Below are 258,342 nucleotides of genomic sequence, written 5' to 3' on the forward strand. Positions count from 1 at the left end.
CATAGATAATATTAGACCGTATCGTATATAGATATACTTATAAGTTATAAGCTATATAAATAAAATATTTTTTGTTGTTACGCGTTAACTGTTACTGTATAAAGATTAAAGAATCGTTTAGAATAATATTCACCGCACCGTGTGTACATTCCTACAGCGGTGTTCACGATGATGATAGTAATAATAATAATAATAATAATAAATATTTTATGAAAAAAATCATCCACCTCCTCGTGTGTAACGTAATAACGGGCGACGACGACGTGCGGTAAGCCGGCAAAACGTATTATATTTTTTTTTACCAGTCTGGTGCAGCTGCTGTGACGCCGTCACTGCTGCCGCGCCGCTGACGACGTCGTCGGCCGCCGTTTCTCTTTAATTGTTATCATCGGCTTGCCGCGCCCAGTCCGTTCAATCAACAAATGATAACGCGAAATTTAAACACAATTTGTTATTTTAAATTTTACGCGCAACGTTGAATGTTGAGACAGCGGTTTAATCGCCTTTCAGCGTTCCTAGAAATTCTATTGATCAAATCGTAATGATAAAATGACGGCAGTTTTTACATGGTGCGTCTCGTAGAGTGTGGTGCTACAATATTATAATTCTATTCGCAACGGATTTACTAGGTGAGTATATACACATAGGTACATCGTACATCTAGCCATAATAATATTTGAATTTCAAATTACGAATGAAATTACCTTTTGTACATTTAAGACTTAAGTAGGTACCTACTACCTATATGGAATATATTTTTGGTTACTATCAGATTTTTTTTATCTAGGATATAAGTATACGCCATTGTTAAATTTTGTACCTATACTTATTTGTATATACGTACGAAAAAAAGTATAGTGCTCACACCTAGCCGTACATTTCTGTACCTAAATTGTTATTATTATACAGCTTTTATGTATTGATACGCAAAATGGTATCTAGTAGGATGTAATGTGTATATATTATACAGGAATATAATTTTTTTTATGTAACACATTGTACAATAAACCAAGCTATTATTTAATATTATAACTTATACATACCTACAATTCAACCATTAGCCTATAATCATTAAAAAAATGTACTTATACATAAATATATAATACCTGTAGAAAACTCAAAACACATACCTAGATAGATAATCAATTAAAGTAATTAATTGCTTTTGGATATTTATTATTGTTAGGTATAGATAATAATTTTATTATTGTTGTATAATGGACATTATGTACATTTTTTAATTGATTATACATACATATTTATTAATATGTATGTATGAATTGTAAAACAATAATATAATATGTTTTAATGGTTTTATATTATTAATTAACCTACATATCCAGCATATCCTTAAGTTATAAAAATACAACTTTTTTAAATTTAATAAACGCGTTCTTATATTTGTTAAATATCTGTGTAGGTACTTCAATTTATTTATATAAAATATTTTAATTTTGATCAATTATTTTAAATTATTATGCCTAATGATTAAATATTTAATACACATTCTTAATAGTGTACCTATAGGTATATATATAAAAGGTAACTTTAGTCAGTTAACTAAAAATTAAACCAAAAAAACCTATTTAACTTTAATATATTCAGTACTTATTGTCTCTATTCTGATTATTAGTTTTAAACATTATTTAAAATGTGTATATTATTAATTAAAATAACAAATATTTGAAATTCATAAGGATTATATTTCAACTAAAGAAATCAAAACACTACAAATATACCTACTATAATTACATTTTGTATTCACTTTAATGTGTTAATATAATATTAAATATGGCTTGTCATTTTATTTATTATATATATACCAGTAAATGGAAAAAAAACACGGGGAAAATAGTTTTGGTTTGCATTTTCATCTCATTGTAACTCTTAGTAACCTTAACCTCGTTTTGGATTGAACTGTGTGTTAAAATATGAGGTTTGTCAATTTTTATTATTTTCGATTTTTTAATATAGATATAAATATTTCCTGGACGTTTAAGTATACTTTTTTTATAGCAACGCGCCAACGCCATGTAATTACATTTTTGCCCGTATATTTTAGTTACTAAAAATTTAGAACACACATGTAACCCTCAAAATAAAATTTGGAGTTATTTTGAATAGAATTAATTATTTTCATAATACGTAAAATCCGAAAATACGAAGACGACTCATATAATTGGATTTTACTCTTATTCAACATTTTTTTTTGTTTTCTGTGACGCTTTTGAAAATTACTGATCAACAATTCATTTTCCCACTAGAAATATGTAGTAGGTACCTACTGAAGTTAAAAATAAGTTGAAAGAAGTTTTTAATAAGAAATAAAAAATAAAAATACACATTGTTAAATCAATATACAATCATTACTATAGAATTAATAATATGGATAATTCATTTTTATAAATAAATAAGTTTGATTTTTTTCATTACATCCGTCTTTATCATTTATTTTAAAATAATCATTATTATATATAATTTTATTTTCAATAAATGTTAAGTAAAATTAATATTTGATTGGTAAAAAAATTGAAATTGTAATGTATTTTTTTAATATTTTCTCTTTTTTCTTATCAAAATATCAAATAATATTGTGAATTATCGTGTGAAAGAATTAAGTATTGTATGTTTCATACATACAAATTCATTGTACTTGTTGAGATATTGTGTTAGTATTCTATTTTTATGGGAATGTGAAGTAAAAAAATAAAATATACCAACTCAATTCATAATAAATACGTATTTTTTTTATATATCTTAAATTCATTTGTCTGCCCTTGACAAAGTGTCAACCGTAGGTCATAGATATCCCGGTCCACAGTTATTTTGATTCCCGTGTCTGTTTACTGGTCACGAAGTCTGCAAAATTGATGTTCTCTCTTTTTCTCTACGACTCTTCCGGTGGATAGTCGGGAGCATTAGGTAACCATCTGTTCTCGGTTTTTGGGACCATTTTTCTTTTATTACATGTCAAACACAGCATGATACGAGTACCGAAAAGAAAAAAAACAAGGATTATATTAGACCCCAAAGTGAGAGAGAAAAAAAGTAGACTAGATTACATGTGGCTATTGTTGTGGTGCAACACAACGAGCAGGTATGAGGATTGCAGGACGTTGGGCTGCAGACATTTCGGTGCCTACTGACCGTTTTATAATATTGTACCCTATTCTGTAAGTCTTATACAAATGTCTATGTGTATTGTGTAAACTACATGGTTATTTTCTTCAATGAATGTTTTGAAGGGTTTTCGAAATCGTGATTGTTATTCACCCACACTTAACATATACAATGAATATAAAACCTTCAAAAATCAATTATTACTACTTTTTTTTTTAATCTTAAGATGTTGTGTAAAGATGAACTAAACATATCCTTTTAATAAATAACACATTGTGTTCTAAAATGATACGTGGTGTCCATGAATATTTTAAAAATTACAATAATATATCGTTTATAATTTCTGATTTAGTTTTGTAGCAATAAACAAATTAAATGTTGTGCCGATAATAAATGTCATAATATAGTGGTTAAAAACGAGATACGATATATTATTCTAGTATAGACAGGTGTCTAATATTATAATATAATATATCTATACTGTAAAGGAATAATATTATGCCACTAATGTCTTGCCAAGAGACTGTTTATCTGTTTTTTAGTTTTGAATCTTGAATCACCCTATACAAATTTAAGCACTAATTAGGAAATCTATTGGACTAATTTTTTTTTATTGTTTTTATATTAAACTATATTTTACATCAAGGGATAGAATAATGTAGTGAAATACATATTTGATGTATACCTGATAATGTGATTAGGTATTAATATTCCTATATTTCTTATTGATCATTTCTGTCAATGTAATAGTAAAAATAATATACTTTCGTTGTCGGTTTTTACCTACTATAGTTTAAATTTCAATTCCTGGTAACACTCAGCATTGTCCTACTGACCTATAGCGAACCAAGTTCATGTTTTACTCTTTATCTTATTACATATGTCATATATCAACGTAATCAACTAATTTTTACGATATTTACAGGGCGATTCCAATTCACCATATAAATCCTCATCCCCATTTTTCCTTTCAGAATCTATTAAAATCTTGATTTGATATAAGTGATAAAATTACTTAAATATACTGACCATATTTAAAATACTTAATTTTTTTTTATTACATTTAAGGAGTGTGTTGTGGTGATACAAACTTATTATTTCAAATGAAAATTACCCTTTTTTCTTCTAATTGTTAATCGGAATATTTTTTGAAAATCGAAATTTAAACGAGTAGTTTTAAGTTCTTCAATATTGTGTACTAAGAATATGTCCATTATAACGGGCTTGCAAGATGGATTGGACTATGATGGTAATGATTTTAATCCATTAATATGTTATAATTTGTAAAAATTGTCTAAGTACAATAAATTTAGACATTAAGCATTTTGGTAGGTGCCTATTTGAACTGGGAACCTTTTGAAAATATTAGAATTGGAACTTAACAAGAACTTTTCAATTTTCTTAGAAACCCAAACCGGAACCGGTACCAATATATTTGTTGGAATACAATTATTCAATCCAAATGTTATTTAGCTATTTTATTTATTTAGGTAATAATAATTGACTCATTGAATTTGGTTGTAAATACATCACGGATTCATAATTTTCTGTTTCTATTATCTATAAAAGTTTCAGAAAAACAAGGTGGATATATATTATATACACAATACACATATATATGACAATATATCCATCTTGCAGAAAACAATAAAACATGCATAGTTATCAAAATATTGTAATATAAAAAAAAATATTATTTGATCGTTCATTAATCATTGATCCGTTGTCATGATTATTCTCCTATAGTTTATTTATAGTTTTAGACAATGGTCAATGACTAGTAAAATGATAATTAAAACTTAATGTCATAAATACGCACTCGTAAAATTGTTATCGGATTGTGAAATGGACTAATAAATATAATAATATACTCCTATTTATTTGTATATATGCAAATATATATTATAGTGCATGATTAATAATTTATGAAATATTTTCATAAAAATAATATAGCATATAATACCAAAACATTTGAAAACATTTAGTAATTTTAATTTATGTATATTAAAACAATATAACTAATATAAGTTAAGGAAGTATTAAATTATATCTAAGTACTTATTTATAAAAATTGTGATTTTATATTATAATTTTTATTTAAATCTCAATATATTGCACAATGGTTGTCATAAATTTTAATTTTAAACTTTTACGATTGAAGCTTAAAATTCTCAATGAGAGGACACACTCACAGCTGTAGTCTAATAATAATAAAGGAACTAGAAACTGAAACTGTATAAAATGGATTCTAATTAATAAATAGATCAATGTCGTGATTATTCATAGCCCTATTTCAAACTTCGTCACTTGGCCACGTGAACAGGTATCTTACAAAAATCTGGACTATAATTAAATCAAATTGCATAATATGATAGAGACAATTAAGTATTTGATATAGCATGAAACCATAATGCATTGTTATCGCAACTTCTTACAACGCGTGTCAACCCAGGTTTTTAAAAATTCGTTTTAAATATTCTTAAAGAAATAATTAACTCACTTAAGTTCGTTGAGTTCCTTCAATCCCATGAAAACAACTATAATTTAATTTTATAATTTTAAATATTAAATTCATATTTGTTTAAGTTTTTTTTTTACTTTTAGAAAAATAATATACTTCTAAATACTGGTATTTACCGGAAATCTTTAATCTATATTTTAAGGAACTGGAATCGAAATCGGTACCGAATTTTTTTTTTAAGAACCTAATTAGAACAAAAACCAAAAAAATCATATAAGTTAAATACAATTATTTTTAAAATAATGTTATACTTAATTCATAGAATTAAATTTAAAATGTGGGAAAATCAATCAAAACTAGACTTTACAGTTATTTCATATTGTTTTCTAAAATTTTTTATCCCATTCTTAGATTATGCGGTATGTTTAAAATATATTATAAATCATACTGTCATTTGTATGAATGTATGATAGATAGATAATCACCACTTACAGTCTTCTTAAACAATGAGTTATTTGTGGATAGGTACATGGCTTAAAATCTTAATCTTCGATTTGGTATACATTGAGCGATTAAGCCGTCAATGATCAATAATGTATCAATTATCAGCTGGTATAGGTATTTATTCAAGTCGATACATGAAAATATATACTAATAAACTATCTTTAGTTTTCTATTATATACTAAAAAATATAAATATATTTGTCAAATGTTAAACTCGTAGACTCGCATAAACAAGTATATAATATATACTAATATAAAAATATTAAAAATGTTCGTATATTTAATCAAGATTATTACCAATTACGAAGATAGTTTATTTTAACTAAAACCGGTATATAGTTATCTGCAATAAATACAAAAATACTCTTGACAATTTATATTATATAATTTTTTTTTAAATTGTAGTAGTTCATTTTAACAATTTAACATATATTTATTTTATTTCAATATGAACTCTTAAGTAGGCCACTGGTCAGAATAGATGTTTGTCATTTATACTTATTATTATGCATATTTTAATATATCATAGAAATCAGTTTATTTCTGTTTTCATTATCTTTTTTTAAACTTTTAAAAAAAGTAACTGCTATATATTTGAGAGCCACCTTTCTTTAAAACCATTTTTACTTGAATATGTTTAAATTATTTATGATTCAAAAATTAATTTTCCAGTTTATATGTTTATAACACGATTATGGGGTTATATTGAGATATATCTAATAATTAGATACTTTAAATATTTATTTTATCTGTTCTATTTTTAATAATTGGCTGCAATATATTTTAATAAAGTGAATATATTTTTTTTTTTGTAGTTGGCCGATAAAATATTATACTAGTCATGGTTCTTTATTCTTAACTGGTCTGGTTTGAAGTGTGTATGGCAAAGGTGCAGTTTGGACCTGTTTTATAAATTTTGGCTCGAATGTCTTGCAACTTGATTCTGTACTACTCATTTAAAATTTTATTCACACTATATATGTATTATTTATTTAACGTAATCATTAGTTCTTTATGTTAGCAATTGTTTGTTTAATTTTTTTATTTTTCGAAAACAAGTTTGCTGACTTTTATCACAATACATTTGATTGTTATGAACGATGAATCATCAAAATAATACCTACCAACCAAATAAAACAATGGAGAATTTAAGAATAAATGCATGTGTGTGCAGCATATTTGTAATTATATATTAGCCCTCTAATTGGTATAAAATGTTTATATACCTACTCAACAAACTGCTACAATATTTATAGTAGGACAGAAGGTATCGTATTTTTTAAATTTAGTTTCACTCTTAACCAATGTTGTGCTGTGTTATATTATTTTGTTAATATTTAAATCTTTATTATATCCACTTACTAATAACTACAAAGTTTGTCAAGTTAAAATAATTGTCTTCATGTATCTAGTATTTCATTCTTAAATTTTATGCATTAATCCTTACAACTATAATTTTTTAATATCATTAAGTGTAAAAGGTTAAAGGTCATAAAAAATAATTTTTATTCTCACTATATGAATATATGTACAATTTTTAAACACATTATATAATTTATATATTTTCGATTTTTGCGTTGTAACTTGTAGCATTAGAATACTTTAGACTTCTGTATAATATAATTTATAGCTCGTAATAATTTTACTGGATTATATTAGCGTATTTATTGCAGTGCTTCATGTGTGGCTTGCTGGTGTTACATTACATGGTCAATGTATATATATATTACACACATTATTATATGTATAGTAGTTACCTATTCAATTTTCACAGTTTTCTTAGTCTTGACAAAAACCAGTTTTTTCTTTGTTTTGAATTTGTGATTTTAATAGTTAATATTATTATTTAACATTTATTATATTATATTACATTTATTTATATTATTTAATATACTTCTATAATAATTAAAAGTTTTCAAAAATATATTGAAATAAATATAAATTATAATAACATGAGTCGATATGTCTATTGTAATGTGCATTTTTCAAATTTTCATTATAAGGTATACATGATACATATTGGTGAAATTATATCTTTACCTTCACATTAGTACGCATTATTTACACCTTAGGAATTATTTTTATTCAATTAATGTAATTTCCTTTTACGGTCATTGAAATAATTAAATCATTTAATAGCAAAGAATTTTGTAGATGATATTTAAACATAACTTTATGCAATAATGTACCTATAGTGTATTGAGTGTATATTGTATATTAATGACTAATGAGTATAGGTAATATGTCGAAATATTAATTCAAAGTATTTTACAAACTTATAATACTTAATTTAATGATTCAAGTAAATAATCTGTGATGTGATATATATTTTTTAATACCATTCGTACTATCATGACAATCATGATAAGTTTATGATATTACGCGGAGAATTGAAATAGATAAAAAGAAAAAGAAAATTAATAAGGTACGTGATTTGTGCACAGGTTTTAATTAACATAACAGGTGTTTTCGTGTACTTTTATTATAATTTATAATTTAATAATATTTGATCAGAAAAGTATTTTTATTTTTTTTATTAAAAATATTTAATTAATACAAACAAGCACAGTAAATATATGTAAAATAGGGAATTAAAACATAATTATTGGGGTTACGTGATTAGTTACAACGTTAAACGGATTAAATTAGATGATCACGAGACCTTTTTCTTTAAAGTCTATGGCGAGGATTTCCAGGAAATGAAAAGGATATGTCATATCTATTATTTTAGCCAATTGTGTTAATCAATAAATTTTGGTGGTTTTTTAATCTAACAAAGAAACGTTAATAAAAGATTGCTGCTTCTTCTTAAATTGTTTTAATACTAATATTTTTAGTGTATAGGTTTTAAATGTTTGAATTTTAAATTTGATTGCTTTCCCAAAGTTGTATCCTATAAGTCTATATTGTTATTAGGAAGTTTTATATATTAGTAGTATAATTTTTAAAATATAGAATTTGTTCTTCGTGAGTAAGATTTTTAGTGAGCCAGAACGAGCGTTGAAAATAATTAACCATCTTGTCTTAGTACGATATTACCAAGTTAATCTTTTATCGAGGTTGAGCCCTAAATATTTAATAGTGGAGAAGAGATACCAATGTAGATAATTTACAGTAATATCAGGACAGTGTCCATATCTTAATTCGAAGGTGGTATAATCAAATTTATTGTGGTTTAATTTAATTTGCCATTTTTCATATACTTTTAAAAAAGTATACTTTAATGATTTTGTAAATTTTATGAACACAAAAATAATTTATGAATAATAAATATATGTTTAAAAGTTATCAGTTTAACATTAATACTTGAAATGTAAGATAAGTAGGTATTCTTGGTTTAAATCATAATGAAATATTGTAATTTTATTTTAATTAAAGTAATACAATTTTCATTGTTAAAGCATTATCAATTCAGTTTTAACTTCAATGTTTTGGATTTTATTCATTATAACAATAACGCAATAGTATCTTTGATGACTTGTGAAAATAGCAAAAAAGCGGTATTGTTACCAAGGATGGATCTAAGGGAGGACAAACCGGGGTACTTGCCCCGGAAGTCTTAATCGGGGGAGGGGGGCATATTACCAAATAACAGTGACATAATAAACGGGGTCTGAATTATGAGAGCAGGGCGCTAATTTTATACTTTGCAACGGGTAAAAAATATGCAGATCTGACACTGATAGTTACTGAATTCGTATTGAATTTGAAAGCTATAGTTGTTACGATCAAAAAACGATTCTCACTTGTCATCGTAGCTCAAGTTATTCAAACCTTCATTCAATTTTGTCAAATCAAATATTAATCTACGACCAATTTTTAATCATTATAGAAGTATTGATTTAACGGATCCAAAACAATTGTTTAAATATATATATATAGAATATACTTCGGTTTATATATATTATATAATCATACAAGACGTGTTTTATTAATAGCTATACTTCGCTCCGCTCAGAATCTAAATGTAACCACTGCAGTTGTTAATTGTCTATTAGTGATGCTTTCGTTTGTTTACGTACAACAACTCATGAAATTTTCTTCACACCAAGGAAGTCAGTGATCGATATGATTTATTGCAAACGTGACTGTCTTGTCTGTCTCGGACTTAATGAATACTGATTTGTCACAATAAGTGCGTAATTATTAGACAATTACTACACACACACACCGGTGAAATCAATTAGGTAGTAGGTATTATTATAGGTAATGATTGCAATTTCCGCTCGGTGTCTGATCGGAAGTACGTGTAGAAAAACGTATAGACTATAGAGACATGTTGGGTACAGATGAGAAGAGGTAAAAAAGAAGACGAACCGCCGCGACCGGAAGGCCGTTGACCTGAATGTGTAAACAGCGAACGGCGCGTTAATTTGCGCCGTGGTGTTAGGTAACACTGTGCCGCTGGCAGTACCCGCGACTTGGTTCTTCGCGCTAACGCGAGATGAAGTTCATTCTCGCTTCGTGCGCCAAACGCTAATTGAGTTGACCCAGTGAGAGTCCGTCGCAGTCGGTATCCCGATCACTTCGTCGATCGCATCGCATCGAATCCCTCGCCGGAGGGACGACTAACCCCGATTGTACAATAATAAATATTATTAGGATTTATTATAATAAATCGCGATTTTTTTTATTCCTGTGCTCAGGTGATGTATCCGTTCCGCGATCAAGGCAAACGGTCCTTCATCGGCTGTTGTTGAAAAACCGTCTACACCCGTCCAGAAGAAGGGTGTTGATTGGCAGTTTCGCGATAATAACATCGTTATATGGACACCACCGGGAGCAGCGGCGGCATCGTCCGTGGACTGTCGCCGTGGTGCCGGTGTCTATGGTGGCTGACGGTTGTCTCATGGTGCGCGGCACAAGCTCTGGATCAGGACGCGTTCATGCAGCGAGATAACGCGGTGCTCCCGCGCCGGCGAGTGCACAAGTTCCGCAAGACCCAGCAGCATCAGCACCACCAGCACGCCGAGGACACAGGGAACGGCGAGCGGATGAGGAGGCCCAACATCGTACTGATCCTGACCGACGATCAAGACGCAGAACTAGGTGAGCGACATTCCTCTATATTTATTGTGTTATTGGTGCAATCATATTGGTAGTTATATAATATATATATAATGTATAAATAAGTTATAGTTACTTACCTGCGTGGCTACGTTAAGTACTCTCGTCTATGCGGCAACCGATATTCTAATATACCATCAGAATTATCTGATTCATGTAATACCTACATATTAATATAATAATTATTATTACTATTTAAAGTTTTTTTCCGCTTTAACGTACAAATTTTCTCTATCGAAGTCTTTCGAAAATGATCACAATGATTCTATTTAAAACGCTAATATACGACTATGATTTAATATATATCGTATACCTATATGATTTTATTTATTAATTCTGATGTAATTACGATTAAAATTATTTAAAATTATTCAAACAATGAATTATCTTATAGCTAAATCATATAAATAATGCAGTTATTATTTAATTAATATTATAATTTAATTTAAAAACACAGAATCAATAGCTGTTAAAATGTTATTTAAAAAATATATATATGTAAATACTAGCATATAGCTAGTATGCTTTACTGGTTGATGGGTTGATGCAACTAATTTTAGTCTTAGAAAATTATATAATGAATTTACATAAGCACAATACATACGCTTCGTATATATTTTTTTATATAGGTACCTATACAGATATGTGACAGAATTTTTAAAACAAACTGTCCGTATCAATTAGTTATAATTGTTTTTTTGTCAGAATTTTAAATTGTATACAACAAATTGATCGTATTATATTTGTATAATCATGCATTAAATTAGCATTTAATTTTTCTATCTACTTAAGAGTAGGTAAGATTCTGAATACATCTAATTTATTATAGCTTTTTTAATTGATAAATTATCGAGAAAATCTATATTAACTACAAAAAGAATATAGCTAACAGAATTACATATTGATAAATAAAATAAACGATTAAAAATTAAAAACGCTTCATTTGAACAAGAAAATAAATAAAAGATTACTGACAAGTATCATAACTTAGATGACACATCAAACAAAAAGTTAAATAGTGGTTAAGGGTAGCTATTAAAAAGTTAAAATTTTATTTTTATTGACTATACAAATTACAAAACCATAAATGGAAAGTGAGGTATTGAATAGTGGTGAGACAAACATTTGGTTTTCAATACATTTTAATTTTCTAAAGGAGACTTGATTAGATTCAGTGATGAAGTATAATTAATATAATTCATTTTTCTGTCTGAAGTTTGTGGGATGTATAATAATTTTCTTGATAAATGATTGAACGTCTCCTCATTTTAAGATTGCTGGTACTATTTTTATAAACACCAAAGAAGTTTAAATATTTTTATTATTTTTGTATCTAGTTCTGAAATATCAATATTAAAAATTGCAGTTTTTTATTTTTGGGTTAGAACTATTTAAAATATAAATTGTATATTATACACTATGTAATACGTATATTTTATTTTATTTTTTTACTTGAGAAAAATGTAATACCTTGGAACTCTAGGAGGAAAAAATTATAAAATTAATGTAAATAATATACGAATAATATCTAATTAAATGAGTGATATTTTTCTAAAGAATTTCTTTTTCTTTTTTTACATAATATTATATTATTCTATAATGTTTAAGTTTTTAATTTTTGGGATTTTATGCTTTAAAATAAGTTTAAAAAAATGTAAAATAATTTAGTATCTATGATTAATTGAAATATCCATTTTAATAAAATAGTTCACTCGAAGAATTTAATGCAATTTATTACTTTAGTTTAATGTACCGGAATCTAATCAAAAACACATGATATAAAATTAATTACAACAATTATTTTTTATAACAAATAAAATATATTTTCATTAGGTATTCGCGATTTAAATAATATTTGTAATCACTTATCAAGTATAGGTATTTATTTTGGTAATGTATTTAAAATATTGTACTAAAACAATGTTAAAATATATATAATATATATAATTAAATAAATTCAATCAATAGCAATGTTGACAAAAATGTTTGGTAATATGCCAATCCTTAGACGTCTCATGATTCTATCAGAAAATCATTAAATACCCAAGTGTAATTATAGATTGTTTATTTATAAAAAGTCAAAGTATGTAGTAAACACTTGAGACATTTTTATTTTTGAAAATAAGTAAATTTTTAACAAAGTTAAACACAAAAGGTTCGGATTTTTTACATATTATATTATATTAGCGTAATAGCGTATATTTTAGATTACTGGCTCTATAACACATTTTTTAAATATTTCTTATACGTTTCAAAAAAAATTTAGAATAAATAATATGGTATTTTCAATAAGTACATGATTTAGTATAATTTAAATTTAAATATATGTAGAAATAATGTTTCAAAATAATATTATAAATAATTTTAATAATTCAATCTATATTTAGATTTACACTTCATAATTTCGTACAAATATTATTATACGTTTTGCTACGAGGATATTGTAACTAATTTATTTATCAATAATATATTATATTTATAATATGGAATAGCTATGTTTTCTACCCGTTTGATTGAGGTCAACCAATCAATCAACCTTTCAGTTATAAATTAAAATAATTGATTAAATACGACTTTGTAATATTTTTTAAATATTTCAAAAATAGCTATTAAAATCAAGAATAATTGTTACAATAATATATCTTATTACTACATATATTGTTAAATGAGAATAATTAATATTGCGTTAAAATTAAATACTTTTGCCTTGTAAATTGTTAATTTAAAAAGCCAAAGAGCATTATATACAAAAGTTGTTATTTTTTTTAAAGACCTTTATTTAAATTATTTATTCATATAAACAGGGACCAGAACCGTAACCGAAAAGAACCGGTACTGGAACCGGTTAACCTTTAAAATTAAAAAGAGTTGGATAGTAAAAAGATGGGCTAAGAAAAAAATATTCTGCAAGTTTAAAAGGAAGGACATTATTTAATAAATTAAAATTAAAACACTGGACAGGATATAGATTATAGAGACCTCGAAGCAGAATAGTGTTGTTTTATAATATTTAATTTGAATATAATAATACTAATATGTAAGTATAATAATAAACTATTTTATTTGAAAAAGATCATTATAAATTTAACTTAATAAATTCACAGTTATGGTCATGTTCAAACTATTTTTACAATTAACACGACATTTATTGTGTCTTACGTCGTCTATTCATATCTTTTATAAACTTTTTTAGGGTTAGAACTTTTAGAAAACAAGTAGTGAAAAAATTGGATGTAGATAACTGGGTTAAAAATTGAGTCTGTAATGGTACATATTCTGAAAATACTATCAAAATAAAATGAACGTAAGGTACATATTACAGTAAACCATATAATGTGTTTAAATAATTGAGTCACCAACATAACAGCGAAAATTGCTAACATCAAAACAGCAACCATAAAATAGCTAAGCATAAAAGTAAATGGACAATTGTTTTATCTAGACATTTATATTCAGGGATCTATTTTTGATAGAATACAATATATTTTAAAGCGGACTTTTCCTCACTTTTTTTAAATAAATATTTAAGAATGAAATTATTTTTATTTTTTTACCTTAATGAGTAATAAATTAAAAAAGAATACATTACCAAATATTCCCATAAATATAATTATCTATATATATTTTTATTTATCTGTCTCTTTGATACAAACAAATAGGTACTATTATAATAATAATAAGTATACATATTATATAAAAAATATTTTAAAAACAAACTATAAGTATAAATATAACTTAAAAAACATAAAATCAAACTAAAAGATTTTTTAAATTAAATATAATTAATGATTAATAAAAGATATATTTCATAAATAAGAATACTACATTTTGTGGTCCTTTAGTTCTTTTATTATCCTTAAACCTATATTTTTAAGTTATACTTGTTTTAAAAATGAATTGTTATTATGATATTACTTTTTATTAAATTAATTGGGACAAAATGTCTGACTTAAAAAAATATAATGCAAAGGGTTAATAACCTATTCCGTTAAAAATTGTCTTTTTCTGGGTGGGGTGGAAGGCGAATTGTCATATATTCAACTATTCAAGCATAAAATCATAGCTAAGACACATAATAGCGAATGTTTAAAATATCTAAGTTCTTTATTACACAATATAACTATTAAAAATGTATAGAACGATTTAATTCTCTAACTTTTAAGGTGAACAAAATATTAAACCCAAATTTTTAGTTATGCCGTTAATTTTCAAATTTTCAATCAACAAAATCTTACTTGTTACTTCCATTATTTGTTTAATTGTATATTTATGTTACTAATTCTCTTAATTCATAATGCATTCAGAGTTTATGGATTAGATTATAGAGCATTCATTATATTACCAGAATCACTGAATTATTTATTTTAGATTAAATATTTACTCGTAAGTCGTAAAACAATTTACGACACTGTTAGGAATAGGAATATATACTGTTATATCACTAATAATTTTATTCGAATTATGTATAATTATGTATTATAATTTTTTTCGTAATTTCTTTATATAACATTTTGGCTTCAATATTCTCTAAATTAAGAACATGCAGATATTTTGACAAGGAATCTTTAAAGATTAAATTATTAAATATTTTTCGATTGAGACGTTTTTCTATTTATGTACTATGTACATCTCCACCGGCAGTATAAACCCGCTGATTTATCTATCTTTCTATTATAAATAAATTCGTCGTATTTAGAAATGGTTTTTTTTATTTTTGAGATAATTGAGATATATGTATAATGTATAACTGTTAAATATCTTTATGACGGAAAAAAAAACAAATTAATGTAATCTTAAAGCATTTAAACATAGTATTATAAACAATTTATACTTACCTTTTTTCATATATTTTTTGATTGAACATATAATTATTACTGAACTCAAAACTCATGCCATTAAAAGTTACAACTATTAGTTTAGTATTACTCATACATGTAATATACAATTGATATTAAAATTACGTATTTTTGTTGATATTTTTGACATTTTATTTTTTATTATGTTGGTAGGTTATCAAGACATAGGAAAGGATAATACACTACTGGAGAAAAGTTAATCATAAAATATTATAAAATTATTATGGTATTTTTGCAACTATACCATTCAAATAAAAATATTTCTAGTGGTAAATAATTTTTTTAAATGTTTATATGAAACTAATTTGTTTATGGAAATCAGTTTTAATTTCTCTAAATAATTCAATGGTATTTAATATTTATCTGCATACCTTTATTATTCTAAAATAACTAACTATGATATTTCTATTATTCATTTAATAAATAAAAAACTATTTTCGAGCATATTATGGACTCTTAAAAATGTATTTAAATACTAACTTATTTAAAAAATTTTACATACCCGTTTACATATTTTAACACGAAAAATTATTTTAGATTATAAAATTAAGATGCAGCTATACAGTTTACTGTTAATTTCTTATATTCAAAACTCCCACAACGTGGTTTTTTTATTATGATACCTGTAGCCCAATAATTATAAACTTTTAACTTTTAACAACCATTAATTAATTATATTCAATGGAAATAACTTATCCATTAAATTCCAATATTTACTTAAAGTCAACAAAATGTCGACATCGTTTTAAAAAGTATACATTCTTTCATTTAAGTCAGGTTATACTGTTTTAGATTACCTATTTTTTTATTGTTTTACATAGGTATTAATACTGCAAATTTAAAAAAAATCTATATGCAGTAAAACTGTAAAATAATCACGCAATAAGTAATTTGGTATTCTAAAAAAAACAAATAATAATAATTAGACTAATATAGATGCTACCTCCGATAAAGATTACTTTAGTAATTATTATAACAACATTAGATAATTTAACAATATTTTTTACATGTAAATTAGTTTTATTATTCAAAATATATTGTTTACACTTCTACAACTTCAATAGTTTGGCTCGTAAGCTATTTCTATACAATACTCAATAGATCACTTAATGAATCTATAAATACATTTTCTTTTAATGTTCAAACATAAAACTTAGCATACTGTACATCAATAATGTGCAAAAATGCATGTTTTATGATTCATTAACGTTCCTACTGATTTATTTTTAACTTATTATTTTTTTTTATAGGATCTTTGGACTATATGGAAAAAACACAAAAATTGCTCAGGGATGAAGGTGCCGAATTTCAACACGCTTACAGCACTACCCCTATGTGCTGTCCATCCAGAAGCTCATTGCTTACCGGTTTATACACACACAACCACGAAGTGTTCACAAATAATGACAATTGCAGTGGACCAGTATGGCAGAGTGTACACGAGTCAAGGACATTTGCCACTTATTTAACCAACGAGGCAGGATATCATACAGGTATTTTCAGTACCTCTTGCATGTAATTTTTTTTTTAAACCAACCCGCACAATTACAAAATTATAATTTATAATAAACTATAATTTTTCTAAATATTCCAACTCTAAGGACTAATCAATTAATTAAAATTGCACTATATTTAGGATATTTTGGAAAATATTTGAACAAGTATAATGGAAGCTACATACCTCCTGGCTGGCGTCAATGGGGAGGTCTAATTATGAATTCTAAATATTACAATTATTCTGTGAACTTAAATGGCAAAAAAATTAAACATGGCGACGACTACCATAAAGTAAGTATTGTTTATAACTGTTCAGTATAGTTAATCGTTTAACTTTTAATCCACTTACAGGATTACTATCCAAATTTGGTCACCAACGACTCAATAAACTTTCTTCGACACACGAAACAGCACCACCCCCATCGTCCATTTATGCTTGTAATGAGTTTCCCGTCACCTCACGGCCCCGAAGACTCAGCACCAGAATACTCTGATATGTTTTTTAATGTGACTTCACATCAGTAAGTTTTAACTAATTCTGAGATTTATGGAAAGTTTTGGGTGGTAACTACTAACACAATTTGTGAATGAAACCGGTTCATGTGTGTTAAATACTAAATTTAACCTGTTATTTTAACTATCTCTTATTATCATATAATGTTCTGCTAGGTAGTTATAATTTAAGCTATCTAATAAATAATAATATCAACAATACCTAGTAATAGTCTGTTAACAAATCATTTTTAAATTATTATATTCTAGTCAGCAGTAGGCACTAAATAATATGTTAAAAATAAAATATATATTGTAAAAAAAAATAATATTGACAGATAATATTATTACAATAATGTTGTTAAGTATTTTTTTTTTTATAAATATTTTAAATATTATTGTTTAACCCATTGTGTTAGACTGTTAGGAATACATTTTATATGATTATTGCTTTTAGTTTTAGTTATATTTTAAACAATATACTATTCAGTCATAAAATAAATTAGTTTTTAAAAAACTTAAAAATAATTTTAAAATATTTATCCTTGGAATATATATTTTTGCTAGTTTTGTTAGGTAGCTCTAATTCTTAAAATTCTTGAATTTAATCTTATTTATATTTATATATAATATTATATATATTTTTTTTTTATTTGCAGCACTCCTACATATGACTATGCTCCTAATCCTGATAAACAGTGGATTTTACAAGCAACTGGTCAAATGTTACCAATTCATAAACAATTCACAAATCTATTAATGACAAAACGATTGCAAACATTGCAAAGTGTAGATGATGCTGTATCTAGAGTAAGTGAAAATATAAAGTAATTAATTCAATTTCTTAATCTTAATTTTTTTTTTCACTATCTTCTAGGTTTATGGAGAACTGAAGCAGTTAGGCGAATTGGAGAATACATATATTATTTATACTTCAGACCATGGTTATCACTTAGGTCAATTTGGTTTAGTTAAAGGTAAATCGTTTCCATTTGAATTTGATGTGCGTGTTCCAATGTTAGTAAGAGGACCTGGTATCGAACCTGGAACAAAGTAAGTGCATAAATAGAGGTATTAATCTATTCACTTAACTTATACTTATGTATTAATAATTTAATTTAATTATTTTAGAGTAAATGAAATATTTCTTAACATAGACTTGGCACCTACATTTTTGGACATTGCTGGTGTTAATCCTCCAGCTCATATGGATGGCCGTTCTGCATTCAAACTATTCCATAGACACAAAAAGGGTAATAAAAAATTTGTCGCACACTGGCCTGATACATTTTTAATTGAAAGCAGTGGTCGAAGAGAACATAATAAACATAAAAAAATGTCTACTAGCTTATCACCATCAATTAACAATGGTAATTTCCTTAAAATTAAAAAAAAAAAATTAATAATAATTAATATTTAAAAAAAAAAGATTTTAGTATTGAAGATGATTTGGGAGTTGCTGTTGGTGACAAAGCTAGTGCACTTTTTGTATTATGTCAGAGATCAGATTACCAGTCTCCTTGCAAACCTGGACAAAAATGGCATTGTATTCGTGATGGATTCAGGTAAGTTATTATGTTCTATAAGATTACTAAATATATATTTGTATAATATATTATTTATTAATGTGTTTTGTAGATGGCGAAAACATAAGTGTAATTTAAAAAACCGTAATCGACTTCTAAATGGACTTAAAAAATGTACTTGCTTTTCTACTAATGGAAATTTATACACAAAGCTTGAAATGGATAAAAACAAAAAATATAATTCTAAGTAAACATCTATTGTCTATATTGGAAAGTTTTTATTTTAATAATTATTAAATTTATAACTTTTCAGAAATCTAAAAGTAGCCAATTTTAAAGATCGTTTTCGTAGAGACATTTTGACTCCTCTCAGTACTAATATGTCTTCAATTAAGAATGTATTGAACAAACAAATTGATGACTTACGGTTAATGACAGTGGTTAATGACTCAGCTCTAGCTAGCTGTACAGTTACACCTAATGGTGACGTTAAGTGTACAAATATTGTATATAACAATCCAAAAGTTTGGAAATTTAGTCAGAATCGTGTACAAAAACAAATTTCAAATTTGCAAAAAAAATTAGAAAAACTAAAAGAAATACAAAAACACCTTGAAACTAAGCGACCAAATATTGATGACAAAGATGAAGAGGATGACGACATAGAAGATGACCTAAATGAAGAGGATTCTGATAACTTGCCAACAGATTACTCTCAAACACAGTGGAATCTTAGGTCTGTAAAGCATTAATTATTTCAATATGAAAGTTTAATTAAATATTTTAATTTACTTTTTATCTTGTCTTAAAATGTCTTACATAGGATGGTACCTGTAAACAATTATAGCATGAGTCCTGGTAGCTTACTTGTAGATGGAGTAGAACCTCATATTCTCAGACATCATGGACATAAATCACAAACTAAAAGTACTTCTGCAGACACATGTTATTGTGCGCCTTTCATGTAAGTAGATTCAAAAATTGACTTTACTCATATGAATTTGTATTATCTAACTTTAATTTATTGATTTTGGTTTTGATATAATAGGTTTAGTGATAACGATCCTGCATTAAATAAGGAGGTCAAAAAGCTCCTAAAAGCTGATAGACAAAAGAAAAAAGGACGAAAATTTCGTAAGAAAAATTCTAAGCTAAATAAGGAATGTATGCTAGAAAAAATGAACTGTTTTAATCATGACAATGATCATTGGAGAACCGCGCCATTTTGGACAGGTAATGTTCCTAATTACTTAAATACTTGATAGAAACAGGTTTTTTACTATTTATTTAAAATACTGTTGGTATAACATGACAATTGACAATCCTATAAGATCATCTAAGCGATAACTTTTTATTATTATTAACATTTTAATTAACTTACTATCATGAAAATGCCATAATATATATTAGGTATATATACCTACTTTAACACTAAAATGTTTTATAACTAAATAATATTATGTTATAAATTAGATGTAGCCAGTAATAAATAAGTGATTCTTATGAAGACTAATTGGTCAAGAAGTTGTTTACAGACATTGATTTGTTATTAATGATAATGTACTATGGGCTATGATTAGTGCCATATAGCTATAAATAAACAGAAATGTCTTATGCAGTTATGTAAATATAATAATAAAAATAAAACTATCAACTACAGATGCTGACAATTATTACAAATTTTATTTTATTATTTGAGATTTAGATTTCAAAATAATCATTGTATTAAAGCGTATAGCTTGGCTGCTTTTGTATTCGATTAAAATTATTATAGTTTAGTGTTTACAACAATAAAAACATACCTATCAAATATAATAATATTAGGTACCTATATCGTTGAAGTTTTGCAGTTTGCATGTAATATCAAAGATATATACAGTTACGGTTCAATAATTGTTTTAAAAAAATAATATCGTTTATCAATAAATATTATTAACAAATAAATTTTAATTATGAAACATATTGATTATTACAAGTTGTGACCTAAACAAATGATATACGTATATTTACTATAAATTATTTAACTATGGATTTTTTTTTTTTAATATTTTTATCTGACATTTTTGGAATTTCCAAGTACATATACATATTCCGATATTCGTCAGTCTAAACTCTAATAATACTCTAATAAGCTAAAACAATAATCATCTAAACGAATTGTGTAATGCCTTTTTTTGAAAAACTATACTATATACGAGTAGATGATAAGTTCCTACTTACTGTATACAAATCGTAACAAACTATTTCAACGATTATGTCGATTTTCTTTTTACAGAGGGACCATTTTGTTTCTGTATGAATGCAAATAACAATACATATTCATGTCTTCGCACAGTTAACGCCACACACAATTTCCTTTACTGTGAATTCGTCACAGGGCTAGTGACATTTTACAATATGAAAATCGATCCATTCCAACAGCGAAATCGAGCTCACACTTTAGAGCCTAAAGAAAAAGAATGGCTGCGAGATTCACTTTCAGAAATGATGCGCTGTAAGGGTTCTGCTCAATGTGCGATCAGCCCAGTGAAACGTAGAAAAAAACTGGAAAGTTATAACACGCTGTCGTCTAATGGTAATTATTATTTATACTATGCCATACAGTTTAATGTATAAAATTATATGTTATATCTATGTTGACAGACGAAGCAATAACGAGCAAAAAATTGCTGACGGAACAACCGAAAGATGTGGATATTGCAGTGCGATACCGATAGCACGTATACATATTATATTATGTTATAAATTTATACCGAAAATTAGTGTAAAAATGCAGTATTATTAATTTATATGTATCTATATTTATTTATTTTAATTATGTATTGATTTTTAAAAATGACTTGATGTGATTTATGTACCTATTTATATATATACATATTTACCTATGTAATTTGTTGAATGTCCAATAAATTGTTTAGAACATTTTTATTTTATTTATTATATTACGTTTAAGTTATTTTCAACCATTAGCGTTATGTAACTTACATGTTGACTTATAGAAGACGTTGAGGTAGATATATCGATAGCTAAAATAATATATTTATTAAATGCTATGTCTGTCATGCTGGCGAAGCCTTAAGGCAAAACATTTGACAGTGTTATTTAAATAGAAAAAAATAATAATATGTCAGTAGTTCAGTAGTCGATCATGGTCGTTGTAACTCTGTTTGGTTTAGCAATACTGCACACGGCTGCAACAAAATGCATTGTTGGTATGATAATATGACTACAACCATTTGTAAATACATTATTTAGAGTTTATTTAGTATATTTATATATATATATATATTTTTTAGGAGATTGTATGTTAGAAGCAAATTCAAAAATAAAATCTGAAAATAATTTCTATTTCGTTGATGATTTAAATTATTGGAATGATTTTTTTCGTGATTTTTTCACTAGTTTCGAACAAATCGCCGAAGAAATTACGAACTCGAATGAAAACTATATAGATATAGATCAAACTATAGATGTTACGAGCTTCGTAGATGAATTACACGAGTAACTATTATACTTTATACTGATGTACTAACATTTTTATAGTAATTATATATAGGTAATACATTTATAGTTTATAAAATATTATGTTGGATTTTTTTATTTCTAGTTTTCTGAATTACTCTGTGCCTTGTGGTGTGCAAGGAAGGAGTGAATGGTCGAGGTCCGATGGCAATAGTCGAGTGGTCGGTGGTACGGATTCGATGCCAGGTAATAAAGATCGTACGATATATAATAAATAATAATATACATTTTATTGTATCATATTATTATTATATTACTGTTTTGTAATTTATTATAATTATTATACATTATTCATATTAAATTTGAATCTAATTGCCGCCTATCTAAACCTGTGCACTTATAGTACTTACTATATATTTTATTTACATTCATCGTAATACATCGGTACACTAACTACTCATTCAAATTTTGAGTTAAATAAGTCAACATTTTTTAAAAATATCTATTGATTGACTAATTGCAAAAGAAAGGAAGGTTATTTAAAGTAAAAATTATATTACCACCGGATCATAATAAATTCTATAAAAAAAATATTTAAGAATATAGTTTCCGTGAGTACATACGAGTATACAGGTTGAAATTCTAGAAATCAAAATTTAAATAAGTTTATACGATTTGTAAATTAAAAAATGTGTATTCACTGTTCACGCTTAAATAATCACCCTATTAAATTATTTATAGGTGAGTTCCCGTGGCAGATATCTTTGCAACTCGTCACCGGTGAGACAGCCAGACATGTGTGTGGAGGATCTGTTATTAACGAAAACTGGGTGTTGACGGCAGCGCATTGCGTGTACGGACTGTCGGAAAAAATGCTTTCCGTGGTAGCTGGGAAAAACGACCTTTACACGGTCGAGGGTAAGTGGTTTTTTTTTGTTTTTAGAACACTTTTTTTGTTTAGAAATATTTTAAAATTGTTTTTTTCGTGAAAGATGGCGATCAGAGAGTGAATGTTGCAGACATACATTTAAACAGGTTCGACAAGAAACGGTTTTCCAGAGACATAGCGTTGCTCAGGGTGTTTCCGGCGTTGGTGTTCGACGGCTTTCACGTGTCTCCGATTTGTATTCCAAGACCAGAAACGCAATTTGATAATTGTAAATATTCATTATGTATAATATAGGCACCGTCGTACTGGTATATATTATTAAGATACATATTCCTAAATAGTTGTTTTTTGAGATTATAGGCACTAATAAGTATAATAGGTATACCAGCGCATTTTTTAAACTAGTAAATTAAGCGACACAAATATCGCCCAGTGAAAATATTTTGTCGTCTAGATGACTTAATTTTTAAAGACTGGGCAAGCATGAAATAATTCTATATTACTTCTATATTTATTTTGAGTAATAAATTTTTCTTTGTTGCCCCGTAAAAATTCCTTAAAAAATGTACTGAGATAAACATTAACACTTATCCAGTTTTTATAATATATTTATATGTAATTTAAAAACATATTTATATTGGTATTTGTTGAAACGTTATAAGAACAACAGCTTAATGTTTCTTTTTTTTATCTGTTGCCTCATCTGTGAATTTCGGTAGGTATATATAATAGGTATTCGTTGCAAGTTTGCATTGTCTTCGTTGACAGGTTGTGGTCAATCAGTTGTTTAAATTCAAGGCTATTAAAATATAGTTAAAAATTATAATACAATCCAATATTTTATCAGTATGCACAATAAGTAGTATAATTATAATAATGGGTCTTAATTTATAGTAGCCACTAGGGATGGCCTCGGAGCTGGGATACTGTAATAAATTATGCGCCATTATACCTATACAGATAATTTTGGTTAAACATGTTCATCTGCCTGTAATTAAGTGAAAATATTGGCCATAAAACAAATTATGTCACCATAATACATTGTTTTATGCTGCATCTTCTGTATAATTATGCATATATGGCACTACCAAATATCACGTTATAAAACTGCGGTGGACGGTTCAAGTTAAATATTGTATAGCTTTGACGATAAATGATTCCCAGCAGCGATTTTTCATCGCAAATTTTGAATAAGATTATAGCTATTAGCTGTGTAATATTTACCTTTATTACAGTAGGATCGTATATTTGTATATCACCTGCAACCTTGCCAGTTACCGATATTATTATATATACATATTTGGTAATTACTCGGTCATGTGTGTATGTATAAATTATAGCTTTAGCGCTGGTCACAGGATGGGGACGAGTGTCCGAGAACGGTGAATTCGCACACGTCTTGCAGAAAGTGCGATTGCCCCTGATCGCGGTAGACGATTGTCTGAACTTGTACAACAACGCCGGTTACGGCGATTACGTCAGTCAGTGTGTGGTCTGTGGCGGAGGAACGCCAGAGTACGAGGCGGACTCTTGTCAAGTACACACATATAATATTATTATATAAGATTTAATATTGTATAATATAATTATTAATTATTGCGTTGTTCCATTAGCTTTTGAGCCAATCTATATTATAAATTTAGCAGATAAATTAAGATCCATGTATTATTTTTCAACGCTTTTTAACCTAATGCGCGGCCTTTCTTTCTCATATTGCTCATCATAAAAAAAAATTAATATATTACCTGAATGAACTTTGAACATTTTTTTATAATACATGGTTATGACGGGCTCAAATGCGACCTTTTGTTTTTGATGACGAAAAATTGATAATTTTTTTCTTTTTCGATCATACACAGGGTGATTCCGGTGGTCCATTGATATGTCTGGCTGATGACAACCGTTTTTATTTATGCGGTATCGTTAGTTGGGGACTCGGCTGTGCACATCCGACCTATCCTGGAGTCTATACTGCAGTGTCTTGTTATTCGGATTGGATAAGAGATACGGTCACCTATTATCAACAACCCAACAACCCATGGCGTACACGATGACTTAATATTTTCACAATTTTTTTCTTCATAATATTTAATTATGATTATTATTATTATTTATAAGTATTCGTACGTTTATAATCACAATTATGCCTACAAAAATAAAAACAGTTCATATATATGTATAATGTAAATCATGAATACTTATTTTATTTAATTAGTATTTTGCCTTGATTTTAGTCTTGAAAAGTGTCAAGCAATCGATTTCTAAAAATCCAAAATATTAAATAATAAATAATAGCAATACCTAATAATAAAAAACCTATTATAGTATTATTGTTACAAAATACATTGGATTTTACGTGCTATTAAAGGTGTGACTATACTGGTCGAGTACTTTTAAACACTTTTAAAACCAAGGCTATTATTTTATTTCATTGAAACTTTTGATCAACAATATTATTAAAATCTAAAACAAGATTTTGGGAAAAGTAAAATCTTTAATAAGTAATATTATTTCACAATATGTATAAGTATAACATTTTTTGTTTATAGTGATTAGTAAACTATGAACAATTGTGTATTATTGAAATATATCGATATGATGTTAATAACGGGCAAACAATAAATTATTATGTTGATAGATATTATCTTATTTTGTTATTTAGATCTGTTTTAATGTTTTCAGTTCTCCAAACTATTTTTTAACGACCGTATGCCTTGGGGTCTGAAATAAAACTTTTCATTTTATAGACTTGTTCTTGAAAATATGCTATTAGGTATCTACGCATATATTAATATATATAATATATATAATGCTCTTTTAGCGTTAACTCAACGCAATAGTTAATGACCTCATATCGTTAAATATAGAATATTTTAAGGATTTTATTTTAAATTCTATAACAAAATAATTTGGCAAGTATGATAAGTAGGTATATATTTACATTACTAAATTCAAAGTTACGCTTTTTGTATTCGACAAGACGTTAATGTAATTTATAGTTATTATTTTTTCTGTATACAAATATCAGCTGAAAAATATGCCGTAAATGCAAATTTAAAAATTGTTTTCTCTCGGAATTAATTAAATCATATATCTGATTAAGTAATACTTTTTGTTATAAATATTAAATATAAACATGTTTGTTGAATATAGTGAGTACTGAGTACCTATAGGCTATAGTTGTGGTAAGTATTATTGTATTAAATATGAATACGTAATTGTAATTTATTTAGTACGTCGCATAGTTGTATGAAACGCCAATGTGTTGGGAAGAAAAAAGTTATAAATTTGCAGCTAAAATAATCAATTAATGATGCCTAGTAGTCTCAATCTTCACTTTATGTAATATTGGATGACATATTGACATATACCTATAAATGTACATTACATACATGAACATAAAAAAAAAGTTATACCTAATAATAATATGTATTGTTTTATTATAAGTAATTAAAATACAATTTATTTGCTTGAAACTAATTGTATACATAGTAAATGATTTCATACAAAATAAATGAATAAATTAAAATGTTTCAGTCATAAAAATTGTTAATTACAATTATTTTTAGATCAATAATCAATACTCTTGACTAAAATATTTCTAACCATAATTTGTATAAGTTAATTAAATAATATATTGGTAAATACTAATATGCATATAATTTTAACCTGTATGTGTATTACATTTTTGTTATTTTAATTAAAATTACCGAATTATATTTAAACACATAAAAATTATTGCATCGATTTTTTTAATTTTAAAAATATAAAATATTTTATTTAAAATAATAAAAAAAATATGAAAATTAATAATATTTATATAATATATAATTCTATTTGTAATTTAATTATACAACGTTAACACAATATCTTACTAGTTATTAGGTAAAATTAACGTATACAAATGTACACAAATATTATTAAAAAATTTTAAACGCTAGAAATTCTTTTATTTAAAAACATACAAATTACACATTAGTTAGAACGTAGCTAGTTAAGAATTTATTGTTTTAGTGTTGCTAAATATATCAGAAAATTATTTGTAAATTTTTATCTAAATTAATTATAAAAAAAATATAAAATTAATAATGAAAAAAAGTGAAAAAAAATGCAAAAAATTTAGATTGCGGTCTGATTGTGTTGGCGGGGCTGCAAACGAGTGTTCTACTCGCAGACGCTATCCCGCTACTGCTCACCGCGGAGACTTTTGGCTGCTGGGTTTCCCCCCTGGCCCGGTTCGCCTCTCCTTAGCTAACCTGGGTTCGATGGGCTACCCCGTCGAACCCATATTGACGACAAGCTTAGCGCGGACGTCCGTTCAACGCGGACCGACCCGCCACAGTTGCCCCCACCTCAAACCATCCACGCAATCCGACCTCCGAGTAGCCGGATTACAGGAGCGCGCCGCCGCTCCCGGTCGAATGTATGTAGGAAAATACTTCTATTTAACTACTACAAAATTCTGACGATTACGCATTCTCATTCATAGATAGCGGTATGATTTCTCATCGCGCGAATTATTTTTTCATATTATTTTACATTTTTACTGTATGCAATTCATGTAGTATTTCGTTTAAATAAAAAAAATAATATTATCACATATTTTTGACAACACAATTATAATTTAATCAAGGTGGATATATATATATATTATATATATTTTAGGTGTGTTTATAAGAAGTATTAAGAACTATTGATAAAACGAAACGTCATCGATACATCTCGAGTAACATCGTCGATTATCTGCAATATTCAATTTATTATTATACACACCGCCCGACACAGGACTATTCATATTATTATGATAAAGAAATTAATTTAACTAAATCAACATTTTTATACCTACCTATATTATAATTAATATTAATTTCTTTATTATTGTAGATATTCGAATTAATTTAGGTATTAATTATTTACGAATTTACGATAAAAAACATTGTGTTCAGAATGTTCAGATACAATGTACCTGTCATACCTTGTTGTGACTTATGACAATATTAGTAATCAGTCGAAAAATAAGATTTATATACTGTATTAAATTTATAATTTATTATGTACAATTATTAATAAGTTTTTTTCAGTTTTAATTTTTAAATCTATATAATAGATTGGTTGCTATATGGTATATAAGCGTTGTTACTTGTTATATGTATGATTGTATGAAGTCATCAGACACCTCGATATCATTTAATATTTTAAACTTTAAAGATAAAATATAATTATTACTGAATAAAATCGAAAATTTTGATTCAAAACTAAAAATGATTTTCATTCAATTTAATTTTGAAAACTGTTTATAAATAATTAAAATTAATATTAAACTATTGTGATTTTCATCATTGAGACTATTGACCAATCTTTTTTCTATGCCATTGACGAAAGATTTAGTAAAGCTAGTTGGTCAGTAATATATAGAAAAAAGGTCAGTAGCACGGTCCTATAAAAGATTTTAAGATCTATATATATATATATATATATATACATATTTACAAATTACAACCGTGGTCAGTAATACGAGTCTTATCACTGATACCTTTTCTTATCGCACCGGCAAGTATTGAATATTGATATTGAGTCAATATTTCCATTTCTGAATTTCAATTTTCAATATAATATTATAATGAACTATGAAGTGTTTGTATAATCGCATTTCGTTTTATCATTAGGATTAAAGACATTTTAACATACATTTTTGAGTTGCGCTGACGTTTGTACAATCGTATTACAGATTTTGTACTCTTAAATAATAATTTAGTAAAATGTTTAAGACCTTGAGGTTTTTGTCTCAGCTCTCATCAACTGTTCAAACTGGATTGCGATCTTCAATTTTGATTTTGAACAAATATTCGGGTCGAAGTATCTACTATCAATGTCGACAGCCGATTTTGGCAAACAAATTTCTATGTGTCAACATGGACAGACGTTACAAACGTACAAAGAAAGAAGTAATTTTTAGCTAAACAAATTGATCAATCCCTGATCAGGAATCTATAATTTTTCGATTTCTTTTCCATTTGTAGAATGATCGAGATTCTGACGATGAATTTGATTTAGAAATGGATGAATCCAGTCAACTGATTAAATTTAGAACTAGTACGATGAGAATGGATACTGTCCTAAAACATGCACTAGGAAAGTCTAGAAAGTAATGTCTGGAGTTATGAATTTGATTGTTGTTTTATTAAAATATCAATGTATCTATTTTCTTTTTAGTAAAATTGAAGTAGCTTTTTATGAAAGTCGTATCCGTGTAAATGGAGAAAAAGTACAGAAGAAAAGCCATGCAATAGAAGTAGGTGATGAGGTGGATCTGGTCAAAGGTCCTAGTCCAAATAATCCAGATTTTCTTTTAGTATCAAGAGTAGAAGTTTTGTCTTCCAAATTAGATGGAGATGAATTAGAAGTGAAATTAAAAAAGTACAAGAGCCTTTTGATAAATAATTATGAAAATAAATGGAAACCACAATCATAAAATATGTTGTACATTTAGATAAGATAATTTAATTTTAATACTTTATTTATAGAAAGTTAATTTTAAATTATATTTCCAGCGTTCAAAAATGTGTAAAGAAATTTATTATATTATAGGTTTATATTGAAAGTGTCAAAAAATAAAATGTATTTAATTAGCCCATAAATACTAATGTGAATATCTAATATTCATGGATAAGCCACTTATCAACTGTGTAGTAAATGTATGCTATACGCCTATACCAGATTTATGAGGAATTTAACTATAGCTTAGATCAGTGTTTCTCAACTTTTGTATTCTGGCTACACACTATTAAAAATGTTCATACTTTGTGACACACAATAAAAAAAAAATAAGAATAATACCTAATGATTTTTGTAAAATATAGTGTCAACAAAGTTTGTGCATTTAATATTAGTACTTCCCGCACACGTTTGGACTTCCCCAGCGACACACCGGTTGAGAAACACTGGCTTAGATGTATACTGTGCAAGTAATGGGGATCACATTGAGCATTTGTAAACATTGCAACAAAAACTTAATATAATTGTTAACCTTTTCCCTGCCAAGCACTTTTAAATTATTCACCACTGACAGACCAAGCAATATTTTTTTGGGGAATTTTCACTTTTTTTTTATTCTATTTAATGAATCCCCTGAATTAATAATTATCAGCAAAAAAAAAAAATTATTTATTTATTTCCTAATTAGTTGTAAGTATTTTTTAATTGACCAGCCAGGGTTTCTCAACATTTATTGTTACTCCGTTATAATTAATAACGCATATATTATAAATTACAAAAATTAAGTATTTATTAACCTTTAAAACTTATCCTCATTTGTAATTACTAAAGTTTCACAGTAACTATGACTTTTTGAAATTTGATTAATTATTTTGAAACATCCTGAGGCCAGTTGTATTATATGCAATAATATACATATTTCTAAGATTTAAAATCAAAATTATTATACACCTTTATTTTATGAACTAATTTCTTTGAACAAGTCAAGAGTTTTAAAGTGATAATAAATATAATGTATTTCAAATTTTTTTTTAATGTTATTTTTATACAGCATAAAATTAATACCATTTACCAAATTACAGGCTTCATTTTCAGTGTTGAGCTAAATTATTAATCTTCCTAAATTAAGGATTAATGGTAGAATATTATGTAAATAAATAAAAAAAACTGAAGACTAGATATTATTTTGTTGACAATGTATTAAAAAATATTTAACATTCATAAAAACAATATTACCAGAAGCCAAATTGATTTAAAATATGTTTTGTTATAAAATAATGGTAACAAATTAAAATTAATTATACCTCACCATCTGCTAACAATATTACTATAATATTTTCTAATAGTTAAAATTTTCACTAATTAATAACATATAAAATTTATTTCAATAATCAAAGTTGTTTTTATATATTTACATTACAAAGCCAAGCATACAATTATAATATTATTAAAATAAAAAATTTCAATTTTAGTTGAATATAATTATACCATAGCACTGGCTGGTAATGAACTATGTTTAGGTTTCATTCGATTGATAAATACACGTATACAACCATTAAAATCTGCACTTACTAAAACATACCCATCTTGGCTACTGTTTTCATCTGTTTTCATTTGTCTAAACACCACTTCTGGATTGGGAGCAAAAATTGCACATGTCACAACAGCATTATGAGCCTTGATTCCTTCCCAGTAATCATTTCGATCTCGTCTTACCGATGTAAATTTTGAATAGTCATGATGTGTTTTCCATACATATATGCATTGATTTTCTGACCCACATACAATGTATTTTCCATCATGACTAAAACTGGCTTTGATTTGACTACTTATATTTACATAGCCCTTATATTTGCAAGACAGATTTAAGTCTCTGAGATCATATAATCTTATGCGACTATCATTTGAAGTTACTAATACTTTATCTTCACCAGGCATTGGTTCAATACCACTAATTTTGCGTCCTGTTGAATTTCGACCTCTAGTAGAACGTACATGTATTTGGGTATGATAACGTAACTGATCTGTTGTGTAAAATATACATCGCCCATCATATGAACCCACAACAGCAAACTTACCATTCTGACAAAAATTAGCAGCAGTTATGAGTTTAGTTTGCCCTTCAACTTCATTCCAAACTGCTACTTTTTTATCAGGAATATTCCAAAGACGAAGTTTTCCATCTAATGATCCACTCAAAAAATATCGATCATCACGTGGATGAAAACATATAGCTGTCACAAAATCAATATGTTGAAAACAACATAAACATTCTCTTCTGCTAATATGCCATAATCTAACAGTTTTATCCATTGATGATGATAAGACAAAATAATTTTTAGACCAAGCTATATCCAGTAAATCAGAACGATGCCCCGTGTAAGTACAAAATGGGCGCGACATAAATGGCCCACGATCATCTGGATCAGCTGCAAATGATTGATCATCTACTGAGAGTTGAGAAACTAAAGATTCTGTTGATGGGGTTGGTGAAACTTTATCAGCATCATACTTTTTTCGCATTTCATGAAAATCTTTGTAAGCATCTCGCAAAACCCAAACTCGAAGTACTCGGTCTTGTCCAGCAGTAGCTAATAGTCTACCACACATAGAAAATTTCATGCACCACACAGGACCAGTATGTTCATGACAGAATTCCTAAAAAAAAAAAATATGTAAATAGTATAGATTATGTATTTAAAATTATTTGTTTTAATTAACTAACTTGAACATGCTGAACAGAATCAAATTCATATGGTCCTTTATGGCTATTTGATGCCCTCAATTTGAATGTTTCATTAACTTGAGGAGCATTAGGAACGTCAGTTGCAAGTTGTGGTCTTTCTACTAAATCTATAATTTCCATTACATCTTCTTTGTGCCTTACGTGTGATACTTCATGTGCGATAGTTCTAGCTTTATTTACAGTTTTTTTGACAGTAGTACCCAAAAAACGTTTGATTCTTGCTGTGCGACGACGTATAGCAGATTCATCTACAGGATCATCTCTCCCTGTAGCCACTGTATCGTTAGATTTACTACCAATGCTTTCTTCATCGGACTCTTTAAGTTTTTTAATAGAATTTGATCTAAATGAATGCGAATCTAAATTTGGAGTGCTTACATATTCTGACGTCAACCGCATTATATGTAGAGATAATGGATTAATGCATTGTGGTAATTTATCTTCAGCTATACTTAATGGAACTCTTTCTCCAGTATCCAAATTTAACACAGTTATTTGTTCTAGTATTTCCTATTTTTAAATCAATTTATTACATAGAGTCCATATTAATTAATCAAAAATACTTACTATGTCAGTTAATTTTTTTCCGGAATCTGTATGAGTTTTTAAAAACATATTTAACTGCTGATCTCTTAACTCTTGTTCATCACCAGCTGATCTTCGACGTTCCCGCGAAGCAACACGATTACAAGATCGATTAGATGCTATACCACTTGAACCAGCCATTGGGTATGTATTACTATGCGAAGCAATTGTTTTGGATTTTTCTTTCACTTCTTCAATCGCTTCTTTAATTATATTAAGAACTGGTTTTTCTCGATCCTAAAAATGTAAAATATTTAGTTTAGATCAATATTAAAATATATTCTTGCTAGTTGAATAAAGTCAACACATTGAAGTAAAGAAGTTTCATAGCCAGATGAATTTTTCAAACTGTCTTAATGGCTAATACAGATATTTTAGAATCACATTAAGTGAAAAAATTATTTATAAAACATCATAAATAAAACAAAAACTATAATAAAATTTTACTCACATGATGATTAACAATATATTGACCTTTGGTAGCAGAATGAAGATCTAATGAATGCTCTAATTCTCTTGTCAGTGATTCTATGGTACTCACTGAACTTGTTAAACAATTGACACTAGTTTCATCTTTTTCAATATTTAATTTCTATTCAAAAAGTATTAAATAAATAAATATAACACTTCAATTGATCCAGTAACTTAATAATGGTATATACATTTGAATTGTCTTCGGTTTTAGCACCATCGTTTCCAATTGAAATGTTTATTTGTTTGCGTCTTCGTCGTCTTGGGGGGGCAATAGGTCTATCAGTATCTATACTAACAGTTCCATTATTTGAAAATTTTGTGCTTGCAATTACATCAGGTTCATGAAAAGCTGTGAATGGTTCAGAAGGTACAATAGGTTTATCTTCAACAGAAACAGGTGTTTCTGGTTCAGATAATTTATTGTTTTCTGATGGCCGAAGGGCAGATTCTTTACCTAAAAGTTACTTTATTTTAAAATCACTTTAAAAAATGTAATTTTCAAAACAAAAAAAAACCAATAATTTAATATACAAACCTATGAAATGATCCGTAGGAACACTCCCCAATAATCGACCAACTTTACCCAAGGATAAGATGCTTTGCACAGATGCTCCATCAGGTTCAATAACTCTAAAAGGATGACTAGGTCTATGTGAAGGTGCTAAGAATACTCCGTCAGCTGATGAAGCTTGGCTTTCGGTTGGAGATACGGCTTGCATTTCGTCTTCATCAATCTGCATGTGCTGCCTAATTTCATTGAATTTACGACGACCATTGTGTTCTGAAACCTAGTATAATTGTTTATATAAATAATTCTTGAAAATTAATGTTATTTATCAATTATACCGATTTAGGAGCACTCGATATTTTGAAAGTCATATTTTTCTTTTTTTCTTCCAAAAGTTCTTTTTCGGTTTTGACAATTTGTTTCGATTGTTCACTACAAAATGGATAATTATTTTATAAAATGTATACTAAACATTAGTAAAGAAACATTTTTACTTTTGATCACGAACTGCAAAATCTTCAGCATCAAAAAACTCATCAGTATCACTACTAGTATTTGACATTTTTAAAAAATAAACATTGTAATCTAGAATTTATTGTTTGAACATAATTAATATTGGATTGGAAATTTTAAAAATTCTAATTTTTTTAAATAAATTATTACGAATTATGATATTATTGCTTAATAGTTAATTCTTATTTAAATTTGAGTTTGAGATAAGAATGTTTTTAAAATGATTACCTACTTTGCTTTGGCTAAAATGATTAGACATCGCTATCGCTTTATCCACTTTAATAATATCTTATCAGGTTATTAAAAAAATTTATTTTATGAGATAATTCAGTATGTTTGTCAATACAATATATTTTCCACTTATCAGTTTCGAGTGGAAATTATGCTAACAACGTGATTAAAAAATGTTTACACCTATTGGTAATGGTCTACATTAGGTACCTAATATGCTATAACTTTGTAGAATTTAGTTGAATAATTTCAGCAAATTTAATGAAAAAAGGGTGGTCACTGGTCAAGTGTATAAGCGCTCTGTATTAATTTTTAAGTGTTTTGACCAAGTGAAAAAATTTTGTCGTTATTTTTAAAAATAAAACCAAAAATAATTAAAAATTTTAAATGTTTATAAATAACTTAAAAAAAAAAATTAAAATATTTTGAAAATGTTACCATGTACAAAAAAATGTATACAAACATTTGGTGGAAATTTCAATTATTTATGGTTATTATTTTTTTAATTACAATAAAATAACAAAAACTTTTTGAGGAATAGTTTTAATTGTACGAGTGAATAATAATGCAATGTAAAATGTAAACTTCAAGTGCTCTTATAAAATATTAATTTGACTTTCCAAATAGAAATTTCAAACTAGATTAGGTACTTATTGTGTCCACTGTCCAGTGAACAAAAATATAATACACACATATGACACATGTCTATCATACCATAATTGGTTAGGTCAATATCATGAACTAAGATATCTTAATATATCTTAATTCATGGTCAACATGATAACCATACCGCATTTACTATACGTTTAGAACTAAAAGTACATGACTACATAAGCGAAAACAGATTATAGAATTTGATCATAAATAAAATAAATAAGTTAGGATTTTAATCAAATTTTATTAAGATACCCTTAAATTTATTTTTATTTTTTTTAAACTTCCTTTCGGCTCTCACATAAGTGACGCCATTACATATCGTTTAAATTAATTAAAAAACATTTTTCTTCATTATACTGAAACTTGAAAACTTCGATCATATAAACATAATATACAATATACCTACTATTACCTATACAGTAAGCATATTATTATATTAATATATTATTTAAATCCTGAATAACCAATAAGTATTAAAGTATATTATATGTACCTATTATATCAGGCACGTATACAAAAAAAAATTCGGAGGAGTTTACAAAATTTAGCAATACAAATTGTGCCGCAAATCGCAATATAATAAAACAATTTAATAATAAATAACAATAAAATCAGATTTGTATTTTTTGCTTTTTAGTTTTTAGTGTCATATATTATTAGAAATCACCTATGTTTGGTATTTTATATTTCTCAAATTTTATGGGAGTAATTTTTTCGTGTTTGAAAAGTTTAGTTTCTGTTTGATTGAAGTGTGTATATATGTGTCTGTTGTCTGTATAAAAATGATTAACATATTTTATATTTATTTAAGTATATATACCTGAGGTGGTCCAGTAGAAAGGCAGTGTTAATCGGCCTGATTAGAGATGGATTTGAGGAGGCTTAGCTACTCTAAAATTATTAAAATCTTCTAACTTCCCCCCTAAAAACAAAACAAAAATATGAGTATAAAAAGTTTTTGAAAATCTTAAATCAATATTGTAAATTATTTTTTATAATATAAATAGGTATAAATATTAACTAGTATATTATATACCATTTTAATTAATTAAATTATTAGATAGATACTATGGCATATATTTTATGATATTTATTTATTTGTACTTATATTATGTAGTTAATCATACCTGATTTACTCATTGTTTTAATTGCAAGCTATCTAGGAGTTTAAATGTATACCTATACTATTTGTAGAAAGTTGTCACATTAATTATATTTTATCTAATATTATATTAGTAGACAGTAGTAGTAATATAAAGTTTATAAATTTATATGGTTAAGCTCGACGGCTATAGAAAGTCTACGGTTCTTTCATAGGTCTATGGGCACACACAGTGTGAAGTTGCGAATGACAAATAGACGAAAAATGTATATGTTTACTAATTACAACATTTAAAAGATGTTTGTCTGGATATGCTTAAAAATAAAATGGTAAAGTGTGTAGTAGGAAAATATACAAAAAAAAAAAACTACTCAGTACTACTAAGTAATAGTACTACTATTACTATTGTCACACTCCACCAATCCATTTCTAATTGGTACTATTTTTAGTATTTTTGTATTATAGATTGTAAAACTTGACTAATTTTTATTTGTAATTCATTATTTTTTATTTTATTTGACAAACCAAATTTTTATCTGATCAACCTTTTATAAATAACCACAAAGAATTTGACGAAAAATCAATTAAAAAAATTTAGTTCTATATAATTTTTATTTGATAATAAATACCTACTTTTATAGTCTTATACAATTGTTTTGATTTACATGTTCTGTAATCTATGCATTTCATTTATGATATAATTCGAAGAATACGGTTACCTGTTGGTCTTAATTTGTTAATAAAAAACTTGAACTTATGTCTAATAAAATATAACATGTGATATTTAGTAAAATAATATACAAGTTTGGCTTTACTTTCATAGTTTTTTTGTCCAAGGTTTTTTATCATGATTTTTCTAAGATTTTTATGTTGTAAGCATGTGTTGTAAAATTTTCAATTTTTATTACAGTTTAAAATACATAAAATATAAATTGACAATCAATTTTTGTTAAATTCAAAAGTCTAATGGCGCTGTCTCGGTGTCCCACGGCTGCTATTGCCTTACAGCAACGGTTGGCAAAACCAGGGTCGGAAAATGGGAATTTAATGTTTCTCAAAGTAACACTGTTTGAAAATTTGTTTTGATACATTTTTTTTTTGCGTAATCTTGTCTTTTGGAAATTTTTACTTTTTAGATTAGTATAATATTAAATATTAGTTATTAAATACGAATTCACAAATTATTCGCGTTTTTGTATTTCAAACACATTAATTAATTTTATCTACATCCAATAAGACTTCGGACTTTTTAAACGCAGACTACGAAATGTATATTAAGCGATGACCACTGTAAATGATAATTTTGTTCTTTTAGACAGCTAATTTGTTATTCACTTATTATATTGTAACTGAAAAATTATTAAATTATGTAAATGTTTATGCTTTCTATATTTTGTATTACATTGTCTATATTTTACCAACAGAATATAATTTTGTTTGTGAACGTAAATATTTTGGAATGGCATCTTCGAGTCGAGGAATTCAAATTGGTTCAGCGTGGTTTCAACGTAAAATAAATCTAAGACCACAACACAGGGGCGTACATTTAGTAACTGAAGAAATTCTAAAACAAATACCTGAAATATCTCAATTTTCTGTTGGTTTATGTCACATACAAAGTAAGCATTTAAAATTTCATACACTCATTTGCCATTTTCCATAGGTACCTTAAAATTAACTTTGTGTCAGTTTAAAAGTATGGACATAACAAATAGTAATCATTAAATATTAAATACTAAAATAATAGTCAGTGTTAAGTTAAAAATAACAATATGATTGTTAATAAATAGTTGATATATTACATTTTTAATAATTTTAATATTTATAAAAATAAGATAGAGATTTTTAATTCCTTTGCCGATAATATGTATTAGGTATATACATATTAAAACTTAATTACCTTGAATAACAAGTTAATCACTTAGTTTTATATTATTTGAAAAGTTTTAAATTATGTTAATGTTGAAGGTAATTTTTATAATAATAGCCAGCAACAATATTTTTATGGAATCATAAGCATTTAAATTGTCTATTTGTTCATTATTGTACAAAAATTAAATAGAATATTTTACATTCAGTACTTGTATTCTCTTATTTTCAATACTTCACCTAATAAACTATAGCTCCTATATTTTCATACATTGTTTCACTAATTCATTTTTTTGGTTTATTAAAATAATTTTAAATAACTCATAACCACTTAAAAATGAATAATTAAATACCTAATTTTGCACTACTTATGCTTTTCTTATGTTTGATTCATTTATTTTTTTAACATTTATAGAAATCCAAAAATTCAGCAAGTTTCTATTGAGCATATTTACTTATTCTTAAAATATAAATATTCCATTTTATATGTATTATGCCTTGACTTATTGTTCCTAAATGTGGCCTATATAACTACAATAATAGAACGATGGCGATGTACATTAGAAACTCTTCGAATTACAGCAATGCTACTGTATTATTAAGTATTTACTTAAATAAACTAATTAATAATTTTTACATTTTTCAGTTTTGCATACATCAGCTAGCCTTGCCATTAATGAAAGTTGGGATCCAAATGTTCGGTAAGCATATAATATACCTAATACATATCTAATAAAAATTTTTGGAAATAAAATGGCAAGAAAAACATTTTTATAAAGTGGCTATTTTATTCAAATTGTATTTAAAACTATATTTATATATAAAATTAATTATATTAAAAAATATAATTATTTTTTTAGAGATGATATGGAGATGATGTTGAATAAAATTGTTCCAGAAGTAAGTAATGATAAAAATTAGTCGTCACTATAGTTAAGATTAGTATTAAAAGAGCACATAATACGTGCATTCTTTTTTTCAAATTGTTAATAAATGTTAATAATTTTAATCAGAACTATTCAAAAAGTATTAGTCAAAATGCAATGTATAAAAATAGATTATAGAGATAATTAGAAAATTAGAATAACCTCATAGTCATTGGGATATGCTCAAAATAATTGACTATGCCACACATGTAAAAGTTGCTTAATTTACATAATGATTTATCAACTTAAATTTTTTTTTTTTATTAGATTTACAATTGCTTAATTTATTGTGCTATAGGCTATAGACGAATCAGAATTTCAGTAAAACATTTATTATTATTTTTATATATACAATGAAACCAGAGCCATGCCGTGGGGAGGGGACATCCGTAGGAGGCATGTGTCCCAGGTGCCAAAAGAATTGAAATGCATAATGATGAATAAAATAGGGAGCGAATATTTTTAATTTTACCCTGGGTGCCAAATTTTAACAGCACGGCTTTGAGTGAAACCTGTCTTAACTCTTAACAGACACAGCCAGTAATAATTTTCACTGATATCTTGATAACAGACAACTATCTTAGTTCAGAATCAAATATTGCAAACATGTACATACATGGTGGTCTATTTCAAATATTGTGATTTTTGTTTGGACTATATTGAATTGCGATAAGCAATTACTGTGGTTGTAGAGCAGGGGTCGCCAACCAGTCGATCGTTAAAAAATTAATTTTACCATTATCGGTCGATCGCGTAATAAATAATCGGTTAATGTTGACTGCTATATTGTATTCTAGGAATTTACCATAATGCCTCGGCTACAATAAATAGTCAGAATTATTGTCAGTTTCAGTTTTTAACTCGACTGTCAATTTATTAGTCGTCACTGCAAGTGTGCACCTTTTTTCAGACCTTTTTTTTTTTTTTTGCTCATAAAACAAATCTCTTCCTAAAGACCTAAATTCTCCTAGATGTCGATCACCTAGGACTAAAAATTTCAAATGTAGCTCACTTGTTTGAAAAGGTTGGCGACCCCTGTTGTAGAGGAATACAGCAAATATTACTTTTATAAGATTTTAAATATCTCAAAAAACTACTCTTTAGGAAAATTCTAGTTCCACTTATTTAGTGGATAAAAACATATCTCATGTGTATTACAACAGTTTGAAATATACTTTAAAGGTAGATTAATTATTGTGTAAAATGAGTAACTTAAAGTATAATATAGCAATCCTGGTCCGATGATGTCTCGCATTTTTTTTCAATTTCTTTTAAAGACAACATTGAATAATGTGACCAGTTCCTATTTCATTTTTTTTAAAATTGAACATTCTATCAAACTTAAGAGAAACATGGACACTCAACCATTATTTAAAAAGGAATTTGAGATGAATATAGACTTACAGCAATAGTTGTACATTTATAATCATGAATTTTTTTAAATAATTGTATAATTCTACATTTATCTACTACTATAAATTATATACAATGTGTTTGTTTTTTAGGGTTTACCTTATCGACATTCGTGTGAAGGACCAGATGACATGGTAAATGAATTACTTAAAAAAACAAAATTATTTATTTAAAATTATAAAAGTCTTAAATAGTAAACAGTTTTTTAATTTTATTAAAATACTCAATAAATTTTAATTATTATTTTTAGCCAGCCCATGTAAAAGCATGTTTTCTTGGTTCATCAATAACAGTGCCCATCACTGAAGGAAAATTGAATCTTGGCACATGGCAAGGTATTTGGCTGTGTGAACATCGAAATCAAGCTGGTAGTCGAAAGCTAGTGATTACATTAAATGGATCACCAAATTCATCTGCAGGTGATTGTAACCGGTCACCAATGTCTCCGTCCTCGCCTATGGCTTCATTAAGCAGTTAGGCATATTAAATATACTCACAAAAAGATGTTATTTATAGACATCACAGCCAACATTTAATTAGATACAACTGTTTGCCGCTGCCTCTAGTCAAATGTATTATAAGCACTTTTATAACAAATGTTATTGTACCCCATTATTAGTTTATTTAATATTTCAATCAAGTTAAGTGCATTATGAAAAGTAACAACACATTCCAGAAAAAAAAAAAATATATAATATAAATTCGATTATTTATAATATATTAAAAGATACAAATTTAATAAATAGTGAAAATACATAAATGACATATTGTTACCTTTTAAAATATTTAATAATAATTACCATTTTTAAAATAAGTCACGCTTACAATTCTGCAAAAATGAATATAGGACATTTTGAAAAGTTGACACAAAATATTAATTCAATAATTTCTTAAATGTTAATTTAAATATATATATATATTTATATTTTTTTTTGTTAGTCGTGATTTAATTTAATTTTATATTCATTTTCAAAATTTGTTTTTTCAATTATAGATGTAATAATGTTACAAACTTGATTAATATAAAGCAGGTTTAATATCTTACAGTGACAGTATGATGCATTGTATAATAATTTTTGTACAAAAATTAAATTATGGTATTCTATAAATGTTGTAACATACATTTGATAACTAAATTATTTTAAACGTCCGTTTTTAGATAAATATTAATATCTTGATTACAATTTAAAAAAATTGCTTATTTAAAAAATATATTTGAAAAAAAATTTTTAAATCAAATTGTAAACGTTTTGTTTTTTTGTATAATATTTATCACAGAATAGTCAAATGGTAACCTACTAAAAGCCAAATAGTTGCTTGTTTATTATATAATAAATACAACAATGTAAAATAGTGAACAAACAACAAAAACAATTAAAAAAAAATGTTTATACAAAGAAAACACGTGAAATAAATAATTTAAACTTACATTAATATGTTCCCAAATTTTAAGTTTTACTTCCCGTGTACAACAAAAACTAAAAATACGTTTAAGCTAGATAAATTGTAACTGCAAATAATTGCTTTTTTATATCAAAAATATTAGTACACAACATTATTATAATTAATTAATGTTAAATTAAAAATTAAAAAAATAAACATTTCAAATAGTGGATAATAATGATGATAATATAAAAAATTATAAATAATAAATAATAATTATTACAATAATATTTTAGAGTAATTAGAAAATAACCATTAAATTAACCAAAATAAACATGACAGTTAAATTTATCTGTAATAGTGATATAATCAGAATCATAAATTATTTGAATTTAATCTAATTAATTATTATTGGAATTAATTAATGTCGCAACTAGGATTTATGAGCTCAAAAACAATAGAGACTACAACTATTATATAATAAAATTACAATAAGGCGACTAAGCTTTAAATTTCATTCCTATTTAGGTTGTATAAACTGTTGTTCCCTTCCTCATACCAATCAATTAAGGCACTGATTTTAATTAAAGGTAATTTTGTTTGTGTGTTATTGTATTTAACAATCAGTATAACAATGTAATAAGTGTTTTTGGAAAATCATGTATTTTATCATAATACCAGAATTAAATATAATATATTTAAAGAATAAATTAAAAATAGAGAGATGTTAAATCTTTGGAACATGTTTTTAAATACTAATAGGAACACAACAACTTTATAAATTTAAATTTCCTTATTTTTTTCTATCTTTTTTTTCTTGTGGTATCGCCTCATGTGGGTGAACCGTTTGTACGATACTTTTCTATCTATTTCCTCAATAATAAATAAAATTGTTAATAATATTGTTCTAATACTTATTTAATTTAACCTAATATTTATATGCAATTATTTTATCAAACAGATTTATAAAAAATAATGTGTTTGTTAATTAAATTTAAAATTAAAATGTTGAAAATAAGCTCCTTTAAAAGAATCAGTTTCAATAGTTTTTTATTTATGCCAAAATAAATATTAATTAATTTGAATAATTTTTAAAGCACCATATTATTTTCATAAACTTAAAATTTTCAATAGAATAATTTAATACATATATATTTTTTAAAACAGTTAATATAATACCTGTTATGATATATCATTGAATTGAAGAAATAAGCTCGATATGTTAACAGCAGACAAAATAATCATTGTGTTGTATTTTTTTGTTTGTCAATAGTTGTGAGATCAATTACCGATTTTGATTTTTTGACAGTATAATCATCCTAAGTAATAATAAAAAAAAAAAATAATAATTTAACATATAAGCTATTATTATTTATTGATAAATGTAATGAATTGAAATATTTGTATTTAAATTTTATAACTTCTATAACTTGCATACATTTACTTAACTGCATAATGAATTTTTTTAATTTTATAAATTAAAATTCAGAGTTGTTCAGCTATATATATATTTTGTAGTATTATAGGGTGTATACTCTTTTGGGGAAGAGTCTTAATAAACTGAAATACTTAGTTTCAATATAAAATAAATACAATTAGCCATGATAGAGGTAGATCAATATCATAAAAAATGTATGAAATTTTGAAATCATAATACAAAAGTGAAGTGGAGTGATCTGTTATGGCAAAAATAACTCTTGGTGGAGCTGAATAAAAAATAAGTAATAATGCTAAAAAATTGATAATTCTAAATAATTAAGGTTGTTATGGAATCAAAAGGCTGATCATTGATTATTTATAATATAATAAATATACATGAGTCAGAAATAAAAATAAGAAGTCTTAGGCTAACGAGATGAAATCATTGGTGTTTTACCACCAGTTGTGGTCCAGACTAAATTTACAAGGGGGGGCCAACAGCCAATACTATGTACGTATCATATTTTATCGGCTGCCAAAAACAGACATCCTAAAATTTACCTGTGTGGAGTCTCCTTGGATCCACGTCTGTTAACCACTTAGTTTGTTGTCTATTTATGTTATACACTAAGGTCACAACTGTGTTTGGTTATTATTGTTAATTATGATTTAAAATATCACATTTTAATTATTTAATTGTTTTAAAAAGATTAACATTACATTTTTAAATTTGACAGTGGACAAAGAACAAGAGTTTCAGTCTGAATAAAAATGCAGTAAAATTATAAATTTTTCAATTATCAGTAAACTTACATTTATTTTCAAACTTTCACACATTTTTTCTGGCATAGATTGTGTAGTAATTAATTGCAGTTTGGCTGATTCATCTACATTAACTCCAATATGCATTAAAATCTCTGTCAGTTTTTGCGGATACTCAAAGTGTCCTGCAAATTAACAATATAATAATAACTAGACATTTTATTGAAATAGATTTGTGTATCATTAAAACAGAGTAAGCAGAGCTCTGGTAAGCAGAGCCGTGCCGTCATAATTTGGCGCCCATAGCAAAATTAAATTAATTTGCGCCCCTTCAATAACTAACCAACTTTTTTGACGTCCCCTTAAAATTTGCGCCCAGGCCCCCCTACGGCACTGGTGGTAAGAATTAATTTTATTTTTATTTAAAAATTAATTATTACCTGAAACAATATCAGTCAAATCAATATTTTCTATTCTATCATTAACTGATTGAACAGCCTGAAGACCAGCAACTCCATTAGCGTGCATAGAAAGTGTTCTATACAAGAATTTCAGGAACCAATCACTTCTACAATTTGTTTATTTATTTCAAAATAAATTAATAAATATAATATTATTTATTATACAATTATAATATCTACTAAATAAGTTGATTAATTGTACCTGCAATATGCATTTACTACTCTTCCAGCTACAATTTCAGTAATTTTATTCCAGTCTGAAGAATTTCTAGTACACGGAGTGCCTATTAGGATAGCGTCTTGAACAATACCTTGACATTTTTCTCTTTGGGACATTTCCTAAAATATAATAAATCAGTAAATCTCATACTATATTATTTTATAACAAACACATACTCGTAAACAATAATAGATAACTCGAGCTCCGAGGCTATAACCAATCAATGTAACTGGACGATTACCATGACTATGTGTCAGTAGAGTTTCAGCTAATTGTTTTCCAACTTGTGCTGAACGTCGACAGCACACACCCCATGGATTATCAATGACAGAGGCCAATCCCAAAAGTCCAGCAGGCCATGCAATAGCTGCCATCAGGCCTGAGAGCACAGTATACTTCAGAGATTCTTGAACTGCTACAGAAACAGCAAAACTAAAGAAGTATTCCATAGCTTTTCCAAATTCCAATAGATAAGAAGATTCATATCGTAAATAATACTGTTCTGGGCTGTCCTAAAAAAGTAAGTTGAATTTATGTATGAATTAAAATGTAATAAGTTACAGATAACCATAAAAAGATATTTATGATTCTGAATTATACGTAAATAGGTACTTGAAATATAATAGCAAATAAAATTATTTCTGAAATACTTTTTATAGAATGCTATTTATAAGTTTTTAAATTCTGAACAGCAAAATAGATATTATTTATAATGAATAAGTAATTTATTAAGTTGTTATGTTAAAAAGTTTTAAAATATATTTTTTAAAGAATTAAAGTACTTCCTTTTTACATCTGCTGTGAATACACATATAGAATTTTGTTTTCGGAGAGAGTTGTGCTAATATTTTATTTCTCAAAATTACATCTTAACGTCTAACGATAGAAAAGGAATTTTATAAAAATACATTTTCATGATGGAAAGTATTTGTAGGATGTAGGATGGCCCCCTTACTCTTATACTCAAACAAACTGCTATTAAAGCTAATGATATGATACCTAATATTATTATTAAAGGACATCACAACACTAAATTTTTATTTTTTTAATTTTAAATTTATTGGTGTATTAATTGTAGTCAACACAATTAAAGACATTTTGGTAAAAATCCAAAGTTAAAAAAATGATAATTCAACGAGATAATGGGAGTTGATGAATAGCCGCGTGACGTCATAGACCCGATTATTGAGCAACACTTTTCCACGTTAAACATACGCCACCATTCTGACAACGGCTCTATGACGTCACATGCATATTTTCAAATGCCTGTATCTCATTGAATAATTAGTGTTTAAGTGTGAGACCCACACCATAGTTCTTAGATAATAACATACTTTAAATCTAAGCAAACTTGTTTTTTAGTGTTTTGATGTCCTTTAATAATAAATGCATAAAATAAAATAGATTTATACTCGAAGATTTTCCCATGGTTTAATATAGCTGGTTTCTTTATCATCATTTAACCATCCAGATATAACAATAGTAATATGTAAGTGAATATCTCCAGTTTCTGCATCTGTAGACAATTTACGAAATTGAAACTCTTCAATGTCGCCAACTCTTTTATGCATTTTATATCCTAAAAATATATAGTTTTAGTATACTTATTAAACCTATTAATTATTGTATGTTATTTATTTATAATTACCAGTTAAACTTGCTCCTGCAACACCAAAAAGTGATCCAACAATAGCTGTACCACCAACTGATCCTATAACTCCAACAATAGATGTTCCTAAGACACTAGATAGTCCTGCGCCAATAAGAGGAGCAGCCAATCCACCAGTTAAACCAAGGAGAATTCCACCACCAACAGATGCTAATCCAATTAATGCAAAACGTTTAGTCTTTGATACACGAATACGACGAGCAGCATCAGCTTGTTCTTGTCTTAATTTGAAAATAGGCATTAAGAGAGTAAATTTTATGAGAATAAATAAAAGAAAAATCAATAAATAAGTTGAAATAATTCTTACTCAGTTTGAACTGGCAAAAAATTTGATAAACAATTTACAACGTTTAACTCAAAATTATCTACTGTACTTAAATCAAGATCAAACACACGAGTAACGTATAGTATAAGAACTCTCCAACGAGCATCATAGGTACCTAAAAAATAATGATTTAAAAATGTATTATTAATATCATTAAATTAAATTAATATGTAGAAAAAAATTACGATTTTTATGAAAGAGAAACAAAATTAATTACATTTTTAATTTATTTATGTCATATTATTTATATAAATTTATTATAGAAAAAAATCGCTATTTTTTTTTGTTGAGAATTAAAACATTTTATTTTCAAATTTTTATGTCAATAACAATACACTAGTAACTAGATACTTACTTACTCTAAATCCTTTTGTTTGCACATTAAAATATTTTATTTAATAGTTATAATTGTTTTATAAAAAATAGGTTATAATAATTTTAAAAAATGTATAAAAGAAAATTAACTTTACCATTTGAAATGGCCAGTAAAAGAAGGTCTTGTACAATAATCATCATGCCTTCTTTCAGTACTTCTTCTTTTTTAAGAGCTCTAACATATACTTTGGCATCTAAGGGAAGTTCACAATTTGCCATCTCTCGCATAGTAGGTAGTTGTAACATTAGCTTTAAATGATTACATAGTATACGTAAACAGTCCAATTTAAAATCTACATGTGCAGGATATTTATATAGGCAGCTTAATGAAGTTGCACATAAGGCACAATATGAAAAACGACCCGTTTGTGATAGACATTCAGCAAGGTTTTTTGTGTTCAAAGACTCTGTAATTCAAAATAAATTAACAATTAATATGCATTTTATAAACTATTAAATAAAATTATGTTTTCCTAGATTTAAGGCTTAAGCAGTAAGTTGCAATTGTAAACTTTCACAACCAGTATCTGTTGTATTATTTTAGAAAACGAAAACGCACTATTTTGCGCAGTTGCATTTGCCTTAAACATTATGTAAAATTCCGTGTAAATTTATAATTAACATGAAGTACAAATTAAAAATTGCTCCGGTTAACTTAACTAAAACTTTTTTTGTAATGTTAACTATAATATTGTACAATTTACTGAAATAAAATAAGCAACATGGCATTTGAAAATATTTCAAGTCAGAAATAATTCTTGAATTATAATAAGTGAAAATACTTATGCACTTAAATTTGCTTGATACACTTGTCACAAATAGTATGCTAAATACAAATTGAATATCAATTGAAACAGGTATGATCTACTAACCATATGTATATGGGTATGCCATAGCATATAACGGTATTCTACCTATATTAATTAAACAAAAATATCAATAATAATAACTGCTATTATTTATTATATTAAATAAAAAATTGTATATCAAGTTTTTTTTATTTTATTATAAGCCAATTCTAATAACAATTAAGTTAAACAATATTTAATGCCCAAATAATATTAGTATCAGCAAAAAATTATTATATTTTAATAAAAATATAGGTGCAACACGAGAGAAAATTAATAATATGAATGTATAAATTATAATTTTAAGCATTTATATTTTTACACAAAACATTTTGTTTTGATAAAACGTACCAATATTATTTTAGTTGTACATAAACAACCATATGTGGGATGAGTACAATCAATAGGGCAATTTTAAAAATACACCTGCCATTTAAAAATGCCTAATATTTACATAATATTTGCATGATCTAAATGTTTTAATCATTAGAAATTCTATGAAGTTAATAGAAGTAGTGGTAATAGTAGTATGTAGTCTTTTCTTTAATCACAAATCTATTTCTTTGTTTACCTTTAATATGCTGAGAAGCTTTGTCATATTTGTCCATTGTATTAGTATTAACTAGTTAACATAATAATAACAGTAAAGAGGTAGCCGTGACTGTGTTAGACAGATGTTAAGTCGAAACAAACAATTTACATATCTAGAAAATTAACATACGAGTATACGACAGAACGGAAAATTAGTGTCAGTGATTACTGCGTAGATTAGTGAGTGAGTAGAAAGTAAAGGTTACTCAATACTCAGCAGACTTCTGAGTAGGTACTTAAATACCGCAGATAAACAAGTAATAAGCACGCTGACTTGCTGACTAGCGAAGTAGCGACGTTCAACTGTTGTCACTTGTCTCAGAATATCAGACAAGGAGAAGAGTTTGTTTATATTATTTATTTCCGCAGTCCCGAAGACTCACGGCGACAACCGAATAATTTTGAACCTTGAATTTTCACGATGACTGTGATAAGAGTGATAACTAATAAATAATAATATTAATTTGAAAACATCATAAAATATGTGGGTGTGTATGGTCGTTGGTGGGTGGTGAAATACACGGAAGACAATCTCGTCGCAGATACAATTTTATCGGCTTCGACCAATACGATGGGTGTGGACCAAATATTATTATATTATTTACACTACTATGGCAAAATTTAGTACCTACTGGCTACTACCTTATAGTAAACTAGTTATTTACTACTTCCATTGAATAATTAATAGTACTAATAGTAGTGCCTGCAATGTATAGTATGCGATGGGTATTTTTTTATCACAATCACACTCACGGAGTAGTAGGTTCAGTATATACTATATAGGACAGGTTAGGTTCCCGTTTTTCGTACCTTCAATCTATCATTCATTACTCAGGTGTTCTTATCATTTTATGGACAACTGCCAGCCACCGTGGTAGTAGGACTACAGAGTAATCTATTGATGAATGAGAAATGTGCAGTGTAGCCATAATCGATTAACGGTTGACGCTCCGGGCGGGAAATTCGACGCTCGTCTGTGTGACAGACATGCCTCCGTTTTGCGGCCATCGCGTCTTCCTTTCTTTTCCACTATTTCCCTTTTCGCGATTCGACGGCGTTGTACGGTCGTGTAGTCGTCTAGTCTCGTCGCCGCCGTCGTTTAGCGTACATTCGCGGACGCATATTTTTATTATTATTTTGTTTTGTTGTTTTTTTTTTTTTTTTTTTATTCGATTATTATTTTTCTCCGTTCTCTCGTCCAGTATTGTCCGCGTTCTTTGTGTTCGCGTCGCCGTCCATGCTGTGTCACTACTCCGCCATGGCGTCCGATTCGCGTCTGTGATATTCGACGTCACCGGATTTCGCGTGCTCGGCATCGTTCGTACCTCCTTGCATTACTCGTCCGTAAAATAAAAATCGTTTATTATAATATATTTATAGTAAATATACTATCCCATACACACCCAAACCCCTTTACCCAATCTATATAGTATACTATATAAATAAGTATTTGTGTTTGATATTATTGTAATATCAAAACCTGACGAGACGATGGAAGGTAGCAGTAGCAGTAGCAACAACGACGCGAGTGAGTCAAAATCCGGGTGCGGTTGCAGCAGTGCCGCGGTGGACAATAACAACGACGCGACGGCCGCGGCCGCGGCTGCAGCGGCAAAGACGGCAAGAAGGACGGCTGCCCTTGTGGCGGCTAAACGAGCGGCGAAAACGGCCGCTTTCTTAGCGTCGGCCGCCCAAGAACAGCGACACCGGGAATATCTGGCGATACAGGCCGAGCGGGAACAGCAGAAGAACAGGACGGGGATGACGACGCAAGCCGACGACCATCATCAGGCGGCCGCTAGCAGCAGCGATGACCCGGCCGACGCCGCGGTCGGCGCCCGTGACTACGACCCGAACGATCCGGACCCCGAAGGAAAGATCTTCGCCGCTGCCGTTCGCGCTGTTATGTCCGAACACGCTGCCGCGGAGGAGTCCGAGATCACGATCACCGTCTCGCCGACCACCGGCGGCCAGTTCGACCTGTCCGTGCTCAAAACCGATTCGGTGGAAAGTCTAAAGAAAGTGATCTCCAAACGTCTGAGAGTTCCCAAAGAGCGGATATGTCTGTTGTACCGCGAGAGGTGAGACAAATTAATTTTTTTGCATTTTTCCTCATTCTCGACGCGGCTGTCCCCGTTTCCGTCGTTTGGTGGCCCGTCCGTCATCGGGTTCCCCCAACTGTGGTCAACGCCGCGCGCTTGGGATAGCCCGAGCCGCTTCCTCGGCGCTCCAAAGTACAAAGTTTCCAGGTAGAGTAGACCGACAGTTCCGTCCGATAACGAACCTACCGCGAGACTCATTGTCGTTTTGGTGGGGGGGAAGGGGTCACGACCCTGTTTTGTTGTGCGTGCCGACCCGTTTTTCACGCGTACCCTCGGGGAACAGCTGCTCGTTCGAGATAAAAATTGTTGTTGGTTTCCGAATCCGTTTCGGTGTACATACGGGGGGGGGGGCGTTCGAGTATAATAATAATAGTGTCGACGTTGCCGTTCCGTCGCTTTTCTGTCATCGTCGTAGTCGTTTCTAAACAGTTTGGAAACACGCGTAGATAACATATACATTATTTTCCACCGTTCCATTGCTTGACGACTTCACCATCACTTTTCGTAAGCACTATGTCACCCCCGCCCGACATCAGAACGAAACTTTCAAAAACCACGACCCGCCGAATCCATGCCAACAGGATTTGCACGCCCGTGTCGTCTATTGTCGACGGATTTCAGTAATTCCGTTGCCGGTTGCGTTCGCTGTAGGTGTCCAACCGGGAGAGCTCGTTCCGGTGTTCGCGCGTCCTCCTTCGCCGATGCTATCGACCGGCGATAGCGCGGGTACGCTCGTTTCCCGGAAGTCGCATTTATTAAGGTTGTATGTGTGTATAATTTAGGGCGATTCGCAATCAAAACATTCGTTATCAAACGACCGCCCCCGAACTTCACCATTAAAGTAGCAGCTGCCTGTATTACTCTTTCGTAAATATTTTTCACGAGAACAAACTAAAAAATATATAATATTATTAATTTTAGCTAGGTATGTAAAATAATATCTGTCCCGATTTGATTGGTCGTTCTTTGTTACAAACGCGTCCCAAAACGATTACGTTGTTTATTCTTTTCCTCTTTCAAACCCCCCGCAGGTAGTAACCCACAGACGATAAAAGGTTATGGGTGTAATATTCTTTTTTCGAGCGGTTGTTACGCAATCATTGGCGGCGGCGGAGTCTATCTTCTCCGGAGCGTGGGATCGAAATCCCAACAGCTGACAACGTCGCCGCTCCCCTATCTGAGGCCACCGCCATTACGGATTTGGGGGTGAATAACCCGACGCTGCGAGACGGGTCCCTTGTTGTTGGACAAGTGTAGAACAGCTGCTTGGTCGCCCTCTTCTTTCCATTGTCCGCCCCGAAGAAACACGTCATCGCCGCTCGTTAAACGTATAAATGCCATACCCTGCGTCTCCGGACATTATGATGTTTGGTATTTTAAAAAGAATTCTCCAGAAAGCAACGCGTCAAAAGCAGCTTTCTCTCGTCCTGGGAAACCAGGGGTTCACAAAGTGCTTGCATCCGTCCGTTGTTTCTATTGTTTTCCCCTCCGCAATTTATCCTACGATATTTTTTCCTTACGTTTGTGATGGAACGTCGTGCGCATATGTGAAACAAATAAAATAATAATAAAAAAATAACACCTCATATTACAGCTATGGTGTTTATCCACATGTTACGACAATCGCATAGTGGATGCAAACTATAATTAATAATAATATAATACCTATACGTAATTCGACGCATTTATGTAACGCGTCTGTAATTATTGTTATTATTATTATTGCGTTTAAACCTTGAAAATCTCATTGTTGCTCGCTATCGGTATTTATTACCGTTGTTATTATTTTCACGATATGAAAATCGTTAGGGATTTTATTTTCTAGTTTTCACGGGACTTATAAATAATAATATTTATAAATGTTCGATAACACTAGATGATAATTGATAACTTGTAAACCGAGATATTTCTTCTCGTACTATACAGTTATTGACCAGACGTTTATTGATTTATGGTCTTTTTTTGTATTATAGGCAACTTAGAGATGGCTCGTTGGACGACAACCAGTTGATGCAAGGAAGCCGCCTCACCCTATTGCCCAGCGTGGAAACCGGTCTTCTGGTAAGTAAATCTTCTTTTTCGTCTCTTTTATCCCGATCCTCCCACCCTTTACCCCTCGACAATAAACCAGTTTAAAACATAAAATAATACCCATGTATTGTGTGTCCTTATTGCCACACATCTTGATAATCACGATATATTACATATTATTATATATTATATTATACTACTACTATTATACACACACAGAACGGCCAATGTGCACGTGCAAGGACATCTCATCGCAGCTTGAGATTTTAGAATGTTTCTAAGGAGAGGGAAATCAAGTAGGCCTTGTTCTCCATTGCTCCTTCCACATTAGTTTGGTTTCCCTAAATTTCAATATGCCCGACGAGACTAGAGGTTAGACCTGCCTACAAATAGTGCAATAATATCGACGGTCAATCAATATAATAATACACCGACATCTCGTAAAAAGAAATGTTCAGTGTAATTATTATTTCTAAAAAACATAATATTGGATTATTTACAACCAATTTATTTATGACTGAAAAAATGTTTCAGGTCGAATACTCGTAAAATAACTTTATTATTGTATTATTTAAGTTTTGACTTATTTCGTTGTTATGGGCACCGTAATACGTTTGTATTACATACACTACGGTCGCCACGGTATTATTGTTACTTTAAATTTATAATTTATATATATATGCATAAACTACTGTTAAGGTTAAAATGCTAAATACTCAAAAGTCATATTATTAAGTGTTATATTATTGACACAATATTACGTTAGGAAATTCTGAAATCGTACAATTTTAATCAATTTATTTAAATTAGGTACCTATAATATTGTAATTTATGGTGTAAGATCTGTGAAATTAATTCTAATATACTTTCATATTATATTTTTTGAATAGTATACATTTTACATCACCTTTTTTGTACCTATAAGTTATTTAGAACATTTATGGATTGAATCTTAAAACTTTATGGAACTATCTCGGTATTTTTACTGTTTATGTTTGTAAGTTTGTTTACATTCCCTTGTTATAATATCTCGATAGAATAATTATTTTTATACTGCTTTTATACTTACTGTTATTTGTTCGGTTTTTTTTTAAATAGTAAACTGTAATTAAATATTGCAGTATACAATATAAATATATAGTTTAATAATAAACAATTGAGTTAAAAGGAAAGTCGTAAAATTAATCTTAATTCATAAAAACCCTTATCATACTAATTTAAGTTAACAGCTCGCATGAACTGTACGAGATAGTAATATTTCAGAGACAATCTAAATTGTGTTCTTTGTAATTTTTAGTTTACTGTTATGCAGTGTAATACGCAATTATTATGCTGGTGAATGTTTTTTTAATATGTCTTGTACAAACCGCAAACAACATGCATAGAATGTATATTATATTATTATAATAATGTAAATGATAAAACAAAATTAAAGTATAAATATTATCATGTTAATTATTTATATAGTTACTCTTAGTAGCAAGTAATACGTTTTTTGTTTAACTAAATTTTTCGGAAGTATTTGGATACTTTAACTGGGTGTTATTTTACTTTGCATTTATTAGTAGCTGAACATTACTATGACTGAATTTTTTTCGTTATTCACAAGTAAAAACAGTAATATTAATTAGTTATTACATGTACTTAACTTAATTTATTATCTAAATTATGTTAAATCGTGTGAATTCAAGAATAATAATTATAAATCGATAATAATTGTCATATTTACTATTGTAGAATATATATAATATATTTATAATGTTTGTATATTTAGACTGTCAATATTTCATGTGCAATAAGTAATAACTGAATACAATATTGATAGTATTCGTGTATGAATATAAATTGTTTCTTCAAAATTTTGACTTTATATTTAATATATACATATAGACAGTTTATTTTATGATTTTACTATAGAGCCATAGAGGTTTTTATTTTTCCGAAGTTGTTGATTATAAAAGTATATTAAACTACTATAGTATGCTATTTAATTGCGAAATTGTCATAAAATATAATCACCTCGATAAATATTAAATTACAAACTCGACAACCACGTTACACAGTCGCGAGTCGTTTCAAATAATTCGTTTTTAATAACTAAAATCTGAAAATAATTATTTGAACGCTATGTCGCGTTTAGGCTTACTTGACAAATGCATAAACGTAACATAGCTATGGTTTTAATAATGTTCACGGATCATAATAATATTATTATTATTTACGATTTATATTATTATTATACTGTGTTCGCGGTTGTTCGAATGTACAGAGTTCAAAATATCGAACAAAATTTTCGAAATGATCAATGTATGGTTTGGTGAATGTGCGTTAAGCATGATTTTCGATTAGCCGTGGGAGGGGGGTACTGTAAATAGTAAAACTGTGAACTATTAAGTTTTTTATCACTGTTATTATTATTATTATTTTGTATAACAAATTTTTTCGGGATACCCTGTAACGGGGCTGTAACTGTGTCCCGTTATGACTACACATTGCCGGCTGTCCCGTTGTCCGGGTAACGGGATCCGGGCAACGGTATACACCTCGTGTCGGCGGCTCGTCGTCGTAGACCGTAGTGTTTCGAATAATAATATTCTCTATTTCTCTCTCCTCGCTCGGACCAAAACGCCACCGAACGCCAACGGTCAACACCCGTTATGACCCGATCGTCATCCGGGCCGGAGGTGGGTTCTACCATCGTTTTATTCCGTTCTTTTAAAACATTTAATGAATTCTTGTTGTCCGCCTAAATTAAAAACGTAATTTTGAATTAGCTACTACTATAACACGTTTCTAGTACCTATATTTGAAATGTGAAAAGCGTACAATAATAATATATGATGTGATAGATAGAAATCGTAGTTGGTTTATTTAAAACAATAAAAATAATATTTAAAGTAGTTTCAATAGGGATTGGGGACTACCCCTTCGATTAAGTCGTCTTATTCATGAATCTTTTTTATAATTATACAGATTATTTTATTTTTTTTGTTTTCCTTTAACTTTAAAAAAGAAAATACATATAAAAAAATATATAAATATAATGTTTTTTATTATAAAAAAAATTGGTTTATTAAACCTACTTTATAATACATTTTTCATAAATAAACACGACTTAATTAAATAGTTTCTATTTGTATAATAACTCATATTAAATACCAATAATGTTTGATATTTATGTTCAAGTTAAAGTGTTAGAAAAAAGTTAAGTATGAATACAATCTATTTTATGTACAAATACGGGTATATAATACTCAAGTACTCATTGTAATAATTTAATACCTATCTTTTTATTCATCGTTAGTTTAATTTTACATAATATGTGTATCTACCTTGAATGTATATCTAACTTATGATAGAATTTACTCTAAACGTCTATAGGCTCCACCTTAGAATTTTTATCTACACAACATACTACGTTACTAAAACAAACACTAGGGCTAGCAATATACTGATATGATCTATGTTAGTACTTGTAATATGTTTTGTTACATTCTATGAGTTTTATGTCACTTATCGTAGGTACAGCTAACATTTTTTGGTTTTAAATTTACATTAAAATGTGTTTAATACTTAATACTTCGATTGGTATTAACTTTATGGAACAAAAATATTTATTTGTATAAATTAATTTTCATCATTTAATTTCTTCATATTTTTAATTAGCTTATATTTTAAGTATAATAAATTTATTGCTAAGTAAAAGTATGTCACACCCGCTTATAATATTTTCGTCTTACGTACATAACAGCAAATGTTCGATCAATAGAATCAAAGTGTTGTAAGTTTTAATATTAGAATGAATGAATTTATTATCGATAACTTAGTTTGTATTTGTACGTCGATTTTTAACAAAATTTCATATTATTTTTATAAGTTATGACTGTTATGAGTGTGTAAAATATCGCAGTTTAAAAATGTTCATACTGTGTTTAAAAAATAAAATAACATAAATAATAGACGTAGGAAACACGAATAATATCCTTAAAAGTTTGATAGTATTTTTATTCACTTTAATAATATTAAAGCTAACAATTGGTTTTACTGAATGCAAATTTGTAATGTTGTATGTTTGTAAGACAGAGACAATACATGCGGGTATGACGTACGGGTCTACCGACTACAACATGTAAGTCTATACGTTTTTTATTCCATAGTACTTACTGACTGTTATGTATATGATGAACTTAATGTAAACAATTTGACATTATAGCATAAATTAATATTATTTTAAAATAAAAAATAATTTTCATGTATAAATAATACATGTGAATAATAAAAACATTTTGCATGAAATACTTATCTATAACTTAATAAGTATTTATTTTTGAATAATCCCTACAAGGACATAAGTACAAACAATATGTAATACTTATAAGTTAAATTATAAATAATAAATTAACTATAAGATAAGTTATTTACAGTGTTTTTGATACTATAAAATATGAACATATAATTTATAATTAACAAAGTATTATATGAATAATAGACCATTTATTATTTTATTAAAAAAAGATGACAACACAGCTAAATTAAATATAATTATGTGCAATACGGTAGAATTACTATTTCGGGAATAAAATACTTAATAAATTAATGACTAATTTGAAATATCAAAACACGATTTTCTTAATATAAAATGTAAATACCTATTATAATAGATACTTTCTAGTAATATTTTTTATGCGGTGTTTATTCATGGTAAGTCATCGTATATTCCTATTTTAGCTTAATTAAAAACGAAAAACATTGAGGGTCACGCTGTATTATTATTTAAAGTAGATTTGAAATATCAAGTTAAATCTTGTAATAAAAATTGATAATTAATAACGTCTTAAACTCTATATTGTTGTGAATAAGGTCTATAACATGTTTATAAGGTACATTTTTTGTACTTTTAGAAGTAGGCAAATAAAAATAAAAAATATTTTTTTTTTTTTAGATGTGTTTATTACACAATTATAATTTATTATTAGGTTGATGTTTTAAAATTCATATTTTTTTGTTTGGCCTTTGTGACTATTTAAATGAACAATAATAAAAAAAACTTCTCACACGCCATCTAACACCTTTTTGACGTTTTAATGGTTTAATTTCTTACTATATTTTAAGTTGTAATAACAATTAATAATTCCCTCAAGTTGTCAATTGTTTCTTTGTTTATTTTCAATGTATAAACTTTTTAAATGCACAAAAATACTAAATTATATATATATATATATAATTAATTGTAATGTATTTGTATTTTGTGTTCCTTTTTTTATAAAATGTAAATTTATTACTTATTACTTATTACTTAATAAGTAACCAAGAAGCTTACAATAATAATGTACTTAATAATAACTTTTAACATTATAATTTTAAATAAATTAAAAATATTATTTATTTAAAACTTTGCTGTTAAACTGTTTTATATAACATGTATAGAACATATGTGTTTTTACAGTTACAATTATTAAAAAAAAATATAAGTCTGTGCTAAAAACTTGTTGTAGGTATATGTTTTGTGTAAAAGTGGATCAGTGTTGTTGCGTTATTCTGTTCTAGATATACAGTCGGCAAAGCGAATCGCGTGGTTTACGACTATGGGAAAAAAAAACCACTGATATAATATATTTTTACCATGTTAACACAGTGTGTCCTAAATAAGTGCTATCGGGCTTATGTTCAATGGACATTTTTTCATGCCAAAAATAATCATAAATTGCATTTAGACTAAACACGGAATCCTATATTATAAGATAAATATATAAAGTATATTTACAAAATTGGGCGGGCCGTCTTCCAAACCGGGCGTTGACCTTATCAGAGGGACCTTGTGAATCCAGGACCACACCCTGCCGATAACATTTTATTAATATTTATCGCTACGTTTAATAGAACCTATGTAGACAATTTTTGTGTACACAAATCATACATTCTTATTAAATATTGAAAAATGTTTATATTTATAAAGTATAATACTGTATTGTATTTAATATAGCCTAATTTTTATTTGTAGGTTCAGAGACCAGAACAAAGTGTGATGCAGGCGTTGGAAAGTTTGAACGACTCTCAGGTAATTTCTCCATTTAATAGATTTCTTTTGACTAAGATGATTAAAAATTCATGATATTTTGCTGTTAACTGTGAAACGATGGTGCTATACACCGTTATATTTAGAATGTATACAAATATTTTAAAAGAAGCACTGACTATTAAATCGTATATTTTATTGTTAGTGATTACTTCAATGCCGTTAAATATAATAGAAATGTATTAAATTTAGGATGATTGTGATAAATGAATTATTAACTGATAAATAATAAATTATTTTCCAGATATTTTACATACTTCTTATGCTTATGCATGTATGTTTGTATTTTAAGTTAAAAAAACTTAATTGTTATTGTTTAATGGTGAATAATAAATAATTAAGTAATATTTTAGATTCTAAAATTCATTAATTTTCTATGTATTAGACGTCAAAAAAAAAACTCCAAAATTGTTTATTTTGGAAAATTTACACCCATATTCTGGGTTCTGTTTGTGAATTTGTAAACACATTTCTAACTAAATTTTCAAAAATGTCGAAAAACTAATATTTTCAACTTTGAAGTATGGGCAATATCATTTTGATAAACGCCATTATAAAAATTGTTATGATAGACCCAATCTACTAATTTTAAGCTTAGGCGTCATCTAGTGGTTAAAACACAAATTCTGCGCCTATAACATTATTACGCAATGTGTGGAATATTAAAGTTATATCAGGAAATTAATGTCATACTTCGCTTATTTTATTTAAATATGTCACTCGTTACACCTGCATGCGTGAGTTGTTTATTGTTTAACAAAGTAAATATATTTGATATATAACCATTAACCATGATACATTATGTATTTAGACTAATATTTCCTAATTTGTTTTTAATTTAACGTTGAAGTTTATTACACGAATATACGAATATTAATACCCAAAAGCATATATCTATTTTTTCAAATATACAACTTAATAATTTTACTGTTTTGATCGTATACATTTTTTCTTTGGTATACATAATTAATATAATAAAACATTAATATATTTTTTTATATTTTGGTACCTATTCTGTAAAAACCATTTCATAACGTCGCAAAGCACAATACTGTTTTATTATGCATTCAAATTTAAGCGAACTAATGTCGACATATTATTGCCTATATGGCTATATTAAATGGTTGCTTTTATTTTATTGTTATTAGGTCAACGATTTCCTATCGGGCAAAGCACCATTAAACCTTACGATGAGACTGGGCGATCACATGATGCTCATCCAGCTGCAATTATCGACCGTATCTTCTTCTGGTTCGTCGAAACGATTGCAGACCGCCGCTTCGACCGTGGCCAGCACTGGTGCAGCGGCTACACTAAACGCGTCGACCGTGGCTCCCGAACCACCCCAGGCCACCGCGACGGCGGCCACCGCGTGTTCTGCCGGCAACATCATCGGCACCCCTAGACTGATCCCCCGGCGTGGACGCTTACCCAATTACCCGCGTCCGTAACGTATCCGACGACAGCGACGACAACTCGATGGATACGACCGAGGACGTGTCAACCCCCTGCCCCATCACCGATTGTCGCCGCGGCCGCAGCCAGCCGCAGCAGCAGCAGCAGCCGCCGCCACAGCTGCAGCAGCCGCAGCCGCAGCAGCCGCTGCTGCTGTACCAACACCCGCACCAGTTGCGGCGCCCTGTTCGTGCGACGCGAGCACGTCGACCGCATCCACCAACACGGCCACGGCCACGGGAGACAAACCGCAACTCGACACCCGAGCACTCGCCGAGGCTTCGCGGAACCTTACTCAGACCCTGAAACAACTGTCTTCGGAAGTCCTCACCACAAAAAAGCGGTTCAAAAGAGGTAAGTGGCAAATTTTTATTTTAACGTTTTTAATGAAAACGGCATCACGAAAAAACTAAAATATCCGAACGGGACGAATGGGATTTTTTTCGTCGGTTCGTCGTGGTAGAAAATTTATACAATGGTCGTGTAACGCGTCTAAAATTAGCGCCGAGTGAGTACCTATATGTGTTACAGCCATACAGTCGATATTTTCTGGGTGATTGATTTAATTTTTTTGTGCCCGGACGTGTGTCTCGTATCGTAGTCGCGTAGTATCGATTGTTGCGTGGGCGGCAACGTCGCAATCCGGCAACGCGCGGGGCCCGGGGGTATACTAATTTCGTCTCTCGCGTCCCGAGGGTTATTATGATCAATGTGTGGCCGCGGGCCCGCAGCATCCGCACACACTGTACAGGCCGAGTAGAAGAGGTGAGTCGTGTCGCCGACTTGTCGACGTTGCCGTTTATATACGCGCGCTGTCACTCGTTCACACACTAACCCACACCGCCGCCGCGACCGTCCCATAATCGTAGTCGTCGTCTTTGTGAGTGGCGTTGGTTGTGCGTACACGGCGTATAATATTATAATGTACACATCCGATGACCTCAATTCCAGGTGAAATACGACCGAGTTTCTTTGCACGACCAAATTAATAAACATTAGACACAAAAAAGATATATATATAGAGAGAGAAATTAAACGAAATGGGATTTTATACATGCGTGCTGCGGCAATGTGTGATGTGTGTCTACAGTTTTTTTTACGAACACGTACTGTTGTTTTCCCTGCCCATCACGTTTTTTCGGTCGGTTTATTTGTTGTGTGTGTGTGTGTGTGTGTGTCAATTATTTTGTATTGTGTACTAGTACTGTACATCGATGCATGTACAAAAATGCCGTGGCGGCGGCCCAGCAGAATCCGGGTATCCCTGTAGGGCGTGGTTAGGCCGCCACAGTGAAATCGACGTCATATTGATCACGCGGGAGGTCGCTTATCACAAAGGCCCCGGGCCGGTGCGACCTTTTGTGTTGTGTACTCGGCGTTGCTATACACACACACACACACGTACCTTGTTTTCCATTGATCGACTCTTTCTCTCTCTCTCTCTCTCTCTCTTTCACTCCTTCTGTTTCCAAATGTGCTAGCCCTCTAGAAATGCCGAAAACAATGAGACGCTTTGGTGGGTGTGTGTATGTATTATTTATTTTGTATATGAATAATATACTGCTGGATCTGCTGGATAACTTAACGTTATCCTATATTTATAATTTATATAGTTGTTTTGATTTTGAATGTAGTTTCTAAAACTTTTTAACCAATACGCGGTGAAAAACGTTTTACTTGTCTTCTATATTCGTAAAATTTTCCCGTATCACTATGACCTTATTTAAATTATTTATACAATCGAATCTATGAAAAAACTGAAATAATGCGAAAGTTTTTTATATTTTTATAATTCCTGACAAAAGAATTTTATATTGGTCGTCGAATAAAACGGAAATACTTGTATTGTATATTATCTTTAATTTCGCTTTAAATATATTATGCTGTACCAACATTTTTTGTTTGTATCTTAATAGCTATGGTGTATTAAACTGTTGTTTTTTGGGCTATGTGTTCATTCGTTACAACATATTATGTTAAACAATTTATAAATATGGAATATATTTTTCTGCTCAAAATCTGCTTTCCCCGCTACAACGGTTAAACCCGTGTGCCTCCATCGGACGATTCGTTAAATGTAACCGTAAACGAGATCCGTGTTTTACGGTACTCGGTGTTCCAGTTCGCCGGACAACGGTGTCTGGTAACTGTGTCGATTCTGCCTGTGCTGCCTCGGAGACTCGTAAAAAATAAACTCTACGGCAAATAGAGCGGACCGAACCGCCGGTGGCAATCAATAGGTATACTGGGCCGAGTACTACTTTCCCCTTACTCCCTCTATTATTTACTGAATCTCCTATTTATGTACACTTTACGAAAACGTCGACATTCTGTCTTTTCTATTTATTATTATACATATCCAATTCGTGCCTTTATCAATTAAGACAAAAATTGATCAAACATTTCACTATTTTAATGCTGGAACAATAAATATTGATTTAACTTTATTTACAGTTTTGTATATAAAATATAATGCAAAAATAAAAACACCTGCAATTAAGAAATAATAATTATTAAGATAATCGTAAATACAAATAGTTTTATAAATAAAAACGTATTATATTTTATTTATTTCACTTGTTATAGATAGCTGATTTTATTCTACTTAAGAAAAGTCAAGTGCTTTTTTTAATTTTAGGTTATTCGTAATCTACTTCTATAAAAAACAAAACATAATATATTAAGTATTCATTGTTATAGTACAATTTAAAAAAAAAAAATAAATAAATAAATAGATCTAAGCATTAAATGTTTTATTCATCGTTGGTACGTGTTGTGAAGGGGTTGTTAATGGACAATGGTCCTGTGGGCGTCGCCCACCCAATATTTCTTTTTGTCATCCCCCGCGTGCGACCAACTCCTACGCACACTCCACATCTAAATAAAAAGTGTTCTTTGCTCTATGTAAATCATATATTCGTATGTGAGACAAGTAAATAATATAATATCATGAATAGCTGTTTTGTATTTAATTATATAATATATACAAATAATAATGTATTTGTTTACGTTAAATCTCTTTTATTATATTTCGATTATCATCTAAAACGTATTTTTTGTTTAATTTAACGTATGTAAAATTGTTTAAGTTATAACTAGTTAGAATATTAATATTTAATATAAAAGTATAAACCATTACCATGTTGCTAGTTAACGATAGTCATCACAATTCACGGCTACTCGTTACTATAAAATTAATAAACAGTAACAGAATAAAAGTAATTCAGATTTATGTTTCCCGATATGTATAATAACTATTATTTTGTTAATTATAACTATGAAGGTCCAAAATACAAATATAATATGTTTTGTATTAAGAAAAATACTTATTTATATTTTAAATTAAAGTATAATGAACTGCATTAGATTTTGAACTCATATTATGATGATTTCTTTATGTTTCATTTGCCATAGTTCCAAGTTAAATGATTTTAGAACCACATCAATACTAAAATGGATCTATTAAAAGCACTAAAATGTAATCAATTATTAGTGTTCATGTTTGTATATTGCATTAATGAATATATTTGTTTTCATGTTATGAATTAAGTATAATTAAAAAAAACGCAATATGTGTTCTTTGTCTCATGAAATTAATTATGCACCAGGTATTATATTTCAACACTATAAAATGTATACAATTTGGATTGTTGATCGTTAAAAAGAAAAACTTAATAACTACGTCGTTTTTGTGATTTATTTTTGTATAAAATTTAATTTATTTGTAAGTGAGTCGACCTTACCTATACAACAAGGCATGAATAAACAACAGGCACCTAATATTTTATTTTAAATTATCCAATTTTTATTAGTAATAACTAATAGCATATGAATTAATGATGATGGTTTAGTGTTGCCTTATTATTATTATTTTTTTTTTTTAATACGTAAATAATAATATTTTTAGTATATCCGTAAAATATGTATTAGGTTAGGTAAAAATTATTATTGAATAGTATATATTATTACTATAATTATTTATAAGTTAACAAATATTTCGTTATATTTTTATTGTTCAAATATTAACTAACGCTATTATAAACATAAATAATATTACAAGACAATATATTATTATTATTATTATTACAGCTGTTTTTTGTAATGCATTTATGCATAACATTGTAATGATTTTATCGAAGCTACTCGCTGGTTTTTTAAAAATTGGTATAAAAGTTCCAAATATTTTTAACAATATATTCTACTTAAATTGTACTTTTATTATTCCTTCTCAAAAACTAATCATGAACATCTATTAACTATAACTATATAATTAATCCAGATATTTTATTGTTCTTACTTAAATGATATACGATTGGACATTTCAAAGTTTGTGTTGAAACCAATGTATAAATTTACAATATAAAGTATCGGAGACTATCTTTTAGATCTTTTTGACGTGTATATTTTCCTCAACTGTGTCTAATACATGTAATGAATTTAATTCCTTGGTAGTTGGTTCTGAAGTATTATTTTTAATTATATAATTAATAAATTAACTATTCATTTTCAGCATTGATTTCTTTTAAATATTTTCCTTATCTTTTTACTATGTATTATTTTTCAAAAACACAAATAAAAATGTACTAAATTCTTTCATTATTTTATCAATTGAGTAGCATAAATGACATAATTTCGATTACACATGTGTCGATATTCATTAGTCAATAATATTTGATCCCATATAATATGATAGTTATAAAGAACTAGAACTTTATTAAATTTCGTAATTTACAATCTTTATATATAGTAATTAGTATATATTTATATTCTATATATAAACAAATGAAATACATTTGTATGTATAATAGCATATCAAAGAGACTACTGTAAAATAACACAACTTTCTGTGCAATTCTCTGTGCTTTTAAAATTATATGATATGCGAAAATTAAAAATCGGTTAAAAAATGGAATGTCACAAGAAAAAGGATTCATCATTTATCTCAAATTAATATTAATTTTAATGAATACTCACGCTTCATCAAATGTACTATTAATACTATTATGTATGTATTTAATAATAAATGAATAATCTTTGAACATTTATCCCTATGGCCCTAATAAACAAAATGTATTCAACAATCAGCCATTTTATAATATCATAAATAGAGTTAGTATTTCTAAATTATAAACTTAAATAGATTATGGAATTGTATTTAAAAATTAAATATAGTTTTCAGCAATAAAATTGGCAGTGTATTGTATATATATATATAAATACTCATATTGTAGGCATTCATTTGCAGTTTGCTATTACTTTCACTTTGACAATTATTATACATCTCGTAATCAGCTTATAAATCCTTGTTTTTTTATAACTTAATATCACTGCTGTATTTGCTATAGAGTATTTTTAGTATTTGCTAAAATTTATTTTTAAAACACCCATATTGCTAAATAATATACAGATAAACGAGTTTTGAAAATAATTGTCAAATAAGGTTAACCTCTCCGGGAAACCATCTGGTCTTAGAATGTAACCAACAACTCGTTGAATATCTTTCAGCATAGGCACAATGAATTCGTATTCCGTGTGCGACAAAAAATAATTTTTTAACAGTCCGTCACATCTCGTATGTATTTTTCAAGCTATAAATTATCATACTCCTCCGTAGACTGTGTAATATGAGTATAATAACTATTCACTCTCCAAGAGAAACCGATTAATAATAATAATATTATAATGTAACATGCTACGTGCATACATTTTTAACATTTATGTATTCATCTTTAGATCGTTGGTCTGTACGCATATCATATTTTATTTTGTTGTTAATGTAGATACAGTGACATTTTAATTTCGTGTGTTTCGATAGTGCGCACTGGAGTGTATATGTTAGAGGTCCCCTCCTCTGAGCAGTGTCGGTTTATATTCATCAGTGTCCCGTTGGCGGTAGCACGATAAAATATAAATACGATTTATTATTATTTTTATTTTTTCTAACTTCTTCGCTGCCATTACACTGCGTTGGTATTGAATCCCGTCATTACATTCGAATATTATTAATTATTATATTATATTAAACGCATATATTCAACGACGAATAGGTACAAACTGCTCTCGACTAAATCTCTTCTCTACCTACCTACCTACCTACCTACCTATCTACCTACCTCCGTTAGTACTTGTTCACATTTTTATTATTATCATTATTATGTACTCCTACGCGTCCCTCGTAATATAATACTCGTCACACACACCATTTACACGAAATGTGGGAGCCCGCCGTTGCGTCAGTGGAGGCCCGCTGGTCGACACCCACGCGTTCACGGCGTATTAATCGTTGCAGGCACACATCTGTGTGTTGTAGTAATAATAATATGTATTCCGTCGCCCTCGTGCATTTTCGGTGGGACGCAGTACGTTGTTGTTTACCCGGAGACGAAAACTCGTTGCCAAGGGTGGTCGCACCGCGTGCCGTGTGGAAACCGGCGAAGGAGAGGTTTCTCTTTTCTTTTTTTTTTGGCCGCGCGCCGGGCGTCGTCGCCACCGCACCAATCGATTCGGTTGTCCTGCCCGCCGGGGCTCACCGCTTTCGACGCAGCCCCCCTCGACTGTATATTGATCACGCTCTCTTACTCCCTCGCGGTTGCCCCCCTGTTTCCACGAGAGGCGCGGACCGTTAGCATCCCCTCTCTACTGTCGGTTAAGGGACCCGGACGCCGCCGCAGCAGCCGACGACGATGTCCTCTGAGCGCCGCCGCCACCCTGCGCGTTGTGCATACACGGACGCAGCCGCCGTGCGTCGTTGGGCGGCTGCCAATTTTGAGGCAGGTCGTTGCTTTTTTACCTAAACCCTCCCCCCACACTTACGTATCACTAATCGCCCACCGCCATCTCGTCAATTAGATTATAAAATGTTAACATAACATCACAACTGGTATCGCATGGTGTGCGTGTATTATTATAATAATATTATCATAACTTATACGAAGAGAGGGAGAAGGAGTAATCGATTGCGGCCGCCTGTGAGTTTTTCAAAGGGTCGGTGGGTTGATAGGTGAGTAGGTGATAGGTAGGTAGTGACCGATTTAGTATTTACTAGTATTTTAATGTTAACTTCGACGGGTAGTTAAAAATATGACAGTAAATGCCTTTATTGGGTTTTGCGGGTGAGTGGGTGGAATATTATACTAGGCTCTGAAAAATGTCAAGTTCGCCACGCCACTGATCATTATTATTTTATAATAATATAACATTTGTGTTGAATATTTTTTCTTCAATTTGAGTGTGTCTTACCGCTGCTGCCACATTTTTCCACGGGTCGTTGGTGATCGTGTGCCGATGATATTTATCGGACGATTTTTCTTGAGTGTTTGTTTGAATTTATTCTGTGGATTCCCTTTTCGTAAATACCAAGTCTTCTCAGTCACCGTTTATCAATACTTTTATATGCAGAGGGTTCTTTAACTGTATACTATAAAACATTGATGACCGTTTATGTTATATTGTTTATTTATTTATTTTGTCATCAAAGCAAGTTCGTAACTTCATATTAGAGTAAAAATTCACGATAGTTGAAAAATTACAAGTCGTTTCTAACGGTTTTTTGTTTGTACTCATTCTAAATTAAAGTAATCAACGTGTCAATATATTTTTTTTTTATCATATTTACATTTACTTTAAATTATAATTTTTAATTAAGGTATAAAAATGTACACTTCAGAATTTCCGATTCTATATTCATATTGAAATTCTGTTCTTGTTCCAAGAATGTCTAGTAAATTATGGATTTTTCTTATACTTAAAAAAAAATCTTTAGTTTATTTAATGCATTTTTTCGTTATTTTTCAGATGCACATTGGGTTCAAACGAAGGCCAGGTGCAATAATCGAGAGCATGCAACATCACGGAAAAGGCGTTTACTCTGGAACGTTTTCTGGTAAATTTTATGTTCATTTTTAAATACTTACTAAGGCTTTATGCATATCTTCCATGGTTTCCTACAGTTAAGTTGGCCTAAGGCTTCTTGGCTGAAAACATAAAACTACTTATATGTCTGCCATTAACTTCATGGGTTGCATCAACAATTTTTGAACTACCTAAACAATATAAAAAAAAAAATTGTATTTTTTTGTACAATATATGTTACTTATTAATTGTGTATTTATTATTATAGGCACCTTAAATCCAGCCTTGCAAGATCGCTTCGGCCGTCCAAAACGTGACATTAGTACCATCATACATATACTCAATGATTTACTGTGTGCTACACCACAGTACAGAGCTGCTGCTAGATCAGGCACACCAGCTGTCTGTACAGCAACTACACTTTCTCCTGCTGCTGCAGCTGCCCAAGCAGCTACACCATTTTCTACCGCAAATAGTATGTCTGCCCAAACATCTACTAATTCTGATAACACCGGTAAGAAATTGATAAAATGTCTCATTTATAACATGAAAACTTAAATATATAATTTATTAAATTAAAATTATTTTATAGAGAGTGAGACCAAAGAAAATGCAGCTACTCGTGGAAAAATGGAACGATTACGTTTGATTATGGAAGAGAAACGTGAAAGACGTAGGGCTGGTCGCAACGTGCCTTATGATAAAACTAAAGCAGGGACACAGTGGTCAGCAAAGTCAGAGACCCAGAGTGTTGCTCCTTCAGATCCCCCTGCAGATCCAACATTACCTCCTGAACAAGTTGTTGTTTGAAATACAGCTCCTGAGGACATGAATATTTTGTGATATAAATAATAATCCCCACCATTGTTTGAATTTTTTTTTAAATATGTATATTATATATTTATATAATGCATAATATATAATAATACATATACATTTATAAAAATAGATTTATCAACAAATATGGTCAGTTATACTTTAGGGTGCAATATTAATATTGATTAATTATAAAGATAGAACCTTCTTTAAATAAAGTAGAATCATAATTTAATCTGTACCAAAAAATTTTTTCTAATTGATACAACAAATAAAAATTATGAGCAGTTAATAGACAAATTCAAAACCAATCGTCCATAACTTTAAAAAAATATATTTGTAAAGAAACTGTATAGTATAATGTTTATATTTATAAATACCTAATTTGTTTTAAGTGATTTTTTTCTAGGGAGTTTAAATATCAGATGATAAGAAAACAAATTGCGATTTATTACCTCAAATTTCGTGAATGTAAAAATTTGTAGATGTTTTTAGAATTTTAAATAGATACTGAATTTTGTCTCGTCAAGTTTTAATGACATATTATATATGTGTATATATTATTATAAATCACGCGTGTCTGGTTATTAGTATTCGTATGGTTAATGAAATTGAAAAAAAAAAAATAAAAAAAAATAAAAATAATGCTTAAAGATTGAATATTTATTAGGGTAATTATGTACGAGGAAAGTAATATTTAAGTCTTGTTTGACCAATAGGGGTTTTTTTTTATTCATTTCTACATAATAAATTCATGAAACATATAATATTATTCAAAACAATGTTTTTTTTTCTGTTAATTTGTATATTTAAAAAAGAAAAGGAAAAAGTTAAACTGACTGTTTTTTATATGATATTTAAATATTTTACCTGCTTTTCCTAAAGTTTTAATTTTACTGTGTAATATGTATCATATTTTGATACGATTAAATAAATGTTCATAGAGTATGTAATTGTGTTATTTATTGGGCATTTCTTTGTTATTGATTTTAGATTACTATATTACGCAATTTTTATTTTTATTTTTTTCATACTTATTAACGTTAATAGTTTATACAGCCACTTAGAAATGTTTTCATAATATTATAAACCTTATGAATATCAATTTATATTTTATTATTTTTAACTTATTTATTAATAATCCTCAATATTTACATAAAAACACTTAATATATAAATAAACAACTTAATTGCAGTCTTGTGTATGTTTAATAACGTTTTTTGAAATAAAATTTCAAATTGTAAAGGAAAATTAGTTGTACAAATGAATCCATAATAAATATATTTATTTAAATTGATTGAATAATATATAATATTTATTATTTTTAGCTTAATACCATTGATTAAATAATATTATTAATTTATTAATAATATTAATTAATGATAATTCTACAAAGTGTAAGAGTATTGAAAATGTAACATATTAGTGTACTAAAGCTTAAGTAAAAAGTAGCAAGTAGCTACTGTACTTTAACATTAAGAAATTATTTTTTTCTAGTTTAATAATTAGGCTTGAGTTTATGTTTGCAGAAACTAAAGAAATGTTATCTAATACAAAGATATTATTTTGTCTTATTATTTAGTAAAGCATTTTATTTTATTTTTTTATGTGTATATTTATAGAAATAATTCCAACAACCCCAGGGGGCGGGGGAAGATTCAGATACATTGCTGATAAAATTAATTAATTTTTTTAAATACTTATGTATTTGTCAAATTATTATTACATAATGATATTGGAAAAATTGAAAATTATATTGTAATGATATTATTATTATTGGTTTGATTGTAGAAGTTCAAGGTGAGGTAAATCGTAATCATTTTGTAGAAATAATTTTAGAAATTCTTTTTGAATAAACCTAAAATTACTATAAAGAACTTCTTTTCAATGCATTTAAATACCCAACAATGAAAGAGTTGATTAATTAGACACAAACTCCTGAATATTCATAGGAATATTAAAAAATTTCCAAAGAAAATTATTGATGAATATAGTAAAAAGCATATAAGAAAGTTATAGTTTTATTATGTCGGGAATTCAAAATTAATAGACAATATGTAGTTCTAATCAAAAGAGAATAAATATTTATTGTTGATTTTTTTTTCTTGGTATTCAAATTTTTACTTTAATTCTAAATGTATTTGTATAACAGTTCTGTTTTGAATTAGTTATAACTTATAATCTAATCAACAAATATTATTTATATGTTGATAATAAGCTATTTGAACATTATCTAATATTAAGAAAAAAATGTTTGCATTAACTGAAATAGAAAATGTTATCACTTATTAGTGAAGCGTTTTAAATGCATTTTTTACATTATAAGTTATACTTTATTGCATTTTTAAGGTTTTTTAGTGCATTAAATTCATATCCCTACTTATCACCAATTCACCAACCTTTTATTTTATTTGAGCCTTCACTACATGCATTCGTACCTATAAATCACTGTCAACAATCAGATAATCAATAGTTTTTTTTGAAATACTCAATAAATTAATTTGAAATCGTTTTTTATTTAAGTTAAATATTGCTATGAAAATGTCATTGATAATTATTGGTATCCTGGATCCTGGCTTAGTGGCTTATATAGTAAAACTCTAAAAATGTCCAATTTAATCGATGCATTTGATTTAAACAATCTATTTATTATATTAATCAAATGCATTAATTGTATATTTGTATACACCAATTCAATATTTCAACATACCAAACATAAAATTAAATTTATTTTGAATTAACGACAATATATTATATTTAAATGTTGCTTTTCAACGTGTAAGATAGGCAACACCAACGCTGTAGTGTAAACTAAGTGGCAGACAGCTGTATATAGCTATTAGCCGGACTAAAAAAATATATCTATACGAAATAAGTTTTATTCTATTAATAACACGTGTGGAAATTTGGAATGTGTGAAACTTTAGCTGTATCTAACTTAACTATAGAGTTACAAAAACTAAACTTTCAAACATTATTTAGGCCAGTATTATTAAAAAAAATATGTAAAAAGTGCACTAATAAAATGTCAATATTGTCATTACAATATATGATTTGTTACCCATTTTATTTGCAAGAGATTAAACTCATCTAGTTTTGTTTATCTATAATATGACAATATCAAAAGCCATTTTTTTTAAGGTTCAATACATAAATTTCCTTAAGACATACACATGTATAATCAATGGTGATAGGTATCTTTAAACCTTGGATACGAGGTAGTCGAAGTACCTACATCTTTATAATTACCAACGTACCGAAATTCAAACAAAATAATCAGTAGGCAGTAGTAAGCCAGTAATTAGTAATTACTGCGTGCTAATAACAAATTTAAAAACCATACTATTATACAAAATTATTCCGAAGAAATTTTCTGTGGCAAGCGTTCAGGTCTAGTGCACACAGTAAAGTTATGGTTGGTAGATATACGGTATATATATAGTATATAATATACTATTAAACTGTGTACCGATATCATTTTTAAAACTACAATAAAAATAAAAATATCAAAACAACTCCATGGAACAATAAATAATATTTTATTATATTTATTATCGTAGATTTTATTTCGATAACTGATCAATTTATTTCAATATTAAACGCAATAGAGCAAAATTGCTAAATAATATGTGCATAATATATTCATTAATAATTCATGTAGAAATTGTGTTATGGTTAATCTAATTACAATATTTTTGTCCAGAAAAATTAACTAAAACGTTTTTAAAAGTGGCAAGCTTCCTTTATTGTCTCCACCCTTACAGACGCCTCTCTCTTCTTAAAACCCATCGCTCAAGATTTTCCAATAGAATTTGAATTCCATGTAATTTCATGAACATTTGAACATATTAAACAGAATTGAAAAATTACATTTTTGAAGACAACTGTGTATGCTATATGGTCATATGTCGGTAATTACTAATTTTAGATGTTAAACTAACTTAATTAATATATAAAATGCATTGTTTACACTTCGGACTTAAATCGGTTACATGTAGATTTACAAAGGAACGTACAGCAGAACTTGGCAACCAAATATGTAATTCCTTCGATAACAATGCTACTTATTATATCACTTCTAGAATAATATAGAAAATAAAGTATACTCAAAAATGCTCGTGTGTGTGTGGGTGTGTGTTTGTTGGGAAAACGTTTCTCTTACGCGTACATACTAAAATAAACTTTCTCGTGTTCGAAGAGGCAAATACATATTTTTTTTTTTATAAAAAAAAGTGTACACGGAAAGTACATACTACTGTCAAGTTTTGGTATCAAAATTTAAAGATGGCAATGCTGGGAAAAACGGAACTATTTGTGAAGCATATAACATAAAATATATTAATATAACAGTATACCAACTTTGTATATTATGTCGAATTGAGCTATATTTTTAACCCTCCTCATATAATCAGCCACATTGCCACCGTGTGTAAGTAATGTTCGATACAAAGGGTCGTTCCCCTCGGAATACGACACTGAGTCATGCCATTCGTTCATCGCCCCTTTGCTAACAGTTATGTCTTTTGAAAAACTCACGTCCTCACGATGTTGTCACTCGTTACATCTCGGGATCTCGAGTTTTCAGTACCCATAATATACTATATCACCGAGGCACTGAATTTCACGCATATATCTGCATTAAAATAACTTTGTTTATAGGAATTATGAACAAAACATTTATGTTGCAAAAATTAAAACCTTGGATGCGATTTGAGAAAAAGAAATCGTAATGGAATGTTGAAAACATTCTCTGCTCATAACAGGTGTTTTCTATGTAACAACCTTGATTGTACCTATTTTACAAATTTTTGTGGTTAAATTATTCTATGTGAACTATTTTTAACGTGCTTTTACCTTTTTGTTCAAGTTCATTGACATTTTATTATATTCACACGTAAATATGTTTACAATGAATTGGTTTAAATTTCAAAGGTATTCTGCGCCAATTGTTCATTTACGTAATGATTCAATTAAAAATATGTTCAGAATCTGTTGAAAATTGCATACGTTATAATATGTACGACTGAATGAATAATATGAATATATACAGGTTTGTAATGTTTGTATAATACTGTTGTTCAACTTTTACGTTTTTCTTAAGGCTTATAATTTAATATGTATTGTATTTGTATACGCAAGTTACTTTTTATAATTAAAAAATTGTATAGTTGTGCTGAAGTCAATATCGATATTAAAATAGTAAATACAACCATACAAGCGTTGGTGCCGTCTCGCTTCTCTGTGCCTTAGAATCCTTGATTCGTACTTAGTAAGTATTTATTCATTAATCAATATATAAACAACAATGTTGTTAGATATTTAGAATGCATAATAAAGTATTATTTTGTTTTTTAATTCCAAGTAATTGCATTATTTTTGATTTGTAAAACAAATGTTAAAATGATTTCAGTAATACTAACATTATTATTTTTTTTAGATTATCAACAACTCTAGAATCAAGTTTTAAAAAAGACAACTCAATTTTGTATAGATATATAAATATTAAATAATGTTTACTATTTACTATTTATATAGGTACTTACAAAAATGTGTATTTAAATTAACAGGATTGACTTATAAATTATTAAATAAAATAGTAATAATAATATAAATTAATTCAAAAATATTATCTTTTGATATAGATGTTAATAATTCTAGAAGTACCCGATTAGAATCGTTTTTCATATGCAATGATTTATCAATGAATTCAAATTTTTAACTTGCGTTACAATTATACTATAGGTACACTTGAAATTTACTAAACAGTAAATGAGTAAAACCATTTCCTCGGTTTTAATCTTGTTAATTAATTTACACATTTTTGTACCTACATAAATAGTAAATACATATATTATTTGTATATCTATACAAGATTGAGTTCTCATTTTTAAAACTTGATTCTAGAGTTGCTGATAATCTGAAAATAATAATAATATTAGTATTACTGAAACCATTTCAACGAGTTAATTTGTAACATTTGTTTCACAAATCAAAATTAATAAAAACCGGTGAAATGGTTCTGCTGTTAAGAAATTCTGGGGGGCCCCGGGCTCTGTAAGTTGTAGAAAATTGTTTTTTTTTTAAATTAATTCTACAAAAATGTATTTTCTAAAATGTAATATCAACTGTCAATGTTCAGACTTTAATATATTCTTATCATTAAATTGTCAGTTGAATTTTGGTTACTTTTGTCATTCCACACCCTAGTGCTAATCACTAGTTACCATCACAAAATATTAAAATAATAATAATAGAATATTGTTTGAACATCAGAAATATTTGATACATATTAATAGTATTAACTAATTTAAACTTCTTTATGATAAAATGTTATGAAAATAGAAATTATAGAAATTGATCATTTTTTATTTCATTTTAATTATATAAAATAAATTATTAAATTAATAAATTATTTTCCATTTTTATAATTTTATGGAAGACTGAAAATTAATTAAGTATTTTAATTTAAATTCATATAATAAAATCCATAAGTTTTTTTAATATTTTAACATAGTATAATTTTGTTATGTTATTTAATTAGTATTGTATTTTTATTGTCCTTAATATACTAGCAGATCAAGTAACTAAATTGTATTTATAGTACATGAAATAATGTACAAATATTTTATGAGTTTTGAGATAGGTTTTTGGTATTTAACACTTAACATAGAAATATTTTTATATTCTCTCTCTCTATATGTAGATTTATTCTAGAATATTTTTTAGACTTGAGGGCCTTAAAAAAAATTGTGCACTTGGTCCTAATTTTATTAAATCAGGCCCTGATTCGTATATATTAATATTATACTAGCCAACAATTGTGTATTTATGCGTTTATAGGGATGGCTAAGGGGACTACAAATTTTACTATGAAAAGTTAAGAAGTTTAAGATAATTTTGGGCCCGGTGCCAAATAATTTTAGGGGCCCATAACCATAATCAAAATATTGGTGATCCAAAAATAAAAATATTTCAAAAAAAAAAAATTATAGTTATAAATTTATTTTTTACTTTTTTAAATACAAAAATAAAAATGTTACTTGTAAAAATAAATGCACATTTTTCTTTTGATTTACGAAAATACCAAATAAACTATTATTATTATATCCAGATATTTTTGATTTAATAAAAAAAACAACGTAATATTCACCAGGGGCCTACAATTGTTTGATATCAGTGAATCAGTGGTAGGCCCGGGGCCATAGCGGATCTCTTAATCCGGGCTATAAGTAAGGCTATAAGAGTAAAAAATATTGAAAACTTAATTCAAGGTTCTTTATATGTTGTTGTTGTTCTCACTGCTAATAAAAAGAGAGATATTATTAATCGACAGAGATAAAAAGATAGATAAGAATGATCGAGGAAGAGGGTTATGGACTTATAATCTATGACGGTGTGACAATAAGTGAAGAAAAATGAGACAACAGTTTTCCGCCGAAGGCTTGATTGATAAGCCGAAGCAAAGACCTTATACTAGTATAAGATCTATGAGTCGAAGATTTACGATTTTTTACGGGTATTAAAAGTACACATGTACAAGGATTCCTTTGACCGTGTATTTTTTACGTAAGTATAATTCCACGGGTTCTTCTTAATTTTGCGTGTATTTAGAAAATACAAAATTTAATTTATAATTTACAAAATATTTTTAATAATCTTTTTAAACATTAATATCAGAAATTAAAAACCGCTTTACTCTCAAATGCTTTTCATCCAACATTGTAAGCGTAAGCCAAATATCATCTCTTCTCGATCCAATATGCCCCAAGGTATAAGAATTTACACCATGAGGCAATTGAGTCAAGAGATAAAATTCATTCAAAGTTGCAAAATATACGAGTACTAGAAACTTTACATGTATTTTTTCCAATGACTGAACAAAAACTTCACATTAAAGTCCCATGGAAATTCTTTACGGTGATGAAATAATTGATGTAAACGATCTAAAAGTGCAATCTAGTAGATACTAATTAGTAACTATACTTAACCAAGTTTTTATTAATATATCATGACTTTGAAAGTATCAAGTGTTATTAAATACACGTGTATTTAAAAATATCCGAAAATCCGTGTATTATTAAATACACATGCAGGTTATTATAACATGTGTTTCATAATTACACGTAAATCTGTGTATTTAAGTACACGCGAAATTGTAAGCCTTAGAAGAGACTTCAAGAATTATATTACCCTAAAAAGTTATTTTATTTTTTTATTATAAAAACACAAAAACAAAAAATTTCATAAATAATAAACATTGATGAAATATTAAAGTAAAATTGTATTAAAACAATATTTTAATTATTAAATATTCTAAATTTATTAAAATTTACCAAATTTAAATAATTTTATTATCTGAAAAATTATAATAAATACAGTTTTAAGTGTTATTACTTATTACCTATAAACATTTTTATAAAAATAAAATTGAATTATTTACGTGTTAAATTAAACAAGTACCTATCATCTATATGGGTTTAGTGTGTACAATGTCATACTATACACTGCAGTAATTTAGTACATAATTCGTTACTATTTTATTTGTTGCTGGCAACAAGCGAGCCTCGAGCTTTGACCTAGTTATATTTGATAATAATAATAACAACAATGGTCAAAGAGTATGAACATATTTGTGGTTCCATAGCATACATAGGCAATTAGAAATAATTAACGCAACCGGATATATAAAAAAGGATTTAAGGAAGTTTTAATTTTTAAATAAATATATATAAAACTATAAAAGATAACGATCCTGAACACTTATTATTTATGAACAAAAATATAATTGGCTTAATAATAATAAAAAACAATTAAAAGAGAATTTTTATATCCATTATAAATTATAACTAATAATATTTATTATATATATTTATATATATATATATCATATATAGATGTATTTGGTCATTTTTACTAAAAACTAGTATACTAGAAAAAAGATTTTATATAGTAGATATAATATATATGAAGTAGAAAAATACATTTTTCATCTTTCACCTTTCAAGGTCAAATTCCTAAATATTTATTATAATGAGCTATTGCCTATTGCCCTATTGATATATACAATACACGCAGTATAAATATAAAGTAATATGGTACGAGACATTATATATGTGTTATGCTTAAATGTGTAATACATACATAATTATACATATATACGAGTTATTATATAACTTCATTTAACAATTTATAGGTAACACTTTTTTGGTCTCAAATACTTCGAATTTTCAATACCTACGACAGTACGATATAGTGAATAGATTGTGATTTGTGTGTAATATATATTACATACTATTACTAATTTTACTGTATATTGTATATACATAACATACTACATACATATAGTATACGACTGCTTATTATTATAAAGGTCATATTATATCGTGTATTAATAATAATATTTTAATAACATTATTGATACAAGGTAATCAGTGATTTGAAAAATATTATAAATGTACATAATTACAATATTGTATCTACAATAAATTTAAATTTTTGAAAATGATTCAAAAGTCAAAACTAATAATATTATATAGTAAATAGTCACTGGCGTGTATAGAATTAATTAATTTCAGAGGGGGTTAAAAAAAATTCCATTCTTAAATTCTAATTACTAATACAATCAAAATCAATGCCCGTACCGACATTACATTTCAAGGGGGGGTTGAACCCCTACCCCCCTATATACGCCACTGGTAATAGTGGTTTAATGAAAATTTAAAATATCCGGGATATTTTATTGCGAAAGCTTGTACACTAAAATAAATTTATTAATATACCATTAGCAATTATTATAACCACTTTGAAAATTAAGCTATTAAATTGATTCGCATTATTATTATTCATTTAAGTACAATGGAATTCGATAAATTAATATTATAAAACTATATAAATTTGCAGTAGGTATCTACATTATTTGGCGATTGATCGAATCGATGGATATTCAATGGATATTTTTTGTTATCATAAATAGATGACCGTATATATTAAGTTTTTGTCTGGTAAATGGTAATTTATGACTGAAATATCCCATAAATAAAAAATGTAACTCAATAAATATAAATTACTTTTCTATTACCTTTAGGCTTTAGTATTATTTATCACGCTATGGTTAAATACTTTAAGTTGTATTTTTTATTATTTTTGTCGGAATAATGTAATGTTTAATGTAATGACTTTATAAATTAATATAATATTACTATATACCTATACATTATGTTTGTGGGTAAAGAGTTTAATATTTAGTCAGTTTTTTTAAAATTGCTTTGTTGTTTCTTAAATTATACGTATGAATAATGCGTATACAATCTATAGAGCATCTTGTTTTTTCCAAAATTGTATACAGCATACGAGAAAAGTTGTTGAATATGAGACGTGACGATTAACGTAATATATTCGGGATCTATTATTAATATACCTAATATTTGTGTATATACATAAATATATCTTACTATATATCTATACTTATATACATTTATTGTTTTTAAGTTTTTAACATTAACTTTTAAAACAATTCTTCGCTAACGTAACCGTACGCCTACATATACTATTGCAGTACATTGTATTATATAGTCACATTTGTATATCAGGCGGATACTGTTTTACAAAAATCCATCATTGTGAAATGTTAAAAATTTCCCGCCCGCAAATACGAGCGCGCCAACAAATCGTCGTGCGTACTGGCGGCGTTCTCTCTAAAATCCGGGTGGCATACGCATACGTATGCACTATACATATCACATACCTACATACAATATATATATATATATATACATGATCACGTGAAGAATTTCTAGAACGCGCGACCCGATGTCGTCGTCATCGTCATCTTCGCACAAATTTCATTGACCCATTCCGTTTCATAACGTTCGTATAGTTCGTATACATACTAGTATACTACATCGTACGATCAGCCGGTCATTCTATATTCTCGTGGACCGCAGTATGGTGGATCACTATATAGTATTATAGTCTATATTATACTATAGTCTATAACATATTAAAACCACGAGATCACATAAATTATATTACCATTATATAAAATGGTTTACAGACGGTGTTCAGTACTAAATATTTATTGCGAACGCGCGCCAATACGAATATACTATACGACTATAATATTACTGTTTGTATTATATTTGCACTTTAAGCATGGAAATCATTTTGTATAGAAAGAAGAGAGAGATCTCTGTGATCATATACTTAACAGTTAACTACTATATGATAACATGGTATAATGGTATATAATATAGTATTATTATACCAACTATTTGTATTATAATTCACCGTACCTACTATATATAGTTTCCAAGTCGCGAACATTCAACGGAGTGTACATATTATTTTAAAATTGTAACGTGCGAGCCTAGAAAGCTAGAAAAGGCACTACGACTACGCAGGGGCACACTTAAATTGGTGCTTGACTATTTTAATGACTTTATAGTTTGCAAACGTCATGACAGCTCGCGGGATCTTATCGTACATTGTACTCGGGTTTCTCTGGAACTGGAAATTTATACAGATACTGCGCGGGCCGTGAGTGGCACTTGATCGAAAATCAATCGATCGACCCGCAAAAGCTGAGCAGATTTCAAGTCCACCAGCTATTTTATATTCGACACGATCTCACTTCCTTCGTCTTGTTGGTCGTTACTATTTTCAATGCGATTTACGCGAACCGCCTATTGTAAAATCCCGTCGCGTCAAATCATCGATATGAACGAAATATTATTATAGGTATCAAACTATGTGTGGCGCGAGCTTTTTGTTTATGTTTTTCGCGACGACGTTGACCGACGACCATAATAATATAGTATAAAAAAAAAAAATAGTAGTATTATTATAGTATACGCTCGAGCGGTGGACCGATTCTATGCGGGCGGCGAGGCGCGCGGGAGAACGGTTGTGACCTCGCCACGGTCGGCGGCGGCGGTGATGTCGCGCGTATTTGCCACCAGGTGGCGTGCCGGTCGCGAGTCCCCGGCCCGACACCACCGCTGTCGCACCGTGCCGGGCGAAAACGCGTTTTTAAAAAACTCAATTCCGATCATTCCTGACATTCCGATCCGCGCTGTCGAAACCGCAGCACGCACACTCTCTCGCTCACACACACACATACACACGCAAACACATACACTGACACACACACTGTCATGAGCGGATATTATACACGCAGCGTAGAGCGCGAGCGCGCGCGCGCGCGCACGTATATGCCGCAGTGACGTTCCCCAGCCCCGCGGGACACCACAACCGAATCCGTTTGAGAACAGGTAAGTCCTCTGGTCGGGATCTCGTGCTCGTCGCGTAGTTAAACCTATTCATCAAAACTGCACTGTCGTTCGGTACAATAATAGTAGTATTGTCATTGTTATTGCCACTGTCATTTGTCGCCGACAATTATTTTTTCCGCGATCGTCGTACGATCATCATAATATTTCTACCTATATATTGTGGTGTATAACGTAACCATACGATCGACTTAATATTATACCACTAGCGCCGTCGCGTTGTTCATCTCGGTCGTCTCTCTGCAGCAGACGACGAAGACTACGACGCGCGAAAATGGAAAGCGAATCGCCGTTAGAAGTACTGTCCAGAGCGGCCACGATGTTGCACAGGGAGGAGACGGCGGCGGCGGCTGCTGCGGCCGTGGTGGAGTCGTCTTACGCCACCAGTGAGTACCTAACTATATCTGTATACCTACATGCATACTCAGACCATTCTTGTCGCACATCTCTGTCGATATCGTATCATTGTTGTTATTAAGTTATTCATGTATTTATATATGTATACAATATGTATCTATATCAATATTATGTACCGGCCCGAGCGATAAATATTATGTTATTCCGATAAAAACATGACGTCCTTTCGGCGAGTAGCGACTAGACGACATGCACGCGTGCTGTGGGTTTCCCCAGTTTTCAACGCCCGAGAAACGTGCGCGCGTATTGACGGAGTTGAACGCGGCTTACGGGGTCGCTGACGTATCGAGCGAAGGTTTTTATTATTTTTATTCACGGCATCCGACGACGACGAGCGCTCGCGCCGGTATCCCCGATCGTTATCGGTCGGGTCGATTTCTCCGGCGGGCCGTCGGTTGAGTTGCCTATGCCGCGCGCCCCGGCCGACCGATTCCCCCTATACGAGGCCAGAAAACTCCGACCGCCCTCGCCCTCACCCACGCCGTCGGTTTTTGCTACTAGGGTGTGATCCTACACTCGCGCCTGACTCGTTTTAGCTAAGCCTATTCAGAGTATCGCCATGGCGGAGAGCCCGTTATAGTATTTGCTAATGGTCCGTATAGTTTTCAATATAAACGATGTACCTACATTGTTGCATAATATTATTATTATATAATACATAGGCAAGTACTGGCTATTAAATGTAAATAATATGTGTAGTATTTCCACAGGAAGATAAGCAAATAGCAAGTTAAAAAAGTTTTTATTGATATGTGTTTTTTAATTTTTGTCTATGAAGACATTTTTTCTTGTAGAAAAAATTATTATCTAATTATCAACATAAAGGGATGTTTCTGGTAGCAAATTGGATCTAGTTGATACTTTTTGGAGATTAAAATTGAAAATAATCAGTAATTTAAAAATAATCTGAAAAAATTTAAAAAAAAAAATTTGAAAATTTGTAACATTTTGATATTATTACTAAAATAATTGCTTGTTATGACTTTTTTAAATTGTATTTTCGATAAACAAACACGTAACAATTTACACCTATTTAAATTCAATATTGTTGATGTCATACCTAATATAGCTGTCAATAAAAACAAATATTCTATAGCAGGTCATCGGTCAAATATTAATCAATAATGACAATAACATATTCACGTGGGAATGTATATACTTTTTATACAGGTATCTGTATCTATCTGTATGAGAATATTGACGATAACTAAATCAATTTCTTCAACATATAGTTTAATAATATGTCATATTATGTGTTTTGTGTTACATTACAAATACACGAAAATTATAAGTTGAATTGTTTTTCAATACGCAACGTAAATATAATATTTAAATTTTGATTTTAATAACTTTCGTTTTATGAAAAATAATCTATTATTTATTATTTTTATATTTCTGAACTTTGAAATTGTAATATCATTGTAATACAATCAAAAATAAAAATGATAAGTTTTTACAATAACTCAATATTCATCGATATCTATACGGCGTAAGTTGAACTAATTATTGCTAATAACATCCGATTATTCTGATTTATTGTACTTACCTATATTCTAATTTATTAAATACCTATGTATTTACATCATAGCCCATAGATACATAAGTACATTATTGTTATTAACTTTTGAATCTGTAATACTGAAAATTTAATTGAACAGTTATAGTAAAACACGTAAAAGTATCTATTCCCTCCTCCCCTAGGCCGTCAATAATAATGTTTTTGAATTACAATAAAATAATTGAAATCGTTATTTTTCGTAACTACATTTTCAAGGTAAAACTATTAAAATTAAAATGTTATACATTTTTAACTATTAAATAGTTAAAAATGTCTATGACAAATGTTATCTTTAAACCTTTGGGTTTTTAATATTTTTTAATTAAAAAAATGTATTGTATAAAAATTGTATTTTCCGAGCTTAAAAAATGTATCGATAAAAATTCATTTAAAATGTCTATATGTAGCATAAATTTAGTCTAAATATTTTGAAGTTCATCATGGGTAGAAAATAGTAATTATTTAAATAATAGTGAAATGTTTCAAGTTTCTATGATAATATTTTTTAATACCAATAAGGCAATAAATAACTATAATAAAATTACAAAAATCGCTAAGACTCTAAGAGGATAAATCATTATTACTTTTACACTTTGAATATCCAATGTAGTAAAAATGTGCATTTAAATACCTCGCACAAAATGTATGTGACTACATTAAACTCTCAAGTAGTCTTGTTCTAAAGTGTTGAAATTATAAAGTTTTAATTTTTTCACTACAAAATAATTTTCAAAGTTTCGTGATTTTAATGCATTTCTTGAAAATGTGATGTTTTAACACTTTATAATAAACATGTGTTGAAATTTCAAGCAATTTATTGATGCTTAAATTATTAGTTAGATATTTTAATATATATTATATATGTTGTTTGAAAATTTACTATTTAGCATTGCTCTATTATATTATATTTTGACTTGTTTTTCATTATAAATAGTTAAGTAGGTATAGGTTATAAACTTATAACTATAACTGTTAGAACTGTTTTAATTTTATTAAATTATAAAATATAGATTTTTATACATACGCAATTTCGTATAATATTAAACCTCAATTAAATAATCTTTGAATAACTAACAAACTAATAACTGTATAGATATTGTCATTTAGGATAGTCTTAATAACACTTAAACTGATTAGTGACTATTGTATAGTGTTGTCATTACCATTTTACCAAAACGTATAGTTAATACTAAATAAATAATAATTAATGTTTGTTTGTACGTAATAACAGTAGGAATTATGTAATTAAAATTTTTCAAAACACTGGTTTTGAGCAATTAAGTTGTAACTATAAATTTTACGCAAAACCAAATTAGTTAATTATAATCTATGTCTATCTGTTAATATTATTAGATAGAATTATTAATTTCAAAAATTGTTAAAACACTAGTGCATACATAATGGCGCATAACAATTTTAGTTTGTCCCAATAATTAATTAAATTTTTTTTAAATATTTAGGTACATCCAAGCTATAATTCATACAAATTATAATGCAAATTAAGCAATCGTGTATAGAATATACCTACCTATAAAGCATATAGTTCTATCAACTCTGTATTCTTATTAATATTGATTTTCATTATAAGTATTCGTACCTCTACAGCAAAAATACTTCAAGTTCTATTCATTATATTATTGTTGATAAACATAAATCGGTTAAAATGTTTACTTCAGTGACATATAGATTGCGTTGTGTTATTCAAAAATTAACATTAAACCGTTTGTAGAGGGGATACTGAACTTGTGTCAGATGGGACGGGGTCAGACTGTTAGAGCATTTAGCACTTATTGCAGCCGTCGAAGGACACGTTTTAATTTCGTTATTCTGTATTCAGTATTGTCTTATGTGTTGAGCAAAGACATGTACATTACATTAAACTACTTAACCACTGTGTTTAAATTTATTTAAAAATTATAAAAAAAAAAAAATGAAATTCTATTTTTTTTATTTTTTAAATAAATTATCTTAGATATTAGTAATACTTATTAGTTATTACACATAAGTACACTAAACAAACATTAATTATTATGGATTTAGCCATGTAGGATACAATCATATTAATCCCATATTTATGTATTATCTACTTTATTATAAGTAAAATTGGGCGTTATAGTTTAGATTTTAAAAGTTAATTAAAATATAAATAATGCTACTATGCTAGTAACACTAAAAAAAAAATGTTTTGACGCTAACTTTGTCTATTTATTAAGTTTTAATTTTCATCCTACATTTTCCTGTTTTTGTATTTGTAATTATTTTACTACTTAATTCAATATGTATATAGTACGTGATATACACATAATTTTACACAATATAATTTATTGATAATGGTAAATTTCAATCATTGGCGCTGTTAAACCAATGATTTTGTTTTATTATATAAACTAATAATATTGTATATCTAGACCTATTTTATACAACTAAAATTGCTTTTAGTTGTATTTAAAAAAATATTAATACTATGGTGTATACTTACACTGGAAGTGTTAAAATTACGTTAGTTGGTACTAATATCTTAATAATTCAATATTTTTTTTAAACTTATTTAGTAAAAATAGTATTTAATAAATAATAAATTTTGATAAAATTAAATAATATGATATTGACCATAGATCTGAAATAATATCACGGAATATACAATATCTAAATTTATATGAAAAAGTTTAATTTATCATATTGTTAGTAAAACTAGTACAAGTACACGATGACACGATGTAAACAATAACAGAACATGCAGGGTGTGAGAAGTGTGAGAACGTTTGTTTTACATCATAAGTAGTTATAATATGTTTTTAGTGATTGTTTCTGTACAGTTTAAGAAATTGACTTCTTTGTTATAATTTTTATTTTGATACGGTGTTATACTCTATAGGCAAATCGTAATAAATATAATGGTAAGTGTCGATGATTTTCAATTAGTTTTTTTTTTTATTTTCAATTCAGACGCTGGTAAGTGGTAACTGGTAATACAATAATACTTTATGATTCAAATTTATTTAATTGGCCCGATTTCTCTGGAAATACAAATGATTGCAGGTACTTGTCACGTCATTAAAACATCAATTGGTCACACTTAAAAAACCAAAATTGCCAACGATTTAATAAAAATATTTAACATTAATTAAATGTGACAAATTTTTTCATTAGTTTTTACTTTTTTTTGATTTTGTAATATTGTTATAAATTTATAATAGGCAAAATGTAGTTAAACTTCTACAATATAAATTCATTAATATTGTAATATCTACTATTAATTTCGATTTTGACAAAATTAATAATGGATAAGAATAATATAGTATAAAATATATTTAATATATTTACAAAAATACAAAATACGTATACATATATAAATATATAATTATTTGAACAATACATTTACGCAGTTACATATATACCAACATATTACATTTACATAAAAGAGAATTAATATGTATAACTTATTCTTAATTTCCAGTTCATACTATATATTATTTATTAATAATATATGTAGATATTATGTATAAATGTATAATTATTATGTTTGTATACGCTATACGTTATTAACACAAAATATCGTGAGAAATGAGAATATGATATTCCGAAATCCGAATATCCTAGTATTACGATATAAAAATTTAATCATTTTTATATTTAAAATTAAAAAATTAATTAATGATGTTAATTAAGTATATGTGATTTATTTAATTCAATTTCTAAAACATATTCAAATAAATCAAAACTAAAACTAAATTAAAAAATGATGATTTCTTAAAACCTAAGATCTATTACATATATTATAACTGTATGGTGTATGGATAAATAAAACTATAACTTCCTTTAAAAAAAAAAAAAAAAAACGTGAAACTGTAAAGTTTCCATGTTACTAAAATGGAAACTGTAGATATTACATATAGGATATAGGTACAGTGGATTCCGCTTAATGTGGGCACATCGGGACCAGCCCTGTTTGCCTACATTAAGCGGTTGCCCATAAAAACCGAAATTAGTTGAATTAATTATTTGTATTGGGACTAGACCATTTTGCCCATATTAACCGGTGCCCATTGTATATACATTTTAAAAAACTTAACAAAGTTATACCTAATGTTAATTCACCCCTTTCGAATTAACTGATATCTTTACATTTCAATAACTGGAGCTAGGTAATATAAAACTTACGATCTATAAAAGAACATTATTTGATGAAATAAATGAGATTATAATAAGCACGTCTATTATTCTAAAAAATATGTCATGTCAATTGTTAGTTACACTTGAATATTGGTGGATGTTTTCTTTGTTTTTTTTTTAGTCATTGTTTTATCTATTTTAATGATTACGAGACGGATAATAGTATTTCATCCTACAGTTTCCGATCGACCGGCTTTTCTCGGGTGAAAGCGTTAGAATATTCCGATGTAGCTGTTACGTTTTTTTTTTTTTGTTTGCACTCCCGGTAGTTATAACTGTTTTCTCGCTGATTTCCTCGGGGAGTAGCAATTTATGTGCGCCCACCGAGTACAGATTTTTCGCTGATTAACGATGACTATAATCTGTAAGTAAGAAAAAAAATGTAAAAAAAAAGAACTCAATCTAACGAAAATTACTGATTTCTAGGTTTTTAATATATATCAATTCAACCGGCTTATTCCTAACGTGATTTTTACTCGGATATATATTATACTGTGGGTTTGTAGTTGGTACAAATTTATAGCTTTCTAAAATATATGGTTTTTTTTTTATTTTTACAAAGGGCTACAAGTATTCGAAATATTTTGAGGTCAAAGCCTCGCGTATAGATAATATATATATATATATAAAATACAAAATAGAATGCCAAATATTTTGGTCTTTCCATTGTGGAAAATGTATGTGCTTAAAGTCTATGCCAAACAACTAAGACAATTATGTGTGTAAACGCCTACCCACTAACATAGTCGCCCTGTCTGTTTTCAAGTTTAAAAGTGCACGCCGCTACCTCCTGTGTAATAGGTACATATTCGCGCACGACGGCAAAAATATTTTGGACAAGTTCCAAATCATCGAAGAGATATTATAAACAAAATGTTTATACGCTGTATTACAATGCAGACAGTGTTTTGCTTAGTCACACACGCGAGGCCGTCAAGGAATATATAATATTGTTTATATTATTATCATTATTAAATCAATATCAATAACGTTTATGTAATTTAACTATTAAATAGATGTACCTACGACTTTATAGTGTGCTCCTGTTTTAAAAATTTTGAAAACTATAAAGCTATGAAAATAAAATGTACTAACTTCAATTTAATCATTCAATTTCAGTATTTTGAAATGTGTTTTGTCGATCCTTTAAACCAGGGGTCGGCAATTAATTTATATGGAGGGCCAGATATTTAAAAAAAAAAAAATTTCGAGGGCCAAAAAAATTTCAATATTAGTTTAATTTTTGTTATGAAGGGTAGGGGGAGTGATGCATAGGATGTATAGGAAAATTAAGAAAATTTTTGGCGGTCCATATTTTTTCCTTCCGCGGGCCGGACATGGCCCGCGGGCCGCCTATTGCCGACCCCTGCTTTAAACTATAGTTACTGTGTACTGTGTCAAATTCAGATTTGTTAAAAATAAACACATTTGTCTCACATGTGGTGGCTTTAATAGATTAATATTTAATTTTAATACACCCCCTAATCAATAATAATATATTTTTTTAGCTATATGGGTACATTTTCTTTTTTTTTTTAAATATTTTATTAAAAACTATTTTTAAATTATAAAATAACACCATTGAAGAATTGAATATATTGAACATTGAATAATGTACACAATTGAAATTTATGACAATAGAATAAATTAATATAATTTAAAAATAGCACACATTTTTTTCGGACAAGAGATAAGTATTGTATGTTTGACATCTCTAATTTTAAGTTCAGCAAAATTGCTCTGTATTATGTTGCCTTTATATTCCTTTAAAATGATTCACTCATTAGTCATGTCTATTAGCGTTTTCTTCGTATTTATCTATTAGAGAATAACGATACCACAGCTTAAAATTTAAATTATACTTATTTTCATTACAAGAAATAATTAAGCCCATTATTGTTATTTTTTAATTACAAAAATAATTATATTTAATAATATATAATTATAGGTATGTATAATGTATGGATTGTATGGTTACATTTTAATCCTCTTACATTTTAAGTTCTTAACCGATTACGAATAAAAATAGTAATCATTTAAAAATATTTAGCTCTAATGATACGAAGTTAAACAAACATAACTTAAATTCCTAGTCAATAATTTAGTAAATATGAATATATCCTTGCGGGAATTCTTCTATTGATTCGATTATTTTTATATTAATATATTATCTACTTACATTATTTTCTTGAACATATAAATTGAATTAATCGCGCGTATTTTCATAATGTTGAAATTAGTAACTTGTTAAAAAAATAATACCCAACTATTAAACTTAAATAATAATTAATGAGGATTTATTATATTTATATTTATATTATACGCATACGACACTCTTTCTCAGACACATACACACATTACATGTAACGTGGGTTATTTATTGTAGGTATATTCGCATCACATTAGTTTGTAGTTCATTACACATAGATCGTGCGTTAATTATTAAAATAGGTATCAATTTTGGAGCTTGATCCCGATAATTTTATATTGATATATAGTACTACAGTATACCTTAATTTAGGTACGTATTTTATCTTGTGGCCTGTGGACACTTGCAAATTTGCATCAATTATTGTATTGTTGATGCATAGAATTTAATATTTATTCATTATTGGTCAAAGTGTTCCATACGTATATAAGAGTAATAATTACTTACCTATAAATTATATAGTTAATAAATAGATACATAATGAGTGGTGACCAATAGTTATAAACTTCAACTAACGACTTTGTTGTTGTTTTCTTGGAACTTGAAATTAATGAATGGATCTTACATTTACGTGATTTATTAAAAACGTTAGTCAATTAAACAATCGTTAGTTTTATATTAAGCAAATCTTTGCGTTAACGAAAAAATAACTCTAATTATAGGATTTTAGAACAATATAGACAGGTATGACATTATTTGTATTAATGTATAATTATTAATTATAGTATTAAACTTTGCACAAATATGATGTTCTTATGTGATTCGCGCATAGAGTAAAACGATCGAAAATTGATAAATATATACTATATACCTATACACATAATATTACGTTACCTTAAATCGTTTCTCGTCAATTTGCTTATTAGTTATGTCATTATGTGTGTATTTATGTGACCTTATCCTATTTGTGTCTGACGTCTGTGCCGATGAACAGCATTAAAATATTTCCGTATATTATAATATATATCGTGTATAGCTGTATAGGGTGCCTAATAGAGTGTTACTGTGTCAGTGTATGTACATTACAACTCTCATTATTTTTAATACAATTTTATTAATATCGGACGTCGTTACAGGTCTTATGATTGCTGTTATAGACAACCGCGGAAGAATTCTTCGGTTATTGTAAAATATGTTCGTCAAGCTCTGTTGGAAATATATGGAAATGTATCCCATTTCCATAATATTATTATTATATATTTTTCGCCCGAAGCGTTCAAAAACTACGTTTTCCGATCGTCTGTTCTTTGCGCCGAATACGTACGTATATTACGTGTACCTTATTTTATAATGTTATATAATATATCGGACGTCCACGTCTCGATTGTAAAAATCTCTGGGCGTTGTATACCACTATAGCAGTTATACACACGCACAAAGAGCTAACAAGTACGCGTTTCCGAATTTGGTTCCCACACTGATTTACGATGACGACGCGGACCACCTTATCTTAATCGTATTTTGCTACCGTCGCTACCGCGTAACCCGTACGACTAATAAACGTATATATTATAATAACATAGTACATCGCGTGTACACGACGGTTGCCTGGGGCTCCGTGGCGCAGGTACCATCGGACTCGGTGATGGTAGTCGGTCCATTGCGCTTAGTGCTGTCCGGAGCTCTTAACTCGTGGTGTATACTGGTCATCAACACACCACTTAATTGTCTTATTTTGTGATATGATATTACCTACAACAACAACAACAACAACAACAACAATAATAATAATAATAATAATAACAAGCCGCAGCGTGCGTATCTTTTATTATATTTTAATCCCGAGTGTTATTATTGTCGTCGTCGTCGTCGTTGTTGTTGTTGTTTGTCGTTCCCGTTCGAGAGGGGAGGAAGACGATTTATAATAATATATAATAACACGGTAGAATATTATAATAATATAACATTTCTATACGGTCGCGAGCGTGTGTGTGTCTTATAAACGCGTATACGTGTACGAGAATGATGTATGTACATAATAAATGGGTACGTTTAAGCCGGAGGCGTTGTAGTTTCCGGTGAACCCTTTTTACATTATTTATCGTGCGTGTGTGCGCGCACCTGTGGAGCACGGGTCGGGGTGCCCATTAATGAATACGGCGGAGGACGCGTTCGCGTTGTACTAGCGCGAGCCCGCGCGGGCCCTCTGCGCCCGGCCGAACGCCGCACGAACGCTTCCTGGCCGTAGCGGCGTGCAACCGGTTTCCCGCAGCCGCACCATGAATGAACCACGGCGGCGGTGGCGGCGCGGACAATCTTTAAAAGCGGCGGCGGCGGCGCGACGACGACGACGACGACGCCACCGCCGACGAGCCGCAGCCGCCATTCATCGTTCGCGACGCGCACGGCTCTGACACGCTCTGTCTACGCCAACGGATTGTCACACACTATTACTGTTTCTTGTATAATTATTCGGTTTGTCGTTTTGGTTTCTCGTGTTTTTCGGTTACGATCTATCGGTCGTCCGTTCCATAATATTATAGTATACGCGATAGATCAGGTTATGAGCCTGTGCGTCATGTTCTCAAGATACGAACAACACAATCGGCACCGGGACGGTCGGAACAACAAGGCGGACCGGACCAGACACCTTTGGCAGCCGTGGGTAGAGAGGGCTGTTGACTACTTTGACGGTGAGAAAAGGATCACGCGATTTTTTGATGATTTTATAATTCCTATATATTGTATACTAAGTATTATTGTTTACGCGTTATGTATCGTATGAAAGTGAGTATAGAACGCCACAACTCGAAATGCCGAGGGAGCTAAGAAAATTCAAAGTTTTTGACTTTTGAGCTGTGTCGAAGTTCTTACTTAATTGCTGTTTATGTACATATTCGATGTCGCGTGATGCACGCGCTTTATTGTTGTAACGGGTGATATACCTATTTCGTTGTGCAACACAATTATGTCACATAATATCACATTATTGTGCGTGCTATTGTACCTATTATTATATTTTTGAAATTAATCGATCGCCTTAAGTAATAGTTTCGTTAATAGGGTTCTTTCTGCACACACTGGCTTTTTAATTTATTAGACGAGACCGTCATAATATATAATATGATCTTTTTCGTACGTCTGCTTGTGTTTTCGATGTTGAAATCGCAATTTATTTTCAACACAGTGTCATATTATTGTAGAATGGACAATGAGTGTTAGGTATATAGGTAGTTGGAGTCTAACAACTAACCTGGTTACGATAGTAATTTTTCATTGATGGAAAATTAATTTCTGACTGTTGAAATCTACTCATTGACGAATATTGTGTATGCTACTGCGCTACAATCAGGATAAGTAATTAATGTAATGTAACAATTCGGCCTACTACAATGAGTGACGCCAAGTACACTTTTTGTCCTCGATTTAGTAGTTTATTTAAATTTACAAGACGTGAAAATTGAAATTATGAATATCAAATTGTCGACATTATGTCAAGTTACATCGTTATAATAATGGTCTGGTGTTTGTTTCTCGGATAATATTATTTTAACTGTTGGAAAACAATAAATTTTTAAATTGTAAACACGAGTGTATTGTACACGCACGTGAAAATATTTTCAATAATCGTACACAAAGTTCACTTTCAACTCAATTTATGCAAATTAAATTCATTGTAATTACACACTTTAACGTTTAAGTCTTTAGTAATCCAATTAGGCGTTTGGTCGAACGGGTATTGTGGTGCAAACTCATATTCAATATGTTTTACGTACCTACAAATAATAAACTATAATATTTGTAAAATGTGTGTGATTTAAAGTGTTAAACTATGAACCCGATTTCAATTAAAATACATAATATATGTTGTTATTCACTTGTACCAGACAATGTTTCTTTAATATGGTAAAATATCAAAAGGGATGATTCTATTGTATACCAAAAATTAATTCATTCCCCATCCTATGGGCGTGTACCTATCTAACTAGTTGTACTGAGAGTTTCTTTATACTATGGACGACTGTCTAATGTTGCGTGATAATCAGATTATTCAGATTATAAAATATATTGTTATAATAACGTTTGAATATTATACATTCATCAACATTATATATGATTCAATTCTTGAATTATTGAACCGGGTAGTTAAACAATTTCAATTATACTTTACAATAAATATAGATACATATGCCTATATCATACTCGCGTGAAATTAATGATACATTTATTGCACTTTAATACATATAAAGAAATACAAATATCTGTACTTAATTGAAGTATTAATCGTTCTTATAACAGTCGAAAAAACGTCAATTCGCGTGTTACAATGATCGATAACTCTTAATTTAGTCCTATAAAGAAGCGTTAAAAATACAATTGAACAAAATAACGATATACAATTACGGTTATTAATTATTTGAAACGGTAAAAATTGAAATAAAATAATTTGTTTATACGATTTATATTTCTTTTCCTTGTTCACACTATAACAGTAGTGTAATGTAGAAACTGGAATTTGCAATATGAGGTTAGATTAAGTTTTTTTAAAGTTTACGTTTAATATTGTTAATTGGTATAATATGTGTATATTTTAATAATCAATTCCGATGAATTGATGCAATGGATAATCTCCGTATGTATGTATGTATGTATGTATGTATGTATATATATATAAGTATTTATATAAAGTATAGTATAGCACTATGTGTGCATAATCCTTGTGTTTAATAAACGTTATCAATTATAATTTATTGCGATAGTTGTTTGAATTAATAATTGTGCTGCACAGCCGACGAATTGGTCATTCGATTTCAAAGAAATCTATTGTTTATAGCAAATTATAAACTGACGTAAAAAAAAAAAATCAATAAATTTGTTTTTATTTTCGATAATTGGTTCAATGACAGGTTGTATATACAAATTATCCAATACACGAGAGCTGTGGACTATATATTATACAACTTTGAAATAAAATAACATAAGTTCTTCTTAGATTAACGCGAGTCATCTGGTGTAGCGTTCAACACGCTATGTTTGAAAGACGATGGCGTTATACACTTATATTATAATGACAATAATAATATTTAATATTATTGTAATATATATTTAATGTTAATCACGAACAGGAAACGTGCACTTTGTTCGTATGCCAAGTGTGCGTGTATATTATGGTCGTCGTCGTCCTTCCGTTCTCCTGCGTCGGCCCGGACGGGAAAACGGATATAATATAACGACAACAACCATAATAATGTAGTAAGACTACGTGTGTATATCATATAATAGTGATGTACCTGTATACATACACACACCGGACACACAACACTCATCGGTATACCATATATTGTACATGGACAGTATTCACGTATATATAGTTTGTATTATTCATGCATAGTGGAGAACAAATATAAAGCGTATAGCTAGACCATATAAGAATAGTATTGAGGATTTTACGGTTGGTCGCTATTAAACCGTAATAATCAAATAAAAATATAATATTCAATCAAATCGTTAAATCCTCCACAGACTGTACACTCTGACACCTTATGTACACGGGTGTAATATGCGGGAGTGCGGGATATACCTACCAGCTACACGTGACGTGTTAAGATATACAAAATAATAATATATGTATGTTTAAAAAATTGTATTGGTGCTGCAACACCAGCTGTCGTCGACAACTCCTCTAGCGTTAATTTTTTTACATCATAATTGACATTATGTCGGGTTGCATTACGTAGGTGTGAATATGATGTGCGGGGCGCGGCGTAACAGTGCGGGAAATCTCAAGAACGCTAGGAATTCAGCAAGAATCCTGCAGATATAATAATAATGCTATATGTATTTTCAAGATATTTATCGTTTATATGTAGGGTTTTGGTACGCCACCGCGTGTCGTATTACCGTGGATGTTGATGGTACATTTTGTATTATTATTATTATTATTATTTACCATTATTTAAAACCGGTTGGATTAAAAACGCATAAATTCTGAATACTGAATGATACGGCTACAGTTTAACAGCACACATGATATACGATTAGATTTCGTCCGGTTACGTATAGAATTTTTCTGAATATGATTTATTCGTTTTGTGCAGATCATTCGAGGGCGCTGTCGCTGAGATGTTCGGCGATGGAGGGAACCGTCGGAACTGTTGGAAAATGGAAAAGAGAGAGAAGACACAGGGCCGTCAGCACATCACCCGTATCGCCCACTCCACCGCCGTAAGTATACCTAAATCTACCGATAATATACTCATACTCATCCGGGTGATCGGGTCGTAGCCTGCACGGGGTGCAGACGGGAAAACTCGAATATCCTCTATTTATGGTGAAGTGGAAGGACAAAAAAATGAGAGCTACTATAATACTATAATAGGTTCTAAAAGTTTAAAGTAATATCTTAATAATATGCACTGTCGCATTCCAGATAAAAACCTTTAAAATATTTGTTTTATATATAATTCCATTAAAACTAATAAAAAATGCTTAATCTCAAAAACATTACATATTCCTCAAAATAATATGTCAAGTATTTAATTAGTAATTACAAACAAGTTTTGAATATTTTAAATTATTAGTTTTTTATCATATAAATTTATTTTTTGTTAACAAGAAAAATTCTCAAATAGCCCAAGAAATGATCAAATATAGGTTAAATATTCAGTTATCTTTAAAATATGTTCAAATATGCAGAATACATTTTTCGCTATACAAATTCTATGTATAGCTCAACAAATTTCTAACATTTCTTACCCCGGCTAAGCAGCAAAACCCAATAAATACATCTATTATTCTCTACATGTATTACCATTACATATTTACATTACTTAAATATTATCTATATGAAAGCATATAACTATACTGTAGTGTAGCCTGATGATTATACAAACATAAAACAAAAATTATAAAATGTGTAGTATGTAGCAAACAAATGATACAACGTATACAATAGTGTATAACCCAAGAATGAAAAAATAATATAAAATTCTCGACGTATCTAGTGTTACAAAGGCATTAGTTATATTATCAACGTTGAAGCGGTAGCGACATTCAAACATAATATAGTTTCAACTTTCCACTCCCCGCAGGGTTCAGGGCTATCTATACTACAGTATGGGAGATAAAATAAAATATCTGAAATCGCTGCACTATTGAACCGGTTTATGCGGTATCTCGTGTTACTGAGTGGCCTTCGGAATATTATGGACAGTAAGGCACAGAGGATTTTCCTTCGTAGGGGCATTTTTCAAAAATAAATTTCATGAAGGAGACATTTTTGCTCTCACTCCCGGGTGTGCTACACGACATTGGTTACCTGCAGTGTTGCATTCGACCACGATTAATATATTATATAGTTTCAGAAACTCTCAAGAACCACTGGACATGACGACGACGGCCGGTTCCAGGGCGATGCCCAAAGAACGGGCTTCGGTGATCATGACGTCGCCGGCCACCGGACACAGGACACTGTCAGCAGCGACGGCGACAGGCGGCATTAGCGACCCAGTCATCGACGAACATTTCAGGCGGTCTTTGGGAAAAGACTATATAAGCGTGTTCGCGCCGGCCGTCGCGCAACGACAACAGCAACAGGCTCCGGCTACAGCTGCCGCCGCACCATCGACTGACGGTGACGACGACGACGACGACGCGGGATTATCAGGTATACCTTAAAGTTATTATACCTGCATCATGGCTATATGCCTTTTGTGCACGGTGCCCCGGCCCAGTTATATCGATTATTGAGCTTACCGACTCTTATAGAGTATAGACCAGAGGTTCCCAACCTTTTTTGACTCACGGCGCCCTTATAGTCATTTTCTAAAAATCCGGAGGCACCCTATGCTTTATGGCCTACGATATAGACTAAAAACATATTTCAAATAATTTCGCAGCACCTGGGTTGAGAATCTCTACTATGGACAATATAAAATTGTTATTGTCGTCAGATATTTATCTTTCTAATTGGTTCATTACACAGTACAATACATATACATATGCATATGTACATCGTACACGCGGTACCTGGATGTACAATATTGTCATTTGTTTTCATTATTTTTAAAATCGTTATTTCGTAATATAAATTGTAATTTTGTACAACTATACTGCTATAGTCTATCAACTTTAAAATGTAGTTTTGAACGCAGTTGGTGAATTTGATGAAATTGTAACTTGTAAGTGCAATTTAGAAACTACTCCCGCTCACCCCCACCCCTGGATCAAGATTCAGATATTACAACCATTAGGGACACGTATTTAAGTCGGGAGCACAGTTTGATAATACTGTATAATTAATCGGACAAAGATAGCGAAGAAGAAACGATTAAATCGCGTTCTGACTACAAAATAACTCTACTACACAAGACACAACTATGCACAATAATATTATAACATATACGTTACAAGTGTTGCAAAAATTAATAATAAAAAAAATATATGATTTTCAGCGGTTGACGATCATTTTGCCAAAGCTCTGGGTGACACGTGGGTAAAGCTGCAAAAAGAAGAATACCAAAAAAAGAGAAAAGAGACGGCGACCGCCGCCACTGATGGCAGGCAAAAAGTGAACGTATACGCGGCGTGAGGGAGAAAACCAACCGGAAAAACAGAACAAAATATGAGATAATTTTAGGGGATTTGTGTTATATTTATATTATAAGTGCAGCAGGAACGGCCGGATGTGCGCCCGGCTTCGGGGCGGTGGGCTAAACTGTGTAGACTATTATTTTATGTATATGATTTATTCTTTGTACACTTTAAACTTTGTAAATAATAATAATAATAATAAAAAAAACAAGTATTTATGAAAATGTTTTTATTGAAAAGTATCAAATGTTATTATTAATTTACAGAGAAATGTGCCCATAAACCTTTGGAAATAATCGAATCTTTGATTATTCAACAACGAAAAACATTTAAAATTATAAAATTGAAAGAAAAAATTAATTAATTTCAACAATATATAAATATATAAAATGTTTTTTTTAAATCCTAATAAGAATTATTTGTCGATTTATATTCGTTTGATTGTCGATCAAACGAACCACGAGTAACAGCAGTAAATAAAAATCTGTGATATTTTTATCAACGACAAAAAAAAAATAATAATAATAAAAACAAATATACTTATAGAGGTAATAATAAGCTCACTTTTGTTTGCAGATCACAATATTTAAAATTACGCATGGTTTTCTTAATATAGGTAGTACATGGTTAACCTTACCACGAGTACTTATATTATTTTTATAATATATAACTACTACATTTCTCTGTAGGTTATATAATTTCAATAAATCAATAAAATTGTCTTTTAACTAAATATTAATTATGTACAAACATGCGTATATATCGGACGAGCTACAAATTAAAAACGCATCACACGAGAGTTAGTAATTTGGCGTCAATCAGCGGTTGGTATGCAATTTCTTCTTTGCTGTTATACAACTCCACGCCGACGATGTCGTTGTCCGAATCGCTCTGTAAATCAAATGTTTTCGACTTTCGTTAATTACAATTTATAATGGATTATACAAACGGGCACGATTACGAATTTAAAAACAATATCATTAATAACGACGTACGATTCCGACGATCTTTAAATTGACTCCCCTCAACGTTTTCGACAATTTATTAACGACTTCTTCGGCATCGACGTCGTCGCCCAGTCTAACATTTTCCAGTTGACAGTCGATCGTGAACATCGGGAATTGGAAAAGATCAGCGATACACGGTCTCAGACTGTCGAAAGCGTAAAGAACCAATGTCGTCATTACACAATAATATTATATTGTTAGTCGAACAGACTTGTAATATATAATTAACTTCAATAATAATAATATTTAGCAGCAAATGCGGCGCTTACTTTTTTTTTATTAACTTGATGGATACGCCGAAGTCGACCAACAATACCGAGTTTCCGCCATTTTCAATGATACCACGTTTCCACAGTCCGTTATGAATAACAGTGACAGCATGGCCTGGACAAAAAAAAAACCGCACGATAATTATTATTGTTATCGATACAATCATTAATCGGAAAATTAATATGCACTGCCTCCAATATTTTGACGAGACTGGTCGGTAACACTCGGTATAGCTATTTACAGATATGCATACAGTTTTATTTCAATTTTTACATCTAGGGCGTCGAGGAAGATTTAAACGCATCCTAGCTAGGTACACACAACGATACGATGGAAACGACAGACAATCCGACGGTTGTATAAAGGTAATGTAAGTAATGTAATCAAAAAATAAATAATCGATATGACTGTAACGAGTTTAATCGTTATCGCTAAGGATAAAAAACGAATGTAATTTTTAGTGAAACTCTGTTACCTGCACTCTACAGTGAGTTTTCGAAATTATTCTTTTAAAGAAAATGGAAATATTAGTGTCGGGAGTCGTATAGTTCTCAGTCACCAACTGGTGGCAGAATCAACGAGGCCCAGTCGCCATAGTGCGGATCCAGACTAACCTTATGGGGGGGGGGGGGTTAATACTATGGACGTATCGTATTTTATCGGCTGCCAAAAACAGACATCCTAAAATTTACCTGTGTGGTAGAGTCTACCAGGGGGGGGGGGCATTGCCCCTTTTGCCCCCCTTGAATCTGCGTGACGAATGGTCAATAGTCGGGGGACAAGGTCATTGCTTATCTAATGTTTTGAAGGTTTTTTTAAATGTTTTATTTTGTCTTTTTAGTTTATACCCAACATAGTTGTTTTCAAAAACTTCGACAGATGAACTATTATAGTTATAGGTAATAATTTATGAATAAAAAGAAATGTATTTAAACATCCCTCAGTATGAAAGAATAATGAAAAATAAGTGTTACATTTATGAATTATGACTTTATGAGTATTGAGTATCGACCATCGAGGGACATCTCTGATTGGCAAATAACTTGCTAGACTTTATATTTTTGTGTTAGCTATATATACTATTAAGAATGTCACCGACATTTAAATTTTGTGCCATTGTACTTTATAAATGTTATTTTTAACAGGATTTACAAAACTTATCATAGTAAAATTAACATAATTATTAAAATTCAAAAATAATAAATAATTAACATTTTTTTCTATCTATCATCAGCTTCTGGGACAGTAATAGGTTTAATTTTCAACAATGGGGGTGGTTTCTGATAATAAATAGTTGTTACTTTGAAAGATCAAAAGTAAAAAAAAAAGTTAAGGAAAAACGGGAATATTTGCGATTTTCGATAAAACTGATTTTTTTTTTAAGAAAATCAAAAACGAAGAGATATTTGAAATTTTCATAAAATTTTTATAATATCATTTTATATTTACAAAATACAATTTTCAAAATGTTTTGACTATTATTTTAACTATTTATTGGCAAAAACAATTTTAATTTATTTTTTTTAGTTTTTTTTGGTTAAAAAATTATTTGCTGGGTTAAAATTCTAAAAAATTTAATAAGATATTACACAAAAGTAGATCTATTATCAGTATAAAAATAATAAAAATATAAAGGCATAATTTTTTTTCCATGTATTTTAAGTTCAAATTTTGACGAAATTACTTATTTAAAAGATAAATAACCATGTTAATTATTTTGTTATAATTTAATAACATTATTCGTGGAAATTTAAAATTTTTACGTACGTATATTTTAAGATAATGTCTATTTATTATACTGTGAAACTATTTTTACTATTTTACGCTATTTATAGAAAGATTCAATGAATGTTTGGGTTATAAAGTTGATATAGTATAAACATATATTATTATAATAATCAAATATTAATAATACAATAAATGCAATTTTTTCGGAAAAATAATATCAACCAACCGCGTAATACTAGAAGTAAAATAAATTGCTTTAATAACTATACTAAACAATCATATCACGATATAGGCTGATGGACTGTATATTCAGAATCGTTTTTCGTACACAATGATATATTATCATTGAATTCAAATTTAATAGACTCATAAGACATTAACAGTGATGACAACAACAGGTTACTCGCTCACCTACCTTTTTTAACATATTATTTAAATTAAAAGGGTAAAATATGTATATATATATATTGTCTTTTTTAAGTAATTGTATTTTTGTATATTAAAATTTTATTTTACGGACTCGAGCTCATTGAACTCAGTTACATTATCAAAATAATTTTAATAAAATATTTATTATTTATTATTATTATTATTTATTTTATTTATTATCATTTTTCTTAAATAAAATAGCGTTTGATTTTGATCTTTGCCAAGTCTTAAGTGAACTTCCCAACTTACTGAAAGACTTTAGTTTTTTTCTATGATAAATCTATCTCTAGACTATAGGTATATAGATCTAATCATTCTAATCGAAAATAGTTACAAAAACCTATTACAGGCAATATGGATGTCCCTCTTCTAGAGGATAATTTTTACCTAAGTAACCGCTGATTATTTAAAAATTATTGTAACCCGTGGCCCAATATAAAGTTTACGAATTGATTCCCGAAAAAATTACTTTCCGGTATACAACTGTTATAAAATATGTACAAATCGATAATTTTACAATATTTTATTAGGTTTTACGATGTCTGGGAAAGTTTATAAATATAATTTTATTTCTAGTCGTATTTAGTATACCTGGTAAAATATTATTGACCAATACGTATGTAGTGTATAATATGAATATATATTATACTGAGCAACATTTTTAACGATACTTAGGTATTCTATATAGTATTTGAACTGTTTGAAGTATGAAATATTTTATAGATCTATAATAATTCTATAAGTTAACTTAACAAGATTGTATTATTATGAAAACTTGCCGAAATCAATTCGTATGTTACGTGTAGACAATCTGGGAATCAATTCGATAGTTGGGAATCAACTCGAAGTCATCCCCTGTACTCCAGGTCAATCTGTCCCCCTTGTGGAGTCTGAGAGTCCTATATTATTCTATACCTAGAAATGTACATCCACGCCCTACCGAGTAAATGAGTAATATACGTGTACGTTTCATACCTGGTACGATGTGGTCAAGCGGTGGCAAGGTGCCACATTTATTGTATATTATGTTGTACATCTGGTCCTTGGCGACGCTAAGGTCGGCACCGCCGATCTTCGTGATCATCAACGTGAGGCTAGTTGGTCCGGTAACGCGGCACATGGTACCCTCGATCACTTCATTGACTTCCAGACAGAATTTCGAGTAACCGGATTCCTCATCGTCGTCCGGCATCGTCGCCGAAGCGTTTTGCGCACCAACACTCCTTCTCCGCTCATCATCTACCGAATACGCTGCCATCATCCCGTTGTCATAAGTCGATTCGTACTCGTCGTAGGTCTGTCCACCGTCGTAGCAGGTCTGTTCACCGTCGTCGCAGATCAGTCTACTATCGTTGAAGGTCTGTTCATCGCCGTCGTCGTAGGTCTGTCCATCGCTGACGCAGTGGGTCTGTCCATTTTCGTTGTCGTAGGTCTCTACATCGCCGTCGTTATAGATTTCTACATCGTTATCGTAATAATAATTTTCTTCGTCCGTGTCCACCAATTCAAGGTTCGACGGCGATACATACTCGAAGTACGCTATTTTGTTCGTCACCAGATATTGACACACTTCCACCTGGTTTTGAACTTCTCTCATGAACTTGATCTAAGCATTAAAAGTGCACACTATTATTACAAAAACTGTACGTGTTGGTGAATGGGAATTTTTTAAGAGGTGGAACATGTTTTTTTTTATAGTTCCGAGGTTTCTGCCCATGTTTGATCAACATTTTAGCGCATTTTAAAAATTCTATACTAGGTATATACATATACGAATATGATATTGATTTTGTTAACTATAATAAGCAAATTGAGGAATAAATTATTTATTATAGGAAATTAATTTTTTTAATTTATGAAATAAATATCAACTATAGGTATATCGTGGTTAATTACTAATTTATTACCACCGAAATCTCCGAACTTTGCTCGCTATTCATTTCAATAATTGTTGTACAACCTTTCTTTTAAGCCAATCTAATTTTGTTTTTATCCATTTAGTGCAATTAATGCAATTTATATAATACAATTTTTAAAGACAAATAGATTTTAATCAACACCTATTAACATTTTTTTATTGGAAATTATATTTATCAACATGAAATATAAGTGTATAACTGATACAGATAGTTATATATAGTTTTCAGAAGGAAAAGTCAAAACCAATATTATAATAAAATACGTTCAAGAAAAATAACAGAAAGATTATTATTCGTGATAAACATCGGAAAACATTATGTACACGTCAAAAGGGAAATCATTTTAAAAGTTGGCCCAGAATGAATATTAATATTATAATATAAGGTGATTATTTTATAATAAATTTATCATTATTTCAGAAACTATTAAATTTATTTTAAATATTTTTTTATTGTTTTATATTCTGAGGCAGAATATTTTATCGGAATATTTCGATACATAAAAATCGAAATTCGATTGAGTAATTTTTGAGTTATAAGCATTTAAAGGTGGTACGGGGGATACTCAGCAAAATGTCTGCCTACTACTATATGTATGTCGTCATCCAAAATAGTAAAAGCTTATACTTTGTTTAATTCGACTAAATTATATTCAAGAAATATTTTCAAAAATGTTAATAGTTTTTGAAATGATAAGTAGCTCAAACAAAAGAATCATCATGTGTTCAATAATTAAAATTCCCTTTTCAATCTAAATAAATTTGGTTGAAATATTCCGTGTTACTATTTAAATACAATACACTTTACAGTTCATAAAACCCTAAAGTATTACGTAAAATGCACCTATTATGCCCATAATCATAATTGTTTCTATCTCATCGTTAACCAGTTCTACGATGAATTATGTCCGGTATTCCCATTTAAAACTTATCATTTGTTAATCAAATAAAGGGAAGATTCATTTTACTATAATTCTTAGTTAAAAAACCTATCTAATTACCTACATTAAAATACAAAACATATCAAAACGTACAGAAAAAACACGACTTACCGCACAGATGTCATCGGTCGTCCGACTCTCGTCAATAACCACTACACATGTTTTTTCAACAATCATACTGTGTATAAAATCGAGTGACGATATCGGCCATTTCCTGCTTTTCGTTATCTAAATCAATCGAATAATTTAGTATGATGATTGTCTTGGACAAAGGCTTCAATTACGAATCGAAAAATCGTACACGTACCGGTAAAATAGTGCTAAAGTATCCCTTGACGCACAGTTGTGGGACGTCGGTCATGTACAAGGTTGATCTGAGTTTTTCGTGCGTACATGTCTCGACATTGCCGTAATCATAAAACTGTACGGAGAACTCTCCTTTTTCATCTTTCTGGAACATACATTTTAACAATAAATTATAACGCAGTCGTTTATTCGTACATACTAATTATAGATATCACATAATTATAATAATTTTTTATGTTACCGTCAATGATATGATTCAGATAATAACGTTAATGACAATTTACAAGGCATTAAAAGTCAATATAGGTAATGTCGTAAAAATTAAATATTTTGTTAATAATATACACTAACAACCATGACTATAGGGAATTGCCTTAGTATCTACTACTGGCAGACAATGTTAATAATTTTATTTAAACAAATAAATGAATTGGGTTAAAAATTTAAAATGATGCTGCACAGTGTACAGGATTATTTGCCAACTAAATTAGCTGTGGGGCGCCCATGATGGCTGTATGCTCCCACCTGGGATTTATTTTGGTGATGTTTTAATCACGGTTATAGCCTGTGTAGGTTATAAAATAATAATTGGAAAAAGTTTAATTCCTTTCGATATTTTGTGGTGTATTACAATTTTTAAATACCCGCCTCCTAGATTGAGTTCCAGCTACGCTACTGTGCGTATGTGTTATAAATATTGTAATAAATACGCTATAAATTTCGTCTAATATAAAAAGTTATAAATGTATAATGTTAATTGCACGTTTGAATTGTGTACCAATTGTGATATCTAAAATATTTAACAGTGTGATTATTGATTATTATCAATTAATTTAGTATTACCGATTTAGTATATAAACGATCACATTTAATCTTGGTGTGTTACGTAGTTACGTTATGTAGACAAACACAATTATTGTCTCAGTTTAGTGTTAACGGTTCACTAATTATTACTCTATACGCATGTTACTTGTTTTGAACTTTTTACTATGGTGAGTGAAGTTGATGAGCACTAATTTCAATTTAAAAATGACTTAAAAAGTAATATTGTACGATAGAACGTTTGTATTGTAAGAAAACGTGTATATTTTGAATTAAATTAAATTCTAATAATGACTAAGTCAAAAAAGTTATTGAATATAATCATTACAAAGAAAAATAATATTAAGCCATCAAAAATTGTGAATAATAAATTGAAAAGCTTTTAACGATATTTCTGATAAATCAAGTAAAATAATTAATAGCAAATTACTTACACATGATGTAGATACGTTAATTACATTTGATTTACAATTGATTAGAAAAAATATGTAAATAATAGTACGTATGATCCGTAGTAGTCGCTCGTTTTACCTAAATGACCTACAAATTTGGAGGAATCGCATACTTCATTAGAATTAGACAATTTAAGCGAATTTTTTTATCAACGTACCGCAATGAAAACGTTTTGTTGGTAAATTATAAGGATTCAAATATTTTATTATTTTCTACTAAAACTAACTTAACTTTTTTTAGCAATGGTGAAGCAATTTTTAATGATGGAACTTTCAAAAGTTTCCCAAATATTTTTACTCAATTCTTCACCGTTCATGGTTGACAAAATGGTAATTATATCTCACTATTATTTTTCTACTTCCTGATAAGGAATCAAAAACCTATGAAAAACCGTTTTTGTATATTTTGAAAAGGCAATATATTTAGCTATTTTATCAGTTTAGCCTTCTATAACTGAAAGGATGTTGATTTGATTTGGATCAAAGTTGATGTAGGAAAATACAAGCAACTAACCTAAGTCCTGAGTATAAAATTCATAAAAATATAAATAAATACTTGAACTATTGTTTTGGATTACAGTTTTTCCATCCTAAGAACGTGAGATCAACTGTTTTGTAGACGATTTATTCATCCGTTAGATCCAACCTTCACTGATTTTACAATAACAACATATATATTGTATACTACTTACCGGAATCTAATTTTCCGTCTTAGTTATGAGCAGAATACTCGGATACTACTACACGAACTACTAATGTTGTGAAGCTTTTCAATCTAAGGTAAACCCAATTTTTTATAATGTCACTTTAAACATTCTTCAGTTCATTGATGCTCTGAAGAGGTTATAAGCTTATCTTCATATAAGACAAAGAAGCATTTATTTAAACAACCATAGTACGGTTACCGTAATACCATACAAATTAATAAAGAACAATTTTAAGACAAACAATAACAGATTTTCAATCAACATAAATGCACAGAATCCAATTTATTATTTTTTTCATAGCTATCATTTAAATTTTTACCGACACGGCGACACCATAATACTTTTTATTTATTAGTTTATTACAACTACAAAATACATGCACAAAATAATACACTAATAATATAATAAGCAAAAAAAAATATTTTTAACCTACCCGTAAAAAAAATGTTTTAATTTATATAATTTACATCATGTAATTGGTATGTAATCAAAAAACCATTTGGGGCACAACAACTGACTAGTATGACCCAAAAAATAACTGGGACAAAATTCAGAAGAAAATATTGCCACGGGACGCAATTTGTATGCAACCAACAAAAAAGTTATCTGACGTTGCGATTTATATTTATAAAGGTAACCTATACTATTCAAATTCAAATTCAAATGTAACCGAATTATCAGCTAACTTTTAATTAATAAAATATACTGGCGATGATAGACATCTGACATACTACTGAGTTTAAACGTATGTTGTTGACAGTGGTTTTCATTTCGGCGGGGGAAGATTACATATATTTGGATTTTTTTAGGGAAAGGAGAGAGGAGACACACTATTTTAAATAGTTGATTTTATATTTTTATAACTTAAGCCTATTTTTCTAATTCAATAAATATTTTTTATCCATTAAAAAAAGGGCAGAATATCGTCATTACTCTTACTTAGGAATTATTGCTAAATGCATAATTGCCTGAAAATAATGTAGACATTAATGTTATTTCCAAGTCAATATTTCATACAGTCTAATTTTATCTCAAAACGTAGATAAACTTGAGAATGGTAAATGGAATTATAATTGTTAAATTTCATCGTTTTGTAGTTTTAAATAAAAATTAGTATAATCAGTAGTAACCTTTTTAAGGTTGATTAGTAAAGGATGAATATGAACAAATTTGATGGTAAATATAGTTTTAATTTTAATTGCTTTTAGATTAAAAAAAAAATTTTAAAAAACAAAATAAAATTAGCTATACAAATAAAATAAAAAAAAAAAAAAAACTAACTAATTAAAAAAATTATACAAACTTTTAATATCGTTCCTCGGTACCACATATTGTCTAAATGGTATTGAACTATAACTGATTGTCCTTCACTCCATTTCATATTTATTGGTTCTGGTTGGCTATTAGCAAACAGTTCATTTAATTCGCTTGAAACAAGTTGTAATAATTGAGGAGTTTCTGGAACAATAATAATAACAAAATTAAAATTAATATTATTTTAATTTTATTTTTTTTCATACCATCATCCAAATTTTGTAAGTAGATGTGACACTCCACATCAACATATGACACAACAGCATTAAATTGAGATTTAACCAAACGGGCAGGAGGCAGCCAAGAGTTAACACATTTATCATTTTCATTAGATACAATAGAGTAATTGAATTCTGATTCTGATTGAGAGTCTGAATATTCACCATCCTGTTGGAAAACATTTTGATGGCAAGCTCTCCACAAAAGTATAAGGTAAATAAGAGGTATATAAATACTTTAAAAGAAGAAAACTTATAGAGGTGCGAGTTATATTGAATAGAAGTAGGTGTAGAAAAGTAAAACATAGTGAAAAACATTTGTAACAAATAACGTTTCAAAACATTTTTTCTTAAGTTGTGTACTAAAACCATAATATTGTAATAAAATGGTCGATTTTGAATATTAATCTTTAATTGAGTACGGTTGTTTGTAATATTAGAGTAAATTTATTTGTTATAATTAAAAAATAACATTATCAAGATTTCAGGTTAGTTTTAATCAATATTTTAAATTGTAAATACTGTATCTTCTATTGTTAAACTAACATCAAATTGAAAATTACCAATGATAATGTTATTATAATTAAATTTACTCAAAAATATATTGAAAATATACAATAAAAATGTTGCAAGTTAAGAATTTGTAAGGTAGAGAAAACAATAAGATTCACTATTATAACATTTTTTTAAGCACCTAAGCACCTTAATTTATAATACATTTTAATTTTTGTTTTTTAATTCAGATAAGGATCTTAAGTTGAATAAAATACGCAATTTTATAAATTAAATTATTAAATATTATTTTTTTTATCATAAATTTACATGGTATAACATAAAATATAAAGTTTTTTTTTTAGATACATATATGAACACTTAATGAGTAACAATTATAAAACTTAATGTATTATTGTTAAAAATTTGTTAAGCTTTAGTGTTTATTTAATATGAATTGTATGTTTTTTTTTATCAACACGAACCTTGATATCTGAGTTGAACCATTGTTTAGTTACAATATATTAAAATGAATAATTTTTTTGTTTATTTTTTTGTTTTCTTAACATGTATTTTTGCTTTAAGTTTACTTACCTTTTTATCTCTGAAAAGTAAAGAAAATATAAAATTAAAATTTTATAGTAAACTAAAAAATATTTGAAATAATTATGCAAAAAATGTCTGGTCATTATAATGATAAAATATTAATTAACTATTGAAATTAATCTTTTTTTTAAAATGAACATGAACTATGAAATAATAATTTTGTATCACGTCTGCATCGATTTCTGCGTTTTTTTTAATTTTCAATGCCAGTTAAAGTATATAAAATGTGGACGATAAATGTTTTTTTTTGACTGGCAGTAAAAGATCTCTGAGTTGAGAATTAATTTTTAAACATTGATCTTCAGTATTATTAATTTTATACAACTAAAGAATGTATTATTTGAATCATAATAAACTTTTTAGATTTTTAAAATAATTATTGCTTTATGTTATTATTTTAGTTTTATGTTAAATTATTAATGCTTAAATAACTTACTGTTTATTACTTAAAGCAAAACCTTGTTCTATCATAAATCTGTTCATATTTATCCAACGTTCACGTAATGGTTCCAAAGCTCGTGGCATTGCTATTTCTCTAACCCATATATCTCCTAAAGCAATATCGTGTGCCTTCGGCTAGAAGTAAAACAAAATATGTAACAACATTAATATACATAATTAATAGTAAATATTAATTAGAGGGTTTACATTCATTCTTGAAAAATATACTACAGGATATTTTTTTAATTCTTCAATCAGACGATCACAACTAAATTTAGGCCAAATTCCATCTGAAGCACCTAATGGAACTAAATTGTTCAAACCACAATGCAGAATTCTACATTTCTCTTTAGCACAATTTTCTTCAAGTATATGTAAGGTTTTGATAGATATTTTGTCAATTGTTTCATTTAAGTCATATAAGTAAACCTGAAAAAATAATAAATAAAACAAATAATTACAAAACTAAACATTTGATTTCTACAAAATTTTAATTATTCAAAACATTTTAGTTTTAAAATTAATAATTGATTATCTTTTAGAAAAAAATAATTTCAACAGTCAATAAAAAATATTCCTAAGCAACTTTTTCATTTTTTAAATAAGCAGAAGTCATTAAGGATAGGTTGAGTCTGCACATAGTCTAGAACAACTTGACAACATTCCATTTATATACTCTTCTTAAACAAGATATAAATGTTTATACTTAAAGCTACTGACATATAATATTATTGGTTCTTCTCATAATGTAGCATATTATTTTTTATCTTGAAATTTAAATTTCGTAAACTGTTACATAGTTTGAACAAGGAAATGTAATTTATGAAATGAAGTATTTACATGAATTATTGGTATATAATGTTATTTACATTTGTTTTTTTATTTTTTTAGGTTTTCATGAGATTACTGTCTTTTTAACAACATTTAACTAACTTTTGAAATTAATTTTGTAAATATACCAATCTAACAACACATTAAAACTTACTGTAACCATTTGTTTTATTATATCTATGTTTTTAACTTTTCCTCTATACCAATTTCCATACTTATTAATAAATATTGCACATAAATCATTTATTTTCCAATCTAATTTTTGTGTGTTTTTTTTTTTATTAGCATAGATTATGTTTATTTTTTCAGTCAATCTGAAATCAGATAAAAATAATATAATTAAAAAGCAACTTATTTTAATATACATTTAATATGAGGCATTTACAGCATAATGTTTTAAATCACTATCAGCAGTTATATGTGTATAATATATTTGGTTAGATTAGCTTAAATCATTTATGAACAATATTTTTAAGAGAGAATATCTAGATCTATTATCTCAGTCTTACAAATTTAAAACATAATCAATTTAAGTTCAGTAAAACCAATTTTGTGTTATTAGCTAAAATATTTTAATTAATTGATCAATTATCAAGCTCAAAAGTAAGAATATTTCTGTTTTCTTGATAACAATATTTGTTTACAATATTATTATTTTTATAAGGATATTATATACATTTTAAGGGCCAGTTGTACCGTCTCTGATTAAACTCCGATTACTCTTAATCACTGATAACAGATTTTAATTTAGCCGATTAAACTATGATTAACTTTAATCAGAGATGGTAAAACTGGCCCTTAATGTACTTTACAATTTACATACTCATAACTCATTTAAATTTAAAATATCCTAAAAACAAATGAAAGAACAAAAAAAAAATTCTATCATTTAAATTTGATCAGAAGTTAATTCACTATAATATTTTAACATACCAATACTAAATTGATTCTTATTTGCTATTTTGTACATTTATAAGACAAAGACATTACATACATAGATGTGTTGTTCTCTTATAATGTTCAATGGTAGTGACAAAAATACTTCATCACGACTAATATTTGTCAAATGTTTTGAGTTTTTAACAATATTGAGAAGGCAGTAAAAGGAAAATACCAAAATAATTTTGGTTTTAAATATATTAAACATAAAATAAAATAGAGAACAAAAATTAAAACACGAAATCTTTAAACCATCATATATCTAAATATTAGCTGTAGTGACAACATCAATTATTTAAATGTAAACCAATTTTTCAATATATTGTAATATACTTACTTCTCTGTATTAAAATTCACTTTTTTTAGTATTATTTCATCAGGACTGACAACTTTCAAGATTGACATTGGGATACCAGGAAATTTCTTTAACTTCTTATTTTTCCAGTCATGGTTTTCATTTTCAGTAACTGACCATGACTTAACAAATAATAAAGGGTCATCGTTTGGTAATACAACTTCTTTCTGAAAGCAATTAAATTAAATTTAAAGACATAAATTAATAAAGGTTTTTTCGAAAGAGAACAGAACAGTTTTGTGCACATTAAATGAGCTTGGACTGTTATAGCCGTTTAATTTCCACCATATAAACAACGCCAATTTATGAGCCTACGTAGAATTATATTTCCTGTGCATAATATAAACCAGTATACACAGGTTGACTTGATGTTAAGTCCCAGGCATATGAATTTTGGTATGGACTTACTTATATTGGGATTTAGTCCAATTTTTTAGAGAAAAAAGTAAAGTCGGAACTATGAAAATAATTCATTAATAAACATATTTTTAAAGGAAAGTTCTACTTGCATTTCTAGAGTTTTTAGGTAAAATTGGTTGCTTTATTTTTCTTGTATTTGTTTTCTTGAATACACATGATCCAGGATCCATTGTTGTAGCATATCCTTGAGATACAAGTTTACTGTTCAAGCAAAACTCAGTTCTTGAAGTATGATTATATAAAATGATTTTATGTGTATCGCCATCAACTTCATGTATGAAAGCTATCAAGTTATCCTCAGCATAATCAACTTTTGAAAATTTTAAAAATGCAGCATAAGCATTGTCACTCCATTTTGTGCATTCTACACCATCTACAGCGGGATTAACATCTGCCAATGATGCTTTTATTGCCTATAAACAATAAGGTATTAAAACAAAATTTTAAACACATACAATTGAAAGCAACTAAAAAAAAAAAAAAAACCATTATGAGTTTAGGGTTTGTCATTTTTTACGCAAAATAGGATGAACTCGAACAAATAATAACCATTTTATATAGAGTAATAACAGTTATATTAATTTATTTTAGTACTGAGTTATCACCAACCTACAATGTGCATGCAAATTTTAATAAATGTTAATAAATTTAATAACTTGATAGTCCTGGAAAAAACATACAATTACTATAAAGGCATTATAGGTATTTTATTATTTATTCCATATGGGTAGTTTAAAAACCAATAATCCATTATCAAATAGACACATTGATACATCAAAAATTATCAAACACTAAATGCTATAAAACTAAGCACTTGAGTCTTAGTATGTTATTGATCATAGAAATTTATTTATTGTGTGTATGTGATGAGTGTAATCAATGAAAATTTCTTATCTCATTTCAATTTATTTATTTTAATACTTTTTTATATTGTTATAATATTAATTAATATCAAAGGGCATTAATTTATAAAAAATATCATATTCTATTTTTTCAGTTCAAAAATAATCATACAAATAGTCACAAAATTTAATACAAAGCATTAAGATTTCGATATCAATGAAAAAAAGATATTAGAGTTGATAATTGACTGAAGGATTCAAGATAAATAATTAATGTTATTATATATTTTATTAATATACTCTTAAGCTCTTCAACTTTAGTAGCATATTGAAAACGTGTGAACATATATGAATTTGTTAATATTTGTGTGTTAGTGGTTAACATCGATAAAATTTAAAACAAATATTTAAACATAATATTACAAATTATTAGGAGTTGACTATCATTAAATCATCAACTGACATAATTAGAAAAAATTTTTTTTAAATGATTTAATACAAAATACTAACGTAGAACCTACATCATGACACTATACTGATAAAGTTAAAAAGTTTGTCATAATAATTTATTTTTACTCTAATAAAGCTTACAGTTATATAAAGTATATACTATGAATAAAAATTGTAAGTAAAGTACATCATTTTCAGTAATAATTTGATTTAAAGATCTTCGATTAACATACTAAACACAAGTGCTATTAGAAATTGGATTTCTGAATGATGACCTATTTTTTTTATTTATATGTAAAACTAAAAATATCTAATTGTTGATTAACATAAATATTATTATTATACATATTTGTGTCTACAAATAAATAATAATATTAATGATAATGCATATTAGTTATAATTTATCAACTAAATGTAGTAAAAAAATTTCTAAAATAATTTTAAATTATAACATAGTATGGTTAAATAGTAAGGTTATATTCTGTGGTTAAACGTACAAGTGGTGGTGTTTTAATGAGTTCTTTATCAAGTACTCTTAACTCATCCCATGGCAATGTTTCTGAATTTCCAAAATCTATATAAAAAACAGTAACCAAGCGCTCTTCAGGCAAACTTGTTATCTTTGCACGATACCAATGACCGTCAATAGAATATCTAGCTGCAACTGCCATACCTAAAAATAAAATAAATATTAAGTTTATAGTAACAGTACTATAAGTTTAGTTTTAATCAAGATGATAAAAATATTTAAGTACCAATTTGTGGCGTATATAATAAATAGCTCTTATGTTTATTTTTTGCAGTAGGTACGTATATTGTTTTCAGTGTATTCATAACTTCTTCTAATTGAGCAGTATCATCATTCTATAATTTATAAAACAAAATGTAAATTAATAAAATTTTTATTTAATACAAATATATATGTATAATTACTATTCGCATATAAAACTCTGTCGGTGAAATGACATGACACAAGACTACAGTATATCTTTTTTTTTCTTCCAGTTTTAAATTATCCGACAATGTTATCATTTTTACAAGTTGTTCATGCTAAAAATAATATAATTTTAAAACTAATAAAAATTATTTAACAATTTAATAAAATTTAAAACGCTCACCAATGCTTTGTTCACATAATACTCATAAGAACCATATCCCAAAAAAAACAAAGCATCACGTATGGACAGTGGATAAAAGTTTTCATTCCAAACTACATCAACTTCAATACGTTCACCTTTTAATTCCAAAGGGTACACAAAATATGAACCAGTTTTTGCTAACATTAAATCATTGAATAATATGTATGCTTCATTTGACCATCCAGTTGTTGATTTTGGTTTCAAATCATACAAAGCACAATTAAAGGCTAGTGATGGTATTGAAATCACATTTAGTGGCACATTCCTAATTCTGCAAAGTAAAAAAATATAAGCAATTTTAATTACAATATTATCTTATTTATGAAAAAAATGGCCATTGGCAGATTTTTTTTGATCATGACATTATTATTTAGTATTTACTATTACTTTGTATTTTTAATTTTATTTTAATTTCGATGATTTGAAAATGTATCACAAAATATGAAAGTGCTATAAATTTTATTATAAATAAAATAAAAAATAATAAAATTGTTGTAAAAAGAGAGTTCGTAATTATTTCATCTTAAATTAAAAACTGTTACTTGTCAAGTTAGCCAATTCAATATCCATGTTTAAATAACATACATTTGGTTAACATATTTTCATAGACCTTATACAGTAGTCTCGCTACTCCGGACTTATTTATACAGGTTCAAAATTTATTGATTTACAATTTTACATTACACTTTATTATTGTTATTATTGTGATATATTATGTATTACATATGTACATATATCAATACAAATTTATAGAAAATTAAAGAAAACATTAAACATGAGTACTAAAGTACAAATATAAATTTTCCGGATTAGCATTAACCAGATTAACGAGACTCTACTGTACTAAGGTATAAGGTCTATACTCTATGCATATTTTATAAAGAAACATCATTTTTGCATTTTTTGTTTAAACCTCTTTCTGAATAATTTTAGTTTTTTTTCTAAGAATTAATACAACCATTAAAATTTAATTAACTAATAAGTCATAATAAAAAGTAATTACCTGCTGGCTGTTAATGTTTCCATGAAACCATAATCAATAAAGTGAACTCTGAACAAATTTTTACCATCTTCGTTGTAGGAATGGAGAACAACACCTCGGTGCCATTCATCAGTTGATGTTTGTACAGCGTACATAGTGTTATCTGTAAAACACACACATTGTCAGTAAATCACAGTCGTCTATAATGTTATATATTAATAAAGAGTGATGAATATTTTTTTGATTTAAGTCAGAAGGTTCGGTTATTAGGTAAACAATTTCAATTAATTTTATATATATATCTAGTATGTCAATGTTTAAGTTAAACTGATAAATTTAAAGGAATTTATGTGAGTAAAACATTAGTTGTTTTACACACCTCAACCATTTAAACGTTCAAATATATTCTCCACAAAATCAAAAATAGTTTGAAAATTTTTAAATTTAGATTTTATATTTTTAAATAATACAGTATAGCAATTATTAATCCTTTTCCCATGAAATTTGTTATAAAAATTGTTATGACAGTGAAAGTATGAACCAACTATTTGGGATAACCAAAGTAACAAAACAAAATAAAATGTTTTAAGGACTGGTAGTTTATATTTAATTTTAGCTAATAGATTTAATTAATTTACAATTATTTAGTAACTCGGTAAAATTACACAATTATATTTGTTTATGTAAAATGTCTATTAAAATTTTAAAATTTCCCTGGATAATCAACTAGAAGGGTAAAATATATTTTAAAAAAAATCAAGCAGCTATTATTACAATAGTCCGTTTGAATATTAGAAAAAAAGTCTGAATGCAAAAAGAACATTCATGACTTATAAAAGTCGTGTATTTCCTAAAAAAAACCTAAATGTTTATTTGAGCTAATACTTGTGACAGGGCTTTGTATTAATAACTTGATATTTACTCCGCTACACGCAAAAACATAGAATTATTTAGAAGTTTTTAAGATTATGATAGATTAATATACCTATACTCTATAGTAGTAATTATACTAATCATCAGTCACTAGGGGTAACTGTGAAAATTTCGATTAAAATAATAATAACAATAGGCGTTGTCTAAATATAAATGTAATGAATTTAGATGATGTCACAAAATTGGTAAAAAAAAAAATTATCAGCCAAAAATATTAAAACGTTAAAATGAACGCATTTTATTTTAAGGACCTCTGGTTCTGATTGACTTTGAACAATGGTTGTCTTTTAACGATGTAAATGGTTGGTTTAATAATAGATTTTTCTACAACATTTTTTACAATTACATTATATGAGTAAAAAAAAGACGTATTTATGACTGCTGTTTATTATTAAAGGTAAAGTTAAATACAAAACCTTACATATTAGGTGAATAGTTCGCGATGTGATTTTAAATATTCCCGAATTTTATTTGCTAAAACATAAAGCTTACACACTATAATATTTTACGCGGTTAAAATTCACGCAAAATCATCATTATCTCGTGCGAAACGCTTCAAACATTCATCTAGTGTGAATAGAACCAGTCAAAACAACGTATTTAATTTTAGCCGTCTAGGGTGTATGTTCGAATGCGCGATCAGTCGCGGACGATATGGGTGGATTTTTTTCGATCGCTTTACATAATGTGAATGATCTAATATAATAATAATACAAGCTGTTTTTAAAAATTCATTTTTTTTTTTTAGTAAAAACAATTATGTGGGTAATTTATAGTGAAAAATATTATTTTTAATAATTTTATCTTGAACTTTTTAACTGTTAACTGGTCGTTTGTAGTCTGTTAGAGGTAGGGTCTTCGACACCCTGCAAATAACAACCAAAATACCACCTCTAAATATCCACTCTACATATTCCTCCTCATTTGTATCTCGGGTTAAAAAAAAATTATTTGGATAATAAGAATTGTTGATATACGTTTTCTCTATCCGACAACATGATGACGTTTGGAAGCAGACTTACTCATTTCAACGTGATCCACCGGTACAGCACCGTGTTCTGATTTCATGTGTTTGTCCAGTTCGTCGTTAACGATATCTAATACTGCCTTGTTAGCGACAAGTTGCAAAAAGAAGTCAGACGGACTGTTGACGTGCGACACGATCACGGGCACGACCTCGGTTTTCACGATCTCCTTGATGGCTTGTGATTGTACCGGGCTGTTGACGATGGAAGTAAAGGTGGAATCACTAGAAGCAAACGCATTATCGGAATTGACGATCGCGTCAGCAGAAGTGGAGTTGGTGTCACCAGAAAAGGCCGAAAAATTGCTGCTGCTGGAAAACATGCTAGAAACGGACGACGGCGGTCTTTCGCCCAGCACTATAACATATTATAAAACGAAAAAAATCAGTAAAACGTATACTTACCTAGCCACGTAATTTATAGATTACCCCACATCAAATTATTTTAATTGATATTTACATATAATATTATGCACATGATACGCACTTTTAAGAGGAAGTTAAAAACCTTAAGTTAAGACCCTTCAGGGGGATTAATATTGGAAATGTTAACAACAATTTTATAAATAGATTAAAAAATCTCAATTAAAAGTACTTTGTAATTATAGTCCTCATATCGTTGTCACGAATGTCATACGATTGCATACGGTTTATATATGCCAGCGGTATACCCTCCATGATTGTGTGAACTACGTATCTTTTTTATTTTCATACAACGTTATCAAATATCATACATAGACATACAGTAAACGTCCACATGGGATGTGATAAACCTACGATTCTATAATAGGTTATAAACATTGAGATAGATAACATAATGTACTGGAGTGCGGACTCGGCCATAAAAACGAGCTGTCGTGTTTGACATTAACCCTACCAACGGAAGGAAAAACATTTTATTTTTAAATTCGAATATACAATATACATAATGTAAAAAATTATTAATTTTATAGTATATAATTCTTTAAACTTTGATTATTTAATTACTTTTTTACACATTGAACATGTAGTAGGTATACTAGTATCAAGTTATAACCTCATCGTTTTTTTTTAATTTGGTGATTTCTAACGTTATTAATTATTAATATAGTTAATTTGTGAGTTGTGACATTCTTCAATACGGTTGTCTCATGCTCAGAATTCGTATGTACTAATTGGCCTCAAAAATATAAAACTCAGTCCTTTAAAGTTTATTCTTACGTAATAACTATAAAGTATTTAAAGATTATTTGGAACTATTTTTTGCTGGTGTAGAAAAGTATACAATTGTAAAGACATTTATTAAATCAAGAATACACCATTACCAGAGATAATACAATTTGGAAGAGGTATTTAACAATGAATCTTGTGTCAGCAAGAAACCCTTTAAAATAATTTTATTTAAAAATTTGTTTTTAGATTATTTGTGTAGGTACCTATATTTTATAGTAAATTATACCGTTATAAAATATGTAATATGTTATTTTCTTTTTAAATCATGATTTTTTTATATATAGGTTTTTCTAAGTGATTTTAATTTATGCTAAATTTAATATTTTTTCATATCTTTGGGAATATTGGTTATAATCATGGTAATAAAATAATGTAACTAATTATCACTACATTCAACGTGTAAAAGAAATAAGAAAATAATTGAAATAAATTAAGAATTATAAACAAAAATAAACTATTATTTACACGTCTATCGTATATTTGTATGCAAAAATGAAAAGGCACAAATATACACATATCGAATAGTGAGCTGATGAATATGTCAGATAGAAGTACTGTATAAGAGTGAACTGTGTACAGATACACTATAAACTGAGAATGATCTTATCTAAATTAGGAATGAAATCTAAATAACCACGCGCACAACATTAAATATAATTTTGAAATTTATTGTTTAAAATATATTTATAATAATTATATATTATAGTAAAGAATTTGACACTCGGTTCCAATTTCACCCGCAATTATACGCTTTTGAAAAATTAAAATTTGAAGTACAAATTGTTATTTTTAAAATATCTATAAGGGAAGAGAATTCGTAAAATTAGACTAAATCTCTACTAATTATATATGAAGTGATAATGTCGAAAGTCTTACTATTGTCATCCGAATTCAATCCGATCTTCGCGCTTAGGGTGTATTCGGGCAAAAGGTCCGGCGAGCATTCCAGTACGTAACGGTCGGATATATCGATATTGAAAATCACGCACTGCTGGATAGTTTTAAAAATATCGAAATTAAACTGGATCGCCGGTTTGGTTATTTTTTTCTTCGCCAAGTAATAGGTCGTGTCCAGCATGCTTTCAATGTCGGCAATGTGATCCATCATTGCAGTGGACGAATACTGATTGTTTTTCAACAGCACATCCACGATGTTTAATTTGGTTTGCAGTTTCTAAAATCATCATCCCAGTCAAGGAACCACAAATAAAAAAAATAAAATAATAATATTGTTTAGGTATAATTATAAGATAATAGGAGTGTGGGATCCAGTTAAAATAAATGGACTTGGGCGCATATTAAAGTTTTTTTTTAAAAAAAAAAACAAAAATCCGCTTTGCTGTATAGTAGAGCCTCGAATAAATTTCATGGAAGTGTTAAATTTTAAGTCGATAATATAAATCATTACATGCAAAAATTTAAATTAATCACATAAGAATTTAATGTGTGAGGAAAAAATTCACACGCGGGAGAAAATGTTCCAATTGTCGCAGTATCGTTCTATACTTAAATCGAAAATACTGTAGGACACATATTAAAATATAATCCTTACTTCTATGAAACTGTTTAATTGACCGACCACTTGGATCATAGAGTTGGTGGAAGACTGTTCGGCTTGATCCATTATATTAAATAACTGTTGTTCTAAACACTGTAGAGCACCAATTACAGATGATACGTACGTTGATATAAGTCGTTTCTTTTGATCAAAGCTCTTATTTTTTTTCAAATTATGACATTGGTGTTTTTGCACTTTTTCATTAAATTTCTAAAACAAAATTACAATAATTACGATGAATTCAAAATTAATACGTGTTTGTGGAACATTTTTATAGCTTAATATTATTGTAATTATTAAATTAAAATAAACACAGGAACTTAAGTGACATAAAAACAATATTGTAGGTAAAATAAGGACCATTGTAGCCGTAAAACATTTAAACTTATGGGTAAACGCTTATGACAAAATTAACGACGAGTGAGATAACTATTATACTTAGAGGCTTCATCCAAATTGCATGTCATTTCTTAAAGGGGTCTGTCCTAATTGCATGCCGTCTACCGACAAGTTAATAATTTATTATGCGCTTACGTGCACAACTTAAACTTTTTTTAAAAAACTCATATATAGAAATGCTCTATGATATGGTTATTAGTTATTACAATTGATTATTTATTAAATTGAAACATTTTTATAACCGAGTAAGTATTTCAATAAACTGGGCCTATTGTAGCGTATCGTGGTCTGCTTCACAGATTTAAATACGTATCGGTTTTTTTGTAGCTCAAATTTATAAGCATTACTATATTAATCTGGAATAATTAAGACATAATTAAACAGTAACCATAAAGTTATTTACTGTGTTCAAAATCATAACTATAGAATATTACTTTTTTTTACTAACGGGAAAAACAAAACAAATTTATGTAGATGCCTTTAATAATTTATTAATGAAGATGAACGATTTGGACTTAAATTTAGCGCCAAAAATATTTTACGTTGAATATTCATTCTGAACTTCTAGTTGTTTTTTCAAATGCAATAAGCAATATAACTCCACTCAATTTTATAATATTGTTATTTATTTGAAAAATTATGTAAAAATATAAAATAAATTCACTTGATTACTCTTAATTATTTTCATTTTATTTAATACTCACAGTATCGCCTTCTCCAATATGTATATATTTTATTATAATGTAACAAAAGTCCGTTCTTTCAATATATAAAAGTAAGTTAAATCATTTTATTTAGTAAAATTATACCACTGGGTATGCAATTCGGACAGATCCCTCTAAGAGTAGGCATGCAATTCGGATGGATTTAACTGATGATCAGGTAAACCATACGTTTTGTTTTAATCGATAGCAAATATAGAAACATTTTTAAAACTACATTTGTATTTTATTATTTATTATTATTAATATTATTTTCTTTTTTTTAACTTAGGTATTCGCATTATATTTAACAATACGTTTACCTCCCACAATGGCAGTAATTAATCAACTACATCTTAGTAGTAATAGTAAAATTACGTTAATTTTATGCATCAAGTCAGACAAGTATATATCTACCGATCCTTATGTATATTATTTTAATACATTTTTCTTTACTCAACCATATAATTCCCATTAATATGTTAACCTGTAACTAGTTAATAGTTTCGATTCGTAGCTAACCTCATCTACGATATACGTTAAAAGAGTAAACGCATTATATAATCATATACATATTTTGATTTTTTTTTTTTTTTAATATATGCGTAGGTAACCAAAAATGTTTTGTTACAAACCATTACCACCTATATGTATATGTTATTATAATGATATTGATACAAAATAATGTATTATATTATGTTTATAGGGTATCAATACCCTTCCACTCTACTTCCCCTTCCGGATCTTTTCTTATTGCTCTTTCGAGTTGCCGAGGCCACATTAAAGCAGTCTCATGACCGGTCATGGGCCTAGCACGAGTGAGCCGTCAACCGGCTTCCTTGTATGTTCTCGATAGACATGCGTATGATTCTCTTCTCGATGAAATTTAATCGCTACATGTTCATTTAGAACAATTTTATAAAACTTAAATTATTAAACTTAATAATTAAACTATGTATTTTTCACATTTTTTTAATATAGTTTTATTAAGTTCGATGCTCTCGGTCATCTTCATACCAAATATTGGTAAGTGATACATTTTTATAATATAATTTTATTATATGCTTATGGTAATTAAACAAATTATTAATTGAGAATCCGTGATTTTAATTCAATCCAAAAATTAAATTAAAAACAAGCGCTTACAATAAAGTGTAGTATTATGATAATATAATGAATATTTCATATTATTCTTATATACTATAGATTTTAATTTAAGTTAATCTAATATTATTTTATTGATGCTCTTATGGTTTAAAATTTTTTTAGTAGAACGCGCAACTAATATTTTAACTTTAAAAATAATTTTTTATATTTTAATGTTTGAATAATATGAAACATTTAATCTGTTATAATACATATAGCAGATAGTATAGTCGCTATAAAAACTAAAAACCAATTGTCACTTATAAATAATATAATACAATTTTATATAATATATAATACATTTTTATATAATAAAAACAACATCTATAACTGTAAAAATTATTTGACAATTTCGTGTATTTACCAAGTCTTAGTTAAATCAATCTATATAAGTATAAAGAGGTAGGCATACGCTGTGTATTTAGAAAGGGAGAATTTAAATCATAGTGTCATATAATAAGAACTATAATATGTACTTAATATAACTTTAAAGTCCACCATTAGACGTGTTTGTTTCTGAATGAACGACGCACAAAGAAACAGGTTTCCAGTATAATCAGTACCTATATAGTTATTATTTGGAATATCGCCAGCCAAAGTGGGGTGGGAGATAACGAAACCTGTTCTTTGGAGATCGAGCACCCTACATCGAATGCAGAAATAAAAAGGATGAAAATAAATAGGCCTTTTTGTCAATTCAAACATAATTCGCCAATTTTGAGTACAAGGTCTCGTAAGTGTAGGTGGAGGTAGCTTTTTTCGAAAGGTTTTTGCCACGCCCCCGAGTCACGTATCTAGAACACTCGGTAAACAGCTTCGGGGCAAGCACGACTTCGTTATTAATAACGATTGTGATAAAATAAGAAAGAATAATAAAATAAAAACGCCCACCGGGCGCACGGACGAAAAACAGGAGTTTATAAATTTGAGTCCCCAAATAATGTTAAGGTCGAAATGATAAACACTGCGACTATTATACAAGATACTTAAGTTCCAAGAAACAATTTTATTACATGCGATCGATTACTATATCATTGATCGTTTCCTCAAAAGTTATAAATCTCGCCAACTGCACACGTTTCACACACTAATAAACTTGAATCATCATTGACCTCCCGTGTACGATATACAGCTCCTTATTGACTGTACCTATAACAGTATAATCTATGATGCACAAATGCACAATTCCCACACACGCGCTCACATTTTAGGGATAATAAAATATATTATTATTATATTATACAGTTCCATTAATACACAATCTCATATTATACATGTTCGTAAAGTAGGTATCATTCGGGTTATAATAATAAATATGACCCGTGAGGTCATGTCTCTATGTTCGGGCGCACGCCAACGCGTGCCTAAGAATTATTATGAAATGTAGAAAATAAAAACGTTACGGAGCCACTTTCAAATGGGTCTATTATTCAACGTTTGACCCAAGTCTCAGTGTCGATTTGAATTGACAATGTAAATACGTATAAGTGGCATAACACATATAATATAAAACGTGTACAATATTTTGATATGATAAAAATGAAATGCCTTGTTGTTTGTTGTTGTGTACAGGTGGTTCGGAAGATGGCAAAAAATCGAAGAGCCCCCGAGCGTTGGAGACACGAAACGCCGGAGGAGACGACGATGCAGACAGTTTGAACCAAAGAGATAACCTCGAGGACGATGATGAGGAAACGACCAAAGTACCACCGGGATTTCTGAGTCCGTCAGTGAGGGAATACTTGGAACTAGGAAGGTCAATTCCAGGTATAGTTGTCATGCTATTTACACGGTTGAGTTAACTAATCAAATTACGGTTATACTCAAAACAGGATTAGTTGCGATATTATGTCATACTTTTTATTAATATTAATGCCTAATTATTATAATATGGTAACGGCGATTAATCTCTGCGAGAGATGAATCAGTACTCGGTACAACTGACGCATACGGAATATAATAATATGATATAATATGTCACCGTTGCCATGCTGCCAAATAATTGATATGGCAGCCAGCACGCTCGCAAATATTACCTAATGAAGTATTGTTAACACGTTATTCAATGGGATATATATCCGAGAGAAAGCTAATTGAAGATCCTTAATCAGTGGTTCAAAAATTGTAGTTAACCGAAATCCTAGGCCTTTGCATCAGCTATACATGTTAATAAAAAATAACAAAAAACACTGAGTAAAATTCAATAGAAGTTTTTGTACAATTTATGATATTCAGGCATGTGTGCAATTATCGAAAATCAATAATTATCTTATTTTATTTTTAAATCTGACAACTATATAGATAATAATATATATATATATATATATATATATTATTATTTTATTGATTTAAAAAAAAAGCATTTTAATGAACAATACGCGGCTTCACTTTTATTCCGTTGTTTCATTTTGTCATTGTATCTATATATATTATAATATAGTAGTTCGCATACTTAAAACACATTCCAAAAATAAGTAGACAAATCCTCATTATAAAACAATTTAATGTCAAAAATGAGTAATGTTTTTATTGTATTGATATATAGTTAATTTAAAAAAAAGTGAAGTCCTCAAATTCTACTAAAGATGACGACAACAATTGTTGTTATTAATAAACAATTGAACATTATAATACAAGTAACAAGTAGGTTTTTGATAAGTTATGCAACTAATCGAATGCGAATGAATGTGATGCCCATATAAATTAAGCTTCATACGTAATAATATTTAACACGCGCAGAATATTAAAATGAATAAACACTTTCTAAGAGTTCTTTTGACGATACGCATTCGATAAATTTCGACAAAACGTGGATATAAACTAGGTTTGGGAGATTAAGAAAAAAATTCTGTTGACAAAATATTAACGACACGGCCATTAAAAAAAGATTTGTGCTCGTCGCTTATTGCATTGAGCTTGAGGACATCGGATAATATATTTTTTTTAACAAACACACGCGAAGGTGCACATGATAATATACATTAAAATATGCGATGCGATGACAAATATTTTACACGGTATAAAATAATAAGAACAATAGACGTGAGGCGGTATCGTAACGCCATATTATTGCACTCGATAGAACGATGACCGATTTTTATTTTAGAAAGGACACAAAACACGCGGGCTTATAAGAATGATAAACCAATTTCATATTTCGTGTACATTAACAAATTGTAATACAGCCGATGTACAGAATATAAACACTGCAGCGGCAGAAGGACACAATTGATGATTTTCGGTACAAATATTTCAAGGTCCGCGTCGGCGTCGGCGTTGCAAATGTATACATATATTTCACGGCGATATAATATTTAATATAGTGAAATGTATATACATATATAATACACGATACGCGCGAAAATGCGTATATAATAATTCGTCTAGGAAGTTTTAATATGGATCATTATTATTTAATAACCTTAGAATCCGATCAACGAGTGAATGTAGATCGTATATAATCGCGGGGCTATAATTAACTATAGCATCAAAACACCATAACCACTGTATTGGCTTTTTGTGGTGTCCTCATCCCTCAGACTTCCGAGAATTGACATGTCAAACCGACAATCTGTGATTATTATAATTATTTTTTTATTATTATAAACAGATCGATTTGCATATTTATCAGTTATCTATATACGAGTTGACCGTTGAGCTCGTTTTGCAACTAGGAAATATATTTTAACGAGTACTTACCTACCTATAATAGTAGTCGTATCGGTCTTTCACCAGCTACTACAGCTGTGTTATTAGAACAATAACAAAATTATATAATCTACTAATAAATGCGCACATATTATAAACCTATTAAATTGTATGTTATAATGTTTGATGTGATATACGGGGTACAAATCGCAAGTAGCCCGGCGGTGGTTTCTTATTATAATTAAAAAAAAAAAATAAACTTAATTATAACAGATAAAAATAAAAAATAGTCTATACTAGATTAAACGTCAAACAAAATAATACGAAACGCGACCGCCACCACCGCGAATAGTTGAAATCGGAGCGGTATTGATTATTATTATGAATAATAAATATATTGCTTTCGATTTGGCGTTCGAAATATTTGCAAGCGCCTTACGGGTATTTAACACGTGTGTACCTTTTGCAATACGTGACATGCGTGATAATTAGTAGCGCCGGTTGTATTTATGCATATACATTCTAAAAGAATTATTTTAATGTTATCATATTTTAAAATTAAAATTAAATAAATATCTTGAACCTAGAACAAGACGTAAGGTATATGGAAACATTGGAAATAGTTCGTTTATAGTATCTAAAATTACAGTACAACGTTCGTTCTGTCTAATAGTAGGTAATCCTATTGATCACTTGCCTACTCCGTATGCAGATGACGACGACATTCACGTACTTATATGTTTTTACGGCGCAAAGAATGTTGAATATACACAACTGATCGAGGAGTTTTCTCATTTCTTTTTCTTCTAAAAAAATTTTTTCACAAAATGTTTATAGAATACTTATAATAGTTAATACCCACTGCTTGCTTCAATGTCACCATGAAGTTATTTATTGTAACACTTGTAGTTCAGCTTCACAATGTTTTTATGAGTTGCTACAATTGAACGGGGTTTCTAATAATATCATGTTTAATTATTATTATTAAGATAACTATAATATTATGGGGTGTGTGTGGTACTTGATCGGAACACATCGTACCTAAATTACATATGTGACCAAATATTCTGTGGTACCCATAACTCATAAACGACTTTTTCGGGAAATAATAATAAAAACTTGATATTAAAATTCTAAGCAAACCATAAATTGCGAAAATAAATTTAGTTATTACACACAGACGTATCACGTTTGACACTTTATTGTATAATACTTATTTAAAACACAAGTTGGCACATAGTCAGTCACACCAATATCTACGAAAAATGAAATATATGCAACGACTTCTGCCACCATATTACGCAGAGTTTTTTTTTTTTTTTTTTTTTTTATTTAGAACTTTCAGCTACAGCTATTATAGTTCGACAATTATTATTCGGCAGAGTTATTATATAATATATATTGCTATTATTAAATTAATATGTCGGTTGATATTTTGTAACGTTGAACTATCACCTCCGTACAGCAATCGACTTGGAGGTGACCAACTTTTGTTTCGACCGTATTATATTGCCAGTTTAAAATTAAGTAAACGGTCGGAAATCGGTTACAGTTCAAAACTAAAAAATTCAAATTTATTAATGTCTCGTCTCCGTTGTTGCAGGCAAGCCGGGCACGGACTATCCCGTGCTGGCCGTGGTGCCGTACACGGACTTCTATTGCGACGACCAGCCGTATCCGGGATTCTTCGCGGACGTGGACACCAGGTGTCAGGCGTGGCACTATTGCGACATCGACGGCCGGCAAGCGTCGTTCCTGTGCCCGAACGGCACACAGTTCAGCCAGGCCGTGTTCGTGTGCGACTGGTGGTTTAACGTGCGGTGCGACCTCAGTAAGGAGCTGTACCACATCAACGAACGGCTGTACCGGACCACACCGCGACCGGACAGGCCGCACAGGGTGCTTACCAAGGAGCTGCTCGACCAGATATTCCTCTGATCGACCACTATACAATTTATATACCTACATATCATAATTGTGTTAACGCCTATACATACACATAAGTACAGGATTAACGATTTAAAATTTTTAAATACAACATAACAAGATGACTCCGCGGCCGTTCGATTGATAAATACACATGGTGTATATCTGGAAGCTTCTAAAGACAAATTTAAATGTAATTACTGTCTATAAAATTGTTAAATTCTCCAGGTACATCCCCCTTATCATACAGTGACGTCTTCTCTCTCTTCTTCCCCGCGGCCCTCTATATTACATATTACTTTTTTCATGTAAATTGCTATCATTTGATCCGACAACAAATTTAGCAATTCTTAGTCGCAATATCAAACGGTTTATAAATAAACGCATAACGTTGAATTTGGTTTTAGCTCCCGCGTAAATTTTTGTAATCTATATAAGTATTGAAAATCAAGTCAACTTTAGAAAGTGACCATGACGCCTGAGGCTTATACTGCAACCTGTCAACAAACGTCCACCGCTGCCACTAACATATATAATATTTATAACGCGGACTAGTCGACAAGACCTTTGTACCTACATATTTTTAGAATTCCTCGTGCGCTCGCAGCAATATAATTTTTACAACCTGCGAACGTCACACGACTAAAACCGAATAAAATTTAATTTGCACATTTAACGCGTATAATACGCTATATAATAACGCATTACACACCGCGGCAAGTGACCTTATGTATCGTGACGACAACCGCCCACCAAGCGTACCTCGGTTGACATCCCGACCGGGGGGTCCACGGCACTCATATCGCCAATAATATCCCGACACGATATTACATACCAGTAGGTTCACGAAATATTACACCGCGACCGAATTAAAATATGTTTGGCCACCGAAAGTTGTATACAACTAAATTATACAATAAATTGGTCGGTAGCAATTATATAGTTATTAGTTACTATATTATTCGATTTCGACACTATAGACACAGCATAAAGACTCCTAAAAAAATTACAATTTGTGCGGTACATAATATAATATTATTATACGCACGTCAAAGAGAATAATCGTTTAAACTCAAGACGGTATATACGGACACACCGCACATTATAGTGGTGTATGTAAATCGGACGTTCGCGCACACCGCGTTTGCATCACTCGTTGTGTACAACAAGCGTACTTACATCTATACGCTATTGTCTAAAGGTCACAGCTTGTAAATATATTCGTTTTGTTCGCTACAGAAACTACTTGTGTAAATATAATATTATCGTCATATTTAAAAACTAATGATTTCCGAGATGATTGCATTTGAATCGTTACCATATAAATCTATATTCTCATATATACCCATTTAACATGTTAGGTATGTATAGATGTTATACACGTTATGTTCGCGATTGTTATGCGAATAAAGGTCGATGACTATATTATAATTTATAACCTGTCATATATATTAAAACTTTTATTATCTAATAGGCAAATCGCCTTTCTAAGTAGGTGACATTTTTTTTTCTTTATATAACTTGTTTTTTTACGTAATTTTATACATATACCATATTATATTTATTATTATTTAAGTACTAAATTAATAATTTAAACGAGAAATCCACCGAATACTGTATTTTAATACTAACTATAAATATTTTTATGTTAATAGATAGGTATGTTATAATACCCATTATAGCAAACATAATATTATATATATTTATTTCATTATTAGTAAAATAATAAAATAGTTTGATTTTATTATTCAAAACTTACTAAAAATATATTTAAAAAAAATATAGCTGAATAATTGCTAAATAATACATGAATTATAACCGAACAGCTAAAATAGATTTGTATATGTTTTAGGTCTATATTTTGATTTATAGTATTATATGCTCAAATATCAATAACATAATTTGTAATTTGTAATTGCATATTTTTTGTTAAATACGTAAAATTTAGAAATATAACTATACATAAAAGTAAAGTATTAAATAATTTTAATTTTTAAGCACACTATATACATTTTTAGACTATTTAACATCAATATCGAGGATAATTAAAATACTCTTAATAAAAAAGATAAATGTAGAAAGATAATTTTTAATTTTTATTAAAAATAACGAATATATTTAATTTATTTTTGAGAAGTATATATGAAGTTATTTAAGTTTTTTTTTAAATATTATTAAGATAAACAAAACATACAGAGTAATATGTGTTATGAGTTTAAATACTAAAATTGTTCTATACATATTATAATTACGAAGTTCAATAAGTTAATTGTATTTTAATCGGTAATATACATTTTATTATTTCAAAAAGTTTATTAGTATAGATATGTATAATCCAAACAAACAGTTGCTAACAATTATTCAGTTTATTGAATAAAAATACTTTCCATATTATTTTAAATTAACACATTTTTCGATTAGTGCAACCTCAACATATGTGTAACTATAGTTTAGGAGTTAAGACATATAATAATGTATTTTAACAATTGAACAAATATATTTTATTTTTTAGAAATAGAACGGAATTTTCAATGTTTAAAAATTGTCAAAAATAAGTAAAATATAACAAAAAATTTGTTTCATTAGTTAATTTGTATTTTTATGTATTTTACTTGATTAAATGTAATCGATTATCCATTTTAAAAATATTTATTGTGTAATACCGTGGATAATGTTACCAAATTATAATACATATTATTACAACTATTTGTATTATTTTAAAATAATAATTATTTAATTACATTTATGTACAATTTATAAATATTTCATAAAATGATTCTATATAAATTATACAATATTTGAATATAAATTAACATTGATACTGTAAGAATAGTAAAACTATTTTAAACATACATCATACATACAATATTCATGTATAATTAAAAAGTATGATTTGGTTAAACATCTAAAAAAAATAAGGCCAAAAACTATTATAATAATGTTTAATCAACAATTAGGTTCAAATTGGTCGTAAAATATATACATATTTTTAGGTAATCAATCTTTTACAGATTGTTTAAAAAAAATAAGTGTTTACAAAATTGCATAATTGCATATACATTTAACGTATTAACTATTAATACTTGTACTACAGCAAACTGTATGCTAACAACTAGCGTATAATACTAGAACATAGTCATTAATTAATACACATACAATATACTACGGGAGAAGCGTTTTACGTTCCACACGATTGCGTTCTCGCCGACCACAAACCCATGGCCGGTAATCTTTTTTGCTGAGGTCACTGATATAAAATAACATTAATTTTTATTTCAAATTTTTTTTAATCCTAATAAAACGATACTCGAGAAATCGATATGCAATTGTGGAGCACTCATTATAATATTATGTTAATCGGCGGTGTGTCTTCGTTTGGTCGTGTTTACTGGCGATATCGAGTTATCTTATAAATATAGGTATACAAAGAAAACACATAAGTATACCGATTACCTACTTTGCAAGGCTACTACATATGCGCGCAAAAGTAAGTGTAGGCAAAGGCCGTGGATCGGAGAACGATTTTGAAATTCATTATTTCTTCTTGCACAAACAATAATAACAGACGGTCTTAGAAAAATAATCTAGCCCAGGCATATTTTTCATCAGTTTCGATGATCAATATAGTTTTCATCGATATTTTATCCACAAACGGTTCACCCTACAGGTTTTTGGATCGTAAATGAACGATGAAAAAAAATATATATATCAGAATTGACGTGCTAAGCTAAAATATTAAATACAATTCTCCGCAATTTGAGAACTCTCGAAGACGTCACCGCGTATGTATTGGATTATATACTCAAAAAAGTTATATCCAATTATCCGAGGCTACTACACAATTTAAAGTTTTTACCAAAGACGAATAAAAAAAAAACGTTATATTGACTAACGCATTAATGACTTTCAAACTATGAGTTTGATGTAAATTTATGTAATATAGAATACAGAATGGTGTTCGGTCACATCAGTCTTATGGAATTTTTATTTTATAAGAATAAGATGGTAAATAATTCCACTCTCTCCAATAAACATACAAGCCTATTTGATTTATAATAATATATTGTATAATATAAAGTTAGTGGGTTATAGTCGATTTAAAAGTCCCACAGAACATCCTACGCTCAACATTTTGGCGCTCCGGGCAAACGCACCTACTTTGACTGCATGTGTGTGTTCATTCCAGGTTATATAAGTCCATATAGCACAAAAACACAATAATTCAAAAACTATGTAATTTTTTTTTTTAAGAAGAAGAATTTATGAAGATCCAATAATTAAATCTAGACTCATATATATCATACAGTTATCTACTGCATTGTATATTATTCCTTGAGGATAACGAGTATTTCGAAATTCAAGATGAAATATAAACTAAATCAGTGATGAACTTAATAATGGAGAATTAATCCGATAACATATGTATCGATAAAACAAGTGAACAAGACATTTAAACTATAAAGATATATATAAACCTAAAAAACACAATAACATCTTGAGATGATAATATGATGAATATATTAATTGTTCTAAACCCACTTATTAAATTGACCAATTCTATTCGCGTTTATACATGTGCAGCACATACACTTATTATTATGTGAGTCACGGTCAGATCTAGTCAGCCAATAACAATAATAATAATAATAATAATAGTAATAATAATAAAAATAATTGAAAAAATAATAATTTTACCTTCGCATCTATTTATACGCATTAGTTAGGTCTGGATATTATTTTGCCGACAGTACAAATCACATTAGGATTCTTAAAGTTCGTAAAATCAGTATGTATTATATATAATAAAATACTAATTTTCAATAAGACTTAATGTACTGTATGTTTGTGCGCACATATTATAAATGCCAAGGTAAAGTTCAAGTAGTTATTTTTAGTGAAATTATTAGGACAAAGAAATATCATGGAAAAGTTTCATTGAGTCTCATTAATGTGCAATTAATGGTCATCAATCATATTTAAAACATTAAATATATTTGATTTCGATTTTTCTGCACTAAAACCATAATCCAACCAGTATAATAGTATAATAATAAACAAAATATAATATGAATGCAATTATATCGACCTAAAATAAAATTTATTAGCTTTGTCATTTCGTTTTTTTTTTCGAAAAATAGTATCGTATTTTAGAATTTAAGAAGTAATCTACATTACATAATTATATAAAATAGCTAAATTATTAAACACGAGTAAAAATATAAATAAAATAAACATATTACTATAAAATTACAATATCATATAATATTTAGAATAGGTGTGTCATGCCTCAAAGGACTTCGAAAAGATCATATCTTTTCTATCTTATACAGTAATTGTATACCTATACCTCTCAACGAATGATTGACCTTATATACGTTTTAAAGTATTTAATTTCTTATTCACATGCAATATGCTGTTTATTCGATCACAATTCTAAGTCAACTTAACAGCAACATGATATTAAAGACTTTTATAACACCTTATACATGAATATACAGTATAACATTATAATTTTAAGACCTAGCCGTATTTCACAAGTGATACGCAGAACACGGACATAATTTCACAAGTGTACATTGGGTGGTATAGGTGTGGTTATTATTTAGTACATTAAGTACACGTTACGACGCACAATATTATTGAACGACACTAAACGATTATATATTTAAAAGTTCAAACATATAATTATTTTCGAATTAAAGTTTACAATTCAGATTAACAGGAAATAATCAAAATCTGTTCAAATAATTTATTCTATTCATGTTTATATGATAGGACGTGTTGAGAAGGAGAAGAAATACGTATATAAACAACTATTATAATCACAGTTTTTTAAAAATGAGTATTATTCTTGAAAATAAGAAATGGTTTTCCTGCCTAATCTGAACAATTCACTAGCGAATTTGAAGGGTGAGGGAAATTTCTCCATGGACTGTATACACAATACATTTTTAAACATAAAATATATTACGTGAGATATTGAAGAAAATATGTTTTCATAATTTTTTTCTAGCATTATAAATAATGGTATATTACAATAGTAATTAAATAAGTTTTAAAACCATACTGTTAAATCTTGAAAGCGACTATATTTAAAATAAATGTAATTATTTCAGGAATTTCGATATTTTACTTTTAATATATAATTTGTACATTTTTATTCAATTAAACTACAAACAATTTGCGCTATATTTATATAATATATATATATATATATTTTTTTTTTTATTATTTTTTTTTTTTATATATCTAACATTGGATTTCATTAAAGTTATTTGCTTCTATTAATGCTTGAACGCTTGTAGATTTAAAAAATGGTTGCGCTCAAAATATAGGCCAAGAACGACGCATGTGTGGATTAACATTATTGCATATTATTATATTAATAAGGAAATACCAGTGAATGATGATATTAACAGGTTAACAAAAATAAATTTTGTTTAATAATTTATGTTTTTATGAGATATGTGCAGTTAGATTCCCCCAGGCCCCAACTTAGTTTAATTTATACTGGATAGACTTTAAGTTGTAAAATTGTATTTGTAAATACATGTAAATTGGTTTACAAAATGTGTAAGTTATCGGAGCAAGGTTGTGATTAAATATTTAACTCGTAAGTATTATTTTATAATAATTATAATAAAAAAATTGTATACTATATTAAATATTTATTAAGTAAAATTGGTTAATGTTTAAAAATGTAATACTTAATAATAAATAATATTTCAGTAATTGATACATTGAGTATTGTTTTATAATAAAAGTAGAATTATGAAAATGATTCAGATTAAAAAAATATTTCCCATAAAAGCAGTCAATAGGTATTGAACAAATCACGAAATAATAAGTAGTTTTTAAGAATTTACCCGTATATTGTACATAAATATAATAACGCCTTGTATAGCCCCGGCCTAACACGGCGATGACAGTAAAAATAAAATTAATTCGAACATAATATATATAGGTAGTAATTGCTTTAATTATAATACTATAATAACAACTAAGACAAATGGTGGGTGCGGGGCCTCCTAAACAAATAAGCCCAGCCAATCAGAATACTTCCCGATTTCCATTTTCAATTAATTGTATTGGCTAACTACGTTAATAATAAACATTATCTCGGGCCCCCGCCCGTTATTTACATATTGAAAAAGGGCATAACGTCAATGATTTAAAAAGTTCAGTCGATCCAAGAGATACAAACCTACAACAATCAATTTTCTGAGCAGAAGTACGAACTGAGCAACTATATAATAAGGTAAATAACCTTCTTATAGTAACGTAGCATTTTATTTTAGAATTTGATACTTCAGTTTTTTTTAGCGTAATTAAAGAGAAATATTTAAACTTTTAAACAAACTATAGTATGTTTATTACGTATAAAATTTACGTATAAAATTATTTTTAAAACTTTTATTTAGATTATTATTTGGATATCAATATTATTTTAATTAAAAATAATTTACACAGTAATATTAAATATACATTTTTTTTTTATGGATTATATGACTACTTTGGCTTTTGCGGTCTTATTCTTTTAACTTATAAGTATTTTCGTAATATGTGACGGTCGATTCTAAAATTGATTTTCGTTTATGACTTAGTTTAGTTTACAATGTAGTATAAATATCGTCTACTCTGTTATACCATTGATTAAATATAGCAATATATTAAGTATATTTAATTAATTGTTACATGTATGAGTTGTAACAACCACTTTTAAAGATAGATATTTATTTAATATCATTTATTAATTATATTATGTATTTAATTAGGTAACGTAAATTATTCCCAGCCAAACAGTTGTTTTATTCAATTTCTACTTTCTATAAGTACATCAATAACCAACACATTTTTCCATACACACGAAAAGAAATGTCAAGCGATAAAAATTGGTTAAAAACTGACTATATAATATAATAATATCAAAGAATACATGTACACTCAGCTACTCGGACACTGCGATTGTACAATGGTTGTAACCAGAATTGTCATTAGGTAGCACCGATCAATACAATAAACGAAAAACCGGTGAAAAAATCAAATAAATTAACAATAATTATAATTTAACTATAGCCGATTACTTTCACCGTTTAAGCACCTCAAGGGCGCAATTCTAATAAGTGACCAGAAATCAATGTCAAGACCAGTTTTGAGAATAATGGAAAATAAATAAATAACGAACAAATATAATTACTATATATACATATATATTACTTTCGCTCTAATATATTGTCAATTTGTCTTCCTGTATGATACAACACGAGGAAGTATTTTTATCTAGCTGAAAAATGATAACCCGCGAAGACAATATAATACCCATGTAGATTATGTGAACCCGTAGCAGTCGCATCATTCTTCATTCGTTTATAATAATATATATCTTATACTATACCTAGGTATGTTGTTTGTGTATTTTTTATTTAAAAAACGCGTGATTAGATTGGAAGTTTTTTGCTCGGACACGATGGACTAGACGCGGTTATGTAAAATAATAACATCAACATAATATGTGTATATTAAATTAATTGTGAAAAACGAAAGTAGACGGGTCATTAACTGAGTCGTGGAATTCGGTTCACACACACATCACAGATCATTCTATCTGGCCATTTTTACGTGAAAGTTAACGCTCGGCTACATACATATAATAATTTCGTTTAATTATCACAATTCATGATATTCGTCAATTTCTGGAATACACGTAAATGAAACACACAAAAAACGAATGCGAACACTTTTAATGTATTTTTATATTTAATGCGCCCACGCATTGCAGTTTTATTTTACACGAGATAATATTAAACGATTTTATTTCTCATATTCAGCGAGATGACACCCCAAGAGCAATTTTTACACGGCTTCTTCTTCTTCTTTCCCGGTCACGAGTAGTCGGATCGAAGACCGTCGAGTGGAATATTACGCAATAAAACACTCAATACAACAGAACCTATTAACTTTATAATATTTTGCTGTCGTATAAAAAAAAAGTCGTCTGAATACTAATTTTTGTGTCGGGTTTATTCAGGTAGGTAGTTGTGCATATCTCTCTATAATAGGTACACTCATCTCTCACAAATATATATATTCATATAACCGTGTAACATATACATACATTTAACATCGCTGTGACTTACTCAATACGTATACGCATACATACATGTTATGACATAATATTATACATATTTTATAATATACACAAAACGTTCACTTATCGGCTATTTCGATTCATCACAATTAATATCCATTCCCGAAACGAGCACGACGCGTGCACACGGAGACGACGTCCGGTTTACGGTTAGGTCATTTTTAGTGTGATCCTATCGGGATGTTCAAATAAACACGCGATACAACGCATAACATTGCAAGAATAATGCGATTAATGAAATTATTTATTTAAAATAAAAATTCCATCGATCTTACGAAACGAAATAGACAGATTTGCGGAGCTATCGATGTAATGATCGGATTATATTGATAATATATAACACGCGCGAACGCATGGGAGTGCTGATTTATTTGTAACACAAATGCGATTCAGAGCCTAAAGCTCACGATGCGACGTGGCAGCGTTAAGAAAAAAAAACACGGCACACGAAGGTGAAATAATAAAACGTATAATACGTAAACTCCGACTTTCTACGCACTGCACAGATCGGCGCCGCGGACGAGATCAATATTTTAAGAAAAACAATTTTGTACGATATCCTGCAGTCACGACTCGGTATATTCGTCGTCTGCACGTGCCGAATCTCATCGAATAGGTCTCCACATGTATGAGTTTTCAAAGCGTGACGAAAATTTCATATACTATTATTATTATATTGCCGTTTGATGATCAGTTGTCAATCATTAATCATTATACACGGTCTCGATTCAATAATATATGATATTGCTATCGGAAAATTGTCAAAAATATAGAGGGACGTTGAACTTTGTAACCGTACATGGTAGAATATAATAATAATAATAATAATAATAAATATAGGTATACACTTGAATTGCGGACCACCCGTGTTATGACAATATATTCATTATATATGATTCATATGGGATTCGATCGAACTGATTTTCGCTCAAATGTTTTGTATACTTCGTCTGTTCGATACGAGTACGCACAATTGTTGAATTGTTAGGGACTATCGGTTTTACCTCGAATGCATATTGTCACAATGCAATATAAAACCTAGTCGTCCTTGTTCTTATTTTTATACAACTCGATCACACGATACACCATAGTAATAATCATAATAATAATATTATACTCTTGTATTTTTACAAGGCATTAAGGCACATCGCGCGGTGATCCGTGCATGACGTATAACATCTATTGTTTTCTCTGTGGGTTAACCTTTGCTCCGACGGAGGACAAACGGATGATCATAATATTATATTCCTATATGGCTATATATACGGTTGAATGATCCCTTCAATATGGTAGTATGTTCAACAGACATTTTATTGTGATTGAAATGCACATAATCGTCTAAGTATATTATTATATTTAAACATGAATATGCGTTCAGGTTTTGATATAATTTTTTTCCAGGTGTAAAAGAATAAATGATTAATTCAAATAATCAATACATATAGAGACGTTTCACTTTAATACATACTTTTCCTGTAAATGTATAGAAGGCACGACTTTGAATACTGCGACTACAGCTATACATATTGACATTAACAACTTGATATATTTTATATTTGATATTATGATCCATCTCTTAGACCTTTATAATTGACAGTTAAAATAATGCGAGACGAGTATATAAATATTTATGAGCCACAAGTATGTACTGTGTAGAAGAAAAAAGTAGTCTTATATAAGGGGTTTTTAAAGTTCAACTAAGCATCAAGTATTATATGAATACATTCTCGTTAAGATCCGTTGACATACAAACAGGTTGTTATAAAATAAGTTTATTTATTTTCACTATGGATTTTAACAATAAATTATACAGCTAAATAGGTATTAATATATATAAAACATAATTAAGCAAATGCGTGATATGTTGTGAAAGGAAGTAAGATTTTTTTAAGAAAGAAGATTTATATAGGAAGAGCATAGGCGTAAATGGCCCAAAAATATTAAGCGAGCTTAAGCACCAAACAAATTTTAGAGGAAATTGACCCATTTATGTCTCTATTATAATATAATACAATTAATCATAGATTTAAATCTATTAAAACATTTTATGCAAAATAAATTATTTTTATTTATTAATAAGTAATAAATAATAATCATATTTAGCATATTTATTTAAAATAGTTTCATTATTTAAGACTATATAATATATCTGTTTCAACGTGAATAATTAATAAGTCATATAGTCTATAATTTATCTTGACCCAATGACCCATAATAATACGTGTCTTAAATTTGTAATTAAAAAGATGATCACCGAATCCGGGGTGGTACTTACTAAGCATTAAAATCCAGGAAACTAAGCACCCCTATGATTTTAGCCAATGAGTCTAGAAGAATAGTAGAAGGATGACGGAAACGAAGTCGAGAAAAATTAAATTTCGAAAAACTGAAAAAGGAAAATAGAATAGAATGTAAAAGAATGTTTTTAATTTCTATGTATTGACAATTAAAACTGAATATTTATCTACCGTTGTTATATGTTATATACCTATTTTAACAATTGAATAATTGTATATAAATATTATAAATAATAACCATTCCTATTTTCTTATACTTATACAAAATACAAATGTAAGCCAATTATGTATTCAACAAGATTGTGATGCAAATTCATTAGTCATTGACTTTTAAGTAGAATTATGTAAAAAGAAAGAAAGAGTTCTCGCGCTTATAAAATAATTAATACTTTATTTTATCGAAAATACAAATATATTGACGTACATTTATAATATATATATATATATATATAATTTTAATGCATTATTATAGTTGAAATCTTCATATACTTGTTATATAGCTACTGTGCTATTCACTGTCAACAACTACTTTCGTTTTAGTAGCGTAAAAATGATTGTGTTTTGTAAGGAAATGGACGCTTAGATATCATAGTGAAATCCACCAGGTACACAACTATTAATTTGTAAAACCGGAACTAATAACAAAACTATGTATTTTACATCAAATATGTGTAAAAGACGATATTTATCGTTTATTTAACAAAGTACGTTGAAATAGTACATTATGAATTAAAAAAAATTACATAATAGCAACAGCTTCTTAAATGTATTGGGTATTGGTAAAATGGATGATTACTGAATGTTATATTTTGAGTCTTAATTTAACTATTGAATTCACTTCAAAGTTATACGTTTTAAAAATAATATAAATTAAAATTGTTGGTTATTATGTTATTAGTTTATTACATATTTATTATGAATAATAAATTGTAATAAATGTGGTGCATGTTTTTCATAGTTATTCTAATATAAAATATTTATAAGTTCATTAATATAATAAAAATATAATATATTAATATTTCCCCATAATTTTTTAACATTCTACAATATTTTCTAATTCATAATATATTATATTTATTATTTATCATTATATGGCTTAGTTCATAATGGACCAGTGTTAAAAAAGAACATTGTTGAAAAATTAAATTTTAAAATAGGCTAATTAAAAATATGTACATATTATACATTACATATATATATATACAAATATTAGTTATATGTTAAAGTTTTAGAATGTCAATGGTTGCTTTGTCATACATTCTTAATTTAATGAAATATTTGTATTTTGAAAATCTGAAAATTTATTCATTACACATTAGCCTTCTTGACGGATAATATAAATTTAGTATAATAGTATTGTTAATATCTGACATAGACCGAAAACTAAAATATAAAGTGTGTCTTTCTAATAATTAAATTATTTAAATTTTTTATTTAAATATAATAATAATAATATTCAATTGCTCAAAATATTAATAACTTATATTATAAGCTTTATTGATAGATTTCGAAATGGCTAATATGACTATATAAAACAAAGGCAATGTCGAAATAGGCCCTAATATATACTGATATATTTCTATCCATTAACATTAAAATAACCAATGTATATACTATAAGTAGATCATACTACACCAGATACATTGTCCATCTAACATAAGTAACATAATAAAATATTAATGACATTAGTCAAATAATCACAAATTCCTCCAAATGTGACATAGACCCTTCTTGCACCAATACAGAGCATTAAATTCGTTACGTATACTTACCATATATGGTTATTACTTATTACAACCTATACCATCTATTATTGATAATAAATAAATTTAAAACTATTGTTATTTCCTAAACTATATACATGTTAAATGTTGTACTTAAGAAAATTACAGAAACGCACATTTACTAAATTAATATGAAATAAAAAAAACATATTAGAAATTACTTTTACAAAATAATATTATATTCGCCACACTATGTTTTACAAATATATAATTGCATAGATCCATTATTCATTAAAATGTTGAATTTATCATACTTTTAAAATCTCTATGTTTCAATGAAAACATACAGGTACTAGTGATTATAACACAAATAACAAGCGTTTTAATTTATTGTTAAAGATTCACAAAATCATATTTAAAAAAATAAACCGTTACCATATATTGTTATACAGGTATATTCAATTTTCATAACAAAACAATAAAAAATCATATTTTTTTATATATATATTATTATTACGGTTTTTCTCCGTGTGATAGCCTTTAAAGCATTTAATGTTTATAATTATATATTGTTCTGATTCAGTTTAAAATTTAAAAAATATGAATTTATATATTTAATGAAAAATATCAAATTGTTATTATAATTTTTAATGTGACTACTTTTATAATATTTTTAGAAACGAAAGATATAAATGACGAAAAAGGCTCTATAGATAAATAAAATGTTAAATAACAGTATCCGAAATAAAATAATAAAATTAACAAACGACTTCAACAACAGCATAGATTGCATTTTAACAAATAATTCGATCAAATTGTTAAACACATACTTATATTTAGTTGACCACAAAAATATTAAAAATATCAACAAAAAAAAAATGATTGTATACGATCAGTTTATATAATCTTAAATGTAAATATATGTATATGAGATGTAACAGTATAACACCATCAATGCATCAGCGCATATTTTTAAAAAAATAAGATAATTCCGTAATAATCGTACGCCAGTGGTCACGATGTCAAGGTGCAGTGTTTGTACTTCAATATAAAATAAAAATAGTTTAACGAAATATTTTTGCGTAATAACCGTAATAATATGTATGTATACGCGTAAAAATAAAAATACATAAGCAAATATTAAATTTATAAAATAAATAAAATATATTATATGTATATATAATAAATAAAATATATTTTTATAACGAGTGATTTGTCGAACGTTAAGTTAGTTTAGCAAATTCTATACCTAAGGTAATATATTGTATTCTAAGTTAATACTTAATAACACGCATAATTATATAACTATGTGTATACATTTCTATTGGCTGTTTATTATTTTCGAATTTGCCATTTCCCGTCCACTAGAGCCGCAGCCTATACTGCGACGAAGCTTCGAGGAGGAGGACCTCTGCGCAGTTCTTGGACAGTGGTTATTCCGATCGAATGCAGCGGCGTGTACAGTAGTGTTGTGTTCACGATGGACACGCTTAGTAGTATCGCGTTTTACAGTATTCTGTTATTGAGTTACAACGAAGTGCACGGTATCGACACAGGTATGTGAAATTTTAATATTCATTAATTCATTATTGTATTATGATTTTTAACAAATTATAATACGTAGATTATAATTTAGGTACAATATATAAGGTAGCAATGGTAACATGTACATTTTTACATAAACATATATATACATATAATCATAAACTATTTAAGCACGCTTGTTTTTAACAGATTTTAATTATACGATTTTAAAGTCTATTATAACCACGGTAGATTATAATATTATTACTATTATTATTATATTACTATAATCTACCGTGATTATAACAATCACGTGTTAAATAATAATAATTTGAATACAATAAATGTTATAAATTATTTTTTATGCTCAAAATCATAACTTGGTAGAATACGATAGTTATTGTCTATCAAAACTATACATTTTTTAAATAATTTTAATTTTTATAACTGTAATAATAATATAGTTTCAGTAAAAATCATGGTAGTGGAAATAATGAATTCTGCATGAAAAAAACAATAGAATGTAAACACACAAGAATAAACAACACTATTGTAGGTGTATAAAATGAAAATCTAGGACATACCTAAGAAAACTAAAAATAATATAAATATTTAAAAACAAATGTGATTGAGGAATGATTTATTGCAAAACCAAATTTGTATAGTAGTTGGGTTATCTATGATTAAAGTCATGATCGTGACACAGTATCAAAGGACTTAATCTCACGCCGATACCAATTATTTATTATAAACAATATAAAATAACGATTAAACTGTATAATATACTTAAAAACCGGTTAATAGTTAAATGATTTTTAGAGCGTAAAAGTATAAGTAAAAGTAGTGACAGATAAAACACAATAGAAATAAAGTTTAATACGAGTACAGGGGTAACACTTACATCTCCCGCTGGAATCGGAATCGTAATACCGATGTAACAATTAAAACTAGAAAGTAAATGGGTATCGGGGTAATATGTAATGAAAAATGATACATTTCTCATGCACTTATTTTAAGGTACAGCCATTATTCAGTATACATATATATTATTTATGTTACGTGTTAAATAAATTGCTCCCGAAAGTGCTTTATTATACTATGCATAATTCAACATATACTAGTATCTTCATAAATTTATAATTTATTACCTATAAAATTTAATATTGATTTAAAAATTACATTGATAATTGAACATTTCACTCCGAAAGTTTTACAGTCACAGACTCATTTGAAATACTTATATTTAGACAGAAAAATAGCATATTTTTTTTAAATTTTATAGCACCTATCGGCTATCACTATAATATATCACTAAACTATAACCTCACCATCCTTAAAAAAAGAAAAGAAAAATTAAACAAATCTGACACCGTCTATTTTATACTACAGGTGTATTATATTTAAACATCAATAAATAGAATTGCGTTTTTTCAAAAAAAATAACTTGCTATATCATTGAAAATTATATGCTTAAATGCATGTATAAAATATTAAACTAAAAAAATTGATACTCTAAAATCGTAAAGATAAATATACATTATTACGAAAACAAATCTAAAAAAATTAACTATTATACACGCTGATGATTCAGTAAAGATTAAACAAAAACTATTTTATAAGTCAAAATGCATTTTAATTTGTTAAGAATCTTAAAATATTACATGATTATAAACTATAATTATTCATTTTTATTATTTAATAGGTTTTTAAAATCGTTAGACATACAACTAACTATAAATGGATAACAACTATTATATAAGAATCACATAAACAACTAAATGTTTTGAGGCCCTAAAACTAAATTTTCTGTTTTTATACGTTACACTCTAACGGAAAACATATATCATCGTTCCCTTTGCCGTTTATTTTACATATTATTATGACACCAATCAAATTCGTCTATGAATTGATTTTAATAAATAATAATGGGTATATAAAAGCGTAGGTACGATTTATTATCAACGCGCAATGAAGTTATTAATTATTCAGAATAATGTAAAACAAATTTAAAATGATAATTCGGGGGAAAAATGGTCATAAATCATAATATTATACGTATCAATAATTAAAATAAAAAATAAAATACTATAAAATATATTCATAGAATGGATTTACAATAAAACACGACTAGAATTTATAATATAATAGACTACATACAACAGCACATTCTCATAATAATTTTAATTCTACCAATAAATATATAAACAACGTGTACGTGAACCTCCTAATAATAAGATGAATTATAAATTGCTCAATATGCTTTTGTTTAGAGAGTTACACAAGAAGAATACCACGGTGCGAAAATAAGAGAATTACACCGAAAAATAATATTATTACATATAAAGTGTGTTAAACCTATTCACAAATGTAATTTGTAGTTATGCAAGGTCCAATATAGGAAGACACCTATATATTATTATATATTGCTAGTTATATTTCCAGTTCGACGTGTATTTTTTTTCATTACTTATGAAATGATATATGAATAACATTCTATAACAAAAAATTGAATTGTACGTAAAAAAAAATGACCAGAAACCATCACTCTAGTATATATACAGTAGTCGTGATTAATTACAAATTCAAGACACATATAGACAAATCAACTGTACTTTCTCTGGAAACCATATTTTGTGATATAATAAAAAATATTCGACTTAATTTTACAGACATAACTATTGAAATCGTAAACAATATTTACTTACGGTTTAAAACACATATATAATTTGAATATAAATAATATACAAATCAAAGCTAGATATAAAATGTAACAATATAATAATAATATAATTCTTAGTGATGGTGACCATAATATAGTTTAATTAAAATAATTCCTAAAGATCGATACGGTTCGTTGAAGTTACGTCCATTCGTAATCATAATAACATAAAGTATACAAACAATGTGATTTCCCTTTTACATCTTGTTAAAAACGTCTCACAAGGTTAATTTTAAGAGCATAATAATAGGTACACTTAAATATTACATGTGTCAGCTGTCGGACTTACAAATACTTATATTTAAATAATATATATAATATATTATACATCACGCCTTAAATAGGCATTTGCATTTGGCATGTGTGGCAATGGATAAATATAAGATATTTTCTAATCACGATTTGCGTTTCGTGGACAATAGCGAATAGCGAGTGACTCGAAATTCCTTTCGTGAACCAATTGTGAAATGGTCACCTATAATAATAGTATTAAATGTAGATGCTGAGTGCTAGTGCCTTACTTAGATAGATTTATTATTTGTTTGTGTAAGGTATTTGAAAAAAAAACATTATATTATATTTAAGAATGACCAATTTAACTACCAATTTAAATTATTAAACCACATTGCCAAAATAAAATATTAATACCCAAAACAAACATTTAAGTAATAGTTAGTTTATAAGTAAATTATTGTCAACTACAGGTTACAATATTGAAACACATTTTTCTTACACTTATTTTACAGAATAATCATAACTTTTAAATTAATTTTATTGTATTACAGACTTGATAAATCAAAATGTGTTGAACAAGAGCCAAAATGCAAATGAAACATCATTGTCAACTGCCGAACGTTTTCGACGCCTAATACCTTACGTGACGTACTACGTAGTCGGTAACAACGACCAAAACGACGTGCCATATCAATATCAATATCAAAATCCTAATCCAAATTCAAACACGCCCAGACCTTTGCAAAAAAATAACTTTTATTTTCAAAATGAAAGAAAACCGCAACAAACACAACAGCCCGCCACCCAGTACCAACAACATAATTATCAGATATCAAATCAACAATTCCATCAACAACAACATGCTACGTCTGCTGCAGGATATCTGCGATTTCCAAGCTCTCCAAAAACTAAAAGGCCTATTGCAGTAATAACAACAACGACTGAAATGCCATACATCATTCATCAGACAGAAACCCCATATAATTATTATTACGATTATAGTCAAACGAGCCCTAAACCAATTGCTATTAAACACAGCAATCATCCTGGATTTTTACCGACAACACCATCAACTCCAAATTCGTTTTCAGAACAAGAATATCTGCAGTTTTCGACCAAAGTGAAAAAACAAAGAAGGCCCAAGCCGAAAAGACCAACAACACCCGTAACTACAACCACGACAACAGATAAATACGGTGCACTTAACGAATTGTTGAACGGTTATGATTTGGGAAATCGTCTTTCAAACAAAATCACGGCCGAGAACATAGGTTCAAGTATACAGACATTGTCGGCTGTGTTACAATTATTGCAAAATGAGGCGGACGAACAACAGGCACAACCATTGCGACCGAAGAAACCTAAGCCAGAATATCGTCCAGATCCAATCGACGAATATGATACTGGTGACGTAGGAAATCCAGGAAGGCCAGGCGTGGATTATCCGACACTCTCAGTTATACCAAAGACTAGCTTCGATTGCAAAACGCAAAGATACAAGGGATTCTTCGGAGATCCAGAAACACTGTGCCAAGTACTTAACTTTATTTTATATCATAAATTTTTTATTCTACATCGGATCACATAATATAGATTACTACATTGGGAATACTTTTACACATAGAGTTGTCTTTATTAAATAAACATATTACACAGCACTTGTATGTTTTGAATATTTCAAACTTGCTCAACAAACAAAGTATTTAAAAATGAAAATTTGTCCGATTGTACCTACCACGGAACATTGAAAGAAATTGATGGGTGGGTGGATGGGCGGTTGGTTATTATTTTTGTATGTATGATGATATTTTGTATACCTACCTATAAGAATTTTCAGTGACGTAAAGAAAATGTTCTATAATTTTTACAATTTTCAATTCTCAGATTCGTGATTTTTTTTCTAAATATCCAAAAAGGACTTTTTTAAAGTTTAAACTCTTAAATACTTGAATTACATAATAATGGATTAGATAAAATGTTTATATTTTGAGCATAAAAAAGTATATACCTACTAGTTAAGTAATATATCTCTGCACATAACAATGTCTTGTCTGTGTAATAATATTATAAAAGAATAAAAAACAATATCTCAATTCAAAAAATGAGTAACCACATAATGTTAATTATATTTTTAAAAATTACAAATTCATTGTGTTTTTTTTAGGTGTGGCATTACTGTGACTTAAACGGTGGCCAAGCATCATTTTTGTGCCCAAATGGAACTATATTCAATCAAGTTTCACTGACATGTGATTGGTGGTTTAATGTAAAATGTGATACAACTGCTCAACTCTACGTACTTAATGAACGCTTATACAAATATATTATACCATCTAAACCTAGTTTTCCAGAAGATTATGAAGGACCTTTGGTAGATAGATATTTAGAAGATAAATTTAAGGAAACCGAAAAAAAAAGAGGCCAACAAAAAGCACCAATGCCACCAGTAATAAATGTCACTACTGTTGAACCTGAATCGGTTAGAACACCATATCAACAATTACTTGATGTAGATGTATAAATTTTAATAGTAACCAATTTGGTCAATACGTATGATTTATGAGGAAAATTGATAACAAATAATAGAAATAAAATGAATAATAGGTAGGTGTAAATAGAAAAAAAAGTTAAATTGACCTAGTTTTTAAAACTAGTGGGCCTAAAAATGTGCCATTTTTAATATAAAGCCAACACTATATTTTAAGGAATATTTTATTTATTAATAAATAGTATGATACTATGTTTTAAAGAGCTCAAATTAAAATAGTATTGATAATTAAAAATAATTAGGTTATATCATTTTTCTTTTATAAAAAATAAAAACCAATTTAAATATATTATTAAACCTGGGTAATCTTTGTTTCATAATTGGTTTATTATGTAAACAAGAAATTTCAATACAGTTTTTTTTTTTTTAATTAGTTATAAATTAAATCACATTTTTAATTATCCATTAAAATGTAAATCAATAATTAGTTTTATTTTTATTTAATATACTGGACATATATTAATATTTTAAAAGCGTTATTTGTGCCAAAATGAATTTTACAATATAAAATTTATAATTTATAGAACATAAAATAAAATTTTACTTAAAAACATGTGCAATAATAGTTTATAATATTATTATTAAGATGTAAATATGATCATTGATTATTTATTAAGTAAACAATCCTATTATTTATTGTCAAAATGTATGGTTTATTTTTTAATACTTATTTAAAAAACCAAAGTTTAAAACTGTAGTTGTATTTTGTAATTTTAATAACCATGAAGTTATTTTTTTTAAATAAACATTATCTACTTGGAATATTAAATTTAGTGTACATTTTTTATTTAATAAATATTATTGTTAAAAATATATAATTTACATAATTTTTGTTATCGTGATTATATATTTAAATATGTATAGGCTTTATACCAATACACAAAATAAAGCAATAGTTCTGGTAACCAAAAAAATATTTAACATGTTGTTCCATACTAATGTGCGTGTGCAAAGGACAAACTAGATTGTGCATATTGCATAGAATGTAAATATTATTTTTATAATAGTATTATCAATATACCTTCTCAAAAATCAAAATTATTATATACAAGTAACACCAAACCACATTCTACCTGGATGCTACCTAAGCCATAAGGTCTATGGAAATAAGTGAAATCTAATGGTTAACTGATAGATTATTGGAAATAAAAATAAATTGTATTATTGTAAATGATAATTACTAATTACATAAAACAATTTGTTTTAAACACTTGTTTATTTGATTAAATGGACTTAAAATGCATAATAAACTTAGATTATTTATTTAAAACTGAAAAACTAGTAAAAAAGTAAAATTTTGTTAAATAAAAACTTTATACTTATCATTAATTAGATTTCAAATAGAATATGCCTCATTAATATGGTATACTGACGATATCAGTCGATTCAAATTACAAGCCTTTCATTGATTTAAAATAATTGACATACAAATAAAAACAGATATCTTACATTGAATTTTAGGTTCTTATTAAAATTATTGAATAATATTATGATTGATTGTATAGAACTGCATGACCAATTAAACTTTAAAGTTTATCCAATTAACTCCAGAAATAAACCTACAATTTATCAGCTGTTAAAAGTCAACACTAAATATTTGTTATTTAGCCCTGCTAACATTTTAATGTCTGCGGGCAATACTTATTAAATTTTAATTGTATACAATTTTTACTTAAATAGGCGTATGTTACTTGATATTATATTACATTATATTTTACTTTATCACTTAAAAAAAAATAACATGTACATTTGCATTACTCTACAATCACGATGCTTCATGGAATATTTGTAATTGGAATTTATTCCATTAATAAAGAATTATTATTATTTAATCTATTATCTATTTGTATATTTGCACTTTAATCTATATTATTTTAAATAATCATGTAAATGTCTTACATAATTAATATATGAGTTGGGCATTTTTTCCCATAATAAACAATATCAAATAGGAATAACTAAAATATATTACATTATTTAAAAAATTTATCAACACTAATAAAAAAAATTATTCAATTTTTATTGCATTCATAATAATTGGTTTTCTCTTATGTTTTATCAATTTAAAATATATAGTTACCCATCACTAATAAATTATGATTTTTTCAGATTTAATTTTCAACCATTCTATTATAAAAAACACTTTTAAATAATTACCAAATTACAAACTACAACACTAAACAGTAACTTGATAAATTGCAAGAATTAATTAAAATCTCCAGTATTGAGATTCTATTTTCAATAACAGGAAAAATATTATAAACATTTAACTTAGTTTTATTGATGTTAACATCATTATTTTAAGATCATATCAGTTTTTATTAATATTATTGTCACCAATGTCACCTGTAGGTGTCAAATTTAATAAAACAAATGTATTTATAAGAGAGATCGGCTAAATGGGAATGATTTTAAAATATTATATAATCAGTATATTTGTCAGCAAAATTGGATGTCAACAAGTTGAGATGTAATCCATGAAAATAGTTACAACCCATTAAAAGTGAAATGGGTGTCCAACACATAATAACTTCTAAGTAAATCAATGGTTGACCAGCGGATTAAAATACCAAATTAATAAAATCTCTACCATAAGATATTATTTAATATAAAATAAATTTATAAAAATATACATTTATAAAGAGTGTATGAGGAAGGCTCTTCGTGGAGAGAATATAATATTGTTGATTTATATCATTATAACACTTATAATTAAATTTATAGTTTACTCATATATATAATTACTAACGATAACGAAAGGATAGTACTTACATCTCTGTAATGTTTCAACCTTTTAAGTAAAATGTCTCCTTTTAATAAATGTTCATTTAAGCGTTGCACTTGGCTCATATTCTAAAAAAAAAAAACTGAGTTAAAATGGTATCTATTAAGTTTAAATTTTTTTAATATAAATTCTTTATGTTTATACTAAACAGTTGTATTCACAATACATATTTTGTTATTAATTATATAAAATAATACATAGGTAGTTTATAAGCATAAATGTTTCAAAATAGAAATTGATTTGATACAACATTATGATATTAAAAATATTTTGTTATTTATATTATAGTATGTCAACTGTAATTTAATGCTTACTTGGGTATTATTTTAATTCAGGGAATTTTTATAAATGAAAATTAATACAAAGATTAATATTTAAAATAAAATGTATGAATTATTTAATTATATAACTTTATTGCAGATAATAATCTAAGTTTATTTCATAAAAAACTTTACATTTATTTAGAATTTATACATACTATATACTATGAATATTTAATATTATATTAGTACATATAATATATCAATTTACACAAAAACATTAAATAAATATAAATACAACAACCAAATTAAATATCGTTGAAAACTATATAAAAAAAAAATTTTAATAAGTGAGTACTGGCCGCTCTGCATTAGGTGTTTACTATGTTGAAATACTTTAATTTAACAAGTTTTTTTTCTTACAATGAATTTATGGCGTTATTAAATTAATATTTTAAATTATTATATAGAATTATGATATCAAATTTGAAATAAATAAATATTTATGATCCTTACATATTTTTCCAAATCTTGAATATCATGATTTCGGTGATTATCAATAGCACAATTTGAACACATTTGTTTTTCGCATGTAATACAAATAAAATCAATTAATTTCAAATGAATATCACATTTAAATGCTTGGACAAATTCGAGGTGTGTGGTATCTACTTTTTTTAAATCATGTTGTGACATTATTTGATTCTCCATATGAATCTATAAAATGTATAAACATTATAGTAATGAATTTAAGTTAAAGTTGTAAATAATTACCTCTTGAGAACAATCTTCACAAAATACCTCATTACATTGTAGACAAAAGAATGCTGCATATTTTTGACAAATTTGACAATTTTCTGTAATAATTATTGTAAAATAAATGTAATTTATTTATGAAAAATTCAAATTAATAATAAGTAATAACTAACCTTTAGTTTTGATTAAAGAGTCTGAAGGTAAATTTTTCATCATTAAATTAGAAATATCTTGATACATCTTAATTTTTCTGTTATATAAAAAGTACCAAACTTTACCAACTAAAAAATAGTGTATTGGTATATTTGATAATTCATCATCACATTTAATCCTATAAATTACAATACAGTAAGCTCTCAATTATCTACGGTCTTCTACGGAACCAAGTCAATTAAAAATTACAAATTATATACATGCACGAAAACGATACTACATAATATGAAAATATATAAATAAATAAAAATAATAAATATATATAAATTATAATGATGTAATACAGTGTACTCTCAATTAACCGCGAGCGGACTATCCATTGTCTTCTGCGGAATCATCTACATACCTATATGTATAAAAAAAAATATATATATATATATCTTTATTCTTTACATTAAAATCATAATCGGTTTAATTAGGTTGTGATAGCCGATACTCGATAATGACGTAAAATATAATATATTTTTTTAATACATATAAATATTTTTTGGTAATTGCTGATACGTTTATTTCGTAATTTTAATTTTGCGGATTATCCGCGGAATTGCTTATTTTTGGATGCCCTGCCACCCTATTCCGCAGATAATCAAGAGTACACTGTAATTTAATATTAATAAAACATGTTAAAAAGCATTTTTGTGTTAATTTAAAAAAATAAATCAATGTAAATTGAAACCAATTATGAAATAATTTGATATTAAAATGATTCATACATGCTATTAGTTTGACAAAATCCACAAATAACTTGTTTATTCTTCCTGTACATGGACTTAATGCAACTTCTACACATGTCATGTCCACAAGCTAACAACATCGGAACCTTGCATCCATTTACATCTATAATAAATAACAAATATAGCTATTATATTTTATAATTTTTGTACAACTTCAACTATAATGTTTTTTTCTAAGCAAGAAATAAATTTAATATGTTATATAATTTTATAATAAAACCTAAAATTAATTTAATAGAAATAACTTCTAAATTATCAACATTAAAACAGTCTAGATAAGATATGGACCAGAATACTTAAAAAGACGTTCTAACCGCATGTGTTGTCTCTGTATTATTAATGTAGATCATAGCAAATTTTTGTTCAGCAGAACACATTTTGTGAGGTTAGCTTTAAAATTAGAGTGAATTTACCTATTATTAAATTTAAAGGTAAGAATATTATCTAGAAAATGTCATATGCTTTTATTTATACTATTATTTTAAAGTGAGTTATGAATATTTTAAAATTGTAATATTTTACATAGCTAAAACTCACTTTAAAATGATAATATCAATAAAAGCATATGACATTTTCTAGACAATATTCTTACCTTTAAATTTGATAATAGGTAAATTTATACTAATATTAATTCTAACATCACAAAATATGTTCTACTGAACACAAATTAGCTATGATCTACATTAGTAAGACAGAGACAACACATGTGGGTATAACGACCTCTTAATATTGAGTATTTTATTGTCTTGCTGTAAAAACCTATTTGTGATATAATGATCCCTTTATTTTTATAATATGCATAAAAATAATAATAAACCATTTAATTACAAAAATGATTTTAAGTTAACTAGACCTCAGATCTCAAGACCATACTATTGTTATACAATTTTCTGAGTGATACCTTACCAATATTGTTATAATAGAATATGTTAATTAGATATCTCTAATCGTCATCTAACTGGAAAAAACTAAAAACTAGAGAAGCATTTATTTTATTTTTATCATCGTAATGGTACGGTCATTAAATTTTAAAATAAAGGAATTGGATTAAGCAATAATGTTGAAAAAGTGACAAAAAAAATGATATGGTAGGATAGATAGTAAGACTTAATATAAATATTGTGTTAAATCAACTTTAGGCATTTCTAATTTTACCAAGCTACACAAATATTTATTTTTATAGTTAAAATTAAAAAAAAACGCCTACACTTCACTTATAAAAAATATATGATAATATTTTTAATTGTTCGAAAAAAAATTAGGAAGATATATGTATACATTATACAAGCTATGTTAAAAACTACCTCTTAAGTCTATAGGTACATACAACTATAACACAACTACTATAACTTATTAAGTAATATTAACGTAGTATAATTACCTCCAATATGATACTTTGTATTGCATCGAGAACAACAAGGAATCTTATTAGTACGATTCATGGTGTCAGATCAATATTAAAGCCGTGGTCTATGACTGTAAAAGAAACCAAAATTTGAATATTCAAGTTTAAACATACACAATGATCACAAAATTAGTAATTACATTATTTATCTTCAAGCGTCTAAAAGTCGTTAGTTAAAATGGCATACTATTTTACTATGATGGGCAATAACCGTATAAAGTATAAACCTTAAATCTATGAAAGTAGTAAAACATAAATCGACCATTATTCTGTTCAGCCGTTGTATACAACCTATAAGTAATAATAATACATGGAAAAATGTATAAAAATAGAATAATTCCTACCCAAACAGTGGTATTAGTGGATAATTGATACTAAAACTACTCAATCAAATCATTCTGAACGAGTAAACAAAGAATACCCATATAATATCATAATAATATAAATATTAAATTTTGTTTGAAAAGCATGTTCACCGTTCGGTTATATACTGTTATCAGTGTTATCTCGACCTTATCGCTCTGCGATTGGGCCGATCCACAGGCGATTTATATTATAAACACATACTAAAACGAAACGGACGTGAATATTATAATTTATAAAAATGTGAGTCAATCAAAATTTCCAATGTTAAAATCACAGATATCAGTGAATGACAATTTAAACATAATAATAATAATAGTCAGGTGATAAAAATTTTAATTTTTTTAATGTTTCTATGATTTTTCCTTTTTTAATTATAACAAAATAAATACATTTTGGTCAACATCTAATTTTAGATTCTGAACAGAGTAGCGAAGAATGTATTGATTAATAATTTTACAATAATGACAATAATGTGTAATTTGTGTGTGTGTGTGTACACAATTAGCAATTACCTATTAAAATTCTTCCATCTTCGTGTTGAAAGGTGGTTACTGATTCCGAATAAGTGTCTAATTTGTACTTTGGAGAAGTCAAAATTCCTAGTATTTTTCAAAATAATCGGAGAAAATAAGGAAAAACGAAAATTTTTAAAATCGAATTTGTTTTTAGATACCCTTATTTAGAATCAATTTTCCAACAGAAATCTCTCCCAAAGTTAAAATTAAAGTTTTTTAACTGCCTCGATGGAACAATAAATGATTACTGATTATATAAAAAAAAAAAAAAATTGAGCTATTGAAGAAACATAAGCACATTTTTTTTTTAAAGCATTTGAAGTTCAAATTTCTTTAAATCACTAAAATTTAAAAATTATTTTGTAGTTAGGTAAGTAGGTACCTAATAAAAATGTTCAATTTTTAAAGTTGAGTATCAAAAATTTAATTAATGGTTTCTTATACGTATTTTTACGGTAATTAAAAAATCTTAAAATGTTTAAACAAAGTTTTTTCATTGACATTTAATAATAATAAAACAAATTACTATGTAAAAATATCATTTAGGCCTATATCTTCTTTCTTCCGTCTTCGTTTAGAACCGTTCTTCGTACGTATTATATGTATTATATGTATTATATGTAATGATTTATCGTTGAATTCAAATCTAATAGGTGCATTACTACATAATTATATTATTATAGTGGTTTAATACTTAAAATGACAATGTCCATTTGACATCTACTGTAGAGCAAAACTCACTTTTCCCAGTATTTTTGATCTTATATTTTATTTTAATTCCCTGCATATTAGAGTATTAACTATTATTACAGTGTTAGTAATATAACTTATAAAGTTATAACCTATTATAACCTTAAGTTATAAATATTATAATAATACAAAACTGCAGGTATTAAAGGAGTAGGTTATTGGTGTAAATAATACTATTAAGACTTATTAAGTCGTATGAAACATCAGTAATTACGGTAATAAGTAGTATTAAATGAAAGAAAATAACTTTTGTTATAATATTTCACCACTCAACCAATGAAAGTTTAATTTACGTTGTCGATTAAATCGTTGTCAAATACTTTTTTCAGTTCAGCAGACAATAATAAATGGCAAATGCTTTATTCTTTTGCTGCAGTCGAAAAAGTTGAAATCTCGCTACGCAGCGAGTGAAAAATTTACTGTCCAAATCAGATCATATCGATACGTTTTGGCAATATATCAAACCCTGAAATAATAGAGTTTAATGAATAAGTTGTGCCGGCTATTATAAGGTAATTTAAACTGATTATATTATAAACGATGATTTGATTTGCCTGATTTGGTTCACTAAGAAAATCAAAAACAATATTTTCAAAACATTGTTTTTGGTTAGGTCCATGCCGTGTTTTTAACGATTTAACGATAGTCGATAATCAATCAATTTTAAAAAACTATTCACATTTATTGAATTGATTATTATTTATTTTGTTTTATAGCCAAAGCCTAATGAATATTATAAAAGTAAATAAACCAATAAATATCTCGATCTACCGTCGAGGTCGTTTGAACAAGGCGGGCGCAAAAATACTCTACTGCTACTAACTTTATTCCCTAGATGGCAATAAAGTATATATGTATAATATACAATATACATTAACATTTGTAATCACGCTGGTTAATTACGACAAAAGTAAAAAAAAAAACAATAATTTTGGATTATAGATATTTGGTAGATTATGGTGACTATATTTGTGTAAATAAAAAAAACTAGTCAAACAATGTAAATTTAATTAAAAAAAAGACCTTCAAAAATTGTTTTAAACGTTAAAGATGTTTTGAAATAATGTTTTCTTGTTTGAAATTCTGTGGACTGTGACTGTGAGTTGATAGAATGTGTGAAATGTGAATTCATAATAATTACACATTTACACTGTATTTTATAATATGTGATGTACCAATACAGAATCCCCGAACAAATGACCGGCGTAGAAAAGTCCGATGGAATAAAAGTCCCAAATTTAATAGTTATTAAATTAACTCACCTAATAATATTTGCTTAGGTCTAAGGACTAACCATATTTATATTATATTAGATAATAGATATCACTATTCACAATAGATTATCACTTTAATTCGAAAGTCGTAAATTACAAATTTATTATACACACATTAGGTATCTTTACTTATCTTTCTTTAATTTTAAAAGTGAATTTCTCTGGATAATAGTTTGGTTATTTTGGCAAACGCTTAGTCTGTGTCATCTGTCATCTGTGTCTGTGAAATCTTTATAGTGTTTTTAATAACTTTTATTCGTGGACCTTTATGTCATAGTGTATGTACCTAATATTTTTAATTTTTATTGTATTATTACTGTGTAAATTTCAACCAGATTTGTCATTAGAAGTAAACGAAACACAATTTCCAATTTCATATTAAAAATATATATATTAATATAATTTTTAAAAATAAATTTTTATTGGATTTTTATTCCGGTAGACTTTTTTTCGTCAGACTTTTTTTACTGGACTTTTTTCGTTGGACTTTTAAGTATAATACCACCAAAACAACATGTCTTATATTCATTGCTCACAATTGTTCATCGGAACTCGAAGCTCATTATGCAAATCATGTTGTTCATAAGTTATTATATCTAATTATTAACTTTGATTTCAATATTAAACGGTAAAAATATTACTTTATATTTTTTTTGTGTATTTTTTTCTTTTTGTACGTATTAATACGGAGATAACGGGACTTTGGACCATTATGGATATCATAGGCGTAATTCAAAGATTAATTGTGTCCTGTGGATGATAATGATGCTATGCTGTATGCACCTGTATATTTTCTTATTATTACCATATTGATTTTTTTCTACTGCTTATCATATTTTTCAACATATTATATACTTGTTAAAGAATAATATAATAAGTGAAGTAAAATATATATATTATATGTATATACTATACGTCTATACATATAAAAAATATTTTCATTTTTATTATTTACAATATTTTTATTTCATAATTCAATATGTTACATTGAAGTATATTATTTTGATATTAGTTATTATTTATTGTTATTACCTACTCGTCTGTTTTCCAGAAAATAGGGATAGCCTTCAAAATTTAAAATAGAGGTAAATGAATGCTATTACTTAGGTATTATTGTATTAAGCTATAAAGCCTAAAAGTTATGATTGTTTTAAATTCCCTTTGGATGAAATTGATGATCTGATTTGATATTTATGAATAAATGATATTATCAAGTATAATAATATAATATAACATACATTGATATAATAATTATTATCTACATAATATAGTTTATAATGTTTATATACAAATGTCAAATATAAAGGTATATATACTACGTAAATCAAAATACATTAAAATATTGGAAATTAAAATATTATGTCCACATGGGTATTGACATATTATAATATTATGTAGGACGTAGGTACACAGTACACAGAATACCTACAATTTATAATTGTAATTATTTTTGTATTATTTTATATGGTACTTACCTACTTTTTTTTATCTTTACGAGTTTATAGGTAGCCATATCAATTTTAAAATGTCAATATTATGTTTGTAATATAATATTAATTTAAACTAACATTAGGTTCTATCACCGGATGGCCTCCCTCCTCATGTGTATCATATTATTGTGTATTTATTTTTTATATTTTCTAATTTGTTTATTATACGCTGTAGCATAGATTGTAAATATTCTTTAAAAATAAAAATAAATTAGCAGTTAAAATATAAATAAATATATATATTTATATTAATAGATATGTGCCTGCTTTTGTTAACTTTAATGTTTTTACTGTACTTAGTACTTACGTTTAGCTTTATTATATATCTACCTACTCTATATTTAAAGGGGCCAGCAATGACTCATGCAGCCAATAGTCATTACTTATTATACAACATATTATCGAGGGGCCGAAATATGTAATAGGAGAGACCCGCAGACTGAAATATCAGAGCACCACATGACGAGAAGTCATGAGATAAGCGTATAGCATGGTTCAAAAGTGACGGCAATTGGAATTAATAATTACTATATAGCATAACCAAAATTAATTTTTCTGTTATCCCATAGTGGAATGTGCTCATTACGATTAATACATTAATGTTAGAGTTGAATAAAATCAATTTCATGTAGATTTTGATATACTACATATTATTATATAGTCAATAATTTATACATAATGCTATCTTATACACTTTATCTGGCTATATAAACGGATAGATTGATGACAAGAATTGCTTTTTAACATTCTATGATAGTAATATATAGATAATATAAACTATTACTCTATATTAGACAATAGATTTAGCTATTTCATATGTAATAAAATGACAATCCTTTGAAGCCTGAAATTGAATAATATAGGTCACTATTTTTAATGGATAATGGATTCATTCAATTATTAATAAGTTGGTAATGACCTACTTTACTTATGTGGTGTATATACTATGTATTATTATTTTACTAAATAAAGTTTATATACCTATATATTATAGGTATGTAAATAAATAAATTATTAAATAAAAATAATAATGATTATTATATATTACTAATGCATTATTATATTCTTATCGGGGTACATGGTACCTATATAAAAATGATTGTACGTGTGTATTAGACTTATAGAATGGAAACTAATGAACCAAACTGAATTTTGCACACATAATCCTAGCTTCGGGGTATGTTTTTGCTTAGTTTTCAATCTTTATAGGCTAGATTAGGTTCACACACGAATAACCTAACTACCTAACCTCTATTAATTAATTTAAATTTTATTTTATTACTTTTTAAAGAGATTTAGATTTTAGATGCCCATACAGGTATAAGCCATAAGGTACCCGGTAACACCTAACTTAATCACTTTTTTTGACCATGTAAATAATACTTAGTTAGAAGTGCTGTAAAATTGTAAGAAAAACTTATGAGGAATCTTGTATTAGAATTTTAAGGTTTTTGACTAATAAAAAAGAAATTTTTATCATAAATAAATCAAAAAAAATTAAAAAAATTCGAAATTTGGTATGTTTATATATAATACAAAAAAATAATTATTTAATAATAATTTATTAACATAATGTATTTACATCGGACGCAATTAGTGTAGTACTGTAGTTGTTAAATACATTAGGACGCAATTCGTATGAAAAAGGGATCTTGTCATCTTGGGACACAATTTGTTTGATGCGCTATTAAATACTGTTATAAACTTATGAATAAAAGGTATAGTAGGTTAACAATCTCAAGTAGGTATCAAAGAATTCGGTGTAGGTATCCTGTTGGCTATTAATAGTATAACTATTAAATATACCTATTATGCAAAAATGATTATGGTTACTAAATTTATAATTACAAAAAAATAATAAAAGCGATTTTGCCAAAAATTGATTTTTCGTAAACATTTTCTTTAGGTACATTTTTTGTTTTTTAAGTTCAGATAAGTTCTGAAAATTATTGACTAATTTTGACCCTCCACAATATCATTAGTACCAAGTATCAATACTAAACCACCAAAATTGCTATCAGAAATTAACCTCAAAATTGAAAATTGAAACAGCTTTACTTTTTAGTTTTTACATCTTTATTATAAAACTGTAAAACTTCATGACGAATAAAAAATTGTTTAAAAAAAAAACACTTTGTAAAACCAATAATCGATATACTTATCGTTTCACGCAGAATCTAAAATTAAAGATTTATTGGTAATTCATAGCTAAATTAACCAGTTAATCAGTTCAGATTAATTTTTTGATTTATCTTATTATAGGCTCTGAGCCTTTCTATTATTTTTATACCTAGGTTTTTAAAATATATATTCAACTATTTAGGTGTGCTTACTACTTATTTGACGTCTTAAACAAATACATTAATATGTCATTAGTAATATATTATTTTATAATTTATTAGTAGTAACTATTTTAAGAATATTATTTTAATACAATATACATTAAGTATAATCAATGTCATTACCTATATTATTCTAATTTAAAAATTTAAATAACGCATTGTTTTATTTTTTAGTAAATAAAGTATATTATTAGCATATTATAATTATTACCTATGTTTATTAGATTATTTATTGTATTTGGAATTATTGTATTTTAATTTATTTTAGTCTATTGATTTGAATGATAACAGGTCAGGTGTGAGTAGGTATATAGATTTAAGGTCACATATATAAATAAAAATGAAGACATAATATGTACTGATGTAAGACATAATATGTACTGATGTTATACTGAAAAATAATGAATATATCCTACTAATTTTTATAACCATTAACCAAAATATTTTGTTTTCATTTTCAGTATTGCACTATACAGTCTCATGTCACAGTATGTAACTCGTTTATTTGACATTATTGAATTTGCAGTATGATTGTATTTGCCAAATGGATGAGTTACTAGTTACATTCTACATAGTAACGTACTAACGTAATATTATAAATGTTACGAATAAAGTTCAAAATTGGCTAATGAAACATTAGCCAATAGCCATACTGATTGGATAAAGTGAAAACATAGTTTTTATAATTATTATTTCGTACTTTAGCCAATTATTGTGTACCTATACTCTTCAGAATGATTAAAGTTAAAATGCAATAAAAATTAGAGAAATTTCATATTATAAGGATGCATATGTAAAAACTAAGTACCTTATACTTAGGTTTATAACTGACATTAGATACATTTAATGACCATGAATCATGAATATCACGTTTTCACAAATATCTGTTATATAGGTATACGTATATACTCTCAAGTAGTATATTATTACACCCGGTTTCAAATACGATTCAAAAGAGGTGTCCTCCAGATAAACTAAATCGAATATTTTATCACATTTTAATTGCTTGGTCGAGTTTACAGAAATTAATTATAAAATTTTAAATTAAAATTAAACATAATTTTAATTTTTCGGGAAAAATATTAGAATTATACATTTATAGTTTATATATTCCCAACGTCTGAGACCAAAAAAATTCATCAACTTGCCGTTATAGTAATTACTCATTAATCATTATTAACATTATTTAGATAACATTACTAATATTATAGAGTTAATATATCTACGGATGTATTATTTTTTTTCTTATAATTTGTGTTACAAGTAATATGATCGTGTAGACCCTGGAGGCTGGGAAAATTGAAACACATTTTAAGGTTTTAACTTTTTGAGAGTGTCTCTATAAGAACACTGGACAACATTAAATTTATATAATAATATAATAAATTTCTTGTCCAATAATGATAAAATGATATAACAATTTTGGATAAAAATAAAAGCATATCTTTAAATTTGTCTTTGATCAATAATATTATCGATTTTTCAAATTTCAGTTTTTTTTTCGAGATTTCAATGTAACAAATATACTGCAAATAGGTAATTCTATATAGACAGACGGTAATACGGTATACCAGCTACTTCATATATATTATGTAAATAGTAATAGTAAATATCATATGATGATGAAGACTAAAAAGTGAGGTTAATAAGTCAGTTAAATTTTTATTATTGTTCAAAAATTATTTTTAATGTTTATAGTTTATAACTTTTATTATACAATAACTATTTAGGTGAATAATTTTATCTATGATCTCATTAATACATTTTAATGTATAAATGGCATTATATATGTAATATCAAATATTAATGAAAAAAACTACCTATAGGTACCTAGTGCCTATATTAAATATTTATTCTATGTATAAATAATATAGACTATATCTACCTTAAGTAGGTATAATAAATGCGTAGATTAGAATATCGATATAATCTCAAAAGTAAAGAAGAATAAATAAAAAAAAATTCAAGTATCAAGATAATGAGATTGAGACAACTTTTCTCGGAAAATAATTATTAATTAATATAATAAAAAATTCGAAAACATTTTTATTTATTTATTTTTTTAATAACTTCCATGATAACTAAATTAATACAGCTCAACGATAAATAAAAATAAAACATTCCTTACAAACGATACATAGTATTATATGTAAATAAAAATAAAATTGAAAACGTAATTACTCAAAGAATTCAGCAAATTCAAAAAATTTTAATATATTATTAACAACAGGTCTTGAAGAGAAACGTTTGACTTATTCGTTTATGATTTTACGATAGACAATAATAGAATACAAGAGTCTAGTGTAGGTACTAGGGACCTGTGTCCGTGTATCAACTATATCAACACAATTCACGATCTTGTAATACTTTTTAAAATTAAAATATAATTATTAAGACATGATTTTTTTTTAACTCATTAATTATATATTTAAATGTTTGCATATATATAATTATTATAAGTTATAAGTGTTGTAACAGTTAATTATCAGTACCAAATATTAGCATTTACTTTTGGTATCTGAGTACCGAGTGGCGACTACTGGCGAGTACCTATATCAAGTCCTTATGATCAAGTTTTTAAGAAAATAATGCAAACAAAATATATATATATAGGCACTTATTGTAAGTTAATATATATTAACAAATGTCAAATATACAATATTATACAATTCAATCAATTATTTGTAAATAATGTGTTAATTAATCTCATTAAATTAGTCCAACCTTAGACCAGTCTTTTTAAATTATTTCATTGACTTATAAGTTTATACACAATTCATATTAAAATGTAAATAAGAAAATTGTTTCATATTGAATTTCTTTTCTTCAAAAACGTGATATGTATTGCCAACTTTGCTAAGACGTTTACAACATACTTTTAAATAAATATGAATAGTTTATAATGTTCATAAATGACATAAACTTGAAACCTAAAAACATATACAATTATTACAACCAGTGGCGGATCTAGGATTTTTTTTTTTAGGGGGGGAGGCAACATTATTCATATTACTATACATGATATCATATAATTTTTAAACACAATAATTAGGATTTGATTCTAAGCCTAACAATTATAATATGAGGGGGTGGGCCGGGCCCCTCGCTCCCCTTGAATCCACCACTAATTACAACCCTTATTGTTTAATGTTTATACAATGGGCATATATGATTTGTAATATATTACTAGCCGTTGGTGATAGGTATAATCGTATTTAATATTATATAATGCAGTAAATGAAAGAAAGAAACAATGAAGAAATGTGATAAAATATGGTCAAGTAATATTTACAATAATTACTAACCGTTTACCTGCAGCTACCTTTTTGAATTAATTTTCGCGAACATTTTTAAATTGTTTAAATGGAAAGTATCTATAGGTTCATTTTCTGTTTCATAAACTGCGTCACTGCGACTCGGAGGAAGAGTGGTATTGAGATATTGTGATACACTATATCCTATACAGTTTTTATAGTTGGGTACCTACATAATTCTGAATTTGGATAAGTGCAAACGTATAGAAATATAATTAGCGATTTGTATAGTAATACTATTTTAGGGAGAAGGAAGGAATTTAATGGACTTCTTCTCGATCTTTGAATTTGTCAAGTTTATCGAGATCAACCTACCCCAATTTCTTAGCTACCCCTCTTTTTTCTTTCTGAGATACCCTTGTAAATTGTTACTACATCACGGTAATAGGAATTTAGTCAAATTATATAATAGGTAGTATAATATATATTTGTGGCCTCGCGGGTTATACAAATAAAAATAATAAATATTTAATGAAGGAACTTACTATATACAATTTTGTTTTTTTTTGTTTTCTGCAAACAATTTTAGAAAAGACAAAAAGGAGTCTTGAACGATTTAAATTCATGTCGTGATAGATCACAATGCTGTTGATCATGCCTATACATAAACTATATAATTGACTTATTAACTATAGTAAAGTTATTCCATAAAACTGTTAGAAAACACATGAAGTTGCAGACATGTCTATATATTGGTCCATTATTTTAAACATTTCACGATAGTAAAAAATATTGAATAATTGTTCGAATTCCTAAAACCGTAACAGTTATACCTATGTATAGTCGTATAGATAGCAATGATAGCATATAATACATATGTATCTGCTAATACTTAAAACATTAAAACAGCAAATACTCAATAAATACGTTATAATATTAAACAATAAGAATTAAAATTAAAAACTTAAAAAGATAAGGTTAAATAAGCCTTATTGAAACTAACCTTAATAAGACTTCCCCTACTATTACTGCATTATTGTTATAACCGAATTATTTAGTCACTGCAGACTAATATAGTGTATATTATATTCGTAATTCGTATAGCCCGTATAATAGGTATACAATATTAATTTAAACAGTGCATGCGTGCAGCAGTCGTAGTTGTATCAATAATACTACGACCCTTAAGTACGATGGTTATTCGAAAAAAAAATATAGAGGGAACTTCGTCTGGCGCCAACGACCCGAGAAACCGCATCCTCTTTCCCATCGGACGTTGGCGGTGGTTCATTTTTCGGTTCACCACACTATACCACGATGACTTCATGACATCGTGACATTACAATAATTGAATAATTCCGTATTATCGCTATAAGCTATATAATAAGTTACAATTTACAATAAGCATTAGCGAAATTGTTTTCTCTTCTTTTACGCGTCCATAAATACGTTGATCCGCCGAATAACGAAATAATAATAATAAATATAATTAAATGTCATTCTCCAATCTCCGCTGACCGAATTTTCATTATCTTAATATTTATATAAATATATAGGTACCTACTGCCGTTATTATCCAGTTTTATACTCTCTTGCTATAAATCTTTAATGATTCGTGTGTAGTTAGTTATATTATGACTCCGATATGGCGATATACATAAGACCGAATAGTTTATTTTGTCACGCCACCCACGAAATACAAATATAATAATATGTACCTATACTTATTACGGGCTGGCTTTTTATCAATTCTTCTTCTATGTTTTTATTAAATGACCGCGTTACTGTTAGTGAATTACAGTATTACACATACATTTATGTTTAGAATTGTATAGCCCTTGGTCCTTGAGTGACAAACTTGAGCCTCCCAATATAAAAAATAAACAGACATATTATTTATTTAATTTAAAATTATTCGCTTTGACTACTCAGTCATTAGTACTCTATAGTCTACTACTAACTCATTACTCATTAGTCATTTCTTATTGACGTCAATATTGTTTACATTTGGTTACATTAGGTATATTTAGACTCTTTATTGTTACACACAGTGTGCACGTATTAACAAAAATAATAATTTACAATATAAACGATATAATTTTTGTTTGGTATAAATATAGTTGAGCATCTTCTCAAAGCCTCAATTTGCATTTTTTTCAGAAATCTATAACACAATAAAAACGTGCGAAAAAAATCATTGGTTTTTGAATCAGGTACATATATTATTAATAATATTATTTCCACTAAAAAAATTACGTTCTTAAAATGATGGAGTAAAAAATAATTATTAAGCTGGATTTGTTCTTTTTAGGCATTGACTCTTTATTTAAATACTTTCGGCTAAAACAAAAATAAGATTTAGTTTTATTCGATTCGAGTGATTTTACAACATATTTTCCAAGCCAGTAAATAGGTATTTACCGTTCTTTTAAAATCCCCGCAACGAACAACTCATTTACTCATCTCTAAATTCGACCCTGATGAGTGATGGCCTGACTTCAGTAATCAATACGATGTGTCATAAAGATATGACAATTTTATTTTAAAAATACATTTGAATGAGTCAGATCATTGTATATTATACTCTGTATAATATAGTTCACGTCGTTCACGGTTTCATGCGTTCACACGACAGTACGACACAGTTTCCTGCTAAACTATATGATATTATTATTGTTATTCAAATTTTTCTACAGCGAGAACACGGTACATCATTCTATGGTACAACGGTACGCCCCACGTGCAGACAGATGGCGCTGGGCCATCGGACGTCTCGTCGCCGCCCACTGCCCGCGAGACGATCATCTGTTCGTGATTACTTATCTGACGCGAAATTCAGCCTTTTGTGTGTTGTCGTTTCGCGATAGGTATTGGGTATCGCTGCGCGCTGTCCGACTATTTTTTTTCGCTACAAACACACAAACAACGAATAAACAATAAAAACATACAAGATCCTCTCCAATTGGGGTTGTTTTATTGTTTTCCAGCCATGGATGCTTCACCGTCTACCCCTAACCTATCGTGGCGAGGACCTATGTCGAAATGCTGGCGTTAGTCTGGCAATTATAATATATATAGTCATGCAATCATGACGTCTGAGTGAGTAGAAAAACGTTCTCGTCCGTGTTCTGTCGGGCATTGCAATCCAAATGGCAATCTGTTTCGATCTGGTGACAGCAGCATTAGACGTCGCGGTTTTCTTTTTAAGGTCAACCGGTTGTTGAAACAATTGATTAGTTTCGGTCCAACACTCTCTATTGATCTGAAAAGAAATCCGCGCGATCTGTCAAATTCACTGTAGCTCTGGGTACCATACCTGGTTTCGCATAATCTTTTGCACCTGTTGGCACTTGACATTGATTTAGTTTTGTAGGGATTCTTTGTTTTTATTGAATTCTCGAGGCAATAAAGCTCAAGGTTATTTCCTGCTTTTGTTACAGGATCCAGTTTGTACGTGGAAAAATTAAATTGCATGTAAGTGTTGGAATCATATTACTTAGGTACTTGAATAATTCATTTTTGTTATCATTTTTAGAGATGAGTACAGTGAAATACAATTTTTATGGATGCATTGACGCCTGACATTAGAATATCAAAGTCTAGTCGGAGTTTTTCTTCTTTACAAAATCCAATGCCTAAAATGGCTAATAAACCATGGAATGCTGCTACGTATGTATTTACTACTTAAATTTATCTTAAAATACACAATTTAGTAATTTTATTGCTTGTTTTTATTATCAAATTGATACTAAATATATTTTTAAACATAAACAAACAAAACTTTTTATTGCTAAAAATCCCAAATCATATAGATACTAGTCTAAATAAAAAAATTAAAAAAGTGATAAAATAATAAAGGACTTTAGCCAGTCCTAAAATAGTTAAATTTAAATTATAGATAACTAATTTATCTAATACTAAATATTGTACAAAACATTTCAGCTGCCTTTTTATTAATGAAATAATTTCTTATCTGTTTGTTGTTCAATAAAAATTCCATTAGTATGATAACCATTATCCAGTAACTTTGATCCCATGTTATCTTGTGCAATAGTTTTTTTAGATTACTATTCACGTTATTTACCTATTGTTAGTCAGTTGTAAACGTCTAGTGTTATTTCAACTGTTGAGCTGAATGTGTTAAGTGATTGTTTTACGATCAATAGTTTTGCACAAAATAATTATTACTTATAAATTAAAGTATAATATGATAATTACAATTTTAAATGGATCCTTAATATTCATTAAATTACCTTGGTTAAAATGAATATGTTAATTTAATTGTAATTGTTAAAAGTCTGCAGAGTAAACGAAATACAATATTGAAGTTAATTTATTTAAAATAATTTATATATGGTCTAAAAAATTATTCTGTGTCAAGTTTACATGATTAATTTGCATGGACTATGAACCTAGCTTTAACATATCTAGTTTTTATTTTATTAAATAAACAATAATAAATTACTATTTACTTTTTATATTTTATATAATATATAATATTTAAAATATACATATTTGTTTTTAATATGTTAATAATTGCATTTTCAAAACAAATTAAAAACAGTTATTTTAAACCTATTTTTTAATTATAAAAATATATTATTTATTTTTTTTTTTTGTTCCTGCAAAATTCAAAACTATTTTTACTAAACTTAATAAATACTATTAATAAATTGTTATTTACATTTTTAATGAGATATCTTTATTATAAAGTACCTATAATTTGCAATAAACAAATATATTTCTATTATCTATAAATTTATAATCCCAGAAAAAAATGGTAGTATATATTTATAAATGTAACCACAACTTTTCAATTAGTTTTTCGGCTGATGAAATTGCTATGAGCCGATGTAAATCACCTGTGGGGTCATCGGGAAGTATTCGAGTGGTCCGTCATGAACGGGGAGGATCTGCAGATACTGGACTTATTAGACCTGATAATTTATCAAGTTATGCATCCAGTGAAGAACCCAACCCATCTGGTAACAACGAAGATGATGGTGTATGTAAAATTGATAAATACTATTACTAGCTACTTATATAAAATTAAAAGAATGACATTTTTATATTTATAGGATTTATTTTATTCGTATGGTGGATACAATGGTGCTGAACTTGCTGATGATTCCGATGGTACAAAGACCAGAGCAGCCATGGATCATGTCAGATCTAAAATTGTGCGTACCAAAGATTTGATACGAAGTGAACAAACTGCAAGAGATGGTATAAAATTATTATAAAGATAAATAATTATTGTTGATGAATTTATATTTGAATAGCTCTTATCAATCAGACATTAAAGTTCAAAAATTATGATAAAAAAATGTTGTTTTACATGAGCATTTTCAAAACAATAATATATTTGTTTTATAATAATAACTAATTATATTTTAAACACATTTTCTTGTAGATAATGTCAATGAGTATTTAAAATTAGCATCAAATGCAGATAAACAACAACTGGCTCGTATTAAATCAATATTTGAAAAAAAAAATCAAAAATCTGCTGTTGGTATATCACAATTACAAAAAAAACTTGAAGGTTACAATAAACGATTAAAAGACTTAGAAACACATGGGCTCACAACATCACATCATTTAAAACAACCAAAAGAGATGTTGAGAGATGTTGGACATGGTCTAAGGTAAATATTTTGCATAGGCTCTATGTATAATTTATAATATACATTTTTTTTTCTAGACATGTTGGCGGTAATATAAGAGATGGAATTTCTGGTTTATCTGGGTAAATATAAATTTTTTATTGAACTAATCATATCATAATTATTATTTTAATAATCATTTATAATTAACCCTTTTAAATTATTTTTTAATACCATAATAAATTAGTTTTTTTAGTTTTTTATTCAATGTGTTATTAAATATGGAAATGGAATCCACTATTTTTTTGCTTAGGGGCCAACACAATTCTAATATATAATCAAAATTTAAGCTAGATTACAAAACTGAGATAATAATGAAACGTTTATTTTAAACACATTTATTATAATTTAATATTAACTATTTCATGATTCAATAATTGTTAGTTTATATTATTGAAAAAAATTATTTGTTTAAAAATTATTAGATAAGTAATTACTTATTAGTGTTGGTAATATTAAAATATTATATTTGAAGACAATTTTGAAATTTGTATACATTTTATTTCAATTCATAATCTAATATTACTATTCATATTTCATTCATAGTATTTTTCTTCAATTATAATAGATAAAGTAATTTAGGATCTTGGCAATAAATACATTTTTCATATGATTAAAAAAAAATTATATTTCCAATCAATTATCAAAACCCTAATAATTATTATGTTAATAATCTAAAATTAATTTAAAATATTTATTTTATAGTTTATATATATATAAATGTATATTAATCACCATCACAACTTACTAAAGTTATTTATCGTTACATATGTACGGATTATAAATCAATTAAAGTATTTATTTTATTAAGGTCTGTAGATTAGTAAAACATTAAGTACATTAGAATACCAAGATAACCAACATATAACATATTTTAACTATAATTTATTTGTTGAATAAAAAATTATCTTTATTGATGGTTCTAAAGAATTAAAATTGCTCTATAATATTAAAATTTTAGTTAGATTAAAGACTTAGTCTTGTAAACATTAAAATTTTTTTTTTAAATTATTTATTTCTTATTAATTTTATTTTTGTATTTTAAATAAATAATATATTGTATGTATGATACATTTTAAATTGATAATTTTATTATTCTATGTATATTGTGTATGATTATCTTTTATAAACATTTAAATTCCTAATTTTTATTTTTTATTTTAGTGTAATGGCTTGGACTTGTCTTATTTTATTTTTAAGTTTTAATTTAACATACATAAAAATGATTGTCATTGTCAAAATATAATATCAAATTAAACATAACAGATTCTAAAGCTGTACAGTTATCTTTCTAAAATAGCATGTTTCTGTTGTAAAATGGTTTTCCATGAATCTTAAATTTTTACTGGATTTTAAAAGATTTCATTCAATTAAAATATAATTACCTATTATAAAATTAAAATTTGTAAAAAATTACAAAGCTATAATGCATACAAAGTATTTTTCTTAATTATTTACAGTTTTTATCATGCAATTTTTTACAAATATCAATAGTATATTGTATAATTTTAGGTAAAAGGGCTGTATAAAATAATAAAATATTTTTGATATTATAATGATCATTTAGTCTTTAAGCAGCCAATCAATTCAAAATTATTTAATATTATCAAAATATTAATCTTTGGTTTTAATTGTTGTTATATTTATGATTTAGATCGGTTATGTCAAAACCACGAGAATTTGCTCATCTAATTCGTAATAAGTTTGGTAGTGCTGACAATATCAATTCAATATCAAGTAAATATTATATTTTTATTTTATACAATTTTTGACTATAGGAATATTAAATTATAAATTATTTAATTAAGGATCCAGTGAAGCTGATCTAACTGAAGATAATAGTGATAAACAGAGTGGTCGTAACCATCATGGTAGTGCTACTTTGCCAGGCGGTGTTGGACTTCATGCATCAACTGCTGGTGCTGCTGCATCACGTAGCGAAGATGGTGCTTCAGAATGCAGGTAATTATATTGTTTTTAATGTTTATTCATTTGGATCACAATTAAAATAAATATAATATTTTTAGATATTTGTCTCATTTTAAAAATATTGGAGTAATATTGATTGTATAACAATTGGTTATAAACTTATAAATATAATATTTAATTATTATCATGTACTGTTTTCTAGTTCTGTGACTAGCGAATCAATTCCACCACGAACAGGTCCCGGGGCGCCTCCACCTCCTGCATCAGCAACTACTTCTTTGGAACCAGTTTGGGCTGAATTAGATCATTTACGCTCAAAAATGGATCACATTAAACAGTTAGTATCCAAAGATATTGCATCTTTAAACCATTCCCTTCAGGAAGAACGATTTCGTACTGAGCGGCTTGAAGAGCAAATAAATGATCTTACTGAGTTACATCAGAACGAAGTGGAAAATCTTAAACAAACCATCACAGATATGGAAGAAAAAGTGCAGTACCAGAGTGAAGAGAGACTTCGTGATATTCATGAAATGCTTGAAGCATGTCAAACAAAAATGTCTAAAATGGAACATCAGCAAGCACAGCACCAACAATATGTCACATTAGAGGGATTAGATAATTCTAATGCTCGTGCGTTAGTGGTCAAATTAATAAACGTGTTACTTACTGTACTCCAAGTAGTGTTACTGCTAGTTGCCACATTTGCTGGTATTCTAATGCCATTTTTAAGAACGCGTTTAAGAATTATTACCACAACTGCTGTTGTTGCTGGTTTATTCATTGCAGTAAAACAATGGCCAGACAGTGTTAGCCTAAGTGATTACCTCATTAAACATGGCAAACAAGCCCTGTTATCCGTTAAATAGTTTCCTTTTTATTTTTTTTTCACAATGATATATACATCTATGTAAACTGGTGTGATAATTTTCTCAATTTAAGGCCAATTACCATGACAGTTTGTAAAATAATATTGTGACAGTATTAGAGAGAAAAACAATAATGAGCATATCATCTTTACATTGTAATATTATTCTTTATAAACTAATAGACAATATAAATAGTATTTAACTTACTCTATCCTTCTCAACCTGCCATGACTATTGTTGTTATTAAAACCATAATTTAAATTAATTTAATTTTTTTTTTTTATACATAAAATATATTATTTAACTTGTTTTATAATTGATTGGATTTGAGGGTTCAATGACACCCGCGGTGATAGTGAAGACAACGAAATGGTAGCACTGAAATTTATTGTAAGTCATAATGATAATTTTTTATTATACCATATTTTTTTATTTACTTTTATATCTATTACATGTAATATTATTTTGCTTGATCCTCCTCCCTTTCCCCACGAATTGATGTAATTTAGGAAGTCTTGTGATTTGTATTATTATTGATATTTGTGTATATAAAATAAATTGTGTATAATAATTATATATTTCATATTATATAGAGTATCTATGCCTTTTGCGATCTAAATTTTTAGTCATTTTTATTGTGTAACAAATAGTATTACAGCTAATAAGTAAGTTATAATTTATACATTTTTTCAATATTTTTCAAACTTAATATTGAAATATTTATGTATATGCTATAAATATTTAAGTACTCACTACTTTGCTGTATTTAATTTAAAGTCTTAATTTGACTTTATAATATGTTATAATTTAATAGGCCATTTTTAAAAATTTGTTTTTATTTTTTTATCTAAAAATTTAATTTATTTTTTTTGTATTATAAATATAGTCATATTCTTTTATTTCTATAGCCCAGCTTACATAAATAATTTTAAAAGTTATAAAGTTTTTATAAAACTATAAAATCTTCTAGATTTCTGTACAGTAGAGTCTTGACAATCCGATATATATAGGGGGACCATTAATACTGCCAGAGCATTGTAAAAATAACAAATGTAATTTATTTATTTTCATTAAAATTGAAAATTTAACTGGTAAAAATACCAACAATAATATCCGCAGACTAAATTATATCATATATCGACTTATTGACAAACGATACCTTAAAAAATAATTATAAAATTGAACCTGGCAGTCATTACAAATGCCGGATTACTGAGTAATGGTGTTTGATGAGAACATTTATCATGATTCTACTGTATTTTACCTTTCGTTTAAATTAATTAAAATTTCTTTTGTTACTTCAATATTTTTTTTGATACAAATTGTAGTTTGGATAGTATAGGTATACTTAATATGATTCAATATATTTTTTAATTTCATAATATGATTGAAAAATACTGGTTGATTTATTATTATTTCCATGAAATGTGTTAAAAATTTAAATATTTCTAAAAATTCAACTGCATTTGTACAAATCATATCGCACATTTAAAGTTACCCTATAATATTGTATTATTTATCTGTTCTATATTTTTTGCTCATTTATCATATTATCCCCGTCCAATGCTTCTGTAAGTCTGAGATAGTATGTTTAGATTTGAGATAGCAACATTAATTTCTGTACTCCTAACAATATCTAGTGTTCTGTATTGACTTGAAATTTATTCATTGTTGGCAAGTTCCTGTTTTTTTTTTTTAAGTTAAATTATTGACTTTCTGAGTTAACATTAATATGATATAATATAAATGTGATATTACCCAATGAAAATTTGTTGTTAAATCCATTTAATATTTTTGGTTCAATTTTCAATGTTAATTTTATATATTCATTACAAATATGTAAACCAATGTTACTTGAAATTATTACTGTATGATCTGATAACTAAATGTCTAACTGATGTATATATTAAACATTTTCAGTTTGAAAAGTTGATTGTTTGATTGTTTGATTATTTATTTTTGTTTTTATCTTTTATTGTACCTATATCTTTCTAAGTATGCACTTAACAACTCATAAACCTTTAGGTTATAATCATAAAATATTTTCCACGTAAATTTCAGTGCCATGCAAGTTTTATTTTTTTATTTTTATAGTTTATTTGTATGATTATTATGGTATGTCAAAATCAAACAATGTAAATTTTTATAATTTCTGGGCTACCATACATTAACTTGATATGTATTAAAATGAATTATAATATACCTAGTGTCAATTTTAAATGGATTTAGGAACTCCTGAATATTCATTTTAGACTTATAATTTTTAGCTACCTACTTATCAGTTATAAAAAATGCTATTTCGTGAATTTTAAAGTATCTTATACTATAATGTTGGAATAGACATTTAATTAATATAATATTAAAATAGCTAATAAACAAAAATATAATGTTACTATAATTGTTACGTGTACTATGTATTGTACGTATAATGTATCATGTTATTCACTTACAAGGATGGAGGTTATTAAAACAATATGTTTTATGTGTCATACTTATAAAAATTTATCTATTTTATTAGGTAGGTACTTCAAAAAATATATCAACTAACCTAACGGAAATTGACTCTTCTCGACTGTGCCACATTGCCATTAATCATTGTAATATTATAGTATAGTAAATTTGTAATTGCGTATTAATTATTATATTATGTTATCTTTAGGTTATATTAATATATTATACTATAGAATATAGATTACCTATACCTACCTTTATTATAATTTATAATAGTCGGTTATTAATAGCGATGTGCTGATAGATATTGCGTGGTACACTAATAATAATCGATGTGAAGATAATATTATAATATTATATTCATATAGCGCGTTAGTAATTATTATAGTAGGTACTTATAGCTCACCACAACTTAATTTTTCGATAGTGTTTTATATTTTGAATTAATTTTTAAACTATTATTTGCTCGTTTCGATTTAAATCATTAAATCCATAGAGACATGATGTTATAAAAATACGTTTTAATAGCTGATTTTTTTAGGAGGATACATATTTTTGCAAGTCTCTGGATCATTAAATTTTGTTTATACTTAATGCTTAATGCATATAAATATATAATATAGTAATATAGACAATATAGTATAGAATCATATCTAATACACCTCTGGTTAATCCTAATCAATTCGTGCTTCCATTAAACAGGTCTCAAAATTATTTGTAATACGTAGTTATAAATTATAATAATATGGTACCTACATATATATTATGCACATTTTAAAAATATTTAATATTAATAATCATTAAACTATACACCTATCTTATCAAATATGCGTTTTAAACTTGTCTACAGTTCATAGGTTATTGGGTTATAACTTATAAGTGTTATACTTATAACGTAGGTATAACTAATAGGTAGGTAGTTATATCTTATGTAGTCATTATAGTGAGTAATTTCCATTTTTTAGAAACATAATCAATTAATTAGAACTAATACCAAATATAATATTATGTACATTTCTATTGAACAAATTTCTCTGTAATAATAATTTTTCATTGCCGATAGGTATCTATGGAAGTTGTTTCGTTGTACTTCATTTGTCATGACTGCATTCTGCAAGTGCCACGTAGTATAAAGGAGCTAAATAAGTATTTTATTTGACGTAATTATATTTATGTTTGCCAATAGTTTGAGACATTTGAGGAATGCACGCACCTCACAGGTGTTCTTGGGTTATGTCACGACCTCAGGCAAGGCTGATGTAAATGACGTCATAATTACATGTAGATCAGGTGGGCGAGCCATCGTCCAGTCGGGCGCCAACCGCGTGGTGTGCGATTAAACAATTATTGTTGTTAAATTTGTTGTGTGTGTTTTTTATTGAAAAAAAGAAACAACAACGTAATTTATACGATAAATAAAATATAAATAACTAAACCGGTTTTAATTTAAAAAATAATATCTTAACGTCGACCCGATCGAAACATTGTGTGTGCGAAAAAACGACCGCGTGAGAGTGAGAAAGAGAAAAATATTTTCCCTAATACCCTAACCTTCTATATAATATATAGTAGGTATATAAAAGGATTAGAGGATTGCAAATCGAAACTCTACGAATGACATATTATTATTACACCCAACATAAAAACAAAGAGATATAATAAATAATGATATTATAATATCTAATTTCGTTACGCATCTTAGCATTTATAATTAATTTATAATTATTCATTTATTTTATAGTATATATTATATTTAGGCTGGTACCTAAATAATAACTATATATATATATAGGTACAGGTATTATATATATTAAATACATAATACATTGTATTAAGAGCAATGAACAGTGAGTACATTCCTCTGCGTTTTATTAATATATTATTTACTATAAGGCCAGCCGCGAAAGTAATATTATTAAATAATTAAATATGCTCAAGGGCGCACGACAAAGAGGGAGGGGGTGAGAAGCAAGACCTCTCCCTTCCTTATAGTTTTTGTGCATGTAAAGCATGGCACGGCTGATTTTTGAAATGAAACACCCACCACCAACATCGTGGTCTAGAATTCGATGTCATTTCTAGGAGATAGAAATGCGAAAGTGGTTCTTCGACCCTCCTATAGCCAATTGTCAAACATTATTTAACATATTTATTTAAAAAAATGTTTGAGACGTATCATTTTTTTTTCTCAAATATAATTATGTATTTATGTTTATTCTTTTATGAATAAAGAGTTTAAATATTTTAAGTTTGAATAACTACTGTAATTATAATATTGTAATTCAGGGTTAAATAATTATCATAATTTAAGTGAAATTGTAAAAATAAATTATGAAAAAACTGATAAATAGATAACAGACAGTAGTGAGATGGTAAGCGATTTTGAATTTTCGAATATTTTATAATATTGTAAATTACCTATTCAATAATAAAATTTAATTTAATTTACATGGAATTATATATATAATAATATAATCATATTATATAGGTGTGTTCACACGTTGTATAATGTACTTAGTTTTTACAATTTATTTCATATTATACGTGGTACATAATATAATCAATGATAAATTATCCAATTATATAAAATCAAAAATAATATACGATGAATATTACAAAATCGTAAGCTATAGATTAAATTTATTTATTTACTTGTAATTTATTAATATTTCAATATTTTTATTATTACGACAATACAGCAATTAATTTGATCATCAAACAAGATTACTCGTGTGTGTTAAATTGTAACTTTCAGAGCGGAGAAACTAGGGAAATACTATTTTGTTTCCCCAGATAGTTAGGTATAGTATCCAGCTATGAATTTCATAAATAAAAAAACTCTTTCAACTTTGTTCTATTACAATTATTAGACAATTTACAACAGCAGTTCTCAACCTTTTAACGTTCGAGTACCATCTACACATTTTGAAATGTTCACGTTCCTCTTAACTTAGTAAACTCTGCTTATAAAAAGTGTATACATAATACATTATTGGATATGTATGGAGCGTTTTATAAGGTTTGATTAGGAACTACCTACATGCGTTTTTTCCACGTACCACCTATTTGAGCTTTCTGCCTTCTGCGTACTATAGATTAAGAAACGCTGATTTACAATATAATATAAATTATAAGCCTGGTGTTGTATAGTTATCGAAATGATGTTAAATTTGAATTAAATGATAAACTATACTACATTACATACAATGAACAATAATTCTAAGTGGTGACAGACTGTCATCTATTATAAGTTATAACTAGATATATTATATGTAATAATCTACGATTTTTGCTTAACTTCGTCAACATTTTAATTCAAACACTTATAAAAAATGTGTATAGGCTGATACTGAACTTATTTATTTAAATTATTGCAAGGGAATCTTATGAGAAACCTCGTATTCAATTTTCAAATTTGATGAATATTTTGATGGAAATTAAAAATATAATACATTTTAACTACAAAATAGTTTATGTATTTTCATAATTTGGAAGAATTTTATCAATATTTGAAATTTAAACCCTTATAAAAAAATTGTAATTATGTATTTTCGATATTTAATAATAATTGTAAAAAAACCGTTTCATCAACGTTAAACTTTTATATTCACAAACAAAAATGCTATTATACTTAACTACTTAAGTCAAATAATCGTGGAATGCTTCAAGTTTCTTCGATTAAGATTAAAAAGAAAAAAATTAAATCACCTGAAATTAAATCGTTATTTTACGTTTAAATATTTAGTTTTTAATGTTTATAAATCTCTCAGACAGAGCTAAAATAAATATTTAATAAGAATTTCAAGTCTCTTAAATTATTAATTTTTCAAGAAAGAATTGATTTTTTTAAAAATTGGTTTTGCATAAATATTTTTGTTTCTTCGAAAATTGTCTTTTGCTCCCGATAATTTTGAAAAATATAGACAAATTTCTATATTTGACCCTTTCGGGCTGCCCCATTTAGAATAGGTACAAATTAAATTCGATTTTCTATGCCGGAACCTCCTTTAGCAACCTGGTGTTGAAGATTAGAGCATTTTTATCTATCATTAAATCTTTAGGCACACAAAAAAAACAACCCATTATTATGAACTCGTTCTGCTCAGAATCTTCAATATTTTACATTTTTAATATTTTAGAATAAAGTACTTATTTAACATTTATTATTATACTCATACATATAAATTACAAATAATTAATAATTAATATTCATTGCCGAGTTAAAAATAAATTTGTGTAGGTATAAAATTACTAAAATTAGACAAGCGTATTGGTATTTATGTATAATACGTTAGGAGAAATACAGAAATTATAATAATATAATCAAGAAATACGTAATATATATTTTGTAGTAGGTATATAAATATAGTATATACGAATTTATGATACTTATGTACATAATACAGGTAGGTACTTAAGTATTCTAGTTTACACCATTGGATATTATGTTTAGGGCGCAGACAGTACAATAATGTCCACTGCAGAATCCATCCACAACCCAACGGTCACCACTAACGAAAAACAATTTAATTTCAAAAAATTTACTAGAGCATAACTGATATCGTTATGGATTCTGAATTTTTATTATACTCATATAATATATAGTACACTTGTCCACACATTCTCCTGAATATGTATTAATATTTTTTTTTTTAAATCCAATAATAATATATACATATGTATTCAATTTAATTAGTTTTTTATTTGTCGAAAGTCGCAACTGCAATCAATCTCCTATCAATATGTCACGGTATGCACAGGGACAATCCACAATTGACTCATATATTCGCCGTATTAACAATATGAATGTAATACATGCCTTTTTTTCTTATTATGTTTGATATCGTTAACTAGAGTAGTAGTAGTGCATTGGTTTTAATAAAAAAATAGACAATTGATTACCAACTGGCAACTTTCAGTAAAGTCTAGCAACTTTCTATAGTCTGTAATACAGAATTCCGTTATCATCTCAGACATAATTTACCTGGCTTACTGGTTCAAACAATGGCTGCCAAATGCCAGTAACGCGTGGCCAGTACTGGCGCAAAGCGTCACGTTCGTTGTTAATTTCTGATTGGGGCATTTCAGCATTTGTGTCACTTATTCATTTAAAAATATTTTTTCTTCTCGAAATAACTTTTTAATACTACACGTTTTTCTCGGTTATTTAATTGTATAATAATTTTACCGTAGCGTAATAGGTACTTACATATATACATAATACTTTATAATACTTAAACTTGCATATTATGTGAATATATATAGATATATAAATGTATTTAGTGATTAAGCATCATGCATAAATACTATTAATAGGGTAATCATTAATAATAAATAAGTATTTCAATTTATACTTGAATTTTGTCCCAACAACTATTAGGGAGGTAGGTATAAGTGGTAACCTTTTTAACCACTAATGAATATATTTCTATTACTATCAAACGCACATACTCGTATCAACCCTATGATGAGATTATGCATTGCAATATCACATAAAATAAAATAATATTCAATATTAATATATTATAAAACACATTTACTACTTATTATCGTAAATATCATTAGTTATACTTCCCACACCAAGGAATTAACATAAGGGTATATTAAGAATACTCATAGCCTATAGGCGTGATTACGGGAGGGGCCGGGTAGGCACTGCCCCCCCCCCCGGTGGACTGTGCCACCAACAAAATTATTCCCGGATAAATAAAAGTCATACGGTGTTTACCCTGCAGTACCTTGAACTTAACTATATATTTTGATTATTTGCTTTATATTTTGTAATTTTTTAATCTTGTGACATAAAAAAAATAGGTCTCACTTTTTTAAATTTGTTGTGCCCCCTCGGCCACTAAATCCAAATTTAACAACGATTATCATTGAGTATTTTAGTCAGTGCTGTAAAAACTGTGTGTGCAGAGTGTGCATCACACATGTGGGGCCACAGGCCTCATATTATATTTCAGGGCCTTAAAAATGTGTAAATATTTGACTTCGTTACAATATGGAAGTTTCACTGTATTATAATATATTAAATCGATCGCGATAACTCGAAACATGACTCTACAAAATCAATATAATCTATAAATTCGCACACGCGAAAGAAACGGACGAAAATTCAAATGTATTCTGTCGATTTAATATTACCTATATGGCTATATAATATAATATTATATGCCAATATATTATTATCGTACATAAATGAGACAATAGACGTGTCACGGAAGTCGACGTTTTTTGTACAGGCGTGATTCGACACGGTTAAGCAGTTTCCATACACACACACATACCATACCGGTATATCGTATACTTTTATATGTACGCATATATTTACATACATAACAAATTATTATCGTGAATAATATTGTAATATTACGCCTTACATATAAGCGCACTTGAACGGTATATGTACCTATATTATATAGAAATGCGCGTCGGTAACGTTCCCTACGTCGCGAGATTTGTATTATACGGTACACAAGCATAATATGATTTTATATTATAAATAATGACGCGTAGGTAAATTGTGTAGACGTGTAGTTGAGTAGTCGTCCTGCGATGTCCACTGATCATCATCGTGTGATCTATTACTTGTATATCGTTGGAAGAATTATTTTTTGTACCTGTAGCCTATATTGATGCGTATTATATCACAACGATATGCAGAATACACTACACCGAAAGTGGTGAGTCGCGATTTTTTTCCCTGCCGAGTGCGCAAATATACATACAATAATAATAATATGATATAGGTTTATTTTTCAACGATTTCAGACGGTCATTTAATATTTGTTTATATCTACACTCTAAAGTATGTAAATAAATTAATATTGTTTATCTATTTGAGTATTGTATAGCTGTATAGGTGTGTAGCAGTATGTACAGCATAATATTATGATCGTCGGTCTCCAGGGAAAAACCCGATCTACGTGTGAACGTTTCCATAGTGGCACACATAAAATGTACGTTTTCCCAACCGGGAAGGGGGGAGGGGCACCCAATTATTAGTATTTTTTCACGCAAATATATTTAGTATGGAGTTTGTAAGGAATTTAAAAATGAGTGTGAGGGGCTAGAAAAGAAACGTTTTTCCAGCACTCCTAAAAATAAAAATATCTGCACAGGTTTTTTATTCAAATATTTAGTACATTATTTATACGAACTTGTACGATCACTCGTAAAATTCTTTCAGTCCAAAAAAAAAGGTTTTTTTTAAACATTGTTGGGCCTAGGTTAACGTACGTATAAGTTGTAATGCATCGTATATGTATTATAATGTATTAAAATATATTATGTGCACCATTGCATGGGAACATCCCGGATTATAATCGTCGCGATTTACACCCCGCGCCGCGTACCCGCGGTGCTGCAGCAGGAGAATATTCTATTCCTCGTTCAAAAGAATTCGGATTTATCACGCGATTTTTCTCTTTCAGCTGCTGCACGCTGTTCCGCGCGCGTCCTCACTACTGACCGGCGTCTATTTTTAGCGATTGTTATTAACGGGCGATTTGCACAAGTGGTATAGTGCTGCTGCAACGAAAACTATACATATTATATAAATAAATACACACGCCAATGTGCATCATATATACGGTATAAATAAAATCGCGATACCGTCTTCGCGCGGTCGTGCGATGGTCCGCGGGGGTGGCGGCGGCGGTAGTGGTGGCAGGGTGAGGGAAGGGTGTATATAATACGAGATCGCGAAGAGGAGATCGAGATAGACGATATGAACGGTAAGGACTCGCGGCGAGGAGAAGTAGAGAAAAATGATCGCAATAACTTACCGTATACGCGCGCGTGCTGCGGACGCTGAGAGGAGAAGAAATGTTTGAAATTCCCGCGTGTACTCGGGTCCGTTACCCCGGACATCGTATTGTATATATATATACGCACACACACGCATATTCTATGCGTATATTGTACAAGGATATAGGCACCTGCAGTGTACGTAGACGGAGTCGTTTACGCGTTGGCCGTCGTCGGTGGAGAATAAGAAGAAAAAAAAATTGCAATTATATAAGTACCGGGGGCCGTATACATGTATATGAGACGCCTTGCAGACGCGGACGCGATTGTTATCATCGACGTTTGTCGCCTCCATAGGTATTCGTTTTTTTTTATTTTTTTGTGCACATGGGTATCTGTTTGCCCGGCCGTAAATCGACGCAGCAGCATCACGCGCGCCACCGCGAGTGCTGCAGCAAATCCTCCGTAGCCGTGCAGTGAAACGATAATCGGGACCCGTAAATCTGTGGTGCACGGTAGTATTTTGCACCAAAACATCAGCTGAATAATGCAATGCATGTACGTTTATATGTCGCAAAGGTGTTACCGAAGAAAACACATATTTTATGTCCACTGAATTTTATTCATACAATAACGAAGTTTTTTTCGTTTTTAAATCTTTGTCTGATTTATATAATAATGCCTGTTTTGATTTTGGTTTTTTACACACTAAATACTAATATATAGTACCTAAGAGCTAATTATTATAAAAAGCGATCAATACGGTCTAATCATCGAGATTTATTGTTTATCTACTACATGGATTATAGTTTGTAATTAAACTTGTAATCTTGGTCATTTTGGTCCGCTCAAACTGTGATGTATTGATGTACATCGTTAGATAAAATTGATAATTAATATGGACCTAATGTACTACAAATCAGATTCAAGCTGTTTAACCCAAGAATACACAATACACAGAAAGTAGGTTAGGGACTTAAGGTATTATTGTATTATATATTATAAAATACTTGATTTACGTCCTACCATAATTAAATAATATAAACTATGATAACTCAGCCATAAAAAAAATATCTTGTGTATATTTTTCATCAATTGGAAATTTAAGAATATTTTATTGGTTTTGTAGAGCATATTCGCATCATATTTTAAATTATACAATTATATTAAAATTATAATTTATATTTATTAATTTATTAATATAATATTTATATTATAAATATAATTAAGTATAATAACTATAATATTTATAATATATTTATTTTATTAATATTATTTATATAGATACATATCGATACTCAAGCGTACATTCGTATCGACTTATGCGATCACTAGAATATAATAAAAATAATATAATGCAGGTAAAGGATTGAAAAAAATCTTTTCAAAACGATTCTCACATGGCGATGTGTGGCGGTGCACAGTTAGTGACCAGTGCTGCAGGGGTGGTATTTTCAATGCAGGCGCGTTTCCCGGAAGAGCACTCTCTCGCCGACTATTATTATAATATAATAGAACATTATTATCGTCTCATTTAATATCGCTAGACATCAATTTTTATATTTTAGTTATCGATTGTACCTGGCTTGTGGCGACAAACATATACCTTAATAGCGCCGCTACACATTGTGTAGGTAGATAAAATTATATTTACTGTTATTGTGTTCTGATTTTCGATCGTGCACAAAAAGGGGTGAATTTTCAACTAGAATAATCTGGAATCGATCATCACACGTCTCAAACCGTATTTCTGCGAAAGACGCCATAAAATTAGAATCGCCGACACTGATCGTCGCTGCAGCTAAGCATATACCCATAGAGAGAAAAAATAACCGATATAATAGGTAGGAAGTACCTAATTTGTATTATATTATATTGATTGTTGGCATATATCATTATTATTATTATTATACCTTCTTTTGTACGAAATGTACTTATCCGGTGAATTCACATTAGTCGCAAATACGAGACAATTTAAAATATAATAGCAAAGAATAGTATAAAAGAAGGGTTAATGGGATTGAGAAGTGTATTAAGTAGAGAATGTTTGCCCAACTTTGTTCTTCTTCAAAAATAAAATAACTGAAAAAATAATTTTATCGACGCGTCGCTCGTTTTTATAAACATATTATTATCGTTACAAACTTTATTATATCGTACGTTTTTATATACGTATAAAAAGTTTTAAAATGAAGTCTCTTTATACGGTGGTTGCGAGTTTACGACTTACGATTAATTTAATATTTTTTTTTTTTTTTGTATAAGATGTATCTATGTCCTATAGTACCGGTAAGTACCCGTATATATCATTTTTGCCAATAGTTATCTACTATATTTTATTGCCATATGAAATATGACTTCAATGCGTACACAATATTATGTTATTGTAATATTGTATGTTATTAATTGTGTTTTTTTTCAATTCGAAATTCGAATAATTCGTGCATAAATTTACCACGCGTCGAGGCGGATTCGGGATAATATAATTGAAACGTTCGTAACGTCGTGCAGTCAGAGGAATTTATCATTTTCGTATGTTTGTTTTGAGTTGTTGATTATGCTATATAATAAATTATAATATAATACGAGTATACACAAAACATAGATGAATAAACTAACGACAATTATATTATCTAATAACTATGTTTATATTAAATATATGATTTTACTGGTGAAATAAATCATTTTTTTTTTTAGTTTAATCTAATATTTTGAAATCAGGTTTTATCAGACACTCAGACCAACTAGACCTAACGTTTTAGAGAGCAGTTTAAACACTTTAAAAAGAAGTAAGAACAATATAAAAAATGTATACATATATAATTATAATTTAAATACATAACATATGTTATGTAAAAGACGCGTATATGATATAAAACGATTAATATTATTTTAAAATTATTTTATTAATTTATAAGGAAACAAAAAGTAGGTATCTATAATAATATGTAGTATAGGTATCCATTACTCGTACATTACTACATAGATTTTGTTCCCTGTGGCTCCGGGCCTGTTTCTACACAATCAATTATAATTTGAACAAATTGTTTATTTTAATTCCGTTTTAAATAATGATTTATGTCTCATAACAGGATATAATGGTCACATAATCAAATAACCATAGGGAAAACTTACATTTTTCTATAATATTAGTGATATATACGTGTTTATAATTTTATGAATATTTTATTGATGATATAGGTAACTTAATTGAAATGGCAAAATATCAAGAAATTATGTTTATTTTATTTCATAATAATATAATATAGGTACCAATTTTTTTTTTGGAAAACATTTGTTTAATTGACATATTTTACTGCACATTTTAATAAGTAATAACTATTTATTATTTAGTATTTTATGCAACCTATATGGTTATAATTTAATGGCTTGAACATTTTATTTTATTTTATTTATAAGCTAAAATTTAATGCATAATAGCGTTACATATTTTTTACTCAATTTTTGTGATTGACAAGAATTATTCAATTACATAATATGTTTGAAGTAATTGTAAGTTATTAGACTATATTTTTGAAAAAATAGTGTTATAATATACAATATAGGTAATACAAATAGTATGAACATTTAACTAAATTATTTATTTGAAAACATCACAAAAATTAACCAAGAACATGTGTTTGGCATGTATTTGTAACTTGATCAAAATGATATAATATAATATGTAAATATATTGATATATTAATATATCATTATATTATAACATATTTAATTTTCATGACATAGACTATTTAAAAAGAGACTTCAAAATTACAGTAGTAATTGAATGGAAGAAGAATTTTAGTTGTGTATCTCTAATATGTCTAACACATTATAAACAAATTATACACTTTAAAACGAAAACCTAGTAACAAAATATATTCTTACGAATATATTTTCGCGTTGTGTTGTCGTCGTTGAAAAATAAATTTATGGTAGTGCCAAACAAAAAAAAAGGTCAAATGATTTCCCAAATTTTAAGTACAAAATTAATGGTTTCTCGTAAAGGGTTTTATAATTTACCGATACCGCGGGGATGGTTTAATATTATTAAGTATAAAGTATAATATATAATATTACTATAATATTTCATAGTCTACAGATTTTTTATTTTTATATGTCTGTGGATTTATTAAAAGGACGCGTCCCGGCGTACCTATTCGAGTATAATATATACCACTACATTATAACGCGTTTTGGTGTTTACGCGTTGTACGTGTACAACGAAAATTTATTCGAAAAAGAGTGTGCGATTGTGTATACATAATATACATATGATTATACGTACATAATAAATGTAATATGTATAATATATATATACACATAGGACGTGTGATCCGCAAATTGAGGATTTAACAATTTGTACGGCTTGGATGTCACCGATGTATATGTACAATAAAGAAACATGAAAATCATAAATTCACGGTTACATAAAAACAAAAAAATAAAATTCACAGACTCCGGGACATTCCAGCCGAAATATATAATACTATGTAGGTGCGGGATGGCGGAGACCCACATTGTCGCATTCCTAAATGCGAGATCACGCACGTTACAAATATTCGGTATATACTATCGCGTCTGCGCGAAGTGAACACGGAAAACGCATAATATTAGTATAGGTATACGTATACACCTAATAGGTACATAAACAATTAGACATGTTTTTATACGATATGTGTGAAATAGACTTATGCATGTCATCACATGATATTAAATGCAGGCGAAAATCGAAGAGACGTGCGGGAAATGATTTTCGATAGTGATCACTGATCAGCATAGAAATCAGTCTCCGTTCCCCCCAATCCATTTATGGATAGATATCAATCTAACCAATAAATCGAAAGCTGAAAGCCCCGCGAAAATGTTTAGTTAATATTATAATTGGTTATAGAATCATATCATAATAGTAGGTACTCGTATATCATAGGATTGCCTATTCGCTACGAGTGCGTGTGAATACGTTAATATAAATGTGAATATTTGGATAAATTTATTTACTGAAGTATATAAATATATAGTTGATGGATGGTATATAATGTGCATTTGTGTGTGTGTTTTTATTTATAAACATGTATAAAGTTGTCATTTTGTCAATAAAAATATATCAGAGTGTAATAGATTATAAGAGTGAAACACAAACCTTGTTAAGAATTATTTATAAATCAATGTGGTTATGGGAGCGTGCGACGAGGGGCGAAGTCTCAAATGGTATGCACATCACACAAAGTCTATATCAAATGAACTCACAAGCATCTTGGTTATACAGGATGATTATTTTATTGAACAACACTCATTATAAAAAATTTATAAACGTTTTGGTAAATATTCTTTTTATATAATTTTTAGTCAAAATAAAACAAAATTTAAGTTTTTTACTTTTTTGAAAGACAACATGCATTTTTAATTTCATATTTTGAAGCAAAATATTTTTGGAAATATTTTAATACGTAAAATCAAAATTAGGACAAGTAGTTTATAAGTCAAAAGTATTTAAAGTTTAGATGAACGGAGTGGAGTAGTACGGTAAAATGTTAGTTTACTAACTACTCCGCTCACTAAAACTTTAAATACTTATAACAGTTATAACTCATAAACTACTTGGGAAAATTTCAATTTTTATGTATTGAAATACTCCCAAAAATATTCTGATTCTGAATAAAAAATTAAAATGTATGTTGTCATTAAAAAAAAAAATTTAAAAACATATTTTCAATAATATAATATATTTTGAAATAATGAGTGTTGTTTGATAACACACAGTATATAATAATGCTATATGATCTCGATAAATTAGCGTTTATTTTCAATGTATATAGTCGTATCATACCCAGTGCAGGCGTGTCTAGAACTTTTTTTGTGGATAGGCCACACAATTTAAGACAGTTAAGTTCAGAATGGTTTTACTCCCTCCTTATATCTATTTAAGTTTTAGTATTTTTATAATAAATGGTAGCTTACCTTTTATTAAAACTTAAACTCTTTAAATATTCAAATCTTTCATTTTTATTGAAATACCTAATTTAATCAAAACTAATTTTTTTCTAACTAAAAATCATATTTTCATTGAGCATCGAACTTATACTATAGTCTAGTTACTTATATAAAAATGTGGGTGGGCACTTGCGTACCAGGCCTACCCCCTAAACACGCTACTGATTATACCTATCGTTGTTCAGTATCTTGCGCCGTTTAAACTTTAGACATCACAACTCCAATTAATGTACCTATTATATTCCTACACCGAATGTGTATCTGCAGTTTGCATTCAAGTCTAAAATTTACATAATTATTAAACGAAATTTCGGAATAATACGTTTTCAATCATATTAAACGATAGCTAACTTATATCATTCACACAATTTTTTTTTTTATAAACAACTTAACTATATAATATATTAATTTTATTGTATATATTATGATCATAAAATATCATTTTAATACATTATTATAAAACATTATAAATCGATTGGTCATAAATAATATTCATGATATGTTGAGTATAAAAATTATACATGTTGGCATGCAAAGACTATACATAGAGAGCCTCGGGATATGCGCAAATAAATATAACTCGTTAGAAGGAACAATTAAACAAACCCTGTGTGATTTTTTTTTTTGTTTCAAAAGAATCCTGGTATTTTTTAAAAAATGAAGAGAAAAAATTATTATAATCCCGAGCAATATTCAACTTTACCATAATATATATAATATATGCATAAATAGTGAGAATATATAGAAATTAAATTATTATTAACTAAAAAAAATTCTTTCTTCAACGAGTTAAATGACCTTCGGGAAGTTTTAGGGTCTGCATAATGTATATTGTATATATAGAGTAAATACTAAATACATGCGTGTATTAACATAGCGAATTACGATATTATATTATCTAAAATGTTTTTTTAATCATATCAAGATCGTTTTTATGTTAAAAAATAGTCATATAATTTTAGTACTTAATACTTATGTGATTTTGAAATTGTATTGATACTAGAGTAGCTGGTGTATCGTACTAATTTAAACGTTTTCCGATGTAAAATACTCAATAGTTTTTATATTATTATATAATACGAAATATTAGGATCTATTTATCTATACATCAAACAACAGACAATTTTAGCATCAATTATAAAATTATATTGCTCTCGTCTTGTAATGGCCGACAAGTCTGTTATTGTAATGTATGCAATATTATGGTCTACATTAGTGCGTATTTATACGTATAATATATAAGTAATATCTACGTGATCTGTTTAGGTTTAATTGTATATGTTTTTCTTGTGTAGTAAGTAGGAAGGTAAATTCTGCGATACTAATTTTGTGCATACATATGTTATTATATATTATGTATAATGTATATACGCTATATTATTATCCAGTTTGAAAACAATTTTAAACTTTTTTCCTATTCATTTTAGTACCTATGTAATTGTATCGCTGTTTATAAGTAGCCATTCCCCGGATCTGTCAGATCCGCACTCGATGACGATAATTATACAATCCGGACACGGATCGTTATGTTGATTGCAAAAAAAAAAAACGCTTGATAAAACGCATTGGTATTATTACAACGTAGCGCAAACACCAAACGATTAAATGAACAAAACAAGGTGCTCGCAATAGCCACAGCTGAGAGTACAAGGTAGGTAGGTATAATATGTATAAATATAAATTATAACACATCGTAGCCCGCGGACTTTTCGCTATGATGAGTCAATTCAATATTTTATGTTATTCTATATGTACTACCAATGGCACCGAACTCATATGTCATGGAAGCGATCGCTTTGGGTGGGCGGAACAAAAATGTTAGATTTCGTTTCACAAAAAAGTGAATTCGGTATCATTGTACACTATATCTACTTGTAGTTTATTCGATTATGACCTTTTTGTCAAATGTATATACATTTACAGAAACCGTGAAAGGGTAGGTGGGAGTCGGGAGATGCCTATAAATTATATAAAACGTTTTGGATTTTATCTCATGCCTCATGCGTTATCATTATGATATTGTTGTTTAGAATTTTAACTACACGCACTATTATTATATCATATAGATCACAATAAAATATATATTAAAAGTAAGTATAATAAAAAGTGTATCGCGCGAAGGATGTCGTCGTCGAGCAAATATTTTCGAAACGAAAAAATTCCTCTTAAGAGGTCAAGATACGATAGAAAATAATATTTATGGTAGGTAAACTGCTATTAATAATGCGGTCGGCGCGTATCTCGGCTGCAGCAGCAATGTCTCCAAATGGCCGCGGTCAGATATATAATATTATATTATTGTAATAAGATCGGAATTTGCCGACGGCCAACGCCACCGCCGCCGCCGGAGCAACGGTTAATAAAATATGCACACGCACGCGTAACACATACTCCCAATGATGTCGTGGATGGAGGTAGTGGCGGCGGCGGTGTTGGTGGAGGAGGCGGAGTAGAATAACGCGATCAGACGTGTTGGTGCAGATGTCACCGAGATCGTCGCCGCCTTCGGAAAACCCAGTCACCGCGGGAGGCGTCGAGTGACCCGCGATAGTTGTACTGTTGTACTTGGTACGCGTACCCATAATATATGTTCGATTATATTATGTATGGCGCATCAGTAGCAAAACTGTACACCACACAGGCGTGGGTAACACTATTTTTGTATTTCATTGGTACACCGCGGAAGACGGCCAGCGATTTATAATATCAAAAATGACATATTGGCGTTATAATATTGTGCGTGCGCGACAGCTGTGTTTGCAATGTTTGCATATATATTATATATTATTATATATACGCGTCGTTTCGGTCGCCGAGGCGCCAGACCACGGAATTCCGTCTCTGCATAAACATAAAACTCATAGACATCATGATAAATCTAATGGTTTATAAAACGCGTTTTTTTTATAAATATTTTTTTTTCATCAATAATAATAATATTACGCTAGGCGGCAAAGTCTCACCCCCGCGCTGCCCACTACCGTATCACGCTCATCAAGGTCTCGGTCTATTACCATCGCCTCCGGTCGCCGCCGACACGATCACCGCCACCACCCATCACCGCTGCCATCACCGGCCGTACAGCGTCGTCGCGATAACGTCCCGTTTTTGTTTTCGTTACTTTTTTTTCCCGTTTTCTCGCCCCGCGGCCATCCAGCGGCGATTTGGCGCGGCGTGCACTTATCGCGAGCGCGCGCGCGCACGGCCACCACCACCGCCGCCGTCGCCGTCGTTGTCGAGCGCGTCGGCCTCGTTGCGGCCAGTGTAACCCGCGACGTCCGACCATGCGCAGACGCCAGGACCACAGCTGCAGCCGGCACGTCGCGACGACACCGTGAAGAGACGAGATATGCGCGGCACTGCGCTCTTCGCCACCGTCACCGTCCTCCTAACCCTTTTGGTCAGTATAATACATAGAATGACATTACCACTCGTGCCCACTGTTCCTAAATCTTAATTTATTATGGTATTATATACTATTGCTGATCCGACAAACTTTGTATTGTCTGCAAACATTTTTTAAAATATTTTAAACATTTTTTTTTTTGGTAACACCTAACAAGAACAAATCTCAATGAGAGCTAAACCTTTACCGAATATAATATGTGAATATGACTTCAATAGCTTTTGTGATTTCCGAGATTACCAAGTATTTAACAAACAATCAAAATATTTTTTTATGATAGACATATATTGAGTATTTACGTGCACTTATCTTTGTAATTGTAAAATAATCGGAGGCATTTAAGTTTAAGTTTAAGTAAACGACAGAAGTCGTCCGGGAACATACTTATAATAATATAACGGTATTCTCGGTGTCAGCAGGGTTTCTCCCGAAAGACAGTATATCGCACGAAACCATATATATATAATAAATTATATTTTTACGTGAAACGTTTTTGCACAGCTTTTACCAAAGTTTTAAATTTGGTAAAACGGGTGCATATCAATCTCTAAGGTGTCATGTATTTACCTAGTTATATATTATATGTTTTCCCATCAGAAAATCTATCGCTGTAGCCATATTTGGTATCCTCACGCGTATCTTTCGCACATAATTTGACTGCACGGCCGCAGCTAATAAACATAATACTTTGTATATTATAATATTTTGTATGTAGGTATCACACAATATTAAGCTCCTTCGGAATCCGGTTATACGTAGGTGAGTTACATATTATTGTGTAGTACACAGTTTGTCGCGTGTGGCCATAATATGGTTTAACGACCCAAACAATATCATTGCCGATAATCAAATGACCAATTGTATCATACAGTATTATATTATGGATATTATATTTTGAACGTAATATTCGCGTCGTTTCGCATTCATCATACCATTCATACCTCGTAAATCATGCTCGTAACAACTTTTCACCGTCCACCCTTATCCGCAACATATTTTATGTTTTTATTATAATATCATACTCATCGTAAATGATAAACATTACTGTAAGTTAGCTAAGTTCTTATGCATAGAAGGTACCTGTATATAGTCGATAAGGGAATCGTTTCGTAAATTATATTATAATATCATATAGGCGATAGCGGTATACATCCGACGGGATTCCTCTCACCAAAGGGTAATCAAATGTAAAATTTGATGGCTAATTAAATGGTACCAATAACAACATGAATTATGTATGTTAACTATATATAACTACATATGCTTAGTAGTTAGTGTGGATGGCATGCATTTTATATATTTTATATATGATTGTAGTCAGAAACTCAATACGCAGAAGGTCCCGTCTATATATTCATAAGAATTGAAAATAATTATAATAAACGTAAAAACATCATTAAACTTCTATATTATTGTGCTCAATATCGTTATTATTCAGTAAGTTTATTTTTAACATTGTTTTTGCACAGTCAAAAATTAATATCTAAAGAGTTACTAAGTTAAAAAATTAAAATAATAATCAGTTTTAGATTAAAATGATGATTAAATTGTAGGTTTTATAAAATATATAAATTTTTACTTTTTGAAATTATAATACACGATATTATATATTTTTTAAATTGCATAGTCCAAAACATAATATTTTTCGGTAAAATAAGATTTAAAAAATTATTGTAAAATAGTTTTTCATTTATGCGTATTTTAAGTATTACTTTTGAGTTTTGAGTAGGTAACTAATACTTCTAAAGTCAAGGATTATCATTTATCACCAATAACCTGAAATAGTCAATAAATGATTTTTTCATGCATGTTTTCATTATGATATAAATAAACTTTATGTCCAAATACTTATTGCAAAACAAATTTACAGATTATATATTACCAACTAAATATATAAAGTATAATCAACTTCGTGAGGAATTTATTATTTTAACGAGCCACGAGCGTAATAGCTGTGAGCACTATAATTTGTATAATATACATCTCTGCCATTTCAAATCTTATTAAAATTTTAAAATCTTAAAAATGAAAAAAATATTTATATCCATATAATATATTATGCATAATTAAATGTTTTCAAAATCATATTTTTCCCAAGAATATGAGATCAAATAAAAAATATAATAAAAAAAAATTGTATTTTTCGAGAATATATATAGTGTATTACGAGTTCTTTTATAATCTAAAATTTTTTAGGTATATAAAAATCTTGAAGTAGTGAAAATCATTTTATATTTTAAATAGTTTATTCCAATATGTTCAAAAATATGAACTCGATATAAATTATAAAGGCTTAAAATTGTAATTATAAAATTTGAAAGATGATTATTACAAAAATATTCTTGCAATAAATGGTATAATTATACGATACTATACAAACACGCTTTTATGTCGAAACGATTGAATATAATACTTGTGAACACATCGTAAGACATTAATTCAGTATGCTGTGTATTTTATTACATGTAAAAATTATAAAGCTCGTTATATTATAAATTATAAATAGGTGTACTCGTATATTATTTATATTATTATGATGTACGTGTATATTGCGGTTCGTTTAAAAATTTGTAGAACATATTTTTCGATTTTTAAAAATTAAAAAGCGAATGTCCCTCATTCTCGAGTAATAAATTTATGATAGTAATTAGTAATATAATAAATACTTATTTATTATGAAATTGCAGTTTTCCATCGATTAATAGCGTATACAATTTACCAACATTATAATATCTAACAGTCGATTACAAATAATATAAGCGTGATACGCGCATTCATATTATTATTAACTTTGCATTTACATTACACAACTAGGCACTTGCGAAGATTTGCGAATTGCGATCAAAGTGTATTAAAGTAAAAAACCAAAGGGGTTTGAGTGTTGGCTTGTATATTATTATAAGTACATACATTTAATTTGCACAATGGCACTTTTTGGTACATTAATTCCTCCGAGTTAGATATGGTGACTAATGTGACTTATTATGTTATACCTATACATCTATATTTATACACGAAGAAATGTAATTATTTTTTTTTTTAAAGCAAATTTTTAAACGATTTATCGGTTTACCTACAAATTTATTTTTGCATATTTTATGATTAATGATTATTAATTATTGATCTGTCATTTGTTATAATTATTATTGATTTCAAATAATTGGATATTGTAATATAGTAGTATAGGTATTGAAATTTTTATTAGCAATTAACTAATCTTAACAATCTTAAAGCTTTGGCAATTGTATTAAACTTTTAAAATTTTTTACGTGTATATAACATTAAAAACACTGATTTTTTAATAATGTGACATTGTGCCGTATAAATAAGCAGTTCTAGGCATTTCCAGCTGAAATTTCGCCGCAATCACGTAAATAAAGTACGTCTTACGAGGTGTTCGCGAGGAACGTTGTTTAGTAAACTCTGTTGGGGTAGTTGTACGGTGCTTGACCGCGAAATATTCTTAACATTCCGATAAGTGTGTTGGTTTGTATGTATGTGCGTGTGCACGCGAAAAAGGGCATTCGGCTAATAGCGTTCAAGGCCGTCAACACGTGCAATGTAATGTAGTGCGAGAATATAGACGGAGTCCTAGACATTGCGACAATATAATATCATAAGCGCATTTCGAATCATAAATTACAAACGTTTTTAATTATGGCCCTCGGAACGAGATATGTTTTTTCATAAAGCAGACAGGTACGGCACGTGCACACTCGAGTCTATGTATATTAAACGTAGGTATCTTTCTCTATACATGTGTACCTAATATTATATACAGCTATTGTGCGTATGTGTAAAAATAATATCTACTATACCTATACATGTAATACATTATTATATATACTTGCTATATAATCACTACTGTCTACCATGGCTATTATAACTAATAAGTCCAAATCGTTTTCTTTGACAGTGTTCGACGCTGCAGCCGCGGACGTTTCACCTATATAATATTATTATTGCCTATATATTAATATTATTATATATAGCTACGGGGCAATGAGCGCGATCGGTATTCGGCAACCGGTTGTCTATTTTCGAAATAATAAGGCCGCGAAATATTTGTATACGTATGTATATACACGTAAATGTACTTGGCAGAACGTCTATAGTATATGTGTGTGTGTGACCCACGACCTAGTCGAAAACGCATTGACGAGACGACGATTAACAAATCCGATAATATACACAGATTTGCGCAATAATAATATAATATATATCATCGCGGGTTTTTTGTTTCCAGTAAAATAACGCTAATGGAATTATAATATGCGTCGTAGTACAGCGTTGCATTATCGGATGAAGAATTTTTTTTTACTTCGCGTCTGCCATCTATTCGAAGGTGTAATTTCGATTATATACGTGCTTGAGTATTATAAATGGGTCCCTCGAGAAAATCGAAAACGCATCTCATCTACACAGCCGGACGATGACGAATTGAATTCTGAGCGTATTTTCGCAGCTTGTCGGATTTAGGCCAAAGAAAGTGTTGACATCGGTCCACTGAGGTTTGCGATTATAATAAAATAGTATAGATACGACTTTTATAAAATCGATCGGTGACAACGCAGGCTTTGTATACCCATCAAATTAACGTTGAATTGTATTGAAGCGATTATAGTATAGGTACTTAATATTATGTGTATTTACAACGGGACGAATCAAAAAACGAAACGTTATTAATACTGTCAATCCGAAATGGACTCTACGATTTTACCGATATTAAACTAGATCATATAGTAAGATCATAGCAATAATCGAATGACCTATAATATGCTTATAATAATGTTATGTTTCTGGTTAACTTATTGTTACTTGTTAGTACATACCTATGTGCTATGTGTATGTCATATAAAAATGACTAGGACGTGGTGATCTAGGTACCTCATCGTACTTTTAAAGATCTCAATGATTGTGTTATTAACGACTCACGCGCATTCAAATACATTTTATTGCCTTTATTATAAGTGGACGAATTACCCTATTTGTTAAAAAAATCTCAATTCAACAAATGACCTGGTTTAGTTTACTGGTTTTATATTTTAAAAGTTATTAAAAATAAAGCAAGTTATATTTAGATCCTTTCTTCGTTAATTAAAGTATTATTTGGCTAAAATAATAATTAATTGATATAGCATGAATGAGTGTTGACTAAATTACGTACCGTGCACTGTATAATTATTTATTACGTTTATATAGAATACGGTTATTATAGGTGCGATTACAGGATATACTTTCATTTCGGCGTAGATCAGCGCTGTTGATATTTTTCAAGGTATACATAGGTACACGCAAATATAATTTACTTCGATACTCTAATTTATTTTAATTACAATACCATTATTACGTATTACTGTGATTCAACCCAATTATTTATGTAAACACGATATCACGAAGTTTTTTTTTAATTAAGAAGACGATACACCTACCTGGTAGTCATCACTCTGATAATTTCTTCGAAAATCCGTCAACCAACGATAAGAGTTCATATGCATAACACGAGAAATAACACGTAAACTCGTAACATATATTTAATTATTATTTTAAGTGCGTGAACAATGTTGAGGAGTTTATAGTGTGAGATTGACCGCGGACTGTGTTCATACATATAACTATATTATAATCAATCGAAAATCGAAATAAAACAATTTGTAGACGTTAAATTGTATTATTTGAACACATTATCTTGGTTGACATTTTTAGAACGTGGTTAGCTAGTGGTAAGCTAGTGATTATGTTATAGTTGATGATTTTAAACATTAATTTATCAATAGTAATAATTATTGATAACCACCATTCAACCACTGTAACCGCACGTTGACAAATTGAATATTTTTACACTTTGCGTCAACATACCTGGTGACATGGTATATTAAAAAGGTAACCATGTTCAGCCAATTAATAAAACACCGGCATTTTGTCAGCGTGTTAAAACGAGTGTAAAAGCACTCATCTTTGCGCGTCACATGGCACAACTGGTACAAGGGTTAAGACTTGTACTTGTATGATTGTAATTTGTACGTAGGTACGAAGTAGTACGTTCACGTTCGTTTTTAGTGCAAGTTTCATGTATTGGTTGACAACGACAAAGGACAACGGTATAGTAACGTGATTTGTCTTGTGATAAGAATGTATAAAGGCGGGTTTTTGCTACATACCTACGCGTACGTGCATAAAAATAGTTTTCTGCGATTGGTTGGTATACATGGTAAGCTTTTGGTATACCAGAGAGTTTATACGTTCTTACCATATGTGTAACTACAAACCACGATACCATGAAGTTTGATTTAGTTTAACTATTTCTGTCCAAACGATCTAATTTGGATGATAGCATCAATCACAAATTTAAAAATATTAACATTAATCGTGCTTACCGGAGTATTTTTCAAAAAGGGCGTGTATGTACAACCATATGTACCTACGCGCGTGTACAATAAACGTGCACGTACACGCGAACAGTCCAGTGGAAACTCACCTTAAGCAGTAAGAACACTTGTATACCGAAATCTTACCATATATATACCAACCGACCACAGTAAAGGATTTTAATGGCAAAATGAGTGTATGGTGGGAACACACCTTAATAGTTGGATACTTATAAAATATATACATGGCAGGCATTTAATCTATTGTTTGTTTCGTATCGCATCGCAGGTATCGCATTGCGCGGGCCGCCCTTGGCATCATCATCGGCGGCAGCAGCGGCAGAGACCATCAGTGCCGCCAACGCGACCGGCGGCGACGGCTGCCTCGATTTATGCAGAGTACGATGATCCGTCCGTGGCCGTGAATGGTCAGTCGCCCTCGTCGGATCAGAGCCTGCTGCAGCAGGAACCACCGGAACCGGATTACGGGGAACCAGGGCAGATGTTCGTAGAACCGGAACGGGTGTACGCGGAACCGGAACAGAACTACGAGGTGGACGAAGCGGTGAGCGTACTGAGCGACGGGCGCGTGCACGGCGTTCAGCAGCAACCGGCGCCAACGACCGCAGTGCCCGTGAGTTACGACATCAGCAGCACCACCGCTAGTGGTAACACCGACATCTCCATCATCGGCTTCACCACTACCACTACCACGACCACGACTCAGGCGGTGGAAACCCGGAAGAGCGGTTATGTGGTGGACGGAAAACACTACAGGAAGTACAGAGTCGAGGAAGAGACGCCGGACGGGTTCATCGTGGGCGAGTACGGAGTGGTCAGCCACCACGACGGCACTACCAGGGGCGTTAGGTACACGGCCGACAGCAGCATCAACCCGCGAGTCATCTACGAAGCACTGGCCAAGTTCTTGGCCCTCAGGCGGTAGACTGCACCGCGGATGGACGACGGGCCAGCCGGATGATGTTTGGCTGACATTGATCGCACTTCACAGAATACTTATTACTATAGTATAAAATAATCGTGGGTTATAATATCGTAGTGTAGGTCGGTTCGCTGTCGTTCGAAACTATTTTTTTTTTTAACGAAATTTCTAGTCAGGTTCTATTATACTTGTCGCCGCCGCGGCTATCGTCGTCGTCGCCAATCGCAGCCGGCTTCAAAACAAATAAAGTGAAGACCAACAACAAACATCGTACTCAAACATGATAATGATAATAACATTATAAATATTTACGCGCGCGTGTTGTCCGAATCGTTATTAGTGCCATTTTCCGCCAACAGTGTGACGAAACTATACGTATAGAAAATGTACTCTCACTCGGTATATACATATAATATATTTTACTGTGACTGAATGAAAATTTGGAAAAATGTAGATTCATATGACAATAAATATTATGTTTCGATCGAAATAAACGTGCGTAACATACAACGTATTATTTGCGTATATCAATAAGGAGCTTATACCTTGTCACATTATATTACGACAAAATCGAACAGTATGCATTCTTTTCTCCTCTCTCGTCCCATGTCTCTCGTTTAAAAATACGAAAGTCAAACAAAAACCTTGCTTCCATCACTCCCCCACACATATTATGTGACCACCACGGGCTGTCAAAAGTTAAACTGTAGCTATAGCTCTGTAGCAGTAGGTTTATCGAAATTTGCATTGATTGGTATTCGCATATAGCACGATTAAATAAAAACGTAAGTACAATTTTTAGTATAAATCTTTTAAAAATTCCATAAAAATACAAGACGTTGCTTTAATGAACATAAAAATACTCCTTCATGCAAGTTACATCAGTAATATATATCCAGTTAGAACTACTATATGCAAGTTCGCAGTTTTCAGTTTTGTTCATGGCTTAGACCAACTATTATCGATACATAATTATAAACGTAATTTTACCTTGACGATGAGCGATTCCTGCTTTGTTTAATAATTATTATCATCGCTACTTGTTATATTATAATTTTATATAGACACTTTGTATGATATTCACACGTGTTTAATGATTTTTTGCTATCAAAAAATTGAATATAAATGGTGTTTTCTTTATCAGATTTCAGGTAGACAAATCTTTTGAGTTTGTGTTTAAAATAACATAGATTGCGAAATCCTTGATCCGTGAAAAATGGCAAACAAAACCGTATCTACCAATAATGATGATACGGACGTCACAGAAACGCAGTGCACATTTGCAACGTTAACAATAATCTCGAGATATTGTTAAATTGTAAACGGTGCATTTTTATTTAATATAAAACATGTTGATATGTATTTACCATCTATTATTCTCTCTCACTCTATATATATAGGTACACTTAGAAGTTGTCGTTGTTTTTCAAAACAACTCTATCCTCAAAATATATATGTTTGTTATTTTAATTTTATCTGGTGAATGAAGATTGTTGACTTATAATTAATTGACATACTACACTAAGATATTAAATGTGTATTGCAGGTAAGTACACATTTTATGTTTAGACACTATATCGTCATACTGTAAAACGCGTGTTTCTATTATTGTATTTTTATACCAATTTGATATATGACCATATAGATATAAATACGTCTGAAAATATGTCTGATACATTAAAAAATAAACTGGAAGTGAAAGATAATGCATAATATATCTTTTCCTGTATTGGTCATCTACATATATATTTTAGTACTATATATTAAAAATGAATTATGTATCCGGTTGACCTGAATTACAACACTATAGACAATTTCGATCGATAATCCGCATATACCACGCACATACAACCATTTACATCCATTTATCACGTCGATCTCGTGATGAATATACCCAATATTAAATGCTTGAGCGATGTGTTTTACGTATTATTTTAAAATCGCCGCAAAGATATTATGTTTACGACAGATTAGGCTTACACAATATCTGTATAAGATATTTAGATAGAAATGGTACCTATGCATTATATATATATATAGGTACGCGTTTCTCTGTGTAGTATTCATTTTTTTACAATAACGTTTTTCTCGTCTTTATAATACGCCGTGGAAATTAAAGTCGATTTCCACGGTATGTACCCGTGTGTGTGTGTAGGAGAACACAACACGACGATGGTCACAACGACCTCAATGGATGTCATTGCCGTTGGGCAATACCTATCAGTCGAATATGATGTGTGTGATGTACGGTTACCAGTTTACCACACGCTATCGAGAAACCAAAGGAATAATTATTATTTGGCAAATATATATATACATATTAAATTATTAATTTTAATATGGTAATAATAGTAATACACTATAATATTGTTTAGGTGTTAAAGTTCATGTCTTGTTGTATTCAAGGAATAGTCAATTTAAATTATCAACGTAATCAAACATGCAGTCGTTGAAACGTTCGTGTCAGCTTCGCCATTATTGGTGTGGGACAGCAAGGGATGTGCACTTACAACTGATATATGATTTTCGTGCAGTATTTACAACTCATAATAGTTTTTTAGTAACTATAGTAATTAGTAATTATAGTAATCCTCATAAGTGATATTATCACAAAATGTCTATGCATTGCAAATATTGTTGTTTATTATATATGCAGTAAAGTACCTACTAAAGTTGAAGTGTTAAGGACCGATCAGTAGTATTCATTAGGATCGTTATAGGATCAAAAAATACCCAGACGCACATTGATAAATATATTATTAATTAGTCCTATAATGGTATGAAGAATTTGAATCTATATATTAGTAAGTATAAACTATAAATATAATATAGGTAAGTATTATGTATTTATGGATGTTTAAAAATGAAAAACCTATAAGGTATACAAAAACTCTAGTAATATGGTTTTTAAATACTTGTTCATAGTAGAAGTTTATTATGTGTTCTTAATCTATAAATCTATAATATTATATATTATATATATATATATATGTGTGTGTGTATATATTTTGACCTATTTGTAAAAATGCAATCAATAGTTGTATATTATGGTTATGTTGATATAAAATTGTACTTTCCATTTGACCTTTTCACACTATTGGCCATGTAGTACAAATAGTTATAGCTTGGTATTTACTGAAATATCATATCATATTAATGTAGGCATGTATGCAATGCAAAAGAACAATACATTCCTGAATCCTGATAGAATAATGTGATTTCGTTTGAGAATAATGTGAATCAGCATAGATAAATCTAATAATTACAAATATTAAGTTTTTTTTTTTTATTGTGTAATTTATGTAAAAAATATTATTTCTAACCGTACATGAAAAAATGTTTATACCATAAATAATTATTTTAATAAAAATTTAAGAAAATAGTAGTCAATGCGTTAGTCAATAACTTCATATCAAGAAATAACTGATTGGATAAGTTTCTTTAGTATCTATTTTTTTATTTTTTATAGACGTATAAACTATAAAGATTAGATTTTAAATCACTGTTTACGAAATGATAATTAGTATCTTGCATTATACTAATATACTAATATATTATTTATAATATACTATTATACTTATATTGTATATAGAAATATATAACACGATAATAATTTATTCATAAAAATATGTAACTTGTTTATAAGACAATAAATTAAATATTCAAAAACGAGGCGTAGATATCTACGTTTGAAAATATTATAGTGAAGTATAATATATAGTTGCAGCTAAATATATTATATAATTGAGTTTTGAAGCATATTTGATTTGCTTATAATTACCAAAATGACAAATAATTATAATTAAACTTCCATTGGCAGAAAATTATTATGGCTTTTTTATGTTTCATGACCAATTGATTATTTAAATGTTTTTATAATTTATTCTACGTCATCGCTCATTTTTGATAGATTAGGTGGAGGATTCGGTGCAGACGTTTACAGGTTCAATCAGATCTTAAAATCAAGTGCAACAGATAATCAAGGTCGAAAAAGAACATACCTGCTGGATTACTGATACATTTTTTTCGCAATTAATTAAATTGAATCCGTATAAATATAACTTGTATAAGGATAGAATGCTTAAAAACATGTTTTGTTTTTTTCTTTAACCCACTCCGGTCGTTCAACTCCGATGAGTGGTGAAAAATATGATTTCTCAAATGAAATTGAAGGTTATTTTTATAACATTCGTACTTCATACATAATGTTTTAATTTTATATATGTTCTATAATTACTTAGCAAATACGGTAGGTATGAATCCATTATACACTCGAATGCACAGGTAACACGCTTACGTATAAATGCACGGAATTTGAAATTAACTAATAATTTACGAATGATTTAAGATTATAAATGCTTAAATTTAATTTTTTGATAATTAAATATTAATTAATGTATCATAAAGATAGAAAAAAATAAATAGCATATATCTATTTATTTCATTCGGATTACGATTAAGATTGAAATAAAAATATTAGTAAAATCGCTTTCAACTATAAAGGCTGTTAACTGTTAAGTGAATTATGTCAATATTTTTAACTGATATACTAATTTATTTTTTGTCTGTTTACTTATAATATACTATATTACTATAATTATTAATTTAGGTACAATTAGTGTCATTAGTGGTGTACATAAGAAATCATTTTTCACCATTGTATAATTGCTTGCATTGTACTATAATATGTTTCTATAGAGTGGCGTACTTATTGAAAAATAGAATAATTATCGTGTAAAAAATGATATCAATATCATTATTTATTATCGAAAGCAAATGAATAAAATTATTGTTACTACCGTTTCCTTTCATTAATTATGATTACGACCTTGTTGACCGTATAGTGTTATAACTCTATGAATCTGTGAAATGTCTTGACGTAGCTAGTCTGTACAAATCTTTCATCAAGTATCATACTTTCACGACGAATGTCGGGCAACATTGCGTGACCAAAACTCTGAATATGGCATGTAAATCTATACAGAAATCGTTCTCGGAAAATCTTCGATCTTTGTTCTATACCGTCTGCTTCGTTGTATTTTCGCAAAATAGCCATGCTTCGTGTGGAACTTGCAGTATGTCATCCACAGCCACCTCAAATGCATGATGATGGATGTAAAATCCCGGAACACGTCACATCGTAATTTTCTAGGAAAGTTTCCACGACCACGTACTACCACTGAGAAGACCAGGTGAGAATTTATATTTTATTTCATTTTTAAAAACAATTATTGTTTATTGCGTGGTATTACTGCACTGTACCACTGTTAGATAGGTATTTTGGTTTATTACTACGTCGTTTTCGATGTATTTATATTGCTTTTTTCATGTAAGTACTTGTAAAATCGATTCAAATACATCTACATATATTATACTATCAAACATGTTTAGAAAGTTAACATGTTTTGTGTTTTCAAAATACAATTACTATATAGATAATTATAACTTATAACTTATAAGTACAACATTGAAATAATATTGCTCTAAAATAACTATCAATCTTTAATATTGCTTATAAAATAATATAGGATTCGAAGGATCTGTGATCTTGCTCGTTTATTTTTATTTACTAGACATATTCGTATCATTATAAATCTTAATCAAATTTTAAGTTAGCATAAACAAAATATGTATAATTTTCACTCGAAGATTTACTCGTATTTTTATTTTATTTTTAATTGTATTGCCGATTATTCGTTTTCAGTTTATGTTTGTGCGCCTATGTTTTAACATTATGATAAAACTCTATTATAAAAATAAAAATAAAACTAACTCAAATTTTAAGTGAATATGGGAATGAAATAATCGTCTACCAAAGTTTCAAATTTTCATTCAAAACAAAAAAATCAGAAACCCGATCAGATTGACGTGTTTTACTATTATAACGTAATATTTAGGTTTTAAACACTCTTGCTGTGTACATGTCTATATGTATGTATTATAAAAACATCTAATCAGTAAATCAGTAATCAATAAATTAAGTTTGGTCATACGTTGCACTGTTTTTACTACCTACGTATTTCACACATACATACCTATCTATACGTAATATAAATCGTAACAGAAAATATATTGTTTCCAAATCATCTGAAACAAATTGTCTTTCGATAATATAAAATATACTTATATTTTTATACCTAGTAAAACAATCTAACACTTTTCTTTCACAAATTTGTCGTTTACTATCTACTTACTTATATAATAATAATTACATATTTTAGTGATGTTTATATTTTAAATATAAATTTTCAATAAATAAGCTTTTTATGTTATATCTAAAAACTATATTAGTCAGCAAAACAATAATTGTTTTAGTTATACAATACATCCTAATAGGTAGTTCAGCGTCATCGTGACTCATATATTATTAGTATATTGACGACTATAGATACTCATATAATATACTATTATATATAACTTGTATGGGTTGTACGACACCAAGTCGTTTATTTACACCATTTATTGCAAACCTTATCTATATAATTACCCTTGAATATATACAATAAATACCGTGGGTAGGTTGTTGCAGTTAAATAGTCATTTTATCACTTGTAGGTAATTATAATTATCACGTCTGCCACAATTGAGTAACAATCAACATTCATGAGAAATATTGTAATAACTTGTATCTTGTTAACTTGTAAGGCTCAATGATTTTCAGCAAACAGTTTGTACATTATGTGATAAAATAATTAAAATCGCGCTCGCTCCACACCGTTGACAAAATGACAACTGATGTTGGGTATTAGCATTTTCCGTATTCCTTTTTTTTTATGTCTCGACATTTTGTAATCCGACCCGGCAAATGGCAAAAAGTGAACAGAGTCATATTCACATCGCCGTCACGTGTGTTACGCCTACGGGCGCCCCGTCAAGACGCGCATCTCCGTCTGCGTTCAAATTTTTCCCATGGGTCCAATAACAATAGCGCCCGGGCAGGAAGTCTTTTTAATCCCCCCTCCCAACGTTTGTCTACGAAAGACGAAAAAAAAACAATAACACCCTCCTCGAATTCGTCCGCTTTCTGTGACAGGTACCAGGTCAGGTCATATATATACGCTGCACATTATTATACGCAGACACACAAAAGCTAAAACGAAGAATCAAACAAGTTTGGTTGTGTATTATGCCGATGTTTCCGACAGGTACAAATTCAGTAAGAACGTAAACAATTAATTGTCTAAGTTTTTTGACGACTAGATGTTAATATACTTATGTACGTGAACCAGCGTGTACCGTGTTTATAATAATATGAAATACGATATCGTTAATTTAAGATAAAATCACTATTACGCTATGTAAGAATATTACTATAGGTAGTGTCATATACTCAATATATTTAGTGAGTCTTTTGCTCAGAAACGATTCTATAGTTTATAATTGAATTGAGAACACTTGCAGGGTATAATAATATTATTGTCTAGTAATCTAGTATGGCAGTACCTATTTATATTGTACAGCCACTGCGAGATCGATTAAATTGTGATCCGGCTTGGATAAGGAGATCTGCATATGTTTTTCTAGATAAATATAATATATAATTTTTCCAGGAACGGATTATCGAATACATTTTTTAAAATAGTATTTTTTTAAACTCTATTATTAATTATTATTTATCAATTTTTAGTAACAACCTAAGCGTAGTGACAAAATTCACAAATAAAGCATTTAATATAAACGTAAACACCATCATAAAAAAATGTACGACACGTCCATTAATTATACATAATATCATCATTGATTATAATATATTATTTATTATTTTATAACTAATCATAATATGAAAAAACTATAATTAATACTAGTATTAACTTAAAATTAAAAACATTTGGCATATATTTAAATAGTTGCTCAAGTGTTCAAGTAAAAAATACTTCTATATTAGTTATAGGAATTTAATTTATAGTAATTTGTGGAGTATGGCAATAACCTATATATATTTTAGAATAATTCAATTTATTTTATGTTTTTAATTGATTAACGGTTTGTATATTTATAAGTTTTAGAAATAGTACAGTATATATAGAATTCTAATAGTTATTCAAAATAATGCTGTGTATGAAAATTATTATATATTCTAATTTAAATAAATATAAAGTGTTTGGTAACGGTTACTGTATTGTCTGCAACTATAATTTTATTCGTTCACTATAGTCTAAAATGCGTAGAAGTATAGAAAATAAGATATATACCTGGTATAGGTTATTAATAAATGTGTGAAATTGTATTTGTACTTTTGAAGCAGTTATTTTTTAATCAAAACAATTTTTAGATTTTAGGTCATCACTTATATTTATGTAATAGTTAATATTGTATAGGTATCTTGTATAGTGTAAATATGGTTATAAATATATACAAATATAGTTCACAGAGCTACAATATTACATTAATATAATAAATAATATTATAATATGATCGATTGTAAAATATATGTAAGCAATAAGTCTATATCTACATATTGTATAGTATTAGTTGTTGTAATGTAAAAAATTAGTTTGAAATTTTAAATAGTAAAATAACGTCGAAAAACCGTTGAAATTGCGTCGGAATTGTGTAACTCGTAGAAGATAATATAATTGTGTTTCAGTAACATGATATTTGGTCACGCCTTGCGAAGTACACGTATATGAAACGACACTACAGGAAGAAGGAGGCGCTCGGACTTTATTCATCCCTCTAGTAAAATAAAGGACTTATGGATATAAAGTGATATCTCATCAAAGGATTTTTTAACGTCTTCCCGATGGGAATACCCGCCAAGACGACGCTGAGATCCGGTTTTATTATTATATTATATTTAAAGAATGGTTTTTTTTTATTCAATCTTCGTCACTATATATATAAGAGGCGTTCCTGGCTTGTACGTGACACCGTGGAAATCGGTTGCTAACCGTTGCAGAGACTTGACTACGCCTATATTGTATAGTTCTCATATTTTTATCCCGTAAAAATATTGAATGGTTATAAGACATTTATTATTTATTTTTAGTCTGAAAATAATTAAAATCACAATAATCAAATAAACTTAAATTTAACTGATAACTACTTTGTAAATTAATTTATAAATCATTATAATACATTGCGAAAAATATTTATAACCACACAATAACAAAAAAAATTACCTTTGTTTAAAATTTCTAAAATATACAAATAGAGATACATAATCGTACTCGTAAGTTGTATTCCTATGTTAAAACATAATATAATATTAATAATTTAATTATGATACAAATATCTAAAAGAAAATGATTTAAGTATATTAGTAACAGTGCATTTTAAAGTTTATTATAAAGTACAAATTATTCAAATACCTATTCAGATGATATTTAGCAAAAAATGTAGATAAATAAATAACAATTAAAATGCATACAATATTGAAATTTTTAATTTCTTATAAGTAATAGTAATTAACAACGAATATTTTTGAAGTAAAAATTTAAACGAACAGAAGTAATTATAGTTATACGATAATAAACTATAAATTATAATAGTCTTAAATAAATATTTTTTGATTTTTTTTTTAGTCGATTATGATAACGACTACACTGCACTATGATTACAAAACGTCAATGGATTAACTCACCTAAGATCGGTCTGCACATAAATAGGGGCTTCCGCTGTTATTCGAGTACTGTTTGTACAATGGGTCGGATCAGCAATAGCTTTATATGAAAAATAATAAAATAAAAAACACACCCATCGCATCGATTTTTATAAGAGATCCTTTTGAAAAATATTATATATAATATTAATTTAGCAGAGTCAATCATATGGAAAATTGAGTGATGGATACAATGAATAAAAGACTCGAAAAAAATCCGAATAACATCGTTACTAATCCGTATAGAGAGCTGTGAGAAATCGAAGACGGCCCCGACCGTATAATAATATTTAAGATTTTACTATACCTACCATTGAAATTTGTAGGTAATGTTGCAGGTTATGACTATTATTATGTTTCCATTGAATTTATTGCAATGTTTTAAAACATGAATGAAATACAATGGATGTTGACGGCTTAACCCGCGTACATAGAATGGTAATAGAAAATAACTGGTACCTAATAAAAGTTCTTCGTAATTTTAAAACAACAATAAATCTTGCGTTATTGATTTAGAGTAAAATGTTGGTAATTATTTGTATTTTCATTAATGTTTGTAAATTATGTTATAATATAGAATAATAATCGTTAAAAATATTGTCATCATGCGTACACTATCATATTTACTATAGTTTTTAATTATATTGCCTACCTCTATAAGCGATAGTTAAATTAAATTAAATAATATTGGTTGAAACTTTAGAAAAAATTAACAATTACTTATGTCTATTTTGATATGAAATTTGAATTAAATTGATAGAACATTTATTTAAAAATCAAGTAAGTAATGAAGTAAACAAGTCACGTTTCAGTTTAGTGGCATTGTCATCTCCTATTACTGGTTTCATCAATAAGGAACAATCGTAAATCGTGACCGTAAAACTGCAATTGTTTCGTCTCAATGACATTGACTTTAATGTCACTATTAGTAGTTTATTATCCACACATTGGCCTATATACGTTCTCAGTCGCCTGATTAAGAAATTAAATTCCCGTATATGCCATTTTCACTTATTGTAAAATTTTAAAAATTCCATTATGTTGTATAGATTATTGTTAAACGTCAACATTTCCGTGCTCTTAAAAGTTAGCCTTGATCAATTTCTGACTTGATAATACATTTATTTTGATGTAACAGTTATTATATATGTATAGTATACCTAATGTAAGAACATTGTTTGGATAGACGAGTTTACATAACAATAAAGCGCGTGTTAAATAAAAAGAAGTTCTAATATTAAAATGGAACCAATGTTTTTTATGTATCTCTTCTTAAAAATGTGTATATCTATTATCTATCGAAAAATCTATTTTTAATTAATTATTTTTAAGAAAATTGAAAATTCCCTGCCAAAAAAAAAAAATCATAACACATGAAATTAGCTATTACGCTTTGGTATAATAATGTACATATCGATATATCACTATATTTTATAATATATTATATGAGCAATGATCTTTGAGCATAGTATACTTCATGTAAATAATATGCACTTTATAGAAATAGAGTGTTCCAGTATCTCTCTATTGTGTTATATCTTATATATACACATATAACGTACCTATTATAATAATCGTTTGCGTTCGCGCGGACGCCCTCGGGGCGCGTTTAACTCTTGTCGCATGTTTATTTTTTGGCTTAAATATCACGGTGTGCCCGCTAAAGGAGGATATTGTACATAGTCGGTATATAATATGTATATATATATATACCTACAGTATAGACTATACATATATGTATATATATATATAAATACATATTTTACGCGTACAAAGGTATATGGTATTTAAACTGCGAAATCGGTATCAGCTATATATACAAACGTTCGCGTCGTCACCATCCCCTGCCGTCATATATTTATATAAGTATAATATTGTAACGGACAACATAATATACGAAAAGGGCGATCTATATTATATATAATATACACGGGACTAATTGCCTTCTGGTTATCCTCGGGCCGGATTTATCTAATGTATACATCGCCGCTATAACATTTATTGTGTTTTTATCATCTGCCGGCCCCGGAGTACATTATTTCGTCGGAGATCCCTTTCGGTTCGACGAACACGTCCATCACCGCGGACCGCGGTGTGTGTGTGTGTGTAGCGCGCTCGTATTTTCTTTCTTTTTTTTCCGTCGGCATTATGACTTTTATCACGCGCACAATATATATATATACGTATATATATACACTCATATATTATAACATACGTATGTATATTATGTTGTACGCCGTCTCTGTAAAAAAAAAAAAAACAAAATAATAGAGTATAACGCTGCACGAACAACATTTTGGAAACCACCCCCGACGGTGGATCCCTATACTATATTGCGGTCCGCACCACCGGTTGTGGCGACGTACCGACCAATGGTAGCGCGGGCACGGATCGCGTACGACACGCCCAAATCCACGGGGTGTCTGTGTCGCCGCGGTCACAGGGACGTGTCTGACGACGACGGGATTGAGGAGTTGACATTTTGATCTCGATCGTCACGACCATATATAGTGCGTCCGTCGTCGGCTGTTCGTCGGATTCTTGTTGATTTAAATTATATAAAACATTTTTTTTTTTTGTCATCTAGTTTTTGGTTTTTTTTTTATTTATTAACTCGTTTTACTCAAACAATAATATTTTATATTCACGTTGTGCACATTCATACGGGGATCGCCATGCAAAACTTCACAGAACATTCGTCCAACGTCATTACAAAACCTACAAACAGTAAGTCTAGCAATATTATAATGTTTATGAGTTTATGACAATATTAGATATTACATATCGAACGAAATCGGTTAATGCCGTATGCTACCGTTTAAGTCTTTTACTAAACTTCTACCGTATTTTTTTATGTTTATTTAAAGATGTTATATATTATGTTTAAAATATTATTATTTCAATAATAGCATAAATCAATTTAACAAATACTCACGACTATAAAAGTAAAAAAAAAAAGGTATATAAACAAATTGGTAGTAAAAATATTAATAATTTATTCCTGCATAGTATAATTGTCTTGTTCATTTATATCTGACGAATGGTGATAATCGAATATAGAACATATTTGATAGATAGGTGTGTTTTAATTATACGTCACTAGAGTATTTTGGTTATTATTTGTTATTAATTATTAAAAATTTCAACAAAGATATTATACTGTTGGGATCCATGAAACAAATATATAACCAAAATCGTAATTGAATAAATAATATTTATTTATCATACGAAACGATATTTATAAAAAGTTTTGTTACAAATATTTTAAGTACTATTAGGAATTTATAAAATAATTAAGTAACATATTACAATAAATTTAAATTATTTAGTATAATCTTTAAAAGCAACAGTTTAAGTTTAAACTGTCAACTCATAAATCATGTAGTATCATAAACTACACAGTATACTCTTTCACAATAATACTAGAAAACAATAAATTAAAAATAATGCGTAGTTTAGCCATATTTTAATAATTGTAATGGCGAAGTACATACAGGTATCTGCGTAACCAACATGTTTTATATTTCGAACGTTATAATAATATTGTAAGAGTGTAACAGTATCCCGTGATTTAGTGTCGAGTGAAGTATTACGGATTTTAAACAAAACAAAACCATCGATTTTAAGCAGCTACCTTTTATTAAATATTTTGGTATATTTTAAATGAACTGTACTATTATGTGAAGTTAAATGTTATTTTAGTAATTATGTATTTTTTACTTTCTAAGAGCAATACATTAGTAAATAAATTATAATGTTGAAATTGCGTTACAACTGTTATTAATGATTTTTAAATGTATGTGTAATGGAGGGTGAAGGGTGAATCCCCTCAAGAATTTATGATGTATTCATAATTTTAATACCCCCTAAAATGTAGGTCGAGTTGTGCATCTTGTATTAAATATAGGTACTATAATACTTAATGTCTTTATTAATTTAAAGTTTGAATCTGATTATTTCTTATGTATCTAAAGTAATTTTTAACTTAACTGTTTCTATTCCATAATATATTTAAAATATAGATAATACCTTCTTAGACTCGACAAGAGGGAGGACAACCGAGACTGTAGCCCTGGGGTCCAAATCTCAAAGATTCGAATCTCCCTCCTGCTAAAGTAACCAGATTTTTTATTTAAACTAATTTTTACTTAAATATAAAAATTATTTTTGCTTTTGAATACCTTATACCTCATTTTTAAACCTTTTTTTGTAAACAAAGATTGGTTATACGGATTTATTTATTCGTAAACAATTTTAGTATATTATAAACTATTTTATTCGTACACTTTCAGAGAACCGCACGCATATACTACACATTTTTCATCGTTTTTCTGTGTTCGATTTATGCTTTATCTGTTTTTAATTTAATACCGAACATGGAGCGAAAAATCAAACTATTCAGTTTTCATTCCATATTTCAGTGTACGGTATATATTTACATTGCAGTGTCAGTTTTTTAAGATATACTCTATTCACGTACATTGTTTAAACTATATATCAAACACTGTTAATAATGTTAATGGTTCATGAATAAATAAAATTCAAATTTTATATTCTATTAAATTATGTACTTATTAGTTTTTATATAATATACTTAATAAATATACTAACAATATTACTAATTTTAAAATTTCCTATTTAAATAGTACCGATTTAGTTAATATTTCAATTAAATACATACAGTATTATATCTTAAATCTATTTGTATTTATTTAATATTTATTATAACTGTTATAATTCGTAAAGTAAACATTAATAAAAAGATCAAATAATTATATACCTAAATGTATGTAATTTGTACACAAAGGCATTGTATAATTTATAATGAAATCTTTGTTATTTTATTTTTTGTTATTGTAGGATTTGTTAAAATATATACTAGAAATACATGGGTTTTAATCCTGACTGATATATTTTAATAGATAATAAAATAATAGCATTTATAACGAATCATTTACCTATCTACTATGGGTCTTAATGATTGTCATACAATAAATCTATCATTATTTCTGTAGTATAGGGTGTCCCAAAAAGAACGCTTTTTTTAAATTAGATAAAAAAAACACTTTATTTTTCAAACAAATACAAAAAAAGGATATGCACAGACTAGTACAGTTTCGGTATAACATCCGGGTTTAAGTATAAAAAATAGTATCATTCGATTCTCCTCCGCTAGCTTGTTAACAGGGCAACAGGCCAAAGTGTGGTCGAGACAATTAACAATTTTCAATTTCAGGAGGACGACTTAACCTAACCGGAACTTTTGAGATCAACAGTTGAATTAGTTTTCCGATTTTTTTTTTATTAGCCAACGAATCGATGATACAGCGTTTGGCAGCGTTCCATCCGAGTAAGATACGAAGTCGTCGCATAGCCCCCACACCACTTTTGTTAGATTGGTAAAAGGTCTTAACAACCAACACACGTGTTTCAATTGACATTCGGTCCATGGTGACGCTTGACAAAAACTGATTACACAACAACAAACTGGAATGATTGTAGATTAAAAAAATGATGAGAACAATGCTGTAAACATAAAAACAAAAAAATGGTAACCGATTTAAAAAAAGCGTTTTTTGGGGGGAAACTTTGTAAACTACACGAGTTGGGTAAAAAGTTTGTTTTGGTGGAAACCGTTAAAGTTAATTGAAGAGTTTTTTGGAATACTTTTTCATAACGCGAAGTGGTCATGTATGGGCGTATGCACTTATATGAATATAATATGGATTTTGGCAAAGAAACTTAAATGCTGGTTGTGCAATGTTCATAACACGTATGTATAATATATATATATATATATAATATACATATAATGATTTGATGAATAGGCAAAAGTATCTTTAAAATATTTTATAAGTAATATATTGGTATAAAAAAAATGAATACCTAAATAAACTTTTATATTTGTTCAATTAATAATATTATCATATTTTATAAAAATAAATTATTATTTACTTTTTATACAACGTTTAAAGTAAAAACTTAATTTAAATTATGTTATTTTAAACTGAGCAAATTTTATCAATAGGTACTTCATCTAATTCTTTGTTATCAATTTTTTCATTAATACGATTTTCATTACTAATTCATACAATTATTTAAAACAAAGAATATTTTAATTACTAATTACATATTTACATATATATATATATATATTTAATAAAATCGGCAAGTATATTTTATATGCTGGACTTATATAATACCTACTTTAAAATTGTGTTTTTAATCTCTCGTATTATGGTCACACAATATACGTGCATGGTTAAAGTATGATACCCATTGATTTTATTCAACTATATAGGGGTTGAAATAAAGATTGGATTGCTGACGTAATTTATCATACTAACAAATGATCTGGGAAATAACCCAGGAGTAACAATAACGGTGGTCGGTGGATATTATATAGATGTATATAACAGCACTTAACGTGCGTATATAATAATATTATAATTATCCTGGTTCGACCATGTGTCCATAAAGCACGTCATCGTCATCACTCCCCCGCGCCAAACACGAATACACAGTTCTCACACGGTATAATACCTGTTATTTTTATCGTGATGATGCGCATTCGTAACGATATACAATAATGTTATACATTTATCGTGACCGTATAAAAATTCGTTCCTGTAAACACGGTAAATAGAGCACACTAGTGTAGTGACAGATGACACCGGCGGCGGCGGTGCACTAATTACGCTTGTTTGCCCCATTGTTTGTTGCGTATCTACACATTACTATTATTATTATATATAGAGGGTGTTTTTCAATAACGCACTTGCTTTAGCGATAATTTCACGTGATATATGGGAATGGGGCGGTAGGAAGTGGTGGCGTTAGCACGTATATATACGTATAGGAGGCGCATATAATGCACGCGAACTTCCGGACCTGTTGTGTTTCCTGCGTCTTTCCCGTACCGGGCGGGCACATGCAAATAGCTGCACCGGAACCATCGGATCAAAACGACCGCACAGCAGACCTCCCTCTAACCTCCCTCCCACCATTACTAGTGTTTAGTCCACGGGGGTGAAAATAACATTTCGGAAGTCGTCAGGTGGATCGGGTAGGTATGTGTTGTTTTACGGTCCATCTGTCTCGTGTGGCGAGAGAAATTATTATTGTTCATATAATTAATTTGCAGGTCGTCGTCGTCATCATCATAATCATCATTTGTCATCGATAATTGATAGTTCCCATGATGCGTAGTTATTCCCACGATAAAATTTGACGTTTTGTATATTTTGTTTTCAGGTCGGATCCTTTATGATATACCGTGTAAAGTGTGTAAGGACTTTTCGTCCGGCAAACATTACGGCATATATGCATGCGACGGATGTGCAGGCTTTTTTAAAGTGAGTACAATATACCTTGTTTTAACATATCTTGTATGATCATATAACATAATATAATATCATATCATATATATTTATATATAATATGATCAAAAATACGATACATTTTATACGTTGACGCCAATAAATATAATATCCCATGTATTTATATATGATTAATTGTTTTTAACTTGAAAAAAGTTCAAATTGACAGTAGCCCTAGGAATTTTAATAACTGAATTAATTCAATATTTTTAAACTATAGTAAAATATATTATAGTAATGATTATCACCTAAAAATGTAATTATTATTTTGTTTATTAGAGATCTATTCGGCGTAATAGACAATATATTTGCAAATCAAAATCAGAAGGCGCATGTCCGGTTGATAAAACACATAGAAATCAGTGTCGAGCTTGCAGACTCCGGAAATGTATGCTTTCGGGCATGAATAAAGATGGTAATTAAAAATATAATAATTAATTTTACGTGGTTCTGAAATAACCATTGATTTTTATTTTGTTATCGTTAAAGCTGTTCAACATGAACGCGGTCCTAGAACATCAACAGTTCGACGACAGCTTCAAGGACTATGTTACTCTAAAGATCGATCTGCAAGTAATTCGCCGCCGCTAGATTTAACGCCCAAGAGGTCTCCGGAATGTTCGACCACTTGTTCGACTTCACCTAGCAGATACATTCCAGATTCGCATTCATATTTATCTGCTTTCCGACCACAGGTAAATTACTTTTCGACTTTTTGGAGTTTTAATCATCACCGATTTTAACACTATAATTATAGCCATAAAATATTTTTGTTTGCGTTTGGTTTTCCAGATGTCAATGATGCCGAGATTTTTAAATACTATGAGACTCACGCAAGCAGTTTATGAAACAGCTGCTTCGATTTTGGTCACAGTTTCCACGATCAAAAGTTTTCCGGCTCTGATGACTCTGCCTTTTGTCGACCAGGTATTTATAGTTTTCGATTAAAATATTTAAAACAAAATATACTTTCCGTACGATATTTACATGTGTTTTTTTTTATATGATTATCAAGTTTGAATTGCTCAGAGAGAGTTGGCACGAACTGTTCATATTGACGGCCGCTCAATATTTTTCTGACACCGATATATCTCTACTGCACGAAGAACACCGGTCCAATTTTGGATCGTCGATGGACATCGATGAGCAAATCGCGGTGTTCAAGGATACGTTGGCCGCGGTCAAACACCGACAAGTCGATCCGATTGAACAATATTTATTGAACGAAATCGTACTGCTCAAATCAGGTACGATTATAATATATCGCAGTGACGTAGTATAATTACAATTCACAATGACCGGTGAAAGTGAATATTGGCAATAACAATAAAAATAACCACACATAGTACCTATTTACAATATAATCTTCAGTGGTGTTTAGCATTAATAGTTAATAGTTATATATTACGCGCCGTATTTAATAATATTATTTAATCGAAAATATCGTTTGCTGTACAGAATCGGTCAAGGGTCGCGGCTGTAGCAGTTCTGAAGACACGGAGACCATTTTGGGCGGGTTGTCCGTAAAGAGCAAAGAGGCGCTAAGACGGCATGTGCATCACGTGCATTTGGCCCGGCCAGACGCGCGATACGACGAACTGATCGAGATATTGCCCAGCATCCGGGCTGTGCCAAAAACTACGGTAGTCGAGCTGTTCTTCCGTCGCACCATCGGCCAAACTCCCATCGAACCGTTCGTGTGCGGCACATATACTAACTATTTGCAGACGGCGCCGCACTTGCAGACCATCATCAGCAAGGCTAAGATATGTCATTGCTTACAGTGAAGGACGTGACGAATACATGATGTTATACGATGACATGTGGTGAACTACTTACCTATTTGTTTTACGCGAGTTTGACTCAAACGCTAATGTATATATGGGTACGTAATAATATAATTATTAGGGCTGTAATAATTTATTATACTATACTATACGATCCATATATATAGTGATATTGTACATAATTATAATATATTTTCTTAAACGCATCATTATTATACACTAGACGCTCCAGGGTTTGATATAAATTAAACAAATTACCAATTATGTTTATATTATATTATTATATTGTTGAAATAAAATAATATGTATAATTATTGTTTTGAGCACATTTAACAATTGTCAAGTACTACTATTATATTAATATTATATTTATACGCTTTATTTTATACATAGTATTGTAAACTGTGATTAAAAATTATTTTTCTTGAATAAAATTTATACATCTCACGAGAACGGTTCGTTTTGTTGGAAAAAAATTCCGGATGTGTGGGAACGGCAGCGATCTAGTTAAAATACGAGATTTTTTTGTTATTGTTTTTTTGAGTGCCTCTACACTCGAAAAACATGCGGGTGATTAACAATTGCGATGGCTCCACGGGATGTCAAGTATTGTTTAAAACAGGAACGTCCCGAGGTCACACAGGAAAACAAGTTGAATCGATGTTTATTTAAAAAAAATACAATATAACCTGGTTTTATCGATGACAAAAAGATTTTTACATACTTATTAATTATTACTTCAATTATAGTGATTAAACCATTTATATATCAAAGAGATATATAAGATGCGACGAGTATAACAAAGAGAAAGAAACATGCAATTACAGAATTATAATATGTATATTGAGTATTGACAAATATTTAATAGGTATAATATTATAATAAGGATATAACATCGGTAACGCGGAAAAATAATGAAGGCTGTATACGGTGGTCGCAAACTCTGTATAGTTAGTCGGACATTTAGTTTAATTTTAAGGAGGCTATAAAATAATCAAAACACATAGAACAGTAACAATAATATTTCTAATAAGGCTAAAATTTGGGGGTGGGGTTATTTAAATTTATGAGGGGTTTAACCTCTCCTCAGATTCCGGGATCCCGCGAGAAGTTCACATCGCAGATATTCTTTCTCCTACTTATACGGGCGAACTTCATCGCTTGCAAGTTGCAACTCCCAACTCAGGTGTAGGGCCTGTACACCCGGTTAAATAAAATGTGCGGACCTAATCCTAGTCTACTGCCGTTTAGCTACTAGCCTCTATAATAACGTCGCGACCAACGTTCACCGGTCCATTTTCGACGAAGTTTTTCAAAATATGCCGTTGCGTGTCACCCGACAGCCGGTCTGAAATTCTCAGAGCATACAATCAAGCAACCGTGGTTATCACGGATCGCACAAATACTTCGATCTTTTTCAATTCTTCCGGCGAAATCCTCGTGGAGCACTTAACCAAGTGTAAAAAAATACAAAAAGTCAACGTCGTAATTATTAATAGAAACGACCACAGTTTAAGTGAGTTTATAATTAAATCGTATTAAATTACACCTATATGTATATTGTATATATATATATATATATATATAAATATATTATCTTAGTTCTCGAGCGTGCCTAACATTTCGGTCGTAGCGTACGGTTTGTACTATTTCAGATTCAGATAGTGATAAAATGTAATGGCGGACACTTATACTACTATTTCAGGTAGAAAACAATTTATATATAATATTACATAATTTGTTATTGTTATTATAAAATACAGTAAGTTAACAGACATACTATATAATAATAATAGTTATGAATTTATTATAATACAGTTGTGCTATGTACAGGGTTCATGCATTTTTAAAACATTTACTACCAATTATAATTATTTTATTTCCGTGCTGTGTACCTACAGGCTTCGTGAATTGTTTTTTGTGTATTTCGGTTTTTTACCTATATTTCTGTTTAAATTACTAGCACATTCGTCCAATTTCAAAGATTGCAAAACACTCCAGAAACTTGGATTAGTCGATTCAACCAATTTATTGAATGAACTGTATATTTGTTCTATGTGAATTATTAATCGTTTGGTGTCTGACATTCCAAATTTCAAGAGGAAATCTAGGTGTACCATTCTTTCCGCTAATCTACGTATATCGAATCAAAATAAGATATTAATGGAAATAGCTCTTGAGTTAAAGTTAAATACATATTAACTATTTTGTTAAGTATTTTTTCAACTAACAAAAACGCTAAAAATTAAAAAATGTTATAATGTTACATTATTTTGCAGTTTGTTAGTAATCATAATACATTTTGGATAATCCTAAATTATGTTTGGATTTAGTTTAGTAATTTGGTTTTGGTTCATTGGTAGTGTATTGGTTATGTTCTTCTGTGTCACCAAACTCATTTCTCATACTGATTATGAAGTTTTGAGCAATTTAATTTTATTTCATCTTGTAAAATATATTTCCCGGTTTATTAATACCGTACAGTGTCCGCGATCGATTTTTTACCAATTCATTTTCATCGTACAAAGTGTCTGCGGTATACTACTCAAACAATAGATCGAAGTGTCCATTTACCACTGCAGACATGTGTTTACCGTTTATTTTATATGGTAAGTAAGTTAGCAAGGGTACGATAAAATAATCGCGAAACTATAATATTTAATATGTCACGGGAAGAGTACGCCGGTAATGTGAACACTATACCCAATCCTATTGGATGAAGTAAAAATATTATTTGTAAAACGTGAAAATACTACTCTAAAGTTTAGTTTTATTAGGAAGACACAATGTTCGTATCACAATATATAGGTAGCGACATTTTTCCCGTCGAAATACGATCAACTGTGCAAATAATTAGATAGCAAAAAAAAATCACCTATCCTAGCGGCGGCTGATTGCGCGTTTAAGTTTCCCGACGGTAAAGTAAAAACGATTTAGAGTATTTAGACGTTACGTTATTGTTGTACCTACTTGGTAGGTTATTCAAAATGACAACGATTGTTTATGTCTGTCTGCGCGATGGCGGTCCGGACGATTGTGTAATCGGCGTTATCAGTTTCGACCGTTATCGACCGCCGAACACAAAGCCATCATTGTGATTATATCGTTGTGGCTGACTTTTTTTCGTACGCATTCTCACCGCACGAAAACGCAGTGTAATTTGCCCGCATGTATTTATATTATATTATAATATACGTCATATACTGTGCAACGCGCGCAGGGGGGTGGGGAAAAAAAGGGGTGTCCCTCTGACCAAATCCCCCGGGCCGGAGTCGAACGGTTTAGTACGCAATAATAATAATAATAATAATAATATGAAACGCAGGCCCATCCATATGCGATTGCTAGTCGGGGTTTTCGGCGGGACACGCATCGCTCGCACACCCGATTTACGCGATCGGTCTGTTTTCGTTGCAGTCGCTCCGCCGCAGTCATATATTATACAGCGTATATATTTTCTATGTACGCGTATAGCCGGCCGGCAGATAAAAATGGCGTTTCGACTCTCTATTATACACATTATATTGTGTTATGTGCGCGCGACGCGAGAGGATAAAGTTACCCCTAGGGCACGCCGCACCGTGCAGTGATGTGCGCCCATTGTGGAGTGTACCGCACGCATATGTATATAGTTAAGGGTGGAGGGATGAAAAAATAGACTCCGAGAGAAAGAGGCGATGATGTTTATAATGCACTATACACACACACACACACACACATTCGACGATAAAGCCCTGCTCCCCTCCCGACGACTAACGATACCATATATAGATATATAGTTTATAAAGAAGACAGCTGGGTGTGTATGCGCGCGCGCGCGTGTGTGTGAATTCGATAATCTCTCTCTGTACATATATAATATGTGTGCACGACGGCGGCTTGGACGACGGCGTGGGGAAGAGCATATGTCACTAGCACGCCCTTTGCGTGGATTATAGTATATATAATACTATATATATATACCATATACGGAGGAGAGACGAAATGTTTGGTTGGTAATTGACGGCGGATTTTCGACCGAGTGGCCGATTCCGCGGGGTCTCACTCTATGCGACGTGTACATAATAACATATATTATGTATATCGTGGGGTGCGATTGGAGTAGAAATAAATATCGTATATAATATAGGTACGTACTATTATTTGCGATAAGAGTCGCGCGAAAAAATTGTCTTGCCTCGCGACGAACCGGTTGCGCGTACATATTATCATTATACATATCAAATAAGTATATATCGTGTCGGTGTATAGTCTATATATATATTATCGGTACCTTCAAATTCTAAGGATGGAAACAAAATTTGATTTCTCAAAAATTTCGAGGTTTCAAAAACGAATCAATAGTATACTTGATATTATAGCGTTTGAGGGAGAATTTTTATTTAGAATTTCGATTTAACAAGAGTCGCGACTACTCGACTGTATATATATCACGCACATATTAGTTTGTGGACACTGGAAATGCAATTTATACTTATATTGGTGCCCGAAACTTTGAATATAGACAGCTGTTGCTGGGAAAATGGATACTGCGCCGTTGTAGGCACTGTTACCGATAAGTCTATAACACGAAAAAGTAGATTTTGCCTACAAACTGCGTACGCGTAAAAACGTATTACAGTCTTGAATTGTGGATTTATTACAAATAATTATTTAATGTATTTAAACTCAAGTACGTTTAATTTTTAATCAATAATTTGTTCGTGCCCTAGAGGAGTACGTGTACGTATACAATAAAAACCATGTATAGGTACTTATTAGAAAAATAATAACAATTCAAATAATAATGTATATGCGTATAATATACGCGTAATGGCTTACGCATAGAGAAATTTTTGTTTTTTGATCTCGACGATCCATGCCTATACATACGCATTATAGCGCATTACAATATGTACTGTTCTAGAGCTGTAACAATGAAACGATTTCGGATAAATACACATTATTATATTGTCGCCGATACGTTTTAATTATTATTTACCGATTGGGGCCGTGCGCACTCGATATTATAATAAACAGTGGCGGTGACGATGACGACGACGTGTACACATGGGGGTAGTCTGAAGAGCCGTTTTTTAGCCGTTAAAGCGTTCGCGAATGGCGGCGGGGGGCGCAGTGTCGAAAAAAATAATACAAAAATTCGCGCGGCACTCGAGTGTATCCAGGTTGTTCCTGGCGACAACCGGCCCGGCCGCGGACATAAGTGCCCGGAAGCCACTTGATGCTAAAAGTTACAATGCAAACACACACCGGTGCGACAATCTACCTACGTGCATATAATATATATACATAGAAAGTATTATAATGTTACGTTTTTCCCATGAGAATCGCGAAGAGTTCGCTAGACCGATACCGACTACAATATAATATATATAATATATTTTGCACGGGGCTTTATCGATGTACTTATAGATCTCTATAGCCCATACGCGGCAAACGTATATATTCACGGATTCCTGTATATATGTGGTGCCAATACGCGCTTGTAGTGTATACTATATATATTCATATTATTATATTATATTATTATATACGTGAATAAACGAGGTCCGTCCGGTTTGTATATTAAAATTTGTCTTCACTCGCTGCCGCCACCGCACTTGGGTTTTGACCGTTCGCCTATATAACACATATGTATATAATACGCGTATACAATAGAAACGCGGTTCGGTCGACCGTACGCTAATACGGTTTGACGTGGATTTTTTTTTCTCTCGTCTTAAAATATTATATACCTACCTGTAAACATAGGCCGTGCATTAAATAGGTACCAATACGTTGTACACACGTATAATATTATTATTGTATATATGGTACTCTTCTTCTCTCTGTATATATATACTCGTATATTATTTTGTTCTCTGTGTCGGCTACCGTGCAGTTCAGTTCCGTCGTAGGTACATATATACGGCGGGTCCCGCGTTTAAATCCCTTTTGGTGACTTCTCGGAATTCTTTGAAATCAACCATCTCCGGCTTGTTATAATAATAATAATAATATACATTATCGCCGCCGTCGATCTATCGCCACTGCGATGGGCATATATACACGACGAAGACGATGGCAGCCAGGCACCGCGCCCGACACAATGCGTGCATAGTGCGTGAGGTTATTCCGAACGAACTGAACGCGCGTAAAATATTGTCGATCGGACATCATAATAACATTGTCTGCAGCTCATCTTCGGTTACAGGAGGTGCTCGCGACGTCTGTATACGCTTATAGGTATCTGCCGTTAGAACGCATTGCAGGTTTTTGGTAATTGGTGAACAGAAAACCATATATATTATGCGTATTTGACTACCGAGTGAAAACAAAAGAGTACACGGGAAGAGATGAAATCAGCGTGGGAAAAAGACCGAATGATTTTTTAACACGCGGTTGGTCTGCAGGAATGTTTTGTACATATTTTATGTTAAAACATAAAGTTTTTCAGCTTATATATGACATGGCGATGACTTTATAATATTAAGAAATTAAACTAAAAATGTTTTATACTATAGATAGGTAGATAGGTACACTTTAGTATTTTATAATTTATTACAAAACTCATAAGTTGTGATGTATATAGTCATATAGATATACTGTTCGATTGTTTGAGTATAGATTATTTATCAATTTTTCCGCATCAGCTGATGCATATTTGCAGAAGTGTGGGATAACTGATGACGTTAATACTAATATTAAGAAAAATTTCTGTCCATTATTATGTTTTTGATTGTCTAAAAATCAATAAAGCCAGAGGTTATCCCTGTAATAATACGAATTTTCTTTTATAATATCTCTCTATTTTTCCATTTACAAGTTTTAATTTGCATACTATCGACTGCAGTCATAAATATTAAATATTTTCTCAAGTTTTAATTGTGCGTGTCATAAAACTAAAATTCACCAAGATGAAAATTAAATCATTTCGGGTAATATTTTGAGCTATTACAATCTCAAAAAGAACTAAGAAGTTTCGGGATGTCATTTTTAAATCATTTTTTGTATACCTATTAGAAAAATACTCACAATAATATATACAATATATATCAATATAAATCACTATAATATGTTTTAAAATATTATATATTATATATGTTATGTTGACAAATTATTAAAATATGGAAAATTATGTAATTAAGTAGGTATACATATACCAAAACAGTAAAATAAAATTTGCATAATTTTAATAAGAATAATTTGGATTATAAATAATTCATATTATTCTTTAAATATTGTATTCTAATTTCTAATATATGAATATATATTGATATTTAAATCTGTCTCTTAATTATAAGCGATTTATTAAGAAAAACAGCTATATTTATAAAATATACCGTGTATGAAAAAGAATAATTATTGGTTTATCATGTAAATATATATTAAATAATTACTACATGTAAAATACCCATTTATATGTATCATAAAATACCACTAAATAAGCGATTTACAATATATTATAGTTATTTACTATATTAAAAGGGCGTGCCGTAAGTACATCCTGAGCAAAACACGAAGTTTAAAATATAATTTTCTCTGTTAATAGGGCAGTCAACACATCAAGGCATTACTTGATTTAACACAATACAATATAAACCTACACTTAATATACAGTACTAATAGTGAGTACTACAGTCTTACAAAACTTCGTAACTATTCTCTATGTAATTAGTTGATAGATAGAAAACATATTTATTACTATAAATAATAGTCAAGTTATTATATAATTATATTAGTTAATAATAAATGGTTGATGTATTTTTTTTTATTATTATTTTTCTTACGTTTTTAGCATTGATTGATAACGTTTATTGACTTTAATTTTATTAAAACGCTTTATAAATTATAGTAACATTCTTATTATTATTTAAATAGTGCTTTATTTTTCTTCGTATTTCAAGGGTATATAAAAAGATTACATTTTACATCACTGATCAACTTGATGTCTTGATGTGATACATTTTGATGATAATTTTGTGTTATAATTACGCAACCCTTTGATGGAAACATTTGGTTTTATGCACTCCCTGCTAGTATATTATTAAAATGTATCATAATTCATAAATCGTTAATGGCAACGGACAATTTTTATTCTTTAGGACACGTATTGATATATTTTATTATAATTATAAACTAGATTATGATGATAATGCAATTGTTTTTTTTAAATAATCATAATAAAACCATATTGCGAAAAAATAATGAAAAATACGATTAACATTATTGACAATAGTCAACCTCCCTTGACAATAGGAATAATTCTAATAACATTTGTCGATAAATAATATATTACTAAAACGAATGGTTTTTTTATTATATGCACATTATGGGTACTTATTGTATTTTATATTATATGAGTTTGATATAAAATGTAGATTAGTAGTATAAAATTATATCAAAATTGTATTGAGTATTTGTATTAGAAAATAGACCTAATACCTATACGGCTATACCTTATAAATTAGTTATAATTATACAGTAGTTTATAGTAATATTTGTATTTTGCAGTAAAAGTATAGTGTATTCGTCTGTACTCTGTGTCTCTGCTGTGACATTTACGAAATTATTATTGCTAGTTATAATATTCGTATACATACTGTACCTATAAATATGAAATAATCAAATAATGGAATACGAATAATCATATAATTTATAATTAATATCAATTGAATAATATTTTCAACTTATTTTACAATAATAAAATTAAGCACAACCATAATATCACGTACTGTTATAGTATAGACCTGCAGAGTTCACAAATTAATATTTTTGAAGGGCCACATTAGGGATATGAAAATATTTCGCGGCCATCAAAATTTTCCAAGTACATATTTACATTATTTAAAAACCAATAATATTTAACAAAAATAATAATTTACAATAATAAGACATATAATATGTTATCGTAATATTATGTTATTCATTCTTTGTTTGTGGACCGGATAAAATGTGCTCGCGGGCCGCCATTAGGTGACCCATGGTATAAGGACTATAAAGTGTAAAAATATAAAATATAATCGTTTTTCTTTTAAAACTTGAGTTTGAATTACTATATAACTTTTACAAAATATGCTATTATATATTACATTAATTACTAGAGATAGGATGTTGATCATTTTTTCATTTTTTTTCCTTTGATCCTATAAAAAGATATCATAGCTAAAAATTCGTTTCATTCTTGCTTGATTTAGAATATAATAATTATTTTATTTTGCATTTTTTTTTATTTTGGAGTCACTTTCTATATTTTTAGGACGGTAAAGCATTTTTTAGGGTAATTTTTGATACTTTTTTAAGTCATAAAAATCTTTTTATCACTATTAATTACAATTATTGAATCATTGATGAAATATTAAAAAAAAAAAATTCAAAGTATGAATAAAACGTTTAAGTTACTATTTGAAGTTTTGAAGTTTTTTTGTCTAAGTGGATTTTGGAAATTAAAAAAAGTACTATTTTCAATTAAGAACTACTTATATACTAATATATCTACAATCTACGTATATAGTACTTAGGGTAGTCATATACAACCAACACACATCATGACATGTGTATTAAATATTATTACGGTGCATTTAAAAATATACTAAAATACAATTTTTCCAGCTGGGCAATGATAGATACTGGAACGAAATTTACTATCGGGGATACACTAACACTATATATTTGAATGTATTATATAGTCTGTAGTTCTGTACCTATACAAATATATTATATTTTATATCTTATACCGTCAAGTACAATCGTGCAAAAATCTGAATACGCGCAGCTGAACCGATAGTCATCTGGGCCAAAATGTCACCAGGGTTTCAAAGATCGTGAAAAGAGAGAGAGAGAGAAAAAATATAATATGGACAATGACAAAAGTAAATACACCACAGAATAATACACACGTCGGTGTCGCGGAGTCTATTTAAGAAGTATTTTGTCAGTCTTTGTGATTCCTCGACCGCGGTTGGATATATCCTAAATTTCCATATAAAAACTCGGCCGAGTGAATCACGCACAAACCCCTCTTCCTATACCTCGGTACCTCACCCCGTGTCCGAGAGAAATAATACCCGAGGAATTTGTATTATTCGCTTTTCTTTCGGCGACTCTATATACCACCTTGTATATACTTTATATATATGGGGTATATAATAATGATAATAATAATAATGTTCAAACCAAATATAATATAATAACATGGGTGACAAATTTTCGGCGTACCCGGTGCACAGTTTAACGTCAATTATGACATACCCAGTGTTATCTGTGTAAATATCATTTGCCGTCTTCCAAAATAAAATGCGTATTATTATAATATATTATACACTAACGAATAAAAAATAAATAAATATAAACACCATCTGTTTCGTGTATCGTACTCTATAGTGAAGTTTAAGCTTATTTCTACAGTCATCATTACCAACAGTTAGTAAGTGTTTTATTTATTTTCATTTATTTCTACTTAGAATTTCCGTTACTATATATATATAGGACCTATATTACAGGTATATTATATTTAAATTTAAATAAGTGTATGATCGTATGAATGTATGAATGAAAACTATTATTGGAGGAAACATATTTAAATATACCGAGGTACTGTTTATATGTACAAATTTAATTATTTATATACTAATATACTATGTAAGTTAGGTTACTATGTATAACTGACTGAAAAAAATAGTCGACTTAGAATTATTGTTTATTTTTTATTATAAAGAGGAGGGGGATTTATTTACCGGTTTCTTGGTCTTTACTCAATGCATGACTTAAAAAGGATTTGTCAGACATTAATACCTCGAAACAATGTAACCTACCCTTATTTTCATAAACAATGTAAGTACGTGATAAAAAAAAATATCCTTTTATCGACAAGGAAACTGTAGGTATACCTATTATAGTTATACAAAATATAGTTGTTAGGGGAAACGTTTATTTATCAAATGTGTTTTGTTGTTCAACGACTCGGCATTTGACGGATTCAATAATTATTACAATTACTGGCGGTTAAAAGTTATTATAAAAATAAACTTAATCATTTATGATCCTTGTGAAGTTGTGACTTGTGACTAAATTTAAAATTTTCTACTGTGGGAATTGTCACTTAATTCACACTAATACGAAATTGAAGTGTATTTAAATTGTACACAAATATAACGTACAGTACTTGAATTGCTAACTGCAGAAGGGGACAAGTCTATTTTTATGAAGCACACGTGAATACATCGTTTACTGCAGAAAGGAGACAAATTTGACTGTCCAAACATTTAAAAATAGCATTCGTAAATAACAGTTTACACCAACAAAGTTATATAAATATTTTGTTTTTTGTTTTTCCTGAAAAATTATAAAAAATAAACTTATCCCCTTTCTTCAATTAGCGATTTACTTAGTAGTATATTACTATTGACTTTTTATATACTAATATATTGATTTAGTAGTAATAATAGCATAAATTTAAAAATAAAATATTCTGTGGTCTGGCGAGTTCATGTGTTAAAAGGTGTATCGCTTGCACGGAAAGTTTAAAATTTATTTTTCATCTCAATGTTCATTTATCTAAACAAATATAAATTGCATCGTTTGATTTAAAAATGTCGAAACCGAAATACAATTCGAAATCATTATAATATTATGAATTTAAAAATATTGATTTATAAAATGGTATATTTTTCCATACAGTAAATAAATAATTTCAATATTAACATTATATTAGCTAGGTTAATGTAAATATTAATAAATTATACTTAATTATATCTTTATAACATTATAGGTTATAGCAGTAGCTTAAAATTATTATTCTACTATTTTCATTTTTGTTATGTTATTCTGATATTAAAAACGAGATATTTTATAGTATTTGGTACAAATTGACAATTTGTAGCCATAATTGGACGATTTTCTATGGTATCTAAATGGTGATTTTTTATTATATTGTATAGTTGACTTAGCAAGGAAAAATATTGAACAATGATGGTGGTGTTCTGCAAATTCCAAAAATAAAAATAAACTTATACACAAGTCAATAGAATATAAATTCAATTGTAGTATATAACTCCGTTTATTGTGATAGTTATAATGTGTTTCGTCTATATACAATATACATGTGTGTATAGTGTATGCTGTATATACGCTATTATATATACTTCAATGAATAGTCGGGCGCGGCAGTAAAATTTGACCTTTATCTGACATGAATTGAGGTACAAAATATTATTTCTATTAAGACCCACTGACCGGGAAGGGTAAAGGTAGATAGGTATAGAAGCCGACCACACCCGCACATGCAGTGTAATACCAGTAGTAGTTTATGATTAGTCCTTAAAGGTATACATATATTGTTGTCGACACTAAGGATTTCCTGGCTTATTCGTACTATATACATTTTTATATTATATACCTACAGACCAAATTCTGCGATGCCACTACGACAAACAAAAATATTCGCAGAGGATAAGCTATAAAAGATTATGTATTTATGTGGTATACGATATAAAATTAATGGAATCAACTATGAAATAATTTTGAAATGAGTCATACAATACACAGTACAATAAATAATTAAATACATTTAATTACAATATACATATAGTATCCCAAATAGAACGATTTTTTAAATTAGCTAAAAAAAATTTTATTTTTCAAACAAATACAAAAAAAGGGGATATGCACAGTTTTGGTATAACATCCGGTATACGTATAAAAAAAAATATCATTCGATTGTCCTCCCCTAGCTTGTTGACAGGCCGAAGTGTGATCAAAAAAGTTAACAATAACTATACCTCTCAGTTCTTTCTGGTGAGTTTCAGGAGGACGCCTTAACCTATAATGATGCATATAAAATTCAACTGACCTGCATCTGGCAAGTTAACAATACGTCAATGTCATCTCGTAATTAATAAACAACCACTTGCGACACACCCTTGGGGTTTTTTATTGTACAGTATATTGTTAAACCTCATATCTGTATGCCTTATGAAGACAAATAATAATCAGTAATAATATATTACCATTGCAATCGGGGATGTATCAAAGGATTTTTTTGAGATTACGGATCGTGATTTTTAAAAAATATAGCAACAAAAAATAATATACTTATACCATATATTTTAAACTCAAAATGTTTTATTTGTTTTAAAATTTATCATTTTATCTTAAATATCTATTTATGAGTTATTTATTTGACAAAAATAAAAAATCTATACCGTTTATATTGTTTATAACTTTGCTCTACGGCAATGTCTGAATGAAAAGCATACTCATATATCCGTCATGTCCGTCATGAACATTATTTATAATTATAAATTAATAAGTCAGGTAAAAGTAAAAATAATAGTAGTGTCGGTTATGACAATACAAGTACTTACAATAATGAAGAGATAAATATTTCACATGGTTATAAAATTAATTATAAACATGATGCCATGATGGTTATACTCACTGACATCTACAAACTATAGTAGGTATAGCTACAACGCTTTGTAATCGCAACATGACATCTCAACAACATAAATACACAAAAACATTTTTAAAGTAAAAGAAAAATTAATAATAATAATAAAACTGCAGAAAGGATAAATATAGTAGGTATAGGTTTCGATGATACCTCCATCATTAATAAGTAGATACGTCATTTTAATGGTTACGTTTTATTTGAATTCAGTGATAATAATCATTGAATAAGTACGAAAAAAGATCCTAAGTAAAAACGGTGTATCAACATATAATTTTTAAGAATAGTTTACATTTTATTTATCTAACTATTTATTTTGAAAACTATAGTGTTTCAAAAAAATGCTTATACATCGTATTAATATTTGGTGTGAATTTCAAGTATGTGCGCGGTTATAAGTTTTTAATTATGACAATAGGTATAACAAAATCAGTTTTGCTGAGAATTACTGATATTTTAAGACGTAATAGCTAGGTATTCCAATTTAAACAATTTTTTTAGTTTAACCGATAACTTTGATAATTTTTTATTTTTGACGCTTCAAAGTACGCTATCAAGTTTACTACCAAAAACGGCAGAAACCACCCCCAAAGCTGAATATTAAAGCATGTTTACTGTTCTAGGAGGTGATAACGGACCCAAAAATGAAAAATACACATTATTGTAAAACCAACACATTTATTGGTTCACTTAAAATCTAAGAATAAATTACATAGTTTTAACAATTAAAAATATTCATACATTATCATCATCTCATGAGTAATTATTTAAAATAAAATGTTCAACATTTATTAAACATCAAAAATAGTGTAATATGGAAATACTATAATATATCATATTATACATAAATATATGCTGTTTTTTTACTATATTATCTAACTGATATTTTTTTAATAAAAAAAAAAAATTAATTTTAATTTTTTTTAATAAAGAATATTTAATAAAATTTAAGAAATAATTGTATTTTAAATCTGTTTTTTTAATGTTAACTTAACTAAAATAAGTATTACAATTTAATCTGTATTTTTTATAATTGTCTATTTCTTTTTAGCATTCAGACGTGTGTATATTTTTTCATAATATTCTTGTACTTTTTTGTTGACATAGCGAGTCTGTTGAAAATAAAACAAAAACTTAAATTAATATTAATATATAATAATATTATAACGTCATACAAGACGATAAGGAAAAAAATGGTTTAAATGCAAAACATGAATAAATGAAAATAAATACCGGCCACAAAATAATTCTTATAAAAATGAACATTATTATTTTTAATATATTATCTATAATATCTTTAACATTATAACTGTATACGTTGACGCCGCTTTTTAATGAAATCATTTAAAATTTTTTATTTTTAAATGGCAACATATCATTTTGAATCTATCTAATTTAAAATTTAAAAAAATATATATCCTTTGTATCATCAAAAGACTCTATTTAATAAAGATAGTCAAGAATTTGAAATTATGGTATTTGATATTTAAAAATTTAAAAAACTAAAATTAGAATTAATTAATTATTAAAGGAAAAATAAAATTGAGCATGTTTGATGATTTACCTTGTATAGTGATTATAATAATATTAATTATTTCGTATAATATGTTTAACAATCTATTAATTATTATTAATGTAAAATAAGTCAATAATGAACGTGCACGTAAACAATAAGACGCATGAATAGGTTCGCCGGAAAATGAATTAAGACTAATCTAAATATTTTAACAAAATTTTAAATTCAAAAATTCTAATATAAATAATAGTATTTGGTGAAAAATTCATGTCTTTACAAGTATTAATCTTTATTTTACGATAAAAAAAAATTAGCTGATAAAAACTGGGTTTTTTTTTTTTTTTTTTTTATTAAATGAATATTTACAATCTGTATACATATAATACAATAAGTAAATTTGAGAAAAAAAAACTTAAACGAAAAAAAAAAGACAAAAAAGAACATGAAGGCTTGAGAGAAGGAGGCGTCCAGTGACACCACTTCAAAATGTCATTATATCATCAGTTTGTTAATTTAGTTTAATAGATCTCTGGGCCAACGTCGTTTTAATCGACGTAGCGGATTGATAGGGTTAGTTAAAGAACGGAGATTGGAGATAAGTGGATTTTGATAGTTAATTATGGCTGTGTGTAAACTGGGTTTACGTAAAAAAACCTAACCTCTTTAAAGCAACGACTAGGTCCAATATTTCCTATCAGAAACCACCCTCGAAGTTGAAGATAGAAATATTTTTCTACTTTAGAAAATGTAAGCTATAGTTTATTAAAGCACAATTCCTATTTTATAGTTCAAACTATGCAATTTAAAACTAAATTTTTATTTTTAAAATTTATATTACCTTTGAGTCTACAACATCTGCTTTACGTGCTATAAGAAGATGTTTCATAGTTTCTTCGTTATTACCTTGGTGGGAATACGCTCTAGCTAATAAATAATGAAATTCTCCAGTAAATGAACCAATTTCCTTTATATGATTTTCAAATGGTTTTAATTCTGCAACACAATCTAGACCTTTTTTTGCACTACCCGCATATAATCTTAATGCTGTTTTTAATAATATATTTTTATTTTCTTGTATTAATTTTATCTGAAAAAAATAACTATTATGTTAATAGAAAACTTAAAACATGATATGTAAATAATAGAATATTTAATGTAATTTAATTTATTTCTATAAAATGTATGTTATATATCATCAATTGTTTAATATATTATATTAAAGTATAATCTAGTATTATAATTTATAATATTTTTTTATTATTATCAAAAATGAACAATAAAGGTATAAGGTTGGATTGATGAAAATAACTAACTCAATTTAAGTAAAGTTAAATGAATAAGACTACACTAGATCTTAAATACAAAACTAATTTTAGTAACGTAAAATAAAAAAATATATTATTGGAACTCAGTTTAAAAAAAGGTACCTAATCTATTTATTAAATTATTAAATGGATCATATGAAGAATATTTTGTGCCTATATATTTATGACATAATTATATTATCAAGAATACAAGAAGCATAATAGAAGTATGCAATAAATTATAGTAAGTATTAATAGTTATTACTGTAATTATAGTATTAGATTATTTTAATTTAAAACCATGCACCCATCAACATTACAAATTTTTAAAATTAGAAAAATTCCCGGGTCAACAATATTGTTTACCTGAAGGAAATATGTAAACTCTCTCAAGTGGCTTTAAAATTTAAATAAACAGAGATGATACTAGCGAAATTGGAAAATGACTGCGTTATATTTTTAGATTAGTTTTCATAGATTCAAATAAAGTTTATGTATTCACATATCACATTAAATGCAATAATGCTTACATTAAATGAAATATTGGAAACTTTTGCTTCATACTTAGTTCACAAGTATATAAATGAATATGCAACATAATATATGAATATAACATAGTATACTATGTGAACTTCAGGATTATCGTCAACTTCATAAAAAATAATCAACGCTTGTAAATCGTTCAATTTACATAACAATTAATATTTAGCACTCATTCATCTTTATTTATATTTATTAGTGCCCCTAAAAGGTATTCAAACCGAAAGTGTTTATATAAATTCAAAATTAAGTAAATAAAAATGCTTATAATGAAAATAATGAAAATATTGTAAAATTTAGACAACTAGAAGGCACTAAGTTTTTTAAATCATTAGGTTCATATTTCATAGCATCATAAAAATCAATTTTTTTATATTATTAACATTATTTTTTAATTAATATAAATGACTTTTTTTTAAATTAAATTAAAACGTATATTAAATTAAAATATTGTATATTCAAATTCTCATAATTATTAAATTACAATGATACAATTATGATATTTAATTTAAGTTATTATAGACTTATATTATATTATAGAGTTTACATGTGACCGACAGGAAATTCTGAAGTAGACCCAGAAGAGTTTACAATCGCCCATATTTATTTAACTGAAAAAAGATAAACAAGTGAGCATCACTTTCATAATTTTCTACTGCAATGCATACATAGTACATAAGTCTGAGATTATTATTAGTAGATGAGTTGCGTCCCACTAAAAAGGTTCGTAAAAGGTCATAGTCTATTTGCGTCCAATAGCCAATAGGCAATAGTATCTTTTTACTTTTCAGACAACCTATAGTTGTGTATTTATAGCATAAATTACGAAAAATATATTACAGATTATTACATCACAAAACAGATTAATTATATGATTCAATTAAACAGGGTGATTCTTTAATTAATAAATGAAAATGATATTTTTGAAAAGTTGAAAATCGAAGCATTTGTTCGACAACTTATCGTGTACTCATATATGTATCTATACATATAAAATATCATTGAAAAAATAATTAATTCATCTCTATGTTCAGAATCTAAAAGATAAATTATTCTAAAATCAATTAAATTAGTTAAGTTTAGTAGTACGACTCAGTAGTACCATCTAGCAGATTAATTTAGTAAATATCTAGATCAGGTTCATTCGAGACCTCTTGGGGTTCCCCGTGATTGTGTAGGAGGATGGTCGATTAATAAGTAATAGATGGTAATATAGTTTGGTTAAATGAGTAAGTGTTAGAATTTCTAAATTTTAATTATTTTTTATGGTATAAGGAGAAAATATATTTGACGAAATCCTAATTAGTTCTTAAGTTAACAGGTTTGGCTAAATCCCATATTTGAATTGTATAGGTCCTCCTACTACATAGTCTGATAATAATTTTATTTAGTTTATTACTGGTTGATATTTTGGATCGGAGGTATGAGCGAAGCAGTTTTAGTGTGAAATTTAATTATTTTATTTTATTCTTAAGATGTTGAGCCTAAATGAGGAGTCTATTAATCATCAAACCCAATGGCGTAAAATAATTGTATTGTCGGCATTACTCAAGAATTACATAATAAACAAGTAAATTGGATAATCAAGAACAGTCGATGGAATAAATAATAATAATAATAATAGTGATAAAGATCCAATGGTGAACGCCGAACAATCTCAACAATTAGAACCTAATAAATAATTTTTTCTACGTATACAATAATTATTATAGTTGTATTTCGACTTCTTGTCGATCGATCTGACCGATCATATTTCGCATCAGATTATTGATATACCTAAGGTGTAGGTGTGAGTGTTGTGCAAAATTTTAGAAATAAGCAAATTATTATATTATTGATTATTGACATGTTTAAAATTTGGGCCGTAACACGTTTGGACACAAAATTACATTTTTACCTGGGATTTTGAAGAACGATTGGGAACACACGTTTAGGTGCACTTTTTTTCAGACCCAAAAATTCAATACAACGTTTGGGTACATAATATTTTTTAAATAATACCACATTTAGATACACTTTTTTACTTCGAAACTTTTAATTTTATTTTATAGAGCTTATTAGCGTTACCCAGGAGACACCGCGAGGAGGTTGATTCTTAATAGTCTTCCAAAAACATTTATTATTATTTTTGTTATAACTAATATTTTAATTATTTTATTTTGTCATTTTATATTAAAATATTTGTGAATATATTTGGTTAATCTTATTTTATTTATTTACTTTTTTTCCCGACACAATTTGTAGTCGCGATACTATACGATATTAATCATAGAATAATCAAAATAATAAAAGTAATTGATATTAATTGATTTGGAGATAAAGTATATGAGTATACCACTATTATAGATCACGTATTTATAAAGTGTACCCAAACGTGTCTTGTATAGTTGTATGTGTGTACCTAGTGGCGTAATTACGGGGGGGGGGCAAAGTGCGCGCTTGCTCCCCAACCTCCTCTGAAAATTAACTATTAAACAAAATTTGACAATTTAAAAAAACTGTATATTAAAGAAAATATTTTTTTGATTGATAATGTTGTTGAATCGATAAATATAAATATATATAATTATTATTGTTATAAGAGTAATTTTATAAGTTTGTAAAACAATTTACCACGGTTTTATTTATACAAAAATAATACTTTTTTCTTAAATAAAATATGTAAGAAGTTTTATAGTATTAAATTCTATATTCTATCATTTATTTTATTATTTTCATTTACTGAAATGAATTACTAATTACTACCTATATAATTGTCTATTTGACTTTATATAATCCATAATTATTATTAACAGGACTCGGGACTTAAATCATTTGCTTATCTTTATGGATTGACTTCAAATGTAGCAGAGTGCTATGGAGTGTATGCAATGTTGCAACACGTTCAATTATGAAATTTGAAAGTGTTTTTTTTTTGCTTTTTTCAACGATTTTTTAAAAAGATGCTTATTTCCAGTTTTTTGATTATTTTTGCTTTTTTGACCAGTTTTTCTATTTTTTATAGTTTTTTTAGAAGATCCCTCAGAAAATCTATAAACATTAAGTCAAAATGTCTCGAAAGTGAAGTTTGATTTTTTTATAATATAAAAATTTTTTTTTTATTTTGATTTTTTAGTTAGAAACTTTTCCTAATCATTTTGTATCAATATTTTTTGTAATACTTAATTATATTATTTTTAGCACTGTTATAAATTATGTTTTTTGATTAAATATTTTTGCTCAAATTTAAGTTTTTTAAATGCTTATTTGAGTGCTTTTAATGATGTTTTTAAGCGCTTATTTTAATGATTTTCAGTGCTACAAATCCCGAGCCCTGATTATGAACAATTTTGAAATTTCGCCCTCCCTCCTAACTAAAATTCCTAGCTACACCACTGTGTGTACCCAAACGTTCTCTAATTTACAAGGTAAAAACGAAAATACCTTTTATTTTATGTGCCCAAACGTTGAGTCTATTTGTACCCAAACGTGTTGGCTTTTGGGTCAATGTGACCAATGTAAATTTTTTTTTTTTTTGTCCTCCACCCCTTAAATACGTCACCGAATACCAATCAAACCAATTATTTAACTGTGGGGGAAGTGAGAATTAAGTTATTATTAAATGATTTAAATGAGACTGGGGTAATAATAACTTAAGTATGGTTTTAATCTAACATTAAAAATCACATAATCTAACCTAATACTAAAATGCATATAACATTATATTAACTATATAGGTTCAATATAGTATATTAATACATATATAGTCTAAAATAATTATCATTCGTTATTTTATAAAATTAGGTTATTATTTACTTCACATGATATTCTCGTTTCAATGTATTTTAATGTTTTATCATCTCCTAAGTATTTTTCTGCTTCTTTAGTAGATTTTCTTATCCAATATCTCATTATTCGATTTTCCTCAATTTTATGACTGAAGCTAAAGGATTCGAGCAATTGAATTTTCTTCCTTAGACATTCACCCGGGTTCTCTTTTAATAACTTTTGACAATTGTGTGCATAATAAAGTCCTAAAATTGGTTAAAACAATTTAGATATCTATTTAAATATTAAAAAATTAATTAAACAGTGTTTTTTTAATTAAGTTTTTCAACAAGCAAAATCCCTCAACTTTTCGCATACTACTAATGGTACCATAGTAGAGATAAACCTCAAAGTATCAATAGATCTTCAAATAAATAAAAATTTAAATAAAATAAAAAAATTAAATTTTTAAATTCTAAAGTAAAATGTATGAACTTACCTTGAGCAAATGTAAATTTTACCTTCGGACAATTGTATACAGTACCATAATATTTTATCAGTTCTATGGTGGCTTGAAGTTTTGCAAGAATAAGCGACTTTTTATGTTCAATGTTGCCATTCTATAAACAAATAAACAAAATGTATAGTTTTTTTTATACTTTATACACTTATATCCATAAGTATGTTTTTATCTTAAAATATTAGGTATTATAAAATAAAAGCCGATGAAATGTTTAAAAAGTCGGCGTATCATTCAGTGTTAATTTCAATAAAGAAAAAAAAATTATACCCAACAGAAAATGTATGACATTTGCCGATGTTAAAATAAAAAGACGTTAATAGCCTATCGATTTTATCTTCATCTACGAAACTAATCGGTGATCAAATAATTCATAAACTATTAATAACTTATTCTTATCGAAAAACAACCATAAGTCATAACCACTTTTTGATAAAATCGATTTTTTGATTTTGCTGTAACTCAAAAATAAATCATTGTAAATACTTGAAATTTTCACAAAATATTTGTATTGGCGTTATCTATTTACGATTAAATTTTCAAATTATTTAGAATTTTTTTAATACTATTTATAGACCATTGAAATTTTTGATTTTTCTAAATTTTTTTACTTGAAATGCCGATAAAAATAATTTGACTTTCCAAAAACTCTTTAAAATTTAATACAAGGTTTATTATAAGTTATACTTATCGTAGAAAAAATAAAAATCCATAATCGTTACTCACAATTTTTGTTGTTAAGCATTTAAAGTTTAAATGTTTACGAAATATATCAAAATCGCGTAAATTTGAAAGGAATTTTGAAGTTGAAATTTCATAAAATTTTTGTGATTTATATCTAATGTTAAAAACCCCAATACAAGATTCTTTATTAGTTTTCCTTCAAGTAACTGGAAAAAAAAAATTTAGCGTCAATATAGAAATAATTTTAGGAGCGTATGAAATTTAATTTTTTACGATAGCGCTTAAAATATCGATGTATTAAAATTTTAATATAGGTAATAATATAATATATCCTACTAATTATCCTAGACTGATAAATCATCTCCGTTCAGAATCGTTTTTCATATACAATGATACCTGTCATTGCATTCAAATTTAACACATCCTTTATAGTGACCTACTCTTCTCTAGTTATACCATCTCTACAATACAGCAGAGCGATACCTACTTGCCCACCTTTTTTAGATTATGTACTTCATTTAAAAATTATCGAAAAACTACAACACGCTTGTGTAGGTTATCACTTATCACTCTAAGGCTGTAGCTTAAAACTTTTTTTATACTTCTATACCCCCCCTCTTCTGAAATATAAGGTCTAAAATAAACACTGGAGTCATTCTGCTATACGTATTAACTGTTCGTTGCATATAATATACTGCCGTCAAAATTTAAACTTTTAAAGTTTTCTGTTACTCAACAACAAAATTGTATCATACATATATAAAAATGCCTACAAATAGTATAAAAACATCCAAAATATTTTGAAAATTTTAAACTTATGTGTATTAAATACTAATATAAATACTAGATAAAAAAAATTAGAGTATCAGAGTATTTACAGTTAATCATTTTTTCGAAAAATGGACTAGCAATTCACTTTTTTTAAATTTTTTTTGTTTGCTTAGTTACCCGATTATTTTAAAAATACTAAAGTAATTTTACTTTTTATACCCTATTGATAATTTACAACTTTTACAATTTTCAGAAATTTTCCTCAAAATTTATGAACCGAACATTTTTACTTCTATAAAATGCTTCTTCAGAAACTAAAAAACAAATATATACGTCATACCCAGTATTGAAATGAATTTAATAAAAACCAGTATTGAAATGAATTTTAAAAAAGTATGAAATATCAATAATTGTCTAAAATTATTGAAAATATTATAATATTGAATATACATTTTTTCAGTTGTATGTTTTGGTAATCGTTAATCTATAATATATTTTTAGAACCAATGAAAAAAATTGTAATCAACTTACACTAGGCAGCTTGTTAAGTTTATTAAATGCACCAATTTTAATCAAATCAGCCTCATTTGATATCAAATCCAATAGTTTAGAAACATCATCTAGAATTTATACAGCTTATAAACTACTAACATTAAGTTATTTTATTTGAATTATAGATTTAATGAAATAATAAATAATAATAGTTTCAATACATGTATACATTTTAATTATAAGTAAATTGAAATATAGACGTACTTTCTTTAACAGCAGGTGCAAATCCAATAACTGAAAATAAATGTTTAATGAAAAAGAGATTAATATATATTATTATTTAAACATTTAAAATAGCATAATTTTTAATTTACGTACGTATACGCATAGGCGTAAATGGGTGGGGCTTGGGGCCCTTTGGGGGGCTTATCCCCCCTAGAATTGCTATAGCCTCCCCGAAAACTAATGATTTAATTACATAATGCATTCGAAATCCAGTATAGGACTGAGCTACCCCCCCCTCCCCACAAACACACAAATTTCAAAAAATATTTGCGCCTATGCGTTATGCGTATAAATATAGCATAATATATGAGTATATTTATAGTATAAATCATATTATACTGTATAATATAATATATAGTACAAATATACCATGTGTTCACGGAGACAGGTAACGTTGTTTAACTCAGCACTTAGGGACATAATTTTTAATTCGTTATATGGATCATAAATCTAGTCAGAATAGTTACTTTAGACTAGTAAAATACTCAATTTATTTTACTTACAATGTTCTTTAAAACGTGTATTCTACAAATACGTACCTCAACTTAATTTGTTTTTCAATAAAAATTCTTATTTTAAATTCCGAGTGGATCGGTGGTTTATTGGTATTTGACCTTACAACGATTTCCGATTTTATTCCTATTTGGTAGAAACTGTTGCTTTAGGAAGACAGCCAGACAGGTAGGCGCTATTTATACTGACATCCATTGAGTATTTGATAAGTTGATCATTTTTTCTGGATGAATTATACAAATAAGAATCTGCAAGAGATCCATAGTTTTTGTAGTTTTCTTCATATTAAGAGAACTGAGAATGCTCTTAATTAGTGAAAATTAATAAATCAACCTCCGATATTACAAAATATGTTACGTCAGAAGTTCAGCAAGGTGATCATTTATCACCATTGTTCTTTCTGTTATTTATTAATGATCTGATTAAATATTTCAAAACTTGTAAATGTCTACTATTTGTGAATGACATGAAAGTATTTATTCCTATCTGTTCTACCAATGATACCCTAAGACATGATTTAAATCAATTTGTAATATGGTAGGTACCTACTTATTAAATGGTATTGTCTTTGAATACTTCTAAATGTCTTCACAGTTTCACACTTCATTCAACCGCTCCAAATCCTATTTTAATTCTCATTATTATATAGAATCTATATTATAGATGATGTCTCCCTCCAATCAAGTACAAGATTCATGTATTATCCTAATAACCGATTTATCCTTTAATGTACATATAAATAAAATATATTAGAGAAGTCATCGTGGTTTAGAGTTTATTAAACGTAAATGCTGTGATTTTAATCGCAGTTAATGAGTTGTGTCCCAACGAAATTTTTCGTACACGAATTGTGTCCTAACTGTCTTATGAAGTTCTACACATGTTGTGTACTGATAAATACAAATCGATACTTTACACAAGAATAAAATATGTATAAAAATGGTATCATTTAAATTTTTGCTTAATATGTAAAAAATATACTAATATTATTAAAATTATTTATGTAGTTATTTTTACTTTTTATTCATATTAATTAGATGAAACAAAATTGATTATTGTTAGTTTAGGTCAATATTTTTACTAAAATAATATTATGACGATTTCTTTTACGAACTTCTCAATTTTCTTTTAAAATATAATACGAGTATATAACCTATCTTTTATTGTACTAGACAAATTTCTCAAACTGAATTTATAAAAACTTGTTTTATTTACATTATTGCCTGGCATGTATTATTATTAAAATTATTTGTGTAGTTATTTTTAATTTTATATTTATATTAGTTAGACCAAACTTATGTGTAGCCCAAAAAGAACTGATGGACACAATTCGTATAACTCGAAAAAAACTGAGGAACACAATTCATGTAATCTGAAACCAAAATATTGAACAAAAACAAAGATGTGATTGCAAGCTTTTTGGGTTTAAAGTCACTAAAAATCAGACGGTTAGTTTTTGATGCTACTTTTGTCCACAAAATCTCGAATAGAGATATCGATTACCTTGAATTATTATAAAAAATTGGTCTTAATCTTTCAATTCTATACATAATTCTCATTTTGCTATACCACAAACACAATTATAAAAATGATTTTATTAATGAGTAGTTTGGTATGTTGCCTACCAAAATTATGCTATTAAATAAATCATTTCGGTTTTTTTAATTTTTGTAGCACTTTAAAAACATTATTTATGATTTAAATAATTAATGTATATTTTTATTTGATAATTAGTACTCCTCACTTACTATTTACTGTACTCTAATCCCTTGGGGTGATTATTTATTATATTAGATATTATTTATTGATTTATTTATAAATAAACTATTATTATTTTTATAAATTCTGAATGGACCAATGGGTTATTAGTATTTGACTTTACAATGATGTGTTTTTTATAGTTATTGTTTTATATGTATGTATCTCATACAATTTTTACAGTGATATAAATATATGATAAGTACATGGAGGGTTTTCTTTGACCGTTTTTTAAATATATTTTGCAAAGAAATTTTTATTCATAGGTGGTATTTTGATAATGCAGAATAACCACATGAGTCATTATTAGTTGCTGATATTTTGTTGGCAAATGTCAAATAACAATATTCATTGATGTTCAAATGACCAATGTTAATTTAAAATAGATTTCAAACGAATTTAAATATGTGCATAAAAAACTAAGTTATACAGCGTTCCTGTTTTTGTTGACATATGGTGTAACGGTGTGCATATTTAATATTCATAATTTCATACAGTTTCATACAGTGTGTAATATATTATAATATGTTTTTACCTTTTTGAAAGTTTCTTGCAAATGAACCTGAGAAAGAAAAATAACTATCAATAATCAATAAAAAATTATATATTATGATTCGTGGACAATTATTCATATTGGACGATTCTTAAGAATTCAAGTAATAATACAATTGTGTTAACATTTAATTGTTATTACATTTTTTTAATATAGATATAACTATTACGAAACAATGTGATAATTTATACTATAAATCATGCCTATAAGTGATTATATAATGTATATACTATAATATATAGACATTATTCATAACTAATTACTAATACTAATGACTCATTAGGTAACTACAAGGGCGTCCATTGGGGGGGGGCAAGGGGGGACATGCCCCCTGGCTTTTCCGTGTCTATTATACATTTATATAATTATTATACTATTATACTATTATATATATTATTATTATTGCTCAAAAAGATCAGGTAAGTACCCCAATGAATGAACCTCAAACTTGTGATGGTTTAATAGTAGAAAGTACACTAGAAATTGGGTACTATATCAATGTTCATTCAATTCGAGATGATCTTAGATTAAAATTGTTGACTACTCCATATGTGCCACCAATAGATTATGATTTTAAAAAAGATGAGGATACTGCGGCTAAAAGAGGGTTTTCTCGAACACACTTAGAAAGGTATCAATGGATGGTATATTCCCCTATGGCTAAGGAAGTTTTATGCAAATACTGTGTTCTATTTCGCCCCACTTTGCTAAGAGGTTCATTTGGAGTATTCATTTTTTTTTTTTTTTTTTTTTTTTTTTTTTTATTAAAAGAAACTTTGTAAACAATTAGCTTCGACAATTATGATTATAAATATTACATAGAAAACAATATTAACAACAAAAATAATATTACAAATAAATTAAATTTTTAAACCAGTCTGGTTGATGAAGGATATAAGTGAGGTAATAATTGGTACATTTGGTGAAGAGAGAATGGATTGAGTGTCGAGTTTGACATTAAAGGAGTGGATTAGGGTGAAGAGGGTATTGCGTTGGGGAACCAGAGAGGGACAGTGAAAAAGTATATGTGAGATATCGCAAATCATGGGATCGTGAACGTGGAACATACATAAAGGAGAGTCATTGAGAGAAAGTTTATAAGAGTGAGAAGGTAGTAAGGTGTGTCCAAATCTTAGACGTGAAAAAGAGGTAATTATTTTACGATTTAATTTGAGGTTGTGAAACCAAGGGTGAGAGGGGATAGATGGTGAGATATTTTTGTACCAAGAGGCATAATTGGGGGCTAGTCCGTTCCATTGGTTGCGCCATAAATTATAAATATGGTATTTTAATAAGGGACAAAAATCGGTCCAGGGAATTAGAGTAGGAGAAGGACAGCAGAACGAGGAGGTAGATTTTGCAATGGAGTCCGCTATTTCATTTCCTTTTATACCAGAATGGCCGGGCACCCAAAGGAATTCAACTATAAAATCTGAAAGGGTAAGTTCATATAGAAGTTGCCTGATCCTAATGGAAATAGGAGAAGGACGGGAATTGAAAAAATCGGAGGAGAGGCTAAGAAGACATGATAAGGAATCGGAGACGATGAGATAACTGCTGGGGGGGAGGGCAGAGATGGTCGAAAGGGCTTCTAATATTGCGAAGCATTCCGTAGTGAATGATGAGGCTGAAGAGGGTAGATTATTAGACATGGAGATGTGTAAGTCAGGAATGAAAAAAGCGTAACCAGCCGAAAGAGGGGAAACTGAACCATCTGTATAAATTAGGGTGGAATTTGGAAAATTATTTTGAATGTAGTCTAAGAAAAGATTGTTGACGATGATGGGTGATATAGATTTAAGTGCCTTGGAAGTAAAGTTCAGAAAATGTCTGTTGGTGTGAACTATAGGTGAGTAGGAGAGAGCCAAATAATTAATTTCATATAAGGGTAATATTTTAGAATTGGTAACAAAATTACGGATTGAAGATAAGGAGTATGCCGTGGAGGCAAGAATTGGGAGAGATTTTTTAACGTAACGCCAGGAGAAGTATATGTCAAGAAAGGAATTAAATATTGTGGAATGACGAAGGGAGAAGTTTTTTAGTAGAAATTTACCAGCCAACCATCTGTTTCTGATATTAAAGGGGGGGCATGCCGTCTCGATCTCAACGGCCGCATTAGGGGTAGATTTAAGGGCACCAATAATTGACTTAAGGCAGGAGTTTTGGAGATTATTAATTTTTTTCCAATGTGAATAGGATGCGGAGCCTGATAAAAAGCATCCATAGTCAAGTTTGGACCTTATAACAGCTTTGTAAATGATTAAAAGTGTGGAGGGATGTGATCCCCACCACGTATTGGAAATTGATCTAAGGAAATTGGCCCAAAGAGAGGTAAATTTAATGAGATGTTGAAGATGCGGAGCCCAGCGTAATTTGGAGTCTAGTGTTAGTCCTAAATACTTTATGTTCTGGACAATTGGAATTGGAGAATCGTTTATAGTGATATCTAAAGAGAGAAGGTAACGTCTTCTAGTGAAAATCATGGCCTTACATTTTTCGGGAGCTACAGAGAAAAAGGAAGAAGATAGAAGGTTTTGTAGGAGATTGAGCGAATTGTTTAAAGAGTCAATAGCGAGATCGATATTTGAATTGTAGGAGAATATGACAAGATCATCAGCATACACTAGGCACTCATGTCCAAGTGTATTTAGTTGTTTAATAATGAAATTCATATACAAATTAAAAAGAATGGGACTTAGGCAGCTACCTTGGGGTAGACCTGTGTAAGTGGAGCGTATGTTTGTAGAGCCGTATGGGGATGTGAATTTTAGAGTTCTATGTGAAAACAGGAGGGAGACAAGGTTAATGAATATAGGGGGTAGTTGGAGTGAATTAAGGTGAGATAGGAGAGTTGGTATATGGACAGAGTCAAAGGCACCACGAATGTCGATAAAGGCTGCAGGTAAAAAATGTTTGTTGTTAAAAGATTGGTATATTTTACTCGAAAAATTTGCGAGGCAATCAAGTGTACCTCTTCCTTTTCTGAAAGCATATAGGTTGTCAGAGAGAATAGAGTTATGTTCGAGCCACCAATCTAGGCGGTTTTTTAGAATAAATTCCATGGTTTTGCATAACGCTGAGGACAGGGCGATGGGCCTAAATGCAGTGGTAGAGTTGGCTTTGGGAATAGGTATGACTATAAACTCTTTCCAGGAGTCAGGAATTTTATTGAGGAGGAGAATTTTGTTGAGTATATTCAAGAGGTACTCGACGGCATTAGTAGGAAGGTGTTTGAGCATAACAGGGGAAATGTTGTCAGGGCCGGAGGCGATTGATTTACGTGAGGCGATGGCGGCGTTTAGCTCACTTAAGGTTATAGGCATGGAGATTATGTGATTAGTAAGTGTATTTGAGGCAGGCAAAATTGAATTATGTAAGGCTTCAGAAGATGAAGGGACATAACATGGTGCTACTTTACAACAGAAATCATTGAACCAACTGTCATTGTGAGGACGAGAGCGAGTAACAATACTATTGCGAAAGCGTTTAGCGGTGGTCCAGGTAGATTGAATGGATGAAGAAGGGTTGAGGTTCGTACAAAATTGTTTCCAAGCTAGTCTTTTAGATTCTTTTAAGAGACGTGTGGTTGCAGCGCTGGCATTGCGATAAGTAAGATAATCTTGAACGGAGCCTGAGCGAATGAAGGTTTTATATAAGGATTTGCGGTTGGAAACTGCTTTGGAACAGGAGGAGTTCCACCACGGGGGAGAGGGAGGGAAATTGTTAAGGTTATTACGTTTGATAGGAATTGTTTTCTTAGAAATATCTAAGATCATATGAGTGAACTGTTCATAATCTTTTAATGGACATGTGTAAGTGTTGAGAAGAGGGATAGAGGAATTGATGAGTTGAGAAAAAAGGGGCCAGTCAGCTTTATTGAGGTTAAATTTGAGATTGGGGGAGAGATAATTGGGTAAGGTAGATCTGTTATTTGGTAAGGAGTTAGGGTTTGTAACATTGACAGATATGATAATAGGTAAATGATCACTTCCGTTAGGATCGTCTATAATGCGCCAGGTTGAAAGCCAGAATAAATTTGGAGTGGATAAGGATAAATCAATACACGAATTGGTTGAGTTGGGTCTGCCTACATGCGTAGGTGAGCCGTTATTAAGTATATTAAGATTAGAAGAGTTCAACGCATCGTAGATTAAGTTACCCCGTCTGGTGGACGTAGTGGAACCCCAGGCTGGGTGATGGGCATTAAAGTCACCTGTAAAGAAAGAGTTGTGATCTGTGAGTTGGAAGAGAGAGTACCATACTTCAAAGGGGATAGGTGAATCATTTGGACTGTAGCAGGACCAGAATGATGTATTAGGTAAACCGTCAATATTTGTTATTTTTAGACCAATTAAATCGATATTATTTTCCAAGAGAAGTTGTTTTAAGGGGGGTTTAATTTCTATTAAAGATACATTAAGTGAGGTATGGGCGGCAATTGCGACGCCCCCGTAGCCATCGACTCGATCTTGTCTGAATAAATTAAAATGAGGAATAAAGCAATTACGGGATGGAAGTAACCAAGTCTCAGAAATAAGTATTATGGAACAATTATAGGAAGATACGAGGTGTTGGATAGAAGGTAGTCTTGCAGGAAGACTACGAACATTCCATTGTAGAATATTGACCATTAGAAGAAATAACGGAGATTTTTGGAATTGAGAGACAAGACATAAGGGATGATTCAATTAAGTTTTGAAGGGAAGAGGGAGATAAGGGAGAGAGGCTAGGGGAGTTGGATAAGGATTCGGAGAGTTTGATGCAGAAGGCATTGACCCAGGTTAGATCAAATTGAGGAGGTTTGGGATCCTGGGACCGATTTTTACTAGCATAATCTATGAAGTGCCCATTTGGTAGGGAAAAATTAGATTGGTTGGGAACGTGAAATTGTTTTTGTTTAGAGTGAGAAGAATGATTGTTATACTTCCTATGAGGTGTATGGTGGTAATGTGATTGAGAGGTTAACGGGGGGAAAGAGTTAGTGGAGGTATCCGGAACTTGATGAGAAGGATTTAACACAGACTGTTTATTAACAATATTTGAATAGCTAAATGCACTTGAGGAGTAATTATTTTTCTTGAGAGAGACTGCTTCGCGGAAGGGTAAGTTTTCCGTAGCCATAATTTTCTTAACATCCCTTTGGAATGACCACTCTTGGCAATTCCGGTCAGTGGAGAGGTGGGGGAGTTTACAGAAGATGCAAACTGGATCTGTTGCGTTGATTGAAGGGCAAGTAGTTAATGAATGGTCATTTAAGCCACAGTGGCTGCATTTGGATTTACTGCGACAGAATTTAGCCGTGTGGCCAAATCGCAAACAGTTATTGCACTGTATGGGAGAACGGACGCTAGGAGAAATTTTGAAAATGACGTTGTAAATTGATACGGCATCTGGGATTTTGGGGGATAAAAATTTTATTTCCACGACACGAGTAGGCGTTAGGACATTATCCTTTTTGATTGAAATGCGTTTGAAGGCAATAGCGCGGACTGTGTTATCAAGTCCTTCCCAGAAATCTTCTTCGGTTAGGGAACTATCGACTCTGATAATTCCGAAAGAGTAGATAAGCGTAGATGGAATATATGCTGTAAATCCAATGTTTGCGAGTAGAGGGGAGGTGAGAAAGTTGTTGGCTGAAACTTTAGTATTGAAGGTGATTTTGATTTTTTTATGACCAATTGGTTTGATGTTGTTGATGCCAATGAAATTGGTGGAAAAAATTTTTGCATATTTTAACGGGTGCCAGTGATCAATTTTTAGGTTGATATCTGAATGTTCCGCAATGGTAGTGAACGGACCGTTATAATCCGCGGAGAAAAATTTATTAAGTTGTTCGGAATTACGTAAGGACTGTATATCGTTGGAATCGTAATTTATATTAGTGTTTGAAATATCAGCGGTGTATGTTGTATTTGCGGAAACGGGAACATTAGCGTGATCGGTTGTAGAATGCGATAAATCTATATCTATATTCATATTATTAGAGGCCGTGTCATTAGTAGAATGAGATAACGAAATGTCGTAATCGAATGTATTGTTGGGCATATTTAATACTGGTGGATTATTTTTAATCTGCTGTAGAGTGGGAGATATAGGGCTAGTTGGAGTTGATACCTTCTTAGATTGAGATGCTTTTTTACTTGTCTTGGTGGTCCATTCCTGATCCGTGTTGTGTGGTCTGGAAGCATTTGGTGCTTTTTTTATTTTACCGACTGAATTGTTAAGAGCGTGCGGACGATTGTCGTCGCCGCCCGAAGACGACGCCGGCATTATACAAAAGGCGATAGCAAAACGTAGATACGGAGCGACAATTAACGAACGACTTGCTTCGATGGTTGACTTATCGCGACTGTGGAGTATTCATTATACGCAGTTTTAAAAAGTTTTATCAAATCCATGAAGAAGCTAAAAAGCATACTGAGAGTAGATGGCATAGTGAATCCACGGCTGCAGCAAAGTTTTTTCATGATATTCAAACGTTAAAAAAGAAAGATGTGACAGAACAATTAAATGGTGCTAGCCGAAAACTTATTGAAGAAAACCGCTTGAAATTAGTATCAATTATAAAAACAATAGTTTATTGCGGAACACATGACATAGCACTAAGAGGTAAACATTCAAATGAAGGCAATTTCCATGACTTGTTAGATTTTAGAATGGATGCTGGTGATGCTATTCTCATTGATCACTTTGATGCACTTCAAAAACTAAATACACATCATGTCGAATACAAAATGAATTGATACAAATTTGTGGAACAGTTATCCAAAATAAATTAGTTGAAAGTATCAACAACTCTATGGCATTTTCTATAATGGCTGATGAAACAGCTGACATTTCTGGGAAGGAACAAATGTCGTTAGGTATGCGTTGTTTTGACACGTCAACTATGAGCATAAAGGAAGAATTTTTAGGGTTTACAGAGTTAAAAAAACTCTATGCTGAAGCCATAGCATCAAATATTTTAGAATTTTCAAATAATGTTGGACTGAACATGACTAAACTTGTGGGTTTAGGGTTTGATGGATGCTCTACTATGGCAGGGAAAGAAAATGGAGTCCAAGCAATAATAAAAAGAAAATATGAAAGTGTAAGCTTCTTCCACTGTGCCTCTCATAAGTTTAATTTGGTTGTTAATGATTTGAATTCTTTACCTAAAATTCGCAACACCACAGTAAAAGAAATAATCAAATTTTTTCGTGAAAGCATCCTTCGGCGTAGACTTGTTCCAAACATTCCTCTGTTATGCGAAACACGATGGTCAGAAAAATATAAATCAATACGTTTATTTTATGAAAATTTCATAGCGATAAAAACAGCTCTTGATGAATTAGCAGTAAATAAGGATGTTAATTCATCTACTCGATCACGAATATTTCAGCTATCATGTGCTACATCAAAAGACACATTTGTTGTATGTTTGATTATAATTTCAACATATTCATCGATTTTAGAGCCAGTTGTCAATAAATTGCAGTCCATTAAAACTAATTTGTATACTGTGCATTAATACATCAAGACTAGTTTACTGTCAATTCTTAGGATGCATAGAACTCAATGTGATAGACATTTCAATAATATTTTTGAAACGATTAAAAGACTATCTGCAATGATCTTGACATTGAAATTAAAATTCCAAGACTATCAAACAAACAAACAAATCGCTCAAATCATAACGTTACCACACCTGAACAATATTATAGTAGTTATTTTTACCATATTTAGATTCTTTAATTAATTCTTTAGAATTTCGCTTCACGCAATCCAATTAAATTTCATTTAAAATAAGTAATTTACATCCATCAGAAGTAATAAAATTAAGCAAAAGTGATTTCATATGTACTCTAAAAAACATAAAGGATTTAAACAACATTGATAATCTTATAGAAGAAGGTAATACATGGTATTATTACTGGCATATTACTGAAAATTTAACTAACATTAATGAAGAGTGTAATATTTCTTACTATCTCAAGGATTGTGAATTTTTTCCATCTGTTAAAAAATGTATCATAACTTATATGAACATACCTCCAACCACATGTACGATCGAAAGATCATTTAGTACGCTTCGCCGTGTAAAAACGTGGTTAAGGTCTACTATGACGGAGCAGCGACTATCTGGTCTATGTATACTTAGTATACATATACAGAAAATTTATGATTTAAATTTAATTCAAGGTGTAGTGGACGAATTTTCAAAAAACAAAAGGAATTTACAGTTTTTGTTTTAATGTTCATCTATACTATTTTTTAAGTATTTATTCTAGTATAGTAAGTTATTGTATTAAGTTAAGTTATTGACACTTATAGAATTAAATAATAAAGTGAATTATTTGTGTTGTATATTTTACATTTAATTAAAAATTGAACTACCAACTCTAATTTATTTAATAAATAATTATATAGTTATGATAAATTAATAAATACTATTGTACATATATTATACAGTCATAAAATATTGTTCTACGTAAACTTACATGGTTACATATAGCAGTTAACAGGTTAACAGAATGGTCAATATTATTGCAAATATACAGTGTCCCCTCCCTATATTTTCAAAGATGGACGCCCTTGAGTAACTATTTAAAATTAATAATCGACTTGTTAATGATTAATTCCAGTTAGTTAGGTAGATACTACATACAGTTATTGTTTAAATTACAAATTAATTTTAGGTCTATTTTTATTCTCATTTTTCTTTCTATTAATAATTTTTATTGATTAAATTACTTGTACTCCAGTTCTTAAAAGTGTCTCCATTCAGAGTATTAAGTAGACTTGAGATGCTACTTTTTGAACTTTTTGGATCACCTTGAAATATAAACATTAGATATCATTAATATTTTTTAGCACCTAATTAGTATGCTCTATTAGCACTAAGAATATTAATGTTTAAGTACCCAAACAAAACACATTTTAATTATTGTATTACTACTTATAGTGATATAAATAGTATTACAGTACAAACTTAAATTTATTCCCTTTTCTTAGACTTGAATTTAAAAAATAATCTATTTAGGTTTGAGATACCTTTTCTATTAACACAGTCAGCAGTCATCAAAATTGTGAAAATTATTAATAAAATAGTAGTAGTAAAGTGCCGTTTGACTTTCATAGTTTATTTTATCGTAAGGGTAATATTTATTTTAAATTAATATATTTAGATTCACTAGTCGTTTGATGGCACTAAAAATGCAAACATTACATTTATTAATCGTCAAATAAGCACTTAGCACACTATGTTCCTAAATGGTATCATGAACATTGTATTTAAAGAAAAACAACTAAAAATATGAAAACAAAAAATAAAATATAAAATAGGTATACAACATCATTAACATCTGTATTCTGTATAGGTAACATAGTTTCAAATAATGGTATAGTTTAAAAACCATAGTTATTTTCTGTAAAAACTATATAGAAAACTAGATGTTTCCTTTGTTAAATAAACGAACACAATATAAAAATACACATCAGTCATCGGTCTATAATATCGCTCATTATACTAATTTAACAATTTAACATAACAAATCATTTATAGTCACAATTACACAAAACATAACACTTGTGTCAAATAATTATTTAAAATGTTTTTTTAAACCAAAAATATTATAAAAGATTTTGATCCTACAAAAAATAAATTGTAATTGTAATACAAACATTTTCAATACAAAACCCATTAATATTTATATTATATATTATTATTTATTATCATTATTGTGCTATGATAATATAAAAAAATCAATGAATAACTAAAATAAAAGTTTAGTCATCTGCGGCAAGCCGGCAAACTCTAATTTTTACCTTTATAACAAAATTATATTGCAAAATAATAAAATAAATATTGTTACTGTACTATACCTACGTCTATACTTACAATAAAGTTTATAATTAGATATCTAAAACATATCAATGTAAACTAAAATATAATGTAATATAATTATAAAAAAAATATTAATGCATAAATATTTAATATTAATATGATATAGTATTTAACAATAATTAAAAAATAAAATGGGTATGTAGGTAAACGTTTTTATTCACTCATCAACGCCCAGACCGAACCGCTGGGTCTAGAGACTTGACATTTTGTACAGAAGTTCCTTAAGCAATGTAGGGGCGCACTTTTCAAAATTCGTTCTCTAGGGGGGGTAAAAGGGTTTTTTTATTATATAGCTATATATGTATTTTTTCTAATTGTTTAATAATTGTTTGTTATTTCTTCTAAGCGGTTACTAGGATATTGAAAATATCAAAAAAAAAAAAAACACATCTTAAGTAATTAAACATATTTTATGTTCGGTCTGGGCGTTGATGAGTGAATTACTAAATAGATAAATTAATAGATAACTAAAAAAAAAAAGTAAATAGTTTACTTTAGAGTCCAGGGATGGCCAAACTTTTTGATAAAGTTATAATGAGAAATGAGAATAAGTTTTTCCTTTGTGGAGCCATGAAAATATATGCAACTATTTGATAGGGTCGACCTCGACTAGAATTGTTTATTAAACTAATGAATATATAATACTATAATAGTACATTCTAAATAATAACGCCGTCTGACGTATTTCACTTTCATTGCATTTTGCGACTGTTAAACACGAATTTATTCGAATACACTTTGAAATCGTTTAATTGACGTAAACTTTACACATTAACGCATCTAACACAAGGGGAACGCCGTGACGGAACAGCTAGTAAATCATACGACAATCGATTCCGATCAATGAATAGGTATGTCAGATAAGTATGTTAGCCTATATAATTAAAACAAACTAAGTATATATTTCATATTTTTTTTTTATACTGCTATTAAAGTTATTTATTTTACTGTTCATTTTTTTAAATTTCCGTAAACATTGCCCTTTTCGGTAGTTTCTGGTAGAAAATTTGAATTATTTAGTACTGGGGTGTTCAAAAGTAAAATATTCTTAGGCCTTTGCCTATTAAATTTTATAATCAACCAAGAAAAAACAAAAAAAAATCAAAGAAAAACGGGAATATTCAATATTCACCTAAAACTAGTATTAATTGACAAAATCATTTTTTTTTCTATTTAAAAACAAATAACAGCAGATAGTTTAAATTCTCACTTAATGTTTATATTATCATTTTTTATACATTATAAAAATTTTCAAAATATTTTGAATATTTTTAAGCTATATATTTATATTTTAAATTTTAAAAAAATGTAAAAATGTTTGAAAATGTTTTTGAAAACATAAATTAAGTTACTAATTACAAGTTGTTCATTTACAAATTATAAAAAAATACATAATCAGAATATTTTTTTATAAACGATTTAAGTTAGAATTTTGACATTTGTCAAAATCGCGATAATATACAAATTATTTTGTAGTAAAAAATTCATAAGCAATTGTGAGAATGGTGATATTATCTGCTCTAGTTTATACACGGGCAGCACCTCTATTTTTTAAATATTGTTTACACGGCGTGGATTAGGCAATTTAAGTACACCTCAGTCCATGGTTAGGATACCAATATATATTGCCTCATAAGTACCTTTTTTTATACTAATTCTCCCCAAACTACCTAGAACAAAATGCACCAGTTGCCCTCACATATTATTAAATACATAATTATAATACCAATCCATAAAATAGGGGAGGTAATCAGTTAAATATGTAAATAATAATACTATTTATAATCAGAGGATAAATACAATTATTATAAGCGGCATACAATGTAATTTTTTAATAGGGTAAAAAGTATAAATTTTTTTTTAAAAAAATTGATATTTGCAGTTATATATGTAAAGGTTATATAAATTATATAATATAGGTATTATAATTTGTAACATAATAAAAAAATAGTATACAATTATAGGTAAAATTTATAAAAATAATATGAATAGGTACAATAAAAGAATAGGTAAATACAATAATTATAATTATACTTAGACACGTCTAAAATTACGCATTCTGGTAAAATATTCTCTTTGTACCAAGTGAGCTAGCTATTATTATTAATACAATTTTTATTATTTTTATATACTATGATTATTATTTACATATTTACCTCCTCTACTTTATGGATTGGTATTATAACCATGTATATCAGGGGTCACAAAATGGCGGCCCACGGATGAATTTTAACCAGCCCGCAGACAAGGAGAGAAGAAACCGATAATTTAATACGTAATTATTGACCAATTGGCATATTATAATAAATATTGTGTACTTTAAATTTTTATGACACGCGAGAATTTTCCAAATTTTTAATGTGGTCCGCGGAAAGTATTAATTGGTGACCCCTGATGTATATAATAATATGTGACTATGTGAGAGCAACTGGTACATTCGGTTGAGAACAATTGGTAAATTTTTAAAATGCCAAAAACAGCCGTTGAGGGCAACTGATTAACAACCAAAGGTAATAGTATTAAGTATTGTAAATACTTTCTAATAAAAATTCCGGTCAGTCAAAACAATAACGTCATAGTCAACGCGTGTCATTATCAGTATAAATCCGTATACATTTTAATATTTACGAACTATTATAAAATTGTTGAATAGATTAGTTTGAACTTTAACTTTAAATTGTATCTAAATTGCCATCAGTGTAGTAATGTTTTGTCAGTCACTGAATTATTGTGCTGCGGTTAATATTCA

General features: G+C 28.6%; 16 protein-coding genes across 29 annotated transcripts; 11 read left to right on the forward strand and 5 right to left on the reverse strand.

The window, feature by feature from the left end:
* The first annotated feature begins 303 nt into the window (after nucleotides 1–303).
* Nucleotides 304–22,447, forward strand: LOC132930137 (putative extracellular sulfatase Sulf-1 homolog). 3 transcript variants are annotated; one of them, XM_060995828.1, is made up of 15 exons: nucleotides 304–629; nucleotides 10,732–11,134; nucleotides 17,259–17,501; nucleotides 17,645–17,796; nucleotides 17,857–18,026; nucleotides 18,657–18,807; nucleotides 18,875–19,050; nucleotides 19,129–19,367; nucleotides 19,427–19,562; nucleotides 19,636–19,770; nucleotides 19,837–20,259; nucleotides 20,347–20,487; nucleotides 20,572–20,756; nucleotides 21,799–22,098; nucleotides 22,167–22,447. In XM_060995828.1, exons 2-15 carry the CDS (start codon nucleotides 10,852–10,854, stop codon nucleotides 22,238–22,240), a joined length of 2,808 nt encoding a protein of 935 aa, XP_060851811.1. In that variant the 5' UTR covers nucleotides 304–629; nucleotides 10,732–10,851; the 3' UTR covers nucleotides 22,241–22,447. The 3 variants fall into 3 exon arrangements, with proteins under 3 accessions (XP_060851811.1, XP_060851820.1, XP_060851828.1); XM_060995837.1 differs by lacking the exon at nucleotides 304–629 and having other exon boundaries at nucleotides 10,528–11,134; XM_060995845.1 differs by lacking the exons at nucleotides 304–629; nucleotides 10,732–11,134 and adding an exon at nucleotides 16,170–16,277.
* A 118-nt stretch (nucleotides 22,448–22,565) lies between these two features.
* On the forward strand, nucleotides 22,566–26,062 carry LOC132930152 (trypsin-1-like). Its single transcript, XM_060995857.1, has 7 exons — nucleotides 22,566–22,735; nucleotides 22,820–23,024; nucleotides 23,131–23,231; nucleotides 23,727–23,903; nucleotides 23,978–24,142; nucleotides 25,215–25,411; nucleotides 25,734–26,062. Exons 1-7 carry the CDS (start codon nucleotides 22,672–22,674, stop codon nucleotides 25,926–25,928), a joined length of 1,104 nt encoding a protein of 367 aa, XP_060851840.1. The 5' UTR covers nucleotides 22,566–22,671; the 3' UTR covers nucleotides 25,929–26,062.
* Nucleotides 26,063–29,438: 3,376 nt separating this feature from the next.
* LOC132918171 (mitochondrial transcription rescue factor 1) lies at nucleotides 29,439–30,512 on the forward strand. Its single transcript, XM_060979292.1, has 3 exons — nucleotides 29,439–29,819; nucleotides 29,895–30,019; nucleotides 30,088–30,512. The coding sequence occupies exons 1-3, from the start codon at nucleotides 29,634–29,636 to the stop codon at nucleotides 30,344–30,346; spliced, it is 570 nt and encodes a 189-aa protein (XP_060835275.1). The 5' UTR covers nucleotides 29,439–29,633; the 3' UTR covers nucleotides 30,347–30,512.
* Nucleotides 30,513–31,550: 1,038 nt separating this feature from the next.
* On the reverse strand, nucleotides 31,551–35,396 carry LOC132917015 (WD repeat-containing protein 44). The gene is made up of 8 exons (XM_060977518.1): nucleotides 35,177–35,396; nucleotides 35,021–35,114; nucleotides 34,710–34,962; nucleotides 34,363–34,628; nucleotides 34,152–34,292; nucleotides 33,683–33,937; nucleotides 33,095–33,625; nucleotides 31,551–33,027 (listed from the first exon to the last, which is right to left on the reverse strand). Exons 1-8 carry the CDS (start codon nucleotides 35,242–35,244, stop codon nucleotides 31,852–31,854), a joined length of 2,784 nt encoding a protein of 927 aa, XP_060833501.1. The 5' UTR covers nucleotides 35,245–35,396; the 3' UTR covers nucleotides 31,551–31,851.
* Nucleotides 35,397–38,281: 2,885 nt separating this feature from the next.
* LOC132917298 (UPF0047 protein YjbQ) lies at nucleotides 38,282–42,632 on the forward strand. 2 transcript variants are annotated; one of them, XM_060977979.1, is made up of 6 exons: nucleotides 38,282–38,530; nucleotides 38,610–38,804; nucleotides 39,701–39,755; nucleotides 39,915–39,954; nucleotides 41,486–41,527; nucleotides 41,644–42,632. In XM_060977979.1, the coding sequence occupies exons 2-6, from the start codon at nucleotides 38,645–38,647 to the stop codon at nucleotides 41,869–41,871; spliced, it is 525 nt and encodes a 174-aa protein (XP_060833962.1). In that variant the 5' UTR covers nucleotides 38,282–38,530; nucleotides 38,610–38,644; the 3' UTR covers nucleotides 41,872–42,632. The 2 variants fall into 2 exon arrangements, with proteins under 2 accessions (XP_060833962.1, XP_060833961.1); XM_060977978.1 differs by having other exon boundaries at nucleotides 38,283–38,475.
* Nucleotides 42,086–50,002, reverse strand: LOC132917297 (transmembrane and coiled-coil domain-containing protein 4-like). 6 transcript variants are annotated; one of them, XR_009660267.1, is made up of 12 exons: nucleotides 49,427–50,002; nucleotides 48,103–48,414; nucleotides 47,988–47,999; nucleotides 47,615–47,747; nucleotides 47,287–47,528; nucleotides 47,051–47,217; nucleotides 45,815–46,150; nucleotides 45,621–45,757; nucleotides 45,398–45,525; nucleotides 45,009–45,142; nucleotides 43,956–44,095; nucleotides 42,086–42,871 (listed from the first exon to the last, which is right to left on the reverse strand). XR_009660267.1 is itself a non-coding variant. In XM_060977974.1 (11 exons), exons 1-11 carry the CDS (start codon nucleotides 49,461–49,463, stop codon nucleotides 44,018–44,020), a joined length of 1,716 nt encoding a protein of 571 aa, XP_060833957.1. In that variant the 5' UTR covers nucleotides 49,464–50,002; the 3' UTR covers nucleotides 42,086–44,017. The 6 variants fall into 6 exon arrangements, 3 of the variants coding, with proteins under 3 accessions (XP_060833957.1, XP_060833960.1, XP_060833958.1); XR_009660266.1 differs by having other exon boundaries at nucleotides 42,086–43,642; XR_009660265.1 differs by having other exon boundaries at nucleotides 42,086–43,649.
* A 470-nt stretch (nucleotides 50,003–50,472) lies between these two features.
* LOC132917296 (midnolin-A-like) lies at nucleotides 50,473–70,725 on the forward strand. The gene is given in 11 exon segments (XM_060977973.1): nucleotides 50,473–51,527; nucleotides 53,522–53,609; nucleotides 59,581–59,637; nucleotides 60,804–61,067; nucleotides 61,069–61,158; nucleotides 61,160–61,197; nucleotides 61,199–61,445; nucleotides 61,447–61,464; nucleotides 68,905–68,992; nucleotides 69,230–69,475; nucleotides 69,554–70,725. Coding segments are annotated over 11 exon segments (1,944 nt in total). The 5' UTR covers nucleotides 50,473–50,937; the 3' UTR covers nucleotides 69,772–70,725.
* An 11,096-nt stretch (nucleotides 70,726–81,821) lies between these two features.
* Nucleotides 81,822–99,177, forward strand: LOC132917981 (uncharacterized). Of its 4 annotated transcripts, none has more exons than XM_060979008.1 (4): nucleotides 81,822–82,450; nucleotides 96,460–96,586; nucleotides 97,726–98,027; nucleotides 98,815–99,177. In XM_060979008.1, exons 1-4 carry the CDS (start codon nucleotides 82,339–82,341, stop codon nucleotides 98,949–98,951), a joined length of 678 nt encoding a protein of 225 aa, XP_060834991.1. In that variant the 5' UTR covers nucleotides 81,822–82,338; the 3' UTR covers nucleotides 98,952–99,177. The 4 variants fall into 4 exon arrangements, with proteins under 4 accessions (XP_060834991.1, XP_060834989.1, XP_060834988.1 ...); XM_060979006.1 differs by having other exon boundaries at nucleotides 81,823–82,450; nucleotides 97,720–98,027; XM_060979005.1 differs by lacking the exon at nucleotides 81,822–82,450 and adding an exon at nucleotides 92,733–93,054.
* On the reverse strand, nucleotides 99,166–155,949 carry LOC132917982 (uncharacterized). The gene is made up of 29 exons (XM_060979009.1): nucleotides 155,597–155,949; nucleotides 155,433–155,527; nucleotides 154,031–154,154; nucleotides 153,278–153,435; nucleotides 153,123–153,205; nucleotides 152,865–153,065; nucleotides 152,076–152,156; nucleotides 121,284–121,499; nucleotides 120,608–120,905; nucleotides 118,518–118,877; nucleotides 116,584–116,725; nucleotides 115,560–115,851; nucleotides 115,375–115,491; nucleotides 115,197–115,305; nucleotides 114,939–115,114; nucleotides 113,239–113,562; nucleotides 112,712–112,896; nucleotides 111,590–111,749; nucleotides 110,812–111,033; nucleotides 110,600–110,739; nucleotides 110,152–110,161; nucleotides 109,054–109,234; nucleotides 108,837–108,991; nucleotides 105,554–105,697; nucleotides 105,358–105,474; nucleotides 103,363–103,993; nucleotides 100,230–100,344; nucleotides 99,949–100,105; nucleotides 99,166–99,844 (listed from the first exon to the last, which is right to left on the reverse strand). Exons 2-29 carry the CDS (start codon nucleotides 155,491–155,493, stop codon nucleotides 99,743–99,745), a joined length of 5,061 nt encoding a protein of 1,686 aa, XP_060834992.1. The 5' UTR covers nucleotides 155,494–155,527; nucleotides 155,597–155,949; the 3' UTR covers nucleotides 99,166–99,742.
* On the forward strand, nucleotides 123,174–131,812 carry LOC132931914 (uncharacterized). Its single transcript, XM_060997998.1, has 3 exons — nucleotides 123,174–123,415; nucleotides 125,108–125,302; nucleotides 128,787–131,812. Exons 1-3 carry the CDS (start codon nucleotides 123,343–123,345, stop codon nucleotides 129,119–129,121), a joined length of 603 nt encoding a protein of 200 aa, XP_060853981.1. The 5' UTR covers nucleotides 123,174–123,342; the 3' UTR covers nucleotides 129,122–131,812.
* Nucleotides 143,493–149,776, forward strand: LOC132917980 (uncharacterized). Its single transcript, XM_060979003.1, has 3 exons — nucleotides 143,493–143,834; nucleotides 147,307–148,289; nucleotides 148,920–149,776. The coding sequence occupies exons 1-3, from the start codon at nucleotides 143,759–143,761 to the stop codon at nucleotides 149,274–149,276; spliced, it is 1,416 nt and encodes a 471-aa protein (XP_060834986.1). The 5' UTR covers nucleotides 143,493–143,758; the 3' UTR covers nucleotides 149,277–149,776.
* A 12,317-nt stretch (nucleotides 155,950–168,266) lies between the features above and the next one.
* Nucleotides 168,267–175,844, forward strand: LOC132929544 (transmembrane and coiled-coil domains protein 2). 2 transcript variants are annotated; one of them, XM_060994957.1, is made up of 10 exons: nucleotides 168,267–168,546; nucleotides 168,888–168,921; nucleotides 168,983–169,116; nucleotides 170,269–170,452; nucleotides 170,526–170,673; nucleotides 170,861–171,095; nucleotides 171,152–171,196; nucleotides 172,768–172,850; nucleotides 172,922–173,075; nucleotides 173,245–175,844. In XM_060994957.1, the coding sequence occupies exons 3-10, from the start codon at nucleotides 169,010–169,012 to the stop codon at nucleotides 173,909–173,911; spliced, it is 1,623 nt and encodes a 540-aa protein (XP_060850940.1). In that variant the 5' UTR covers nucleotides 168,267–168,546; nucleotides 168,888–168,921; nucleotides 168,983–169,009; the 3' UTR covers nucleotides 173,912–175,844. The 2 variants fall into 2 exon arrangements, with proteins under 2 accessions (XP_060850940.1, XP_060850949.1); XM_060994966.1 differs by having other exon boundaries at nucleotides 168,267–168,497.
* Nucleotides 175,845–193,339: 17,495 nt separating this feature from the next.
* Nucleotides 193,340–201,339, forward strand: LOC132932304 (uncharacterized). Its single transcript, XM_060998615.1, has 2 exons — nucleotides 193,340–193,508; nucleotides 200,172–201,339. Exons 1-2 carry the CDS (start codon nucleotides 193,458–193,460, stop codon nucleotides 200,826–200,828), a joined length of 708 nt encoding a protein of 235 aa, XP_060854598.1. The 5' UTR covers nucleotides 193,340–193,457; the 3' UTR covers nucleotides 200,829–201,339.
* Nucleotides 201,340–212,881: 11,542 nt separating this feature from the next.
* On the forward strand, nucleotides 212,882–220,011 carry LOC132918019 (nuclear receptor subfamily 2 group E member 1-like). The gene is made up of 7 exons (XM_060979070.1): nucleotides 212,882–213,153; nucleotides 217,681–217,781; nucleotides 218,085–218,220; nucleotides 218,295–218,500; nucleotides 218,598–218,732; nucleotides 218,821–219,052; nucleotides 219,264–220,011. The coding sequence occupies exons 1-7, from the start codon at nucleotides 213,102–213,104 to the stop codon at nucleotides 219,590–219,592; spliced, it is 1,191 nt and encodes a 396-aa protein (XP_060835053.1). The 5' UTR covers nucleotides 212,882–213,101; the 3' UTR covers nucleotides 219,593–220,011.
* A 14,043-nt stretch (nucleotides 220,012–234,054) lies between these two features.
* On the reverse strand, nucleotides 234,055–254,940 carry LOC132920309 (uncharacterized). Of its 2 annotated transcripts, XM_060982588.1 has the most exons (9): nucleotides 254,741–254,940; nucleotides 254,441–254,521; nucleotides 245,687–245,713; nucleotides 242,860–242,889; nucleotides 242,635–242,723; nucleotides 240,628–240,748; nucleotides 240,177–240,394; nucleotides 235,376–235,624; nucleotides 234,055–234,133 (listed from the first exon to the last, which is right to left on the reverse strand). In XM_060982588.1, the coding sequence occupies exons 1-9, from the start codon at nucleotides 254,823–254,825 to the stop codon at nucleotides 234,059–234,061; spliced, it is 975 nt and encodes a 324-aa protein (XP_060838571.1). In that variant the 5' UTR covers nucleotides 254,826–254,940; the 3' UTR covers nucleotides 234,055–234,058. The 2 variants fall into 2 exon arrangements, with proteins under 2 accessions (XP_060838571.1, XP_060838580.1); XM_060982597.1 differs by lacking the exon at nucleotides 242,635–242,723 and having other exon boundaries at nucleotides 254,741–254,936.
* On the reverse strand, nucleotides 248,045–252,412 carry LOC132918498 (uncharacterized). The gene is made up of 3 exons (XM_060979751.1): nucleotides 250,311–252,412; nucleotides 248,679–250,180; nucleotides 248,045–248,115 (listed from the first exon to the last, which is right to left on the reverse strand). Exons 1-3 carry the CDS (start codon nucleotides 251,975–251,977, stop codon nucleotides 248,045–248,047), a joined length of 3,240 nt encoding a protein of 1,079 aa, XP_060835734.1. The 5' UTR covers nucleotides 251,978–252,412.
* Nucleotides 254,941–258,342: the final 3,402 nt, after the last annotated feature.

The sequence above is a fragment of the Rhopalosiphum padi genome, chromosome 1 (assembly GCF_020882245.1).
Source record: "Rhopalosiphum padi isolate XX-2018 chromosome 1, ASM2088224v1, whole genome shotgun sequence".
Classification (NCBI taxonomy): Eukaryota; Metazoa; Arthropoda; class Insecta; order Hemiptera; family Aphididae; genus Rhopalosiphum; species Rhopalosiphum padi.

Coding starts and splice junctions, on each gene's coding strand:
- LOC132930137 (XM_060995828.1), top strand. CDS start 10,852: ATGGACACCACCGGGAGCAGCGGCGGCATCGTCCGTGGACTGTCGCCG. Junction 17,797..17,856: donor ATGGCGACGACTACCATAAA/GTAAGTATTGTT, acceptor ATCCACTTACAG/GATTACTATCCAAATTTGGT. Junction 19,051..19,128: donor GGTATCGAACCTGGAACAAA/GTAAGTGCATAA, acceptor TAATTATTTTAG/AGTAAATGAAATATTTCTTA.
- LOC132930152 (XM_060995857.1), top strand. CDS start 22,672: ATGGTCGTTGTAACTCTGTTTGGTTTAGCAATACTGCACACGGCTGCA. Junction 22,736..22,819: donor TGCAACAAAATGCATTGTTG/GTATGATAATAT, acceptor TATATTTTTTAG/GAGATTGTATGTTAGAAGCA. Junction 23,232..23,726: donor TGGTACGGATTCGATGCCAG/GTAATAAAGATC, acceptor AATTATTTATAG/GTGAGTTCCCGTGGCAGATA.
- LOC132918171 (XM_060979292.1), top strand. CDS start 29,634: ATGTTTAAGACCTTGAGGTTTTTGTCTCAGCTCTCATCAACTGTTCAA. Junction 29,820..29,894: donor ACAAACGTACAAAGAAAGAA/GTAATTTTTAGC, acceptor TTCCATTTGTAG/AATGATCGAGATTCTGACGA. Junction 30,020..30,087: donor GCACTAGGAAAGTCTAGAAA/GTAATGTCTGGA, acceptor TTTTCTTTTTAG/TAAAATTGAAGTAGCTTTTT.
- LOC132917015 (XM_060977518.1), bottom strand. CDS start 35,244: ATGTCAAATACTAGTAGTGATACTGATGAGTTTTTTGATGCTGAAGAT. Junction 34,963..35,020: donor TATCGAGTGCTCCTAAATCG/GTATAATTGATA, acceptor CAATTATACTAG/GTTTCAGAACACAATGGTCG. Junction 34,293..34,362: donor AAACCGAAGACAATTCAAAT/GTATATACCATT, acceptor CTTTTTGAATAG/AAATTAAATATTGAAAAAGA.
- LOC132917298 (XM_060977979.1), top strand. CDS start 38,645: ATGGCATCTTCGAGTCGAGGAATTCAAATTGGTTCAGCGTGGTTTCAA. Junction 38,805..39,700: donor TGGTTTATGTCACATACAAA/GTAAGCATTTAA, acceptor TACATTTTTCAG/TTTTGCATACATCAGCTAGC. Junction 39,955..41,485: donor TGAATAAAATTGTTCCAGAA/GTAAGTAATGAT, acceptor TTTGTTTTTTAG/GGTTTACCTTATCGACATTC.
- LOC132917297 (XM_060977974.1), bottom strand. CDS start 49,463: ATGGACAAATATGACAAAGCTTCTCAGCATATTAAAG. Junction 45,526..45,620: donor GTAGTAAATGCATATTGCAG/GTACAATTAATC, acceptor AACAAATTGTAG/AAGTGATTGGTTCCTGAAAT. Junction 44,096..45,008: donor GTGAAAGTTTGAAAATAAAT/GTAAGTTTACTG, acceptor ATTATTACTTAG/GATGATTATACTGTCAAAAA.
- LOC132917981 (XM_060979004.1), top strand. CDS start 92,925: ATGAGCCTGTGCGTCATGTTCTCAAGATACGAACAACACAATCGGCAC. Junction 93,055..96,459: donor GGCTGTTGACTACTTTGACG/GTGAGAAAAGGA, acceptor CGTTTTGTGCAG/ATCATTCGAGGGCGCTGTCG. Junction 96,587..97,719: donor GTATCGCCCACTCCACCGCC/GTAAGTATACCT, acceptor TATATTATATAG/TTTCAGAAACTCTCAAGAAC.
- LOC132931914 (XM_060997998.1), top strand. CDS start 123,343: ATGTATTTTTCACATTTTTTTAATATAGTTTTATTAAGTTCGATGCTC. Junction 123,416..125,107: donor CATCTTCATACCAAATATTG/GTAAGTGATACA, acceptor TGTTGTGTACAG/GTGGTTCGGAAGATGGCAAA. Junction 125,303..128,786: donor ACTAGGAAGGTCAATTCCAG/GTATAGTTGTCA, acceptor CCGTTGTTGCAG/GCAAGCCGGGCACGGACTAT.
- LOC132917980 (XM_060979003.1), top strand. CDS start 143,759: ATGGACACGCTTAGTAGTATCGCGTTTTACAGTATTCTGTTATTGAGT. Junction 143,835..147,306: donor AGTGCACGGTATCGACACAG/GTATGTGAAATT, acceptor ATTGTATTACAG/ACTTGATAAATCAAAATGTG. Junction 148,290..148,919: donor ATCCAGAAACACTGTGCCAA/GTACTTAACTTT, acceptor TGTTTTTTTTAG/GTGTGGCATTACTGTGACTT.
- LOC132917982 (XM_060979009.1), bottom strand. CDS start 155,493: ATGAATCGTACTAATAAGATTCCTTGTTGTTCTCGATGCAATACAAAG. Junction 153,436..154,030: donor TTTTGTCAAACTAATAGCAT/GTATGAATCATT, acceptor TGTAATTTATAG/GATTAAATGTGATGATGAAT. Junction 115,306..115,374: donor CAGAGTTTTATATGCGAATA/GTAATTATACAT, acceptor TATAAATTATAG/AATGATGATACTGCTCAATT.
- LOC132929544 (XM_060994957.1), top strand. CDS start 169,010: ATGGATGCATTGACGCCTGACATTAGAATATCAAAGTCTAGTCGGAGT. Junction 170,674..170,860: donor TGAACAAACTGCAAGAGATG/GTATAAAATTAT, acceptor ATTTTCTTGTAG/ATAATGTCAATGAGTATTTA. Junction 171,197..172,767: donor GGAATTTCTGGTTTATCTGG/GTAAATATAAAT, acceptor TTTATGATTTAG/ATCGGTTATGTCAAAACCAC.
- LOC132932304 (XM_060998615.1), top strand. CDS start 193,458: ATGCGCGGCACTGCGCTCTTCGCCACCGTCACCGTCCTCCTAACCCTT. Junction 193,509..200,171: donor CCGTCCTCCTAACCCTTTTG/GTCAGTATAATA, acceptor ATCGCATCGCAG/GTATCGCATTGCGCGGGCCG.
- LOC132918019 (XM_060979070.1), top strand. CDS start 213,102: ATGCAAAACTTCACAGAACATTCGTCCAACGTCATTACAAAACCTACA. Junction 217,782..218,084: donor GATGTGCAGGCTTTTTTAAA/GTGAGTACAATA, acceptor TTTGTTTATTAG/AGATCTATTCGGCGTAATAG. Junction 218,501..218,597: donor TATCTGCTTTCCGACCACAG/GTAAATTACTTT, acceptor TTGGTTTTCCAG/ATGTCAATGATGCCGAGATT.
- LOC132918498 (XM_060979751.1), bottom strand. CDS start 251,977: ATGCCGGCGTCGTCTTCGGGCGGCGACGACAATCGTCCGCACGCTCTT. Junction 250,181..250,310: donor TATTCTACAATGGAATGTTC/GTAGTCTTCCTG, acceptor TAATTTATTCAG/ACAAGATCGAGTCGATGGCT. Junction 248,116..248,678: donor TGCTTTCAGAAAAGGAAGAG/GTACACTTGATT, acceptor CCAATTGTCCAG/AACATAAAGTATTTAGGACT.
- LOC132920309 (XM_060982588.1), bottom strand. CDS start 254,825: ATGAAAGTCAAACGGCACTTTACTACTACTATTTTATTAATAATTTTC. Junction 254,522..254,740: donor TGACTGTGTTAATAGAAAAG/GTATCTCAAACC, acceptor TTATATTTCAAG/GTGATCCAAAAAGTTCAAAA. Junction 235,625..240,176: donor AAACGAGAATATCATGTGAA/GTAAATAATAAC, acceptor TATTTTTTTCAG/ATAAAATTAATACAAGAAAA.